Source organism: Gavia stellata, chromosome 3 (assembly GCF_030936135.1).
Source record: "Gavia stellata isolate bGavSte3 chromosome 3, bGavSte3.hap2, whole genome shotgun sequence".
Lineage (NCBI taxonomy): Eukaryota > Metazoa > Chordata > Aves > Gaviiformes > Gaviidae > Gavia > Gavia stellata.
In genome coordinates, this window is record NC_082596.1 from 47,490,202 (window position 1) to 47,749,339 (window position 259,138).

Here is a 259,138-nt window from a genome sequence, read left to right on the forward strand (position 1 = left end):
GCATCAGGGCACAGCGAGAGCCGGTGGCTCCACGACGGGGGACAACCACGATGGGGGAGATGAGGGCAACCACAGACAGGACACAGGCCCACAGGGTCTGGCCATGGTGGGCAGAGCTGGGTGCTGGTAACGGGGTCCAGCTAGGGAGGCCTGGGCACCTGGTTTGGCACTTGCCAATTTTTTTTACCCACAGAAGTTGTTGTGTTCATGCTGTTGTGTATGAGAGGAAGGAGGTTCACAGCTGTTGGACCAGTTGTTCCTCTGGCTCCAGAGAGGGCGATGGCTGTGCGTGCTCTTGGAGGAGAAACTATCAGAAAGTAAGGAAATTAGTGATGGAGAGGCTTTGGGATCAGCCTTAACGCGGGCCTTGTTCTGTTTTAGTGGTAGAAGTGCAAGGAGGGAGGTAAAGCAGCACACTGTTGACACCAGACTAGGAGGTGCTGCCAACAGAGCAAGGGCTGACATATCATGTGAAGGCACAGTGTAACGAGCATGAGGACCAGTGGGGTAGAAATGGAAATTTATCGAATAGCAAAGTAATAGTCTCCATGTTTTGGGATTAATCACGGAAATTTCTTTGAGTTCGTCAGCTGTGAATGACAGAGGAGGAGTAAGTCTTGGTTTTATTATCACAAGATGACAATGAGCCACTGAGATGTTTTGGCTGTGAAGAAAAAGAAGGTGACCACAAAATCTATTGGGCAAGGTACTTCCCGCAGAGAGCAAGACTTATCACAGAAAACCCTGGAGAGATCTCATCCCTGCTGCTTTATACCAGTCACTCTCAGTCAGGAAAGACGTGGCCAGCCTGGAGCAGAGGCAAAGGTGATAGCTGGGGGCAGTCACTCGCCTATGAGGGAATAAGCACAAGAGTAATGAGCTCAGCGAAAGACTGAGAGCTTGTATGATCACTCTTCATAAGTAATTCAGAAGAGTTAGTGGCAGGAAGGGAAAAGGGCTATTTAAGTTAAGCTAAAGAGCAGTTTTGGCACAAGAACGAGTGGTGTGAGAAGCTGCGGGGATCCCACAGTGCCAGCGAGGAGGGAGCTGAAGGAAGTGAGAAACACCATTAACCTTCCCGGCTGTCCTTGGCTGTGGACTGAGTAAACTGGCTCAGCTGCAGGGGACTTGGTGGGCTTTAAAAGGGAACTGGGAGGTTAATGACAAGGTATTGTCATTGTACCCTTCATTATTGTACCCTTCAGGAGTATAAGAAGTGCTTATCCAACACTCCATGCAGCTCCCTCCCAGCTGCCAAAAGCCCCTGTGGCAAAAGGAAGCCTGTTCCCTCTACCAACAGTACAGCCTCCACCGTGCAGTGCAAAGCTGGTTTTCAAAAGCTTGATGTTTGCTGCAGCGGAGGTGTTATTAAGGTGTAAGACACAAGCAGACAACTTTTCTCTCTCTTAATGGAGAGTTTCTTTTTGCCTTTGACTGATCTGAGAAAGTGCAGGTCCACTGACCGCATCTGCTGTTCCCCGTGACGGCTGCATTACGGTACCTGGGACTTCGTGTGGGAAGTAGAGATCCCAAGTAGTAAATGCTAGCTCTGGAAAAAACAAGCAAATCAGATACTTCCTGGTAACTCTCTCTCTTTTCTCCTCCTCCCTCTTCTTGTCACACATTCGTTTTGACAACAGAAAATCAAAAGTCAAAGAGCAAAGCCTGGTGTAAAACTTTGTTGCATTACATCAGGGGAAGGCAGTAACTATCTTGACAACTCTGGCTGCCTTCTGAAAGCAAATACTTGCTCTTGCTTAACACTACTAGCCTGAATATAAGATGTCATTATTGAAGATTAGCTTGGTATGTTGACACAGAAGATGTCCTAACATAGCAAGACCGGGTGGGAGAGGGACAGCAAGTGATCAAGGACAATCCGCCCTAGTGAATGAGCATTAAAGGCTGAGGGAAAAGCATGAACTTGATAGGGGCGAGGGAGGAAAGAGTTTGAAGAAACACTGATTGAGGTCAAGAAGATTTCTCTTTTAAGAGGAGAGAGACAGAGGAACATTAAACAGGTAATGACAAAGTAAATGGAGGAAAGCTACTGCACAGTACAGCCGCATCATCATCAGGAGAGGTTATACATGTATTCACTAGCTGTTTGCACTGATCAGCCCAGGGACTTGGACCATGATGGTGTCTGAGCATACAACAATAAAAGGAGATTTCCCAGGTGATTGTAGGCATGATCCAAAATGAACTACCTGCAGCTCTGTGGCCATGTTGTAATGCAATACTGCAGTATACCAAATAAAATACCCAGGAGTTCAAAGGCATACTCTGGACCCTGTCCACCTCCATTCCCTGGGAAGCTGAGGGAATGCATTTAAAGAGAATAATAATGTGAAAATCAGGGTCTGTACAGCTCTCCTTCTTAGGAACAAATAACTTCTATTGACATCAGTGGGGCCTAGTCATAAGGGGTCTGAATTGAAATCCTTTAAAATAAGTGGGAGTCCATAGTCCGTCTATTTGCTTCAGCTATGCTTTGTTCTGTATTTTTTCTGAGTTAGGAGAACAAGATCTCTGTTACTTCAGGTCTGGAGAGAAGTGATATTTGTATTTCTATTAGTGTTAAAAATTGCATCCTTGTTTTAGTGTAAAAAACCCCCAAAACTTGTAAGCTGTACTTCAAAAATACTACCTTTTGGACTAGGCAGGACTAAGACAGACTTGTTAACGCCATTGTTTGTAAAAAAGCCCTTCCAGTGCTTCAATGTGAAAGTAGGCTGCCCTAGAATATGCATCTGCATCCTCTCATCTGCACCATCATACTACAGCAGAGCCTGGCAAATTTAATTACCACACAGTGTTCTGTTTTCTCCCGAAGAGAAGAGAAATTTGTTTGCCTCTTGCCCTGGGCTTTCACATGTTGTTCAGAAAGCTCCCCTGCACCAGCACGGTCTGGGTGAGAGCTGTGCGAATGCAGGCCAGCTGCCAGGAAAGCTGCCTGCAGCTCTGCTGCTCTCATTCCCGAGCTGTCAGCCCGGCTCTTCCAGGGGAGCAGAGATGCTGGGGGCAGCCGGAGCTGCACCACTCTGCTGCCCTGCTGTAATCACAGCACATCCAGCATGCAGGCTGTTAGGAATACCTTTATTAACCCAGTGCCGCTGACATGGCTTTCCCTGCTGATGTGGAACACTGCTCTGTTTTAAATCTGAATGTTTCTGAAGCATCAGCAGTGGCTTGGCTGTATCAATCACTGTTCCTGTTAGCACTGCAGGTGGAAGGGTGGGAAAGAGCCTGAAGCTGATCCAGAAGAAGGCCTGCACTGATAGCGCTTTTCCTGCCTCTGTGATGTGGGAATTGTCAGGATGCCAACAACTCCGCTCCTTTTGAACATCTTCTAGCAGAAGAGACTTCTGGTTTCTGTTCCAGTTGAAATGTTTCCAGTGGTTTCTCTTGGTTCCACCTGAAAAATAGGCTTTCGATCAGAGCCTTTGGGCTACTGATTTTCTGGGCCATTACTGATCCCTGGGGCCATGGTTCACCAGCAGAAATGGAAACCCCAGGAAGATTCCAGTGGAATGCCATCTGTGAAAGGTGAACTTGACCTGAAAAGAGATTTCAGCTTCAAATATCAGAATTAACTGAAATGATTTAACTTCCTGAGCAGAGACTCTGTCTTTGTGATGGTCAAGAAAAAGCAGTGCCGGAGGCACCAGCCAGAGCTTTTTGTACCCTCAGAACCCACCTCAGTCCTCCACCTTCTGCCCTTTAGTAGACCTGTGTCCCACTGATGCCATCTGCCCATGGCCCTAAAACGACTACAGTTACACCAGCCATGGTTCAAACTGGGAATACCTGTATTTTCACAGCAGTGTCTCACAACAGGCAGTGGGTACAGGTTAGCATGAATCCGACAGTGGCCTCACACCTTCCAGGTTCTCCAGGGCTGAAGACTCCTCATATGATCAGTTAAACACACTTCACAGTTGCTTTGCATTGTCATAACACAGAGCACTATGACCAGACTGTACAGAGCCCCAACCCGCAATATTTCTATTCACAGTCCACTATGTGGGACTATGTCTCAATCACAAAATCAGGCTCAAAATATTTCTAGTTAGTACAATTACAATTCAAAGAATATTAAACTATTTTTTGCATTAGTTTAGAAAAAAAAATATTTCACCCAACTAGAAGAATAGTATGTCTTTACTTGAAGAAAGGAATCACTGATTAACTTTTAGTATACAAAAACCCATGCCGGTTTCTGCTAAGAGTCACCATGCTTCACACAGAAATCACTGCTGAAAATCAAAAGACCAAATTACTTTCCCATGTAGAGGTAATAAGTGCATTTCATGACAGGCAGAAAAGCCTGTTAGGACATTTCTGCTTCTGGGAATTTGCAGGCTAAGGAATTAGCAGAGACATAAAATTAAGGTGCTGGGATAGCATAAGAAACTCAAGTTACTTTTACCAATATGCAATGTGGTGGACTCAGCAGCCACTTTACTGGAGCCTTATTTTAACTGGGATTGAGTCTCTATGGGTTAAAGCTCCAGTTTTATCAATTGGCTTGCAGGGTGAGTATTTTTTTCAGAATGAGAAATTTGCATTTAGATGGTCCAGGATTAGTGCAGCTACTTCAATCTTGATGTCCAGTACAGCAGACTGGGGCTGTGCAGGATGGCAGGGACGTACCAAAGACTGCTCTGTGTCCTATGCTATCACCTTCTTAGGAAGCAGTGCTCTCCTTTAGTTTCTGGCCTTTACCAGGGAAACCATTGATCTAACTGGCAGCTCAAATTTATCAGATACTGATCAGATGCATGTTTGCTGACCACAAAGGTCTTTTTGATCAATTGCATTGGGAATTTTCCCTGGAATTCAATACACATACGGTCTCTGAAGGCAAAGATTTTCACTGAGGTTTATCCTGAAGTACAAATAGCCTTCGACTACAATTGTTTTACTAATTTGCAGTCATGTCTTTTCCGTACATGGACAAGATTTCTAAGTAAGGGTAGGTTATCAAGATCAGATTCTAGCAGTGATTATGCTGTTGGTTACTTTCCTGCTTACAGCATAGAGCCTTTTTTCTCTTCCCTTCTTAAAAGGATTTACTTCTAATAGAGACCCTTTTGTACTGAAACAGTAATTATTCTATCAATCATCTGTAGTTCCCTTATTAATGTTGTTAATTCTCTCCAGGCATATTTTTCTCTTTTTGTTTGGTGCCTTAACAGTTCATTCTGTAATTTGCTTGCTGTTTTCTCCAACCTTATTGCAAACTAGAATATTAATCTCTGAGTTGAAGAATATAAACCCAACTTCCTGAAAGGAAAAAATGTGAGATTTTATAGTTTATTTGATATTTAGAGCTAATAAACTCAGGAGACTGGAGAATGCTTTTCATTTCTTAAAATTAAGCTTCAAATTTTCTTAATTGATTTAGAAGTATTATAGAGATTTACTTGATTTTCTGGAGCTCTTCACACCATATTAAATTGCAGCCAAATGTAAGTTACATACCCAGGGCAAAGGAGTGGGGGTAATACCTACAGACTGGACGGTCACATCTTAGGAAACAACAGCGTGGAAGAAGTTATGGGAGTCCTAAGAAACAGGTAACATAGCAGGAGCTCCCAGGGCCCTGCCTTGGTGATGGGCACTATGTATGAACTGGCAGCTTGTGCGGAGAAAGGATTTTACCACTAAATGGGGCATTGGGGCCACCATTACTGGAATATTACACGTCATTCTGCTGCTGGTGCTTTATAAAAGAAAATGCAGGAAACAAACAGGAAAAGTCCAGAACTGAAAAGGACACAGACGGGGCCTGGATGAATGCTTTGAAGGCTGGAGGAAATGCCTTGCAGTGAGAGACTTCGAGAACTCAGTCTGCTTAGCTTAGCAAAGAGAAGACGGAGAAGTGACTTGGTATCACTGCAAAGTACCATCACAGAAGAGGAACACAAATCCAAAAGGCTTTAACCTAGCTGAGATGTCAGGAGAAGGAATGAGGCTGATGAAACAAAGGAAGCCACAGATAGGCAGATCCAAAACCAGGCATGTTTGTAACGTTGCAGAAAACTAACTGTTTGAACAAGGAGCTAAGGGGCATGGCTCATTATTCATCTCTTCATGTCTTCAGTCTTGTCTAGAAGGTAAGGTTCGGTTAAACAACAGTAGTTTTGTTCAATACAGCCTTATTGGGTAACAGTTCATGTCCTCTGACATACCAGGGGTTAGCCTACAAAACACGTCTGCTACTACAAATGAAGTGCCGCTTCAAGTGGAAGCGAGTCTCATAGAGTTTGAGGTCTCTTTTGTAATGTCCTGCTGGCTCAAGCAGCGATGATGGGCAAGGATTTTTTCTCCTTCTATGCTTTTTCTGCTTTTCCATTTCTGAAATAGTGAATAAGTCACAAGTTTCAAGTCATGTCTGGTAGACAGACTTGGTGTTTAAAAGTCCAGTGTGTTTTGAGATCCTTGGCTAAAAGGCTGAGGTATTAAAAGGGTAAAAGGGTACTTCTGCCTCGGATAAAAGGCCGAAGTATTAAACATTTCATATTTGCTCTGGTATAAATATATGTGCATTTCCAGCTGTGATGGAGCAGAAGACTGGAATATTTGCTTCCTGAGGTCATCTTCTGAATACCAGCAGGTTACCACTCATGGGGAGAAGAGGTACCCATACCTATCTGTACATCAGGCAATTATTTTCACCATAAGAATAATCATAGGAGTGGGGTAAGCCATCACTGAAACATTATTCCAAGGGAATACAGTTGTTTTAAAAGGTTCTTTTTAAAAAAGTTTATGCAGTTTTAATTATCTGCTGTAACTGCTGTGTGAGACCATTATTTCTCAGAGAACAGTGACTACGAGATCTCTCGTCTGAGAATTGCCACAGAGACTTGAGGTGCTCTGGAAGTATAACCCATGCCAGATTTGCTACTAAATTATTCTTGGCTGCTTACTCTGGTCTCAAGCACTGGTCTCATTTAAGTCCTAGCTAACAGAAGAGCTATGAAGTTATTTTCTATTTCACTTTGATGATTTGGTATTGAGAGGGAATATTCCCCAAGGAAAGGTGAAATCATGACTACAGTTCATGGGTGGACATTTATTGCTTTTGGTTTATTGCAGGTAGGAGTTCCCGCCTACGGTACAATCAAGCATGCAGAAGCTGCAGCATAGTAGGATACTGCTTGTAGAAAATGCTATTGCTTTCGAGTTCCTGCAAAAAAGGCCTCTCTGATAAGAGATATCCTAAAGAAGAGTATTCCGCATCTATTGCATGAAAAGAAGCTTGATCTGGAGCCATCCTTGACAGGTTACAGGTTGTGATATTTTCTATCTTTTTTTTAAAACCAGAATTATCTGCACACAGTCAATGACTTTGCTAGTGAGCCAGGTGATTTTCCTGGGCTTCACAAGCACAAGTTGGTCAGATGTCCTACAGAACATCTTTTTTTCCTTGCCTTTTTTCCAGTGCACATAGGTTTTAGACCAATTCAGGAAGTTCAAAAGCAGCATAAAATTTCTCATTGCCCTTACACATGTGGTTTAAAACTTTGTGGACATGTTAACAGTCAATTATGTTTACAAGTTTCTTTAATCATCACCTTGAAGCTTCAGGCTGGGGATATCAATAGTGAATTGCACTGATACTGGCTTTGTGAGGAGGAGTTTTCTCCAATATGATAATCTATGAACACCAGAAAAAAACTAGGTCTAGCAGATATGCATTGCACGGTACTTAAAAGTAGTTTGAAAACCTAGTGCAGAGAAAAATCTGAGGTTGGGCCCTTCTTGTTTGTTTAAGCAGTTTAATTTTGCTTCATTAAATTTAGTCCTTACAATTTCAGTGTAGGTAAGTATTGCATCAGATTAGGTGCTTCAGTGAAGTTTTTCTTAATGGCTCAGCTTTATCTCAGCAGATATATGGAGGTGTTTCCAACTTGCTGAGCAAACTGCTGGTGTTTGTGTGTGCATGCAACTCCGTTCAGCACAATCAGGGTTGTGCACTGAGCAGGAAGTGAAGGACAGATGGTGAGAAACATTTGGCTGAGGCCAGTTCAACACGCAAAAGGTTCCTGCTAAGGCCTTAAATACTTATTGGTAGTTAAGTGCGGAACTTGGATTTTATGATTAGGTCCCTATTTTTGTTTTATAGGGCTAGGGAAGACTGGAAAGGTGTTACTTATTTTCGTACCTATTTTATAACATTTCAAAATATTCAAAAGAATCACATTTCAAATCACCACCACTCAAGTTCTCAGTGTTTTGCTTCATCTTTATTTTTCTGGTCACATGGAAGCTTTGGTCCAAGGTTCCCAAGTGGACTGTAGACATGTAAACTTTTTTAAAACAGGTATGAAAATTGCAGCTAAAAAACAAGTTGAGAATTGAAATGCTCTGGATGCTAGCTGTAGCTCTGATGGATTAGTAGAAGGACTGGAGAAGGTTACCTCTATTATTGCTTTGGTACTTCCATAACCCTAATTCCCCTGCCTGTAAAATCAGCATTTACATACCTCTCAGGATGCTATACAAATCAAGCTCAGGCCTTTGAGAAGTTAACAGGGACATTTGCAAAGTGTGTTACAGTTCACAGGCAGCATCCTTTCCCCTGCTCCCCCTCCCCTCCATGTCACAAAAGAGGAACCACTTTAGTACCACTAATACACCAGTTACCCAGTAGGAATCCCGTGATTTCAACTCCAAAAAGGTTTGAATAATTCAGTGCCGTTTGCTATGTGAATGTAAACGGTGACTGGGGAAGGTCTGATCCATAAATAGCCTCGACTGTACCCCCTCTTCCTCTTCCAAAACTGCCACATCCGGTTAAATTTGCTGCATTTCATGATGAGGAGTGAAAGCAGCCACGCCGTGTGAGATGAGCCTTGATGGCCAGCAGTACTTTGTTAGCTTCTGTTCACCAAATATCATTTTCAGCAAGTTGCCCTCTTCTACTATATGGAGTTTTGTGGAGATACTGTACATATATGCAACATGCATCTAAGCGTATTAGCAGTTGAAACCGCATTACTAGTTTCTTTATTGATTTGATTTGAAGTTTGCCCATGACAAACGTATGTTTTCCTCCCTTCCAAGCAGACTGCTTGCAGTCTGTACAGCCAGAGATGCTGCTAACAAAAACTAAGCCACCACCCGCCAAAGAGCAATGACAAACACACCAGGACACCGTCTCAGTGAATTGCAGAACGCTGAATTTATTTCTCACTTGTTCACTGGAATTATGTAGGTTTTGTTGCACAATCAGTACTGGCAGAGATGTTACTGAGGTTTGAAGCTTTTTCTTGCACACAGAGGCTGTTCCTTTCTTTAGGAAGAAAATACCTAGCGTGGGAGCCAGCCCGAAGCTTGTTGCTGGCTATGCAAAGAGGGCTTGGGGATAAGCGGTCCCTCAAGCCACCTCACTGCTGGGCTCGGTGGTGGCTCCCACATGGCAGCACTTGCTTCTCAAGCTGATGTAGTGTGGCCCAGTCTGGATTTTCTATAGGGCATTTTTCTATCCTGTGCAAGCTGCTGGGACACTTTAAAATAGCAAATATGAGCTTCTGAAAGGAAGAAAACAAAGGAGAATGCTCTTTCCCCAGTTAACAAACATGAGACTCTCGTTGCACATTCCATCTCCCCCTCTCCTCCACATCCGTACACATGCAGAAAGAGAAAAAACTGGAAACACCCCACCACCACCATTAAGACCACCAAACCCATCTGCACTCAGACTTGCTACAAATGTGCATGCCAACCGTTTGTATACAATAACGCATTTGGAGGAAGGATGTTAGGAAATATGCAGTCCCTGGCAGTGAGTGCCTGAAAAGCATTTGTTATGCCTAGTTTTCATTTAGTGCATGTTTCTGGAGTTGTAAATGTATCTAGCCAAGACCACTACCCTCCTGCCATGCTGTCTTAATAGCCAGCACAGAAACAAGATACAGATCATGACTGAAGCTGCACTTTTTTTTTTTTTAATAAGATACAAATCCCTTTTCACATTGGAAGTTGATCTCCTTTAGGGGATAGTTGTGATATCCTGCTTTAACTCTTCTCTCTTTTTTAATTTTCAGGAAGCGTGGAAGGAAGGTCTGCAGGACAAGGCTGGCATTGTCTCCATGCCGTTGAGCATCCTCATCTATAAAGGTAGCTAGCTTTGCACTTTATGGCTTTGTCATTTAAAACAAATAACTCGTTTTGTTAACTGACCTTTGAATTTTACACTTTCTCAAAAATAATTTTGGAAGTGAATAAGGGAAGAGAGTAAGGGCAGGGGGAGGGAAGACAAAATCAAACCATACTGATTTCACATAGGTGTTTATTGACAGACCTGTGGCCAAAAAATAAAAGTTATAAAACACTACTTTTCGGTATGAAAAATATCCACGTAAATCGTAGAACTCACAGAAAGCTAAGTGTTAAGGACTTCACGTAAGAAATACTCTACAAAATTTTGGCTGTTATGAGCTGCTCTCATAAAATTATTCTTTAAGTAGCTAGAAGACCTTTAAAACTTATTTTTTCTATATGAACCTGTGACCCCTGCTGCTTACATGAAATGCACAGGAGTAAGAAGACCTCATTACTGAGCTAGGATTATTTATTAGCTGCAAAGTGAAACAATTAAAGTTAACTTTAGCCATAGTTGTAAATAAAACAAAATGTACCTTTGCACTGAAAATCAGCAATATTTTCATCATGAAAGTAAATTTCAGGAAAAGTGTTTTGAATTATTTGTGCCAATTCAGAGGAGAGCTCAAATTATTGAATTAGAAATTTTCAATATCCAACTTGTGTTATGATTGTATACAACAAAACCAATTTGAGGTGCTGGGAGAAATAAGCATTGCCTATTTGCAGCACCTCAGCATTTAGCGCTTTCCCTCCGATTGTGCCTCATTGCTGCATAGCAGCTTCCACGCACGCAGGAATGAGCATTTTGCTGGATAAGCAGGAGGTGGTCCTTTAACTAGTCACTTTTTCTGAAGCACAATAATATTAAGAAAAAATGCAAAATCTCTAAGTTTGTTTCCGCTGAGTTTCAATCAAAACAGCATTTGTTCTTCAGCACAGTTACTTTGGTGAGTTTGGATGGCAGTAACTATGCGAAAATAGAAGTTTCATAATAGCAAATATAAGCCATAAGAAACTCAGGCAAGCGAGTGTTATCTTTCTGTACAGGCGCTAAAGCTATGGGTAGGATTTTAAAAAGTACATTAATCACTTAGGCAAAAAAAAATTGCTATTGATTTCCAATGGGATTTACACCTGTAGGTCATTTAGAGAGATATTTTCAAGATGTATTTAAGTAGGTAAACATCTAACAGGATTGAGAGAAATGAGGAGATTATATTCTCAAGCACTCTTTGGCATTTGCAGTGGCCAGCATCCAGCTGCTCCGTCATCTAGTCCAACCCTTGTCCAGGCGCAGGGCTACCCCAATGTGATCGACATTGAGTCGGGGCACTTGTGTAAGGGAGCTCCAGAGACCGAAGAGCAAGTGGCAAGGTAAGCAGAGGAAAGCAAGCACCTATCTGAAACACCCATGAGGTGCCCACCCATCCTCCTTGTTATCCATAGTGCAATCATCTTTTTATATGGAAATCAAGGACAACAGCATGAAAGGCAAAATATTTTCTTTTTAAAATTACTTTTTTATGGAAACATGATTTCCTTAGAATAGTTTCCTTTCAAGTGTACATTCCTACCATCTTCAAATACAACTCAGTGATGTCTCAATTTACTATGTAAAATGGTACTTAACGTTAGTTGAAACAGACATTAAACCCACCTATAAAACTTATTGTACATAGAGTTAAAATTTATCTGTACCTGAGCTTTAAATTAAGGTTTAGTAGGCTTCTGTCATCTGTCCAACAATGTTTATAGAAGAAAAATACTCTTTCCAGTGCTGCATTTGAGGCTGGGCATAAATTCCCCAATGCTTAAAAACGTGACAGAACTAAGATTTGAAAACAGAAGATGAGCCCATTTCCTAACACAAGGCTCCTAAAGTGTCCACTCATATCTCTTACTAAATCTCTAGTTTGCAAAACCCTCAACACACATATGAATATGTTCATATCCAACTTATCCTCAGTTTAATCACATCAATGAGACTTAATGTTTCAAAAAAATCAACCTCTTATCCAGGGAAAAAGACTGAATCACAAGAAAGTCTCATTGTTTGCTGAAAACAAAAGGATGAAAACTTTTTCAGTCTTAACATGAGATACCTCCCTGTTTTGCCTCCTTTGCCACGTTATGACTGAGGAATATGAAGGTTTTTGTTGCATTTTAATGTCGGCAAAATCAAGTACCTCATGGAAATCTGATACTCTGGGCAAATAAAAAATTTGACACAACTTTCTAGATCAAATTATTCCTCTCTACAGTTGTTGGCTGCATAATGCAGTATATGATGAGCAGTCCCATTCCAGGATTATCCAACCTTTTTCAGCTTGTATGTCCCTAAATATTTTCAGTGGAGGAATATTACCAAACCAAAAAAAGTATACAGCACAGTAAACATAATGATAATTAATTTCCTAATTTATGTTTTTGGGATAGCCAAGTTGTTCTGGCTTCAGAAGTTCTGTTTTTCATTTTTCTTGAGGTTAGCCACAAAGTTCCCAACTTTCTTTTGACAGCCTCCTCAGCTGCACAAAGCAATATCTCCCCCACCCAGGGTTATCCCCCCTGGGGGTCTCCAATTCTCAAGTTTAGGCTCAAGCCTGGATGGAGAATTTCAGAAATCTTAACTTACTCCTTTGCTTATAAACCTGGTGTAGGGCCCGGTTTATAGCCATGCTAAAAGGTTTAGTCTACACCTACTGCTTACTGAGCCACTGGAAAAAACCCAACATGTAAATGATTGTATTTAAAGTATTATTATTCACTTATTAATTATTTCCAGAAGTTTTCTTCCTTTCAACTTATTTCATAGTCTGAGTTACGAGTGTAAAAAAAGAAGTATGCATAACATATCAGTGGGGAAGTCTTGAAAGTGTAGCCACACCCGTGATTTTTATTTCAGATGGGCAATTCAGCACAGCTTTAGGGAGAAAACAAAAGACAACACTGTTTGGACACCAATAAAATTCAAGGTTGGGGTCTTCGAAATAGAGCGTCAGCCTTGTCAGCTTACAAAATCCAGGATCTGGAGTTGCACAGCTGTATCTTTTAAATGAAATTGTCAGTATTAATTACTATTAAATATGATAATAGAAAAACAGGACAGAAAGGGACTACCTAGTCCCTCTCACTGTTTCAAGGCAGGATTAACTATACCTGCGAGCTTCTACTCACATCAACCCCCAATCTTCCTTGTACCAATTTAAAGCCATCACTCTTATCCACCATATTTGAAGAGTTAGCCCCTTCTTCTCTGAAACAGTCTCTATATACTTGAAAGTTTTGATCATTCCTTTTCTCCCACTCCAAGATTTTTCTTTCTTGATCTAGATAACCTACAAATATTTTTTTTTTTTTTTTTTTAAGTTATGTTCTTTCCTAAGGAGAACATGTTATTCTCCTCTGGATGTTCTCCAAGTGTGCCACATTGCTCTTAAAGTATAATATCCAAAACCAGTCACAGTGCTCCAGCTGAGGCTTGATCAATGATGGGTGGAAAAAGGATCTTTCCATGTGTCTTGCAATCTATATTTCTGTCTGTATCTCCTACTCTTATGAGATTCAGGGGGAGTGTTGGCAACAGCACAGTTGTCATTTATGTTTAATATACTCCCAAGACCCTTTTCTGAAAAAGTGCTACCTAACGATCTATTTTTCATCCTCTATTAGGGAGGAATAATCAACTAACAAACATATTGCATCTTATTTATCTCTATTGAATCTCACCTAGTATTTTTAATCCCTTTTTCCAGATCTTTTAAATTCTAAATAACCCTTGCGTGCACTTGCAGTCCCTCCCACTTTGAATCGTCTTAACTCCCACCTCCATTGCCTAAGTCAGAGACCAAACGGATCAGCATTAAAGCAGCCAAGATGTCTCTGATGCTTCACCCCAGCTAAAAGGCCTGTTTCAGTGTCGGAGGAAGCAAGGTGGCCTGACACCTCCATGAGGAACCGGCATAGGCTGTTACTTATTTCTTTGCCATTCCTCCCATTACTTACCAGTCTTTTCATGTGTACTCTTTCTAGGAACTGGCATCAGGATAGGAAATCTACAGCTACCACAATCGTCTGCTTTTCCCATTTTTTTTTTTTCTGCTGAGAGTGCTATCCCATTTGCCCTTTAGGAACTTTACCCATCTTCAGAAATATTTGTGGTGTTCCAACACGACTTTAGTCAGTTTCTAAGTGTTCTAGGCCCAGCTGGTTTCAAAACATCTAACTTAGGTTAAGAGCACTTAGCTATCCTCACTCGTGGAGGAGATCAGTACTTCAACTAATAACTGCTTTTACAACACATTTTGAAGTTATGCAAAAGCTATACACTAGTCATGAAAAGTGCATAAATACTGGTGGGACTCCATGCTTTCATATTTTAGACGTACTCAGGAGTTTGTTAGTGAGTGAAAGGCATAACATAAGATTGTTCAACAGCATTCCTAAATTTTGATCAGACCTTCCTTGCAAGAATTAAGCTTCAGAATTAGCTGAACACTATTCTGAAAGCAGAAACCCAGTTGTTTACTGCCAAATCTATAGGCTATTGATGAGAGCAAAGAGATTTGTTACTCAATAGCTTGTCTTCCCCCCATATTTATTGATCAGTATCTAATAGCTGTATTATCACTCAGATTTCTTCCTTTGTGAAATGACTGATGTCTGCAGCAATTCTGTCAATGCCTTTTATTCCAGTCATGAGAGAAAGGAAAGGGGGGATGCTAGCAAGAGTCAAAGATAACATCAGAACTCAGTCTTAATTTAAGCGTGTAATCTCCAAAAAGCTCTGCTTTACCCATTTATTAGGGTAAAGAGATGAACTTAGCACACGTTTCTGATGACCATTACCACTGCCTTGTTAGATGACTGCTCTGAATACCTCCCTGCAGGTGACCGCGTTGCCAGCAACCACAGACTGTTGGTTAAAATCTGATGAAGTTGCAGCTATAGGACGCTCCAGATCCAGGGAGCAGAGGTAGCAGGGACAAGAGGAAAACGTGAGTATTAAGCAGTGCCATCTAGTGTAGCGCAGGCACCCATTCACAGGGAAGGGAGACGGCCTCCAGGCGTTGTCGAGCCTTTAACTATAAGAGAACCACAGTACTAAACCTATACACACCACAGAAGGGTTTTGATGGCAAACAAAAGATGCCAGGGTGGCTTTGTGCCTTTTAAGTTCTGTCTGATTTTCACCCTGGATACCCAGATCCCTTTTTTATATTTTTGCCTGAACTATGAACAGGGAGAGTGTGTCTGCATAAGCCTCGCTATAGATTTGAGCATTCATACTGCCAGATTAAGAGACCCGTTTGAGCACTGCAATGACAGATGGTAAGAACTTGGTTGGAGGAGAGCTACCAAACCAATTTGTGTACAGCACCTGGTACAGCAAGGCTTTAAGGGAAGCTCTAGCAAGATTTGAAGCCCCTGATGGTACAGATGCTTTCACTAGTGAATTAGAAGAACTCCTACAGAAGAGGTTAACACACTCCCTAGTTTTAGGCACTGCCCATCCTATAAAGAGCTCTGCATTGCATAGTGGTAAACTCTCCACATTTTTTGTTAGAGTTTACAGTTGCAACATAGTTCAAGGACAAAAATATAGATAAAATACTCTACGAAATCACATCAATTGCTGTTAAAAGACAACAGACACATACCACAATCAAATCTCCCACATAGGTCAGTAAGGATTGCTGTAGTAAAATAACCCTTGCATCAGCTGAACATTTTCCACTCAGCAAGCATCTCCTCAGTCCCCTGTTTCCCTTGAGCAGGCTGGCAGACTAGCTAGCTGAACTGAATACAGGCAACACTTTCTGAGGCTCTTCCTAAAGGGACTAAATCAATCACAAGCATAACTCAAAACCAGGTAAAATAGGTAAGCTAAATCTTACCACCTGACTCCTTCCAGCTCTCTACCATCACCTAGATAGCAGGCAGATCACAAAGTTTTGTATAACAGAGCCTTATCCTTAACATGCCCCAGTCTCTTTAGCTCTAGCAGGCTCCCTCCCTTAAGTAAGATGCTTGTTAGCCTTACCTCATCAGCTGGGAGACAGCTGATTAGTTACATTAGCCCCATCTCACATGTGACCTGATGAATTATTTTTTTTTAAAAGTGTGGAAAATGCCTGTCTTCCTAAGCACATACTTTGAGAATTACAAGTTACTAAGAAACCAGATGAAATTATGTGACCTGTGTTATACAGAACAATGGATTACATGAGAAATTGGCTTCTTCCTTCTTAAAAACTATGACTGTATTTTGGTTTGAGCAGTACAAGAAATGCTTCAACTTGTGCCTGAGTTGTAAAACTACTTGCCCTACTACATGAGAGTATTATTGTCACAAAGAAACTGTCTCTATAAAGGAAGTAGTTTCTTTGAAAATGGTTATCTATAGAAACGGGCAAATTAAAGCTTTTGAAGTTTTCAGTTCTCAGTTTGGGCTTCCAAAGTAATTGCCCCTGCAGAAAAATATAACTGTATGTCTGTTGTTATTCATGAAACAAATATTTGGAAGTGTACTGAAAAGTACAAAAAAGTTGGAGCATGACACCCAAGGTAGGACAAGGGGATGGGAAGGGCGAAGCATACAATGGCCGGATGCTCCCCACCTGCTGCTTTGCCCCCAGCCCCACCTCTGCCCCCGCAAAGCGGGGAACTACAGGAGAGATTTCTTCTCGCCCCTCTGCTCTTCTGCTCCTCTATCCTGTGTCTTTGCAGATTTGCTTGGTCTCCAGAGGGCCTGATCTCCAGGTTGGAAAATGCTGCCTTAACACTTCACCAGCCTTGGGATGGGGAATGACAGCGTCACCAACTTTGGGAGAGGGAGCGGCTGGTGCCTGCGTGCTCTGCAGTGCGTTTTCCAGCAGGTCATGGGTGGCGGTGAGCAATCTGCCTCCCAGTCCCCTCAGAGAAAGGCACATGCATGCCTTTCCGCCTCCTCCAGCTGGGAAGCTAGAGAAGAGGAAGATGCCATGCGGCTCTCCCGCGCCAGGCTCATTACTCCCATCTCTGGCTGAGGCTGGCAGCAATTATACAAAACGCCAGAAGAAAGTGGCCTGACTTTATGTTGCCCACTCATTAAAACCTCCTTCCTTTACAGCAAGATCTTTGAAAAGCACATGCCAATATTTTGGCAATATGTCATTTATTGAGAAATCTGGAAAAGATGTCCCATATTATTCCGTCATAGATCCCCTGTCAAAAATCTCATGATGAGGAATCAGAGTCAATTATCCCACTGTGGGCTCTCAGAAGCTGCTGCTAGGAGCTGGCAGCTTCGGCCATCCTGATGCCATGCACCCCGTAGAAATGCCCTTAGATTTGGCCCTGTGTATAGGCCCAAGGTGCAAGCTAAATGTGGTGGTGATTTTAACATTTTATTGCTGTGTAATTTCAAAACGCATTTTCAGAGCCTGTGTAAAGCAGCCAGGCACAGCATTCCTCTGAGAAATTTCACTGAACACTAAGTGATTTTTACCCATATTTTCTAGCAGCAATCCAGTTCCCAAAGCAGGTATGATAGTGGGGGTGGAGGTCTCAGCGTGGGCAAATCCCTTATGGCCAGTATACCTCTCACACGGTATTGATAAACCTAAAGTATAGGTTTGTATAGCAACAGTGATTCACATTAGAAACTGGAGCAAGCTTCTGGGGCGGGGGGGGGGGGGGGGGTGGATTGCAAAATTCCCATATAAAAAAAATGTTTTTCAAAGTTAAGTGTGAAGCAGTTAAGTGTTAGCAGAGACGAGCCTAGCAGGGATCTGTCAGTATTGTCCCCTGTCACTGTGTTTTATCGACTAACTGAGGAGCGCTGAGTGAGTTTATCTCGAATGTCCAGACCACACTCACTGCATTGAGCACCTTCTCAAAGGGACGGTTGTTCCTTGCTATTAGTAACATCTCAGACTAATTATTTAGTGATCGCTATCAAAAAAAATCTGCTGGAGAAATAAAAATTCAGGTCATTGTGGATGTCCTGAGCAAAATTGTGCAGGATGTCACGTCAAAAGCAGGAACTGCCCCAATAGCACCCTGATCTGGGATCACTCTCTAATCACCTAATTGACCCAATATTGCAAACAGATGAGGTTCTGAATGCTTTTTTATTCTTCCAAAGTTGCTGTTACCTGTTAAATTGCACTGCAGATAGCAGCAATTTTCCCTCCTTCTCCCTCATCCTCCAAAAATCTCTAATGCTTTACAATGCATTGCCACTTATTGCTCATTTTGCCACCCGAACACTTGCATAGAGCTGACTGACTAATCTCTGCTGTTAATGCACATCAGCGGTAGTCAGATCACTCATATCTGAATTATTTGTACCCTGTGCAAGCTGAGTCTCATTCAGGTGCTTAACATGCTAGTCCAAGTGTAGCTCTACATTACAGTCATTTAGTAAATGAGTGATTGTTTTGGTCTTCAGAAAGGAAGGTGTGAGAGGGGAATATTTTTGTTTTCTGCCACCTAACTTAAAAAAAAAAAGCAATACCCAGTGTCTAACTTTTCTTCTTTTACTTTTTGGTTGATTAAAATTAAAGACTTTTTAAAATCATCTTCATCATATCTTGATATAAAGTTAAGAAATGCAGTTATGAGTTGATCTTTCTTCAGAAAGACATGGTGCACGATTACAGCAAATAGATTCAACTTGATCACAGATAAAATTCATAAAAGGATATATTCTGTGAAGTAAGTAACTGACATCAATAGTTCAACCTGCGGATTCTTTTGACTATTTTTTTACTGCTATTTCTACACGTTTGGACTTCCAGACCTAATGTGGAGGGAGAGGGCATTATTTTTGTAAGGAAATTTGTCATCTTATATTGTTTTAAAAAAAAATAAAAACTGGTGAGAAAAATCCAACAATTGGTTTTCTCACCTTTGCTTTAAAGTGCATGTTTTACTGTATATGATCATTGCTTTTGTTTTATTTCTCAGCTCAAGTACTTTGTGCTGAATATAAAATCAGTTCTATTAACAATACTATTTATGCAGGAAGAGCAGTAGCACTGTAGCCATGTCAGTTCAAAGACACAGAGTTTGCAGGAAAAAGTAACTAACCTCTTTGATTAGAACAACTGTTATATTCATTTTTTCCAGCTGTAATAAAAGATACTCCCTCCCCTATCTTGACTCTTTTATATAGCTATGCATGTTGTAACGGCTTCAGATGAACCATACAGAACTGCCCAGAGCTACACTTTGAAGTAATGTTTATTTACAGTTCCCTGTATAGTTGGTCTCCATGACTTACCATCAAAATATTGAAAGGGTTCTCCTTTTCCTTGTGAGTGGTAATTTTCTAGGTCAAGTAACATTTGCATTGAGCACTGCTCAGAGACAGACACTCTGCTGGATTTAGATGGTATGGTTCGATGCAGTGGCTGGGAAGACCTTGGCCAAGTTTTGAAACAAAAAATTCTCTGCCTGTTTTAAAGTAGATTTTTCCTTCTTATTTCATACACCTCAGTGAAAGGTGATCAGAGAGGTCCTGGTTAGAAAGAGGTCCAATGGTGTCTTACTTTATATTTAGTTCTGCATAACAAAATCCATGGAGAACTATTTATTGATATTTTTTGATATTTTCGGTGTGGCAAATGCAGTGTCATTTTGGCTCATCCAGTGGAATTCACTGAAATCCAAGTCAAGGTGTCCGCGGGCTTCAGCAGCTGCAGGACCTCGTTCTTTAAATTGGGTCTAGGGTGTAATTTACAAAAGAGCCTGGAAAAATCAGGACCTCGCATTCCACTGAGATGGACAAGGAGTGGGGCATCCCGCTTCCCCCTGCACCCCCATGGTGAACTATAACCCATGTGCCTTTTGGAAATGGCTGCTGTCAGTTAGATGTCAGCTCCTCAAGTAGTGGAGGAATAGTGGGGTGAAATGCGATGCTCTGTGCTGGATGATGATTAGGGGTTCTGCAGCCTTAAAATTTTTGAATCCATATGCTAGACAGAATGTCCCACCTGAACAGCAAGCATGTCGTTTATGTTATAGAACTTCACTGCAGATTTCCCAAGCAAATGTAAATAAAGGGAAAAATGTTTTTTCTCTGAGAAAATCAATCATTTTCAACTTCAAAATGTCTAGTGATGGAGAATCCATTACAATCCTTGGTAAATTTTTCTAATAATTAATTACCTTCCATGTTAAAATGTGTCTAGTTTCAAATTTCACTGGTTCTTGTCAGACTTTTTTCCACTTGACTGAAATGCCATGTATTACCAAGTGTCTACTCTTCTATTCTATTTCCACCGGGAGACAGGAAATTTATAAATTATAACCAACTCTCCCCTTAACCTTGTCTTTGTTAAGGTAAATAGATTGATCTACTTAAGCCTCTCATTGAAAGACATCCCTTCCCTTCTTGTAGCCCTTCTCTGAACCCCTCTCTGTTGGCCACCAGTCACCCCAGAAGCAAACACTGCTTCAGTCGCCACTGCACCTCTGCCGATACAGAGGCAACACAGCTTTACTGTGAGAAATCCTGCAGCAGATACAAGGCATTGACCCTTTGACTCACATCCCTGGAGTGAAAATTTCCATTTAGCAGATTATTCACCAACACCCTTCATTTATTTTTATTTTTTGGAAGCCTTTTTATGTATGGACGAGACCCCAATACTATAAATGTATATACCGAGTCCTGACATGAGTCTGGAGATCCTAAGCATAGTTATGCTCAGTCTGAAACAGGGCTGATCTGGCACGAGTTGTGTGCGACAGAGAAATGGATTTATTTGAAGAAGGGGGGCATGCCAACTGCTTCTCTAGACACACTAAACTGTGTCTCAGACATGGAGAACAAAATGCAGCAATCCTCTTAACAGGCTATTTTTCATGTGTACTCCAAGATCTGTGACCATTGCTTTGTTTCCCAGACAGAATTTACGATACTGGGATTTTTCTATAACACTCCACATAGTCTTTCTGGATTTGTCTCTTTTTCTGTTCGGGCATGGTACCCACCATGGCCAGAACACCCAGCAATACCAGAGAGAGTTACAGACAGCAATATCTAGAAAGGTCTTTTACCTTTAGTTATTCTTTAGAATATATTTCAAGCTCACCCTTTAAAATGGGCCGATGAGAGAACTTCTTGTGTTTTATGTGTGCTTGGGGAAGGTTTTGAGAACAGAAGTGATACAGTTTGCCTTCAACACACCACGATTATTTCCTGCAGTATGTTTGCAAACCTGCTGTCTGTTTTCTAGGGATACTGCATCTACAGATGGATTTATTGTATTTGAATTCATTCTCAGATGCCTGTAGCAAGTGATAGCTTAAGGGATCACCTCTTTCATGAATCCAGATGTGTAATTAAAAATGATAGAAAAAAGGATGGTGAACAACTGGGCCAGCCAGCATGAGCTAATGTATGATGGATAAGTTTTGGTCTAGCGTATGTTCTTTTTCTGTTTCCTCTGATTAATTAGCAAAATGAATGCACGAAATAGAAAGCCACTAATATGCCAACAGGTAGCTTTCTGCCTATGCTAGGCACAACAACAGAGTGGGTGGTTACAGAGCAGGGAGTCTTGCAAGTTTGGAGGCAAAGGCTGAAATGGCCTTTTCCTTCCCATCAGAGACTGGGAAGCACCATGGCAGTACTTGATCTTACAGAGAGAGTATATATCTTTAAAAAAACCAACCAAACAAAAGCACAGCAGAAACAGTAGAATAGCTTCCTAAGCTACCCTGCCTATGGCCATGCACACCTCTACCTCCCTGGTCCCTGGCAGGACCAAGAGTAGTGAAGACAAGGTGTTGCTTAAGAAGTTGCGTGCATTATGTGATGAGTAAAATTCCCCTACTGAGTCATCATTTCTCTAGCATGTAGTATCTGTATAACAAGTTGGCCAGAATTTCAGTGCTGCATATGGCTTTTTCACACATGAACACATTTTTTATCACATATTTGTTTGAATGGGGATATCAATTTCGGAAAGCAAAGTACACCTCTGATTCAGAAAATGGCTGTGGAAAGTACAAGGAGCTCCAGTTTTACTTTCTTTCATAAGAACCATTACGCAAAGTTCAGTTGGAAGTGTATGAAAATATATAGAGCTTAACACTGCAAAGTTCAGTATGTGTTAGAGTGAGGACTTTGCTAAGGCAGCATTGTTCTCTATAGGCTAGTGGTCATAAATACAAATATTCATGCAGTCCTTCCCATTTCAGGCATACTGCTGTCACTATCGAGGTTCTTCACTAAGCATTTTTTTCTGTTTCAGAGCCTTGAACCATTATCCAGTGGGCTGGTTTTTTTCAGATGGTCCTCTCCTTTTGGGAAGAGAGAAATCAGAATTATATAAGAGAACATGCTAGTTCTGGTGAGTCCCTCAGGCTTTAGCAGCAATGGACAAGCCTCAGAGTTACCTTGGAGACTTGTAAGCAGCCAAAAGATAAGGCACCAGGATAATTTTTGTTAAAGCCACTTTTGCATTGCTTTATACACTAGAGAGTGGTCATTAAATGACTGGAGACAGCAGGTGGAGAAATGCCACTGCTTAAAAGAAGTCCTCCCTGAAACAAAACAGGCATTTTTGCTGCCTCGTGCTCCATCGCTACCTCTCTTTCCATACTCCAGCTCAGAGTGAGGAGCTGTATCAAAGGGGTGCCTGAGCAGAGTGGTCATGGTGGTGTCTGGCTCCACCTACACTGTTGTAAGACTCTGATTGTGGATTTTGTTCTGAGTAACACAAATACAGGATTAAGGAAACACACAGGCACACTGAGGTCTAAATAAACCTACTTCTAACAGCAAATAACCTGCAGGGTCTTGGTATAGATAAAAGACGTGATTCTGGCAAATCTCCAGAGCACAGAGGGGCAGTCCTGGGCTCATACCTCGTTTAATTCCTGAGTGCTGTCATCTTTCACACTTAGTGCCTCCTTGCTGCACTGCTTGCGGTAGGGCACAGCTGGTTAGAAATCAGAGAGCCACAACTATTTCCCTGCTGTTGCAAACTACTGTGGATTTTTGTCTCTTTCTGCAGGTTTCCAGAAGACATAAAGGGCTGGGAGAGCCCTGGAGTGTGGGGGAAATATGGAAGAGGTGTTTTGCAGACCATCCTTGACTAAATGTTACAGGGTACTTGCAGTAGGTGGGATCTGTGAGGAGGTCCTCTCCAGGCCTGTATTCCTAAGCTGGGAGACGTGCAGGACACAATGACAACTATCTCCAGCTCCCTGTCCTGGGCATTTTCTCCATATAATGCCTCAAAATTCTCTACCCAACTGATTTTTGGCAGTGTCCCGCTGCCCTACAGATGGCAGGGACCATCCTTGGTCAGGGGTCCTCTCCTCCCTCCTCAGGGGTAAGGGATAGCCCAGTCAGGCAGAGCACACAGAAAGCAGCAGACCAACAAACAAGCAAACCCAAACAATCAGGAGAACCCTCCAAACCAAAGCTGCTTCTTGGGTCTGAACCGCTTTTAGTTGCCGTAAATTAATGGAGATCTGCACCCCACTTCTATTTATAAATCCCTGATTGTTCTGAGAATTCTTTATTTAATCAATTCGGTTGTTTGTGTTTACTTTTTTTAATTAATGATCTTTCTTCTGTTGTTATTGTTCAGAATGAGGTTATACTGAGTAAAATTTGTTCAGTATTTTAACAGGAACAGAGAGACCAGTGTAAGGAGTGTACAATAGATAAGCTGCATTTGGTGAGTGGGGAAAAGTCACTTGAAGGTAGATACTATTTATACTGTTCTGCTGCTTAAAGTTGATGCTAACGGCACTGACTCGGTGTTTTGATGGTAACTTTATTCAGGACATTGAAATGGCGCATAAATGTTACCAAGTCAAAAGCTACCAGTAATGACAGTTTCTGAAACGGCACTTTTTTAATGGCCATTCTGGGACCCTACACCTATAACCGCAAAATGTGCACAGTGTTTTCATTTAAAGAGCATGGCTATCTTATATTAAAACTACAGTGGCATGTATTTGGGAAGTATTTTGAGCAAATATCACCTGTGAAGCAAGATCAATTAGATTAAGGAGCTGAAACCCATAAAATAGGGAAGGAAGTAGTATTTGCAACAAGAGGTGCCACTCCTTTCTTCTGTTTTGGTCTTTAGCTAGCAACCCCTAATGTTGTGAAGTGGCGGGAGGACCCCATGCTGCTGATGCAAAAGTAAAATTCGGATTTTACTTTTACATCAGATGCAAAAGTAAAATTTGGATGATATTTTATACCAGGGAGGGATTAATGTTGTATTTTGCCAAATATTTCAGATCGAGTAATTCTCTTCTTCTTTCTTCTTCCTCCACAGTTTCCTCCTGTTGTAAGGAGGACAGTGCCAGCTGGTTAACCAGTCGGCTCCACGGTTGGCTTTGTCTAGTCATGCCTGACATGAAGGCTGTAGAGTCATATCTGGACCTTTCTGCCAAAATTTCCAATTATCACATCTTCCTCCATGGCAATAAAGTTGAGAATGCTAACAGACAGGCTGCTAGCATTTTCAGCACTGTCTTATTAGTCCTGGCTTGGTTTAGAGAACACACTGAGTGATATTCCAGTAGCTGGTTTATATTAGTGTTGCTCTAGCTGAGAAAGATACATTACCTGTAGAAAGAATAAAAAATCCTACACCAAAAAAAAAAAAAAAAATCCTTTGTGCACACCTTCTCCTTTAGGATAAAAGCAAGCAAAGTTGAATGTAAGGCATCATTATAACATTAAAAAACATTCGATGCCCATATACAAACCTTAACACATTTGAAACATTCTTTTTTTCCCACTGTATGTCACATACTTACTCCCTTTTCCTTTCTTTATTACTAAGGAAATGAGGACATTTGCATGAAAACGAAAGCTTAGATTCTTAAAAGTTTGTCTATTCCTGCTTATATTTTCCTGGTCTGAAGGGATCAGAGCCTTCTGCAGAGGGTACCATAATTGCTTCCAACCCAACGAGCTGTGATGAATAAGAAGCAGGAACTTTTAAACAAAGACGCTGTTTTCATGCAAATATTCTCAGTAATAAAGCACAGAGTAAAAGAAATATGTGAAGTTATGTTTTGCAGAACTGCTACTTAAAGCAGCTTTGTAGAATGAAGCAGAGTCTGAATTTTTCTAACTGCAGTAAGGGAAAGTGAGTTTGAGTATTTTCCATAAGAGATTCCAAAAGTCTCCAAACAAGATCATTAAAATGCAAAGATGGAATATATCCCAATATTATTCTCATCAGCATCATCAACATCACTCTTACGTGAAAAGATCCTAACCAGAATTATGGCACCATTCTCCCATTTCTTTATAAACCCAGGAACATACAGCCTCCTTCCCCCAAAGATTTAGCAACCTAGTATGTTCTTACAATACATCTCCAAGTCATTGCCTTGTCTACCCCCTCTTAATTTTCCAACCTCAGCAGTAACTGACCAAAACCTACTGAACAAAATAGAGAATAATATTGGAATTGGAAACAACAGAGAATTTGTAGGAAACATTTCTATTCAACAATAATGAATAGTTTAGGCTTTGCTTCACGATGGCTCACTCAGTAGATAAATAAAAAACCAGGAGGCGTTGATTTGCTTGCAGCTTTCATACATTAATACCACCAAGTATCCACCTCTCTAGTTTCTGACCTTCTAAGCAGCAAACACCTTGGAGTTATTACTAAGAACAACTTTCTAGAGCAGTCCTTTGCCAGTAATATTAGTAGGTGGAATGGTGACTATTTTCTCCTCGCGGAAGCCGTGTCACAGCAGAGGCCTACCTCCCCAAATGTAAGGAGGTGACTGATTATCCAAACGCTTGGGGGATTTTGTCACACACCTGAGACCAAAGGAAGACAGCACAGACAAGCCCATGCAGTCCGTGAACACTGACTTCTACCTCCACAAGCGTCAGGGCTGGCAGTGCTCGTTATTGCTGCCATCAGTGGGCTGTAAAGGACGCGACAATAGACTTCCACTGAAATTCTCCTCAGAAGAGAGGAAAAGTGCTAGCAGGTAGGCAGTTTAAATTAAATCATTTGGAGTTGCGGTTTCTTTATTCCTCAGTGCATCTTCTCTCAGTTCAGCAAGGATAATTTTCAGTCTGCATAGAAAGCGGACTTTCCATCATAACTCCTGGACATGGCAAGTTAGAAGTGTCAAAATCATTTTTCTAACTATGTCGGTGAACAAAAAAACAAGAGACAGAAAATTGTTACCTTCAAAGGCTACCCTTAACCATCCAGTAACTCCATATCAAGCACTGTGCTGAAATATGGTGCACGTTTTCTAAACACTCCTCTTTGGCAGAAGTCGGATGATAGATTTCAGCCAAAAGCCTTCTCTTTTTTTCAGGAGGTTTTAAAAACTTGAAAGCATCTTCTCGGCTTTTTCTATGGACTCAGTGCTACGTCACCACAACATTGTAATTTCATCTGGAAACATTCGTAACTTTAATGAGAGACATCAGGCCCCATTCTGCGTAAGTCTTCACTTTCTATTGCCAGTGGACTTGTTAGAGCTGATAATTCCAAAAATACAATATTTATAACTTATTCATGATTTATTTTAAACCTCTTTCACAGCCCGATGCACATGAGGCAATTTAAATCGCCAAAACTCTGTTTTGCAACTAACACTTCATTACACTGAATGGACAAGTTCACACATCTGTTGGTGTTGTATTGTTTCGGGCTGGCTGCAGAGCAAACAATCCAGCAAGGCACAGATTTGCCGTAGGAAGGCTCCAAACGAGAGGACAGAAGCTTTCATTTTCTGACAAAGGCAAGCAAGTTCTGCAGAACGCAGAAGAGCCTCAGCCCGTGGCACTGAAGGCCCGACACAGCCCCTCTCCCCAAGGGTGCTCGGTGAGTTTCTTCAAGTTCAGCTGAGTAATGGGGTGTCACCAGAAGTCTTGACAGAAGGAGGGTCTGTGCAAGCCCTTTCCATTGCAAGGAGATCCCGGTCTGTGTTAATTAAACCCTGTTAATTCTGATATTAAAAAAACAGAATGGTGAGCCTAACCTCATGTAATTTTCCTTATTTAAATACTATCTTATAGTACTAATTTCAGAGTCTCAGATGATTTAAAAATTGGAGATTAAAAATCTGCATTCTAGACTCACCATATAAATTCTGCTGAAAATACTATAGACATGTATGTATATGGATATATGTAATGAGTATAGGTTATGCAAATATATTCTACAATGTATATTTATATAAAAGTGAAGTCATGTACCATGCAGTTGACCTTACTTAGATCACCAATTCCTTATGGCAAGCATCATTTTTGTGTCCTGTACTGACCCATTGCCTGGCATGGTGGGGTTCCAGGCTGCTCCTAGGACTTCTGGCCAAGTGATTAATGGAAGCAGTAATAAAACATCCATACCTTTCACCAACGCGAATCAAAAATCCTAACTGTAAAAGAAAGAAACAAATCCACCTGAGTTAAATATGCTAGTTTCTACTCTCCATCCTCACTCCACACCACAGTTGGTTTTCATCTCATTTTGTTTGTTCTCTCTCCTGCCATTAAGGAGTTTGAAAAAATAACAAATATTTCTGTTTTTTTTTAAGGCATGATCCAAACTCGATTGAATTTAGGAATTTGTCTCTGCTGAGAAGGCATATGGCTCTTTACATGATGCAAAGCTCCTGGATATGGAATTATATTCTGATACACTAAAACACTCCGGCTTATTTCAAGCATTTCACTCATCCATGGTATAACTGTCTGGATCACCACTCCTGGCTACATCACGTCTTCCTTTCCCCCCCTTGCTTTGTGAGCTTACTTTGGATTCAGGCATAGCACGGTATCAGCGTGATATGGAAGTTACTGAGACCCTCAGCAGGAGGTTGGTTTGAGAACAATTACCTGACAGAATTGTTTAGCTGTGCAGCCCAACCTATGTTATGACCCTTTTTCTAAATGTAGATATAATGGCACATTAGAGTAGTGTTACATCTCATAAAGCCTGCTGGGTGAGGGTTCAGCGAGGTTCCCTTCCGCACAGCAGTTCCTTTGTTACCGCCTCTCTTCCAGATCCTGTGATGGACGGGAGTCCCGCGCTCCTCAAACACTAGAACGGGGCTGCCAAGATAATTTACGGGCCCTGTGGCCAACAAAAAGTCTCAGGCCTCCTTGGGTTATCTCTAAGCCCTACTTTTCTCCACCCATTGTGCCAGCTTGTCCTCTCAGATTTTAGAGATGCCAGGAAAGGTTCTGGCAACACAAACATTCTTCAGCACCGCTGCTTTGAACCAGTGGTCTTCTCCCAGCTTCGCTTGTGTCTGCAGCAGTGTTTCTAGACAGAAAGCAGAAAAGCAGAGAGTAAACACAGGACCGGGGTGAGGGAAAGAGCAGAGGAGCAGCGTGGCAGCGCATATGGGTCGGGGAGATGGAGGCTGGGTTGAGGTGCCCACATGCAGGGCCGGCCCGATGGACCCGTGTGGTCTGGCTGGGGCGCGCGAGGAAGGGCTTCTCCGGGCTCTCTTAGCACCTTCCCCTTCTGCACTAGAAATCCATGCTCGGCGTGAACGGTTTTGCTGGCACTGCAGCCCACGGCAGCCTTCTCCTGCGGGCCGCGAGGTGGGGAAAGCACCGGGTGCTCGCCACTGCCCAAGCCTGGGCAGGAAAAATCCACGGCTGCCGTTGCCCCGGGCCCTTCCAGGCCCCGGGTGACTGGAAAGCCGGGCACAGGCAAGACTCCTGCAGAGGACACCGAGTCAAAGCCTGGGAACCCCGCAACCCCCTTCGCTTCAGCGCAGCTGAAGAGAAACGGGCACGTGCCCGGGTTTCCTTCGATTTCGGCCTCCCCTTCCACCCAACAGCCTCACGACAAAGGCTGAACCGTGAGGCGGCCGCCCGCCGCGAGGAAGCACGGCGCGGTGCCCGGCGCAGCTCGGGGCGCGGTGCCGCCGCTTCGGCCGGCCGAGCCCCCGCCCGCCCGCGGGGCCCCGACGCGCGGCTGCGCCCGCCGGAGCCGGTGCGGAGCCGGGGTGCGCGCAGGGTCCCGGAGGCGCCCGGAGATGCGGGGAGCGCCGGAGGGGGGTGCCCCGGGGGAGTGCGGCCCCTCCGCGCCGCCGGGCGGGGACCGGGCCGCGGGGGAGGCGGCCGCCGCGGAGAGGCTTCGCTCTCCGTTTCCACGGGAAAGCCCGGCCCGGCGGCGGCCACGTGTCCCCGCCGGGAGCCCCGCCCGGAGCCCCGCCGGGCCCGCCGCAGCCCCGCCGGCAGGTGCGGCGCAAAGTGCGCGGTGCCGCCGCTCCTCCCCCGCTCCGCCGGCGGCGGGGGGCGCGTGCGCCGGGGCGCGGAGGCGGCGAGCCCCCCGCCTCGGCCCTGCGCGCCTTTCTTGCCCCAATAAGCAATAATTAGGTCCTAAGCTAATGATGTGTCAGCTGGTCGGCTCGCTCCGTCTGCGCGCGGGGAGGGGGGGCTGCGCCCGGAGACATCGCCATGGAAACGCTGCCCTCGCCTCCCCCCCCCGCCCCGCCTCGCCCCCCCGGCGGCCCGCGGCCGGGTCCGCGCCCCGCCGCGCCCGCGGAGGCGGGGGCTCCGCGCGCGCCATCCCGACATGGGACAGCGCTGCCCGTCACCGCGCCGCGCCGCCGTCGCCACAGAAACTTTTGTCCCGGCGGCCAATCAGGGCGCGGGGGGGGGCGCGGAGCGGCGCTGGGCCCGGCCCGGTGCGCCGCCGCCGCCGCCGCCAGCCCGCCGCGGAGCGCAGCGCGGCGCAGCGCGGGGAGCGGCGCAGCGGAGCGGAGCGGAGCGGCACGGCGGTGCGTGGCCCCCGGCGCGCAGCCCGCGGCCGGGCCCGGGTCGGACGCGTGCCCCAGCCGCGGAGGTGCCGGCTGCGGGCGGGGGCGCGGAGCCGGGCGCTGGATGGCGGAGGCGCGAGCGGGCGCGGCCGCGGAGAGGCGACGAGAGGAAGCGCCGCCGCGGCGCCTTCCCCCCGCGGAGGGGGTGTCCTGCTTGGCGCGGCGGGGGAGGCCGGGGAGAGCGCGGAAATCTCCGGCGTGAGCTGAAACTGTGGCAGAGGGAGAGGGAAAAAAATCAAGATTGCTTTTTTCCTTCTTCTCCCCCCTTCAAAAAAGGGGGGCGCGCAAACTTACTTGAATGCCTTGTAGCCAGTTTAGCCCAGAGGCCAAAGGATACCCCGCACCCGAGGAGTCCTACATGTGTGAGCACCATCATTACACTGGCAGAGCTACCGAGGGCCGCCTCCTTTCCTTTACCAACATCCTCCTGGGACTGATCTCTCTCTCCTCTGGTCCAATATCCGAGCCTGTCTCGTGTGTATCTGTGGCGTGGTTTTTTTTTTTTTTTTTCCCTTCCATCTGCTGGGATTGCTAAGTAAATAAATAGAGGAAAATTCCTAAAAGGGCATCTGAAAATTCAGTGGGACTGAATATGAGGAAGTGAAATGCCCACAGACCGTTAATTTTTTTTTTTTTTTAATTAAAAAATATGTACTTAAAACGCGGATCGGATGTATTAGGCTTAGAAAATAGCAGGTAAGAACTTTCTTTCTTTCCAGTACCTTCATGCCCGGAGCGGGGACATCTGAAGCAAAGCCGCCCAGCCCTGGAATAAAGGGGGAGCAAAGAGACCAGTTTGCCCTTCAGTGCTTCCTCCATCCTGCGCGGCGAGGCTGCTCTGGGGAGAGGCACAGCCCGCCAGGACAGAGACAGAAAGCCTTTCGAGAAGGCAGCCGAGCGCTGCCGGGGCGGAGGAGGGTGGGCTTTTTTCTTCTTCTTTTTTTTTTTTTTTCTTTTTCCTTCACCTGCGCTATCCAGGGTGAATCCGGGTGCAGCTGATGTATGGAAAAGAAGAAGGATCCGAGTCAATATTTTCTTTTCTCTTCGCTAAGCCGAGGGATAGGATTTTAATTATTTATCCACCCGAACCCTCTCCGGGTAAGACGCTGCTGGAGCCAGTGGGATAGTCCTGCCTTGCACAATTATTAAAGAGACTGATCACGTACAGTGGAAGGATAAGAGGAGCCTCCACCAGACCCGTTTTGCCTCCTGTGAAAAAAAAATCATGAAGGAGAACATTGCCACACTATTGAATTGATTGCTGCCCCCCCCTCACCCATCCCCCTCCCGGCCCCCCCACCCCCCCCTCACCACCACCACAACAACAACAAAAAAATCCGCTGGGATCTGCCTGCGCCGGGACCTCCCTCGCTCCGGCTCGGAGGTGGATGCATTTTTCATGAGCGCTGGGTGAACAGGTGCAAAGTGCGGCGGGGCGGCCCGGCCCCGCACCCCGGCCCGCTGCGGGGCGGCGTGTGCGTGTGCCCGTGTGTGTGCGTGTCTCTGCCTCTGTGTGTGTGTGTGTGTGTGTGCGCCCCGGCGTGTGCATGTGTGCGTGTGTGTACTAGGAGATTATGGAGAGCAGCGACCGGGACATGTACCGCCAGTTTCAGGACTGGTGTCTCAGGACTTACGGGGACTCAGGAAAAACCAAGACGGTGACCCGTAAAAAATACGACCGGATCGTCCAGCTCCTGAACGGCTCCGAGTCGAGCTCCACGGATAATGCCAAATTCAAATTCTGGGTCAAATCTAAAGGCTTCCAGCTCGGCAACTCGGACGAGGTCAGTGGTGGTGCTGGAGGAGGGAAGCAAGTGCTGTACGTGCCAGTCAAAACCACGGTTAGTAGAGAATTGTCTTCCTTGTTCTATGTCGGCCGCTGCAGCCCGCTCCGGGAGCGAGAGGCACAGGGGGAGCCGCAGCCACAGTTGGCTCCTTCCTCCCTCTTCCCCCAAGTCATCATCACCATGTTGCGTTTGCCTGTCACATTATACACCGCCGAGGTCTTTGTGGGTCCTTTTATTTAAAGCGATCGCGCGCAGAACACACCCTGCCGGGTCGGTGTCGTTCTCCTCCTCGTCCTCCCCGGCCTCCCCGTCCCCCCGTCCGCCCCGGGCCGCCGCGGCGGGTTTGGGTGGGCCATTGTCCCGCCGCCGCCGCCGCCGCCGCCGCCGCTCCGGCCATTGTGCCGGGCCCCGCCGCCCCGGGCAGCGGCCCCCCGCCGCCGGCGGGGGCTGATCGATAGCGCACGGGGCAGCCCGCCTGGCACAAAGCCAAGCGTGGCGCCGGCCGGTGATTTGGGGGGGTTTCCCCGGGATATCAGCTGGGGCTTCTTCCCTTTTTTTACACACCTTTTAATGTTTCTAGCGTCGGCCCGCAGCCCCCGAGCCGCCGAGCGGCACGGATGTGCCTGGCTGGCTGTGGAGCGCCGGCTGCGATGGTACCGGCGGCGGGGAGAGAGGATGCTCAACAAAGGGAGAGCGGGTTCCGCATGACCGAAGGAAGGAAGGGAGGGTGTATTTTGTTCCTCTTTCTGGGGTCGCAGGCGTCTCGCAGCCATAAGGCTTAAAACTCAATCTGGAGCGCGAGGGTAGCCCGGCATCCCCCGGCCGGCGCTGGAGCTGCGGGGCTCGGCGCAGGTCTGGCAGCGGGAGAGCCGTTATGCTCGGTGGTGGCAGAAGCGACAGATTTTCCTATTTGAGAAGATGGGGACTGTTGGCTGCAAGTAGGTTTTGCCTATTGAACTCTCTTCATGTGTCATTATTCTTACTTCTTGTGCTCTGGGTCACGCAAGCTAAGCTTCTTTTGTCTGTGCGTGGGGCGGGCGGGGAGGGGGAGCCGAGAAAGGAAACCCGGCAATTAAAAATATTCCTGCCTGGGCATTTGCCTTGGATGAGCAATATTCTCTCTCTCTCTCTTTTTTTTTTTTTTTTTTTTTGAGTGGCAGCTTATTCTGACCTAACGGGAAGGCTGTTGGGTGGCGCAGCAAAGGGGGCTTCTTGGAAAGTATTCTGGGTTGGGTTGTGACGTAGGCTGCCGGGGAAATCTGCCTCTCTCTGCCTCGCTGAAGTCATAAACCTGGGCATTCCCGGGGGCCGGCTTATATTTGCCCCCTTGTCATCACCGCCGTCATGTCTGCGAGGAGGCAGAGGTGGGAAATAATTTTAAGGAGTTTACAGATATGAAGATTGAAAGTGAAGGAGAAGTTCTGGATAGAGTTGGTTCCCTCGCTATGGTTTTTATTCACAAAAGCGTTCTAGGTCTGCCTAGAGATTCAGGTTATTTGGCAGATTTCTGTTCTACTGTTAGATGACTGATTGCTAATTCCTGGTGCCCGCAGGTACTGTAAATGCAATTTATAACAAAAACGGTGTCTAAAGTAGAAGTCTCCAATGAGGTCGGTATTTTTTATCTCTTCTGCTTACTGGAAAAATGATTTTGGAGAGCCAGTAGGCAGGATCTTTTATTCCTAAGGCTACCCTTTTCACTGCAAGTTCAAAACTGTAAGCAAATTCAGTATTTTAAAAAATTACATCAACTACGCTGCTAAATAAAAAGGCTAACCCTCATTTTACAAGAAGGAATTTAAAAATTAAGGGCTGTTCTGGGCCTCTGAAACACAAAGCTCAGTGATGATCAACGTGTCTATTTTCTCTCACCTTTGCTAGGCCATGAGAGCCTGGAGTCCTACCTTGCATCCCCTCCGCTATATTTTTTTCAGATCAAATAATCAAAATTTTTCTCTTTTTTTTTCCTTCAGAGATTTCTGTCAGAGGTTGAGCGCCTTGCTGGTCTTACCTTTGTTCATTTGGGGGAATCATACCCTCAGCTGTGAATGTCTCTGTATATCCCTGTATATATATTTATATTCATCTAGAAGTAACTCTATTTAGATAGCTTAAGCAACCAAGCAGACATCCTAACAAAACAAGAATGCCTGCTAATAAAATCAAGAAAGGACAGTTAGCATGACCTATCTGTAAGCAATTCCTGCATATCTGTACCTTACTTGAACAATGACATATAAACCCTTATGGAAACGGTCTTGCATGTAGGTAAAATTTCCTCCTGCTGGCCAACATAAATCTGTTGTCCAACACAAATGAGAAAAGTTGATACTCAGCACTCTTGTACAACAGCCAGCTCTGAGAAACAAATGCCACCTGCCTGCTAAACCCATGAATCTGGTGCCGCTATCCCATCACAAAAGGCAGAGGAGTATTCAAGTAGACCCATGGGGTGGCAATGGTTTGTGTGAGCTATTGCCAGGGCAGGGGCAGTGCCTGCCAGGTGCTGAAGGCTCTGAAACAACCTCTTTGACAGAACAGGGATGCAGCCCCTGTCCTGGAGAAAGCCAGTGGCAAACTCCTATTGACTTCAAGAGGCCTAAGATTTCACCCAGCCAGGAATAAGTTACAGGGGGAAAGACTGGATTTTCACCAGACAGTAATTGCGGGTAAGCCTTAAAAGCCCATTCTCTCATTTCCTTAACTCTTACTAATTATTTAAGAGTTTATTAATTTATGACCATTTAGAAACATCCCCACTGTTTTGGTTTTTTTTTTTTTTCCCTCTCTTGTTGTTATCCCATACATTTGAGCTTGTCCAGTCTGAAGAAAAAGCCACAAACAGTAAAGAGATGCCCAAACTGTGAATCTCTCCCTCATCCTCTCCCTCTTCTTGTCCATCACTTGATCTCACCATAGGTAAAAGTAATTTCAATTTAAAATTAATCACTGCTGGCAGCATGAGCACTCCCTTTGCAGTAACAGGATGGATGAAATTACAAATTGGACTCTACAGTCACAAGCCGGTCAAAAATAAGCAAATATTCAAATACTTTGTTAGGAATTATTCTCTCCTTGAAGCTTTAAGATTTGCTGCTCTGCTTTGCTGTCAGCCTGAGAGATTTGCTCCTGATGGTGCTGTAATCCACTGCTGCTGGTAATTAGACATCATTACTGCTGCGTTAAAGGGAAAGAGAGAAGGAGAGAGGACAGGCTGGGGCTAATTAACTACTTGATTCTAATGAAAGAAAGAGAGCCTGATAGCAACTGGGAGGTTGCACCGGAACAGGCTAGATGTACAACACAGACTTAATTGAAGCAGGGGTGTCTTGCAGTCTCGCAGTAGCTGAGGCTTGGTCTACTTTCATATTCTGTGGGCAGTAGCGCATGAGGTAGTATTCTGTTTTTCCCTTGCCTGGTTGGTAAGTAGCTCAAAATCACAGGCCTATCTTCAGTATCAAGTTCAAACATGCTAGCAAGGAGAATGCATAGATGATTATGTGCTGGCTTAACCTATTTTACGGGTTTGGTCTACTCAAGAGCAACAGGAACAAATCAATTTCTGAATGTTCACATCCCTCTGTGGTCTAGGAGATGCACTTTTGGTCACCAGGCAACAACATCCCCTGCAAAACAGCCATTTTAGGACCGGAGTGGGACACCCCACAGTAAGGTAGTCCTATATGCAACCCAGTGAGTATCTCACTTCTGCAACTTTTCAGATCGCTACTGTTACCACCGTAGGTTTTCTTTCATTAAGCCCAAGCTGCACCTTACGAAAGCAGTGAAATTACGACTCGCCTAGACAGACTGTATAAACATGTTAGGCCAACAAATACGCCAAACGGCTGACAGTATCAGCTTTTAGTGGTTGGTACTCACAGTCCATAAGGAGGCGTGGAACTAATATTCCTAGTATGATATCTTTTCTAACCGTATACATGATTTTTATGGTGGATTTTTTTGTGTGTATTTTCTACATAGTTCTTTAACTGGAACTACTTATCGATTGGCAACTTGAAAAGAAATTTCTTTTTGCCACTTTTCTTTCTCTTGCTTGGTGTTGTCCATAGACAACTAAAATCAGTCTTGATTTAAAAATAAGTTATAAAATAATGGCCAAAGCTGTATCAGCAGATTCTAAGCAGAAATTTCCTTTAAAAAAGAAGGGCCAAGATGACTGCAGGATACCTCTCAAGTACAGATTTTAGACAGTATAAGCAAACTGATAGAATATAACCTCAATGGCCAAGTTCAGATTGCTTTTATGTCGTTATTAATTTGGAATGAATCCACTGACTTTAATGAAATCACAAGCCTAATGTATTAATTGTCCTGTGTCTTCATTTATATTTTCCAGCTATAAGCACAGAATGAACTTTCATTCAGAAACCAAATTTTGTTCAGTTTAGTTAAATCTTTAGATCCTCCAGGAAGATCTGGTACCTCTTGGTTGCTTCTAGCAGGCCAGTGAGGCTTTCTGCAGGTGCAGGGCTTTACTGCTGAACCCGATTACAGGATTTAGGGCTTAAAATTACAGGCCAGGCAGTTCTATGGAACAGGCTGTATCTCAGCCCACCTCTTGTTCTGTTAGTGATGAAGAATAGTAGATGGACATATGAGTTTATGGTTCGTTTGATTTTATATAAAATGGCTTTGTTTATGAACAATAGAAGAAACAGATCACGGTATAAATAGCTTATATGTCAAAATACAGTGCTTTAAATTATCTTATGTTTTAAATTGTTCATTATTTTAGGGCATTTTATAGCAATCTGAAAATATGCAGCTTTGCTTCATTGCATTTCTCCCCATTTTTGTAGCCATCAATATAAAAAATGAATAAAAGAATTTGTCAAATATATATCGGTAGCTCTGTAGCCTACTGAACTAGCAACACATAATGGCAGTAAGTACCACAGAAAGGCGATGCTGAGGGTGAGATATAACTTCTCCCAAGGTACAATTCTGCAGTAGTTTACAGTCCTGTTAAATGCACCGTCCAGGCTCAGAAGCAGTATTCGAGCCCTGCCGTATCTGTCCTGTTTTAACTGCCCATCACATTTTCCTTAACCCCTGTTCAGGTCTGCAGAGCTTCGTCTCCTCCAGTTACCCACAGCCTCTGCCCTGCTGTTTGCAGACCTCCCGATGGACTCGGTGAGGAGGGATGCTGGTGAATCAGACAGACAGTGCTGGAAGATGGTCATAGCAGATGGAACAAAAACGGTTTAGTTGGCAACTCTTAATGCAGGCATTCAGCAAAGTGTTCATGAATAAAGAGAAAAACTCTGTCCTGAAATTTAAAAATCTTAAAGCGGCCATATGTAAGACGCCATCTCCACGTGTGTGTGTGCAAGAGAGAGGCAAAGGGAGACAAGGATCTGAGATTTCTCGGTAACAATGTTGAGCTAGAATTTTCCAAAGAGACATGAGCCAAAGAGAGCAAATTTTTAAAGAGGGAGCATTTTAAAGTGCTTCTTCTGTAAAACTAGAAACTGTTAATGTTACCTTAGCAAATACCGTAACAAAATCTACTACTGATATATCCATGCCATGCATATAATGAGACAGGATGTCAGATTCAGTGCTATCCCCTGGTAAAGGCCAGGCTTGTAGCTCGAAAGCCCAAATCTTTCCAAAATAAAGCGATCCAAAATAAAACCTCCCAGTTTAATTTTCATGCTGCTGTGAACCTTTGCCAAGGAGAATGAGGCGACAGTGAACTTTTAGTTCTTCAGTGTCTTACCCTCAGCCTCTTGTCAGTGAAGTTGCACTGAATTCAGTCATGATGCAGCGTGGTAGGGACTCCAGCTCAGACACTTCAGCCCTGATTTTCGTCAGAGGTACTGAGTGTTGTTTCTGTGGCTATGTGATCAGTGAGAAATACGCTATGTGATCAGTGAGAAATAAGGCTATGTGATCAGTGAGAAATAAGCAGGCATTTGCTAGCAGGTTACTCCTAGAATAGGTTGATATGCTTCAGTACATCAATATGGCACTTTTTCTGATCTTTTCACAGAGATAGTTTCCTTCCCTAACTTTTGAGGTGATCACCATTGCTCTTGTTCAAGCTCTAGACAGAAAGGAGACACAGCCTGGAGAGACTACATACATATATACACAGAAAGGCTCTGTGTAGAGAGGGCTTATCATGAACACAGGCCCCTGTGAGAAGGCAGCTAGTGCTAGTGCTGGACGAATGGGGGAGTTAATGATTCGAATTTCATTTTACACTACAGAAATAAATTAAAATTGGCTGACATTGAACCATGAGTTTTGGTCTGCTGTTGAAAGGAGGCAACCAGCAGCTGTTGGGTTTTGTCTGAAGGAAGGTATTTGGGTCCTGATCTTTCCCTGTACACAGGACACACCTGTTGAGAGTTTGCTGGTAAAAGAGGAAGAAAACAGGCAGGGCAAATGTTGAAGAGAGATATAAATGAGGTAGATGTGGAGAGAGATTATGAGACAGCGTGGCAGGAAATACTCTCCAGGAGGATCCTACCAGAATCTGCAGCGTCCCATGCACTGCAGAGCATCACAGCAATCTTTTGTTCCTTATTGAGTAGGTTGACCCTGATCAACACAGCCTCCAAAATGACCAGACCTTTCCAGGATGTAAAAGATGTTTTTATCTTGTGTATGTCATTTTCATCTGCCAGAAGCTTCTCTTTACAAAACTCAGGAGATATTAGCTGGTGCACGAGAGTTGTTTGCATTGTCCTGCAGCAGCACTGGAAGTGATTCTGTAGCTTTCTTAAATTACCTTTTGGTTTTGTTTAAATAGATGAGCTTCAAAACCTTACACTTCCACTAGCGAGATTTTTTTTAATGGTTTATAAACATAAAATATCCAGGTAGGCATTACCGATATCCAGGAAAGACTTGCTACAAGTTATGGCGTTGAGCATTCTTCTGGATGCAAATGGATTTTCTTAGAAATGATCAACTTTATCACAGATAGTTGTACAGGCTTCTAACAGCTTATTCAATAACTCTGCAAGCTGCAAAACCTGGCAGTTACCATGTGCATCTACAGGGATTAAAGCTAGTTGTTGAAATTGAATTGTAAGGTTTGAACCATTTAGTTGTACGTGTGGATACTCTTCAACTTAAGGGGCTATCTACAGTGAACATTTTACTTAATAAATCTGATCTATGTTAGAGTTAAGCTCAAGTAAAGACTTTTTTCAGAAATAAATATTCTGTATAGACTTGGAAGGACAGTTTTTATTAAATGACCTACTTGAGACTAGGATGAAACTCATTCAACCTTTTTCACTTGAGAGCCTGTAATTAATCTCCTCTGGGAAACGAGAGGTTATATACATTATATTGCCAGTAAGATCTGTGTGTCTGGAAGTTTTGTAAATTTTGTTACCCCAAAGTTTTTAATACAATGAGAGATGGACATGATAACATTTTGCCTTCATTTTAAGAAAATTTAGTGGGTGAGATCACTTGCACTTAAATGATTTATGAATTTAACTCACCGCACAATTTTTAAATGAGTATGTCTTGTGATTGCTCTCTTTGTTGCCTCTGGACTTGTACATACCACTACCAATACTGCCAGGTGGATTCTGTAGAAAACTTTTGTTCAAGGCAGATCCAGAGCTAAAGTAGCTGCCACTACATCATGACCTCTCTGTAGGGTAAAGCAGCATTGCGTTGGCATGTCGGAAATCAAACTTTTGAATGGACTAATGCTCACTACCCTGAGCTGATAGAAGACGAGTGACAAGCAAGTAATTATACAATTATTTAGATACATCAACAGAGAAGAACAGTTAAGGTATGGCCAGAGGTTTCAGCAGACAGGAAAGACAAGGAGTATAAAAAGGTTTCACAGAACTTTATTCTTCAGCATGTATCTTCTTTGTTGTGGGCGATGAGGAAATACCTGTCCTGGGTTTATGTTTTTCAGGTGATGAAACTGAAGAATGGTCAGAAATAGAGGAATAAAAAAAAAGGTGATCGCAAATCAAGATACTAAATTGCAGTGCATCACCGGGACTAATACAAATCCAAGAACACTAAAAAACTTAAGAATGAAATAACTAAAGTAAAATATATCATTTGCCACTATATACAGCAATGATACTGGAAGATAGCCAAAAATGTATTAGAAAGAGCAAAAAAAAAAAAAAGGTGGTAAAGATAGTTCATAGAAATGACAGACCCGCGAACCATATTTCAACACCAGGAAAAAAAATCAATAAGAAAATAACTAAAAATAGAGTTGTTGAGTGTCAATATGAACTATGCCTGGTTGGTGCAACTGGTTTGGATTTTGTAAGGGTTAATTATGTTCCTCTAACCTGTCATATTCAGAAGTCTTTTAAATAATTTTCAGGTGAATCTTTGGTTCTGGCTTCCTTCTGAAATGAAACCAATCTGATACTGGCTTTACTAAAGCAGGGTTGAAACTTTGGCTATGATGACAAATTAACGCTGGTGAAGAGTTGGGAAACCATAGGAAGTGTTTGAGACCTATAGAGATGCAGTCCAATGTGTATATATATACACAGATAAGTATATATGTATACTTATATACACATAAAACTCAGACAAATGAAGGGGTTTCAACACTGGATGGAAATGCAGATCAATTAGGTCAAGCAAGTCAAGGAAGAATTGGGAGGGAAAATAGAAATATCATAACAAAGGAAAAAAGGAGAAATCATGGCAGGCAAAATTCCCTACAGACCATTGCCAGATAATTTACATTTACATGCCATTGTGACATTAGCTTTTTGAAAGGAAAGGAAGAATTCAAGCTTTTCAATCACATTTAAAATACACAGAATTAGTATAACATCTCAAGGGAAATATTTAGGAATAATTTCAAACAAATCAGTAAGTGTATCTTCAATAAGCATGATAACAAAAATCGGCATTAGAAAAGTATAGAGAATAATATTCAAAAATTATTCTTCTTATTAATTAAATGGTATGTCCTTGCCTTTAATAACATGCTTAGTGTATTTACCTCATCTCTAAAAGGCCATGACTGCTGAAAGGTCCAGGGAAGGAAACTGAGATAATTAAAGAAAAGGAGTACTTATAAGACAAATAGATTTTAATGGTTATATCACCCAGAAAGATGAATGTTAAGAGAAAAAGCACAGTAGAAAACAGACATGTAAAGAGGTAGAAAGAAGCTGAGAGAAATGGCGTGGCATAAATTCCGACAAACAGCTGAGAGAGAAAATTCAGCAGCCACCCTTTTTAATCCTATTCCATCTTCTAAGACTCTTGACAACCATCTCAAAAGGTAAATTCAAAGCTAGGCCATTGTTTTATAACCCATAGTGTTGGGAATGGTAAGTCTGCATTGCAGCCCCTAGAGAAACTCTGATGGATTCAGCCAAAATTTCTTCCAAGGGCTTTACAAGAGAATGATAGCTCTGTGGCTCTCGTAAGGATGTAGTATGCTCTCTACGTCAGTTCAGCTTTGCTGGCTGGAGCAGAAGTGAGGACAAGGTCACATTCCTGCCCTTCCTGCTCTGTGCTGTTACCTGGTGTCTTGCTGCATCTCCCCAGGTGTTTTCCCACAGAGCAACTATCAGGGTCAGTCACGTTCCAGCTCATACAGTCAACGCAAGGAAAGACTTGTGGAGTGTGGTGAAATCCCAGCACCCTCCCTTCCCCTTTGTACTGAATTTTAGTGTTGCTGGTGGGCTCAGCCTTCATGCTCTTGTTTCATAAATAGATTATTAAGTTTTAGGTATGTGTTCTTAGGTTGGCTGAAGCTAGCAGAGGAAAATAATTCAGTCATTATTGCACAGTGCACCTGGATGCACCCTATTTTGGTTAGAGATTTATGTGTTTATTTACTAATTACTGAGCTCTGAAACATGTTTTGCAGACTCCCTTGGAGACTGGGACTAGATGGTTCGTTGGTCAGTTTGACTGTAGCAGTTTCTATGGCTCGTTGCTGTAGTGATATTACGAGTCTGGATGAAGGAAGGAGAGCATCAAGTTTCTGAGCTCCAGCACTATCTTATGTGGACCAGTGCATGAGATTACAGTTATTTACACGGAAAGTCTGCGATGAACAACCTCCGTTTTCCAATTTACTCCACTTGTGATGAGAAGTAATGTGCTGTTTTCACCTCCATATTTTTGCCTACTTGTGCTAGGATTTTTTTATTTTTTTTTTATGCTTGTTGCAACTATTACCAAACTCCTACTATGGTGGGAAGAAAAGAAAAAACGAGCAGAATTATTAGAGAATTAATTGCAAATATGAGAGGAAATTAGCTCATTCAAATGATGACAATTTCTGGAAGACTTTGTTTTTGACCAGTCTGAACAGCAAGTGTGGCATATAACTAATTAGATGACTCGTCCCATTGCATTTCTCAAGAAACAGCAGTGGAAAACAATAAAGAATGTAATTCATTCTTTTCTCCCTTAATCTAGACATAGTAATAATTTTGTTTATGACATCTTTTGATAACCTTTATCTTTTAATATTCTGAAAGTTCAGCAAAGCCCCATGGCCATGCTTGCCATACTACTACAGTATTTCATTCGTAGCGAGCAAACTGCTCAGCTTTCTGAGTGCTGTATTCCCATTCCAGGTATCTGGCTAAAACCTGTAGTTCAGACAGACCGCATCTATTTACCCCTTTTTATCTCAATTTGGGCTTATCCAACAAGGAGATGGGATAATAAGTTCTGTATGGATGCAGCAGCAAAACTCAGAACTTCTCAAAAAGACGTATATTGTAAACTCATTGGACCCTGATCCTGATTTTTTAGAAAACCCACACAAATCCTCAGCTTTGTTTTACCAGTGCACAAGGCCTGGTTATCATTGTTTTGGTGTAATTGAAAGCTGAATTGGGCATATGGTGAGCTTCCAAGGAGTAATATTTGCACTGAAGCAAATAATAAAGCAATATAAATAAAGCTAGGTCTAGAGCTGAATAAAGCTGGTTAAAATAAAACTACTTTCTTCCTTTTTAACTGCCCTTCTCCATAGCAAATTCTAATAGTATTCTCTTCAAATCAGCCCAATTTTGGCAAGATGCATTGGACTTCAAGGAAACTCTGGAACTGAAAAGATTGTTTTACCTGTATTCCTACTTGAACCCCTACATTTTCAACTTGAACCAAGAGGACTGTTTTCAAAAACAGTCGGAAAAAGCATTCTTAAATAGTGAAAGCAGGTCAAATTTTATTAATAATAAGTAGAACAATTTAAATAATAGAATTCTAATAACTATGTCTTTTCTGCTACTTATCATTGAACTTTAATGAATTTATAGGTAATTACCAAATACATTTTTTTTTTTAAAATTCAATTCTTAATAAATGTAAAGTCAGGAAAATTTTCACATATACAGACTTCAAAAAATTTAACGAATTTGCCTTATCATTCTTGCTGTAATTTGAAAGCAAGCAAATAAAGTGCAACATAGATAGTTCTGTGGAAGTATTTTAAAGTGAATTGTTAATTTGCCTAATAGATCCAAACAGTGAACTAACAGACCTACAAAAGTGCTGAAAAACCGTAACTGTAGGAAGTTGGAAGGAGTCAAGCTAGTGAAATCTGTGAGGCTTTGAAGGACCAGTTCTGTCATCCTAAATTGTGCTGGATGAAATCCCCTCCTGGGACAGGACAAGCAGAAGGTCTGTGAATGATTTTTGTGGCACAAAGATTATGCCCCTGTTTTGAAGACATAATGTAGTCCCTGGGTGATGCTTAGTCTTTATAACGGCCTGTGCCCAGGCAAGGACTCCACCTGCAAAGCATCCGCCACGTGCACTCAATACCCCCATCAGTTGGTATCAGTGGACTGGGTGGCAATGACTGAGTTCTCAATAGGATACATTCAGATGAAGTTCTTCTATTTGTAAAGAATAATTCACCTGTAACTGCTATCTGGTTTTGCCACAGTACATTCCAATGTGCTAGACCAGTGCTTAATAAGTGTCTAGACATGTTTATAAAATGTGTAAGAGTATCTAGAAAGGTTTAATTACAGCAAGGCCAAATTCAGCTGTAAAATAATAGTAGGAGCACCCTGCTCCCACCTCTTTGGTTATAATCTGCAATGCCAGAGTTGCGCTCATCGCAATGCACTGTACAGACAGCTCTTCATTGTAGAAATCCCCATATTCTGATTGTTTAGGGCGGGAAAAAACAAACTGGAGAACAAGCTGGATCTTAGTCCTTTAAACTCTCCATATATTTAAGTAGATGAAAAACGCTTCTCTCATCCTTTTCCCTTCCAAACTAAACATACACAATACATACAGCTATCCTCAATTGCACTGTTGAGGGTGTTTGTTTGCTTGTTTTTAAGTATTCTTCCTTTTCTGTGGATATTGCATTAGGACATCTGCTATGGGGAGAATTCAGATCTCTTTCCCTTTTCCCTGTCCCTTTGAACTGTGTTTGCATTAGAGAAATCCTGCTTCTAATAAGAGTGGAAGAAAAGTGAGATGAGAGAACAAATGGAGTAAAGTGTTAAAGCCAATGAAGTATAAACAAACTTTGGCCTAATAGCTCCCTATGAGCTCATCCTAAAGCAAAAAAGTCAGGTGGAGGCTGGGGAAAGTAAAAGAAGCCCAGAAAACACATATCACATATTTTGCAATAATAATAATAAAGCTAATGAAGTAAACCAGGTAAAAGAAGGCTGATGCTTCCTGTTAATTTGGTATAAAACTACAATTGATCTTCAAAACCAGTATTTAAGCAGCTAAGCATACCTGTTGGCCACCTGTAAGCACAGAACAACCTTAAGAGATTAATTACCTAACAATTAAAACTTCCTGGAAAATGTGAGGAAGATGAAACATGTTTTTTGGGGGGACATATTCCATGGAAATTTTATTTCAGTAAAATTTTGAACAAATTCTATGTCCATTTCCTAGCATTTATGTCAAACTGGAGTTTATTAGTCAACACTGAATTTAATCACAGCACGATATAGCAGAAAATAGCTAAGCAGAATGTTGCTAGACACTAAAAAGCTTGTCGTTATACAAATAGGCAAATAATTAATACAGATACACCTCGCAATTTGAATTTGAATGTGTTCGCCATTGTGTCATAGCCCCAATATCCATTTGATGTCCGCAGCGCTACACGTTTTCTTCGATCCTTGTCATTTGTCTTTGCTGCTGCTGCAGATTATTATTTACTAATAGGGAGAGAACCGTTTTTTTTTCCTTGTGTTGCCTTTATTTCCAGACCTCGAGGCCTGCTGTTTCTCATTTTGAATTCCAAACCAACGGCAGGTGCCAAGATTCAAATGTATATTATCTATGGGCAGTAGGATCAGCCCGTTTGTGCAACATCAGTTGAACTGAACCACTCACTGTGCTGGCTGCATTTTAATATTTTTAATCTTTCTTTGGAAGGCACGCTATTTTGGTGAGCAAGCAAATGCAGTCTAAGCTGCACACAAGAGGAGATCTACAAATGGGTTTCTAAATGTAGGCTTTTGAAAATTAAAAAACCCCCACAAACCACAAACTAAAAAAACTTAAAAACATGAAACTGGAGAATCTATTAGGTCCAATCCACCCACAACCATCTGGAGCAGTAAGTTATCCATCTTATTTATCTAAACAAAACTTTGGGCATGACATGAGCAGAAATGAGGTGCATAAGTTGAGCTGAAATAATTTGTACATTAATCTTTTAAAATGTCCAAGGCCAAGAAGGCTGATTTTAAGAATTGCTGAGTGACATTACCATAATAATGTGAAACAGAGCATTTTAAAGGCAAAAAACTGTTCCCACTGAATAGCAAAACCCCACTGACTACAATAGTAGTGGGATTGGTCTGCTAAGCAGCAAACCATGCTTTAAAAAAATCAATACTTCAATTTTACAGGGCAATATGGATAGCAGTATAGTTGCCTATTATCAAGCCCCATAGTCTGTGGATTTTATCTCTCTAATAATACCGAGGTTCAGCACCTATCTTATGAATCATTGAGAGGAAAGACATAAGCCATTTCAAAGCATGTCTCCTGCCCCTAGCTGAGACAGCTCTCGAGAGGCAGGATGCGCTGCACCGAGCGTGCCTCCATCCGTGCCGCGCAGCAAGGATTGCTCTGCCACGAATGACTGCCTCACTCGAAAAAAAATAGCATTCTTCGCTGTGGATCTGGCTGTAGCGTTTGACACCCCGAACTTCCATTCCAACTCTTAATACGTGTCAACAACAAACAGAAACGCCCGGAAATGGGTCAGGTTTTCATCTCAAACCACACCACAAAAAATACTGGTGACATTCATTTTTATTTTGCATTTTCCTCTTACGTTTCAAGCGTTGCGGTGTTGTGATTCAACACAGAGCTATGTCGCATACATTCCTCTTTACACAAAGGATATACACAGATGTTAACAGAAACAGGCTCTGGGGAAGGGGCTGAACTGTTCCTCACCGGCAACACAAGCGCGGCCAGAGCACTGTATTTTTATTCCCTGGAGCTCAAACCATCCCTTGCAATACTGCGGGTTTTCTGGGTCCCTCCGCTCCGGGGCACGCCGTACCCCGAAATCTGTGTGCGATGGGAGCTGAAGCGGTGAGAGGCCGTGTGTGTGTGTGCGTGTCCCCGCGCCCCCGGGGCTGCGGTGCGGCGAGGCGGCGGCTGGGTGGTGGCGGGCGGCGCGGTGACCCTGACTCCATCGGACATAATGAGCGCAGCGGTTCCGCAGCCGGCAGACATTTCCTTCACCCCTCCCCCTGCAGCCATATGGTGCCGTAAACAAGGGCCGCGCCGTGCGGGCTTGCGGTTTTGTTGTTGTTGTTGTTCCCCCTCCGCCCCTTCTCCCCGCGCCGCACAGGCTGCGGGCGTCTCCCGCCGGTGCCGGCCGCTGCTCCGGAGCGCCTCTCCCCGGGCGCACCTTGGCGGCGAGGGGCGGGGGGGGGCGCCGGCTGCGGAGGGGCCATCTGCCGGGGCCACCCCTCGGGGGCCCGCATGCCGGGGTCCGGGGCCGCCCCGCGGGCGGCAGCCCGGGCGGCGACGCCAGCTGGGTGCGGGGACTGCCCTGAGGGGCGAGGAGGGGGCCGGGGCGAGGGCCGCGCCGCCGCTTCCCCCCCTCGCCCCGCGCCGGCTCCGCCGCCGCTGCGGCTGCATTAATTGATTCAGGGCCTGGGCTGGCATTGAGGGCACGGGGGAGGGGGAGTGGGGAGAGGGGAGAGGGTGCGGCTGTGCCGCCATCGCCTCCCCCCCGTTCCTATGGTAACAGTGAAATACCTCCGGGACGCGCACACACACACACGCACACGCACACCCGCTCCCTACTCCCACTCGCGGAGGGGGGGCCCGGCCGGGCCCGGCCACCGCGCCCTCGGCACCGCCCCCCCCACCGGTTCCCATGGCGACGGGCTGCGGCAGCACCTGTGCGGCCCGGCCATCGGCCCCTCGCCTGCTGCCTCCCCCCCGCTCCCCTCCGCAGCCCGGCCTGGCTTCTGCGGGCGCCGACTGCAAGGCTGTGCCAGCCCTCCAGAGAAAGGACTGCGGTCGGTAGGGGCGGAGAGGGGTCCGACCCGGCCCGCGGCCGCCATCCCACAGGCCTTGGCCTGCGTCCCCGCGGCGGGCACGGCCGGCCCCGTGCAGCCGTTAGCCAGCCCCTGAGCGGTTAAATGCGCGTGCAGATAATAACGTGAGGTAAAATAGACGCTGCGGTGTATTTTTAGTGAAGAAAATGCCCGGTGCCTGCCCAGCGTGGTGGTTGCTGCTGGCACTGGCAGCACCCAGAATAATGCTAGCGCTGGAGCTGGGTGGGTGATGCCTTCTTCTGTCCAGAGCAGTTGTGTGGGGGGCCATGGGTGTATTTCTGTGCTGGCAGTAATTTCTATGCTAGCTAGGATTTCTGTTCCCGGCAGAGGATGGGTGCTGGTGGGTGTATGCGGCGATAGGGGTGGTACCGATTTCATCAGGGCGGTGCCGGACACCCGCAGGGTGCTTGCACTGTGGCCATGTAGCCCGTGGACATCACAGGCCTCCGGGAACTAGTGGTGTGACTCAGGGAAGCCCTTGTCTTTGGAAACAAGCCCCAAGTCTCTTAAGTAAATTCACCGTGACGTGATGCCACATGAGACCCTGCTGGCAAATGTAGGGCTGCCCAAAGGCACAGCAGCTACAAATACTTGCTGTAAATAGTGACATGTCATGGTTGGTATGACTTGAGGTGAAGGAAATGGAAATAAAACCTTGCACCACTGTGACTACTGGTGTTCCCCCTCGCTTTCTGCTTTTGCCAGAACCCAGCACTTGAGACGCCTCTTGCTTACCAGCCCTGGCGCTCTCTTACCGTTTGTACGTAGCTATATATGGTCTGTAGCATAGTACATAGTTATGGCTATCTATGAAAAGTAGCGTTGCTCAACTTTTGGCTCTCGAGGTGCTAAACTGGCTATTACAGGCAATAAAAACATTTTTGCATATAGTTACGATTTGAAAATGTGGTCTTGGGTCCCTGATGTGCAAATACTAATCTGATATGTTTTGAAGCCACCTCTGTCCCTCTGAAGAAGACTTATGAGTCCCTTCCTCCATGTAGCTGAATGGGGCAGCCCAGGAATTGGGAAGAGGGGGTGGATAGGAGGAGTGTCCTTAGCCCCAGGTACTAGGAGAGGTTTCTCTTTTAGCCATAATATAAGAAAACTATTTTTTATCCGCTTCACTAAATGCTGGATTGCGTGTCATTGAATACAGCTGAAGGACTCCCATTGTCTTTAACAGAACACAGCTGAGAAGTAAAAAGATAGTAAAATACCTGACCAACAATAACATCACCCATGAAAATAAAAATTTAATTCCTTTGTGAAAAACTAACCACAAAACCACATTTGTATCCTAAAGATGTTAATGTAAAAAAGAGCAGGAAGCTTTCTCTTTCTTTGTAGATTAAAATAGCTTAAAAACGAAGTGTTATCAACTGTTACAATTTCATTGTGAGTCCCATGGTGTTTGTCATTTTTTCTTGAAAAATCCCATCTCCAGTCAAATGCTCATGAAAATTCTTCTGTTGTGTTAAAAAAATCAGACAAAAATCATTTAGTAATCCCCATAGCTGTATAGCAGAGATTGTCAGTCTTAGCAACAACTCCCTGTCAATTCTCAAAATCTCTCAAGGACCATGGGTGTTTCATTACCAGCCTTTTGACTGATGAGTGTATGAAATGCTAGTGCTTAGTGTGGTTCTAGAGACTGATACTGTTGATTTATAAACTACGAATGGTCTTGCAGGCTGCTGTTTGAGAACTTTCACTTTAAACTCTGCAAATGTCCCAAGTGGACCCTGTAGACTTAGAAACCAGGAAACAAAACAAGTGTGTTTTTTCCTAAATCATAAGATTTTTCAGACCAATTTAATGATTTTCCATACCCTATTTCATTAATTCAAATATCAGTTAAATAATTATTCTTAAAACAAAGACTATAAATATGAAAGATGAGAAAATGAAGGCTGTAATTTTAGCAGAATCCTTTCAACATGATGGCTAGTAAGGTCTTTGAAAAAATTTCAGAAGGTGGTCAAAATAACAAAAAACAGACAAATCTAATTACAGAGATAGGAACACTGAATACATCTTAAATTATATAAAGCTCAGCCTTATAGTAGGGGAGTCTAGAAGCTTCAGTTTCTGAAGTTTATAAATCAGAGTGGAAAAGCTTAATACGAAAAAAATTGCACAATTATGCTGCACCATAAAGCAAACTCTGGAGAAGGAGAGCATTCTAGTAGATGGCTTGCTGAAGACCATATTTCCCAGGTGCCACGTCACCACAACCAGGAGGGATTCCTTCTGCTGCAACACAGGAGCACAAGAGGATCAAATGTGAAATCAACATCAATGCCATTATTTCTTGGCCCCATAATTCTAATACGTTGACTTCTGTGGGACCAAAAATGCAAAATAAATTGCTACAATATCTACAGCATCAATAACTCGCAAGAATTAATTTAGAGAATTTGTATGGCTTGAGTTATACATAGCATCGGTTGAGTTGATCATAACGGTTCCTTCTAAACCATTCTATGATCATCACCACCATAAAAAGAAGAATGGCCAGAAGGTCGAGGGAGGTGATTCTCCCTCTCTGCTCTGCTCTCATGACAACCCACCTGGAGTCCTGCAATCAGCTCTGGGGTCCCCAGTACAGGAAAGACATGGACCTGTTGGAGTGGGTCCAGAGGAGGGCCATGAAAATGGTCAGAGGGCTGGAACACCTGTCCTATGAAGAAAGGCTGAGAGAGTTGGGATTGTTCAGCCTGGAGAAGAGAAAGCCCTGGGGAGACCTTGTTGTGGCCTTTCAATATATAAAGTGGGCTTATAGGAAAGATGGACGGAGAGTTTTTACCAGTGCCTGTAGTGATAGGACAAGGGGCAATAGTTTTAAACTGAAAGAAGGTAGATTTAGATTGGACATAAGGAAGAAATTTTTTATGATGAGGGTGGTGAGACACTGGAACAGGTTGCCCCAAGAAGTTGTGGATACTTCCAACATCATTGGAAGTGTTCAAGGTCAGGCTGGACGGGCCTTTGAGCAGCCTGATCTAGTGAAAGCTGTCCCTCTCCATGGCAGGGGTTTTGGATTAGATGATCTTTAAAGGTCCCTTCCAACCCAAACCATTCTACAGTTCTATGATTCTATGATTCCGTGTCTGTAACTCACGATACCCAGTATAACTGAGGTCTGGGAAGGATGAATGCAAACAATAGGATGCTAGACAGGATGCTGTCATCTTATTTTTGTGAATAGGCAGAGCTGAAATAGATACACTGAATGGAGAAGGAATGTCTATAAGCTACAAGTGGAAACAAGGAGACAAAAAAAAAAGACCAAAAAAAAGGAGCAGCTGAGCAGAAAATCTAATAGGAGAAAATGAAATGGAGCAACACTTTTTGCTTCAACATCCAAAACCTGAGGGAGTTTCAGAAAGATTTTTTTGGGTATCATCAGAAATCATAAAATGTGTTTGTCAAAAAGCCTGAAGAAAAAGTATTCCTGACCTCTGGAGAAGGAGAGTGCAATGATGGCATTATGTTGTGAAGTACCCTCAGATGGCAGGTTACTGTGCAAAATGACTGAGCAAGATGGGAAATGGGCTGCAGTGGTGCATAGATAGATGGGATAAAACCCCAGATACAGAATGAAACCCCATCCTAAATGCATTGTACCAGCTGGTGACAGCTACCTCAGGGGTCTGTTAATTTTTCTTAGGCAACATTTAGCCAGCTTGCCATGCCAGTAAAGTAGTATTGAATCAAACTGAATGTAATTTCACACACACCCATATGTAAAAAACAAACACACATATTTACCACACGTGCAGCTGTGCCTGATGTCTCCCCAGAAAGCAAATTCCAGGATACATGCAGAATACTCCCAATAAAAAGCTATGCTACGAATTCTTTGATTTGATGGGAAATTACTGTGTCATTTCCTTTTAAAGACTGTAGCACTCAAAATATAGTACTGCAATAGGCTATTTGCACAGAACAGAAAAGGGCTTGTCTGCATGCTCTTTTTAACATCTTGGTGATCCATGCTGATTTGGCAGTTGTAGGATTTTGTATTTAGAGTTTTCCTAGTGAGGTAGAACTGGCCTTATATGTGGTTTGGGTTGCAGGTGTGATTCATCAATAAAGTGATAACATATTTCTCTTAGAGCAGACAAGGCTTAAATGATGTAGATAAAGTACATATGCAGTCCACATAGCTGACTCCCATCTGCTGGTGCAAGTGCTGCAAAGCCTTTTAGGTTATTTGGAGATAGTGATTGCTATAAAGTGTGAGCAAATGAGTGGGTGCAATGTATTTACAAAGAGAGAGATGTGATACAAGAATTCCTACTACACTGGCATCCTTGATTTTACTAAATGTTTCATGATACACATGATTTCCTTCTGCAGTGTGCCTTGGGAAATGTAGTCCAGGAAGAATCAAGCATGATGCAAGGAAAAGGTGAAGGTTTGAGAAAGCAAATTGCAGCTTCCCATAGGCACAACAGCATCTCAGAAGATGCAGTTTAATGTTGAATTGATGCAGAAAGAAACAAAATACTGCATTTTCAAATTCAGTCCTTGTTAATGTTTTGTTCAGCAGAATAAAAATGTTGTCGTTCATGTTGTCAGCAAGATGAAAATAGATGCTGGCTCTCCTTGTAACATAGATTTGAAGCTCTATACCCTTAGCCATGTATGTGAAACTGGGATCTCTGTATCTGTATCAGCTTTGCTGAGGAACTACAACTGATGATGGTGTGTCCCTAGTCCTCTGCAGGCAGAGTATCATTTTCGAGAGAATAGGACAATTTGGGAGCTTGAGCCATAGTTTATTAAAATCAATGTGAGACTTCAATGGGATTTTTAATTATGTTATTATTTGTGAAGAAAGAATTTGCTGCACCCCTTGCAAGGCAAGCTGGTTTTGGCAGGAGCAAAGCAGGAATTGAGAGCTACGCTGGAAACAAGGCGGTGATCTGGCAAAGCCTTGGGGAGGTGATCACCTATTTCTCACTGCCACTGGAGAGGCCCTTGCTAACTATTTCTCAGCAGATATGATCTAGTATGGCAGAGGGACTATGTTCCCCAAATGAGTCCTAGAGAGTGTTATATAATGTCTGTCTTCCAAGTGAACATAACTAAGGAACAGCAGCACAGCAGTCTGCAAACCTTCTGTAGCAGGCAGTTGGCATAGGCTCAGTCACAAATTCTGCATTTACCTCTACTAGTCTGTAAAATAGTCTCTCAGAGGCAGTGGTGAAAGCTACCTCAGAAGAGTCATTTAAGACAAGACAGAAGAAAGTACATCATGAGCAACAGAAGACAGTCCCTATTCTGTCAGGGGATGGGCTAAGTGACAATTTGATTTTTTTTTCATCTGTAATATCCCTGATTTTGTAGAGTACTATTCCTCTCAGGAGATCCCACAGCACCTTGCAAGCTAAACCGTGAATTACAACCGGCTCTGGGTTGGATGGCCGTATCCATCAGTCAAACTGTACACAGCATGTGTACATAATAAGAGGAAGAGAAACATTATTGTCATTATTATTACGGAAGACATCCGAGTGCTGTGTCCCATTATCTTAATACAGCCAGTACACACAGAGGAGTGAGAAAATGGGCAAGTCACTTAATATTGGTGAATTATGGTTTTGCTACAGTTTAAACACACTAGTTTAAGATATTAGAAGACAGAGCACCAAATTCTGGTGAACCTGATGTATAGTATAGTCGTTATACTCTATTTAATACACAATTGAATTCTAATGCTATGTTTCAGCTTTTCTTCCTGTTCTGGTAAACAACTGAGAAATCTAAAACTTTATTCTTTTTATATAAAGAGAGAAAGCGCAACTAAGGATACATACTCAAAAGAGAAAAAAATGTTAATATAGTGCTTGGTTCATGTTTTGAGCACAGAATTGTACTAATAATTACGAAGATTTATGTAGTTTGTGTATTAACTGTTGCAGATATGAAAGGATCATATCATCATGAACTTTAGTTTTACAGAGCAGACTATTTCATCTGCATCTTTGCTTTTCTTTCATCGACTGTGCTTTACATATACTAATATTAGCATGTGAAGCAATACTGTATGGTAGTAAATTTATGGGCATGCCTAGATTAAGGCAGAGACTTGCAAACGTCAGAATAATAGGGAGTCTAACTTGCAAATACTCTGATTTCCTATCTTCTATTATGCATTAGATGTTGGGTAAATCTGGTTATCTACTTATTCAAAACATCTGTTTTTGCAGTACTGTTGAAAACAATATGCTTTCCTTCATTATTTGACTGGGTTTTTAAAATTCTGTTAAAAAAAGAAAAGGGATGGTGGACAGCATCATTAGTGATCAGAACAGCATCATTAGTGATCTTCACTAAAAAATTAAGAAGCTGATATTTATAAAAATGAAGAAGCCAAATTTACCTGATAGAACAGCATTTGCAAAGTCAGTGTTGTAATTTGTAATTACCATTGTTTTGAACTGTTTGCTGTTCAGGGCATGCTCCAGATTTGATGCAGGGAATGTTCTGAGTAACATTTGTGTAACTGAAGATCTAACCCCTTTCTACTATGAGTTCACAGTTCAGACATCTACGTCCATTTCAGCTTCCGAGCATCATAATAAAGGAAAATACTTCCATTCACTCTCCTGTTTTATAATCAGTGATACACGTGCATGTTAGATAAGACTGCAAAACATTTAAAAGAAAATGAATATATCTTTTAAGTATATGTAAATCTTTTAACTATAAGCTTTCAAAGAAGGTGATTGCTATGGAGTAAAGGTTTGAAGGAAGGACACAACAAACATGAACCACTGAATTTCATTGCCAGTGGCAGAACAGACACAAGTTTTGATTCCCAGCCTTCAGATGAGTGGTGCCTGAGCACGCCTGAGAGAACACGCACACAGTCCCTGTGGAAATTGTTAATCATAAATCTGTTTAAGCCCTGAAAAAAGTGTTTGGACTGCATGAGGAGCTGCAGATAGACTGAGAGAGGAGCAAGGGGGAGAAGAAGTAAAAAGTAGTGGGGAAAATGCATTTTATCTTGCTGCTTCTGTAAGAAGAACTAATATCACTCCCACAAACATTTAAGTAGAGTATTCTCAGTGCTTTCAGAAGGGCATTAAGTAAGGCAAGAAAGACTTAAAGTTCTTACAGTGCTTATTGAAGGAAAGGTTGATAGAGTTTATTTAGAGAAAAACCGAGTCTACTGGGTCCTCAAAGACATTCAGGAGACTGTTTTAGATGGTTGTATTCTCTTAGTGCATAACCCTACAGGCCAAATGGCTTTCACGAAGGTTCATCATGTGTAACATTAGCAAGTGTTTTCTATCACACAAACAGCTTCAATATAATATTTGATACAAAAGTATTTTCCTTCTAAAGGAGATTACCAAAAGGTGAAGTATCCCTTTTTCAATCACGGCCACCATTTTTCTCTTAGATTCTTTTTAGATACATATTTCATTTACGTCACAGTAGCAAAAAGTAATTGGCAAAGTGAAACTGCAGACGAGTGTTGAAAATTTCTCCTAAGCAAAGTCTGGCTAATATTGACTTCAGTGTACAGTAGCAGCATGTTTGTGCTGAATGGTGATACGAACTCTCCATCTGCAGATGTCAGCCTCCTAACTATCACGCTGGTCAGGACTGAACATATGGTTGAGCAGTGTTTTTCAAAACTTGGTTCTGCTGGCAAGGATTGGCCTCTTCACGCTGTGGACTTTGTTTACGGTTGGGGAAGGGAAGAAGAAGAAAAGGAGAAAAAATTGCTGTAAATGATCTGACTATCTGCAATAGTGCTTCCTCACAGAAACACAGGTTTTTGCATCTGGCACTTTTTCTTGCCTAGGTTACGCAAGAGAGGAAAGTGCTGTTGTAGGAGTGAAAAAAAAATAGAATTAGGGAAACGTAGTTTAATTAAAGAAAAAAACTAGAAATAAGTTGTTAAAGAGCCCCACATAAGTGTGCTGAGGTAATTTCATTTTGTAAAACCTGATCTGTGCACACACACACAAATATTAACAAAACTAATTAAAAAAAGCAATATTCTTTATTTATCAGCTAATTTAGTTTGGTGATACTTTTGCGTGCACAAGCCCTCCCTCGGGTCTGACATAGGATCAAAAAACTTGGGTTTTTTTAATGTATTTTTGGAAGCATAAATTTTGCATCCCTCATAATGAATTTTCCTGAAGAACATGGTTAGATACTTGCTTCATGACATTTGCTGGCTACCCCAAAAACTTATTGCTGATATCTGACATGGCATTTGCTGCTTCTGTTTCAGATCTGGTGGAGAGATTGTGTATCCAATATTTTGCCTGATTTTTCTAGGTACTGTGTTGCTTCATCTGAGAACAGACCCTAATTCTCCCTACAGTTCCTACTTTGCTTTGGTTCGTAGATCATCAAGGCTGTAACACCACTAGTGCTAAAACTGCCTGAAGGCAGAAGTCAGTGTGCCAAGCACAGACCCAGGCATTCAGTCTTGTACAAATCTGACTGCTGAGTCCCCGGTGGCCTGTATCCCTGGTCAGGTAACATTACCTGTGCAATTACAGCGAGCCCCTTGATAATCCCTGCCCATTTGTCCTCGCAGAAGTCTAGAGGGACCTCCATTAGAGGCTGTTAGTTTATACTCCAGGATTATTTAGTCTTGGAAGTACCTTTTTGCTCCCTGCACCAAACAGCTTTCTTCCAGCGTGGGAAGTATACTGGTAATGTGGTCAGAGAAGCAGGCCACACATGGAGCACGGGGTGCCCTGGAGACTCCTGTCCCCTTTGGCACTGGAGCCGGGGACAGTTGTCATTCTGCGCTTTGCCTTCCAAGCGAGGTTGCTGAGCCAGCACCTGGGTTATATCAGCACCAAGGTTTTGTATGGGTGATGCAAAGGCACTAATATTTTCTCATCCGTCCCTACCACAAGCTGCCTGTACAGCACCAGTGCAGCTTAAATTCTGATCCCCAGTGTCTTTGCTGATGTTGCTAATGAGGTTACCAATTAATGGCACCTAATGGTCTGTTGTAGCAGTGGTTTTGGTGATGGAGACAGCTGTCCTCTGGGAACTGTGCTGAGACCATGAACTCATTTTGTATAAGCAAGTGAACAGCTGTTGCAGAAATATCGATGGGAGAGATTAGGTCACACACTTCATCTCTCTGCCACCCCAGGGCTATTCCTTGCAGTATGCAGCAGGTGGAAGATGGAAGCAACTTTAAGGGACAAAAGCCCTTGCTGGAGTTGGACACAGAGGTCTAGACACAAACCCACTATATCCCATTAGCAGTCTTCTGATCCATCCTGTTCCCCTAACTTTTTGCAGTATTTTACCAATTAACTAGGATTTTGAAACAACATTATTTTTTTAGAAGTTTTGTCACTGAGATGTGTTGATCTGTGGTGTGGTATCCTCTTGGCAGCTGACTGCAGTATGTAACTCTTGGCACTTGCATATCATGTTATTTATTAAAAAAGCTCCCTCTGCAAACACCCTTGCATCAGAGGCTTATGAGTATTTGGACTATAATTTAAAAATATACATTTAATTTCACAGGCAGCACTTTGGGGTAATGAGTTCTCATTATTTAAGCTTCACTTTAGTGTTAGGTTACTTTTGACGTACTGTAGTTGCATTTCATCAGTCTGAAAAAAGGTGGCATTATAGATCTACATTGCATTGCCCTAGTGCTTGAATACCTGTAAAGTATAGCACACTTTAAAATACGATTGTTTAATTGTTCATTTTTGGAACACGACAGGAATGTTAATAGTTAACATTTAGATAGTAGCTTGCCCATTTCTTTTTGCTGAACTGATGACAGTACTAAATATTTAGGAAAAAAACCCAAAACATACCAAACAGGTCCACTCTAGGATTCACACCCATTCATTTTAAAGTCCCCTACAGTCAAAAATAGTTGAAGAGAATTAGTTGTTTTATCCTGGTAACCTTATTTGGGAAAAGCAAATCTTTTCATGCTCACCGAAGTACTATATAGATACAAAGAACTGCCTATTTTGAGATGAAAGTAAAACTAAGTTTTGCATGTATTGTCATTGCTAGTAACTTTTAGAAACAAAGTTTCATGGAAATTAATGTACAGTGTGCTGAGCTGTCAGAATGGGGAGCTGAAGTCCCTTCCTGTCGAAATACCAGGAGTAGCTGACCCTTCCAGATTACCTGTGAGACTGAAAAGGCAGTTCCCCTGCTAAGCATTTAGCTTCGCATTGCAATCTTCTCTGGAAAAGTCTTGGAGTAACTATTTACAGCTTGGCAGATAGAATTATCAGATAAAATGTATGAAGAGTAGAAAGACATGAAAAAGTGTCTAAAGGGAATGTCATTTCAGTATTTGTACACTTAGTGGTCACTTGTGCTTCACTGAGTTGTTATCCTTCTATTTTTTGGCTTAGCCTGATGGTGTATTTAGAATTTTTTGAACAACCGAAGAAATCTGTAGACAGAAAGATTACCACCAACCTCAGAATCACTTATTTGAACTTTTTTTGGTGTCTTTTAGTTAGGAGAAATCTTATTTTATAGCTATCCTAATACTTACCTCTCTGTTCAGTTTTACTTTCAGTAAAAGAGTAACATGTAACTTTAATGGGATGAATTTTCACACACTTTCATCCTGTTTCATGGTAGAACTGAAGTCTTGGCAGTTCTTAGAGCGTAAAAACTGCAATTTCTTATAATTCACACAATTACAGAAAATTCTGGTAGAAGTTCCTCATACCTAGATGAATCCTCTGATGAGTCATCAAGAAGGAATAAATGCATTAAAACTTTGATCATGAATGTAAGCTCAAACAAAAACTTCAGTTAAATTTGGTTATGTTACACTCCTCCTCTGTTCAGTTATCCTTAATGTCCTAGATAGGTTTTTTGACCTCTCAGCTGCTTACCAGTGAGTTTGAAGTGGGCAAGTGAAGTGTGCTGGATATTTCCAGAACTGTAGTGAATATTTTCAAAAAAATAGATTTCAAAGTCAAAACTTAATTATTCCTAATAGAAAACTAACCCACTAGAAAAGAGACAGCATCCTTCAGGGAACAGGAAATAATAAAATCTGTTTATAAAAAAAAAAGAAACAATTATAGTGCGTTGCTTTTAAAATATAGATTTCTGAACAAACTATTCAGAAATGGCCTAAGATCAGAAATTATTTTCTAGATTATTTTTTAAAATGAAGAATTCATTGGTAAATGATAGTAAAGTTCAAATTAATCACAAAAAAATTGCAGTTTGCTGATTTTTTTTTTTTTTTTGGTGTTAGAAATTGACCAGAATTGTTGACTTTTGAAGTGCAAACTGCCATCCCCCTGCAGGTGTTACATGTGCTCTTCCTCTCTCTCTGTACAATTCTAGCTTTGCTTTAATTGGAATTGTCCCATACTTTTCACTGAATATGATGCTTTTAATGCCTGGGTTAAATTGTTCCTATATGAAATATACCGACTCAACATACTTTTGTAGACAGAATACAGCATTAATTTGCTTTCTCTGACAAAAAAAAACAAAACCAAAAAAAAGGCCAGCTGTAATAAGACTGTGCATCTAATGATGGAAGCATCACCTGCCATTTTAACAGGCTAAGTAGGCAGGAATTTGCTTGAGAGGAAGGCAGGTAGAAGGAGTAATGTGGCAAATACAGTTTCCATGTCAGAATAGGTGTTTGTTCAGCTTCTTTCTGTTCTCCCCAGTCACATCAGCGTGGTGTGTGTCCCTGAGCTGGATACTTAAGTATCTTTCTCATTGTTTTGGGTAATGTTCATCCCAATGCGCATGGGTGAAAAATCCCACCTCGTTGTATTACTAAGGAAGCTATGGCTGCATCTGCACTGGCATTTCAGTTTGGAAAAGCAATGTGCCCTTGAAACAAAGCTCCTGACCGTGCTTGCTGTGCTTTGTTACACATCACAGTGTTTTTTCAGTGCATGAACCAGATTCCTTTCAGTGAAAGAAAACTGGCATTTGTTCCAGGCATGCACCTACTGGGTTGCAACCAGAAGTGGGTGTCCAGTGCAGGGGACCAGGTTAGAGCTAGCCTGAAATACGTATGCTGTGGAATCAGCTCCTTGGTATCATCCCCTTTGCTCTACAGATCTGTTGCTCCTGTGGTGCCCTGCTTGCTCACGGGGATACAGCTCATGGTGTTTGGTTAGCCTGCAGCAACAGACTTCACAAATAGTAAAATGTGGCCTGCCTTGTGTCCTGTTTTTGTTCAGAACGGTTGTGTAAATGTTTAAACACCTAAGAAAAAAAAAAATCAGATGTTAGTGCGCTGAGGGAGAAGAGTACTCAGACCTCAGTTAAGAAGTAACTCTTAACTATGAAGAGTAAACTGCAACCAGGGCTCTGCCTGTCCTGTATGCCTCACTGGGGTCTTCTGTGCCATTCCTTCAAGGCTCTGAGTGCATTTGATCTTGAGGCGGCTTTTTGAAATTGCCTCTTGCTTCCCATGTCCATGCTTATTTTCAGTAGGAGACACAAGAGTCAGTAGAGACATTCCATGTTTCATTTCAAAGCTCTTTTCCTGTGCTAACACTGATGATAATAGATCTGCCTATCCATTCACGCTTCTGAAGAAAGATGAAAAAGAAAAGTTTCTGCCCTTCTCCAATATGGAAAGAGCTTTAAATATTTATCTCAGAGACCACTGGCCAGGTTATTATCCTGTTCACGCCAAAGGGACCTCTGAAGATACTTTGAAGGTACCTTGTCTATCATGAAAGAATCTCCAGGCCCATTTTACTATACTTCAAGGAAAGAAAGGTGACAGACCTTCCCCTTGCAGTTTGGTAAGTTGGATTTCACAACCCATTATCTCTAATTGCTAGAGCTTAATTTAATAGAGCGAGTGATTCACACCAGATGATGGCCTCACCTGAAAGGACTCAGTAGGATAGTCCTTTTGGGTGGGATCTTTTAGACTTATATGGCACTCAGCATTCACCCCTTATTGTTTATGGATAGAGATTTGGCTTTGGTGCTTTCCTATCATCTGGACTGGTCTAAGAGATAAAGGAGAAAGGGACGTCTGCTCCGTATTGATTTGGTCTCTCTTGCTGTTTATTGAGTCTCTTGGACTCCACTATCAAGACAGTTAGAGGAGTTTTTCTCACCTACAGCTTTCATAACATCCCAAAACTTTGCGTCTGTTGTTTAGTTTTAGTCTCTCATCTCACATGGCATATTAATTTGCCATTTTACTTCACTTTATTATTTTTATTTTCGTGATCTATTTCCACAATTAGTTTGACTCGTTGCTGCCATATCCTGGCTTATTGGTTTAGTCCTTGTAGGGTTTGTTGCTGTAAAGGCACCAGAGAGAGGACTTGTGAGCTGGAAATGGTTCTAGTGTGTATCATCTGCCTTACTATAACTCTGATTTTTCCTGTCTCCATCTGCTGGTAAAAGATGAGATTTGCTGTTCAAATAGATCATATAATGAGTAACAGAAACTTTAAATTTCAAATAATAAATAACCCTTTCTCTGTTATAGACACTTTCCATTAGGAACTGGATAGAAATGATCAATTTATTTATTTTTAGGCCACTTAATAATAGCTATCAAATACTAATAACTTTTGATCTGTTGTGGATTTATACCGCACTGACAGGAATGAGTTAGATATTCAAATGGATGTACTAATAACCTGGGAATTCAAATCAGTGTGCTGATGAAACTAGATTTGTTCATTTCTGTGGGAGTAAGAGACATTCTAAAATGGTCATCCCTCTTTTTAAATATTAATATTATTACAGTTACTGAGCAAGCAGATAAAGGAAGTAATGTATAACAGGATTTTCAGTCTGATCATTTATTTTGACTTATTTCTGCAGACAGGTATATAAGGCTCATGTTATACATAAACTACCATTGGTTCCTCCTAAGAGTTACAATACAAAATTTTCCAGTGTTGAATCCAAAGGGAGTAAAACACCTGCATACAATCGTGTCAGGAGCTCATTACGTATAAGCTAACAAGGTGGGGGTTTATGTGCAAAACTTTTTGTAAGGATATCATTAATTCAGAACACAGTGTTTCAGTCAGCAAAAGACTTTGCTTCCTATCCAGGGGAAATGCATCTTCAAGACTGCAAAAGGCGATACTAGTCAGCAGAGGTGTGGTGACACAAATGTGCTGTAACTCTGCTGTCGTCTGAGCTGGTCTATCAGAAAAATGGTACACATGGCTGCATTCAAAGCAGTCTTACATTTGTATGTGATTTATGTTATATAATGAAATATTTAGGCTGGTTGTTATTTCCATGTACTCCTAACGTTTTGTAGATGCTTCTGGCTTTGATGCTTTTACGAGAGAGATTTTTATAGACCAGAACATTTTCTATAAAATCACCAACCAAGCCTTTACTTTTATTTTCTATTTCAGTCTATCATGTGTTTATAGGAATATTTTTCAAACACTGTAAAGATTCTGATAGTTATATTCATTCACAAATCAAGAGGGTGTTTTATGAGACCTATTTCCCCCAAGAAATTTCAACATGAGATGGTGCAGGTATTCTCAAGCAAGGAACTGCAAGCACTTTTGTTTCAGTGGCTTTAATTTTAAAGGCTTGTATAAATTTTTTTCTCCTCTGCAAAGTAACTATAAAAATGACAGCCTTTCATTTAATAGATCTTTTTGCTGTCTTGACTACCTGTTTGCTTCACTGGCAAACTTTTTTTCCTTCTTTACTCCCACTAGCCTTGTAGGTTCCACCTCAATAAAAGAGATTGACTCTCTCCTCAAGCATCCTTGTTCAAAGGGATCCTTAGCACTTTCCAAGAGGTGCACAACTCTCTGTAAAAGTTACTTCTGTCCAGAAATTTATTCTTTGTGTAGATATCTAAAAGCAAACAAACAACTTTAACCTCAGAGTGCAAATGGAATTTGTAGGGCTGAAAATGAAAAGAAACATCAGTTTATTTGTATTCTGAGGACATAGGAAGATCACTGAATAAACATAAAACCAAGAATAAACAGGAAACCCTGCAATGCAAAGAAAGAGTAAAATTAAGTAGCTACTCATTGGTAAAGATTGAAACCATTCCAGGATTAATTGTATTCTGGCAGTGCCTGTCACACTGTTGGCCTGAGAGGAATCTGACACAACTGGTTTAGAGTACCTCTGTGATGGCTGAAACAAGTGGGATGAAACTCAGCCTAAAAGATTTCAGAGTCTAAGTCCAATTCTTGAAGAGAAACATTCAGTGAGGCTTCTATTCCTAAGTAATTTTAGAAAGTGGGGCTTGGACTCTTGCCATGACAAATGAAAGTCCTAAAAATACCTCAGTGATTTATAAATATCCTTGCTATTCCAGAGTTGTTAGTACTCAAGTCACTTTGGAAATGGCATTTAAGCTTCTCAGTCATAGAGTTATCAAGAAGGAACTCAATTAATAGCTAGTCTATCCAAGACTGGATTTACTTAAACTATCCCTGAGAGCTATTTGTCTAACCTGGTCTCAAAATCCTCCTATGACAAAGATGCCACAGCCTCCCCAGGCAAACTATTACTGTACTGGACTATCCACATCAATAATAAGTTTTCGTAATGTCTAATGTAAATCTCTCGTGCTGTGATTTAAGCCTATTACTTGTCCTGTCCCTTCTGGACATTGCACAGCCTTTCAGACACCTGAATAGCATATCATGTATTCCCTCATTTGTCTCTTTTTAGCCTTAGTTGAGGTTAAAAAAATGTCCCCTTAGGCACTGTGAAATTTTTTACCTCAAGCCAGGTTATAAAGTAGAGCTGCTTTGTTAATGCCTTTATTGAATAACAATTTCAGGATAGAAGTGTATTGTAATGGCATATGTCAGGAAAGCCTGATACAACTGCGTCCACTTCAGAGACTTTAGGGTCTAAATGGAGATTTGAGGTTGTATCACTTTCCCAACTTTGTACTTATTGGATGTCACTATTGAGATATCAGAAGTCTCAGTGAGTAGCTACCTTATTCAGGTTACTCATCTGGTGTATTGTTTCTGCAGTTAAGGCTCACATCTCTGCACAGCATTGCATGTTGCCAGATGGACGGAACAGCTTACTCACAGCAACTCAGGACCGTCTGCAGCACTGCAGGGTTTCTGAAACAAGGTCTACCTTACTGTCTTATACAACACCAAGCAGAATGAAGCCTGACCTAGTCATGTCCAGTCCCACAGACAAAGTTATGATGAAGTTACAAGTACAGAAGTTAAGGAATAATACTGTCTTCCCACTGAGTTTTCACTCAGTGTAAACCATTTTTTTCCTACCCTTTTTGACTGACAAGATTTGGAAAGTTTGTATTCATTTTCTGGCACTTCAGTGAGGAGGCATGACAGGGAGTTTGTGCAGATTTTACTTCTTTGTATTTTTAGAAGTAGTAGCAATGCTTACTGTTTTATTCAGTTGGATGGAGAAATGCAACTTGAGGAGCACACCCACATCATGCCTACCTACGTTTGGTTATCAGTGTCCGGGGAGGGGGGTAGAAGGACTACGAAAAGAGAGTACTGCACACTATGGCCACTGAAAGCAGCAGAATGAGTTTCCTTTTTGAGTTTCTTCTTTGATTATATTCCTAATGTTTGCATGTGTCAGCTCTGCTGAGGTGGCATCTCAGGTTTTAAATTAATATTGTTGTAATGCATTTCTCTTTAATTAAAAAAGAGAGCTCCCCCGTAGGAAATTTCCTAAAACAAAACTCATTAGTAATAAACAGATTAAATCTTTATCAGCTAATCAACACTATAAACTTCTGAGTGTTCAGAGAGCGGTGTGAGATAACACTGTCGTCATAATAAGAGTGTTTGAAATCATTAAGAATCCCACCGTGCCATTTGGGTGGTGAGAAAATAATGATTGAAGATGGGCCCCCCTACAGAGCTCACGTGTGAATTCCCCTAAAGAGTAAAGCTGCAAAGATCTGGGTTTTATGTTGGACGCATCTCTAAAGAATTTTTTTTTAAATAGTGGGCAATAGTGGTGGGCAATACCAAGCAAATTCTTAATGATGCTGATACCAGAACCTGTCACAACACCCCAACATTTTTGAGCTGGTTGTTAGTGAAATTTTAGGGACCGTTCATGGGATGGGAGCCTTGCCGCCTTCTCAGAGCAACTGTTCCCAGCTTGTCTCTCTGAGGCTTTAACCTGTGGTGGAGACTGCACTGCCAATTCCTCATCTTCTTCCACCACTTCCATCAGGACTATGGCAGTCATCTCATCACGCATGTGCGGGAGTTCTGCTCTGGTCCAGCTGTCTCCTGGGGATAAAGAGCACAATCTGCTTTGCAGATGGAAGGGACCACATAGCTTTGGGTAGGGACCCCTCTGAAGAAGGTTGGACATAGTGGAGCAGGACAGGACAAAACTTGTCTGGCTGGTCGCATATGAACACCTCCTAACCCGACAGCATTTGGAGTCGTGCACATTTAGAAAGTCATGCTATAGAGGCACTGACATTTTCTTCATCACTACTGGGAATGTGTCAGAGCTCCTCTGTGTCACCCTGGGGGGTTCTTTGGAGCCATTGGGTTTACTTGGGTTCTTTCCATGAACTCTATGAAAAATGAAAGTAAGTGGGCTGGAATAAAAATAGCAGCAGTGAATAAAATAAATAAATCATGTTTGTCCACATCCAGCAAACTTACTGGAATGGGTTAGCAAGAAGTTCTGAGCAGGGGAACGGCAACTGGGAGTCATACATAATTATTGCTTTTTCATTTCTCATCTTTCATCTTTATTTAGTCACTGCAGCAATAATTGCATGTGTTTTGTCACAAGAGGGTCAATGTAAATCAGTTTTGTTGTGGCATGAATTACAGCAGCAGTAATGGTATTATCAAATGTGTTAAGTTTGGAGTACCCTTATTACTTAAAATACACATTGAAGGTTAGGTGACACTGCTGCCTCCAGAGGTCTAAATTCAAATACTGTGTTGGAGTACAAGTGAATTGGCCATTCTTATTTTATTCTTCATATACTTATATTGTATTACAAAACACAGCCTGCTTGATAGATGCCTGCTCTGGAAAAACAAGAGTCCTAGTTCCTGCCCCTTTATTAGAAATAAATCCACAGATAGCTGTAAAACAAAAAAACCCTCCTATGAATGGTTCTGTTTAAAAGGCGGGAACTGAACTGCATTGATTAATTTCAGAGATATTGGGACTCTTTCTCTTTAGAATACTTCAGCTACCATGGCACTATCACTTTTGAAAATCAGATGGTAGGTGTCCTCGCTTTTCTCTCACTTGTTCCAACTGGACATCTGTGTGCAAAAATCACAGATTTTAAAAACATCCATTTCTTTTCCTCATATTGTGATATGTCTTCATGCAGTATATTTTCAAGCAGGTTTTGCAGGGGTAAATTGTTTGTAACAACTTCTTTGTATTCATAATTACAGTCAACTCTGTCACCTGTGAATTAAAACCTTTTATGAAATACCTTTATGAAATGCTAGGTACAGATTTGCTGGGCGGAGAATGAGAGGATAAAAGAGTTGTTGCGTTCTTATTAACAGCCGCATAATGCATTTCTGTGCCATGTGTTTGGGACTGCTTCTGCCTTTGAATCTTGTTTGTGCATTTGGAGACAGAAGCACAGATACTTTTTGTTTCATTTTTAAATACTGGAGTGAAAGATCACTTTCCATCAAGAGACCAAATGCCCTGGCTTGGCAAAATGGACTGCTTGCAAGGGTCCATGTGATCCTGCTGATCATACAGCTTTCCTACAATACTGTTTCTGTCATTCACAGGGTGGGTGACCTTCAGGTCTCAGTGGAAGGGTCTTTAACTCCCTGCTAAAAAAGGAGAACGTGTCCCATGATTATCATAATATATCTATTCATCCTGTCCTCCTTACTTTTTCTTTTCTCTTTTTTTTCTTTTCAGGATGGAGTAGGTGTAGATGAGAAGCTGTCTTTACGGCGGGTAGCCGTCGTAGAAGATTTCTTTGACATTATCTATTCCATGCATGTGGAAACTGGGCCTAATGGAGAACAAATCAGAAAACATGCTGGACAAAAGAGAACGTATAAAGCAGTAAGTAAAAAAACCCAACCAACCAACTAAAAGTGAGCATCAGTGTCTAAAAGCGTGAATTATTTGGGCTTAGTCACATGGCTTGCAATTTGTGTTTTTTTCCAGCTGGTTTACTACTCTAACCCTCATCCTCAAATTTATTTCAGAGATCTTTCAATAATGCGTGAAAACATACAGCTTAGAAATCAGGAGGGCCACATTTTCTGTGTAATAAGGGCCAGATCCATTGACTTCAGTAGAGATTTTCACATTGGTACATGCAGAGAATTTATTCTTTCTGTAATGGTTTGACAATTTCTCTGATAACTCTGTATTAATTAATTGTTATTAAATGGATGAAGTCTTAAAGTAGACTTGGAGGGGATTGCCACAGCTTTGCTAAATGAGGTGCTGTACTTCAGCATATAAATGAAGCTGCCTTATAGTTTATTGCTGCAGACTAAGTATACTTAATGGTTTAGCAGTACAAAAACTTGTAAATATCCTAAATTCAAAAGGCTGGAAAGCTGCTAGGTATAGTGAAAGAATTATTGAGAGGGCAGCTCTCACACCTGCATAAACTGGTTGAGTAGTGAGAAATGATTATTTTTAAGATTTTTAATTGCTTGTTGTTGCTTGACCTAACCAGTTCAGCCACTGCCTTAAAATAGCTATAAATAGCTGTTGTGGTTAGTGGCACAAATGTAACACTTTCTTTTCTTATGGAGATCTAATGAAACATTTACTGCACTTTCCCAAGGTGCTTAATATGTATCTGCTTGCCTGGATTTGGATGGCCAAACTTCCATGTGCAGGGCTGTGATAGTGCCAGGCACGCGCAGCGTTTGATCCAGACCCACCTGCCCAGCTGTTTCCAGCTGTTGAAGCACCGGGGGCTCCCCCAGAGTGGCAGGGCAGGGGCTCCCAGCCAGGGCCTGTCCCACCACCCCGGCCAGGGTGCAGGGCATCTGAGGCACCCTCTCCCCATGGCCACAGTGGTACAGGGCCGGTGGGGGGCTGCGCACAGGGCCCTGAGGTGACCTGTCACCCTGAACACAGTGTTCTTCACCTTAAAAACAACCTGTATTCATATCAGGCATTTTTCATGAGAGGTCACCAAAATATGTGGGAACTCCAGGTTTCTGATATCCACATCTTCAATTTTAGCCATAAGGAATAGCTATTTTTCCATTACTGTTTTTTTCAGGTATATAACAATCTTTACTATGTATCTATGAATCCCTTCACAGATATTTTATTTATAGGCTATTTCAGAGGTTTGTTGTGGGATAAGCTCTTGGCAAGTTTTCTTATAATTTGTTCCTGGCGGTATTGACCTTAACATAGATGTATGAAGAAAGACAGCAGTCATCTGGGTGTGCTTTGTAAGGCTTGGAGTGATATTTCAGGGTGAACAAATGCAAACTGTCTAAATTAATTTTAATTTGTCACCTTGGCCATTTTGATACTTGGTCTTCTCTTTTAGAAAGCATCAGAAAAGTAGTATTTTCATTGACCTTTCTCTTTCTATTTTGTTTTACTTCAGTAAGCTGTTCAAAGGTATAGATCACAAACTTTGTAAATAATATACAAGTATAAGGAATGCTGCCAACTATAAATACAATACTTCAAGTCATCATCCTACAAATACATGCCAAGTATAATATTTACTACCGTAAGAATCCCATGATTCCAGGTCAGATAAGAAATTTGTTTATTGTGAACAGCATGAAAGACAGCTAGTGTCTCTTCTGTGAGAGCTATTTGTGCAGATTCAATAGCCTACACAGTAGTTTTATTTGATGTTAACTTTTATTTTAATTGAGACCTGAGCTTATTATGTTGTTATTAGAGAATAAAGATGCCCAAATGTAAGTTTGTGTCATTACCAAAGTCTGCAATATTTGTGCATTCATGCCATTGCATATTAGTTTATTAAGGGCATTAAGTCATATTTCCCAAGGACAGGATTCACATACATAATTTTTAAAGATTTCCATAGATTAAAAAAAGGAAAAAAGACTCCAGAAAAACTAATTTCAACTCTTGCTCTCTATCCCAACATGAGAATTAGGTTAAATAAACAGGCCTCAAACTCTACCAGACTAACTGGGGAAATGCAAGCTCCTTTACTGGATCTGTCCATGAAAATGCCTTCACTAAAAATGATGAACTCTATTGTTGGTCTGTTCCAGCAAGCCACACAGTATCTATCATCTCCTCTGTGGCACTGCAGGACAAAAGAGGTAGTGTCTCGGGTAACTGTCTCACAAAATGTTATACCCTAAAAGCTTTATAAATCAAGCTGAAGTACTTTGGCAGGGCTTAATTTTATTAAGTGAATTGGGAACAAGATTAATTTAGTCTTGTTTCTTCATTCACATGTCAAAAGTGAATCATCCTTGAGATCTCTGAATGTATTTATCATACATAAGTATTCACCAAATAGTTTGAGTGAAGAATTTTTACAGGAAGGATGGTTCACAAACTGTGTGCTACAACTGCTATTTGTTACTCATAGTTGATGGCATATGATGATCACATTGCTTCTGCTCTCTGACTGGTTAACCAAAACATTTTAACAGAGAAATGATGGGGAGAAAACCACCACAATTTTGGTACAAAATTGTTAAACTTCTGCAGTTCATAAATATTGTAATGGATTTTCAGTACCTGACTATTTCTAAAAAATTAATGGCACAGCCCTAAGAATTGCAACATATTGATTCCCAGTAATTAATTTGCTTATATATGTGTTAGTTTCTATTTTCAATAGCGAACCTGCCCCACTCAAAATTTTGAGTAGCACTCAAGCATGATTAGAACGGTAATGAAATTGTCAAAGGTGACTTAATTAAATACTGTTTGCATTTATATGGAGTAACAAACTTGGAATAGGTAGGGTCTTTTTAATTTTTGATAGAGTAACCCCAGATGCTGGAGTGCTAAAATACATCCGTATGTCTCTCTGAAAGCGTGTTCAGAACAGCTTACAAACTCAATCAATGAATCTGTAATCTGCACTGATTTGTTTATGTTAACTATGTGGAAACAAATGACATTTTTACAACTGATTTCAGCGGGACTTCCTACAGTGGTGCTGCAGAGGAGGATAAATAGGATATGGTACTTGGTACTTCTAAAAAAAGCAGTGTATTGGAAGGGAGCCTTTGTATTTTAATTGGGGCAGCAATGTACAAAACTCAGACTTTATGATTTCTTGGCACAAACCCTATAGATTGATTAGGAAAGCATCTGTGCTTCAACACTTAAGTTTAGAATAAGGTCCCATTTTCTTCTTCTCTGAACACTAACAAATGAGAAAGGAATTGTACGAAGTCTATGCAGATGATGTGGGAGAGTAATCTTGAAAATACTCAAAAAAGAGTGAGCTTCCCATTTAACTGTCAGGTTTTGTGCTTGTTTCAAGTGCCCAACCTGTATACAATATAAGATTGATGGGCTGTGTTCCTTGCCAGCATAACTGTAGGTAGATCTATACCAGCAAAAAAAAGACCTGGCTTATATATATAAAATGAAACCAAGAACTTTCAGTCATATCTGGAGTGTTGCAGCACTGACATACAAGTACACCAGACTGAGGGAATACTTAAAACGATGTTTATAAGCTCAGCTAGTTTCCCAGTTCCCAGGGAAGTTTACAAACAGGGAAAAAGTCGAGGGCCTTAATCTGGGAGATAATTACCTCACAAAGGCAGGATATGTGACACAAAGCCTGGCCGAGTTGGTTGCTCAGCAGGGGCACAGGTGACTAGGAAGGTGTGGAAGGTGAAAGGAGCGTGTTCCTTGGTGCCAAGGAAAGCAGTGGTGCCCAAACACGTCTCTGCTCATCCTGCATTGCCCCCAGGTCCTCTGCCGGACTCCATAGAAGGTGGGGTGAAACGTGCTGATGCAAGGAGTTGGTTAAGCAGTTGGGAGAAAGTACCAAGAATTGTCATAGGGGTGACTCTGCTAGCACTCACTGCTACAGCTCAGTGTCCTAGAGGAACTGTGTTGCTTTGGGATAGTACTTTTCACTCTCTGTCCTATAGGACTTATTTTTGTGTAGGCATCCCACCCTGAAAGGAGAACTGCGGTGTCAAAGTGGAGATGGGGACGCACAGGAGAGAAGTGTTCAGGAGAAGAATCCATCTGGTGTTTTGGGAAAGTTGTTCAACAAGTGCATAGCTGGCTTTCTGTGCCTTTGCAGAGCTGCATTCCTTGATTTAAACTTTTCAGCTGTGTCTAAAATTCAAATTCAAGTGCTGAGGGATATATCAGAGGTGGGAGTAACTGGGAAAAGTTGTGGCTACAGTAGCAGCATAATGCAACAGGCTCAAGCTGTTGGGACAACTCTTTGTGATTCAGTGCAAACCAGGAAAAAAATAGCCTTACTATGTTTTTCAAGAAACTCAAGTAGTCTGTGACAAGACTGACGATAGAAAACATCTCTGCCTCCTCTCAGGCCCAGCTATAGGTACAGGTAGGCCAGAATTAGTGATCAAGCCATATATTTCAGAGTAGATTGTATTTTCCTTTAATATTCTTAAAAAATATGTTAAATTTTCATTCATTTAGACAATAGACTACGAAGAGTAAGTGCCTCACCTTTGTATGTTATATTTGGACAAAGTTGCCTGTGACTAAGTGAATTATCTATCTGAGAACTCTTTGTGTAAGTCTTATAGCCACCTTAAACACCTTAAATTCTATGTGCATATTCTACTTGAATATTTTTACCTGTAAAGGATGATCTAATATCTGCCTTTTGAGCCTGTGTAGCTGCTATGCGAAGCCTTGAAACGTTACAGCAGTGAACTTGAGTTGTGAGTGAGGGTTGTGTCTGAGCAGGAGAAATGGGTCAGTTAATAAAATTCCCAACCCATGAATGAAAAAAGAGCACTGGGCTGATGAGCTGGAAGAGAAACAGGCTTGTAAAACATAGGGGAGATATTGATGTGTCAAGGGAAAGTAGCTTGAGGCAAGACTCTGATCAGATAGGTAGTACATAAATATGTAATATCTGAGGCATAACAGGAGTGTGTTAGGTGTGCAGCAATATCTGGGGTCCTGTGCTTCATCTAGTTGTTGCAGTAATAAATGTTTCTTGGTTTGGGATCAGGCTGTTGAATCGCCTCCCTCTTTCCCGTCACCCTAAGAGAAACCTTCTTCTGGTTTGTGGATTGGAACATGGTTTGTGGAACATGGCATGACGTTTTTCCCTTCCCAAAAAAAGAATGTGCTAGCAAGTCCCCTCTGAGCATCACAGTGAACGTGTCTTCCTTGGGGAAGAATTTTTTGACAGGTCGCACTGTGCAATAACATTGTCTCCTTCCAGTACAGCTTTCCTGATCAAACAGGGTTAAAGCAGGTTTGGGGCCTGTCTGGTTTCCGTCCAGGGCAGACCTCAGGGAAGCAGAAGAATATGAGGTTTGTGCAGGGCCTTAATACACTTAAATCCTTGTATCCATGCTGTTCCTGTGTGCATGGTGAAATAGCCGAGTCCCGTGCACTTTTACTCTGCGGACTTGTTCTTGCTTCTTTGCAAAGGGCAAGTATTGAGTGTCTTGGCACTGGTCCCACTAGCAGGTGCTCCCCATTGCTTCCCTTGCAGAAACTGGCTTCTGCTACGTGGAAGGGAAGGGAAGGAAAGGGAGCTGTGAACCACAAGTTTAGCACAAGAGGGAACAGCATTTTCCCCAGTATAGCAGGGTAGCGAGCTCTTGATAAAACTCCCAGCAGTAATATATCTGCTTTCCTATGTCAGCCTTCTATTCTGACCTCTTGCTAAGGAAAGAAGAGGACTTTCCTTGGCTGGTTTGCCCTCCTGTCATCAAGAAACCAGTTTCTGCCACCTGCTTTGATGGCTGTGGGCCCAGGACAGATTACCATCTTCACTCTCTCTCCCTGTCTCTCTCTCTCCTCTTGGAAGTCTTCTTTAGATAATCTCCCCCGCCTTACCTTCCTTAATTAAAAAAATATACACACACAACAAAAAAAAAAATCTCTATTCTGACACATCATATCTTCCAGACTACACATACATCCTCCATGTTAATGCCTTAGGGGTTAATAGGTTCACTTGCAAAATTTCACTCCCTCTCCTCACACTTGTCTTTCCTGCTCTGCCATATGTGTCCTAAAATCTGCCTTTCAGTTTAGAGCTTGTTAATTTTCCAAACAAAAATGTAGCTCTGTGCTTAAATCATCTGAATGTTGGAGAGCATAAAGGAAACTTTGCCTGTTTTCTCTGCCTGCGTGATGCAACAGGAATGCAATACGCTTCTCATCATAGACAATTAGGGCATGCATCACTTAGCTCCAATGTAAATCAGATTACATGCTCAGGTACTGGATTACTTGTTTTGTAGTAGTTGTGCTCTTCATAGGATCCAGTAAACAGCATGTAGGTTAATTATAGATCTGGAAGGCTTTTGTTGTTGGGTGTTTTGGATGGGTTGATATATGTCAAATTCTATTATATTGCAGACTTTTTGTGAACGGTGAAATAAGGTCATAAAAGTTTTGACTCTGAAACTGCTGAAGTCAACTCTGTTTTTATTTTCCTCTGAGTTCCGAGTTTAAATGAAATACGTGTAGGTGCATGCGGACTGTATTGTTAGGAAATGTTCTGCTTCTCATCCTGTGACTTCCAGGGCTAAAACAAACCCTGTATGATTTTGGCACTCTTTGCTTAATGCTCCAGATATCTAGTTTCTTCTTCATATAATTTTTTCCCGTTTACAATGTAAAAAGCATTCAGCTGTAAGAGCTATACCTAGTACACAACATCTGAACACCAATCTGCTAGAATCTGGTTATTTTGTGATTTGTTGATGATACAGAATACATCCAGATACAAGGTAACACATTTCTACAAGCAACAGAAGATACGCTAATGTGCAAAAACCACTAGTAAGAATAAGGAATCACATCAGGATACTGCTAACGCATAATATTTGAAAAAAGTATGCTTATAATTTTTTTAAAGCAATACAAGTAATTTTATCAATATGGTAAATCAGCAGTGATTGTTCTTTGATTGGTATAAGCATGTGCATGAGCAGTTTCTTGTAAGTCATGCCAAAAATATGTCAGTCTGCATTGTCAGTGTGTGGATGTAAATAATGCAGTATCCCCCACTTCAATTCACTTTTCAGGCTTAATTTTTTCTTAAAATGTAGAAGTGTGTGGGTTTGGGTTTTTTGTCTGGAATTGCAATAAAACAATATTCTTTTATTGCAGTACATCACTGAATGAGATGGTCTAGCTATACTTTTTTTTTAGCTCACGGCCTTGAGAAGAGAGCTAGAAGCAGGGCCGCTGACGACAGTGAGAATATACAGCATCAGTGAGGACTGAGTCATTACTGCTTTCTTTCAGATAGAATAGAGGACAGAAACAAATTTTCCTGATGAAGTCAGACCACTGTCTAAAGTATCTCTCTATGGTTACTTAGAAAGTGTCATAGGCCTCCAGGTTGTGCTCTGAAATACTCACATGCAAGCCAGTTCCATGTCCTACATCAGTCCAACCCTGTGCACAAGCTGGTAAGCTCTGCTGAGGGGTGAAATATAGGATATTGTGTTCAGCCTTGGGCTAATTTGGTTAGAGAGCTTCCCAGCTACAGCTGGTGCTAAGCCAGTGGGTTCAGAGTATGGCCAAAGTGAGCAAGCGGCTATCTGCGTCTTACAAAGTAGATGTGCCCCTCTTTAATGAGAAAGGCAAACAGGAGTCTGCACTGTTGGGGGCGTGAGGTTTGGGGGATTTTGTAAGCTTTCTGGCACTCAAAATTGGAAAGAGCTTTTTTTTTCTCCTTATTCAAGGAGAAAGAACAAGGAAAGTGTTGAGTTAAGTCCTCTACATATCTCTTTTAACATGATACCTATTGTGTTATGCCAATTTATACAGGTTGAAGTCTTGGACTGTAAGTGATTGATTGAAATTACCAAGTAAACAGGGGTGGAAGTTGGTGGAAACTAGTGTTATTTAGGGAAGGGCATCCTTAAAACTGTGTTGCAGTGGGAGGTTGGAGACAGAAGCATCTGCCATGTGGACAAATTTAGTTATAAAACCCGGTTCCCTTATAGTCAGTAGAGCATACCTATCAAATCTGGGAACTAGCTCACTTGCTTTCCGTGGAGGATTTTCATCTTGTTTCAGCAGAACTGGAATTTTGACAGAGATGCTTGATTAGAATAAATGGAGCATTCCTATCAAATGCAGGCAACTAATGAATTCATGGGTAAGCTCCATTAATTTCAATACAGCGCTAAATGTGTTAAATGTTATGAGAGGTTGCTGTGTACATGCACTTACCAATTTTCTTAATGCTAAATTCTAGCTGATTTTAAGTTCTTTTTTTATATTCCATAAAGCATGAGTATAACCAATGATTTTATATTTAGAAAGGTAAATAAGCATCTGTTCTGTGGTATAAAAAACAGGAAAAATAATCTGAAAATATTTTTTGGTAGAATCTCCCATTCAAAAGTGACTCCATTTAGTGCCTTCATTTTCAGATAAATTGTTTCAGGCCCAGAGAAAATCTTTGCCAATTTTCATCACAGAACAAATTTTGCTTTTATACTAATCCCCTTCTCCTCCCCAAAATAAGATTTCTGTTATATAAGAAAAAGATGATAAACAGCCTAAACAGCAAAACCATAAACAGGATGATATAATTTGCGTTGTTATTTTACAATGCATCATTTCCTGTGTATTCCCATGACTCATGTCACATCAACAAACACTAACTTAAACTCCAAACTCCACCCATTTTCCAAAGACTGTCACTGATTAATTTGGTCCATGGAGTTTTAGGAAGCATAAGCTTCAACACAGGGTAGGTAGGTGACAAGCCAAGGAGAAGAGTGTAAGAGAATTATAGCAGGCCATTCCTCCTCCTGTTAGCATCCTTGTGAGAAGCATGAGTGATTTGCACAGTATTTAATCCCATTTACATCAAGTTAAAGAAAGATATCTTGTCCTTTCTGTATCCGCACTTTCATACACCCCACCTCCATCTTTCTGCTCTTCTTACAGAGACTTGCATCAACGCTTGATAGGAAATCATATCCTGCTGTTGATTTTACAATAAGGGAATACAAGCACATATCAGTTGACTCTTCTTTTAGTTTCTCTTGCTGGGACTTTGTCTTTCTTTGGGGATTACCTCCATTGCAAGGCAACCACCCTGGCTGGGAAAAGAAGGGCTAGAGATTCCTTACAACACTTGCACTGTTCAGTGTATATACATACGCTTATATAATAAAACACAGAAAAACCATGGCTTTGCCTGGTAACATCTTGACAATGTCCAAGTTTGGAGATTCTTCCACTCATCTGGTAAGCCTGTTCCAGTGCACTGGCCTCCTAGAGAAGTTTTTCCTGATGTCCAGTTTGAACATCCCAACCCTCAGTTGGTGGCTGTTGTCCCTGATTATAACCTCTGAAGAGTTTCTCTCCACAGTTTTTGTAAGTCCCCTTCAGGCAGTGGCGGGCTGCAATTAGATCTCTCCCTGCCTTGCAACCTACTCTTTATCACACAAAACAAATCCAGCTCCCTTAACTGCTCCTTCAAGTCACTTGCTTTAGGCTCCATCTGCCATGGTGGTCTGCCACAGAGCCCTCTCCTGCTTCTCAGCAGCCTTGTTGAACAACGGAGGGGAAAGCCAGGCACATTATTCCAGCTGCTGTCTTACCAGCACTGAGTAGAGAGGGATAATAACTTTTCTTGATCTGCTGGACATACACTTAATGTAGCCAGTATGAGATTTGCTTTATCTGTGATCAGACCGTATGCTGTTGGCTCATTTTCAGCTTGGCACCAATTATATCAATTTCAGCTGGCACCTCCAGGTCCTTTTCAGGCAGGCAAAAATGTCTATGAAGATAGGTGCATCCTTGGGGAGGGGAAGGGGAATGCAATCTTTAAAAACAGCAATAACTGCTTCTTCCTCTCCCCTTTCAAAAAATAAAAAAAACCCCTCTGACGCTTCCTTGCATGTATGTGGTTGGGAAGAATGATAATGTTGAAAGGAGGAAACAACCAAAGTCTGTTATTTGAAGGTATCTCCACGTAAAGCAGAGTGTCTAAAATCAAGTGACTTCTAAATTCTGTTAACTGTTAGTAAAAATAACTTATTTACCCTACAGTATTAAATCACAAGCTTTCCAAGAATTTTTTCGCAAACATTCAACTATGAAGTTAAAATAGCAAGGAGACTGTCATCGCTGCTAATGCACTGAGTTCTGTATCTGTCTACATATTGTTACAATAAAAATAAATAGAGCGCATAAGCCAAGCACTTTCTTTTTTTTGGTATTGGTTATAAGAAAAAGGTTGCTTTTTAACTTTTTCTAAAAACATCCCTCAGTGGAATGCCTGTTATGTATGGATCTTTTTCTGAAAGGAAATCAAAAAAACCTGTAAACAGAAGACGAAACCCCTTTTGATATAAGTGAAATTTTGTTCAGTATCGACTGTTATTAGCCATTAGATGATAAGTAGGCAGATTGGATAGATGTTTCTTGAAATCCTATGTAGTATGGAGAACATGCTTTCATTGTGCTTCCTGGCATTATAAGATAATATGCCTTATTTGGAAATACAATGATCAGTTCTGTTAAATCATGTTCAATCAGCTTATATAATAACACCAATATTTTTTATTCATTTCAGATTTCAGAGACCTATGCCTTCCTACCGAGAGAAGCGGTGACACGATTTCTAATGAGCTGCTCAGAGTGCCAGAAAAGAATGCATTTAAACCCAGATGGAGCGGATCATAAAGGTAGTTTTAGTGTCAAATAGTGGGATGTAAAGTCATTTTACTCCTAATACCCATTTATATTTTCCTAGCTTAAGTGAGGGTTCATAAAAATTTGCTAGACTGGAACAGTTCAATAAGTCAGATCATCTCGTTTACTTAAGCTGGAAGGTAGTGAATCTTCTGCTTTTGTTAAGGATGGAGTGTAATACCATATGCACCCTCAATAGAAAGATTATTTTATCTGGAGGAAATAATTTATTTTGTTATGGAAATGTTTATGCGGGGGCTTAAATGTAAGGAATAGGTAGGGTGTGTGTGCTGTAGTCATTTAGGATAGAAGAACTCATTGGTTTTCAGGGTTTTGAATTTGATTTTCTTTTTTCTTCGGGAGACTTCCATCTGTACAGCCTACAAGCAATTGAAAATGCCAAAGTTAGAACTAAATGATATAACTGACTTTGACTGCAGAGTAGGCTGAAGTAGCCTCCACAATTAACATATTATGCATAATATTTTTATTGCAGATAATGGAAAACCTCCAACCTTGGTGACCAGTATGATTGATTACAACATGCCGATTACTATGGCCTATATGAAACACATGAAGCTGCAGCTACTAAATTCACAGCAAGATGAGGTAAAACCTGAAATCTTTTAAGTTTGTTTTTCTGTTCTCCTGTGTTCTTAGGTGCTTGTATTTGTGGTAGCCAGGAAACTGAACTGAAGATGAATCTTGATCCCATCTTTATAATTTCATTGCTAAAATAGTGAGTCTGAAACCAAACCAAGGCTGTGTGCAAGTAATCAGATTGAGAGAAAATGTCATGACTTCCCTCCCTTCTGTGGTTGGGGGTAATATGCTGTACTGCTTCAAATTACCTGAAGGTGCCCTTTTACTGTCTGGACCAGTGGAAAGGTTAAGGGGGGCAGCATGTTCACCTGAGACTTAGTGCTGTGCTCAGCAGTGACTTTCATTTTCTACTTCTAGAAAGCAATACCATCAACAGCTGAAATGAATGCCACCATGTTCTCAAGGCTAGCAGCCAGGATGCAACACATTATAGTGAGATAGATGGAAGCCCTGGCAACATCGGTTGAAATCTTTAAGGCAAAAAGCTTGATAAATTAGAGAAGGGGTTGCTTTTGAAACTTTGAAAAAAAAGCCAAGAAAAAAAAGGAAGAGAAGTAGTCTGAGAATGAAGCTTCTTCAGAGAGAATTGGAGTTGAATTGCATTTATTTCTTCTTGAAATTTTCCAGATCTTAAGTGCTTCATCAATTGGATGGCATCTACCAAATTATTTGTAATAAACTCATTTTGCTAGAAATGTGTTCATTTACCATTTGAGCTGCCAAATATTTAGAAGCCCAGCTATGTGCCAGCCAAAAAGCAGTCCTGCATGCTGTGTCCTTCTGCCTGACTACAAGATTTTTTTTAATAAAGAAAACCCTCAAAAACAACCTTAGCAGCTGGATTATGTCAAAGATCCTGACTGACTCCTGACTTCTGTGGAGTCAGCCAGATTTGTTTTCATAATAAGTAGATATGGGCTATTGGTGGAGATCTATGATTTTATTCAACACCCCATAGAACGGGCATTTCATCACTCTTCTAGAAACATCAGGATTCTTGTTTTGCTTTTGCCTTTTTTTAAATTGTGGAGGGTGTGGGGAGAAATCCCCAACTCTTGAGTTTTTCACGCACAAATGCAGCCTGGTCATCTTTCCCTCCTATTGAGTGTCCCCTCTGTGTGCTGACCCTTTTCAAGAATCTGGCAGCAGAGTTTCAAGCAGCAGGAGAGAAGAGGCTTCATCCCTGCAGTAGCCTTAGGAGTTAAAGGACTCTTTGGTTTTCCCACTTCTGCCTTTTGGGAATTACTCCTCCCACAACAGGGTCAAGCACTCATGCTGGATCATGGCCACCTGCCACAGTGCTTCTACAGCCTGAATGTTTAGATGTAGTCTTTCTGGTCTGATGACTGAAATTTTTGTTAAACCAGTTTTTCATCTAGGTGAACCAGTGGCAACGATGCGGTGGCAGAAGGAAGCACCATTTGTTGGTATCTCCCTGCCCAGCTCGGTTTTGCAGCTCTAATGTTACTGTGTATGAAATGTTTGCAGCACTGGATTTATGAAGAGTAATTTTTGATATGTTTTAGTAATAATGTGTTTGCCAGGGCAGAGTGGGCACAAGGAAAGTTCTCCAAATACTCTTTACATCTTTTCTCAAAGCAGAGTTTTGCTAAGAATTTCTTTTTTCTCTGGGCTGTACATTTGTTGCACTGAGAACAAAATGGTAGTGCAAATGTTGTAGTACAAAGCAGGAAGATTTCTGGTGCATACATTCAAACTATTTCGTGCACTTAAAAAACATGCTTGGATTTGTAGGAAGGCTGTTTCCAAGGTTTCGTCAATCATATCTGTATTCTTGTGGAGGGGGTGGAATTGAGACAGGAGTAAACTTGGATCCCACAACGAGCTAGCACAGTGACTGAAAGCCTCCTAATTCTCTCATCCTCAATTCATCATTTTTAAGTTGAGGTCATTGATGAAAGGGAAGAACAGGAGAACTCATCACTGTGTGGGAATTTATGGCTGTGCTGCAACTGGTACAAAGATGCTAGTGGCTCCCAGCTCCTCTCCCCATGCCTGTGTGTCCACACGGATTCAGATAAATGGTTACGCAGTTCAGGGAGTGAGGTGGAGATATTCTGCAGAGTGCCACAGGCAAACACAGGCATGCCAGGTGTGTTGTTTTATACCTATGCAAGCGTTGGATAGGCAGGGCTCCCTTTCTGGAGCCTAACCTCAGAATTGGAAAATGTAAGCTGCTGCTTCCTGGTTCCTGCAGGGATCAATGAAAAATACCACTGTGCCTTAACAGAGCCACAGCCTTCCAGAAGGTCTGGGGGAGTCTGTGTTCTGATCTTGCTCTTTGAGAAAGCAGTGTGTGTTTTCCCAAAACCTCAGAACCAGGTCGGCGTGTGCCTCGGCCCTGTCAGTCTGGGGCAGGACTAGTGGGCACCACGTCCCACGGTTCTTATGCGAGGTCAGTGTTCGGGTATTTGCTCCTCCTGTAACTGGGGTGCTCCCACCTTATCTGGGCAAGGTAGACAGGTGCCTTTAGAGAAGCCCTCACTCCTCCATTTCATTTTTTACAAAACTTTGATAATAAGGTATGTTTCTTTCGTTATTCGTCATTGTTCTGGTGTGACAGTGCAGAACAGCATCGCCTTGTGTGTTGTCCCACTCTCATTCCTGAATGGCATTTGGCAGTACTTCTTCCCCATTCCACAAGAGTCATGACTGCATTGAACTTCCCTTCTGAAAATGAAAGAAGCACCCATGCGAGCTGGAAACATCACTGAGACCCAAGAAAGGAACTGATTTAAGGGCCAAGTGCTCAGAAAGAAGAAAGCAGATGTATTAGCATCTGTAGAAACCAGTTCACAACAAATACACAGTAAATCATATTCTAAAGACTGCTATTTTTCTAAGTCACTTCCAGTGAGCAACCCAGAAAAAATAGTCAGAATCCTGTTAGTTAAAGTTCTGTTTTTATTTTTAAAAAATAATATGTTAATTGGAAAATATTTTAAAATAATCTTTAGGGGATACTAAGTTATCTGCTGTATTTTTCTGTATGTTCTTTAAATGGCTTTTCTTCATAACAGGAGTAGTTATCTCAGAAAAGTTGTTTCTGAAAATATATCACTATAGGTCTGTGTGTTGCCTCAGCAGCTTACAGAGCAAGACTTGTGGATGCTTAATTTTTAATCCCTGAGTGCATGCATGATCTTCAGTGGGACTGAAAAAAGTAAAGTTAGACATATATGTGAACATTTGCTGGACTAGGTCCAAAACTGTTTTGCTTTCATAACTGGGGACAAAATATTTGATCAGGACTTTTTCTTTTTGCCCTCTGCTATCATCCCTAGTGGAGACTCTGTAATTATACTTGTTGGATAAATCATATTAAAGATGTATGAGGTAGAATAAATTTGAAGTGATTCACATATGATTATATTACTTTGGTTTGCCATTGACTGTCATTTGAGCATGCTCAAAACTTTTATAAGCTTTATCATTTTAATAGACACTTCTTTAAACACAGTAGCAGTGTAAGAGTGACATCACATCAAGGGAATTTGGTCGTGGAGTCTTATTAGGTCAAGTTACTATTCGGAAATCTTACTGTGAGCGGTCATCACGGGGTTACTGACCTCGCTTGGGAAAGGTAGAGAATTCAGGCAGGGGATGTGGAGAGCTCTCCTCAACCAAATTTGAATAACAAGGACTTGGTATGGGGGCTCTAGTTACTAGCCCTTTTTTCCAAAATACTATGGAAACAGTTAGGGGTGCAGTAATGGAGTATCCTCATAGTTGAACAAATTGTATTTGTCAGATTGTCATATCACATACACACTGTGTTTACCTTGCTCTTCTTTATGTGCTCTCCTTGTTTACTTATATACACAAGGATTTAGCATGATTACACTCCACGCCACGTGTAAGTGAAAGGAGCGGGAATGAGTGAACTGCCCATATAATGTGAACAGCTTACGATGTTTTCTGACACGTCTCTGAAACTTTCAATTTGCAGGATGAAAGCTCTATAGAAAGTGATGAGTTTGATATGAGTGACTCGACTAGGATGTCAGCTGTGAACTCCGATCTCAGCTCAAATCTGGAAGAGAGAATGCAAAGTCCTCAGAACCTCCAGGGCCAGCAGGATGGTAAGGCTCTAGTTTCATACAGAAAATGTGGTATTGCCTTGTCTTTTTCCCATTCTGTGCCTTCATTTAGTACCTGCTGTGTCCTTTTCTTCATAGTGTGTTTCATTAGGTAATTTGAAATGTATGTTCTCTATGTCTCAGCATGAAGGGGATGAAGTTGGGTTTTTTTGCAGGTTAATTTATTTGTTGCTTAGGCAACAGGTGAGTGCTTAGACCACTATATGATAAGTATTATTATTTTACTATTTTTATATATATAGTGTGACCATACACAGGCATAAAAGGAAATGAAACTCAAACCTTTCTGAGGCAACCCAGAAGGCTGAGAAAGTTGTTTTTACTGGTTGAAATGAGGGAGAGGCGTGTGACAGAAGCATGGTTATTTGAGAGCTAGGAATTGGGATGTGATATTCAGAAGAAAGGATGAAAGACAAACTCTGACAGGGAAGTAGAGGTAAAAGAAGAGAAAACGGAATGAGCAGCATTGTAAATTTGAATGTTAATTATTTCTAGGTCAGTTACAACACAAAGCTAATTTGTTGGTGAAAGAGATGGAATTTTTACTTTGCATAGAAGATGCATAGATGTGCACTCTTTGATTTCAGCCCTTGTTATAGAACAAGTTAGATGGGCCTGGTTTGGAATGAACTTTCTTCTTGGCTATGGAGCTCACAAAGAGTGTGTCCACTACAGACTGTGACAGTGGCTCATGAGTCGCATGTGAATGTACAACATTCAAAGTGCAGGTCTATTCTATCACTATTAGAAACAACACATTGGTATTCTGTACTTGTTACTGCGTAATTTCCTGATCATGTGTGCCAATTCAGAAGTGCTTCTTATATTTCTCCTGAACACTAAATATATGGGATTTGACAGTTAAGCTGGATTCTTTCTGCTTTGTGCATTGTGGTCAGTTGCTAGCTGGTAAGCTATTTAGGTGAGAATGGGTGTGCTGCATAGTGGCTGATAGTATCTGGTGGTGGGTAGGACCTTCTGCTGTGTTGCTCTCCGGACAAATAAAGGAGGAGGATGTCTATGATAATTTGGTAGTACAGATTCTAACCACTGCTGTCTTTTGTCTGAGCGTCCTCAAGCTATCACAAAATTTGTGCAACTTTTGGCTTGATTTCTATCTATGTATGTTCACTAAAGGAGCAGTTCTGATGCACAAGATGTAGGGAAAGCCAGTTCACTTTCCTGTTAAAGTTTGACTTTTCAGGGCTAATATATTATAATAATACTGCTAAGTTAGAGTTTTCAGGGGTACTTTGGAAGGTGCCATTTTTATGTATCTGGCTTTCAGTACAAAATCATGCTTTAGAGGTTCTTGCTTACCTATATACTCAATCTGTTTCGCATATATAGAGCGTTTCTTAATAGTAATTGTGTGCATGTATATGTCTGAAATAAAAATTATAGCTCAGTACAGTAACCTATGAAGAAATGCCTGTCATCATGTCTTAACGCCTGCTGCAAACAGATTCACGTGCCACATCTAATCATATTAGAACATAAGTACGAATGATAAAATGCTGCAAATCTGTCACTTGCTATTTAAAATGTATGTGAAATAAATGCACTGTGGTCTTTGAACTGCAGGTAGTGTGATCTTACAGAATTGCTCTAAATCTCTCAGCTTGCTTTCTCTTCCTCCCAGAGGGTACTTGCCCACCTTCCTAAGGCAATCCTATTTTATGCTGCATCTTCTGGCTAAAGCATCTGCTGAGAGAGAGATTTGAAATAGCAGCTCTTCCTGCTTCATAGTTTTCCTGTGCTAGCTGTTGTCAGGTAGCAAACCTGAGTGTGGCTAGTTATAGCAACACTGCTTTTTCAGATATGGGAGAAGAGGCTGAAGGAGGAACTGAAAGACATTAGAGAAGGCGAGGGGGAGAAGAATGATAGGAGAGGGCAGGAAAAAAGAAGATTGGAAGAAAATAATGAACACAGGGATAGAGGGATGGAAGCGGGAACAGGAAGGAGGGAAGACAAAAGGGAACTTAAATGAACTTTAGAAGTACAATCCCTTTTGTCATCACAGCCTTCACTGTAAACTTTTACAAATTTAATACTTAATTATAGTGCATGCACACCAAAATCATCACCAAAGCATGAATTTGTGTGTCTAAAGTGATTCCTGCCCCCTTCCCTCAAACGTTCTATATGTCCATGAGAGTTTATGTCAGCCACCACATTCAGTCTACAGATAAAGACACTTGGCATTTGGCTCATCTGAAATGTCTTTGCTGCATTCTGGCAGGTGAAAACTTACTGCTGTGCAAGGTTGCCTGTGCACACAGGGTTGGGAATGGTGTCTGTGGTGGAATGGGACAGCACAGGTCTTCTGCTGCCCCAAGCACGAATGATTTGCTAACGGGCATCATTAGCAAAACTGCTGCCTGGTGTGGATTAGTGACAGCTCCAGTGTACCTAAAGGTGATGTGTTCTATCACTTTGCTTACCTGGCTTTCCATGTGAGGTGGCATGAGACTATTTTGGGACATCTGTTGGGTTTTTTCCATGGATTTCAACTGATTTGGTACTAGGATATAAACAGAGTCCGTGTACCCTAGAGGAATGTAATAGTGAGCTGGGCCTCACCACTGAGGGATAGATGGAGGCTCCTCTTACAGTTCAGTTTATCAGAGCATAGTGGAATACTGACACTATCTATGTAAAAGAAATAAGATTCTTTCTTACTCCCTTCCCTTGGGGCTATATCTGCATTGTATTTAGACAGGCATTTACCTTTGGGACTCCATTGCAGAGCTCGTACTAGAAAATTTGACCTGAGGTTTCTCAATGTCTTCCAGTCTAGTACTCAGTGCTTTCAGTTTCTCATGGTTTGGTTGTTTGAACCTACATAGAATAAAGGCAAATATGAGAGCAACCCACAGTATCAGCTGAAAGCAATAGAATTCTTCACCCAGAAATGTCACGGGAGGTAGGAAAAATGCTGAGAGGGAGGGCACAGAGAGGGAAGGTGTGTGTTTGCTTGCAGTAGATGGGTGCTGGTACGGCACAGAAGTCCTGGGCTCTGCAAATGTACTGAGGCTTCATAAGATTCCTTGTATAAAGCATATTAGGTTGAAAGGCAACAGGGAATTGAGGAAGAAATGAAAAGTGGGGAGACTTGGTGAATTGTATCCATCGCACTGAGGTTGCTACAATACTACAAAGGACAGTTGCCACCTTAAATTAGCCTTTGTACACTTTTAAATAACAGGGCCTTGAGTCGCACCTGCTGGTGAATGGCTGAAAATAGCATCCTGAGCACCTGCAGGGCTGCTGCAACTATGGGGGAGGAGTTGGAAAAGAGCTGCTTCTCTTCCCTGGGGAGTTAGAAATGGAAAGCAGCTCTAATTTGCAATCGGTTCATTCCCCAGCTGGGAATGGGGTAGGGCTAGCTGGTTACCAGTGCCTCAGAGCTGCTTTTCCTAGCAGCCAGCTGGATAATAGGGCTGCAAATTACTGCTGTGTTCCTTTCTCTTTTGCACCCTATCCACTTGCTTGCCCCTAATTTCTTGCTTCCCTATACATGCTACAGCTCCCTTGTCCTAAGCTGGTTCTTTGGAGCAAGCCCTGTGTACCACTCATCTGCAGGCAAAGCTCCCACTCAAGAGTTGTCTTTAGTTCTCCTTTCTCCTAATGATGCTCTAGGGACTCTCATGTCGCTGGATAAAACCCTTTTGCCCTTGTCCCAGACCACAGACAGCAAGGCAAGGTTTGCAAACTGAGTTGGAAATAAAGGAGCTTGTCTTTTTTTTAATTAGTGCTTCAACCTGCACAGAAATTATTTTTGTAGTGAAAACTGACCACTAGATAGGTCTGTCAGAGGGGCAATAAGAGCTTCTACCCTGAGGGAAAATGGGACTCTTGTTGCCCTTGCCTGTTAGCTGGAGCCCTGCGCAGAACACCTGAGTGTGTCTGCTGCCTCGATGTGGGGGTTCATTAGTTACCAAGACATGAGAGAGGTGTAGGGTGATCCTCTGATTAGAGGAAATTAAGAACATGCACAACTCCAGAAGTAACAAGAGTTAGGTATAAATTTTTATGTTCAATTTTTTTTTGGTTTGCACTATGTGAGCTATCAAATAAAACTCAGGGATGAGACTATTTGACTGTAATTCAGTGCAAGATGTAGAATTCATTTATTTTCAGTATTTCTCACTGTACTGAGGTACACAAAAACATATCAATGCTTTGTCTGGATTTGGGTGGAGGGACTGTGTTCTCTTCAGTCTAGTTTTTAGAAAATGATAGTTACATGTTTATATTTATGTAGAACTCCCCCTCACAGGCACTGTATAGAGACTGTGGTCATAGCAGCTAGCTATGACAAAATATGTAATGATTCAACCTTTGACAGGGCTTGTGCTATTATCTTAGATGTGGAGGTTACTAATAAGTTTTTCCTGGCTGTATTTTTTTCAGTTTATAGAAAATTGAGCAATAGTACTGTAATGCAATGGAGGACTATGTCTTCAAGTAGTTTGTGGTCATTTGGATGGTGCCAGTTCTCTTTCCATGGCATGTTCAAGTTGCCAGGCTTTCCACAATATAGATGTAGGAGATGTGGTTGTTCACATTAACTATTCCCTTCAGTCATTTGGTGTTTGTGGTAGATGCAAGTATTGGAGTCAGTCATCTAAATACATGTTTTCTGCATCGAAGCTATAATCTTTACGCAACAGCTTCACCTGAAACAAGTAGCATCGGCTGATTAAGTTGTCAAAACCGTGTGTCTGTGCAAGGATGTGAAGTCTGCTGTACCCATTCTTGCCATTGGTTTGTTCACTCTGAACTGAGTCCAAGCCAAGTGTTTAATCCATCTTCCCATTCTCAACTGGTTGTACTGTCATACTTCTGCTTTTGTCTTTAGTCCACTAAAACCTGGACTGCCTGTCTTAAAACATTGACTTTTCTTTTTCCACAAAGTAATGTGAGATGTATGGGTTCAAACACCAACTGCAGGCCAAAGTGAAGACAGATTGGTGAAGGAGAGTATTGGAGTAAATAATCTCTGCTGTTGCCTATGTTTTGGCCCTGCTCTTGATGTTGAGTAAAGGGAGTGTAGCAAAGCCAACATGAGAGCAGACAATTCCCAGCACTAAACCCATGGCAACCTTTTTGCTGCTAATTAAGAATTTTTAGTGGAAACATTATTTTACATTAATTTACAAAATTAATTTACATTAATGGGTATCATGCCTTTAACTTCTGTTCAAGCACTGAAAGATTTTACAAATATGGTTGTTTTGTATGAGGTCTAGGTCCCCTTGACTTCAGTAAAGGCCCACTAACGATTAGCTGAAATGATTGCAGAGCTCGGGTGTCTTTTACTTAAAAGCTTGACTTCTTTAGGCTTCAAAACAAAGCACCTGACATTTCTGTGGTATATGGGATGGAGTGAAATTACCTCATGAAGTCATAAAGCTTTAATAACAATATTAAAGATAAAATAAAAAGCAGCCTACCAGTTTTCCTCCATGCAACCTCACATACTTTTAGAAAGCCTTTTAATTTTGGGGATTTTCTGTGGCTTGACTGCTTTTATTTGCAATTTGTAAATCCCTACTAACACAGCTATAATGCTATAGAGGTTCCTTATTATGCTTATACATTATACAAGACATTGGACATGCAAAGTTAATAAGCATTTTGCTCTAAAGCAAAAGGTAATTTTTGCTTAATAGCAAGGGTTTGGGCTGATTAAGAATGAAGGAGGTAGCACTGTTAGCTTATAAAGGGTATATAAAAACAATTGCTACTTTCCTTTTTTTTGGTGAAATGGCAGACCATTTAAAATTACATTCGAGCTGGGGCCAGGAGAGCTGAGTTTTGTGATGTATTCAGACCTCCCAGTCTTGCTCGAGCCAGTGCAACTTGCAACATTTTGGGCAATAATCTCACTTCTTATGACTAAGGATGAAACAATAAATACTAGTCTTCTGAAAGAGATCTAAGATACCTGTCTCTCTCATGGCAGTGGAAAAGAAGAGAGGAGTACAGTAACATCCAGGCAACACTAGCAGTACAGCACCTTGTGCATAGTCTTGTGATCTTGCTATAATTTCCCTGAAGGGGAAAGCCCACCTGTATGAACAGGTTTTACCTTTCCCCTATTCTGGGAGGTAGAGCAGAGGCAGCAGAGGCTGAATGAGAGCAACAACCGCATCCCAGAGACAAGGGCTGAGACAAGCTGGCAAGAGAGAATGAGGACGGTCTCTGCTTCGGCTGCCCAGCAATCTGTTCTGAGCATAAGCAAAGGTCTCCTGTCTCTGCAGCTGTTGATCTGCCACCTTTTGCAATCACCAGCTTCATTACTGAATAAAGCAAAAGACAGCACAGTCACACATGCATGTTTCTGAGTAAGTCTATGGGCTGCACTAAAGTGTTATCTTACACGTGCCAAAATCACAATGGTTTCTTTAGACAGGGGGTTAGTTATAATATATTGCTCTATCTGAGAAAATTAGCATCATCGTCACCTAAGCAGAGTTAAGGTGGACCTGTGAACCTGGCATGTAGTAATGGTATTATTTTGCTTCAGTGGAGCTACACCTGGGGTGATTTGGCCCATCAGATTTGCTTCGATATACTATTATTTGCATAAACCAATACATTTAAGAAAGAGGAAGAAAATGGTGAAACAAGAACAGAAAGCCAGAGAGTTGTGGAAATCTAGTTTCAGTGGCGTTTTAATGGCTTCTTTAGAGATGATACCCTATCAGTGCAAAAGGTACTACAAGTGACACCGTAATGACACTTGAGCAGTGTTTCGATGTCAGTGATAATGTATTGTACAAAGTAAGCCTCGGCAAGAGCTTGAAATGTTGGTGCAGCTGTGTTAGAAACTTTCAGGCCTTAACATCATTAAGGAGAGCTGGGTAGAATTTTCAGCAAATCAAGTATTTTAATGTACGGGCTGCTGACGAGGCAGCTGATATGTGCATTGTCGTCAGAATACTGAGCTGATATATGAGGCACTTCTATTGTACAATAGATGAAAAACTTCCTTTGACTCTATAAAACTCAAATTTTAGAAGAATTAAGCATCAGTGTCTCTCCATGGAGAGCACTCCTTCCTTCCTCCACATTAATGGAAGGAACTTCCAGAACTTCACTAACTCAGTCTCAAACCAGGATTTGGACATGAACACCCCTCTCACTGAAGTGTAGCAAGTGGATTACTTTTACAACTGACTCTTAATATGTAGAGTTACTGTGTCTTAATTTGCTAGTTGCAAGCATCTTGTGAATTGGCTGTGCTGAATATCTCCATTTTACTTCTGTCTTCTCTCATCTTTTAGTAACTTGTGTTCTTTTTTTTGACATGTCTTTGTTTGTTTTTTATCTTACACCGTAATTTGCTTTAGAGACTAAAATATTATTAAACATGAATTATGCATTGAGCAGACTCTCTGCTAGAGTCTGACTGGTCTGTTGCAACCAGAGAACAATCCCGTTTCCCGCACCACCCTCCCAGCTGCACAACTGTCACTTTCTATTATGCTTGCCTTGAACAATTGAGTGTGGCTTGTAATGACAATAATTGCCTCAAAATTGTTTGTCATGTTTGCCTTGTTAGCAACAAACTACTAACTGTTGGTTACAATCAAGTTCTCAGCTATTACTCCGTAATTACATCAGGGAATACTTGCAGCCAATAATAGCTGAGAAACTAGAATTGTCTTTTCACAAGTAATGCTAAAACGCTTGCAGACCATTCACTCTATTCATAGCCATTCTCTTTTACATCAGCAATCTAGTGGTAAGTGAAGCCTACCCCTGTGTAAAAGGCTAGCTGAAGATGTGTATCCTTTTGCACCTTCAAAACAGGTCTGCGGGTTGCATTGGTGTGGTACAGGTCCTCTGTCAACAGATACTTCACTTTGGCAATAACACTAACCAACCAAGCTATCTCTTCCTTATGCAGGTACTGAAGGGAGCCAATCTGCTTTTGATTTCAGTATGCAAGCCCTTGTAACTAAGCTTAGCGGGATTTCTGAAACTGTTGGTTTGGTTTTGTTTGATTTTCTTTGTTCTTTTCCCTTATTTTAGCATCCTTCAGGCCTTTCCCTCCCATTTCTCTGTAACATCAAAATTAAGGAGGGGCATTCTGGTGTAGGGATTTAGTTTTGCTTTCCAGTACAGACACTTTACCTAGTTTATCCTTTCATATGTACCAGTTGACTTTAGCAGGGGCTATGTGCACAGATTGCTTGATTTAATTTGATCTACTTCTGTACAGTATAGGTAGAGTCTTTTTCATAACTACTGTTAAAATGTATGCTAGGCATAGCTTTTTTTTGCTATTATATTTAATATAGAATAAAATAATAGAGCACTTTTATTTCAGTAAAAGGAATGTAAAACAGTTTGCTTTAAAGAAAATTAAATTTAGCCCTTAATTCTTCACTATGTTATGTTTTAATTAAGGAAGCTATTAATTTTTTTTTTTTTCTGAACAGGAAATTCCCTGGAGACACGGGGCTGTCTTGTGAAAGATTTTTTTTTAATGGAAATTTCTTTAAAGTGTTTCTTCTTTGATAAAATATTTGTAATACTGAATGTTTAAAATTAGAATAATTTTTTTACCAAATGCAAATACTTTTACTACAAAAAGAGAGTAGTACTTCTTTAGCACTATAGAGTTTTGTAATATTTAACACATAGGGAGTGGTTATACATATTTTCCTGAGATCTGTGAAGTGGTGTTTCCAAATAGTTGATTTCATGTTGCCAAATAGTAACCATATTTGTTATTCTGAGGCAGCGGGACATGCTATCTCTGTCACTTCTTAATAAGAAGATGGAAGAAATGATATAGTCATTCTGAAAGCTTCAGGATAGGTTGAACTCCAGTGGTGTCCTCCAAGTATTTGTGAATGCTGGTAGCCTGGTTGTTGTGAGAAAGATGGAAGTTGTGGTTTGCAGGTTGACTGGAGACAGAAGTATACAACAATTACATTTAGCATCAACACAGATTAAAATACAGCCAGGTTGTTTTACAAGTTTAGCACTTGGTGACTGGTTAACAGCTTGCTGGGAGATGAGTGAGGCTCAAGCAGTCTCCACTGCTATATGCCAGCTGGGCATTGGCCAGTGCTGGTTGCTGAAGGAGCACCCTTCCAGACAGATGGACTTTAGTAGCTACTGAAACCTGCTCTGGGAAAAGATGTGAAGGAGCACACCCTATTTAGTTGCCTTTGTAGGCTGTACTGTGTGTAATGCTGAGAAACCAATCCAGAACCTTAACTGTAAGGGTTAGCATTACCATTAGAATAAATTCAGATACAAGCTAACGTAACAGAAGAATCCAAATTTATATAATATACAATTTTGAGACTTAGGTGCACAGAAATGAAGAGAAATTGATGCCTTAGGTCAGCTCCAAGCTTTTTTCCATTTCCATCAGATAACAACTCATTAGTGTGCTAGTCTTGCAGCTGGAATGTGGTTTTCCAGCAGAAATATTGCCCTGAGATTAGTCTCTACTGCAGAAGTTTCCGGTTATGGGGATAGTAGCATCTTTGTCTCTTAAGTCCTTCCTTCAGTTTCATTTCAGAGTTTTTACAAGCCTGCTTTCTTGTGAAATGAATTAAGGAGTCAGTTTCATGCATGTCTGAGAGCACCAGTGACTGCTTTTACCAAATTTCTAGCAGTCTTCATGCCCTGTATGCTTTACTGGGTAGAGTTGTTCCCTAAGCAAAAGGTAGAGTGATCCTTTTTAATAACCATCCTGGTTACCTGCTATAAACAAACTGTTAAACTTGTGTAAAAGGAATAATTACTTCTGGCTGGAAGGTGGAGTTCAAACCTCTGTGTTTAGCTTTTCATACTCTGAAACTTGGATTTCACGTAAGCATAGACATTGGCATGGAGATTTAAATGAGATCATAAACCAGAATAAAGCATGTGGTTCACCAGCAGCTTTTAAATAAGGCAACAGTAATAGGTACTTTGGTACAATAATTGATTAGAAAATTTTATTTTTGTGCTTTGAGAAACACTGTGATAAAACCATGATATCAACAGACTAGTCCTAAATTCTTAGGAGCAATAATTGCTGTTACTGCTTTGATAGGAAAAGAAATTAGGAGATACAGACAGGGAATAGGGTGGTTTGTTTTCTTTTCTCTGCAAAGAAAACAAAATAGAGAGATGATATTTCAGTTACACGAAGTTACTGTTCCAAGAAGAACCAAAATATGAAGCGTACTAAAATTTTAATGATTTAATTGGCAAAGACATGCAGTGGGTTTATTATGTCACACTGTTTAAGTGCCTCTTGGATGGTTATTCTGAAGGGAGCTCATGCTGCAGCCTGTCAAAGAGAGGCTGAAGAGACAGAACTGCAAGACTTGAGAACTTTCAATGTGAATTATGTGCAATGGGAGAAATAGGTCCCCTTCAAGAGGAGGTGGTACAAATAGTGAGAGCAGCCAGGTGGTTTAGAGAGGCAGAAAGTAAATGGAAGCAACCAGTGCTGTTAAATCTCTTTTAAGACGTCTCCTTGTATGTGGATGAAAAATCGATACATAATCTTTGAATAGTTCACAGGCCTGTATACATCTTCTTTACCAAAGAAAGCCAGGATTTCTGTCTGTCTAAAAATAATTTGTAACTTATATATCCCTCTTAGTTAACTGTCCAAGGACCATATTTTTATGAGAAGTTTCAAAGAACTTTGAGATTTAGTGACCTGGCTTTTGGAAATTGTATGCAGCATGATCATGCCCAAAATATATGGGTGCAATTAAAACCTTACTAAAATCAATGATACGAATTTTTACAAACTCCAGTGGAGACAAGGTTTCATCCTTCATGTTTTTGTAATAGTTTCTGGGCAGATGAACTGATCCTAAAGTAGTTAACGTGGGTGCTGAAATTGCTACTGGTTCTTTAATTAAACCATCAGTGTGGTTTATGCAGAGATTATAAGCTTTAATTCAGTGAGCTAGCCAAGCTCTGTCTGTGTTTCTGTATCTTCCTTTCTTCTTTCTGCTACATTTCTGTGATTCTGTACTAGTTATGTGTGCCCTCTAGGAACTGTGCATCTTAGATTCCTGGATCAGACTGTAAATCCTCGTTATTCTTGTACATCTGTAGTTACAGACTTGCAGATGCACATATTGTTATATCTCCTGCAAATACGCCCTATTTTAATTAAAAGCATGGGTGTTGCAAAGCCTGTTAGGAAGGACAAATATTTTTCTGTTCTCTGAATCAGCTACTCAGCAGCATGTTTCCATTCAGTCCCTAGAAAAAAAGGGCCTAAAATGATTGCTTACTCAAAAAGGTAGGGAAAGGGTGGTGACAGCATTAAAAGACGTGTACTATGGGTGGATTTTGAAGAGTAGGATGACAGCCCGGCCAAGTACTCCACCACGATTTAGGAAAGAGTGTTCCATGGCGATTCTTGAACTTAATTCTCTCTGTTGGCATTGTAAAGTGCTGATTTCAATAGAAGCTTGCTTAAATACAGCTTTGCAAAGGAGAGGATGGACATGTAAAAATGATGATTTTTTTCTCAGAAACAATTCTTCACCATGTAGGAAACTGTGTACAGTCGTAGCCTTCTAGCCTTTTACAGGCAGCTCCAACATCATCATGGCCATGCAAAAGAACAGGTCCTTTCAGAAGAGCTTCTGCTGCAGAGATAATTCACTTGGATGGGTAGTGGTAGCCTATTAGTCTTTTCTGTTTCTTGGACCCTCTTCCAGTGTACTGCGTGGTTTTGAGTAGTTCAGTTGGTAGTCTGTGAGGCAGTCCTGTTCTATGGCTTTTTTTTTTTTAGGATGGCTTTGATGCCTTCTAGGGCATCTGCTGTTTTTGTAGATGCTTGGTATGAGCCTCTGTGAGTAGAAAAGGGTGCTGCGATGTGACTTTGGGGGGGAGGACAATGGGGGTATCCCGAATCAGGCGTGTGGCCCACCAAACTAGCATAGCATAATAGAACAAAAGTCCATTGCTTCTTAGCTGAAGTTACACAAGGACCTTGTGTAACAGGTGAGCTGGCTAACACCTAGGTGTGAACAGACTGGCTAATAAGACCCCAAACCTAACCGACCCTCAAGTACACACATATGATGTAGAGAGCAGATGTTAGCAGTACCAGTAACTAGTTTTTTTTCTTTGTATACAGACAGAAGGGAAATAACTATTTGGTTTTTAAACTGTTCCTGCCCTGCAGAGTAAATTTCTCTGAATAATAATGAGTTTCTTTAAAGATATTCCTGTCTTGTGGGTCAGGAAGAAACCTAGTCTATGCTGTCTGACTACCTCTTGGGAATACTGCAATTAGCTACACTTTGAACCTGAATAAAAAAATGAGGAGAAAACCACTCTCCTGACTCCTCCATTATTTCTGCTGAGAGTGAAAACTGTGCCCCTTCAGCATCCTTCAAGGCAGGAAGATTTTACTTACTCTGCTTTCCTATGTGAGTATGTGGTGGATGCTTTACCATTTGTTTCTACCTGGCTGTACACACAGATGTGGACAGAAATCAGTTGTGAGGAAAAATCCAGAGAGTAGAGGGTTAGGAAGGCTGTTTAGGGAGTAGCAGAAATTGAGCTTGCCAGCTTGACAAGGTTGTTTTTCCAGCAGCATTTATTAAAAATAAAGTTAGCATTGAGTTATATATTGGCCGTGTTGTATATTTCATTACACAATATGGAACAAGCACAAAGCTAATTCAAGTGTACACAGAAGTATCTATTACTAAGAATAGATTTCCTATTTGTATGTTTCATAACCATATTTGTAAGTCTATATTTCTCTTATCACATATATATCTCTTTCTATAGTTATCTATTTCTAAGTAAACTGTAATGATCACTGAAGAGAGGGAGAGCTTTATGGCATGGGGATCTGTTATTAAGCAGATGATACATTTTCCTGTGCTCTAATTAGAGACCATCTCAGAGAGTTCAGAAATACCATGGGCCTGAATTCCTATAAGAGGCAATTCTGTGAAGGCTAAATCCAACCAGAGCAGTATAGAATTATAGAATGGTTTGGGTTGGAAGGGACCTTTAAAGGTCATCTAGTCCAACCCCCCCTGCAATGAGCAGGGACATCTTCAACTAGATCAGGTTGCTTAAAGCCCCATCCAGGCTGACCTCGAATGTTTCCAGGGATAGGGCATTTACCACCTCTCTGGGCAACCCGTTCCAGTATTTCACTACGCTCATAGTAAAAAATTTCTTCCTTAGATCTGGTCTGAATCTAGCTTCTTTCAGTTTAAAACCATTACCCCTTGTCCTTTTGCTACAGGCACTGGTAAAAAGTCTCCGTCCATCTTTCCTATAAGCCCACTTTATATATTAAAAGGCCACAACAAGGTCTCCCCAGGGCTTTCTCTTCTCCAGGCTGAACAATCCCGACTCTCTCAGCCTTTCTTCATAGGACAGGTGTTCCAGCCCTCTGACCATTTTCATGGCCCTCCTCTGGACCCACTCCAACAGGTCCATGACTTTCCTGTGCTGAGGACCCCAGAGCTGGACACAGTACTCTAGGTGGGGTCTCATGAGAGTGGAGTAGAGAGGGAGAATCACCTCCCTCGACCTGCTGGCCACACGTCTTTTGATGCAGCCCAGGATAGGGTTGGCTTTCTGGGTTGTAAGCGCACATTGCCGGCTCACGTCCAGCTTTTCATGCACCAGTACCCCCAAGTCCTTCTCTGCAGGGCTGCTCTAAATCCCTTCATCCCCCAGCCTGTATTGATACCAGGGGTTGCCCTCACCCAGGTGCAGGACCTTGCACTTGGCCTTGTTGAACCTCATGAGGTTCACATGGGCCCACTTCTTGAGCTTGTCAAGGTCCCTCTGGATGGCATCCTGTCCCTCAATGCGTGTCAACCGCACCACTCAGCTTGGTGTCGTCTGCAAATTTGCTGAGGGTGCACTCAATCCCACTGTCTATGTCACTGATGAAGATACTAAGCAGTACTGGTCCCACTATGGACCTCTGAGGGACACCACTCGTCACTGATCTCCATCTGGACATTGAGACATTGACCACTACTCTCTGGATGTGACCATCCAGCCAATTCCTTATCCACCCAATAGTCCATCCATCAAATCCAGATCTCTCCAATTTAGAGAGAAGGATATTGTGGGGGACTGTGTCAAAGGCCTTACAAAAGTCCCAATAGATGACATCCATAGCTCTTCCCTTGTCCACTGATGTGGTCAGTCCATCATAGAAGGCCACTAGGTTGGTCAGGCAACACTTGCCCTTGGTGAAGCCATGCTGGCTGTCTTGAATTTCCTCCCTGTGCTCCATGTGCCTTAACATAGCTTCTTGGAGGATCTGTTCCATGATCTTCCCAGGCACAGAGGTGAGGCTGACAGGTTGGTAGTTCCCAGGCTCCTCCTTTCTATCCTTTTTAAAAATGAGTGCAATGTTTCCCTTTTTCCAGTGTCTGGGAACTTCACCTGACTGCCATGACTTTTCAAATATCATGGAGAGTGGCTTGGCAACTACATCAGCCAATACCCCGAGGACTCTGGTATCAGGTTCCATAGACTTATGTACGTTCAGGTTCCTCAGGTGGTCTTGAACCTGATCTTCTCTTACAGTGGGAGAGACTTTGCTCCACCAGTCCCTGCCTTGCAGTCCATCCACTCGAGAGGTGTGGGAAGAGAGGTTGTCAGTGAAGACTGAGGCAAAAAAGTTGTTGAGTACCTCCTCGTCCTTTGTTACCACTTTTCCAGTTGTGTTGATCGGGGGGATACACTTTCTTTGACCTTCCTTTTCTGGCTGACATACCTATAGAAGCCCTTCTTATTATTCTTTGTGTCCCTTGCCAAGTTGAGCTCCAGCTGCACCTTGGCTTTCCTGACCCCATCCCTACACAACCAGACAGCATCCCTATACTCTTCCCAGGATACCTGTCCCTGCTTCCACAGCCTGTGCATTTCCTTCTTGCCCAGCAGGTCTTGACTCATCCATGCCAGTCTCTTGCCTTCCCTTCCTGATTTCTTACACCTGGGGATAGAGAGCTCTCGTGCTCTATGGAAAGCACCCTTAAAGATCTTCCAGCTCTGTTCTGCTCCCCTGTCCCTGAGGGCAGTTTCCCAGGGGGTGCTATTTACTAACTCCTTGAACAGCTGGAATTTTGCTTTCCTAAAATTCAGGGTCCTGACTTTACTCTTTGCCTGTCCTATATCCCTCAGGCCTGTGAACTTCACCAGTGCATGATCACTGCAGCCCAGGCTGCATTCCATCTTGATGTCTCTGATTAGTTCACTTGCTTTGGTGACCAACAGGTCCAGTAACGCATCCCCTCTGGTAGGGCGCTCTACTACCTGGCTTAAGAAGTGATCTTCAATGCATTCCAGGAATCTCCTGGATTGCCTACAGCTTGCTGTGCTACTTTTCCAGCAGATGTTGAGGTAGTTGAAGTCCCCCAGCAGGATGAGAGCCTGTGAGCATGATGCCTCCTGTAGCTGGAGTAAGAAGGCTTCGTTAATAGGCTCCGCTTGATTGGGCGGCCTGTAGTAGACACCAGCCACAAAGTTCCCTTTATTGCCTCGGTCTCTAATTGTTAACCGTAAGCTTTCAACCTGCTTGTGCCTATTCTTCAGAGACATCTCTTCACAATCTATCCATTTCTTGACATAGAGGGCAACCTCTCCACCCTTCCTTCCTCGCCTGTCCCTTCTGAGCAGCCTGTAGCCATCGATAGCTGCACTCCAGTCATGGGATTTGTCCCACCAAGATTCAGTAATGGCAACTAGGTCGTAGCTTTCTAGCACTACGGTGACTTCCAACTCCTCCTGTTTGTTGCCTATGCTGCATGCATTGGTGTAGAGGCACCTCAGCTGGGCTGTCAGCTGAGTCACCTTCTTAGAGGAAAACACCTTAATTCCTTGGAGGTATTTCACTGGTGTTTCCCTGTTGGCTTCTATTAATTCAGAAGCCCTTGGCTCATCTCTGTAAGACTTCAAGAGTGCTCCAGTGTACCCAGCAAGTCTCAGAGCAACAGGCTGAGGGCCCTTGTTAGCACCCTATCTCTCTAACCTTGGTGTGTCGTCCCGCGGCTTGTCACAGGTGAGCCTGATATTATCCCTGTCGTGGTTTAAGCCCAGCTGTCAACCAAGCACCACACAGCCACTTGCTCACTCCCCCCAGGTGGGATGGGGGAGAGAATCAGAAGAGTAAAAGTGAGAAAACTCGTGGGTTGAGATAAAGACAGTTTAATAGGTAAAGCAAAAGCCGTGCATGCAAGCAAAGCAAAATAAGGAATTCATTCACTACTTCCCATTGGCAGGCAGGTCTTTAGCCATCACCAGGAAAGCAGGGCTCTACCACATGTAATGGTTACTTGGGAAGACAAACACCATCACTCCAAACATCCCCCCCCTTCCTTCTTCTTCCCCCAGCTTTATACGCTGAGCATGACGTCATATGGTATGGAATATCCCTTTGGTCAGTTGGGGTCAGCTGTCCCGGCTGTGTCCCCTCCCAACTCCTTGTGCACCCCCAGCCTACTCGCTGGTGGGGCGGTGTGAGAAGCAGAAAAGGCCTTGGCGCTGTGTAAGCACTGCTCAGCAGTAACTAAAACATCCCTGCTTTATCAACATTGTTTCCAGCGCAAATCCAAAACACAGCCCCATACTAGCTACTATGGAGAAAATTAACTCTACCCCAGCCAAAACCGGCACAATCCCCCTCCCCCTTCAAGTCTAGTTTAAAGCTCTGTCAATCAGCCCTGCGAGCTCATGAGCAAAGACCCTCTTCCCCCTTTGAGAAAGATGAATCCCATCTGACACCACCAGGTCTGGTGCCGTGTAGGCCATCCCATTATCAAAAAACCCAAAATTGTGGCAGTTTGACACCAGCCACGGAGCCATGTATTAATTGACTGGATGCATCTCTTCCTTCCAATATCACTGCCTGCAACTGGAAGGGTAGAGGAAAAATTGCCTGTGCTCTGGATTCCCCTACCAACCATCCCAAGGCCCTGAAGTCTCTTTTGATCGCCCTTGGACTACACATTGCGGCTTCATCCCCACCCACGTCGAAGAGCAGTAATGGGTAATAGTCCAAGGGCCATACCAGGCTAGGAAGTTTCCTAGTGATGTCCTTAACTCGGGCCCCAAGGAGGCAGCAGACTTCCATAAGAGGAGGGTCTGTCTGGCATATTGGACCCTCCGCTCCCCCCAGAAGGGAGTCACCCACAACTTTTCTTCCTCGTGGAGGTGGTCGTGATACGGAGGATAGGCTTTTCTGACCTTGGCAACACCTCTCATGTAGATGGACCATCACTGACATCATCTGTTGACTGACCTTCCTCATCCAGAGCCTCATACTTGTTGTATAGAGGCACCTGGGAAGGCAAGGTAGGCAAGGAGGGGGTTCATCTGCCACCTCGAGCATAGGCTTGCCTCCATTCACTCCTTTCCTTTAAACTACTGCTTTCTGCCTGATAGGAGGAGAATACAGGATACCCTTGATCTTATGTTTTTTCTGGTGGATGTTTCTGTCTCAGGGAGGGCAGAGCATGGTTCTACCAGTCTATCTCTTTCTCAGAGGTATATATTCCAATACCTCCTGAAGCTCCAAGGCAAAAGAAGAGTTTGCATCTCTTGCTTTCTTGTTGTTTTGGTATGGGTGGAAAAGGTTTAGTTTGAATGTGTTTCAAACAAATCATAAGGTGTGTGCCATCTGAGCCAGTTTGTGTTTTCCTGTTCAATAGGAGCAACAGCAAGAAACAGCGGATGTCAGTGTCTGTAGCTGCTATCAGAATATTACAGGTTATATCTGAGGGGCAGCAGTAGCTCCAACTGCTTAGCAGCACATTCTTCTTCCAGGGAAGCAACATAAAAAAAAAAAAAATTGGATGGCTGTCTCTTGTAGAAACAGGTTCCATATATATATGTGTGTGTGTGTATATTTATTTTTATATATATATATACACATGAAACCTATAGTGAAGCTCTTTCCATCCTTCAAAGTGTTTTCCTGATAGAGGACAGTACTCATCTTAGGGGCTTCCTCTTGGAGACATTTCCCGTGGTGCCTTGCAGGGCAGGTCAGAGACTGAGTGGAGAACGTAAGACTGGTGTGAACTTGACAATTGGTACTGGTGAGTAAATGGTCTCCTGAGGGCTCTTCTTTAGGTGGTTTCATTCTTAATAAGTACAATGAGTTACAGTCAATGGCTCAATGTCCAAACGGAAACCAGTAACAAGTGGTGTCCCTCAATGGTCCATACTGGGACCAATACTATTTAATATCTTCATCAACAACATAGTGGGATTGAGTGCACCCTAAGCAAGTTTGCAGATGATATCAAGCTGAGTGGTGCAGTTAATTTGCCAAAGGGAAGGGATGCCATCCACAGCGACCTTGACAGGCTTGAGAAGTGGACACGTACAAGCCTCATGAAGTTCAACAAGGTCAACTGCAAAGTCCTGCACCTGGGTTGGGACAATTCCTGACATCGATACAGACTGGGGAATGAATGATTTGAGAGTGGAGAAGGACTTGGGGATACTGGTGCATGAAAAGCTGGACATGAGCTGGCATTGTGTCATGGCAGCCCAGAAAGCCTATCGCATCCGGGGCTGCATAAAAAGAAGCATGGCCAGCAGATTGAGGGAGGTGATTCTCCCTCTCTACTCTGCTCTCATGACAACCCACCTGGAGTCCTGCATTCAGCTCTGGGGTCCCCAGTGCAAGAAAGTCATGGATCTGTTGGAGTGGGTCCAGAGGAGGGCCATGAAAATGGTCAGAGGGCTGGAACACCTGTCCTATGAAGAAAGGCTGAGAGAGTTGGGATTGTTCAGCCTGGAGAAGAGAAAGCCCTGGGGAGACCTTGTTGTGGCCTTTCAATATATAAAGTGGGCTTATAGGAAAGATGGACGGAGAGTTTTTACCAGTGCCTGTAGTGACAGGACAAGGGGCAGTGGTTTTAAACTGAAAGAGGGGAGGTTTTAGATTGGACATAAGGAAGAAATTTTTTATGATGAGGGTGGTGAGACACTGGAACAGGTCGCCCCAAGAAGTTGTGGATACTTCCAACATCATTGGAAGTGTTCAAGGTCAGGCTGGACGGGCCTTTGAGCAACCTGATCTAGTTGAAGATGTCCCTGCCCACAGCAGGGTGGTTGGAATTAGATGATCTTTAAAGGTCTCTTCCAGGCCAAACCACCCTATGATTCTGTGGTTGCAGTAATCAAGGTGAGAACTCATACACGCCAGCTTTTAAGGCCTGTGTCAAAAAAAGAGATTTCTGGGTCATTACAGGTGGAAGATGGCTGTTTGGGCAGCTAATAATATAGAATCTTGAAAGGTCCCAAAACTGAAGAGTGGGTTGAATAATTTAAAGCTGGATGTTCTTGTCAGTGGTAGATGATCAGAAGGCACTTCCTTCCTCCTACCACCTTTCATTTGTCTGCCTTCATTGTTAAGGGGCTTTTTTTTTTCTGCTATCATCCAAACATCAAGACAGCTGGAGAAAGACATAGATTGTGGAGTGAAAAGCTTTGTGCATTGGTGTCAAAGTGATAACCAGTTTTTTCCACAGGTTCATATAGTTATTGGAGAACACTGAGGCTTTTTTTGTCTCTAAGGTGTGGGTTTTGGCAGGAGAAAACCAGTTTTCATAATAATCCTTAGTTCTCAGTCGAAGGAAATCTGAAATAATTCTCCTCAGAACTTCATATTTGGTTATTTGCCAGCTGAATTTATGTCATATCAGAGGAGAATGGTAGTAAAGGAATTGGTGCTGGTGGTTGAAAGGCATGTACTTCCATGAGAACGGACTGGAGTAGAGCGAATAAAAAGGTAAGCTATCTTCATGCTGATTTCTGGCTTGGATTCTGAGTATCAGAAGAGAAAGTCAGTTTTAGCAGCAAGGAAAAACAGTTTTCCAAAGAGTTGTCTGGCAGACAGGAAAAGAGGCAGTACTGAGGGGCTTGGCAGAGGCATGAATGGTAGTTAGACCTCTAACTCCTGCAGAGAGGTAGCAGGAGAGAGAGCACTCTTCTGCCATCTGTGCCTTTGAAAGTGCTGCTCTTGGTGAAGGTTTCCAAGTTCTCTTCTAGTCACTCTGCAAAGAAGCTTTTTAAAAGAGTATTACTTGCCAGTGTGTGAAAGGAAAATGTCAGTGCAGGTGAATTCAGATGTCTTGCATCATATTCTCAGTGGGCCTACACTGGTTTATAGCAAATGAGGTTCTGACTTTGTTTAAAAACAGCTATTATTTTCTGTCTGCAATATTGATTTCTGTGATAGTTGATAGTTGTCAGTGCATCCCTGTAAGTATGAAAAATACAATCTTAACTTCATTAATTATTAGGCACAATTTATAAGTTCGAAGTGCAGTGGTAGTAAAGAAAACCTGCTGATGTCCACCCGCTATCCATTCTCATCTTCAAATGGAGAATTAACCACATAGATGTTTGTGGTAAACACCTGCCTGATTTCAGTACAACAAAGTCTGTTCTGGAATACCAGCAAGTCAGTAGCATAAGTGGTGTGCTGTATTATGTTGTCTGCATTCCAGAAGAGACGCTGTCACCTCTTCCACCCACCCTCTGTATGTGGAGTATCTTTTCCAATCTGAGGGTGTTTGCCTGTGCATTTAAATTGAAGGCCTGATTCAGTAGTTTTATTGTTCTAAGTAGTAATACTAAAGGAAGCTTTTTCAATTGGGAGCATTTGGAACATTACCATCTTTGTTAAATGTACCCATCCATACAAGAAGAGTGACAGCCATTTCCAATGACTCAGAGCATCATTAATCCAGAATGTTTAGAGCTATTAGCAGGGACAGCAAAGCTCAGAAAGGTTACTCTCCCATCTCCCTAGTTAAATCAGAAGGCCAGTGGAGCTGGGGAAATGAGGCAAGGATGGGTCTTTGACAGAAGAAGAATGTCCATTGCCTTGAGTCACAGCAGTATATATTATTTAGAAGCTGGAGGTATCAGAAATTGCCAGCAGTATGACTGAAGGCCAGATCATAGCTTGCAGACTGTGAAATAAAGAAAACAAAATAGTCCAAAAGATACAGTTTAATAAATTGAGTTACCAGTTTGGTGATGCTGGAATTTATTGATGGCTGTAAGTGATGTGTCCAGGAACGCTGGTGAATAGGTAAAGAAGAGGCAGGACATTACTGTCATATTCCTCCCAGGAGAGTCAACAGGGGTGACGGAGGTTTTTTGGCAACTACAAGCCCTAATGGGAGGGAGTTGTAGAGTTAGTGAAAAAAATTCCACCTTAAGTTAAATCTGCACTACTCTTTAATGAAATGTGACCAGCTTTTGGAAGGAAAGGATGTTTTTTGGCCCTGAACACTGAAAATTATTTGTATTTGTTTTTTTCCTGGATGTTCACACTGATTCAGCACTGACTATATATAGATTTTTTTTCCTTTCAACAAATCCACTCCTTTGATATTAAAGAGGAGCAGCTTTTACACTAAGCCAGAGCTCTGGAGGGTATTTTAAGATCCACCTACATCTTGTGAGATAGTCTTTACTACTCTAAATTAGATTCCCTAAACATGCCAGATATGAGAATGGATAGAACATACGGATTGGCCAAAGGTATCCGAAGTAGGAGCCTTTTCTTTCTGCGTGCTACAGCTCAGCTCAGCCTGAAGTGTGACAGGCACTTTTAGTGACACCTTCACGCAGGAAAGGAGAGGATAGCTGTGAAGATAGGCCAGAAGCTTTCGCTCTGGTAAGAGCTCTGCTGGCTGCATGACTTGATTACATAAAAAGCCATAGGGAAGCTGTGAGATGCTAATGTTTTCAAGGTAGGGCTGAGGCCTTGCTTTTGGATTTTGAATTCGGACATATTTCTCCTTATACCTATATAGATCCTGTGCAGGCAAGCATTGGCAAAAAAACAAAACACCAGTCATTTCCTTTGTTCTTTGCTTTAAACACGGTCATCAATGACCCTTTAAAGTCCTCATTTAAAAAAACAAATGTCTGCGATGTTTAAGTTTGAGCCCAGATTCCAGGTCTTTATTAGCTAGTGTTGGAGTCTCATGGATCACACATCCACATTTTTAGCCCAAACAAGTTTTATCGAATTGAAAAGTACCAGTGAACCCTGCAACACACAGGGGATTTTGGTAGCAAAATCAATAGTGGATAGTTTCACTGGTTACTCTGATTCCAGATCTTCGGTCTGCCTTGGGCTGGAGTCCTCTCAGGGTCAGCTGAGCCTGGAAAATGCCTGGAACTCGCAGCTCTTCATTATTAGCTGCTGACAGTCTGAACCTTCTTGTTCCATTTCAGGACAAATTCAAGCACATACAGAAGGGGTTTCAAACTTACTCCATTTCCATCAACTTTGCCACTCCATATTGACCTCACACTAAGGTAGAGGCACTTGTGTGCTTAGCTGCAATGAGAGAAGCTCAGTTAAATGAAGTTGTTCCCCATTGTGTGGCTTCCCACTGCTCTGTTTCCAAAGAAACCATAACCAGGACCATACAGGAAGAGCCGAAGGTTGTCCAGAAGGGCTGGCTCTTCCTAGCTTCTGGCTCTGAGGAAGCTTCGGAGGAGCAGGGTAAGGAACAGGAATTTTAACTGTTTGGATAAATGTTTGTCTTGTCAGGATGTGTCAAGAATCATCTGACCTGCAAGCTCATCTCATTTACACACAGTATACTTCCTGGGTTTGGAGGATCTGACTGAGAAAGCAAAATACTATTTTAATAGAGATTAAAGAATAATAAACAGTGCACTTCCATGGTACTTTCAGATTCTGAGAAGTGTTAAATACTGGGAACTAACACACTTTTTAGTTTCCAATTTGTAGCTGTTTGCTCAGCAATGCAGAGAATCCTCGTAAATGTATTAACCAAATCACCTGGGGCTTTTTAGTTAAAAAAATACATATCATGGTTTTTTGTATTGCTCAACCAACTTTGCAAAGGTAGATTATTTCTGCTGGCACACAGCACATAGTTTCTGCCGAGTAGAATTGCTTCCAGTGTTATCCAGATAGCTCAGCCAAGCTTATCATTAACAAGTTTGGCAACACCCTTAGGCAGAGAGATGATTTGATAATGAACAGCCATCATCCTATCTGAATAGACAGCTATTGGACATAGACTGCCAAGAGATCATCTGCTGAACTATTTGAAAGTATGAATGCCCAGCTGCAAATGTTTTAAACTCTCTCTTTTTGAACGGCTCAGCCTACAATAATCAGTCAAGAATAGCTTCAATGAATATGTACTGGAAGGTCTTCCTCAAGGGAGAGGTTTTTGCTCTGGCACACACATTTTACATCACTGCGCTTCCCTGTGTGTGCTCAGATTTCTTTGGACTCATTTCCACCATGTTTCATTCAAATGATATGTCTTTGATTATGTAGGCCTTCAATTATTTTTTAAAATCCCTTGGCACGGTAAAGATCCAGCCTTTTGAGAGTGTTGTGTTTTCTGTCTTTGTGTACACAAATAAGTGAAAGGTTATGTATAGAAGACATTTTCTAGATACCATTTATTTAGGTTCTAAGCCTAAACGGGTAGTGCAGAATTACATTTCTGTGACCATTTGAGTCACCTTGGCACAAAGGTCCATCAGAAGGTAGTAGATTTCATGCACAGGTGCACATGATTGTCCTTTAAATAAGACTCCACTTTTCTGATTGTACATATGATTAATCATTTTTTTGCCAGCGTATGAAGGAGGTCACACCAAAAATCTCTTGAACAATTTTGACCTAGCAGAGTTCTTTTGATTTAGTAGTTTTGTGAAGTTGCAACACTATGTGAGGAAGAGAAAATGATAGCTACTCTGAACCTAAAATATATCTGAAAGATGTAGAATGTGCAAACCAACTAAAATGGAGCCTCTTAAATGGGCAAATGGGAGGCCCTCAGGCAATGAAAATTCAATTTTCTTACTGCTTTCTAACTAATACCGTAAGATTCCAAGTGTATCTGCTTAGGAGGCAAAACCCCTCGATTCCCCTTGGACTCCTTAAGAGAAAAAGGTAGTTAATACCATCAAAAAAAGCCCGGAAGTGTTTGTTAGGCCTAAATATCACCAAAGACTTTTAACTAGTGACATGGCAAGAGTAAGATGGCCAACATTCAGATATGTTCATATAGACTATCCTCTTACTCTCTTTGCCTTTCGGCCTGTTGAAAGTCTGACCCTTTCATTTTGAGAAGTGTGAGAAAGGTAAAAATTTTAAATGTGCACCTAGATCCCTCCTGAACTGCCTGTTCAGATAATGTAGGGAGATGTCGTGTCATGACAAAAACTCTAAAATAGCAAACTAAATGAGCAAAGGCTTAAACTTTTAGGCTTGAGTGTCCCACATGCAGGCATCAGGTCCACGGCTTTGATACTGCATTAAGCTAATGCAGCCTGATTTTTCAAAGGTCATCAAGGCCTGTCCTGTACTGGTTCCTTTACTAAATAATTGCAGGGAATTCTATCTGTTTTACACCTGCTGTAAGGCACCGAAGTGTGACAGTTTAGCCAAAGTGAATGAAGAATCATTAAAATGGATATTTTACCAAATACCGACAGTGGCTGACTCTAGCTATGGCTAACTTAGAGTCATGGCTAGCCACACCACGTGACAATGTTCTCCCATCCCACAGCTCCCAGTCCAGACTGGGGACTGTCCCGAGCCCTCTGGAGACTGCTGCTGACTTTCAGCTCTGAGATCCTTCCTGGCAGTGAGCAGAGTGAGGAGGGATGGTGCGTGGGCTTGGTGAGGGTACGTGCCCTGGCTGGGGAGCAAGGAAATGCTTTCCTGTCCCTTTTAAGACTCAACCTGTAAATATCTCCCTCAGAGTGTTTGGAAAATATTTTTGAATTAATCTCAGGAAATTTTAAAACACCCAGTGCTGACTCAGATTTGGGTTTTGATTACTAGATTTGTAAAGGTGTTTAGCTGTGTAATTTTGTTAAAACCAATGAGAACCGGGCCGCTAAATACTTGTTGGATAACAGTTGTGAAATAAGACTTTTATTACAGGTTTTATACTCTAATAGTACTTTGCTGCAGTTTTGCTCCTATGTTTTTTTCCTGTTTTGTTTTCTGAAGAGAATATTAAAAAAAAAAAAGTAATGTACTCATCAATTATAGTAATAGCCACTAGAGGTCTACTGATATCAAAATTCTGCCAACAATTCAATTATTTCTGCAAGTATTAAAAATGTTTCATCCAAAAGAAAGTGCTTCTTATTAAACATTAATTGTTTGCTTTGAGAGGTGTACCATTTTAATTCTCTGAATTTTTAACCTCTTAGTGTTGTTTTTACTTAAGTAGTATTTAACTGAAGTAGGCAAGAGATGCAATGTAAAACTCACAACTGAAAAGAAAAGTGTCTTAAAAGATTTCCAACTATATTCACCAAGTAAGTATATTATAATGTAATTCACTGGATAGAATATATTTCTTAGTGGTTAACCTTGCAGCAAACTTTTAATTTTAATGAAATTGTTCTACAATTAATGGCTTCTTATAGCATTATTGAATTCCATCTGCCTTTGAGGCAAAAAATAAAACAATCTTCAAACCCTCTTTTAAATGACCTTAGTATGATGCTTTTTGAATTTCTAACAAGTGGGAACTAGATCACTGTATTTCTGGTAGGCCTAGTTATTCATCTTAAGAATAGTAATGTATTTGTTGGGACAAAAGGGGGGACATGCTACATTAATGACTTTTTTCCAGAGACTTCTCTGCACTCAGGTGACAAATGCTGATTCTCGGTCAAAACATACGCAAACCAAACCAACCAAGCAAAATGGGTAAGTCACGGTTGCCCTGTGATTCATGAGCTCCTTACCTAGAGTTTGCAGGGAATCAGGCTGGGGCATGAGAAGATCCATTTGAGACCTGGCTGATGGGTAGAGTTACAGATGGCTTTATCTGTTCCTGCTCAGCAAAATGTTTTTGCATCCTCTTTGTTATGGCCTAACAAGTTATGAAACAGTGGCCTGTGGGTCTCATAAGAAGTGTCATACTCCTCAGATTTCATCAGACGGTTCTTCCTATTTGGTGTCTGACAAGTGGGGATACTTTTTTTTTGCTTTTTTAGAAAGAAGGTAGTGTCACAGGTAGTGCCGCTGAAATCAGCTGCTGGGCTAAGGATACAAACGAGGCCCGGTTCAGCACACTTGCAAAACTTTCCTGATGCGTACTTAGCTGACTTGGGTGCTTTGCTGAACTGGGATGAATCTCAGTGGAAATATTGATTGTGTGTTGTGTACTGTATTGGGTTTTGTAGTGAAGTATTGTCTGTGTACTGACTGTATTGTGACTGCTGTACTCCCCCTGTTCTTAGCCTAGCACTAGCTGTTACCTTGCACATAGTTTTCTCCACTCGCTGAAGGATGGGGGCTGTGATAGTGTGGTGACTTCAGTTAGTTGTGTGTGTGAAGTCAGTAGCTGATGGCTGGCAGCTAAAGAAAAGGAAAATCTATAAAGTCTGTCTTTTTTCAGACTGTTTATTATAATGGAAAAACTTCTGATGGCCACATTTGTCAACCTTAATATTTATGAAGGTATCCAGGCATGCTTCTTCCTGGTCAGAGTGCTTGGTATGAGTATACCTCTTAATTAAGAGGGGAAATCATTAGTGTGATAGCAGAACAACTCAGGGTAAATCATTATACTAGGGGATTTGGTAAACTGGTGTACATCAGTCATGCCCAAGATAGTTCTCACTTACTGCCCTTTATGGAAATATTTAATTTTTCTCCTTCTTCCCTTTAAAGAGGAAACACTGCATGAAGAGGGCAATGCTTTCCTTAAGAAAGACACGTGAAATCAGTTCTTTAAGAATATCCTTGCTTGAACAGTCGGAGAATCATTCAGGTCTTTTGTGCAAAAGGCAAAAGAGCAGACTCATTCAAGGTGGTGCTGGGAAGGGTAAATCATGTCTCCCTGCACCAGTCTGGGGGATTCAGCATCCGGACAGGGATTCCTTTCCAGGGAGAGCAGGTGGTGGAGCTGCTCTGCCCTCCATGGGGTTTTGGGGGAAGGGTAACTTTACGTTGCTGTCAGGGCTCCAAAGTAGTGTTGCCAGTTAATCTGGATAAAGCAACAGATATGTAGCCAGAATAGCTGGGAAATGTGAGGACAAAGGGTGCATTCTCCAGCCATTTGTCTATCCTATTCATTATCATCCATTCACCACCTCATATCTCAGCTCGTGAATGAAGAATGATTTGATCTATCTTCATCTATTGTTGAGAGACATGGTTGAAAAAAGCTATAGATTATTATTATTATTATTATTATTATTATTATTATTTATTATTATTGGTTTTCTTGTTATTATCATCACCATCATCATCTCTCTCTTCATAGTCCCCAGAAATTTTTCTGGTGCTAGGTCCCCCCAGACTTTGTGATGACTGTAGCTTCTGTACAACACTGAGTTATTCTTAGAGTGCTGGGCAACAGGCAAAATACTGTCTGGCTTTCCTCCTGAACATCCCATACTTGAGAGGAATGAATGCTGAAAATGATTAGTGCAAGGGACAGAAAAGATACAAGATACATCATGAGCATGGGCAATTATGTTTTTCATGTTTAAGTAAAAGCAGATGTAAGCTATGTGAGGCTAATGGGGCATTACTTACAGACTCTCAATGTAGCAAAACTAATGGAAACATTTTTCTTTTTAGTTCTGAAATATGGTGTTTAAATGGAATTACATGGCAGAAGGGGTGGAGCCAGCATGGCATTTTTTCCAGATGTTTGAATTCCTAGTTATCCTTGCCCCAGAACTGGCGATTCACCTCTTCAAACCTTTATTCCCTGTATCTATGTCAGCAGTATGTGAACACCTTCACAGCTTCTTTTTTGTTTCTGCAAGTAGTAGGTTTGAGGGAAAAAGAAATATCTGGACTAGGAAAAGGCACCTTATTTCTCCTTCCCTTGGGCAGAATATGGCAAATTTCCATCCTCAGCCTTCCTTTCCCTGCGAGGAGGGGATGAGAAGTCAAATGACAGTTTATTAGCACTAGCTATGCTTACCACTGTCTCAGGCTGGGACCTCAGCCAGAAACATGATTCAGGCATTAGGAGTAAATGAGAGGAATATTGTTCACTGCAAGATTCCCAACCCTTTCTCAAGCTCACAGATATAGCCAGCAGGTTTGACTGAATTCACAATGAAAGCATCCTTAGGACGATAAAAGCTTTTTTTGTTTCAACACTCCAGAAAATGTGGTTGATTTTAGGAGAGCTGTAAGCAGAAATACTTACTCAAGCAAAACCCAAAGAAACACCTAAATGAAATGCAAAAATCTGTTTTGCTAAACAAAATACAGATTTTAGGCTATATCTATACCTGTGAATATATGTATGATTTCTCTAATGATTTTGAGAATTTTAGGCTTGTAATTTGGGGCATTTGATATCATGAAAGTGAAACTTCTGGATAAATAACTCAAGTTTCTGGCATTCTTTTCACTTTATGTGTGAGATCAGAAACCTCGTCAACTTAAAGTATTTAGATACTGTGTTCATATTAAATGCATTTGTTAAATACCAGAGATTTGGTGAACTGGATATGGATAATATGCTGGAGAAAGCTATCTATGGTGCTGATTTTATTAACTGAATCGACATACTGTGTATTTTACTTAAGGCTAGGGTGTCTATGAGTAGAATGGCCTCAGGCCTGTGGCTTACAGACAGGACCTGGGTTTGTGTGCTGCAAGTTGGGTGAAAGCAAGCCTTGGAAAGGGTTTCCCTCTAGTATTGAGTAATGTACATACAAATATGTGCAGGGAAAAGATCGCTTTTGTATGTACCATAGATTCTGTGGCTGGAATACTAATAACCCTATATCTGAAGCCTTTACTTCCCATGACAGCCTAATGAGACACTGGTAGTGGCTGTCTGCTTGTCCTGAGTGAATATGTCCTGCATTATGTTGTTTGTGTTGTACTGAAGGGTGCTGAAGTGAGGTTGTCTGACTGCTGTCCCCTTGGGAAGCTCAGGAAGAGATGTACTGAATCTCCCATGAGGCTATCCTCAGAAACAGTTTTCTACCTAAATAAATACCATCTCCTGGTGATCTTCTAGAATAGTAACCACTGTATGACTGCCAGTATCTTTTCATACTGTGAAAATCTAAAAATCTGAACTATAGCATCTACAATATGGAAGCACAGTTAAGATGCAGCCCCTTTTTGATGCTCTGTCATTTACTAACTGAACAGCATTGGCTTCCTACCTGTTTCTATGTGTAACTTTAGTTGTATACACTTCATACTGTTTGGGACTAAGCTTCCTTAGGGACTTTTGTTCTCTTTATTTACTGTACAAAAGCTGAGGTCATCTGTGATGTGTTCTCTGGTATTTCTTAGAGGTATGTGCTAAACAGGGGAGGGAATAGTTTAAGACATACTGCTGTATTCCTGTGTGGGATTTCTTAGCTGGAAAAATATATGTGTATCCTAGAAGTCTGTAGTGTGAGTCTAGCCCATCAGACCCACTGATGTGGATTTACAAAGAGCTTGTATATTCTGCAGAAGAATCTTCATAGAAGCCTTTTGTGTTTGCTAGCTTTGTATGGAAGAGTAGCAGATTCAAACTTCCCAGTCTAAATCTTTTCTATACATAAATTGATCTCATCTTTGTACACTTAGGAAGAAATGTTAGCTAAAAATCTTTGCTGCTTCTTCAAACTCTGTTTAAACACTACAAAATATTCATACAGAATAAGAATTCTTTATTATATTATGTTCTTTGTGTTTCCTTGAACTTTATTGCATTATCGTACCTTGAAAAGTGATGTTCTAAAATAAATACTAGCACAAGATGATCTATGTTTAGAGAACACACAATGAAGAAAGACTTAGATTAAAAGGTAGTATGGAATGAAGCAATATTAAATAAACTCTTGGACTTTTCAGTTTGGAAAAAAAAAGATGTCTGAGGGAGAGGTATGACAGGTATCTATACAGTGGTAAGTGGTGTATAGCAGTAAATACGGTATTATTCTACACTGTTTCTCATACTGTAGGAAGTTGGGACACAATAAAATGATCAGTCAGTGAGATCATAAGAATCAAAAAGACATTTCTGCACACAGGACATCATTAAGTTGTGGTATTATTGTCACGGAATGTTGCAGAAGCTGAAAAAATGAACAGTTCAGATGTGGAGCGAACATAGTCCTGAAGCATAGATCAACTGATGGTTGTTCAATACAGTTTTTTAAAATCTTTACTCAGAGAAGATCATAAAGTATTGATTGCTGGAAGCTGCAAGGATGTACTAGGAGAAGTATCATCATATTTTACTGTTTATATGGTCTTTTGCTCAGCATCTGCTTAGAATTGGGATACTTGGCAAGATGAATCTTTGCTTGACCCAGTGTGTTTATTTGTTCTTGTGTTTAGATTTCCAGGCATCACCTGTCTGTGTCAAATACTTGATAGTATACACTTCATGATAACAAGCAAGCAAGTAAGCAGTCCCACAGATAAAGGCAGTGAGGGGATTCCCTTCCCCTAACGGAGCATCAGAGAGACAATCTGTAGCAAAACAGGAAGAAAAGGCAGTGTTCAGCTGCATGCTGCATTGCAAGCCTGCTGTTTGATTTTGGGTCTACATGGTGCTAATTATCATAATGAACCAACATAAAGGCTGAGTGTTACCTGAATCTCTGTTTTACCTCCCCTTAGTTGTCTAATATACTTTTTGCCATCAGGTGAAGTAGAATTCTTCACTGAAAAGTATCGGATCGTTTTGTAGAAACACGCTCAGTTCAACCATCCTGAGGCCTTTTTGAGTTTGTTACTGCTGACAATTTGCTCCTTCTCTTTTTTAAGGAGAATATGTTATTAGATGCACCAGTGGTTACACAAAGAAACAAATAGGTCAGACAAAAATGAAGTACCTCTGAAAAAATTAATCTTTTTGGGGTGGTAGAAGAAAATGGCTAGGCAGCAAAAATATATGGAAGTGACCAGTGTGCAAGCCCTGCTCTGGTCATGAGAGGAGCAGATGCAGAACTGGAATTCAGTAGGTTTGCATTTCTTTCCTAGTTACCTCTGCCCTGGTGACGTTGCTTGATTTCTCTTTGTCTTGTTTCCTGCTTGGAGAGTGGAGGTGATAATACTGCTTTAAATCCATTTATTTTCTGTCTTGCTTGATTAAGCAGTAAGCTTTCAGGCTAGGGAGTTTATTACTATGTATGGGTACAATGCCTGGCATCATGGTGACCTGATACAAGTCAGGGCATGTAAGTGCTAATGCACTTACATGTGTACATACATTAAGCAGAAATACTTAAAAAACCAAACTAGCCAACCAACCGAAAGAAAAACTACTTGAGGACAGAGAATAGGCAAGTCCTTGGCTCTTTGCTTCTGCCCTTTTTTTCTCTCTACTTCCCCTCTTGTACTCTGCTGACACTCTCTCTCTTTTCCTTCACCTTTCTCAGATGGCAGGAAGAATCTCTCTAAACCAAAATCTGACTCTGACTGATGGTGTTCTTCAAAACAAAAAAGTAAACTGTGAGGGAATCACTGTCTGAACTGCATGTGCCTGCCCCCTCGAAACATGCACTTGGATGCAATGCTTAGGCGTGCTCCTTAACGGTTGCTCTGTGCTGCAGCTGGACCCACCAGCTTGGCTGTTTGTGCCACCCTCATCTCCCTCTTCTGTGCAAAGAGTGACACACTTGTACACACCTTGGAGGCAGAGCTCAGTGGAGATACAGGTGTTACAGGCAGCCCTGCAAGACATGCCTACTGGCAACGTCAAACCAGTATACCAACATTGCAAAACCAAACCAGATGCACACATCCATCCTTCTCACTGGGGAATGAGTACCTCAGGATGCTGGCTTTTGAAAGTGGTTCCCTGCATCCATGACCTTTAGTGATTTAGTGTCAGGAAATGTGAACAAGAACTAAAAAATAAAATAAAAGGTACTTCATTCTTTCAGTGAAAATCTTTAAGCCTGAGATGTAGGGGAAAAATGTTGCCATTCTCTTTTTGATGTAATCAAAGCCTTTATGTAATCTGAGCGTTGGTGGTGAACAGTCTTCCTGAATCGTGTTTACCAGTGGAAGTTTCAGAACTGATGCGTAGGTGGGAACTAACAATAATAAACCTACTCATCTCGCTGCTGCGCTGCATGGTTGGGGCTAAGACTAGCCGTCAATGTTAGCCTCACCAATTTTGACTCACATAGGAGGACATTAGACTTGTTAGCATTTCTCTTTTAGAGGCACCAGCCATGGGATGGAGGATTGGGAAGGAAGTGGCACTTGAATTCCTTAAGATTTGGCTACCCCCTGCCCCCATGCATTTAGTATAACTTTGCATATTTTTCATTTCTTAAATTAGAAGGTTGCAGTACCATTAAAGTCACCCACTGGAGACAGATAAATTATGCAGGATCCACATGAGCTGCTGTGCGTGACTGGGATTCCACCCCCTAGTCCTGGCCATGCACTTCTCACTGAAATCAGTTTTTGCACCATGGGACCCCCAAATGGTTTTGTCACTGCTTGTCACTATTCTTTATAGTGAATGTCAAATCATCCTCCCCCTCTGTATTTGAAGCACTTGGACTCTGATGCAAACGTTCATGACATCAGTGGACTAGATCTTCAGTAAGCAAGGTTAATCAAGGTATTCAGAGGTCACATACATGGAATTCATGTTGTTGTGACTAGAGAGTACAATTAAAAGCATGTCTTTGCCTTTTGCATGGTGAGCAAACTGTTACCAGTTAGAGCATCGATGTTGCAAGATGTACCATATTCCAAGATTGCTGAAATCACTGCAGTAATTCCCACAGATTTTAATGGACTTTGCCATAGGGCTTTTCCTTAGTATAAAAGTAGTGCTTTATCTGGTAGTGTGCTGCAGACCAATTGTGCACCATCATTGGTAAGAAGCAATAGGGAAAGTTTTCACTTCAGCTGAGTCTTAAAGACTATTTAATTTTTTCATTTGATATCTTAGGGTAGACAGTTCATAGAAGTTCATTCAGGTAGTGCTGTTCCTCCCTTTGTGCAATCTATTGGAGTTTGGTTTTCACAAATTCACTGATTAAATGTTTGTTTTTCTCAAAGCAGGAGAGGGAAGAGGATATCAATCACTGTCTTGACATGGTAGTTTTTTTCTTCTACCTTACTATCCACATGGAGAATGCTTTGCTTTGAGCATTAAAATACCCTGTGGATGTGATATCCCTTTCCCCCCGCTTTCCTCCTCTACAGTGAATGCTCTTAGCTCAGTTTTACGGTGCCATCTCCATTCTGTCCCTATTAGATGTTCCTCAACTTTAATGTCTATCTGTGAGAATTAGCTAGCAGATGAAGTAAGCAGCCAAGGTTATGACCCAGGTAATGCTCTCATGTCTCAGGTTTTGTTTATTTGTTTTTCTTATCTGCAATACGTAAATGATTTACTGCAGGGTAAGTGTCCTTGGAATATTTTCTTCATATAATTCTTTTGAGTCTAATGCCAGCTGAGATATTGAATCAGTCAACTGCTGTCTCTTCTGGTGAGAATTTAAATGACAGTTTCATAATTCCCCTCTGGAAACTGAGTTCAGCTGTTGCTCCTACCAGGGACAAAGAATTATTCTTTAATACCTGCTGATGAAACCTAACAGAGCTTTGGAACTAGGTGGAAACAGCGAGAAGAAGTAAAGTTTTCTTCATACTCTTCCTCATGTCCTCTTAACATGCTATTGCTTCAGCATCTCATACAAGTCTTCTGGAGATGCACCTCGTAGCAAAGCAAAGAACTGATGCAGGTATTCCAGCACAGGTCAGCTATGCTGAAAATGGCTTAGGTCTACCTGTCTAACTGGGTGTTTGAAAAACATCTGTTACTACAGCTTGCACATTCTTCAGCTCCACCTTATTCTCTTCCCCATTTTGCATTCTAGCAGCCATGGGATAATATGGGTAAATTTCTTACAAATATACTGACATATACTGAACCAGAATGAAAATTTGAGCATTCAACTCTTTTCCCATACTGTATGTTCCTGATTATGATGCTTTGTCAAGACAGAGCTGGCTAGCATATCTTTCTTGCCTCTTTTTATAGTTATGAAAGAAAAAGAACATAAACTGCTTCACTTTTGATTCTGGTACTCTTGGTCTTATACCAAATATTCATCTGTAGATTTTAAGCGATAAATAGCTGGGATGCTTTCTTGTCACTTTGCTGGGCTGTTAACATGGTGTCCCTTTTCTTGTTCCCTCATCTTGATTTCTCTGTGTGTCTGCCATAAATGGCAGCTCCTGGAGAAACATCATAAGCTAATATGGTTTCTGTAAACTTTGTTATTTTCTGTGATCCTTAAGAGAGAAATTACTTAAAATATTTTCTGATGCTCTGAATTCATAAAGCTACTCAGGGAGCGCTAAATAGAACTTCCTGCCTGGCATGATTGGAAAATAGACATTTTTTGTCTTTCAAAGCTGTTTTAATATCAAAGCTTTTTTTAATATCAGTATCTTTCTCCTTAACAGTATCTTAAACTGATATATAGAAAAAGAAGCTGTAAAATTCTAAAAAGGCCAAATATCATAGAAAATCAGACTTCATGTTACATTGAAAACAAACTTAAACACGTTCAAACACAGAAATGCAGAGTAGGTCATCCAAAATACTGTAGTGACATGATTTGGAGTAAGAGGAAGAAAATTTAATGCAGCTTCTAAAATTAATTTCATTTGAAACCATGAGCACTATAAAAAGCATTTATCATACTGATAATATCTATTGCAATTGCATTATGCTGTGGGGTTTTTGGGTTTTGGTTTTGGGGTTTTTTTTTTTTTTTTGAGGTAATGGAAAAGAATTTATGCATTTAGAAGACATGTTTCAGTAGAGCTATTTCTGCTCCTGGATAGGAAATAAACATGTGGGACACAAGCACAGAAGAATTAGACAGGAGAAGTAAAACCTAGCATATTTACTGGTAATCCTTAAAATTAATCAATATCCCATAATTTCATAAATATCAGCATCAAAGCAGAAATTACTTGTATAAAGCTAATTTAGATTAGGTTTTCTTTTCTTATTAAATGTAGTATTTGAATTTCTTCAATGCTTGAACAACAAACACTTGGATTTCCTGGATTTTTAAAATTAGCTGAAAAAGCCAGGCTGAATAGTGTGTACACTTTAACATAGAGATGTTGCTTTCTGACCAAAATTATGAACACTAAAAGAAGAAAGCAATAAATACACTGGTCATCTTTTTTTTTTTGTTTTTGTTTGGCAAGCCCAACCTGATGCTAGCCTGCCCCATTTGGGTAGATTATGCACAAAGGCACAAGTTTGTAGAGCAAAATTCACATGAATAAAGCTAAACAGAAATCAATAAGCTTCTTTAATAGAGTTAAATGTAAATATTAGAAGTAACAGATACAGAAGGGAAATAAATTAAGAGGGTATACTTTAACACTGTAGAACAGGAATAGCATTGACCTTGGAAAACATATATTTGGAAACGGGCTCTGTTATCTCAAAGTGTGTATAGGTTTTACATTACTGAATATTTTCATTTGTCCAAATTTACATGGTGCTAAATGCAATCTTTTTGTGACAGTACCCATATCATATTTAATTTAAATATTTTAAGTGCCCTGTGCCTTGAATTTTCTATTTGGGAATGCATAGTTTAGTGCTCACACTTATATTTAGGTAGATACAAATGATCTGACCTTCAAAGCATCTTGCATTGAAATGGAAGATAGCAAATGTGAATCTTTCAATGTTGCAGCTGGTATCCAGGGAACTGCAAATGAAAAAGTCTGAGGTCTTCACTGGTCACACTGGTAGAAACTTCCCTGAAGAATAGGGTTTCTATTCAGGAGCATAATAAGGCAGTGTAGAAATACGATGTACTGAGGAAGAATCAGGAGCTCAAACCTGTTAAGAGTCAAACCCATTAGTGTGTGAAAGAGTCACTGAGCTTGTGGCTGGTGTAGGGTACGTCTGTGTGCTGAACAGAAAAGGGTCAGGGTCTGCAAGCTTGAGCGCTGGAACGCCCAAACATTCGCTCAGTTTAATTGTTAGCTCTCTCCAAGGTCTGTGCTAGGCCATTTCAGCTTGCTTGCTCCAGTGCAAATCTGTTGTAAAGGAGGGTAGCCCTCAGCAATGGGGATGAGAATGTAATCCATCTGGGTTTCCTAAAGGCTTTTAGCAAGGTCCCTCCTAAAGGCTCTGTGGTATCCAAGTGGTTGAAAAATCAGAAACGGAGAATATGAATAAATATTTAGCTTTCTCAGTGGAGAGAGGTCAGCAGTGGAGTCTAAATGGATTTGCAGTAGGGCTCTTACTGTTCAAAATATACATAAATAGTTTGGAAAAAGGCTGGAGAGCAAGGTGACACGTGTTGTTGACAAGACTAAGTTTCTCAGGATCATAAAATAAATCATGATTTTAAAGAGTTACAGAAGAATCTCATACTACTGGGTGATAAAATGACATAAGAAATTCAGCTGTGGTGAATGTAAAGTAATGAAGAAATGCAGTCCTCAATTTATATAAGTGTACAGGGGCTGTGAATGGCTGTTACTACCTTGGAATAGAATCGTGGGGGGAGAGAAAATAGATCTAGGGAAACATCAGCTCAGTAAATAGTTGACAAGCAGATTGAGTGTTAAGAATTGTTTGAAGTAGGACTGAAGATATGAGTTAAACAGGATTTGTAGGCAGATGTTAGACCAGCTAGTGCAGTTGGAAAAAATAGTGTTATAAATTGGTAGAAGTCATGCTAAAGATATGGGTTAAATGGGATTTAGGTAGGGATGTAGGTAGATGTTAAATCAGCTAGTGCAGTTGGAAAAAGTAGACAAGCTTTTTGGCACACAAACCTTGATAAGGTTGCGGATAGAAGAAAGACACTTCAGAGCTTAATATAGATGAAAAACAATTGGATCCACTAAGAAAGAAATAGACAGCAAAATAGTGAACAGTAGCATCTCCTTTTTCACCACCATCAAAGACAGGATATTAGGCTAAATGGACTTTCTCTGACCCAGCATAGCAATTCTTATATTCCTGTCGCATCCCTGTGTAAATTTTTGTACCTACAGTGCCATTCTGCCCTCCCTTTTCCAAAAAGTATATAGAAGAAAAGGTATGGGGAAAGGTAATAATGAAGATCAACCATACAAAGTTGTCTCCATGAGAGAAGGAACTACATCGACTATGACTCTTTAACCTGGAGAAAGGATAATTTAAGAGGACATGACTGATATTTGTAAAGTCATGAACAGCGTGGAGAAGATTAAGAAGGACAAATTATTTGTTGTCTCTTTTGTATTAACAAAATGTGTGGGCCATCAGATGGAATTAACAGACGTCATGACCAGAATAAGTAAAACAAGAAACTTTTTTGTGCATCACAAAAGGATGTTGTGGATGCCAAAGGTTTATATAGGCTCAAAGAAAAAAATAGAAAAATTAATGGAGCTCCTTGAAGAGCTTTAAAAGGCAAGAATGAGTCTTTAAGCTATTCATTGGCTTTTTGCATTTTTCAGACACAGATCTGATCCCCAGATCATACATACCATATCCATGCAGTTCACATTCAGGCCTCTCTTAGGAACGTGACAGCCAAGTCCCTCCAAGGACTTGGACATCACAATGCAATGTCATTGTTGTGCTTTTACAACCACTGCTGTGGAGGACTGTGATATGTCTGTCTCATCATTTGGTTACTTTGGGGTTACCACGCAGATCATAGAATCATAGAATTATTTAGGTTGGAAAAGACCTTTAAGATCGGTATTGGGTTGATGATCTTAAAGGTCTTTTCCAATGTTAATGATTCTGTGATTCTGTGTGATCAAGTCCAACCACAAACCTAACACTGCCAAGTCCGCCACTAAACAATGTCCCTAAGTGCCACATCTACATGTCTTTTAAATACTGCCAGGGATGGTGGCTCAGCCACTTCCTGGGCAGCCTGTTCCAATGCTTCACAACCTTTTGGTGAAGAAATTTTTCCTAATATCCAATTTAAACCTCCCCTGGTGCAACTTGAGGTTGTTTCCTCTCATCCTATCACTTGCTACTTGGGAAAAGAGACCGACACCCACCTCGCTACAACTTCCTTTCAAGTAGTTGTAGAGAGCGATAAGGTCTCCCCTGAGCCTCCTTTTCTCCAGACTAAACAATCCCAGTTCCCTCAGCTGCTCCTCGTAAGGCTTGTGCTCTAGACCCTTCACCAGCTTTGTTGCTTTTCTTTGGACACGCTCCAGCACCTCAGTGTCTTTCTTGTAGTGAGGGGTAGGTGAGACGGGTTAAGTGTTATGCAGTGTGGACAAAGCTAGTCCTGCCCTGTGCAGCAGGGACACAAGTCAGTCTGCTCTAGTTGGTCCAAAGGTCAGAACCTACTTCCTAGTGTGGTCCACAAAGCTCACAATGTAGCCAAGATACACAGGTCAGCTTTAGGAAATGTCTGACCTAAAGGTAGCTGGGTGGTGGGAGGGTAAGCCAGGGAAACATGCTCACTCTGTTCTCAGTCATGCCTCTAGCTGTTGCCTGGTGTCAGGGTCAGGGGAGCATATCCGTTCTTAACCTCTTTCAGGAGAGTGGTAAGGGCTCATTGCTGGAAATAATGTATATTTCAAAGTCACTATTATTTTCTATATATTCTCTTTTTGAATAAGAATGCCTATCAGACATAAGTTTGGTGTAATCTTTTACTTTTGGTCTCACTCACCAGAGACTGTACTGACACAAAGTAGCCTGTGTAACTCACAGAATCACAGAATACTTGAATTTATTCAGTGGATAATGTTACAGGGGAAATGCTTAATTATATGATACATTTAAAAAAAAAAAAAAGGTTGTGTTTAAGAACACATTTGTTACACTCTTGTAGTGCAAAAGCAAAAATTTTCTTTCTCATTTACATATTTAGGTGTATGCTTATTATTAGGTCTGCACCGTTAGTTCTGTGTTTAGAATATGAAAACTGAGTGTTTGCTGTCAGAAGGTGGTGGTACAGCTTGCACTGGTGTAGGCTTCTCGTTCTTGATTTATCACTGCACCGGGACTGAAGGTCACTCAGTGTTTTGTATCAGGAATCATCTGACAAAAGCAGGATCTGAGTTACCAAGATACACCTAAAGAGAGAAAGGAAAGGATAGGGAATTAGGGGTTTTAAAACCTCAAATCACAGGTTGGGTCCTGTATAGTACGGGGCACTGTTGCTCTGTTTCAGCAAGACTTACATGTGCTTAAACCTTTTGTTCAGGGCTCAGCATTTAGCACTGTTTAATCTCAAATGAATAGTTCTTAAAAAGAAGATTGATATTTCCTTTTATCCACAGATTTCAAAGGACTCTGTGAACAGCTATATACAGAAACTGTGTAATAAAAATGAGAATTCAATGGTGATTTCACAGTTAAGCATAGTAAAGAAAAAGACAGGAAATGAAATCAGAAACCTTCACTTTCTCATGTCAACTTTTCAAGTTGGACCTATGTATAGTTTTATCTTCCTGTCTTTTTTCCTGTTTATTTTCAACACAAAATCCTCAGACTGCTCATTTGCGGCCAAAGCTGTGAATTCATGCAGAAACGTAAGACAGGATGTGTCTTCTGAGCTCCCACATCTTGTCTTAAAGCCATGGGTGTCCTGTTGAGAGCAAAAGTTGCTTTTGTGTTTTCACCTCTCACCCCCCTCCCAAACAAGAGGGTAGACAGAGGGCAAAGTTCAGACTCCAGCCTTCATAAAGGTAGACTCTGCCTTCGAAAAAGATAGAGCAGACCTATGAGAGGGATGGGAGCGGTTTGTGTCTGCTAAGAACCTAGAGCTGGTTACTCTGCTTGAGCCTTGGAATTGTGCTTCTTTGCTCCTAGAATGTTACAGATATGTGTTGCTGCTTAGTCAGAGTAGATTGCTTAAATACATGTCATCACCTTTCATTTCATCTTATTCCTTATTCTGGCAAGATCCACCTGGGTTCACTAGAACAGTTGACTTTCCGTGGGTATACCCAGGGGTATACATATGCAATAGGGATACTCATGAGCTCTTGGATGTTCCAGCAGGTCTCTGAACTTTGCAAATTTAAAGTGCTTCTGGTTCTCCATGTGTGTATGAGAGGGTGTGTTCCTGCTGAGGGAATGATTAGGGTATTCATCTGAAATAAAACCCAAGAAGTTTCAGCCAGAAATGGGAAGAAGATGGTCAGGGTTAATTTGGACCCATTTTAATAACTGGGTACCACTTGTTTGTGGTGCTGGCAGGGGAATCCATTCCCTGTCCAAGGACTAAAGGAATATAGTACTTATATTTTGTATTTGGTTGAAAGACTGAATTTCCAGAAATGCAAGATTTGGTATTATTAAATGGAAGTTCTGCACATGAGCATTAAGAAATGAATGTTTGCATTCTAAGGGCAATATTTACTGATTTCTAGAGTCATAGTTTGTGAAACAAAAAAGAAACAGAAATTCACTTTCATTAACGATAATAGTAGTTTAGCTATTTTCACAGTATTGATCTTGCTGTTAACTGTTCTTTTCACATTGTGAAGAGACAGCATATGACAGAAAAACTCTGTAGCATCATTCAGCATCTGATTATATGCCCTTTTTCCTCAAAACCAATTTGCATGCCTACAAATATCAGTGTTCCCTAGTGGAATTGAAGGTGTAAAATATTGTGTCTCAAGATGAAAATTATTTAGCCAAAGATTTTTCAGTATTTAGGAATTCCATCAGGATGATTTCAAAAGCAAAACCATATGTCGTTTACATGATTTGGCATTTTTCCAGTTGCATAGAGCATGAGTGGAAAAGTGGAAAAAAAAGTGAAACCTAACACTAATTAGATGATAATAAATACAGGTGCTATGTGTGCTGTGTGGTGTAATTCATCTTCATAGCAAGCTGTGGGACGAGTCAGAGCCAGCAGATTCTGAGGGATACTCTTTTGTGCATGTGTATTCCTGACACATGCTAAGATCCAAATTAAGGTAAAACTGAAAGGGTTGTGTAACACTGAGATACTTCTCTACGTTACAGAAGTGCAATATTGCCTAGCCATGGAAAACAAATTTTATGCTTTTTGTTTGGTTGGGTTTTGTCTGGGGGCTTCTCACTGTAAATGCAATTAGTGTAGTACCAGGAAAAAAACAGTGATTTGACGATAATTTGGAGATCCAACCTGGACTTCCCTGTGCCCCTCTCCCCCCCAGACTTTCCAACAATTTCCTTACCCATTCCAGGCAGCGAGGTGCCTCCCCGAGAGGGCACCTTCCCTCTCCAGCCAAAGCCTTATTCCCAGCCTCATGTGGTTTGCTGAGATTGTTAGTTGGGACTAACCTGCCAACTATCCTGTAAAACTTGGTGTACAGGGAAAGCTGTTATACATCTGCCTGCTGTTTTGCCTGTCTCCCCCTCCCCTACCCATAGGAGTTCTGGCTAAACGCAGCCTCTGGGCTCTTTCTCTTTCATGTGTCAGAGACTGTCATGGAGCTCTTTTCTTTTAAAATTTCGAGAGAGAGAAGTGGATTCAGATGGTGTAGATTTGACTCATCTACTGCTCTTTTAGTACTCAGATAGGGCAAGCCATTACAGGTACCGAGGGGACTGGTGTTTCTTACCTGCTGATGGGCTGTCGTGTGTGTAGCCACATGCGTTACATGCTCAAGAGCGAAAGCACAAAGGAGGAAGGAAACTGTTCTGTGCAAACGGACAGTTAAAAACATGATTAGAGACTGCCCTTACATTCTCAGTTGCTGCTTCTTTAATGTGAAAGCTCACTGAGACACGCTTGTATCTGAAATAACAGAAGACACAGTCATTCTCCAGCCTCCAGGAATTTACCACAATGATATGTTGTGTGGTTTGGGGAGAGAAATTAAAACACAAAAAAACCCCCTATGCATTAAAATTTGATTGAACAATTAAAAATGTATAAATAATTGAAATGCAGAGGCTATAAAAGCTTTCTATTATTCTCATTGAGAAAAATTTTTAAAGCATAGGATCCAGACATTATTCTGGGGCAGTAAATAGCTGATATTTACAGTATGGATTACTCAATTTTCCTTTGCCTGATGAACAGGGCTCCCAAAGCTTATTGTGGCTGTTTTGTCGTTTATGTAAGACACGTGGCCGCTGTGATTTGCTTTTCTTGGTATCCCATCCCCCATCAGCAGAAACCTTTGAGCTTCAAACACAGATGTTACACTGTGCTCTTTGTGTGCATGTATGTGTATGAGTGTAAAACCATTAAAGAAAGACTGCGTCGCTGATATTCTGGAAAACCAAAGCTGAAGTGCAGGACTTGGCTTGTGACTTCTTTTTCTTTATTACAGTGAGATGTTAGTGTGGACTAAGTGTAGGACTAATGTGTATGAACAAGTAGTGGTTTAAAAGCAGCCACACTGCTTATTAAATCAGCAATTTAACATAAGCAGGAATGGCAGTTTCATTAAATAATGCTATGATCTCTCAACCATATTCTTAACTAGTAATCTCCCTGTAGCAAAATTCATAGCTAATCAACCTCCTAGCCTGTCAGTAAACTTGCAGAGGAATTAAATCCTGGAGGAAGAAGCCCGTAGCCCCGGAGGAAGGCTGAGTGCATGTTTCACTGTCGTCTTTTCGGCTCATCTCAGTGGTCCCACTGCTAGAATGTGCTCTGTTGTCATGGCAACCCCATCTCCTGCTTCCTACAGGAAAGATTAGCTCGTACTGTGCACTGGAGAGAATTTAGGGGAAGTCAAGCTAATCCCTGGGTGCACTGCGAGAGAAAGGTTGGACCTCGCCTGAGGGATGCTGTATCTGCAATGATAGAATTGGCCTGCCACAGACACTGGTATTTAAGTTGAAGAGCAGAATTCACAGTAAGTGTCAGATCCTCCAGAGAGGAATATTGAATGAGGTTTTCTAAGTCTTGGTGAAGACTGTCCCATGCCAACAGTGGAATGACAGCAGGAGGCTGTGTGTGGAATACCAATATGTTTCACCCGTTCAGGTGGTATTTCAAATATAGATTCAAAGCCTCAGTTCCCTGGAAACTAGGTGATAAAATTTTAAAACATCATCGTGAGATGTGCACCTAGAAACCTGAAGCATGTCTCATTTGGTGCATAAAGCTGAACAAGTGATGATGAGCATGCCTTACAAATTGTGTATGCGCTGTGCGGCGTGCTTAAAAATTCCTGTGTGCTGAAAAATAAGCGGGAAAGTGTGAGGAAACTGATCTGTGTGTGTTGCAAACTCAACTGCAAAAGTGCTGAACTATCAAATTATTAAGCATGAAAATTTACAACTCCTGATTAAATCTTGTTTTTTCTTCATATTAAAACCCAAACAGAGAAAACATGAGCTATTTAAAGGTGTGGTCATAATACAAGCTTTTCTTTGAGGAAAACTCATTTTAATGTAGCTAAATTAAGGTGGTGTGTGACATAATGCAACGTGTGAAATGTGTGTTTATTTTCTTGCTGGTAGAGTTAAACAGAGGGTATTCTAGCTATTCCATTTCTGGTGATTTTAATGTTCTGGCTTTCTTTGATATGGTCCTGTATTTCATTTTAATAGATGCTCAAGACTCACAGCTTTAAACTAGACTGTTTGCAGTAAGATTTTAACTGTCTGCTTTTTATTACTGTCAGCTTTTCCTAAACTTATTTTTTTCAGCAGAGTTTGTGTGTTCAGCCTATGTATTTTTACATTTTTAGTATGCATGCTTCTTCTGTTGAGCTTTTGATAAAAAAAAAACTTTATCATTATTTAATGGTCATTTAATATATAGCAGTATTCTCTAACTTAGATCTATTTATGCATATACGTGTTTTACATGTATAAAATATATGCGTGCATGTGTGTTTCTGCAATACATACATGCATACACATATGTAAACAAATGTGGTCTTTGTTTTAACGAGGCCCGTTAGTGATTCATGATAATATAACACTGAGGAAATAAAAGACCTGTTTTCACCTTGAAGGATAGGTATTTTTCTCGTATTTAAACTGTTTATTGTTGCAAAAACCTAATAAACACACTCAGTCTGCTTAAAGAAACAGCATATGTTGTATTTCCGCGTGTGTCTATAGAGTAAAAAGAGAAAGCATCTTGACTTATATGATGAAAGAGCCCTGTGTTGCCTTTCCAGAGACCTGGATCCATGGAACAGGTAGTGAAGGGACATTTGTTTTTCCTCCTCCCTTCCAGGGCAGCTCAGAAGAGTGACACATAAGCTCCAGATTTGTTAGTATAAGAGCAGTCTTCCCTAAAAACTTCCTTTTTTGGGCTGGTTTACCAAATAGCAAGAGCAATGATAATCAAAGACAATGTCTGTCTTCTTTGTAGTTAAAAAACTCAGTAGCCAATGTACATCTATTATGTAGGGGCCTGTAGAAATAAACACAAAAGTTAGGGAAGCATTAAGCCATTATTCAGGCTGGCCCTTGAATCTGTGGTAGACATATGGGTGACAGGGAATCCACACCAGTAACAAGCAAAGCGGGGATCGGGGTAAGAGAAAATTAATCAAATAAATGTTTTTCATTAGAAAGAGCACTAAGAAATTATTGTTTGTTATCCATCAAATTAAATTACTGATTAAAAAGTCCCTTCTGTGGTAAAATAATGCAAGGAAACATTTATCAGAGAGTTCATTGGGTATTTTCACCACCTCCATGAGGCTGTGTTTTAGAGTGACACCTTTTAACATAGCTGTTTACACCTTTTAAATATTTTAGATGGTTAACTGCACGAAATTTCTACCTTGTGTGTCCTTCTGTTAAATTAAATTAACCAAGATGTTGGATTTTTTTATCTCAAGGTCATGATTTGTTTCCCTTTTTTTTCTCCAGCATTTAACTTGTGTATGGAATAATATTGACCGGTCAAACATCATCTCAGCTTTTTCTGTCTTCTGCAAAATGTGTGATTTTAGCAAGTTGGTCCAAGTTTTATTAGGACTGAGTTTTCACAAAAGGACTGGAATTCCTTATCTGTATTTCTAGACAACTTCAAGCACCAACTGTAAACAGCATGTGAGGAAGTGCAGTGAGGTTCAAAGCATGCACCCAAACCCATAAGCTGTGTTGCATTCTCTTCTGAGAAAAGGATGTGAACACTCCTTGTAGTAGTGGGACTGTATTACACCAGGGCAGGTACAATTGGTAGAGACTGCTCACGCTCAGGAGTTCAGGCCTCCAAACTGCAAGGAATTCCCATACAAACTCTGTGTTTTGATTAAAGAAAATTCATTTCCTTCAGTTACCAGAAACTAAAAAGCAGAGGTAACTCTACTCTATAAAAAACCCCCAGAGTTCCTAAACACCTAAAAATAATAGACGTAGCCTCTTCTGCCAGCGCTCCTCTACAGCACTCTCCATTTGTGAGAACTGTTGGTTTCCCCACAGCAGTGGGTTACTCCTCTGCCCAGCCTTCTCTCTTCATTCAGTTTTTGCCCAGAGTTCCTGCTCCCTACAGGTATTGCCCTCTTCCTGAACTGCCTTCTTCCTCTGGCACTGTGTCCTAGTGTTCAGGCTGTCTGCTGGCTAGATGTTGAACTGCTAACATAATGCTCTCCGATGTGTCTTTTCCATGCACCAAAGTAAGTAGGATGATTTAATGTATACACTGGTTCCTCCATTTGGAATTCATGGGTAACAATTTGTCTCTTTTATTCAGGGAAAGATACTCATTCAGGGAAAAATAGGTAAGATGTTCAGCACTTCGCAGGTGATACGCTGCACCTCACAGAACCTGGCCATCTGTTAACATCTACAAATATGATAAAATCACAAACTCTATTCTGTCCCAGCAGGGATCTTGCTGCTGGTATTCTCATTAAATCAATAACAGAAATCACAAATTTATGCTATATACAAACTTTACACACAATGTATGTGTCTCTCCATAGCAGAGATTTATCCTTCACATTTTAGTAAGAAAACAGTAATAGTGATATTTTTTCTTGGTTGCAAGGCATTTTGTTTCCTGATGCATCTCTGCCTCTTTAATTCCTTTTAAATGTACATATATATGTCATGTTTCCAAAGAGACTATCAATGTCCAATTTGAAAGTAGCAGAAGTGGCCTTCAATGAAAGAAATGTATCTTCAGTTGAAATAGGAAGTTTAAATCTATTGAGATTTTGTTTGTCTTTAAACATAAGCTCAAATATTTTGATTAATATTTGTATTTTTCTTTGTTTAAACAGATTTGCAAGGATTTAAAAAATACCTTTTTGAGTTGACAGTTTGCCCTAATTTGAAACAGCAATAGCCAGCCACATGGGAATATTTCGATTATTTTAAACCTCCTTTATCTTCCTTTTCTCCTCAAAAGTAAAACTCTGAAGCCACTAATTGTATGTAAATTGCATGAATTTAACGGACTGAATTATTTCCCAGGCTGCACACACTGGCCTCTGTTGACTCTAGTGAGATTAAGATCGTACACATCCAAAGGTAGATTTCAGCCCTGTGTATAGTGTTCTTCTGGCCAGCTTTGTAGCAGTTAATTAAAAAGTGCTTTCTCAGTGCTGTGCTGCTGGCTTTGTGGCTTTCTGTGTAATAAGTTCTTTATATTAGCTGACGAGCTAAGCAGAACAGTAATGTTAATTTTCAGCAGGGCCAAATACAAAGGGAAAGAAACCAAGATTTCCTGGGCAAGTTCTCCATTTCTAGTGGTAGTTGAGATCACAGGATCACAGGATCACAGAATCACTAAGGTTGGAAAAGACCTGTAAGATCAAGTCCAACCATCAACTAACACCACCATGCCCATTAAACCATGTCCCACAATGCCTCGTCCACACGTTCCTTGAACACCTCCAGGGAGGGTGACTCCACCACTTCCCTGGGCAGCTTATTCCAGTGTCTCACCACTCTCTCAGTAAAGAAATTTTTCCTTATATCCAGCCTGAACCTCCCCTGGCGCAACTTGAGGCCATTTCCTCTTGTCCTGTCACTAGTCACTTGGGAGAAGAGACCAACACCCACCTCTCTGCAACCCCCTTTCAGGTAATTGTAGAGAGCCACAAGGTCTCCCCTCAGCCTCCTCTTCTCCAGACTGAACAACCCCAGTTCCCTCAGCCGCTCTTCATAAGACTTGTGCTCCAGACCCCTCACCAGCTTCGTCGCCCTTCTCTGGACATGCTCCAGCACCTCAATGTCCTTCTTGTAGTGAGGGGCCCAAAACTGAACACAGTATTTGAGGTGCGGCCTCACCAGCACCGAGTACAGGGGCATGTACAGATGCTACATGCTGTCTGGCTGACAGCCCTAATACTGGAAGGAGTGGAATTGTTCTTGTTGCAGCTCCATTATTCTAGTTTTGTGTGCTTCTAGCCATAGCAAACTGAATTTTTTAGTCTTCTCCAGAGGTCATTTGTGAGGCCATGACAGCAGGTGGCTATAAGGAGCATGAGGGGCATACATGCACCCTCTAGGGCAATGCTGAGGTTTATTTTCGATTCCAAATACCAAAATGTCAAACGTTAACATCAATAATATTAAAATTGCAATTGTAGTTGAAAGTTATACAATAGGAATCCAGGGTTTCTGTCATTCTGTTGGCAGAAGAGTCCAGCTGGAGTTTTACGGGGGATAGGAGAATGAATGTGAGCTCAAGATTTGAGTGATCAATCTTTTCCCATGTAGTGATTTTTAATTTCTCATTGCAAATTTATTCTTTACAATAGATTAGTTATTGTATCCTGATGTGGACCCTTTTAATGGCCTGTCTTTAGGTGGATAACCAGTCATTTTGAATTTGTAATTTCTCTAGCCATTATGGTTGAAATTGTTTTCTGAAACATGCTGAGGAGAAGACGACTACTGTATGTGTGGGTTGATGGCAACAACAGCAGCAATCCTGATTGCATCTGTGATCTGTGAATGCTTTCAGCCAGCAGGAAACCAAATGGGATCTGATCAAAACTTTGTTTTGGATATTCAAGTCCAAGTGCGAGAGTGCCATGATATTCACTGATGTCCTTCCATTCTGCTCTTTGTTATTCCTGAAGATTGGTTTTAATGGCTCATATTGTGGTTACGACATGATGTAGAAATTGCATTGACAGTACCAGTCCTTTTACTGTCTGCAAATGTGCTGTCAGCATAAGTCCACTTCTGATACAAAAGCTCAGCCTCTACTCCCTGTATTTATCTTAATTTCCTGAAGCAGCAGCTATGGTGTGAGTTTGGCGGGTACTCATAGTGTAAGAAACTCCAGAAACTGCAGATTGCAGTGCTGAATTTAAAAGGAAATGCATTTTGGGAAAACAGACTACTTGAGAATTGGATGATAATGTCTACAGAAAACGGACTCCACACCAGTGATTTTCACCACACTTGTTGAGTGGGTTTTGCCATTCGTCAGAGATATTTCAAATTAGAGCTGTCTCAGGTGTTCCTCAACAGATAGAAGACAACGTTGAAATTAAAGCAGTTCTGACAAAATTTTAATCTTCAAAGGCTTCTCAAGTTCAGCCTGAATGATTTTGGACCAGAAGTCCAAAAGCTTCATAGAGCATTTTTCCTAGGGTTGAGAAATGCAGGTTCAAACCTCTCATCTGTATCAAGTAGTGCAGTGACTTGAATTTAGGTATTTTCTGCATCATTGATAACTGCTCCATCTCCATCTTTTTTGCTTTTGCAATGTCTATACAACAGGTTATTCACTGTACAGGAGAGAGGCACTGACTCTGTATCCCATTGTTCTGGGACTTCAGCTAACACTGGGGAGACAGGATCAGGAACTTGAAAACATGTATTTATCTGTTTGCTTAAAGGGGAATGCCAAGAATGCCTTTGAAGTATTACAAACTTTTTTAAAAAGGAAGATGATATCCTTAGACTGCCTTATAAATGCTTCTCTATTGGAGCTGCTATAGTTGACACAGGGTAATAGAGAGGATTTTTCTTTTAGAAAGGCTGTCCTTTGAGTTCTCCAAAACGTTTTTGTTCATGTGTTGCAGAATCAAAGATGGTAACCATTTCTTTGCTTAGACAGCTGAAACTTCTTTAAGTAGCTGAACTGACATATATAGTATGATCTGTCATTTTGTGTCAATATCTTTCTGTATGTTGGATCCTGTCACACTCACTTAATAAGGGGTAATAAAATTATGCTTTCCCCAGATTGTTTTGTAATTTTTGGATCAATTCAATATCTAGCTCTGAAGCTCTCTGTTGATTCCTATATGCAGAATAAGGAACAGTCTCAGAAGCTGTCATACCTGGAGCACCTCTAGGTGCCATCAGCAACAAGTTTTCCCACCCAATTTGTGTTGAAGTGCAATTAATAGATTTGCTCAGAGTGCATTTAACATTGCCAGCTTTCTTTTTTTTTTTTTTTTTGGTTGCATTTGTTGTATTATTTCTTCTGATGGCAGTTATTTGCAATTGCAGAAGAGGAAAAATCTGCTGCTTTTCTGTGAAAGAGGACACACTAGGCATTTCATGCTGTTGAGTATCAGTATTATTGTTTGCTTTTGCACTGGATATAAAAGATAACAGCCCACCAAGACTGTAGTAGCTATTGTAAATAACATTTTATTCATGATCAAGATTGATACCACGTGCTTCACTTTGCAGCATGCATAACTTTTCCTCTTGATCCAGTGGTAGCAACTTACCACCCAGATGTAATAAGCTTGTTCTATTCTCAAACCCAGCTTCAGATCCATGTTCTGCTTCTAAAAATTTTAAACTAAACTTCTGGAAAACACACTTCCTTCAGAATTGGTACATAATTGTTATTTAGGAAGGAGGGTGGTCAGTTTAATAAGGTGATGATAAGAATTACAAAGCAATGACCTGAGATTTGAAAGAACTTCCCAGGATTCTGTTGTTTTGATGGACATTTACAGTTTATTTAAGCAGGAGAAAGACTATCAGCAAGTGTTGCTTATTGTTTGCATTGCTTTTTGCAAACGCTCTATATTTTCTAACTTCTCTGGAAGCTTGAGAAAAGGTTTGCCATACAGCTGTTTGTCATACAGCTGTTTCTGTTTGCAATGTGCATTTCAATTAGATTAAAGTAGCTATACAATGATGATCCCTTCAAAATACAAAGTGTGTCGTGGGCCAGATAATCTTGTTTACAGATTTTAAGGGGAAACAAATTTTATAGCAGATTTTGCAATATCATTGTCCTTTACTTTGTTATTAAAAATAACACCAAGCATTTCTGTGAGTGCTCTTTCTCTAGGCTTCCCCTTCCTCCCCTAGCTAGGTTTGCAACAGAGGACATCATCTTTGGGCAGCATTCTTTGTTTATATTGTGGTTCAACCCCAGTTGCAACTAAGCAGCACACAGCTGCTCACTCCCCCTGCTCCCTGGTGGGTTGGGGGAGAGAGTCGGAAGAGTAAAAGTGAGAAAACTCGTGGGCTGAGATACTTTATCTCAACAGTTTAATAGGTAAAGCAAAAGCCACACACACAAGCAAAGCAAAACAAGGAATTCATTCACTACTTCCCATCGGCAGACAGGTGTTCAGCCATCTCCAGGAAAACAGGGCTCTACCACATGTAATGGTTACTTGGGAAGACAAACGCCATCACTCCAAACGTCCCCCCCCTTCCTTCTTCTTCCCCCAGCTTTATACGCTGAGCATGACGTCATATGGTATGGAATATCCCTTTGGTCAGTTGGGGTCAGCTGTCCCGGCTGTGTCCTCTCCCAACTTTCTGTGCACCCCCAACCTACTTGCTGGTGGGGTGGTGTGAGAAGCCTTGACTCTGCGTAAGCGCTGCTCGGCAATAATGAAAACATCTCTGTATTATCAACACTATTTTCAGCACAAATCCAAAACACAGCCCCATACTAGCTACTATGGAGAAAATTAACTCTATCCCAGCCAAAACCAGCACAGTTTACCAGGAGCAGCCTGCCGGTTTCCACACATGGATCCATTGGGCCAACTCAGCAAATGGTCATTTCTCACAGTTTTATGTTGCCCTTCTTTCTTAGCCAATCCCATATTATAAGGAGGCCAAGTATTACAGTTGGACTCTTCGGTATGGTTTTATTCTTTCCCTTTCTAGTGCTCTGACCTTTAACAACAATCTGCACATAAATAGTTGTTGGAATTTTAGTGAGAATAGGACTGGTTCTCTGTGATTAAAACATTCTTAAATTTCATTGGTAATGGTACCTCATCGATATTCATTGATACTGTAAAGTACAGGAAAAGCACATGCTGCAAATACTCTGTGTGTGGACTGTCCCATTGCTGAATCCTGCTGGGCTACCAGAAGCCTTTAAGTGAATTAGAAACGTGGACCAGCTATTTTATTTCTTAAGAAATCTCTCCAGTCTGCAAAGAATTGCAAAACAGTTCATGAATTCTCATTGAAGGGTGGTATTCTGTTTGCTCTACTTTCTGGCCTTGTTGAGGAATCTGGTTTTGAGACTAGCTCTCAGAGATTTTTCATCAAGGGCAAACTGACTGACTTTAATGAGAAGAAAATTTTTGAAAGTTACTGAAACAGTATTATGTCCAAGAACTTGTACTGTTTCTGTTAGCATTAGCTTCTCAGAAGGAACTGTAAAATGATAGTCTTCATGCAGAAGTTTTCAAGCGCAAATACTTTTCAAGTTTTCCCATCTTTCATTTACACTTTTGTTCAATGCACGCTCTCATACTTGCTCTGTTCCCCACCCAAGCACAGTCCACTGCATTGCAGTGGGAGTGTGAGTTTGAAATGAGATGCATTGCTTAGTCAGGTGGCTTGACAGTGAAAATTTCAAGTCTGCAGCTCCGGTGAGGAATAGCAGTGGATACTCCAGAACTATCAATCACACACTTTGGGCTTTGTGAAGTTTCTGGGAATTGAATCATAGTTACTCGGTTTGCCAGAGATATTGTGCTCACAGACTATCTAGCAGTATCATTCTTTTTTGTCTTCAGATACCTCTTATTCAAGTCCATTTTTAGGTGGTGTGTGACCAAATGCTCAGCTATATTTTGGGAATTGTAAAAAATTTATTGACTTCAATGTCTGTGCCGAAAATAATTTCTGATAATGAAAGAGCATGTTTTATTTTTGCCAAAAATATTTTCTGAAGATGAAAGAGCATGTTTTAATTTTGCAAGTCAGATTGGAAGTCAACATGTCTATCTGTAGTATTATGAGGCAGTTGCGATTTAAAAGTAGTGAGTTTAATGAAAGCAGAAGGGACCTTGCTCTAGTATTAATAGCTCATGGGAAGTCTACTGTCTTCTGGCTGATACCACCCAATTGGTGGCGAAGACCTCAAACCACGGATGTTTGTGGACAGAGTTTTCAAATCTGCCATTTTTCAACCAGAGTTATATTACATGATTCAGGATTCTGCTTTCTTGGGCCATGTAATTTTTTCAGTAGGAAAAAATACTCTTATAAACTTCCAAACTGATTCTAATGCCTTGAGTATGATAATGCCTGTACATCTTTCATGGCAGTTTTGACGTTCACTATGTGAGAGAGATTTTTCAGACTGATCAAAGGGATGCCAATCATCAGCACTGTTTATTTTTCTTCTTTTTGTTTGATGCTTATAATTGTAATCAACGTGCTAGGGAGACTCCCGATATGCTTATGTCCTTTACCTCAGTTGCAATATTTTTGTGTTCAGGTAAAGCTTAGCATTGATGACTGTTGTCACCTTTGCATTCTTTTGCTGGTGTTTGGACTGGTGCTTAGACTTTGTAGAAGCTGAATATTTTTAACTTTCATATGATACAGTGAAAAATAAAATTAGGAAAGCATAATGGATGTAACATTCAAAAATGATTGCTTGCCAGATGGAGAAAGGCCATCAAGTTTATTATCAAGTGTTGCCCTGTGTGACCAGAGTACTGTTTTCACTCAAGCAGTGAGGAGACCACTTACTGTAGTTAAACAAGGCATGTTCAAATCAGGAAACAGTAATGCACAGGCTGCCATGGACATCCTTAAATATTTTAAAATGACAGAATAAAAAGTGAGCTGAATTGAAAAGGGACATATAATTTATATCCCTCAAACATGCTTATTTACTCAAGTTTGTAATAGCAGCTTTCCAAGCTCTGGACTGCTTCATCAAACTTCTAAACTTATAGTCTATCTGTAACAGAACCCTACACTTGACTCAATGAGACTCTGTCTCGGCAAAAACATTAATTACATCACTGCCATTAAATAAGGAAACAGCAACCCTAATGGAGTCCTCAACTTGGATATTTAGTGTTCTGACTTCTCAGATCCACTAACATGCACTTTCTGAATGTATCAAGGAATCTTTAGTTCACTGTTGATAACGCTAGAACTGCAATGAAGTACAAAGGCTGTAAGTTCCTACTTCATATTCCACTTACTTTTCTTCTAGTTCTTCCCAGTTACATGGTTATTACCTATTTTTAAACTGAATTTCAGTATGTGAATATTAGAGGCACTTATTTTATGCTCTGTTGAGTTAGGAGATTTTGTGAAAGCCTATATGTTAATATGAGTGGAGAGAACTGATTGGAAAGGATGTGACAGAATTGTTCTAGAGTGAAAATCAAATCTGTTGCAAAAAACAGCTGATTTTACCAACATTATAAAATGAAAACTATAAAAAAATTATGAAAATGGTAATAAAAGTTTTCACTTCTATTTATGAAGCATTTTTCATGTCCTAGCTTTTAGTATACAGTTGTGAATAACAATAAAATGGCTTTGATTTACTTAATACAAGTCTTTAAATTATACTTTTCTGGGTAAAATATTAAAAAAAATTAGATTGTAATTTTGAAATCCTGAACTACAGAGCTACAAACCTGATGACAAAGGGTCTAATGAGTCTGTACTATTTGTAGAAATATTGTTACTGAGAGTTATGCTGTCAACTCAGTTAAACTATATTTTCATTATTATAGAGGTACCCAATATAAAGGCATTTTGAACTTAGAGTTGCTCTTTGTTTTATGCACCTAAATAGCTACTTTATAGCCACTGAGACTGTGTATACATTACAAATATAAAGCAAAGAAGGTTTGCAAGTCTTCTTCAGAATGGTTCTAAAACAAAATACAATAACAGCATCTGTTGAACTTCAGCAGAACTCTTGGTTTTCCTACATTTGGACATGTATAAATATCTTTTCCCAATTATCTTTTTTTTTTTTTTTGGTTGGGTGTGTAAGATTTTTTTCTTATTTCTACTTCGTTGTAGTCTTCTAGTGATAGGCAAAGTATTAACAGATGCATGATTTTTTCATATTTCAAGAGGAAACTTCTGCTCAGTTTTCTTCTAGGAATATAGCAGACAGGCAAATCCAACAATTTGTGCTGGGGTGCCCAAGTAGGAGTTTGGGTTAAATGTTGCTAAGGATGTATGAAGCTCAAAGCAGCCATTTCTGTTTGCTCTTAAGGCTTCTCCCCTCTTTTGCTCTCAGTTTTACTGGTGGAGGGGGTATACTGAGCTTGAGGTTGTCCTCCTCTATCGCCTTGTTGCCTTTATAGAAGATCACGCAGCAGTTTGCTGAGGGGGTGCAGAGCTGTTAAGTGATCATTTGTCTTGGTTGTGCTCAGGGCTTCACCCTTCTAGAAGGAAGTACAGACCAATATCACTGTGTGAACCCACTTGACACACCAAAACTGGTAGGCTAGATCTTAAACTTTAAAGGGTTTTACTAAAAATTCCAGTATTTGGGGCATCCAGTCCACAGAGAATTTCCTCTACTGACTCCAACTTGATCTTTCCTCTTTGCTTTTGTCTTCTGGCAGATCCTGATGAAGTAAAATATGACGTCACACACATGCATTAGGTCCGAGTGGCAGATAAATTTAACGTAATTCCTTTCAGCCCCATTTGGGTTGACATTTAGGCACCAAACATGAACCTTGTGTTACTCTTTTGTCTATTGCTGGCACAGCATCAGATTCTTCTTGCTGCCAGGAATGGCAGCAGTTGCTGCTGCCCCCATCAGCCTTTAGCTAGAGCAACATAAGCTCTTCCAGGCTAGGCAAGAAAGAGGAGAGGGTAACATCTCTTAGGTTTCGTTTCTTAATGTGTTGCCGTCTAAAACATCTTTGTTGCTGATCTGTTGTGTACGTGGTTGGAATTTCAGTGATTCTCAAAAGTCAGAGTTAGTCTGTCCTAAGCCATGCCTGCCTGTCTCCGAGCCTTCCTTAGTTCCTAGCTTCATATCAATAAACTGCTCTGAAGTCTGGATTCCTGTTTGGGTTGAGTGTAGGGAAATACCTCTGGCATCACTCGTATGTTATCAGGCTGAGAACTTGTTCCTGCAATGCTTGGCCAGAGATGGAGCTCTAAGCCACAATTCTCAGTACCAGATGACATTGAGACATTCAAATATGATCCCATACACAGCATAAAAACTTTTGTAAGAATTGCAGGTTTTCTTGGTAGAGCCTTTGCCACAATAAATGCTGTAGAGGTTTCTCCAGACTAAAGAGAAAACCAGAGATTTTTCTCCCCAGAGGCAGTGAGGGCTATGTCTTTTGAAGTAGAAATGCCAAAGCACAAGTACAAACTAGATGCATAGTGGTAATAAGACTACTGTGCACCCAGTGAGCTATTCAATTGGTTATTTACATGTGCAGTACCCTCCTGATAGCCATTCTGCTTCATCTCCTTGTTGTAGATATGCAGGGACAGTAGCTCTGCAGGCAAAGTAAGCATGCAATCACTCATGAAGCTTTATAAATGAGCCCTTCTATAACAGTGTGACTGACAGGGAAGTACTATTTTTCTGATAGTTGCTGATGTCATGGAATGGCAGTTGTTCACTGTTCTGTTATTTAATGTTATAATTGAATAAAACATCTGCCTGTTTTGTGCCTCCAACAAGAAGAGACATTTATCCGTGGAAAAATTGTGAATTACTGGGGGTTTGTTTAATAATGAAATAAGATTTACAGTCTGGCTAATGCTGATTCCACTGTGTATGTGCATGTGTATATCAAACGTATAAAATTTACTATACTCTTGTTGACAATGCTAAGGATTATTTTTGTAGTTTGCTTTGTTACTTTTTCTTTTCATAAACACATGCAGTGAGTGATCATATGAAGTAGCTCCTGACCTATTCCTCCACCATTGAAGACAACAGTGAGGGTTTCATTGATTGGCATCGCACTGAAACTGATGGACATTCCGGGTTCAAATTTCAATGCAGCAAGTTCCATAGCTGAATTCACAGAAGCCAGCCACAACAGGAAAGCTGCATGTATCAAAAGGAGAAGAGAAATTGTTAACATTAGTGAGGTTAGCTGAAGAGGACAATTAATACATATTCTTGTAATGGAGCAAATGCAGTCTCACTGCCAATGAAGGGACTGAGCTCTGTGCACATCTCCCTGCCCCTGTCCTCTGGAAAGTCTCTTGCCCACCTCTTAATTCCTGTTCCTTGTTTCTTTGATACAGTACTGAAATTTTAGTGGAAACAGAAATAGTGTCAGTAACTTTTTGGAGGAGCAGAGAGGGTGCTTGAGGTTTACGCAGGTTCAAAGAGAGACTGGATATTTGCATGTAAAAGAAATCTGTTGAGCATCAGTATGTTGCTAGAAACCACATCCGGCTCAGAAAGACCTTGAGTCTAAAATTATTAAGGGCTCAGCAAGCCATAGGAGGAAGAATTGTATATGCTCACCTTATTCTTTTCCATAAACATCTCCTAATAGCCACTGCTGGAGATAGGATATTGGACTAAATAGATTTTTGATCTGACCAACTGTGGCCATTCTTAGGCTTTATGAAACGGGCAATAATAGAGGGTCTGAAATCACCTTTGTACCTCCATTATTCAACCACTGTTCTTTATCGTAATATGAAAGGGAATAGAGAAGATGAATAGATATAGTTGATTTCGACTGGCTTTTAAATTATATATTGAACTTGTGCTTGAAACATGACTTGTGACGTAAATGAAGCATAACCGAATACATAACTGTGACAAATTGGTATTAAATGGTCATTGTGAGAAGTGGTGGGAGTAAAATGTGACCTCGCCTTTTTATCAGTTCTTTTAGAAAAGTCTCTATGATTATTTCATACTACAGAAGTTTCCGTGACTCAGCACTCTACACTACCTTTTGTCTGATTCATGGTGTTCCGCTCCCAAAACTGCCTGCTGTCAGTTGCCACCAGTAGAGCATTTGTTTCAGTAGCTCCTGTTAGGAAGGTTTGCTAGCATGCCTTGGGCTTGTGGAATTACAGAAGGAATGTAACTATTTTAGTTTTAAATGTTTGCTTAGGTAGTGTATTGTTTTCTTTAAAGTTGTATTTTAACATACAAAAAATAAAGCACGTGCAATATTGAAGCCGAAAGTTAAAGAGAATGGCAAAGTAACTCATAACTGGTCTGGAGACTGTCACTCTTTGGTCTGCAATACTGTCTCTTGCAAGTGATCCTGTTCAAATGAATCAGATCACTAAGGGTATAAGGTGGTGTTTAGCAAGACCTGAGCTGCTGGTATCCAGCCCAAAGAGATTAAAGCAACCTTCATCATACAGGACTTCGGTAGGCAGTCTTTAAGAGTGGGTTTTATGACAGCCTGCACTTGCACAGCCAGCAGCATCAGTCTCACTCATCCCACTCAACTCATTCACATCCAACCTCCTCCTTTTAGAAAGAACAGTAACCCATCTTACAGTAACTGCGTCTCTCAGAGATGCTCTGTCGACAGGCAACCCACTCAAAGTGTTCGTTTAACCTGTGTTCATGCTACCTTGGAGTCTGCAGGAATCAGTGTCTGTTTGGGCTGCATATGTGCCCCTCTCCCATCTCAACTTCTTGGAGCAGGATGAACAAAGTGGCCCCAACAATTGCCTTGTTCATCTGGTGTGATGAATTGGACTCATTATCACCAGGAATGGTTTTGGCTTGTGGGATGCCCTCATGTAGTCAGAATGTCTCAAAAGAGCCAAAGGTGCTGTAAGGTTAATTGCCTTTCCCTTGGTTTTTGTCTATTTCCTAAGTAGGTTATCTGCCTTGCTTCATGGCAAAAAAGGGAGTTGTGCTAGAGCTGCTTTGGTATCATGGGGCTCTTGCTTCATTCTTAGTGTTAATGAGAGGGTTCCTTAGCTCCCTGACTCATCACCACGTCTGTCCTTTCAGCAGATCTGAGCTTCCATGTGGCTGTAGGACTGTGCCACACTACTGCTGTTAGAGCTGAAGGCCAACAGTACGGATTACTGACTAGTAAAATATGCAGTAAGTTTCAGGTAGCTGAAATCTCAGCTGTATAAACTATTTAAGCATACTCTAAATATTAATTGAATTCTAGCCTGAGAATTAATTTGAGAGAGGGAGAGGATTTATTCAGAGGTCTGTCTTTATGTAGAATGGCTTGTTGACTCCTTCCTGACTTACCTGCAAGGAATATGAAAAGTCTGGTTGATTTATTGTATGAAATTGATTGCTAAGAGTAATGCAAGAGATCCTTTAAAACACCTGGAGATTTTTCTCTCAAGGAGACAAATGAGAGTTGTCTATATGTAACTTGGTTTGAGATTCACAGTACTTCAATGACACTTGTATCAGAGTTCAGATCTTAAATTTGTGCTCTCAGAAAACTGGTGTTTGAGGGACTTGTTATTCCAGCCACATTTGGTGCACACTTCAACTTGCTTTCCTTTAAGAAAGCACTCTTACTGAGAATGGTGTTGAGCATTTGACATATCTGGTCTGAAGACAGTTCCCTCTGAGTGGAAGAATTGTATTTTAACCTGTAACAGAAGAATCTCTAATTCTAGCAATATATATTGTTTGCCCATTCATAAATCTAGACATTGTTTGGTAGGAGAACATAATCCTATAAATTAAGATCTAGTTTCCTGCTCTAAATCAGAGTGCCCTTAAACTATCAACTGTCACGGAAATCACCTTGCAGAATCCAAGGTGTTAAATACAGAGAAACTGGGTTTTGGCAGAAATTTGCATGATAATGTGAATGTCTGTGGCAGATAATTGAAGTGAAGGATGCAGCAGTTCATGAGAATCAAAACTCATGTTCAGAGCATCTGTTTGCTTGGGCTTTCTTTGGCATTGTCTTTTCTTCTACCATTTCTAAGTTTTCTTCTACCATTTCTAAGTTTTCTTCAAAAGTGGGGGGAGAAGCTACCACAGTGGTGACTGCAATGAGCCTAGAAAGTTCTCAGGCAGGAGCCAGGACTTCTCAAGTATGCAAAAACAAAGCTGGTCTCACTTTGTGTCTAGCTGGGCTCAAGGTGATCTCGAAGGATGAGGTGGAAGCTCTAATGCCATGTTATGAATAATAAGAAACTAACTTGAAGTAGGAAAATTACTGCCGTTCTTGTTTTGAGAATTACCCCTAAGACGGAGAGTACTTGGACCGAAGGTGCCCAAAGTTTGTTGGTCAGAGCAGAGGATCAGCGTGGAGCTCTGTGCAAGGTGGGAGAAGAAGGTCTTGGCATCAGGAGGTTTAAGAAATATTGGTCCGTGAGTGAGAAGTCCATGCCTAAGCCTGGACAGTGCTCCTTGCTTCAGCAAGAAGGCTGCTGTCCGATCCAAAGGTACCTTCCCTCTGCTCTTGGAGCCTTTCTCTGAGGGGTGATGCTCTTTAATCCCTGAAGGAGGATCTCTGCGTAGGTGAGGCACCAGCTGGCTGGTGAAGTGAAACACATACATGTTTTGCAGTCAGACTCTCCCTTTTCAGGCTTAAGTAACAAAAGCAGTTGTAGATGTGCTTCCAGTCTTCCAGCGTGCTGGGGTAAGGGTTTGAAAACTCCCCAGTTCCTGCACATGTGGCCTGCCCCGAGCAAGCAGCAGTGTTTCACGAGACCATCATTTGCTGTCATGGCTCATGCCTGTGGATAGCGGCGGCCCTGGGAGGTGATGAAGACATGAGCTCATCCCACAGCCTCTTTCGTCACTGCCCCAACACCTGACATGGGGCAGGGAAGCGCTCTGCTCCCTCCCTTCTCAGCTCCCAGCACCTGTGGCGTGCTTCCCTGGAGGTCTTCCCATAAAACCCGCCCTGCGGCGGCAGTTCAGACAAGAGGCATGCTTTGAAAACATGCTGTCCTTGCATCAGTGGTGCGATCGGTACCAGTACCTAGATGTAGGCTGATCGCAGTGGAGTTTTATTTTCCTCCTCATCAGCCAGCTGTGGGAAGGGAGCCTGGAGTGCCCGCCAGCCGGCGGCGGTGCCCAAGTGAACCCGGGGAGGGCAGCTGCGATTTGCTCAGCCTCCTGCGGGAGGGCAGCCCTGCAGCAGCTTCCCGGCTGCTGCCCCATGTGCGCTGAGCTGGGGTGGGCCTGGCCTCCACTGGGTCCCCGGAGAGGTGCAGGGGCAGGGGCCGGGCCGGGCCCAGGCAGCCCCCAGCTGCCACCATGATGTCAGCGGGTCTCAGGGGTGCCACCATGTTCCCCAACTGCACTCCCACAGCCTTCTCTGCTGCCCCAGCGATGGGCCCCTGGCCTCTCTCCCTCGGTGCCTGCCATTAGCGGTGCCCTTGTCCTGAAAGAGGAGCCAAGCTGCCCCAGAGAAACACTCACCGGTGGCCATAGTTGGGCAAAGCCTCGGGTCCCCCGGGCCTCCGCACAGCTCTCCTCAAGCTGCCACACCTCTGCCTCTGTGGGATGGAGGGAAAAAATCTTTGGTAAGAGAGCAGGCTTTCAGCATTAGCAGTTTATTTTTGCTGATAAATAAAGGTGAGAAAACTGTGCGAGCAAACTGCCAGTCCCTACCCAGGCCCCGGCTTAGATGCAGCCTCCGCTGGCCAGCCATGCCAGGCAGAGTGAGGAGGTGAGATCTCACCTCCTGCCCCCCGGAGAGGCAGCCGCCATTGGAGAGGGTGGTCCGAGGGACAGGTCTCCCTGAAAGCAGCCTTGCCCCTTGGCGTCTGTGTGGCGGCCGTGCGTGCTTGCAGTCCCTGGAGCAGGGTGGCTCGGCCCAGCGGCCGTCAGCGGGGCCAGGAGGTGTTGGGGCCGTGGCTGCCCATATCCAAGGGTGAACGTGCCTTTCCTCTCCTGGGCCAGACCCTCTTGCCTTTTTCCCCCAAACCAGTTTTTCCTCATGTGGTCTGTGTTTCTGATACCCCAGAAACTCATGCTTTAGAGTAGCCTTATTCTTGGCAAAAATAGACCAGCTGCCCGGGCATGAGAAATGTACTAAACCTGTAATTTAGTTACCTTGGTAACATCTGTAAAGAACTACCGGCGCAAAACCACTGTTTTTTTCTCGATCTCTTTTATGGCAGTACATATTTACGTTTATTTGGCAGAAGTGTGATTTATAGCCATTGTAGCCGTTGTCCTGAACATTATCCTGACAGACAGTTCCTGTTTCTAACAAGCAAGGTTAAATGACTGTAAAAGCAGGTATTTGACTTTATAGTACAAACTGAGATTTACCACCAAGTAACTAAGCATTTGCTAAGCAAAGCCAAAATCGTGTAAATACTGTATTATTGTTTCAAAGTATTATAATGCTGGATCACGTTTACTCAGCATAGGAATTTTTTCAATGGTTGTGTTTTAGAACAAGTATAAAAGATCTATTTTTTTTCTTTTGCATTGTAAAATCTCACACATGTGCAAGTTTTAATTGTCAACCATTCATCGTACAGGGAAAAAAAAAAGAAATAAAAGCATTAATGCTTATGATTACAAGCCAAAACTAACAGCCTTTCTCTGGACTTGACTGTTCCTGGATCTGGTTCTAGGCACAGCTCTCTTCCTACTCCATCATTCCCATTTAGCCATCTATGCCCTGGTAGTGGCTCGTCTGCACTGTGCAACCCCGGACACTCGGGTGCTGGCACACAGAAGTTTTCTAGGGATCAGACTTGTGTGCTGCAGAGTAGGCAGTTCCCCCAGCTTTTTGGTGGCTTGTTGCATCCTCTGGTTACTCACTTGTTTCTCTCTTTGCTCCCAACAGCAGGGAATTTTCTGAGCCCTTCAAAGTGAGGAGCATCCCTCACTTGGTGACTGATTCAGTAATTGATTTAATTAATTTGAAACTAACTGTCACTTGTTAAACTGATCATCAAGAAGCCAATTATCTGTTAACAGTCCTAAATACGAATCAGTGGTAACCAAAGTGTTTCTCTCTTAAATAAAGAAATCTGGATTTCTTTCTGATATTTCAGAGCTTTTAAAATTAGTTGTAAATATGGCTATTTTCTTTAAAAAACTAAAGACCCTATCTTAGAATGCCATTTTCTACTTCAGAATAATAAAATTGCGTATTTATTTCTGAAACTGCGTTTAGAATTTTAACGATTTTAATGTGTTATGCCCTGTAAGACATAAGTCTCAGGGCATGATAGAAAGTTTATAAAGGATAAATCCTGCTCACCTTATTAATTTATGTAGCCGAAATCCTCAAGTAGCCCCAGGTTTTTAAATTAGAACATTTCCATTGCTCTGTTGCAAGTTGGGTTGGTGTACACATTTAAAAGTCTTATTCTAGGAATGTTATGTCTTTTGTTCTATATAAATTTGTATTTTAAGAGGTAATGTAAAAGTGGTACATACCAAAATATAGCTTTATTTTTTTATTGCAGCCATTAATTACAAAGCATTTTGTAAAACAAAAAAATGTTCCTTTAACAAAGGCATTTAAATTATTATTTTTGTTATGTGTTTTCATGAAATTAGATTTTTTTACAGGTTTACAAACCAAAACAATTTAAAAAAATATGTTCAGAATGTATGCCCAGGCCTGTATACTTTATGACATTAAAGTGTTGGATAAGTACAGCAAACAAGCCACTGATGTATGATGGCTTGTCTATGGCTTTCTAAGTACTTAATTGAATTAGATCATTACACATTTATACAATATTTTCTTCACTTTTTAGATTCTGATCTGAGGGCAGTGAATAGTTGTTTTTTACTGTATTGATGATGGAGAGTCAACAATTTGATTAATCATGTAGTTTCAAGCATGAGTATTTCTGAGCACATCCTTTAAAGAATGTGTCCTGATGTTTTTTTAAATTCCACATGTGTATAAATCTGTTTGTTTCTTTTCCATGGAAGTTGTTTAGAAGGGCCTGAAAGCAGATGGTATATTAAGGTACTGGTATATTAAGGTCCATCTCATCCCATATCTCCAGTTTCAATCTGTACACATTTCTGGCTGCTAACCCTCCAGTTTTGTTTCCAGCTTCACTGTCTCCGATAAGCATAGGATTGTAGAGCCCTGGGCAGGTGTTTGCACCATTAGCAAAACCACGTAAAAGTCGCCAAAAAAGAGGTGCTTCAGAGAACAAGAAGTAAGCAAATTGAGGGCCGAATTCTGCTGCCATTTAATCTGTTGAAGGATGGATTGTTTTACTAGATAGCCTGTTGGCCAAAAGTTTGTTTAGAAGTAAAGAAGGGCTGAGTAGTAGCATAGGTGGCAAATTCCAATGCTGACAAACACAGGATACACAAACCCATAAGCATGTGAAGACACCTGTTCATTATACATTTCAGCTGTAAAATCTTAGGGTTGACAACAACACATCCAGAGTTTTCAGATGTAACTTTCAGGTTGATAATTTAATCCTTTATTGAGCAGTATTTTTAAATATATTATGACACGTATTATGAATCAGCGAAGTGAACGAGCACCTGAACAAAAGGAAGAGAGGATCTTTGTTTCTGGAGTCAACTTTTCCAGTATAATCTCTACTGCCAGTAGTGAATACATCAGATATATTTACATCATATCTGTGCAAGAGGATGTTTATGGGTATGACATATGCTGCTCTGCACCCTTAAAACCTGAGAACTAGATTCTCTCTCAGTGCCATGTGCATCTCTATTGATTTCAGAAATATGCAGTACTGTAGTAATGAGCAGTAATCTAAATAGATTCGTAGACATATGGACAGACAGATGGATTAAGGCAGATTTTGTCACTTTGTCCCTAAAAATCCTTTGTCATACTTATCTTTTGTGTACACAGTGACACTAAGGTGTCAGCCCAGATCATTTCCCTTAACTTAGTAATATTTTATGGATTTACATGAAGTTTTTACTTGAAAACATGGAGGAGTGTGTGTGTACATTTTGCAGAAACGTACTGGTGCTAGTAATATAAACCGTTTTCATTCTATTTTGAAAAACATTGTGAAGGTATAAATTATGTTTGAACTGGACAGAGATGATGATGTGGCATATGACTGAAAATATATATTTTTTAATAGATGATTCAGCCGCAGAGAGTTTTAATGGCAATGAGACCGTGGGACACAGTTCCAATGCTTCAGGGGGAACACACTGCAGGGAGATGGCAGAAACCAACAGTAATGGCAAAACAAATCTGGAGCAGGATGAGCAGCCTCTGAACCTGAGTGACAGTCCCCTCTCTGCTCAGCTGACTTCAGAATACAGACTAGATGATCACAGCAGTAATGGAAAGAACAAATACAAGACTCTTCTAATTTCTGATCTCAAGATGGAACGGGAGGCAAGAGAAAATGGAAGCAAGGTAAGATGCTTCCACATGCTCCAGATATAAAGTGTGTAGCTTAGAAAAGGAAAAGATTTGTGAGGCCAAACCAAAGGTTATTCCCAGCTAAGCACTTAATGCAATGTGTCTAACGTTTGTCACATCATTACTCAAATGCTATACATAGATTTGTATGCTCTGTTACACATATATGATGCATATGTACATTAAGTGTATGTGAATGTACATGAGTGAATACATATATATAGGCATATATATTGTGCTGACACACTGACAAAACCCAGTGCAGTTCTCCATGAGGCATGAATTTTATCAGTCCATTTATTAAGAACTGCCTACATTGCCCATTTGAAATATATATATTAAAATATGTATATAATGCGATACATATATATATGTATATATACTGAGATACATATATCTATGTATATTTATAGATGACCATCTCATTACGTGTTTTATGTATCTGTAGAATGAATCCGTATGAATGTTAAGTGTATATGCCCAGGCAAATTACTACATGTGAATTATCAGCATCTGAAAGGAACTGATTTGCTTTCTTTCTGATTGCTTGTGTTATGCAGGCACCTAACCTGAATTAAAACTGACAAGTTTGCTTTAAGAAGCTGTAATCCCCTGAGGGCTTTTCTCTGTAGTTTCCATTATGTGGGTAAGGAGAAGCAAGGGTGCTTATATTGTAGATAAAGACAGATCCTAGAGATTAGATAGATATCTTTCTAGGAATGTGTTTGTCATGAGGGCATACTGTAGGGAGGGTGAAGAAATGGCCTGTATCATAGAATTTATCCATTGATCTTATTGGTGACAGCTTCCTGGGTTTTATCTGATAACTCCCAACTGGACTACCGCTTTTACAGCAGCAATAATAGGATGTTAGTACTGGATCCAAATACTATTAATGCTAGTCACTACCTTTCAGTAGTCCACTACAAAATAACCTGACAACATAGATACACTTTGAGTGGCCACATTTTTTACAGGGCTTTGAAATAGGAGTGGTGTGGAAAATCACTTTTTCTAGGTATATCCAGGAAGGGATTGTATATGACTGTTGTCTAGAGAACAACATTTATTTATGCTAAAGTTTTAACTACTGTCTTCATCGCCTACAGAGTAAAAATAAAAACTTGAAATGTTTTTTTAACTCAGGTGTCTGCTTTTGGTGGATAGAAGAAAGAGAGACCAAATGGGAGATTGTTAGTCTTTCTTGGCCATTCCAGTTTAGCAAATCATGTATCCCAAAACCTTTTCCATAAAATCTTTATGAAAACCTGTTTATCTGTATGGAATATTTTTGTTTCGACTAATTTTCATTTTATTGAAAATGTCCTGAATAGCTTTAGTCTCAGAGTGTGTATACACTCCAGTGCTGGATTTACATAGTACTTTGACTGTTGCACCATGAGTCCCAAATTGTCTAGTATGAACAGTATCTTCATTTGCTTCAGGGCACATTGTTCCAATGAACCTTTTATAAGCCAGTCACCCAAATATTGATAGACACACAGGCTCTTTTGCCCGAGGTACATTGCAGCTTCTGCCATTACTCTTGCAAATACACAAATAAGCTCAGTGAAGAAAGGGAGGAGTCTTAATGTGCAACTCCTTTATAGCTAAGACAAGAACATAGCTTAATGCTACATTTCCAATTTTAATCAGTTCCAACTCAGATGAAAAAAAAAAATCTATCAAAAAGTATTAAAAATCTCTAATGAATTGAGATGACAATCAAAGCCATCTCATTCTTTGTTATTCTACAAATTTTAAGAGGCCTGAATCATCCCCCACATCGATATATTCTTTAATCACTCACTGTCATCCTACACACTCTATACTGCTAACAATATGCAGATTTGCCTCCCCTTTCTGTCCTAGTGAAACTCATGTTGATGTTTACAGTTCATTTAAGTATATGATTTATTAGGTATGCAGTAAAGATTATTAGATATGAAGACTTCAGGAAGAACACACTCCTGGGATAAACAAAAATTTGTCAGAGATTTGTAAGCTGAGTGTAGAGCAAAAGAATGGTTTTGTGGCTAATTTTGTATTTTACAGATGAATTCTACTTTTACTTTTTAAATTAAAAAAAGTTATAGAATATTTTTAGAAGAAACAATAACCATCAATGTATTAGAACAGAATGGGTCTGTACAGCATCTCAGTGTTTCATATGCATACATACACACTCATATAAATCATTACTACTGTTTTACCTTAAAAGGTATCTTACATGCTAAGGAGTCAGAGAATGTTTTACAAGCCCTAGACCTGATGAAGGAGGTCCTTTTGCCTTCCCCTGGTGATTCAGGTTACTGGGCCCCTCCAGAAGAGTGTTCTGGCCAACACTGAGCTGATGAATTTTGAACAATGCAGAAGATCAAACTCCTAGTTGTGGGCAGTACCCACTAGATGCACTTGGGGAAGGGTATCACAAAGAACTAGCCAGAACTCTTAGTACTCTGCCAAAAAGGAAACAAAATAAAGAACAAGTAAGGTTAACAGAGTACTGTAGTTTACTAGGAGCCACCTGTCTTATATCCTTTTTACCCAGAATACACCAAGTATGTGGGTTGGTTTTAGAAGTCGTCTAGGAATTCTCCCAGCGCTCTTGCAGCATCTAACCTCTAGCCATTCACAGTTACACAGTTACCAGACATGATTAGACCTGGCATCATTGGTAGTGTTATGTGTCATCATTGGTAGTGATGGGTAAGCAAATGTGTTTAGCGTAACCTCTAATCATGTTTTCATGAGAAAAATCATCTGCAGTGTTCACCCAATATCAAATTGATATGCGACTTTCTATAATGTAGTATTCTTATGGTATCTTTAAGTGGCAAAGAATTGAGAAAAGTTACGTGAGAAGTTAGTGAAGAAAATATCTGGTTTCTAAACAAAGGGAAATATATTTTAATTATTGGGCTAGCATTGCAGGAAGTAATACATTATGCTTCCTCCAGCTTCTACAATGGCCCATTCAGCCTGCAGAAGATGTTACTTGCATGAAATGGCCAGGACTCTGTGAAACCCACAGGCAAAGGGCTGGAGCTGGGAAGATCTGTTGGCTGACATGTTCCCTACCTGCTCTGTCTGCGTCTCCTTTTTGGATACTGTATCATATATGTTTTATTAAATTTGAAGCCACAGTTTCTCTGGTCAACTTACATCCATTCTGACCTGTCGCTAGGTTTAAAGATAACACATCAGAGCTGAATCTAGCCACAGAAAGCCACAAAATTACTTTTTTTGGTTAAGAACTATCAACACATTATACCTCCTCCAGCAAATCACAGATTTTTTAAGGGAGTTTATTTTTTCTGGGAACAAGCAGTTTTGTTAAACTATATTATAGGTATTTGCACATACAACACTGTTTACAAGAACAATACTTTCTTCACATGTGTAGTGGTGGGCTCCATCATTTGACAATATAGTTCTGATAATTTCCTACATGCTGCAGATATATGATGAGAAGAAGCAGTTGAGATAAAAATGGTAGGTTTTCCATCATATTTTCTTTGTAGATCTGACAGCTAATAGGCAAATGTTTTTTGAAAATGGTTACTTCTTTGTGGAAGTTCAATTTTTAGAATATTCATCTTGTCAATACCTATTTGAAGCAATTATACACTTATGCTATATGGAAAGTTTGCTAGATAGTGGCCTCGTTCTGTGAAAGACTCTTGGATGTCAAAACAGGGATACTTAACATTTTCCTAAAATCAGGCCTCTCTAACATATGCAGAGGAAGTCATTAGTGATTTGTAAGAAACATAGGTTTTTTTTAATAATAAAGCAAGTTTTCTTGTCTGAAAAGACTCTGTTGAATAACTGGAGATTAGATAACCCTGTGAGCAAATTTTAATTCAACTTTTCAAACTATTAGGCTATATTATTTAAAGAATGGTCTGTTCAGTCACTTTGGAATATGACTTTTCAAACTGATGTTGATAACACCCTATAAACAAGAATCACATTTCAGTGGGCAGTGTAACTTTACTCTTTGAATCCTCAGCTTCAGGCAGTGAGTATGTGTGGTAACCTTTTCTTTGTGTAAAAAGACCACGTGCTGAGCGCAGTGGAGGGAGTTGCCAAATTGTAACATAACCTTAAAATCTGGTCCAAAAAGTTTTACCATTCACTGAAAAAATGTTATGCAAGGAAGAAATGGGTTTTCATAATCTTAAATACATACATGTAAGTATGTTTGTATATGTGTATATATACACTTTATGTATGTGTCTTTATTAAGCTGATATTAGGGAACTGATCCTCCAGTAACACTCAGATGTTCATAGCAGTAGAACTTTCTACAAGCATTTCGGGCTAAACTGAAGTCAGTGAAATTTTGTATTGCTGCAAAAATATGTACATAAATTTACCTTAAAAGGGCTGGGTCTTTGTACTGCAAAAGACTTATAAAGTACTCATCTGTAAATGCTCTGCAAATGCATTTCTATTAATTCAAATAGTTAAGTGCACGTATAAATTATTTTAGATCATTGTATACTTATGTGTGAGACTGCTGGATTTTGGTATGACCATGGTGAAGTCTCTGTAGCACTGAGATTTTTGATTTCTTATTCTTGTGTTATTGCTTTTTCCTAGACCATATATTTTATTTTGAAAACTCATTATATGCTTTTGTCTTCTCCATGTAATTTATTTCATGAAATATAGCAAGCCCTCTCCTTTTAAATGATTTTGTCTCTTCTGCATTTGGATAACAAGGTTATTGTGATACAGGATGGGAAAACAGGTTTTTGAGCTAACCAGCTATACTTATATTGTGCCATGTATTTTACCTGGATTAATAAATAGTTCATTATGTCTATATTGCAAAGGACATTCCTAATATGCAAAACTTCTCTTTGGGATTTCCCAGATAGAAACGCGTGCTACTGATCATGAATGCCTAGGTGATCCATTAAAGTGAGGTAACAAGGAGGACACACACCGTGTGTCGATTTTGTCCAGATACCTACTAGTTGCGGACAGTTGGTTAATGTCTTCTTTCTTTCTACCAGACAAAATTTCTGATAGAAAAATTGGACACGTCCAGGCCTTCTGGATGTATGGTAGGCTAAGTTAATATGCATTATGTTTAGCTCGAGTATGTAACTGGCTGCATGGAGAGGTGCACAAGATAAGCAATTTTTCTCTAAGTCTGAAAAAAAAAGCACAGTTTTAAAGGAGACAACAGTAAATAATGATTGCTGCGTACAGTGACCTTTAATTATAGTACTGCATTCTAACGTGCATGTCATTATAGTTACAGTGGTTCACAACAAGGCAGAGCTTTCATGTAGTTTCTAAAAGGAAGATCTTACTTTCTGTCACTCCTTCAATGCTGTGCTCTTGAAGTGTTTCTCAAGCTTTTTTTTTCAGCCTGATGTAAAGAACAGTGTTACTGTCATGGGCCACTGCCGGGGGCTGTTTGCTCCCAACTATTGCAATTTCAAACTGGTGTTTGGATGGATGCATTTACACTACGGCAGGTTAGCCTGGCAGGCTGTCCACTTTTAAGACAGGTCCCGCTCTAAGAAGGTATTTAACACTGCAGTCTTGCGTGGGATCTGAAAGCCAGAGCGTATGTGAGATCCTGGGTGAAGAGATATTTGAAGTTCCTGCATGCTTCTCTGGTTGAAACTTTAGTCATCTTCGGTGGTTAGTCCAGCTGTAGAATCTTGTAACATCTACTTTGCTGGAGCTCATCATTACTGAAGGAAACTGGGCAAGCCATCCAAGCAGCCTGACCTGAATAAACAAATATACAGATAAGCCTGTTGTAATCTGATGGTGCATCATGAATCCAGCTGGTTTCCAAAAGTGCACATGAATTTAGCCACAGATAGACACTATCTCTGAGGAGTAAGGTAGAGTTTCAATGTGTTTCTTTCTCACTCTCTCTCCTTTTTAAAGATATGATTGTATCTTAGTAAAATATGAAAGGTCATTCCTAATATCCGGTGAACATCATGACATCTGACATTGTGTCTCTGAGGCATGTGAAGTCACTGTCTGTCTAGTTCCCTTCTGCCTGTATTTTTGTCTGCAGGTTTATTTGGGGAAATGCTCAGAATATAAGGGATCATATAGCTTTTTCCAAAGCAAGTGGAGTCCTCAGTAGTTACATTGGGCTTTTACATAGACCGACAGTAGCTTATTGAGTCACTTACTTAGGAAGTAATTTAGTAAGTATTTTCTTAATGAAATGTGAAACAGGTGTGCATTTACTTGAAGCAAGAGGTAAAATACAGACTGTGGGAATTTGGCATGTTGAAAAACAGTGTTGGAGACATTATTTATTTTTTTGGGTTTTTTCTTTCTTCTTTTTTACTTCATAACTAAAATATTTCTCATTTCATTTTTTCTTTCATCATTGTTCATTATTTACATTCAAGTGGCATAGATAGGTTTCAGCTGAATTGGAGCGTTGTCATATGGTGCTTGTATGATACGGTTACATCAGCTTTAAGCAGGAAGGAAAGCTGGAAGGGGTAAGATAGAAGTGTCTCCTCCTCTTTTGAGGATACCATTAAACTCTGCATGTTGGCTTTTTCGGTACAAAGAAAATACCCTTTTGACCTTCTAGTTTATGCTGCCAAGTGCCCAAGTTACAGGTAATTAATCTGGATTAGGAGTTAGTTAAGCTTTTCAGAAAGGAGTTTTTGACTCCAGCTCATCCACTCCACAGAACTTCTCACTCATGTCTCTTGCTTGAAGTTGGATCTCACTACCTGGGTATGCCATAAGAGTAAAATAGGTTTTTTTGTTTTGTTTTAATAGTTATATTGTATTTCATTTCCATAGTCAGATAGAAACTGTTAAAGCAATGCTGTATTTTACGGACTGCTATTTTGTTAATGCAAATATAAAAGTCTGCAGTCCAGGTGTTTGACAGCCTTATTTTATGGCTTAAGTGTTAAGACTAGGAAGAGGGTTAGCATGAAATTATGTTCGTTATGTAATGAATAACCTATGAGGAGGGAGGCAAAGTCTGGTGAAAGGTACAGGAAGGACGTATTACAACAGTTAGTGGCATACTAGATTTTGAGCAAACAACAACATAAGAGTGGGGCAGAATGCAAAGCCAGCATGATACGCACCCTGTGGACCAGCAAGACATCAGACAGACTGAGCCTGCAGCTCCACAAGGGTCCAGCCTGCTTCCACCATTCCAACTACAGCACCAAAGAGAGGACGGTGACTTCTTCCAGCTGTGCCTTAATTATTATCCTATGGATTCCATCATTGCTGCTTTTCACTAAATCCTTGGAAACAGTTTGCACTGAGAGTCAAAAGTAACAATGATAAAAGATGTGAACTGAAGGTGAAATCCACCCCTGCTGCCATCATGTGTAGGTGGTACAAGGCTGCAACATCTTTTGGCTTGCGTCTCACTTCTTTGGTGTGCGAAGGCAGGCTCAAATGTTCTGTTAAGTATGCATCTTTTTCTTTCTCTGTTATACTCAGGTTTGTGCAAAGGTAGCAGGCATGCTGGTGTTTTCCACAGCTCCTTGGAAGATAGATACACTACAATGGAAGGACATAGGCCCCTTCTCTTCTCCTATGCATGGAGAACATTAATGAAAGGAGAACAAAAAGTGTATGCAAGGAGTTTTGTGATCGCCTCCTTTTTCCCTACCCACTCACCTACACAAGAGTGAGACAAACTAGCCTGTTTTCTCTTTGCCTTTTAATTCCTACTTCATACGTAGAGTTTCTATAGGTTGGTCTCATTGTAAAGAATGAGTCCTTTGTATTTTGCTTTACCATTTTATCAAACACCTTGGCTTTACTTTCCCCTACTTTTAGAAAACGAGAAAGCTGAGAAAATTACAATTTTCTAGCTCCAAAAGTCAGTTTATTGGTTGTTTGTAGAAAGCAGTGTAATTCTATAAAGAAATAAAGGTCGTCTTTTTTGCTGCTTTTTGATAGGGGAGTAGTTATAAGCCAGTAAGAAGCCCTTTGGTACAAAAAAATTGATGTTAGTTTAATGGTTTAATGAGCTTTTTCCTTGAAAAAGACATTGAATTTATAAAGCACTGTTTTTTCCAAACTTGAATCTTCTGATTTTGGGAGTTACCCATAATAAATGGCTAAATAGAACGCTGTTATGAAGAGGGACAAGTACAGGTGCATGAAAAAATTAGTGCAGTGTTTGTCAGAAAATATGAATGTTCTAGCATTGTCTAACAGTCACAATCATCAAAGTCCTTTGTCTATGATAACATCAGTTCTGTGTCTAATTCCTCCCATTGGAAGTACATTTAGTAGCAGGTTTTCATGTTCAGTGAAAGCTCTTGAAAATGAAATTGGTTTCCTGCAGGGCCTTCATTACAATGATGTAATTCCAGAGCAACTAAACTGAAGTTGATGCTGCTGCTCCAGATTTACATATCTGTAATGGAGAATACAATGTGGCTCCATATACGTATGAAATCCCAGCTAATGTAAAACTGGCATGGAAGAGAATAACTTTTAATGTGATCTTTTATAAATTTTCTGAGAAGATTTTTTTAAAGGAACAAGTGCATATTGGTCAAGTTTCAGACAGTGGTGCTGTTGACTCCAGATTACATGTGTATTACTCACAGATGCAGCTGTTTATCCTCATTCACACTCACCTTCAGAGTCATTGGTCTCTCATACTGAAACAGAAGCAGTTGTACCTGGAGGGGATGCAGGACTTTGTCCAACTTGGTTTTAGCAGCTGGACATCTGTTCAAACAAGAGAGAAAGCTATTAAGTACATCTGCAGTCAATGAGGTAAGGTGTATGAAATTACTAATTCCCTCCCTTCCCTCCTCTCAACAGCCTAGGAACACAAGTCTGTATCTTTCAGGCAAATTCCTGTTGACTTCAACCGGGGTTTGTTCCTGACAGATACCTTCAAGACTGGGCCTTGTTACAATGAATATCTTCAATCTCTAACTCTTGCTTTTGTGTTTTGTTGTTTTTTTTTTCTTAGGAAGGAAATTGAATTTCTGTTGAAGTCTTACCAGGTCAAATGGTTCACTGTAGCTTTTTGTTCTCCTTCTGTTATCACATACACAGCTCCTCTACCAACTAGAAAAAGAATGAGTGCAAATCTTGCTCTTGGAAGATTAAATACTATTTAATGGTAAATTGAGCAAGATATAATGGGGCAGCAATAATTGCTACCTACTGCAGTTGTATTTAGTCTTAATATTATTTACAGCTAATGAACTGTCATATTTTTATGTTTCAGATGACAGAGGTCGAAGAGCTGATCCTCAAAACTAATCTGTGATGAATAGCTTGATAATTGGCCACTTTCTACACATTACAATCCTCCAAAACTATATTGTTGTTCATAATCCTGAAATGTTACCCCTAATTTTTTCTTCTGGTATTGAATTTTTTTCTATATACCAACTCAGCTACTGACGAAAGTGAGGAAAGAAGTCAAAGATTTTTTCTTTTTTTCTTTAATGACTTTTATAACAACATATTGATGAGGTTTTAAAATAAATACAGGTTTTTTTAATTGTCTTACAGACGTCTCCCTTTCTGATGTTGTTTTTTGTTGAATGAATGCCAGTAGTCAAATGTCTTGCTGAATATTTGATACACCTTCAAACTGTGCTTTTGTGTGCTCTCCATTTTCCCTCTATAGCAATTGCTGGGAATAATTAGGTACACTAGAACACTGAATGCTTTTTTCAGATACTTACTTATTCACATAACTGGGTTTGTAAGGTGATGTGAGAGAAGTGAATAGGTCAATTTTTTAATAGAGAAAGGAAGGAGAAGTAGAATTCGACTTATAGCCATTTAAGTATTTTTTTTCTCTTTCTTTTTGTTGCTAGTCTTTTAACCCTCCTTTTGCTGCTTTGGCTTTTTCTGTTAATTCTCCTCTGTTCTCTTCCATTTGCTTCCAAAGACTCCTAGGAAGACCTAGATGAAATTTTGGGTTTAGGAACAAAATAGTGGATGTGGATAATAATACTAATTACCAGAAAAGAGGACTGTAAGGAATCACCTGAATTACTTAGTCCAGTCCTCTGGAAATGACAACCTAGTTAATAGACATTTACTCCAAGAGGTCTGCAACAGTTCAGCTCACTAAACATCGCAATGTCCGTGAAGTTCTGATTAATAACCTTTGGCCTTATAGGAAACAGCAATGGTGCAGCTGTAATATGCCACAGAAAAAAAGTGAGGTATTGGAATCATCATTGATGTCCTAGATCCCTGCAACAACAAGGGATTTGCTAGGTGGATTTCCCAGATGGTCTCTAGCAGTATCTTATTCCCCACAGAAGAGAGAGTAAAAAAGAACAACCTCCAGTAATCGCTATCAGTCTGCTTGAGGTTTTGTCTGCCATATGTTTCATCAAAGCATCCTGCCTTATATTTTGCCTCTAACAGTGACTGATTTTGAATACTTCAAAGAAGCAACTAAGAAAGCAGCATCTACATTCATTATTGAGGCAGGGAGGGGTCGGTGACGTAGGTAAGCATTGAAAGCTGTGAAACGTGTGCTATGTTTATTAAACACAGTCAAAAGACAGCGATCAAATAATTTTGCAAAATGCGTGGTAATGAATAAACCACTGACTGTTATGAATATTACAGAACAGTATTCTTGCACAAGCCGCAGAAGATCCTGGAAACTGGTATTTAAGAACTGTGTAAACAGTCAACATTTACTTTTCACTGGGCACTGATGAAAGTGTATGAAAACATGAACAAGTATGAAAATATGCAGCCAAAGGCAGGGGTCTGCAACTGGTGTGAGTTTTCATTCCACCCATATAAGTGTAGCATATCATGAAACATTTTAATACTGGATGAATTCCATATGCATCTGTAGAGTTTTTACTAAGCTGCCATTTCTTGGAGCTCACAGTGTTTCAATGAAATACTACAGCTGCTGCTTGGATCTTGGCATGGTACAACTGAATATTTCCCAGATAGATGCTTCTTCTCATCAGCTGCTTTGGTCACAGACTGTCATTCTCAGTGTCCCTGCACATTCACAAACACACACATTCAGTCTGTGTTTTCTTAACTTTCTCATCATGAATATGCCATGAGCTACTCCCCGGATCTGATGGGTAATGACGTTCTCTTCATACACACACACACACTTTTCACACTTTTTTAATATATATATGTATATATAGTTATATATTCCTTTTTTCCCCTTGTCTGATGAAAACAGTCCTATCCAGTGGCCATGACCCAAAGTTGATGGCATCATACAGATGAATCAGGAACATACGAAGAGCTCATATCTCTTGTTGAGGCACCTGCAATGACACACACCTAACCTTTGTGTACAGGTGCTCCAGTAGACAAGAGTGTGTGATTGTCTTTCATGTGCATTTTAATTAACATCAGGATGATATCTTTTATGTTGCTTCTGACTCCATTTTGTATTTGGGTAGAGGTCGTGAAGTAATGTGTTTCCTCCTCTTGTGTTTCCCATGGCATTTGGGAATTGTCTGACGCCATCAGGAAGATCCCTTGCAGAACTATTCAGAATTTCTGCCCTGTAGCTTCTGCCATTGAGGTCCTGGGCTGAGCGGTCTCAGGATGGATAAGAGAATCTGCATGAAAAACAGGGAAAGGTGAGTTGATTTCTTTAGGAGTTACCATGAATGATCCCAATATGGTCTGTCCTCAGTCCTCAACATTATCCTATGAGGTCCATATCAGCTCTCAAAAGGACACATAGGCATTCTTTGGGCCTTTTGTACTAAATCAGTGATATATAAGTTTTTTTGGACCCCCTCTGAATGCATGTATCTTTGTCTCACTTTGTACAGTTAGTCATATGCTCTTAAAAAATGTTTTGCAGGTGGAACCCCGTGGGACTGGACCTGTATCAAAAACTGTATTAAAAGACTAAAATAAAGGTTTTAAAAACTCCTGTTTCCCCATGTGTGTTGCTTAGAGGGAACAGCTGTGTTTAGTGGGAAAGAAGTCAGATGAGTCTGGGGCATGTGTGCCACCTCGTACCCTCTTGGCTCCGCTGGGAGATGGAGGGATGGAGGAATGAAAGACAGGCACCTTTTGGAATATGCTTCTTGTGTCAGTTGCACCTCAAAGATGACTGTCTCACAAGGCTGATGCTTCTGTGTCATTCATTAGATGCTTTTTAAAATCCACCTCTATACATAATCATGCAATTAAGTGTCCACCCTCCCTTCAGGAAACACATAACATACAGGTTTATGTAATATTGAAAAAAGATATTGGAAGCCATAGCGGATTTGAATAAGCGACAAAACACCGAGGAGCTGAAAAACTTGCTACGCAAAGAGCAAATTACCTTGTTAGAGATAAAGCAGTGGTGACTTCATCACAGATCTCACTGGTTCTTACCAATTAATAGATTGTCTTTTATTTTAGAAGACAAAGTTATTAAAAGACTCAGCAGATGAAACTTTTTTTTTAAAGTTAGGTTGGAATTGAGATAAAACATTTTTACAATGATTATAACCAGCTATTCATATGAAAGTAGTTAATTATTACACAAAAATCTCTAGATAATGTAGTTATTCTTTTTATAAATATTTGTTCTAATATATCTGCAAGTTATTTTGCATGATTGTGTTATTTAGGAAAACGGTGACAACTATTCCCTCCTGTTCAAGAGTTACCAGGTGATGTTCTATAGTGCAGGTATTCTCTTCTGGGCTTAACATCTATGAATCTGTAGAAGTGTCTTGAATGCTTAAAGAGCCAAAAAGGCTTTTAGCTTCTCAGACTGCCAGTTCCCTGGCATAAGCTTTTGAAAAACCTGGCCTAGATGTCTGTATTTCATAGTCTTTAGTACTTAGCCCTGCATACATCTAGTTTGGGGTATAAAACCCAGGATAGGATATTTATTTTTACTGCACTCATGATGCCAATTCGAGATCACTCTTATTAGTATAAGAGGTAAGTAGTTTTTAAGACTATCTCAAAACTCTGTTGAGATCACTTTTTATCTTCCTTATCTTTCCTTTTTTTTTGTAGGAGTATGCTGCTTTGCTTTTACTCTGTTTCTCCATTTCTATGTTTAGATTTTTTTTTTTTTATATTTAATGCTCAATTTATAATGATATTTGCAGTACCAAGAACTTGTATCTAGGGCTATATATGCCAAATAGGAAATTAAAAAAATGAATTTAGGCTGTGTGAATCTACTGTTCAACTGTGAGACACTCAGTTGTCTCTACTTGAACTATACTGCCCATGTGAGGTAGGCAGTGTCAGTGGTGGCAGGATCTTCAAAACTTTTGCCCTACCTTTTATTATCTTTTCCTAGTCAAAAGTTATGTCCTTTAACTGTATATGATGCTGCAGTGTTACTTTTTACATTTGTCATTTAACATCTATAATTCATACAGTTGATTTAAGTTTTAGGCTATACTGTTTCTAATAAGATAACTTCATACAACACGAATGAGTTATCTATACCTTCACCAATTTGTTAATTGGCAGAGGTTATATCTTAATTCTTTGGATTTACATAGCACATTTGGGATTCTGAAAACATCAATAAAAATAAATCAGCTTAACATTAGATTGGTCCCGTGAGGCAAGCATATTCCATCACTGTCTATTGATTAGCAAATACAGGCATGACATAATTCATTGACTTTCCCAAAGCCAAACAATCTGTAGGAAAGCTGGAGAAGTAATTTTTTTCCTGTGTGCTATACCTGGACATTAATCACAGTACTAATCTTTATCTCCAGATATTATTGGTCAGTTAGGGTAAAGAGGCAGAGTCAATTTCAACTGAATAGCCATTGGAAAGTTTCCTCTGGCTTTATTAGCATAGCTAAAATTCAAAGCAGTTTTTAAAAAATGTTTGTTTTAATTTGTGCTTTGCTGGAACCATGAGGATGACAATTTCACTGTTTGTCTTGATAAATCTATCCAGCCCTCATCATGAAAACATATATATGTATACACAAGATATCCTATGGACTACATTGTTAAGACTTATGTGAATAAACCTTAGTTGCCTTAAAGTTAGATGCTTTCCTTAAATTTAGTCATATAGCTTCCCTGTATAGTGTATTTACATAATACAGAAGTTAGTGGCTGTGGCAGTTCATCCTGGTTTTAGATAGCAGAATGGGATTCAGTTGCATAGAGATGGGCATTTGGTACCCTTACAGGGACTCTAGGGTAATCTGTGCCCAGCATAAACCTCTCTGGAAGGGTGTGTCTCTCACACTGACCTTGTGTCATATTTGCCAGCACTGTACAGTGCTCCTATTCCATCCTAAAATAGCAATGGGGCTCAGTTGCCTTTCACCTAGTCATCCAGTTCCCTTTCAGACTGTCTTACATATCTGTATAGGCTCCTCTCTTGACAGTCGAGTAAGTTCAGAATACTTTGGTACAAACTGCAGTTAATTCCACTTACATTGATGCTGAAGTCTTTTTTATATTCCTGAGGATAGGAGATCAATATTTGGCTTCTGAACTTCTTTAAATGTGTCTTAGAACATGGCCCTGGCCTTGCAGAGTTGTAATGGATACAACCATTAATTTGCTGATTGGATCATTGATTGAACTAAGTAATGAGTATGTAGCCAAAACTGAGAGAACTGCAGGATGATGAGACTGTATAAGTGTCAGAATAATTGTCTGAAGCTATATAGCAGTGTGATTTCTTCTGCTTAATTATGCAAAAAGTAAAAATTAAAATAATAGTTCAAATCACTGAAGCATTGGGCTTTAAATCTAGGTTTTCAATTTATGTACAAAATATGAGCGTGCATGTGCATCTGTGTACCTGTATCAAGCAAGTTGTTGACTTCCTCCTTAAATATTGCTTCTTATCATACAATTGTTGTTTCACAATGCTGATATATATAGCTCGCTTGACTGAGTGCTCTCCCGATTACTAAATTTATGTCCTGCTTAATAGGCCTATGTGCTTTCCATGTGCTTCTGGCAAGTGCTTTTGACTGTGTGCCTTTATGCACACCTTTAAATTACACATTCTTTTTCCAGCAGGCCATTTTCTAAAACTTATACGGTTCATCCACCAAAGCCGTATAACTAATGTTGACACCAACAGATCCCGTAGTAGCTTACACATACTACTTATTGGTGTTACAGTAGCTGGGAACTATGTTTACAATTCACTGTTTTTTGGGCAAGTGTTAACTGAAATATGTAACATAGAAAACATAAAAAAATTTAAAAAGTAAGAGCTTTTTTACTTTAAATAGCAAGGAATATACAAAGCTGAGGACAAAAATGAACATCTGCTAGTGCTCCATCTCTTGCAGTGCTCTGCAAAGTCCTTCTGCTGCAGGTCAGAGGTTGGGTATCCAATAGCCTCCCTCTTCCTTCCTTATTCTTTGAAATGGCTTTGTCACCAGGACATGAAATTTCCACTGCCATGCAGCCATTTTAGGCCCTCACTTCATCTGCCTGTTTATCCTAATTGTCATAAATTACTTTTTATATTATTACCTCCTGTCTCCTGTGTTGTTGGGAACTCTTCCTCAATCAGCCTTACAAGGTAATCCAAGTCAACTCTGTTGTGATCTTCTACATAATTACTTATCGAGAGAATTCAGCTCAAAAAGTGGATCCACTCTGTATGGTGATCTTCTCTTCATACAGGATTATCCCAACAGATGATCTCATGACTTTCAGTATCTCTTCTTACACTTGTGCCAGAAGCAAAAGTTTCCGCTGTTGCCTCTGCTGCAATATATGAAAGCAAAAGCCAATAGAGGAGTCAGAAAAGCTGCCCATTCAAAACCCAGTTCACAGTCTGAGTTTTACATTACCACTGCCTTAGTTCAGTGACCTTTTCTTATCATTGTTCATCTCAGCAAAAAAGGCTCAGAAAGACAATTTATAGACTAGAACAAGTGGTGAGATTGGGAAGAACAGAAGACATTCCCTATCTAAGCTTGGGAGCATGCATTTCAGGTCATTGCTTTACCTTTGATTAAGTATCAAAAGGAAGAAAAATTCTGAAACTGTGGATAAACCAGTATAATGTTATGGAGACTTTAATTTAGCAAATAGCATGCAAAATGAAATTAATAGTATTTTCACAGAGCAGATTTGCTGTGGATTGTGTTGATTATGGGACTAGATTGGATGCAATAATACTTTTATATGGTACTTTTGAAGAAGCTATTCCAAGAGCTTTTCTAAGTAGAGAACAAGGAAGGAAACGATGCTGTGTGTAGCAGTTCAAAAGCAAGACTGGCAGCAGAGCAGTGAAGGGAAGTATTTTTGCAAATGGCTTGTCAGTACTTAGAGCAGATTTGATCATCATTTTTGGAAAGCAGCAAGAGCGAGGCTCCTCCATAAGGGAAGGCAATCAGGGAGCTGAGGTAGGGCATGACCCAAGGGCAGTGCCCTCTCTGATACAGACATAGCCCCACAGCACCCCACAGGCTGCAGGGCAGGGCTGCTGGCAGTATCAGGTCCTACTGACAGCCCAGTGACCAGCAGACAAAGCAGGAGGGCATGGGCAGGTCCCAGCTCAGTGCAGGAAGGGCAGGCAGCAAGCCAGGAGCAGCTTGGAACAGCACTGGCCCCCACTTGCCACGGCATAGCTCAGCTTCAGTGGGGCTCCTGGGAAGAGACACAGAGGTGGAGGTCCCAGGAGAAGTGGCCCGTAAAAATAAGGCCTGACGGTATACTCAAGGTCCTGATGAAGGTATGGATTCCTGACACAAAATGTAAGAGGGTTTTAAGTGGCAGTGGTAAAAAATTAAATGTTAGCTTCAGAGCCCGTTCCTATCTCACATGGGAGGACTTGTATTAACTCTGCAAGGGCAACTTTGCATGGGCTGTGCTCAGGCTACAGCCAGCTATCTTATACAATAGAGGTGTTTACTTCTGTCTTTGGTGGAAAAGCAGAATCCAAGATACGGGAAAGCAAAAGGATAGCATTTAATTTCAAAAATTAATGGGCCTCACTAGTCCTACCCTAAAGCCTTTCATCCTTCCAGAAAAAAACATGTTCTTACCTTGAATTAGTTAACTGAGGGCAGTGCAGTTTTTAGTAATCAGATCAAGTGAAGCACTAACCAAGGTAAACCATTTTTGGTGCTCAAAGTTAAGGCATAAAGAGTATTTCCATAGCTCTAGTTATTTAAAGCCTGTGAAACATGAGCTCTGCAAAGCATAAGGCAGCACAGCCTTAAGTTTGGTCCCATGATCCTCCTGTTAGCTGTAGATCTTCAGAGATGTGCCAAACCATGGATTTACCTGTGGTCATTAGGACTGACCAGCGCTGCTTTTTTTTAGGATCAAAAAATCATTAAAAAATACAGAAATACATTGTAGAAATATTACTCAAGAAGTGTCAGGTTGGAAGCTGATTTATTTGCACACAAAGAATAGAAAAAAGATAGTCTTCTGATTTATTTCAAGGCTTTTTATAAAACAGCTACTGAAATACTGACCTTGGAAATAGTGAGTGTAGTCCACAAAGCAAAACCAAGTGATGTAGTGTTTTCTCTTGAGAAGAGAGTTTTCCCACACTTCAACACTTTTCATGGTGTGTGTGCAATTACACTATATTTGCTTCTTTATTTTAACAAGATGATAAATAAGGATTATTTGCTTATTTAAGATATTAGCATGAACATATTAGAAAATGTTTTGGGAGTGGTGGTAGGGGAAATAATTCCTTGTGGTTAGTTTTCAATGAGAGGCCTTTGGCGAAGAGTAGTGAGGGATCAAAACAGAAGCTTCTCTTTGAAGTCTTGCAACTGGGTGATTTTGCTCCATCTTCTTTGCAAGGTAAGAGTAAACCTGCCGGGCTCCAGTGATATTTTTTGTAATCTCACTTTTGGCAAAGCATCATGAAGAGGAAGGTTGAAGAAAAAATAGCTTCCTTTATCCTCCCTCTGGAGTTTGTCTACGGGATGGCTTGCCGGGAATTCTTTTGCCAAGGCTGAGGTAGTAAAAAGGGAGTGGTCTGGCAAAAAAGGATGTAAGCTCTTCTGTAGTTTTCTCACACTGATAATGCTATTAAGGAGAGTAGTTTGTGTGTCTTTTTCCATGACTTTTGAAAGGCTGAATGGTAAATGGTAGAAATTTTTGCTTCCAGCTTATAAACTTGGGTTTTTGTGGTTTTAAAGAAAGCTAGGGTTGTCCTAAAACTCGTGTGGAACTTTGAATAAGCATATCGTGCAGAATTTATTAGCAATGAAAAACTACTGGATGGTCCATTTGTCTTAAGAGCAGGGCCTTGGAAGGCAGTGTGTCAAAAGGAACGTGGATGTGCGCAGACATACTGCTTCATACATCAGTTTACCTGTCATATGTTTATAAAATAAAAGTAGCTACTTGGAAACTTGGATCTTTTTAAGAACATCACCTTATCAAATAATTTTCATTAAAGTTATTTCATGCCTTCAACATATTTTTTATAACCATCACTTTATATTTCTTGCTTTCAGTCAAGCTGTGAGGTTAAATTATATTAAATAACTAAAAAAAGGATTATCTCCCAGCCTTATTCAATATTGTGAACTACATAATAATGCCACAGAACATATTCATCCTTGTACTTATATCCACAAAAATAATAGCATATGCTCAAAGTGCTATGGAAGTGACTAATAAACATAGGATTCTTCTCTGTATGGATACCTCCCACAGACCACTTTGAAATTCATTCTACCTAGAACAAGAATTTACAAGATACCTGTTAGATCTTTTCGAAGTATGACTCTCCATAAGAGTACGTTTAGATGCAAAGTGTTTTTTTGAGATTTTATGCCAGATTGTTGCTGTTTTACTCATGTCCCAGGTAAGAAATATTTTTTAAAATCTCCGTTATGAGGAAAGTTTTATCCAGAAAAAATACCGGTTTGCTATCCATATTATTCTATCAATGTGAAAAGGTGTTTGTTGTAGTGGTGATCATTGTCTTGATTTTGTTTCCTAAGGAAGTGTTTTGTGCTCTGTCATTTTGTCTGTCTCTGTCCAACCTTTGAAACCATTGACCAATTTCAATCTAATTTTCTAAGGTAGGAATCTTGACAATGTTGACTTGATACAAGTTCTGTGAAAATCTGCATTTGACTCAAGTAGAAAGACCCAGATTACTGCCTTCATGAGGGCCTTTCATTCTGAGAGGCAGAAGCTGCTTGGGCAATGAGTACTCCGCCAGCCCTCAACAAACCACAAACTCTTGCCCTGTAAGAAGTGGGAGAGACATGGAGTGAAATGGAAAAGGCATGCCGATGAGGACATGGATAGGATGTCAGGTTTCTACAAACTGTTTAAGTGTAATATACTGGATATTTCTGTCTAGGAATCACTGAGCAGATATTAAGGCTACTCCTTTACAGAACTCGTAGAGATGAGCTATGACTGCCAGAGTGAGTCACATCGCTCTATTTTGTTTGTTGCTTATGGCACTGTTGGAAGCACTTACTGTCTAGCAAAATTCGATAGCTTGAACCCCTATCATCGCATTCATTTAAAAACAGTAGTACTGGAGTTGCAAAATTTCTTGACAAGACTGAAGAGATAACATTTACCAGAGAAAACCAATTTCTATATACTTTCATTGCCTGTGTGCTGTTACTTTTTAATAATGCAAAACAAAGCTCTTAGTGTCCTGTGCCACACATGAACAGATCCTTGTGTTCAAATAGAGCCCTACTATAGGGGTTGTAGGCCCAGGGTCTACAAAAGGAAATCCTGTTGTATTTAATTTATTGACTAGAAGATTGACAGGCAGTTTAGCAAGTTGGAATGGAAAGCAAAATATACAAAGTAATGTTACAGGTGTTGCCTTACAGACAAGTAAACATTGCTCGTTTATAAATTCTGGCATTGCAAAGCTTGATGGTGTATATACCTTTAAAAATCGCACTTGTACAAATGTGTTTCAGGAAACCTTCTAGCTGGGGACGGTTTTCTGAGTCATAAAGTTTTCATTTGGATTTTAGAAAATCTGCCTGTAATCCCTTAGCTACAAAATAAATACATTGAAGCCTTTTCAAACTCCCTACACATTCCTTCTGGTGAGCTGAATCACAGTTTCATTGAGAAATCTTACATTTAGAGACTCATGGCTCCTAATGTGCAGTGCCTATCTAGATAACCAGCTGAGAGGCTTTCTAGATGCACATCAGGGTTCTCAAAAACTCTTGCGTGCAAAAATCGGTAAGACAAGAAGAGCAAATGAGTTTGTTTTCTGTTTTGTGCAGCTGTCTAAATCCATAGAATTTAGACTGTACCCTAATCCTTAGCACACACACTGTTGACTTAGTCGATCATAAGGAACCGGTAAAGATCAAGTCCCCAGGTTGGACTTGATGATCTTACAGGTCTTTTCCAACCGTAGTGATTCTGTGATTCTGTGAGATCTTGGGATAAAAACTCTTGATGTTTTCTTGGTACCTAGATCACAGTGCAAATCCTGGGAGCTAAACCAGCTTCAGCTACACGGGTGCTTTTCCGACCCCATGTGACCTTCTGCTCTATGTAATCAGCTCTGAGAGGTCCCTGATGCAGCTCACTAGGCAGAAAGCAAGTTTCATGCAGGAAAGTTCAGAGACCTGCAGGGATGCCAGCATCAGCTGATGATGCTGGATGCATGCAGCAGTTCTGGCACACTAAGGAAAAGACTGCACAGATAGTGCATGTGCAAAAGAGATCATTCTACTTAGGTTCGTTAAATCTGGTTACTCACTAGGGGAGGGAAACTTTACTAACGTTATTCTTGCCTTTCAGTTTTTAAAATTAATTCCTGCTTACTGGATTCCTGATCTGTGGCTTGGCCGCGCAACAGAGCAGAGTCAATGCCACTTCTAGTGACAGTGACGGGGGTGTTCACAGAAAACTCTTTTGTCTCTCACATTCTGTGCATCTTGTATTTGGGTTTAGTAAAATGCAACAGATGAGAGTTACGTTACCCATTCCAAAAGGCTCTCAGTTTGTGGATCACAGCACTGCATGTCTTGAACTCAGGTAGAGCTCTGTGAAGGAGAAGAATGGATGAGCACACAGTTTAAGCAGCTGCACCATGAGAGAGGGGCTACTTTCTCAAAATCGACATATGGATGACTTATTTTTAGATATATATTCCATTTTATTTTCCTCTTTGCTCTTTCACTTTCATCTATGGAAACTAAGGTTAAAGTAGTAGTCATATAACATAAAAAAGCAAATAGAAATGGACACAAACTTTTAAAGCTTTAGGCCAGTTCAGATCTGGACCTGAACTTTTCAGCTAGTTCTCTTTGAGCGATAAGCTGACTTATTTAATATAGGATCAAATCCCTTTTCCCTGAATTTGGGGGTGGGGAAGATTAAATAATTTGGGTTGGCGCAAGATATAAAGCAGTTTTTATAGCTGTTCACTGCTCCGTAGTCAGGCATTGAGTTGTGATATCAATATGAGAAAATGGACTGCCTGCTCTGATTTATTCAATTTTTCTGGTATACTTCTAGATGATTTTCTTCCCAGAACTCTTCCTCTACATCATTGTGGATTGGATGTGTTTTTTGGAGGAAGTGGAGTTTTGCCGAACAGGATTTTCTACTCTGCTAGGGGAATTCTCTATTGCTGGATGGTGATAAGAGCTAAGCCTTGTGCACTGATTTAGTAAGCTAAAGTAAACACATGTAACAAAGTGGTCCCTAGAATTTACAACTCAAAATATCTCTCCTAATACAAGCTAAAAATATTGTTTGTTGTAAATAAGTTTGAGCTTTTACAGACCAGGTCTATTAGATCATCTTGGAAACTTCTGTGCTGCTTGATGGCTGCATCGTTCCCTCTAACCTAGCCTTAAGTACCAATGTGACAAACATTTTGCCATAAACAAAGATTATGCAACTACAAGAAATCACAGAGAATACTGGAGCATGGAGCCAAGTTTGGAAGTGCAATTTTATTTCTGAACAGCAGCCGAAATGTTCTGGGAGCTTACACTATGCCATGCTATCCTGTAGAAAGCAGGACGATTTTCTTTTCACAAGCCTGAGAGTTTAACAGGCTGCATATAAAGTCCCAGGGCTTATTTATAACCAGGCCACCCAAAAGTTCTAGCTCACTTTTGTATCAAATATATACTAATGTTTGTACAAGTTAGAAAGTGCTGTACCATCTCAAGCACGTAAATTTATGGATTACAACGAGAGTTTCTGGTTTCTTCAGGATAGTACCATGAAAGCTACGATCCAATAGAGATGCTTAATGATATTGATAGAGATTTAGGAGGCTACTGTGATCTCTCTGACTCTTCTGGGGAAGAGCATTTGCTCTTCAACACAACTGTGTTGTTTGCTAGAATTGGTTCCCTGAATAGTTTGGTCAGGAATTGCCTTTTGTTTTGGGAGTCATGTTTAATGCTTTTTAGAACGTTGTCCTCCATCCCTCACCCCCAAAATGTCAGACCGTGTCTTTAGCAGGAGCACAGCCAGCTTGGCTTTAGGACTGAAAGGTTATTTTGTTGTTTCTGTTTCTTGGTGCTCTTTTTGTATCAATCCTAAGGATGCATTGATCTGGAGGACTAAATGGCTAGAGATTGCCTTTATGAGGAATTCTCCTTCAATATTCTTATGGTTGCTGTCATGTGCTAACCTCAAGCAATAGGTCTGGCCTGCTTATATAATAAATGCTTTATTTCTCCTTCCCTGAACAAGGAGGGTCAAACTACATGCATTTCTTACAGATCAGTCTAAAGATTTATTTGTGGTAGATTAGTAGGGAACTAATCAGTAATCTATTACATCAGCTTCAGCTACAGGCATCTCAGCCGCTCCCCTGTCACTCAGACTATTGCAAACTAGGAACAGCCCCATCCCCCCCAGTACAGAAGCCCTGTCTTCATCTGCCCCCTCTTGATTGGTCTCAAGTTCTAAATCTCCCCACCTGGCCCTTAAGCAATAATTAAGGCAATTAGCCTCCGTCTCCCAGGGCTAGTTGCTAACACAATCCAGCTGATTTACTGCAGAGACGTTTTATAAAGCTCAGCAGAGAAAAAAAGTTTGCAACTATAAGCAAATAGAGGCAAAAAGCAGATAGGAAAAGCAAAACCAAGAACAAACTAGTCCTTCATTCTCTAGTTGTGCCCTACACTTCTCTGTAAATGATACACTCCTCTCTTGCATATGCAACAAATTTGTGTCATGCCCCTGTTGCATTCCTAGCTTTCCCCCAAAGAAATCAATCTCCAATATGTCATCTTATTACCGGGATCAGTTGTAAATGGCTGTTCAGTAATGAACAGATTATTTTGGATTACATGCGTGTCATTAATCAATTTGCTTTGGTTTTTTGCATGAGTTTGTCTCTCAATATGTTACCATTACTGTGTTTTTTCCTCTAATCTGTACTTCTGAAGATGTAAATGATTGGTCAGACTGTCATGATCAGAAGAGAAGGAGTGACAGGACTGTCTCCTCTCACCTATTCTGGCATATGACTGTAGTGACTGAGCAACACAAACTGTCTCAAACGATGGAGACAGGTGAGTTGGAGTTCCCTCCTCCACTGCTTCCACCAATTGATTTTTAATGTCCTTCCCAAACATTTGCACTTCTGCCATGTTCCGACTGGAAAGGAGAAAGGTGGGAGAACCTCTGAAATGCCGTTGTGGAAGAATGAAGCAGGAAGAGGAGGTCAGCACAGGGAAGAACTTACGATAAATTCAGAAAGAGCACACCAAGAAAGGTCCATTGGTAAACCATTTTCCTCTCTCATCCTGATCATCATTTTTAGTTCCTCATTATTTCCAACTTTTGTTCTGTGCACTGTGTTCTTCTTACTCATGAGTTAGGATAAAAAATGCTGCTCCTCCTTCCTTATTGGCAAATACAGGTTCACAGCTCAGCATATAACTACGCGTTTAATAAGTCCAGCTGCTGTGTAGCCTTAGGCAGACTTTATAAGGAGTTGCTGAGTTCCTGGACCTCAAATAGCACTCTTTTGCCATAGTCCTGGCAAGAATGGGTCAGAGGCATCCTTCATCTTCATTGCTTTCTTTCTCTTTACCTAGTGAAAACAAATGCTCCTCTCCTTCGTTGCTGCTGCTCTTGCGACAGACAAACCATGCAGTGGTGATGGATTATTATCCCTACATCTGTCTCTGCTGTTACTCTCTGGAAGTTTCTTTTGAAACTTTGTACAATCTGGAAGCCTCTTGTTTAGCTTCCATCTCCAGCTTTCCTGGGATACACAGAGACAGGGGAGCAGGGTGAAAGTAAGTGTCAGAAAAAAAAATTCTTATCTCCTGACTTCCTGATATAACTTGAACACTTTCACCTGCAAATGTCTTTGCTCCTTGGGAACATTGCTCTGCAGGTAGAAAAAGCTTGCATATGTCTGAGCTGCTATGGAGGAGTAGAAACCTGTCATAGTAAAGAGTGAGAGGAAGAAAAAGGTGGTGGAGTAAAGAGGCAGGTACGAAGTCTTTAGATTGTCTGTGGTTGTAGTTCTCTTAGCAAAGGCTTCACCTGTAGCTGACAGTCGTAGATTCAAGGGATGCTGTTCAAAAATAAGCACTTAATTTCCCAGTGTAGATTCATGCTTTGGGACTTGAGAAAATAGCCTTATGTTTCATGTTTGTAATTGAAGAAGAAAGCAGGTTATTGAACGCTTTTGGTGTCACAGCTTAAATTTATGGCAAGAGGGAGCAGAGAAAAATTTAGGGGGAAAGATGTGACGGAAATAGTATGAGAGTCAAGAGAACAATGCAAGAGGAGAACGAAGCAATAAGAACTAAAAGCATAATGAGTTCAAAGAGAAAGAAAAGAATGAAAGATTTTAGGAGAAAGCAGCTTCTAAAAAATGGTTTAAACTGAACCAAGGGGCATGAACAGACGGAATAGCAAAGGAGGGAAAAAAAGAACAAAGATTGTGGCAGTTTTCTAGTTCATTGCATACGTTTGACAAGGGGCCCATGACTAAACCAGTGAATTGCATGTGGTTTGTATTCCCTGGTTTGTATTCCTTACTGCTAAAATGAGGAAGGGGATTCTTCTACTTAGGTTTTCCAGCAGCAATATGCTCAAGATTAAAATAGAGCATCCAATGATGCCATGCTGACAAGAAGCCCTGCTTTTCTGTATTTACAATAACATTATTTCCCCACATACATATACCCCTAAGAAGTTAAAATCCAAGAAATAAAACAGTAAGCTTAGGACATTTAAACTACTACTCAAGAAATTATTTCACTCCTACATCTCAATTCCTGCTTTTGCTGATAGTAACTTCATACCTAAGTCAGACTTCAGAGGCCATGACTGCAGTTGTAGTATTCAGCAGCTACTTCTGTTTTGAAAGTTAGCAGCAGTTTGGGATATTTTCTAACAATAGGGGTAGCACTATTGACCAGTAAGTGGGCTCTTTGAAGGATAGATTGAGTTTTGTCAGGGATTCAGCTGTTTTCTTGCAAGGGAGTTCCTATGAAACTCAACTGTTTGTTGTACCCCTGCTGACGTGCTCAGTTTCATCTTACTCTTCTGTCATTTAGATGAGGACAGGGTGCAAAGAGAGGAGTGAGAGTCTTGAGGCTTGCATTGTGATTGCCATTGTGATATTCAGGTTTATGTAGGTCTTCTCCATCTTAGTTACTTCTTAAATATGTTGCCTACATTAGAGCTTTCATTCTCAACTTAAATAGGATGAGAAGAAATTAATAGCCCTGTGTTTTTGCAAAATAATTTGTAGCTCTTACCAGCCAGTTGTCTAACAATTGACCAAAGAATTGGGGGTCAAAAATGCTCACTACCTGCCTGTAATGTGAACCTCAGTAGTCACTGAAGTATATTTCATAAGAAAAATGTTCCCAAATCCCTGTATAAACTGTTGCTATTTCATTTAAAAAAGAAAACAAAAAAGAAAAAACCCTGACGAATGGAAGGCTGTGGAATCTGGGTGGAAACTGTAAAGGTTCTTGACAAAGGTCAAAATTTCACCAAAAATTAGAAATGGTAGTTTTCCAATAGAAGTTTTTGATTGATGCATTTTGACAAAAGCACAAGAACTACAGGGGGCACTCCCAGGCTCTTGGCTTCACAGAGCTATGGTAGTACTTGCAAAGTATGCTAATGCTGTCCGTAGGAGACCACTCATGAAGTTTCCTTACCTTTAATAATAAGGTAGGTTTTCTTTTTTTTTTTATATGGTAGGCTCTTACAAGAGTATAGCATCTTCATTAAGATCTTCTGGTTTGATTTTGGGTGTACTATAGGAAATGTTTAAATCCTCTATTGACTCATGGTTTGCATAAATCCAGAAGTTTGTGATGGAGCTTTCCTATGTGGCAGCCTCTGTTTCTCAAATTCACAGAAACTCTTGTCAGATCTTTTTAAAGCTTCAAAATAGTGGTGTATGATGCCGAAAATAATTTAGGCTTTTGTTTGAGCCTGTCACCATTTAGCTTTGACTTTTCAACTCACACAAAGGACATTGTGTTTTTGCCAAAAACACAGCAGCCACATTTTGCAATATGACCAGTTATTGGGGGTTATATAACTAGGGCTTTTCAGTATTTGGTTGAAAATACCTGTCTTCCTATGTCAGTGACAGGAGTTCTAGAAGTCATTAATAAAACAACTTTGTAAAATAAAAGCTGTGAGAAGCAGGCAAGTCTCCTGCTCTGTTATATCAGCTCTGCCCTAGTACTCTCGACACTGGTGGGCTAGGGAGGTTTAGACACGCTTACTCTGATCCTCCAAGAATTGTCCCCCTCCAGAATGGCTGGGGAAGGAGCAAGAGCCTTCCTGAAGGTGCTGAATCAGGTAATAAGAGATTGGTTGTGGACAAATTAGACAGAAGCTCATTTAACTATTGCCTCTGAATATACTTCATTCTTCTACTTGACTGATAATTCCCAGTTGCCTCTCTGTTTTTACTCTCTACTTAATTTCTGAGGTTACTTCTCTTAGGGCAAAGTGATGTATTTCAATAATGTCGGTCAATACCAGTGGGGATAACCTAGGGTAGACTATATTTTAGCTAAAAAGAGAAAATATACCACAGGAAGATCTGTGTTTCAGGGGGTCTTTCAATTATTTATCTTTCAATTATCCAAATTTCTATCTATTCAGATAAATCCTGCTGGAATGAAAGTGGCTGGGTAATTTACAGTTTACTCTACTTATTGCTAATAAATGTGCTTCTGTTGAAAGGAATGTTATAAGCAAACAGATAATGTAATACAGAGTGGCTAACTACTGAGAAAGAACAAGTAGGTAGTCTTAGGAACAGTCACTGTTCACTCAGTGACTACTGTAAAAACAATGACTCTGGACAAAAGACCATGTAAAACATAATCCAGGAGAAATATCTTTTTATTTCTTAGTTCCTATTGTAAATAACTGAACAATTGTCTTTCTGGAGCTCACATTGTTAACAGAGCAAACAGAAAAGATCTTTTAATATTTCAGTGTAATGTAAGTTTTGTGTAAAAATGTCTTATACAATCTACTCCACAACACTTTACGTGTTAGATAACACTTGTATAGAGTCAAACCTATGAAACTCTAGATTTCAGCTCTCCATTCTTCCAGTAAAAATGCTGTGATCATCATGCTCCAAATAGCAGAATTATACACAACGACGCCTTCCCGTTATCAAGGGTGAAATTTTATGAAGGAGCTGGAAAGGCCAATTGTGGTCTAACAAGGGGAGCAAACTGGTCATAGTCAGATGCAAAGACATGGGTAGGATGAGCAAATATGTGACAAGTTTATAAAAATGAGGTTAATTGGATCTTGAAATAAATGGTGAGATGCTGAAATTGTATTTGAGACTTCACAGTCTTTTCTCTAATGAGAAAAAAATGATGGGCAGGGAAGTTCCACACACATGACAGTATGAAGGTTTAAAGGGGCCGTGTAAAAAGGATAATAACAGTAAAGTCTGGAAGAGAGAAAGGCATAGGATTTAAGAGGGATTGTGAAAAAAATGTCTTATTAATTAAAAATAATAGCGAGCTGGACTACTCTGTAAAAACCGAAAGAGGATTTCTTAGGATAATAGCTGAACCTTAGTTTTCCAGTTATGCCTCCTGCTTTACTGTTTGAATTGAGGAGAAAAAGATAGGAACTTTTGAATTCATAGTTTCATCTCTTTTAATACCAAAAGGACACGTATGTGCCAAATGTATTTTCTGTTTTCTAATGTGTTATTTATATTACATATGTTCAATGCAAAAAAAAACCCACTACCTCCTGTAGGCAAGTCCTGTGCAGTATGGAAAACTCACAGTTTGCACAGGAAAGAAAGTGGAACTCTAAGAATCCAATATTCACTTAAAATATAGTTTTAAGGGGAAGATATAGGACATAAATTTTCCCTTAACCTTACAGGCTTAACCTTTTATTTTTGTTTATATGTAAAATAAAATGCATACTTCTTACTCACAGTCAGTTCACTGAAAACCAGTGTGTTACACTTTTTTCAAAAACCTTGTCATATGTAGAATCAGTTAAAAATGTAAATGTGAAGTAAAAAATTAAAATCAAGTTCTAATTTAATTGACAATTCTGGAAAAAAAGTCTTCAAAGCAATTAAACTTGGTGTCATCAGAATATTCTAATCCCTTTCTGTATCATAGGAATGGTTTCTATAAAAATATTCCCCACAATAGCACATGGGAAAATATGCAGAAAAGCGCACCTAATTTGCAAGAGTAATTGCTGAAATTGTAGACTTTTGTGTTTTCAGTGGAACAGGGGGAAAGACTGAGATGTAGAAAGAGAAGGAAGAAAGGGTTGGAGGTACAACTGAGGGATGAGCAGAACTCTGTCAGCTGTAGATTATGGGTTTATTTACTCATTAAAAAATTTTATTTAGTAACTCTTACAGATATGGAGGAAGACTTCTAGAAGAGAATCATATATAGCCAGTAGAGTGTTTTCATCTCTGCCTACCTCACAGCTCCTCTCCTTTCCATGCAGTATGGAAACCTGTGCTACTGTCTTGCCAACTCTTCAAATCTCCAGCTGACAGGAGTGCTGTGGTTTATGAGTGTCTAATGTAACAACTGAAAGAATTACACACTATGCAATTAAATGTAAAACTATCCAGCTAAATGTAAATGTAAAATGTGATGTAAATGTGAAAAATGAAGCTCCATTTTAAAAAAATGCTAGGCTTCCTTCAGAGGCTTTTTTTCCGTGAAAAGGTGGGGTCTTCGGTTCCCTTTTGGCATTTTTAAAAAAATCACAAAGCCGTGATTTTTCCCATTTTTGGTCATTACAAATAACTAGCCTCAGTAATTAACTTTCTGGCACTGAATAACTTTTGGTCCAGTAATCAACAGCCTTCTTTGTATGCTCACCAAGATAGCCAAGAGTCTCTTGCTGTCAGTTGCTGGGAGAGGCCTTCTGCAATGAGTTCATATGGCATCATCCTCCAAACCATGTCTGATGGCCATACACCAGTGTCTAAGCCTACCAGACATTGGGGCACTATGGTAGACTTTATATTTATTAATGTTCTGGATTACTTCTACTTTATTTCTCACAAAATAACAGCATGACTTCTGTTGGCAACTGTGGGGTTTCTGCATTACTGTCTTTTGCATGTATGGGGTATTCTTTTATCTTGCAAATAAAATTATAAGCTTTTTCTGCTGTAAGCGTATTAGAAATCAGTGAAGCAATAAATGAATGTATTTCTTATAGGAAGGCCTCAAATGGAATACACTTTGGAGTTTTGGGAGTTGCTCTTTGAGAATATTTCAGACCAAATAAAGAACATCCAGAGCAGACCAGTAAGAATGATAATGAATCTGGAAAACACGAGTTTCATAGCATGAATGAATTTATTGGGAAGAGAAAATTGAGGGGAGGGGGCATGATAACAGTCTTCAAATGTCTGAAAGATTCCTGTAAAGAGGGAAGAGAATGCTCTCTTCTCAGGGACACTTGTCCTCCATAGTGATATGAGGTAGATGATAGATGAAAAAGAAATAGGCTTAGTACCATTTATGGAAGTCAGAGGTGGGTGTTAAGAATATTTTAATAATTCCGAAGACAGGGAAACACTGATGCAGATTGTCTGGGGGATGCATGGCATCTCTGTCACTGGAAGTCTTAAGATAACAACCAGGCAAACAGTGGTCAGGAACAACCTTCTGACCTTGTTATGTGGCAGCAAGATGAACTAGATGACACTGTGATGTCCTCCCAGGTCTTTTATTATATGATTTGATACTCACCTTACTTCAGGTGACTTTTGTTGCTGACTTGTAATGTATTGGAAAGATGTTGATATTTCATGTCACAAGCTCCTGAAAGCAGGTTGTTAGGCAAGAACATTTACTTTCATTTTTATAAAGCAGAAGTGTCTAATACTTATTATTGCAAGGAACAGATTAAAATAATGAACTCAGAACCTTCAGAAAAGGGCAAGGACAAAGTGGCTAGAATATATCTATCAACATCTCAGTATTTTTAAGACAACTATATAATTATCTAAATATTTAGGGGAGGCAATACTCTTGGCCTTAGCCTTGGCCTCATTTGTTCTCCTTGAGTAATGTCTCATTTTACATTGCTGTCACTTTCTTTTCCAATGCATGCTTGTTTAGCACAAAGGTTTCAATTGTGAAACATCTTGTGTCTACTAGTGCTTCCACTCCATGGTTGCTTTAATACTGCATTGCTGTCAAGAGAGACGTGTATGCTCCCTCTACCTCTCCCATGCTCACACTCCCCTGTCAGCCCAAAGGTTTGTGCTTTCAGGTGGTGAACTGCAGCCAAGAACTGATCCAGGTCTTAAACAGACTGACAAAAGAAAAAAAACCCAAACCCAGAACATTTCAACCAGGATCACTTATCCAGTCTAGTTCACTGCAGGACCATAAAAATGTATGTGTCAAGGGGTGTACAGGAATCTGAATGATCAGTTTCCTGTCTGGCAAAGGTGAGAGCAGCCTTTTGAAAGGACAGTGCAAGACCTAAAACTGGGGAACGTGTACTAGGGAAAAGTTGTCCTCTGCTATATGACTCTGTGTTTGTTTAGCACTGCAGCTGCTTAATAGAGTACAAAAAGAAAATGCTTATCAGCTTTTGTACAACTGCAGAGTCAACACAAGTGAGAGAAACAGTCTGTTCCTTCTCTGACTCAATATTCATCTGTGTAGAAATACAAAAAGGTAGAAATTTTATTCTTAACTGAGCTTTTGTAACCTCTTCCATCAGTTTGCCTATGCAACAACTAGGAAAAAACCCACCTTTTTTTCCTGGTACTATACACAGTCTTCAAATCCACAATGAATAAATATGGATTCCTGCCATGCAACTTTCTCAGAGTATGTTATTCTCCACGGTTCATTTAAGATGCTAAAGTTGTTCTTGAAATAAATATTTTGGAGAAGACATTGGACAAGGCTCTGTATGCAATGCTTTCTTTAAAAAAAAATTACTATTGCATTTTTGAGAGACATAGCTAATCCATTTTGGCCTGAATTTCTTTCCTTCACAAAAGCAAATCTCAATCCTGGTGCATAATTTATGATCTTGGCATCCAGCCCAAACATATGTACATACTGAAATCAGTTTTGCATCTGTTTAACTTTATGCACATGAGTAGTCTAATTGGATTTAGTCTGATGAAATGACTCATGCGAAATCAAGTGTTTGCAGAACAAGGGTTTCAGACAGTAGGGTTCTTCAGGGTAGTAGCTTCTACAGCTTTATATGGTGCCTAGCACATGAAATGGCTTTTTGACTAACTAGAAGCCCTCTGCATGCTGTATAGCTGTAGTACAAGGTGAAACAAAGAAGTACAAAAGAACAAGTCTTGCAGTCTAACTCAGATCTTCTACTGCATAGCACTTGGACACAATTACAATAATTGTAACAATTAATTAATTGTAACTTTCTTTTTTAAAAATTTTCTTCTGTGAATGTCTTCAGGATCAAGGAAGGTCACTCTTATTCCTTCATAACAGGCTACCAGGCTGCAGCTGTTTGCCTTCTAGTAGCCATTGGCCAGGTTAAATACTGTTGCTTATATATGCTAGACACTCTTGATAAGTTATAGCCATCATCTCCTATCAGGATGGAACCATATTCTTCTGGAGCCTGGTAATTCAATGGATTTGACACCTCCTGCAAGGAACAGTTATCTGAATGAGCAGCAATGTAAATAGCCATAATCTTCCCAGAACAAAATATCAGTGTGTCAAGAAAAGGAACAGGTTTTTTTGCTGCTCTCCCAAGTCTTATCTTCCCATGCCATCTCATGTCTGCCATCCTGAACCCTGGCTAATTTCTTGCCTCATAACTGTGCAGTCTTGGGCTTGTAGGAAAGCAAAGTGGTGATGCTGAGCTTGCTACTTCTTGAAGGTATTTGTATCCAGAGGCTGTCTCTTCTGTTTTCTTCTGATGTTTTCTCATTCTCCCTACGTCTGCTATAAGGGTCTATGGAATGGAGAGTGGTCTAGAGAGTGAAGAAACTCAAGGAAGGGGATGAGAGAGGCTGCAAGACCTGATGTTAGGAGCATTAGGGATTAAAAAGTGGAAATTCAGGCGATTTGTACTGTAAGAATATAGTCTGGGGAGGACAGATAAAAAAGGAAGGCTTGGAGTATGAGTGCTGTTAAGGCAAGGCAAGGAAATGTATGGGAGTGACTCCAAAACTGATGGTGTACAGAGGACCAACATAAGATGGAAATGAAAACAGGGAAAGAAAAAAAGAAGTTGGAGTAAGACTATAAAGCAAGAAGCACACCTTAAAGATGAATGGTTTTGTTGGCCTTTCCCTTCTACCTCACTGCCCAGCCAAATTCTGTGATTGTGTGAAAACACCCTGAAATAAAGACAATATTAGGAAGCTCAGATCAAGGCGTGTGATTTTAAGTAATTGAAATGCATTTTTGATTGAGGCATTATGCTCCTGATTTTTGGTGACATTGAGGCAGGAGGCACCTAAAAAAAGCGTGTATGTGTAGTTCATCGTGTAGCACCTGATTCAGGACTCTCTGAAGTTAATAGACTATAGTATCTTTGAAGCAAGAGGGGGAAATATTGAAATATTACAGGATTAAAATATTATAGAAAAAAAATTGTGCTCTGAGTTACCTAAACATGAATCTGATGGCTCTGGTGAAGATACTCTCTGATACTTTTGTGTGACTGGGGGAAAGCTTTGATCTTAAAGTGTTAAGTTATGGAAGGCTTTTTATTACTGATCTCTTTTTGTGGTCTGCAGTTTGAAGTGTATGCAGAGGAAACAGGTAACTGAAGTCTTGATATTGCAAGAAAAAATGCACAGTATTGACTTTTGGTAGTTGAAGACTTTCTTGTCCTACAAGTGGATACACTTTAATGAGATGGTCATCTGTTTTATCCAGCAAGCCGAATTTCTGCTTAGGGGAAAGTTCTGAATGCTGATACGCAAAGGGAAAATGTTTTTACTATATGATTCTCAGAAAAGCGTTCAAAATGTTAACAAACATACATATCTCTAATTCATTCTGGGGTTTGGCAAGTGAAACTGGAACATAATCATCTCCATGTTTTGAATAATTTATTGCAGCTTTTGATAATGTTTCATATTGACTGGATGAATATCAACGTTTCCTACTTATATCCTCTTTCCCTTAAAATGTGTAGTTTTTAATCCTTTAGAATTTTGTGCAAATCAACTGCCCCTTATTTACATCTTGGCTAATACAAAGAAGTTGGTATTTGTAAGAAACTTCTGTACGTGGTACTTAAACAAGGCTGTATGGCAAAGATCTCATGTTAACTGTAATGATCATAGGTAATTCATTTGTTAGTTGATTTACTGAATTTGCAGCTGGTCACGTTTTTTAAAGTACTGAAATGAATATTACTGTGAATTGGTTGCGCTTACAAGGATTATGAGCACTTTATGTTGAACAAAGAATAAAAATAAATCATGGAATTCTTTAAATATTTATAATGCATTTTTGATGAGTAGACCTTATTTCCACGGTGAATTTTTACAAACATATTCTTTTTGCCTATTTTCAGTCCCCTGCGCATAGCTATTCAAGCTATGACTCTGGCAAGAATGAGAGTGTAGGCAGAGGTGCTGAAGATCTGTCTCTGAATCGAGGAGATGAGGACGAGGATGACCATGACGAGCAGGAAGATCCTGAGAAGGTTAATGAATCAGATGGGGTAGAAGCTGAGCGGCTGAAAGCTTTTAACGTAAGTCCTCTTGCACTCATTGTCTTACTTCTACCATTCCTTTTACATTGTTATTTATGGGTAAGTCTGACAATATTAAAGGCACGTTAATTTAATTTGCAGGATTTATTTCTATTATTATTTTAATGCACATTAAACTCTTGCCAACAGATGACAGATTTATTGTGTTTTATTTAGAATTTTAAGGCAGAGTGCCATCTTTACCAGTGAGGAAAACACTGTTCTGTATGTGTGCGTGTGTGCCTGTGTGTGGATGTGGATGTGTGTATGTGCATGTTCACCCATTGAATGGAAAGGGCTGTAGTTAGCTTATCAGAAGACCATTCCAGTGGTCAGCTGTTCTCTGTTGCTTTCCCAATGTATGTAATTATGCATGAAAACACAAGCAATTGTTCAAACAAAGAAAAAGTGAGAGTCAGTTCAATAAAATGATTAGCAATCACAGCTTATTGTTAATAATGAAACTTAAGTAGTGCCTATTTTGACAATCTGTTCTGGTTTGTCTCACAAGTTCTGTATCCTATAGACTATTCTTTTCTTGTCTTTTTTTTAATCAGCCCCCCCAAAATAACCCTTTAAAGAACTGTTTGCTTAATATTTCTGGCTTCCCATTACAAAGCTCTTCAGTGGATAGAAAAAATGCCTTCCTAACAGTAATCAAGACAGGAAGCTAGAAAGAGAAGAGAGCCGCCCTCCAAACCCATCTCCTCTGTCTCCCTCTTGCCAACAGATGTTTGTCAGGCTGTTTGTAGATGAAAACTTGGACCGAATGGTCCCAATCTCTAAGCAGCCCAAAGAAAAGATCCAGGCTATCATTGACTCATGCAGGCGACAATTCCCTGAGTATCAAGAGCGTGCCAGAAAACGCATACGTACTTACCTCAAGTCCTGCAGGCGGATGAAAAGAAGTGGTTTTGAGATGGTGAGTTTTGATTTAAAACCCAGCCCTAGTTTCCATCAAAACCCCATATGTAAATCCATGGCACTATTTTGTTTTCATCTTAGTGTCTTTTTTTTTGTTTGTTTATTTTTTTGGTAATACCAGGTCAGAGGTTTCTTTTTTCCTCCTTCATTCTTCTTGAATTTTTTCCCTTTGTTCACTGGTTTAAAAATGCTTTGAGACACTAGAGTTCACAAGATAAACTAGTATGGATATATAGGAAAAGAAGAAGAAAGCAAAGCATAAGGAGGGAAACCGAATGATGGCGTATATATAGCGACTTATTTCCTACTTTGGGTTACAGTTAGGGATATTTGCCTGGAAAAGTCTTGCAGTAAGATGGATTTTTCTTTAAAATGCCTCTGCTAACTGGATTTCTGTGAGCTCTGAAAAATTAGATCCTGCAAGAAAATGCCTAGTGTAGTAACATCACACTGGCAATGGTTTTGGCTTTGGGTTTTTTTCTTGTACATTTTAGCTTATTACTTATCAGTAAAAGTTGCTCCTTTGAAATCTTTCAGTTGATATATAGGTGTGCAAAACACATTAAATGGTTCTAAAACACAGACATCAAGCTTACAGTTTGAGCATCCCAAGGGTTTAGTAATTGTAGTTGAACCAAACCCCATGAAAATGATGATGGTATACAACTGTCAGTGTTTTCAGATATTAATATTTTAATATTGCTCAGTAGCACAAGAATGGGTAAATAATAAGTTTTCTCGCCAGTTGGCAGCCTCATTATCTCTAAAAAACTTTTGTATTTCCAAAATCCAGGAAAGTTGGAAGAAACTAGGTAGCTACACACCTTATATTTGATGTGGTTTAGCTATCTCCCTGGCCTTTAGACAGCAATAAAATCACCTCATCATTATAAATAGATATCATTTAGTGATTAAACATATCATTATTTTTTTTTAACGAATCATCTGCAAACCCATTGATTACATTAAAAAATTACTGGAGATGATTGAATTTTACTGTTTCTCTCTTTCTCTCTGTCTTTTTCTTTCCTGCAGTCTTTGCAGAATACTTATGATTTCAATATGTTGTTTAACATGTTAGCTGACAGTTTTAAGAACAAAATATCAGGTTTATTTGTAAGGGAGACCACTATTGGATAACAGAAAAAGCAAAGACAGAAACTAAATTTTTATATGTGTTTGTGATTCTAATCAACTGTGTGGTTTTATTATTTGAAACATTGGGATACACTGTTTCTGAACAATGGAAACACAGATGAAGAGCGACAGGTAGAATAAAGGATATCTGTACAGATAGAAGTGCCATAGATTGACTGGTGGTGTACATATCGGATTGTATAGCCTTCCAAAATAAAAGAAGGAAAAACAGAAAGTAAATATTTTCTACGATACACTAAGTAGCATCAAATTGCATCTACTCACTCTGGATGAAAATAGTTCAGCAACATCAAATTCAGCTTTCACGATGCCAAATATTTTTATTTTGCTGTACTTTCAATTGAAAATACTTACAAAATTAGCTGATGCTAGCAAGTCTCTTCACTATTCCAATTTATGGCCTCATTACTGTCATTATTCACACTGATGAACAGTTATGAAAACTGGCTCAATTTTTGTCATCTGAAAGACTTGCGCAACTGTTTTGCAATGTGAGTGAGGGGCTTACAGTATGACCCATAAGAGCTAGGTTAGCTTGACTTCAGTGCACATATGCAAATGTTACTTTCATATGAATACAGGTTGCAGGATCAAATTTATTCCTGGGAGGGCAAAAAGGAGCAGAGATTACCAAGAACATGTTCCAAATATGCAATCTTTATAGTTCAGAAATATTCCCTATTTTTTATAATGTTCCACGGCAGTTTATTATGGGCTTTATTTCTTTTTAAACAAACAAATTACCCTCTAAAATATTGACTTGGCTGCCTATGAATGGAAGTGACAAGGCACTGGAGCTCATGCCAAAGATTTCAGCCCTCTTAAGCCTGAAGGGAAATCTGTCCTGCTTCCCCGTTCACAGGTAGGAACACGAGCCAAAGACTATCCAAAGTCTTTGGAGGAGCTCTCATTAACTTCCTAAGAGAATAAGTGGTTATGTTTATGTCTTGAATAATTCTGAAGTGTAATATGTATCCATTTGTTGGTTTTAATTATTTTCTGATTTCTAAATTACTGTATCAGCATCTCCTGATTATAAGCAGTTTTTAAAAATGCTACCATGGACAGAGGCACTTGACTGTATGATTATTTTAAATGTACTTACCATTTTGACAGTGGAAAAGAATCACTTTGTCTGGATAATAACATTTGTTCAAAACAATAATGAAAGGACATGTTGGTGTTGATTTCAATATGGTGCTACCCTCAAATATAGCAAAACAGGATAATGATCTCCTCAGGAGCAATAGTGCTACCATTGTTATATTAAATAGGATGTCAGATAATAATCTCCACAGGAGATGTCTTTTGCTATAGACATATTAAACACAAGTTTTTCATTTTGTTCAGGTTCAGAATGCTACATTTTGAGCATCTAGCTGCAAGAGAAAAAGAGAATAATCTCATATATGGCGTATGACAGTTCAGATTGTGTGTGGAACAGTGCAGCTATCTACAGTGTCTTATTGTAAAATGAAGAGAAAATGTAAGCACTAAGTTAATTTAGTGCATGGTAAAGATGAAAAAGCATGCCTGAAGCCTGCTTCTGTCAGTTATTTGCTCTCTGTAATCCAAACGACAGTTCTTGCTGCATAACAGGCCAGTTCTAGCTCTGAGGCAATGGGAAAGGCTCAGTCTCATGAGTGTTCATACTGTTAATTAATGTGTTTCTTCATATTAATATTTTTAAGAGATTGCTTATAGTTATTCTGCTTCTACTTATGACAGATAGCTGTCTGTGGACTCCAAGGCAGCTTGCATAGCTTCTTGTTACAAATATTCCTTTGAGGAGTTCCCTTTCGACATTGGAAATGCTTTCCCCATTTGACTGTTCAGCTTGTAATTGTGCCATTTTCATTCTGGCACAAGCATATCCCTCAGAAAGGCACTGTGAAAGTTTTTCTCATTAATTGTAAGATGGTTTTTCTCCTTCTCTTGTCTCTTGCTTATGGACTGTTGAGAATGTTCTCATACTAAATTCTATGATCTTGCTCAGAATCTTCCATTGGGAGGGAAGTTTGTCAAGTCCTGAAATCACTGGCTTTTGGATGGGATCTTTAGGTTGTGCTTCCACCTGTGCTATGCTGTAATACTTTGTGAACTTCTTAAAGTTCTTGATGTTCTTAAATAAATTCTTTCTTCTTCTCTTCATTAGCCCATAAGCAAAAGAAAAAAATATTACTGCCTCTTTCTCAAGGACTGATATTAATGAGAATTGCTTTATATACATTAAGTGTTTTGTGACCTATATATGCTATACAAGAGGAATTTTCTACCTGAAATGGTCAAATGACCTGTTTACCTAATGCTTTTAAAATCCATTCTTTAGACTTGTCCCAGCCTCTGTATCTATAGAAAACTCCAGTTAAAAACAGATAGTAGACAGCTGCTGAGGATATGTGGTATGTATTTATTTAGTTACAGTCCAGAAAAATTTTAGATGCTAGAAATAATCAAATAAGGTTGAATTGACTTAATAATAACATTTTCTTACTACTATCTGCTTCCTCTCATCTTCATGATCTCCTGTCATCAGTCTCACTGCATTCAGTTTGAAACTGCATCTTACAGTATCTTTTTCACAGTTATGCCATTTTTTCTATGTGCATCCCAATGCAAGAGCAAGGTCTTAAACTCTCATTCACAAAGAGATTCTTCCTTTTGTTTAAGGCAAAGGAAACCCTCCTTCCTAGGCACTACTGTAATACAAAGCAATAGCGTCAAAGAGCAAAGTATTCTTATGTATTGGAGAGAAAAGGCTAGTCATAAATGCTTTTCATTGTCCTAATGACATGGATGTGTCAGAGAAGAAGAGTCACACTATGCCTGAAGACAGTTCCTCAGTTCCATCCCAGCGTTGTTCATCCCAGCTCCTTCTGTCCTATCGCCAGCCTCAATAACAAAAAACTAAGCTCTATATCTTTCACTGCTGCTCTCATTTGGTTGTGCCAATTGGCTGTAAGAGGTGTTTTAACAATTTGCAACCGTGCATATGTTGATCGAGGTGTTTTAAATGTGTCTAGTGGCTTGGAGTGCTTCTATATTGTGATTGAGTAACTTCGGTGAGGACTGGTTTTCAGAAGGGTGTATGTTTTCTGAAATTTGCCTCATTAAGATTTCTTGGGATAGATATCTAGCCTCTGTTTTTAAGTTTTAGCTTTAGAGAGAGGAAACTTTCATTATTTACTGAATTTAGTGCTGAATAGTCCAGCTGCCCTTGCAGTCACATGGCTTTTCAGTCCTCCAGGCCTTTTATGGCTGGAAAGGTCATAAGCATTTTCAGGAAGATGAGGGTCTGTTGGTCCAGTGATGCATGTCTAATCTTGATTAATAAGCTGGGAAGCATTAAGAAAATTATCACAAGAACAGTTACATGAAGATCTACAAATAATAATAGAGTTGTTGCTTTGTACTATACCTCAAACTCTGTTGACTGGTCACTTTCCTTTCTAAGCATCTCACCCTTATTAGTGGTTAGTTTATTTAAGTCTGATGGGCAACCTGGTTGAAAAAGGGCAAAGCTACTTTCTGACAAACTTTGACTTTTTGCATTAGGTCTCACATATCCTTAAAAAAAAAATTCTAGAAACAGTTTCCCTAAGGCTTTTAAATATTTTTTTCCTCACAGAACAGTTAAGTGAATACTGATGTGATTTTTCAGAACTGCCTTTTAAATCTGTCTCAGATACCTTTTGCTTTTCAAAATCTTTTGCAAATATAAGCAATTTTGAAAAGTGAGTGGCAGAAGTTGTTACACTTTTTCTGGTAACCTTGGAAAATGTGAAGAAGTTAGCTTTGAAAAAAGCATGATATTTGGAAAAAGAATGAAAACTAAAAAATGAAAAATACCTAGCAACCTGATAGTAATTAGTCTTTTACACTCTGTGAGAGAGGAAAAGATAGGAATGCAATTTTGACATTTGTTTCACTTTTTTACTGAATTTAGAAGAAAAACAATACCCTCCAATATGGCAATACAGAAAATAGATATAAAGAGATACAGAAGAAAACCCCTTTTTTATGAAAAAAAAAAAAAAAATCTGGAGTAAAAGAATGTTCACCCTGATTACTTGTAAGCTTGAAATCAGAAAAAAGTAGTAAATATGTCAGTTTCTCTTATGCTGTGATTCTGACTTAGATTGAGACCTCTGCTGCAATGTTACTTGATTAGCTGGTTTGTGCCAGTAGCTTAAGGGTAGGGAGCCAGTTCAGTATACTTGTTTAGGGAAACAGGAAATAATGTTAAATCAGACTCAGTTTTTCCTAGTCCTCTGGAGTTTTGCTAGTAAACTGTTTGCTGTCGGAGTGTCCAATCCAATCCTCACCTAACTCAGAAGGAATTAGTTCAGCATGATGATTCCTGGGGTTCTCTGTCACCCTGAAATACCAGATAAATTTGGGATAGAGGTAATCTCACCTAAGTTTGCTGGAGAAATTAGGTGACTTGGGCTCCCTCAGCAATCAGTGAAGCGCTTAGTGAGCCAATCCATAGAGATTCATCCCCATTTGTCTCATGAGTCAACCTCTGGAGATACTTGTCTGAATGAAACAAAAAAGAAACCTAGATGACTAGTTTAGAAAAATACTTGAGTTTTAGGTGGATAAAGTCATATGGGTCTTCTTTCTGTTTTTCACATAAGTAATCTAAAATTTCCACTAACCCTACTGAAACTGCTCTCAGACTTAGCCCTGTATGTAAGAACAGCAGTGGCAGCAGCAGCAGCTGGTTGATTGGAATGTGTCATTTGCTTAACATTTAGACAGGAATATGGATATGTTAGGATATATATGGATGTACCTAGGCACTGTCATAATCAAGGAGCAACAAGCAATGTTTGAAGATGTTTCTGCTCCAAGATTATGGAGCAGATCATATTGAGTGCCATCACGCAGCATGTACGGGACAACTAGGCGATCAGGCCCAGTCAGCATGGGTTTGTGAAAGGCAGGTCCTGCTTGACTAACCTGATCTCCTTCTATGACCAGGTGACCTCCTTAGTGGATGAGGGAAAGGCTGTGGATTTAGTCTACCTAGACTTCAGTAAAGCCTTTGACATCATTTTCCACAGCATTTTCCTGGAGAAACTGGCTGCTCATGGCTTGGATGGGTGCACTCTTCACTGGGTAAAGAACTAGCTGGATGGCCGGGCCCAAAGGGTTGTGGTGAATGGAGTTAAAACCAGTTGGCAGCCAAAGTGGTGTTCCCCGGGGCTCGGTATTGGGGCCAGTTTTGTTTAATATCTTTATCAATGATCTGGATGAGGGGATTGAGTGCACCCTCTGTGCATTTGCAGATGACACCAAGTTGGGTGGGTGTGTTGATCTGCTTGAGGGTAGGAAGGCTCTGTAGAGGGATCTGGACAGGCTGGATTGATGGGCCGAGGCCAATTGTAAGAGGTTCAACAAGGCCAAGTGCCGAGTCCTGCACTTGGGTCATAACAACCCTACGCAACGCTACAGGCCTGGGGACGAGTGGCTGGAAAGCTGTCTGGTGGAAAAAGGCCTGGGGGTGTTGATCAACAGCCAGCTGAAGATGAGCCAGCAGTGTGCCCAGGTGGCCAAGAAGGCCAACGGCATCCTGGCTTGTATCAGAAACAGTGTGGCCAGCAGGAGTAGGGAAGTGATTGTCCCCCTGTACTTGGGGCTGGTGAGGCCGCACCTCAAATACTGTGTTCAGTTTTGGGCCCCTCACTACAAGAAGGACATTGAGGTGCTGGAGCACGTCCAGAGAAGGGCGACAAAGCTGGTGAGGGGTCCGGTGCACAGGCCTTATGAGGAGCAGTTGAGAGAGCTGGGGTGGTTTAGCCTGGAGAAGAGGAGGCTGAGGGGAGACCTTATCACTCTCTACAACTACCTGAAAGGAGAATGTCGAGAGGTGGATGCTGGTCTCTTCTCCCAAGTGACAAGTGATAGGACAAGAGGAAGTGGCCTCAAGTTGCATCATGGGAGGTTTAGATTGGATATTAGGAAAAACTTCTTCACTGACAGGGTTGTCAGACACTAGAACAGGGAAGTGGTTGAGTCACCGTCCCTGGAGGTTTTTAAAAGACGTGTGGATGAGGCGCTTAGGGACATGGTTTAGTGGTGGACTTAGCAGTGGTATGTTTAGGGTTGGACTTGGTGATCTTAGAGGTCTTTTCCAACTGAAATGATTCTATGATTCTATGAATTAAATGTACTTTAAAGCTGAAAACTTAAAAAAGAAATGTGAACATCACTGAACGTTTTTAAAAGTTTTAGAATTTAAGAAAATATTTCTAGTTATTTCTTTGAATTCCTCATAGGTGTTGCAATCGAGTATTTATCAGAAGACTGCAAGACTGAGCAAAATATATCAAAACCCAGTCTGAAACACAGTGCTACAAGCATTAAAATGCCAGTCTGGTTGCTCATATTTCACTGTTCTGTACGAACTAAGTATTATAAAAGTACATCCAATAGAGTGCAGTAATGTACTTCAGTCTGTGAATTTAAAAATACTCTGTGGAAAGGTTTCTGAATCCTTTGTAACTGTGCAGCATAGGACAGTTCTGTCTCATACATTTCACTGTGATGCATACATTTCGATGATGTCATGCATTACACTGAGTAAAAATTCTCATTTGAAGATAATGTGTACCCTGTCTTGTAATGTATTTTGGATGTTTTCGATGAAAAAATGCTATTTAGGTATTGCATACTGTTATAAATATGTTGGGGATTTTAACACACTGTGTTAGATCTTAGTAAGTTATTATGAAAGAGTTGTGGCATATTTACAATATTTCATCTTGGAAATGAACTGGTCTTGCAATACCTGAGGAAAAAGCTGACATGCAGGAGAGCGCTAGGGAGTATCATGTTGTTAGGAGCCCAACCTGCAAAGAAGTGCTTAGTGGTACCTCTGGAAAAACTTAGTTACCATCAGTGAGGCATCTTAGGCATTCATCTTCATCTTCAGATGCCCAATCACTTTGGAAAATTTTGAACTATATTTTTTCAAATTTGAGTAACAGTTAAAATATTTTCTCATTCACACATTTATATTAGAGTTCATACATTTATATTAGGGTGTCCATGAAGAAAATGAAGTAACTTGTACATTTCTGTGCTTGCAACTGTCTTATAATGGAAGATCTCCTTTTCAGTGTTAATTGGCCTAAACTAGAAGGTAGTATCTATGCACAAATGTCAGGTTATAAAGTTCGGCATTTTAGCAGGTGTGCCCATTATCTGACATAATAGATAGCTGTATCTTTTCAGAACAGAGACAGACTGGTGTAACGTGTAAAAGTATCTAGACCAAGCTTCTATATGACAACTTTGGCTTTTATTTGTAAGCAAATACTGGATCTCACAAAAAATGCCAAGGTGGTAACTTTAGAGACAACAGATCTCTAACCACAGGAGGACAGCACATACAGCAGATTGCCAACTTCTTTTTGGTGAATATACTGCTCCTAGTGATTTAGACTGAAATATAATCAATCTATTCTATCAATAATTGGTAGATTTATACCAAAAATGTACATTTGAAATTAGAACATAGCATTTCTTTAGATTCCATATAGAAATATAAGAATTGTGTGAATATGCCAAAAAGGGCATTTTATGTTTCCCATGAAGATACTGCAAAGGTACCTCACTTTAAACAGAAGACCTGATGATACTGTATACAGTTGGTGTACTGCAAATGGGTATTTTACAGCATATTGAAAGTGCTTGTCTCTTTTATGTTAAGGAATCAGAGATTATACTAATAGAGTTAATTTCTAGAGAGTCTGGGCCAAGGATTTCTGATTTCAACTACTAAAAAATCAGCAACCTTGCAGGACTACTCCATAACTCCAGAAAGGCTTGTTGTGAGATGCTTTATTGTTGACAGCCAGATCTAAAGACCACCAAAGCCATGGAAGGAATTTCATTATCTTTAATGTTCTTTAAAGCAGACCAACAGTTATCTGACTACAAAGAAGTATTGGCTAATTTGATTTTTCATTAAGAAATCTGCAAAAGTGTATCTGTCAATAATCTGTATGCTCTTCAGAAAGAGATAAGGGGATGAGTGTATAAAGTCTTCATATCAATTTGCACAAAATTTATTTCTTTTAAAACCATGCAAATGTTCCTGTCCGATATGATGGTTAAGTGTGCTTGTTGCTTTGTTGTCATCGTCATCTGCAGGCTCTGTGGTGGTCTCAAGAATCAGGTTTAAATTGCCTTGAAGTGCAGTTTCAAATATGAGAGGACTGGAGGTGGTTGGTGATCTCCCTTGGGCTACTGAGGGAATTTCAACCACTTCCTGAATGTCACTTGCTTCAAAAGGTGTTAAAAACAGAGGCATCCACATGTACATGAAATCTAGCAGGTTTCCCTTACATCTTTTTTCAAAATGCTCTTTGCCTACATTGTGTTAGAGGCTGAATGTTAGTTGTGTGTCAGCTGAAGAGATGTACAAAACCTGAGAACAATGTGTGTTCAAAACGTGGCTGCTCTTTTAGTGCAGTCGCGAGCAGTATTGTGTTTCCAAGTAAATATGAAGGAATTCTGTATACTGCTGCTGTGTGATGGACAAAGGCATATAGTTTTCTCAGAAGGTCTGTATTAAGTTGTTTACCAGATTCCCTCTAAGTTTGATTCATCCCTTCACCTGAAAGTTGCTATAAAATTTTCACATGCCTCTTTTCTACACCTGTCATTGTTTCAAAACAACAAAAATGTTATCCGGCCTTCTAATTTTGCTCTGTGAATCGCTTGTTTTGGTAGACTGACGTTTAGAGGCTTGCTTCTTTTCTGTTGTTTTACACATGGGTAGTTCCAGTATAGTTATTTCCTGCTTTATGTCATGGTGAAGTGAAAGAAATACCAGGCTGGGGCTATGAATGTTATGTATCAAACAACACTAGGTGCATTCTACCAGTTAAAGCTGGTCAGGAATTTTTTGATAATGCCTTTTTTTTTTCCTTTAAGAAATGTTAGTTTGTCAAAGGTTTTCTGTTTTGACCTACTCCAGTAAAACAAAACCTGGTTTCCTGCTAGTCCAGTGAGCAGGTTGTGGATCCAGGGATTGTGGGGGAAGCCTGGGAGCCCTTGGAAATAAGGAATCCTTGTCTCCCACATTTCCTGTTGCAGTCCCAAACATGCAGGAACCAGCACTCAGCTCTCAGCTCTGCAGAAGGGATCCTGAGAACCTAGAAAAAGTTGGTTTGGCTGCGATCTGCAGGCTCCCTCCTGCAGAGTTGAATGATGTTGCTTTTGCCATGTTTCACAAGGCCTTTGTGTCTCGTCCTCGGATAGGGAGTTGAGAAATGTTCAGAACCCCACAAGGACTGGGATGCTTGAGCTTCTTACAGATATGGTATTAGAGCTGGTAGTCATGACAGAGATCATGAATAATCAGTATAGAAGATGAAGAAGTTAAGCTAAGCCAGAAGGGGCCTTTGAGCTTAGAAGATGGGGCTATTAATTAAGTTTATTTAAAAACATCTTTTTAAAAGTGGTTATTTCAAAGCATTTTTTCCTCTTAGGCAAGGCTTTTCAAAATTGATCTTTTTGACATTTCACAGTTATGGCACTTCATGGAACAGAAAATCTTATTTTTAACAGCTCTTCTGATAGTGACAGAGGACTGTGTTCTTCTTCTCGGTCAATGCCAAACTATTGCTCTGCCTGAGTTAAGCTGATAGAACCTGAACCTTAATCAGATGATTTTTCTCCTGTGTTTTTTTTGTAGTATTTTACTTCCCAGGTGACTCAACCGTGCATTCATTACATTGTCCCTAAGGTTCACTCTAGATAGTTCTTGACATGAACATATCAACAGCCAGCTGCAGTGATGAGTGAGAGAAATTATGGGTTAACACATATTTCAAGAGGAAGATACTCCGTTACCTGGAGATTTCCTCATTTTTGCAGGTACTAATTTTGAGTTCAATATTTCAACAGTGAACATATAACCACTGCACTCCTTTTCAGAGAAAAGCACATGACTGCTTGATTTTTATGGTAATTCTTTATTTTATAAAACATTTCAAAAAACCTGTTCTCTCCCATAAACAAAGAAGCTGGAGGACCTTGGGTTCATTTTACTTTTTGTTCAGAACATTAATTTTTTGGCTCATATGTCACCTTCTAAAAATCCATTGATGTATAGGTATGGTTATAGCTCTAATTAAACACCTGAGCCGGAGGAATTATCCAGGTGTTTACTCGCCATTTTTCAAGAACATCATTGTGTGGCCACTGCTGGAGGACCACACTGAGACTTCCATTCAGCCAATGTAGTCAATGTGCTTTGAACATGCATAAAACAGTAGCATGTACAGTGATACTTGGCCACCAAATACAGGGAGGGATCTAGTGTGGCTAAAAGTGATGCAATAACATATTCAGTGTTACATCACGATTCTAGGGAGGCAGAGTAATAAATATAACATTTTGTAAGTGAGAACCTTCTGCAAAGACTTACTCCCTCCTCTGGAGCTCTGAGGAAGGTGTCTGCTTGTACTGTACTGTTAACTTCTGTAATGACACCAGGATTTAACATCAGTGTCTGTCATCTCTTAGACTGATTTATTTTCAAAAGTGCATGGGAATGCATTGTTGTGCAAACTGGAAAGAAGTTCAATAGTTTGTTCTGTCAAATCAATCCCAGTATATTTTTTTGTAGTATTGCAGCCTCTGTTTGTCTTTCTTACACAACTGTTACACTGATGCCAGAGAGCTTGCTCTTGGATGAGTGGGGAGAAATATGCCTATTGCACTAGTGAGGGAGACCCATAAATCCCTGTCTATTTCTAAAAGCTAGTTCAGCTTCTGGTCCCAGACAGACTGTGGTCCCATGTATTAGAGAAAGTACAGTGTCAGATAAAAAACTGGCATTCTGCAGAGCACATCCAAAGTCAATAAATGGACTTTAATTTTTAAAGGTAAAAATGTAATGGTTGGCTCCTTAGTTTCTGGAATGCTATGAAAACCATAAAATCAGTTGAGCCCATACAATGAATCTCTTCTAAGCTTGTCTAAGAACTGACAGGTAATACTTCAAAACTTGCTTCCAAAACTCAGTGACATTTCATAGCAGGTTCATATTTATGCTTTTAGGAGTAAGAAGGTATAATTCTTTAAAAAAAAACCTGAAAACAAACAAACAACAACAAAAACACACTCCAAAACCCCCACACATATGGTCAGTTCCTCAGTAGGTATAAATTTACATACTTTTGAGTTCAATGAAGCTTTGAAAATTTATGAAAGTTCAGAACCAGTTCAATAAATTGCAGTCTCTGGAATGGGCTTATATGTATATCAGTATCTATGTTATTACCCCATTTTCTTTATTTTCTTGGTAGTTCAGTTATATCTTTGTATATTAATGAAGAAGTTTTATTGTGAGCTTCATCTTTCAGAAAGATTGTTTGGTATGTAATTAGGAAAAAAAGGTGTGTAAATATTCTTCTTAATGAACTGGTAGGGAAGACCATATTGGAGTTCATAACCAGCAAAGGATTTTAGCATTCCCTTGGGTTTTTTGGATTCATGGCACCTTTAACCTAAAACATGTAAATGCTATGAAATTAGTAATGAGAGGTTTTGAACTGGAAAAAATGAACCATATCTAGTTGAACCACAAAATATCTACATTGTTGGAAGGCTGGCATTATCAAAAGAAAAACAGATTTTTTTTTAACTAATTTTAATTATATCAGTCATGTTGCAGCAAGGAATGCAAATATTCATATACTACAGATTGAGACTGCTCTGAAACGATCTGACAATCTGTTAATGTTTTGAGTGATGTTTCAACTCTATCACTTGGGGTTTTTTGTTTTGTTTTTTTATGACTATAAAAAACCACTACTCATCTCTGTCACATGCTGTACAGGATAAAAAGCCTTTCAGTTTTCTTAACAAGAATCAGACAGCCAGGGTGCTGCTGGAACACAGAGAATATGCCACTGTCTGTTCAAAGTACAGCTTAATGAGCCAGACTAAACACACTGGACAATAGAGCTGTGGGGGGAAAGGGCTTCTCATGGATCTATGGATCAGCTGCAGCTTTAACATCTAACTAGTTTCATTTTTCATCTTTACAAGTTCCATTTCCTTGTTTTGTTGGTATAAACTACATTTCAATGAGCGGACTTTCCTGCCTAGGTGACGGTATTGTGTGCTTTGAAAAAGGGTGTCGTGGATTATGCTAGAAATAATTTCTGTTTCTTTTTTCTCTCATAGTCACGACCTATTCCCTCACACCTTACTTCAGCAGTTGCAGAGAGTATCCTGGCTTCCGCCTGTGAGAGTGAAAGCAGAAATGCTGCAAAAAGGATGCGGTTGGATAGACAGCAGGTACTGTGTTGTTTGGGGGTCTACCACATCCATATTTATAAATGCACTGGACTCATTTACATAGGATGCCATGCAGAAGGGTGGTGGAATCCCTTATATGTTTCTTGCTAGCAAGAATAATTAAAATATAATAGCTGTAGTTCTTTAAATGAATACACAAGCATGTCTGTCTATATTTACATAAGCTGTTTGAGGGTACCTAGTATATTTATGATGTCCAGCTAGATAAAGCTATATATTTGCTTTTTAACGGTTGTAGATTTTGAGGGCAGATTGTGTAATCTGCATACTAGAGTTTAAAGGAACAGAACATACAGTATATATAATTTACATCAATAACAGAAATGATGCATGTATCCATGAGTCAGTGTGTTTATCTGCACATACTGTCTTTCAAAATGTGTATGCATTTGTAAATGTAAGGTGAAATAGTGTGTTTCTGAAAATACCTATTTGCCTGAAACAGAAAAGTTATTGTGATATATACCAAAATGCTGTCAATTGCCTTATCAGTGAGTTTTTAAAGCTCCTATCAATATTTATTTTATATTTTCTTATGTGATTATTCACCTATTCTACTGTGTGTTAGGATTTCATTATTTTTAATTTGCTGAGAATTGCATGTTTTCTTTCATTTTTTTTAAAATCAAACTGGTGGCTTGTTCCAGGCTTTGATTATTTAGATGCTTCACAGATACGGTGAATGTCTAGCATTCTTATTGCAAAGATGATTATGCTTTATTTCTCTTCATGATTTTCATAAAGTCAAATATCTCACTTGTTCCAACATATGCCTCAGTCATGGTAGATGAACTTTTTTTGTGGAGAAGAACAATTTTTAAAAGAACATTTTTTTTTTTTTGTACATAGTCCATTGAATTCTTTCAGGTCCTGACCTAACTAAATAAAGATTCCTACTACTATCCTTAGAACACTGATAGCTTAAGAGCTGAGAGTGGATATTGCTATATCTTTCTGCTGTTATAATTTTTATAGTGTTTTCATAATTGTGGTACATTTGCTTTAAGATTACAAATCACATGGGATGTCAAGGTACTGTAATGTTAAGTATGGCTTGTTTAGAAGTGGCGCTCATACAGATTGTGCAGGTTTTATATTCTCTCATTTGTTCTCTGATTTTTCAGTAACAATTAAAAAACAAAAACAAACAAAAAAAAAAAAGCTACAAAGTTGATGTGCTTACACCAAGGAGAACTAGAAGAGACTTGTACAAACATCAGTTACTTTCATTGCACCAGCTGGAGACTACTAACCTGTCCCCAGTAATCACAAAAATAGTAGCTCAGTTCCTTGGTCCAGGCAGGGTGAGGCAGAGTTTTTGAGTGATTTAGATGAGTATCCCGTAATACTCTCCAGGGAGCAAGAGAGCTGCTGAAAGAAAAACAATTTTAAAACTGTAGGCAGAAGTAAAAAAGCTTATTAATAGTTTTTTCTTTCTTTTATTTGTCATGTAACTGTCACGGAAGGATTTGTTAGCAGTTACTGTTGAGGGGAGAGGTATGTCTTTACTTTTCCTTACAGAATTCAAAATCTGTAGGCAGGATGGCTCCAAAGTGACCATCTTAATTACAATTGTGATGTTAAAGTAGCAAAGTTGCCTGTGAAGAACAGGTGCTGTGTTCTGCTTCCTTTAGTTCCCTTCTCTTTTTGGCAGCGAGTTCTGGGAGAACTGTGCAGACAGTTGCAAATAGCACCAGCCATTTGATTTGGCAAGCAGTAAATTAGCCAGGTTAATGTACCTTTGGTGCTTGCAAAACTATTTGTGAATTCAGGATGGATTTGCTGAATAGTTTTGGCTGGAAAAAAATATGGGATTGTGTGTTAGGTAGCTTCATAAAACTTACAGGGAGAAATTTACCCTGCAGGGCAGAATAGTTAAGTCATTAGAGACATAGAAAACCTTGGTTCTAGCCCCAGTTCACTGAAATTTAATTAATTATTCCAAGTATGTGACGTTAGCAAAGTAGATTTGAGAGCAAAGCATTCCAGAATATTTCTCAGTGGGGTATTTAACACACACTACTCTGCTCGGTTCTTATGCTGAGATGCGAAGTGGACCTCTATCCTCACATCCAGGGAGAGTGCCTTATAGATAAAAGAGCTCTATCATTCTCGTCCTCCCATTTTTTCCTTTTACTTACTTTTAAATGTTCTTCACTTTTCTTACATATATCCAAAATGAAATATTTTCATTGGATATTTTTCTTAAATAGAGAAAGGTTGAAAATGTTCAGTTCAGCATGTTGTTTTTACTGTTCCATAGCTCTAAAAAAAAAAAAAAAAAAAAAAAAAAGCCTTGTTTTCTTGCTAACTTGGCTCTACTTTTCCTTTTTAAATGTAAATTTCCAAAATTGGGCATTATACCAATGGGTAGACTCGGGCTTTGAGGACTCTTCAGTGGAAATTTGGGAGGAGAAAAGGGGAAATAAGATTTGGATAATGAAAATTACCACTTCATAAATTATATCAAGAGATATTCTAATGAAGGACAAGCGTTAGAGAGTCCTGGAAAGTAGATTGTTAAGAAGATCTGGTAAGAGCACTCATTCAGCACTTCCCCTCAGAGCTGAATGGAAGTACTGCATTAAAGCTGCTTTATTCCTGCATGCAGCACAGTGAGGGTCTGCCTTTTATTCTCCAGAGGGGTGATCTGCCTCAAAGTGAGGTGTAATTTGCATCCCCACCACTACCTTTTTCAGAATATTACCCATAAAATGTGAAAGTATTAAGAACACAATGAGTATTATGCCCAGTCCTGAAGCTAAGACAAAACTTCAGCAGCTTCCTGAATTCATTTTCTTGTCTTTTTTATGCTCTTTCCTCCTCTTCTCCATTTCTTCTCCTCTCCTTGGCACAACACAGTCCCTGAACAGGAAGTTTTGAGCATGCTGCATGTACGTCCCAAATGGAAGTCTGTACTTCGGTAAAATAATATGAATTTCCAAACTAAATATATTTTTGCTTACAGTGTTCATTTTAACAGTGGTTTGATGAAAAACCATCTCAATTATTGCTCAGCAAAAAGAACCAGCTTAAAAGTCAAAACTGTGGAAACTTCGAAGAGCTCAATTTTTCTTTTGAACAGATAGAGTATTGACCACGCTCCTGACTAATAGCTGTTTCATTCACAAGTATCAAATGTGAAGGATTGGCTTTATATACTCATAATTCTGTGCACAGATTTATTATCTCTTCAGAAGAAACCTCTCCAGTTATGCGTGTCTGTGCGCACACAAATACTGCATCTTATGAATGACTTTGTAGAAGTATTTCTGATAGCTGCAGTGTTTAATATAGCCCTGATCTAGTGATATTAAGTCTGATAAAGTTAGGTCTGAAGCAGGAAGAAGCCATCCTTCTACTTATATGCCTTAAATTCCACTCACGTGATCTTTGTATTTCCTAACTCAAGCCTGAAAATTTCTGCCTTCAAAAATCCAAGTTTAAAAGTAAGTTAATGAAAACTGGTCTCGCTGGCATCAATTACTTATTTTCAAAATTAGGTTTTTTCATGGCAATAATTTATTTCATAATGGGAAACTCAGTGTGATCTTGTCTGTCAGGAAACTAGTAACTTCCCATAGTTTTTGAAACTGCAAAAATAAAAGCACTGTCAGTTTCTGAGACTTCTCTGTAAGGAATATAAATGTGTTTACTAGGTCATGGTAGCTTGGACTATAATGGTTTGGCTGTCTGACTGTGTTAGATGTTACTCAAGTGCTCTCTTTAGCTTCAGTGCATTTTCATTATCTTGAGATCAAGCTCTGTTGGTTGGCCAGTAGCTTAAGTGCCGTGAAGTTACATATTTGGTACCTATTACCTGACTGAAGAGTTCTGTCGCTTCCACTTTTTTATTCTGCCTGATATTAAAAATAATTTATTTCCTTGCATAAATTTTATAGATTTGTATATTGAAATTGTATAGGTTTACTGATACTACTGCCAAACGGTGAAATGCTCATGACACTGGACTGGATTTGGTTGATCTTTCCACAGTCCAGATCAGGCAGTGGGTACAGAGACAATGCACAGCTTTTGTGTTGCTCTCCAAGTCATGTCTGCTGAGTCTGGATACTGAAAAAGGGTAACTCCAGTCTTGAATTTTGAGGCCATTTTTCATCACAGTTTATAAAAAATGTAGAAACAGTAATTGGATTGAACTTTCATGACTTGCTTCAGTCAGAGATAGAAGAGGCATTGTCTGAATCCTTAAGATTTCCTGCACTTCTGAGTGATATTTTGGGATGCTTTCCTGGGATAATCATTCAAGATCTCTATTACAGCTCTAGCAATATTCAGTGTGAAGCAGTTGCACTGAAGTGGAGGCTCTGGACTACTATCAACAAGGCAGTCATGAAACAAATTAAGCAGAGCTAAAATACAGTCCTTTTTACATGCATACATTACATATGGTGAACAGGATTGCTTCTTTTGTTGTGTCCTTCACTTTACAAATCAAATTGTGTCTTGGTTGGGCAAAAGAAGACTGGTTAAATAAGTAGAAAAATCTGGAAAAAGTCATCTGGTCATTACTGTCCTGGGCAGTAAACAGAGATTGGGATGCCTGTTTAGTGGGCTGCGGCTGCAGAGGCCTCAGCTCTATGGCTCTGCTTGTTGTCAGTCACAGAAATGGAAAATTCGTTTTAAGAGCTTAGCTGTTGTCAGTCTCTGCTTCTTCCGAACAGGTATGTGCATGGTGTAGTTTTTATAAAACCTTATCATAAAAAGCCTGGAGCTGTGTTCCCACTCTGTGGGAAGTGGAGGTAGATTAGTCTTATTACTGTCCTGTCTGAAATCAAAGAGACCAATGAAAATTCTTCAAGGGGAGATCTAAGATGAAATAGTAGTTTATACACATTAGTATGTGAGAGGACCTGCCCCTTTATTTTTACTAAAGAAGATGAAAAGGTGAAATCTTCCTTTAGAAAAGCAAGTAAGAATGATACTAGGAAAAAATTACCTTCACCCTTATTTGGACACGTGTTTTTTACAACAGCTGCCTTTTGTTTCACTGTTTTGTTGTTTAGAATTGATTCTTTTTGCATGCAGTCATGTTGCAAAATTTACAAATGAGCATTTTTCTTCTAATTGGAATAAGAAGTCTTTGGCGATCAAGACAAAATCTGAACACCTGGGAGTGAGGAAGTAGGATGAATATAGGAAAGCAGGAGAAGTAGTGAATCATAGAATACTATGTCTATTGAAGTGTATGAACCTTTTTATGTCATGTATAGTTAGCCAGATCATTTAGAAAATTGATGTAGCTTCATTGACACCGTGTTGTTTTGTACTAGTTAGGAATTTGGACATTTGAGAATTCATTATTATATTTGTAGATAGGAGAGTAACGGTCACATACGACTGCAAAGCCAGTGGACTGGATATGATGTAAGTTTAGGATAAATAAGATTAGGATAAATGTGCAGGTTGTATTTCTGAGTCTTGTGGAAGCTGCCAGTTTATTTAATTATAAAAGCTAAACTCAGTAAAAAAAATCTTTGATTTTTTGAGCTCTTCAAGTTGATAAGAGCAAGTCTATGTACTTTGCACAAACTCTCATGCACTATGATTCTATAAAGCAGTTCTTTACGATAAACACTGAATGCATTTTTTAAGAAACCTGTCATCAGGATGACAGCTGTAATTTTTTTCCATGCTGTGATTTGTAACCAGGCAAATTAAATATCAATAATCGTCATGGTGGAATGAAAGATAGTATCTAACCCCCAAGGAAGAGAAAGTTCAACGATCCCAGGTTAACACTGAAACATAAATGAACATAAATTTGCAAATAGGCACTTTAACCACATTCTTCACCCCCATTCTAGTTTGGGGGATAAAAGGAAGGCAGATCTAAAGTTTTCAGTGCTTTAGTAGCATATGAATGGGGTGTTAAGAATATTGCAACCTTTAGTAATTTTAACAATATTGCTTTTAGCTGTTAGAGAAGTAGGAGTAGGTGGCTATTAGGCTTCTGACAAAGCAATTGTGGCCTAGACATGTATGCTGGGAGCTGACCTGACATTTGCCTCTGGATAGTTGTCATAGCAGCAACCTGAATAGAGCAGCTTGATACGAGTGCCGGTTGCAGACTGGATACAGGTTCTGTGCTAATACAACACATCTGAATATTAATAAAAGTGCACAGGTACTGCCACTTGGAAATCACTGCTACTGTGTTTCCTTCCATTTATATCTAATTCCTAAATGTTCATTTTTAAAGAAATTGAGATTTGTAAGGAGATGTTAATGATCTGCCTCCACACAATTTCTGGTGCCGTTTCTCTGCATGTAACAAGGGGGTTGACCTAAAGAAAGACTCTTCAAGCATAGTTTTATTAAAAAAAAAAAGGCTGGCTGTTGCAGACCAGGAGCAGTTTGTGTCTCTGTTAAGAAGGAAGGAAATTACTGGTGGACAAATTACAGGTAATTGTAAATTGTACTGTTTTGGAAGAAACTAATTAAAAATCTGAATTGCATTGAGGGCATGGACCTCCATTTCAGGATCACTGTATCTGTCTTTCAGCAGTGAGGGGGAATAGACCTTTAAACCTTCATATTTGAGGACACAGAATTTGTGTTTCAGCTGTGCCACTAATGCACAGCTTCTAAATCTTGACACACTGAGCAGTTATTTCCTGAATTACCCATCATACAGCAGGACAGAAGGAAGAAGGATATATATTTGTGCCCCTGTGTTGTTCTCTTTCCTGGTCAATGCATACTGCAGCTCCCAGGAGGAAGGAAGAACAAATTGTAGAGTTCTTAAATGCTCTCTTTATTCTGTTGTTTATATTATGTAGTTTTGTATCAAGGGCAGATTTGGACAATACTGGTTACAGAAAAAGCAGTTATGCAAAAGTATCTCCCAGGGGATGCTGGAGAATGCCCTGCTGAGGCAGTGCTTCTGTGGCAGAAAGCTGCAAATTCAGAGGGAGCATGAAGAAGCGGTTTTGTTTCAGGGAGATGGAGTCCTTGCCACAGCTATTCAGTATGCAGGAAGAGCACATCAACTATACATCCTTGTTAGAGGTGGAGGAGAAAGCATAAGGAGTTCACTCTTTCTTGGGTTTCACAGAGCCTAATTTGCTCTAGAGGATGGGAAAGAAAAGGTGCTTCGTCCGTGCTGACCACAAGTGGCAGCAGTGCGGAGGGATGGGGCCATGTCCTCTCTCTGCTGTATATTTACGTAAGACCCAAAAAATTCCAGCTCAAAGTGATTTACGCTTCAGAATGGGAGGCTTGCAGAGTCTTAGATAACAGAAAAGAGCAAAGGGAATCAGATAGTTCACTTAACATAAAGCAAACAAATAGAAATTGGAATCCCAGAAACCACAAGAGGCAAAAGTCACTTCAACTTGCAAAGAGCTCAATGCCTCTTACACTACAGAAGCTTTATTAGTAATAGCTTTTTATATTCAGACAGCTCTTTGTGATTTGGTATTTAATAGGGATCAGAGTGACTTCTGTACTTCAGTACTTTATCCTCTTTTATCTGTGTTCAAAATGATCACTAAGATGACTGTAACATCCTCGGATATCCACATGCTAGTTTGCATTTCAGGCCTTGTTCACTTCCCCCATTTCCCCACCTAATGATTATTTTACTTCTGAGTTGGTCTTTGGTTTGCTTTTGTGGTTCCAGATGATATGCTTTAACCACTGAGGCACAAAATGTTATGCAGGCACCATTTAACTGCATGTGGATTATTGTCAAGAGATCAAATTATGTACCACTGTTGGGAAACTTAGCCTCCTACCCAGAATGCACTGGCCATATTGTCAAGGGGAAGAAAATAAGCAGTATGCTCTGTAATTTTAAATCCTGCTGCCTTTCAAGTCAGTGGCAAAATTCCTGATTTCAGCAGTGCTGGATAGGGTTCTGTTATTAGCAGATGCAGCTGGAAGGGACTGCTGAGTATCACAGGGCAACCCCCCTCCCTCCACGCTCCAGCCCAACCTACATTAAATTTGTTACATGTATTGGAAAGGAATAATGGGCAAGGCATGCAATTGCGAATAATTTCATCCTTTGGATTTACAGTGAGACCCTAAGGTGAGCAGCTAATTTTTCACCTCAAAACAGAGATCATTAAAGTAGAAAATGCTTTATTTTTCCAGGCTCTTCGTGCTGAGCATATATATTTGAATTTCAAGCTGCTGATTTCAGAGAACACTTTAAACACCCCAAGCTGCAATAAAATCTTTAATGTGAAGTAAAATTGATACCAATGTAAGTTTTCTGTTCTGGAGGTTGATAAAGCTGAAAGCTCAGAAAAGGAGTTTCAGATTGTTTCTTGGACAGGAACTTTTAAATAACCTTATCCCCCTTCCTAACATGGGTGGAATGAAAATGAACAGGGACCTGACCAGCCTTCTTCCTTGTGTCTTTAATATCCATCTCCTGTTGAGGAGGCAGAAGAGAAAAGTCCGCTGGAAATGTAGATATAAAAGTTCTCTCCTCAGGCCCAAAGATGGAGGTTTTAGAGTCAGGGCTTTTGTTCTTCCTGCTCCCATGTTGAAAGGTGGGAATAGAGAGCTTTTTACTTATCCCTCCCTTTCATATGTCAAGAAGATATTAAATGTGAAGCGTTTTTTTGCCTGTCAGATGTTTCTAGCGTAGAGACAAGTTTGTTAAAACATGATTTTGTCTTTCCTTTCCTGTGTTTAGCTAATGACTTCATTGCACACACACTCTTGCCTACAGCACACGGAGGGAACAATGTTTCTGGTGAGTAAATGCCAGTTATGCAGAATTTGGGCCAGTTTAATGAAATCAATGCAAGCCCAGTGTGCATATGCAAACTCTTATTTTTCAAGAGTGGCGTATTTTGGTTTTGGTTAATGTATTAGTAGATTTAGAAGACTTTAAATAATCATAAATTACTCCTAAATTCAAAGCATCAATTGCACAATGGATTGAGATATATTCTTCAGAACAGTGCAATTCTCCATGCAGAAAATATATCTGTAGAAATGTATGCACACACTGCTTATGTTTGGTAGCAGGAACATGTTTGTGATTCAACACCTGGCTTGATGTCCCTAAACTAAATTTAGAAACATGTTTTTCTAAGAAAAAAAAAAAAATAATAAGCTGGGGGAGCAGGAGCTGAGTGCATTGCCTGGGAGCAGCACCAGCTGCTAAAGAGGCTAGGCACAGGGCAAGGCAGCCAAGCAGGCTGTGGCCAGCAGCCCAGGCATTGTGCCAGAAGAATCCTCCCCTGAAATGAGAATATTTGGGGAACAGATTTGTACTGCAGTGCACAAATTTCATGCTTATTGCTCATGGTATTTCATATTAAGCTTCAGTTTTACTGTCTCCATTAATGAAGCAAATCAGAAAGAGCATCCTCCAAAGGCCAGTCAAAGTTCATTTCTTTGTTTCTTCCAATGGCTTATGCTACTCTGGTTTGATGATTGTGGAATCAAAAGGCCATAACCCAAAGCATCACTTCTTATCTACTGAATCTTTTAAAATACAGAACCTTCAGAGTACTGAAGTTAAAGGAGGTGCACCAAGTTCTGTCAAAAATTTAGAGCACGTCTTCTTCAGTAGCAAAACATTTTCTTTCTACTAAATAGTTTGAGACAGGGTGGGGAGGTCAGGGGTTTTTTTGAATACCTTTTATTTTTTAAATATTTTTTCTTTATTTTTAAACTGTAAAAGTCAAGTTGTACCTGAGGCAGTCTTCAAAAATAGACATCCTGCACTGAATTAATAGAAAGAATTTTGGTTTTCACAAACATGCAGTTCAAGTTTTAACGCAGATTTGAAATAAAATAATTAGCCATCAAATGTATCAAACACAGAGTAAAATATCTTCAAAATATCTGAACCTACTGATGAAAACAAGAACCACTCATTAACTGCAAAAAAGTAATTGCTCACTCTCTAACAGACAAGAAAACTGTTATTTTTTAAAAGACAGTTATCTATAACTCCCACTAGAATTTACCTGTGAAAGAGACACCATGCTGTAAATACAGCAATATGCTGGAATCTCCAGCACGCTTATTTTTTTCCTCTTCAAAGCAGAACACACAGACATTTTTAATTAGTTGAAACGGAGGAAGTTAATTCAACATTGACCTCAAATGCTTCATGTCTAGGCTATCATCTTCTGTTTCTAAATGAAGAAGAATTTCATTTAGAATCTAATATAAAGTCCTTTTTGGTCCATTCCCCCTGCCATAGAGTTCAATATATGCAATATTAAAAGAAAATGTTGGGCAGAAGAGAAATGGGAAAAAACACTCAGAAGTCCAAATTACACCCCATAATTTTCCAATAAAGTCTTTTTGAGTAGTTGCATCTCCATACCCCAGAGCTAGCAGGTGTGTGGAAAGCTGTTTTGTGTCAAGAAAATATTCTGTCGGTGGTGAGAGTGGTATCAGTTGTAATGCAGTAGACGAAGAGACCTATAGTGGGAGGTTTAATTATGTTGACCGTGATGATATTGTAGTAATAAATCTGCAAAGCTGGCACAAGCATTGCTCCAGTACTCCCACACACTTTCCCCTGCATGCTCCCTAAACATTTGATTCATGAGTTCAAGAATTTTCTCTGTTGGTGCTCTGGTGCCACAGTCCTTCTGCACTGAATGGAGTAATGCTGATCTAGCCCATCATAGTCACTAAAAAATAGCATGTTGGAAAGGGGGAACAGAAACGTTTTTCCCTATAGGAGTCCCTCACTGAGATAATTTCTTGAGGACAGTACACATAAGTATGAAAAATACAGAGGAAATTGCTTGATTTCGGTCATAAAAGTGGAGCTGCCTGAGGCAGAGCAAGGCTTGTTTTGAATGAGAGGAATACACCGCAAAGGAGGAATTTCTCTTGCTTTGCATCCTTCTGGTTCAGCAGTAAGTATTGCTACGCCTTTGTCATCGTGCATCAGTTTCAGCATCGTGCATCATTGGTTCATTCAGCACCATTACCTGCAGGCAAAACTGCTCTTGGGATGAGAAACAATGACATTGTTGTCTTGCTGTTTATGTTGTTTCTGTTTGGAAGAAAGGTCAGATATTCAGACTCCTCCATTTGTACTGCCTGTCAATGAGGAAGCAGCAAAAATGATCAGTAGCCATGTTCTTCTGCAAGGTGCTGGCCACTGCAAAGAAATTGGCTTTGAAAGGACTAGAGGGGATATGCAGCAACATAAGAATAAACATAACATAACTTGTACTTAATTTCCACTGAAGTTTTACCTTTATTTTCTTCAGATTTTCAGCTAATCTAATATTAGCAGGGGCATCCTAGGCCCTGGAGTTTGTTATGCAGTGCTTCACTTTCGGGATCGGGCAGGTACCAAATGAGCTGTCTTAGGAGAAGGCTTAGCAAGCCTGCTCCCATGGTTCTGTGCCTTGAGCTATCTTAGGCTGAGAGATCTATGGAGGTGGCACAGGGAAGGGAAGGATCCTTTCATATTCTCTGTAGTCCCATCCTCTGTGGCAGGCTGAAGGAGTCGGTGATGTGGTCTCCCAATGGAAACTTGCTTTCCTTTGAAGGAAAACATTGGCTGAGAGTGGGTGGGGAGGTGCAAATAGAGGAGGTGGGGATTCTCATGGTTGACTATGGAAACAAGGCCTAAATCACTAACTTATAAGGCCTAAGGCAAGGGCCATGCTGTGCTGTTCTTTAGGTCAGAGTTAAAATCTGCCTTTGTTTTCTGCCTCTCCTGAGAGGAAAAAATTCTGTATGAGGCCTGGGCCCTAACAAATCTCCTCTCTGATGGTGCAACAGGGAGGAGCAAAAGTTTCACCTGCCCCCTCTCCTCTGGTGTTCCTCTGCAAAGCAGAAAATGGTGGCCCTGAAGATCCTTCTGCTCTTTGCATGGCACCTTTGTCCCTTTGTCTGAATTTGGACCACTTTCTCCGTGGGAAATGTCACATGTATTTTGTGAAATATGCCGTGAGCACATAGGAGTTTTGCCAAAACTCAAAGGCATTGGCACAGTTCATGTATTCAAACCAGGTCCAGTTCTGCCTCTTACATGCCTGTAGCTGTTTGTAATCTGGTGCTGGCCATCACTGGACACATTATTTAAAATTGCACTGAGGAAGTCATTGCTGTGCATACACTGCAATGCACTATGCAGTCTTGCGCTAGGCACCTGTCTTGTATGTTGAGACAACTTTCAATTAATAGTGGTGAAACCATTAGCTGACTAATTTTTTCCATACGTTAAAATTCTCTAGAAAAATATAGAGCATGGCCACGTCCAATATAACTTCTGAAATAGCTTATGAAGGGTGATAATTGCAACCTAAGACAAGAACAGCTATACAAAGAGCTATACAGAAAGTTAACTTGCAGGACACTTTCCGTCATTAGTCCTCCTCGAATGTGATTGCTCCATTGAGTTACACTTTTTAACATACCTTTGTCCCTGATGGAAAAAACCACATCAGGGAAAGTACATTCAAAAATCAGCTATGGAATCATAGAATCATAGAATCGTTTAGGTTGGAAAAGACCTTTAAGGTCATCATGTCCAACTGTAAACCCTGCTAAGTCCACCACTAAACCATGTCCCTGAGTGCCTCATCCACACATCTTTTAAATGCCTCCAGGGATGGTGACTCCACCACTTCACTGGACAGCCTGTTCCAGTGTCTGACAACCCTGTCAGTGAAGAAGTTTTTCCTAATATCCAATCTAAACCTCCCATGATGCAACTTGAGGCCATTTCCTCTTGTCCTATCACTTGTCACTTGGGAGAAGAGACCAGCATCCACCTCTCGACATTCTCCTTTCAGGTAGTTGTAGAGAGTGATAAGGTCTCCCCTCAGCCTCCTCTTCTCCAGGCTAAACCACCCCAGCTCTCTCAACTGCTCCTCATAAGGCCTGTGCGCCGGACCCCTCACCAGCTTTGTCGTCCTTCTCTGGACGTGCTCCAGCACCTCAATGTCCTTCTTGTAGTGAGGGGCCCAAAACTGAACACAGGATTCGAGGTGCGGCCTCACCAGCCCAAGTACAGGGGGACAATCACTTCCCTTGCTCCTGCTGGCCACACTGTTTCTGATACAGGCCAGGATGCCGTTGGCCTTCTTGGCCACCTGGGCACACTGCTGGCTCATCTTCAGCCGGCTGTTGATCAACACCCCCAGGCCCTTTTCCACCAGACAGCTTTCCAGCCACTCGTCCCCAAGCCTGTAGCGTTGCGTAGGGTTGTTATGACCCAAGTGCAGGACTCGGCACTTGGCCTTGTTGAACCTCTTACAATTGGCCTAGGCCCATCGATCCAGCCTGTCCAGATCCCTCTGCAGAGCCTTCCTACCCAACACACCCACCCAACTTGGTGTCATCTGCAAATGCACAGAGGGTGCACTCAATCCCCTCGTCCAGATCATTGATAAAGATATTAAACAAAACTGGCCCCAATACCAAGCCCTGGGGAACACCACTTTGGCTGCCAACTGGTTTTAACTCCATTCACCACAACACTTTGGGCCCGGCCATCCGGCTAGTTCTTTACCCAGCGAAGAGTGCACCCATCCAAGCCATGAGCAGTCAGTTTCTCCAGGAAAATGCTGTGGGAAATGGTGTCAAAGGCTTTACTGAAGTCTAGGTAGACTAAATCCACAGCCTTTCCCTCATCCACTAAGGAGATCACCTGGTCATAGAAGGAGATCAGGTTAGTCAGGCATGACCTGCCTTTCATAAACCCAGAACTTCACTAAAGAACAGTAAGTTTATCTCAAGCACCACAGAAAAAGATAAATGCTATCCTATTCCATTTGGACAGAGAGAGACATGGTCCTTTAGAAGAACCCAGTTTCTCTTTCCCCAGTGACTTTGCATCACAGTTGTCTAACTGTACGAATAGCTCATCCATGCTCAACCAGCAGCACTGGTGACCTCTGAAAGCTCATGTTGCTCTTCTGGTATCACAGTGGATAATGAAGTGGCTAAAGCTGACAGGCTATGAAAAATGATCCCTCTGCTTTGCTCTTGCTCCAGCAAAAGTGATTCTCTGACAACTCCTTGCAACAGCCATCTGAGTACCTCTTCCAAAAAAGTTTTCTGTTCTGCAGGTGAAGAGGCAGTAGTGAGAAAACAAGACTCAAACACTGCAGTGTGAAAACACTAACCTTTTGTTTAAGGTTAACATACCCATTCCAGTCGATAAATAATGTGTCATTCTATCAGAAATGCAGAAGACTGAGGTTCATTTTTCTCTCTTCTGCACAATAGCACCTTTTTATTTTGATCTTCTTTTTCCGTGTCAGTCTCATGATTTCATTTCTTGTTGAACACTGGTTCATGTCATTTTTGATGCCTGGTGACAGCACTGATGCTGGCAGTTCATTTCAGTGTTAATAACCTGAAAGCAAAAGGAACCTACTGCCTTTCTAATCTGAAACTGAAGCATGGTGCTTTATTTTCTTGTCTCTATACCCTGTGTCAGAAGGACAGTTTGGAGGTCCTCGAACTTTTGGCAGCTAACTCAACATTTTGATAGACACTCTTCAAGTTCCCGCATCACCATTGGCATTACAGGGAGTTTAGATGCCTAACTGGACTCTGTATTACACCTGATTTAGCTCAATTAGACTATATCAATATTTCCTCACCATGTAAAATTCTATTTATATTTTTTTATCTAAAATATTAATTAATTAATACCTAGACTTCTGGCAGTAACATGTTCAATACAGTTGCATCTGCGTGCTAGGAGCACTTTTTCATATAATGTTACGTCTATGTCAGAAAAATCTACACTGAGACTGATGTGCTCTCCATGTAATGATGAGATGATAGACAGAAGGAAGGAGGGTGGGATACAGGGTATGCACTACTGGGTCACAGGCAAGGGAAAGGCAGCAATCTCTGGGTGTTTAAGAAGGGGACACCTTCCAGACCCTGCAATGGGAACCAAGAATCCCATGGCTCATCTTTCTTTAAACGCCCTGCTCTGTGCAGATGATGATGGCTGCTTACCCTGGCAGTTGCTTCTCTGCACAGGAGCCAGAAAACTCTAAGCTCAGACTGATGTCTCTCCATGTAATGATGAGATGATAGGCTCACAGCTGAAGCATGAATGTTCAGCTTAGCTGGAACACCCAGCTCCCGCTGAGCTACAAATTGAGTAGTATGCCACACAAGAACAGGCTTTCTAATTTTTTTACATACTTGATTTAAGTAAGTATAAGTGAAGAAAATAATGCAGAGAGTGGTAGAGAAAAACATGATCAAGATCTGATTACAGAGGGTGGGAAACAGAAAGCTGTGCAGTCCCCCAGCTGTTCCTTACAAGAGGAGAAATAGTGTGCATGCCTGAGGACAGCAATTATGGCCCTCTTGATTTCACTGCTAAGTCCGCCCCTGAATTATCAAAACGCTTCCCAATATAAAGAATATCTGCCATGAGTTCTGTGATATTATTTGAACTTTACTTCGTGTTTTATTTTAGGCAGTTTGCTCAAATTTATTCTTAGTACTTCTGGGGAAAACCTCAGGGGTCTTTCTACTGGTTGTGCGTAGACCTCATCCATAATTCTAGTGCCTTATCCTCTGACAAGGACCTGGAATGCTGTTTATGTAGGACAACTGAACTTAAAGGGGAAGGAATCTGTCCAGAGGTGCAATTTTTTTTAAAATCTATCTGTCCTAATGATTTTAGACAACAGGTTATGAGACTGTCAATGGATGCATCGTTTTAAAGAATACTGTGACTAGCCTGAGAGGTGGAGAAATACCCAATTATAGATATAGAGAGATATATATATATAAAAATAAAAATATAGATATCTGTCTTGGAAAGTTATCAGAGAATAACTTTGCCCCTCAGATATAATACATCTGTGGTATGTTGAAAATATTTTCCTAAATGGACTATAAAGATGCTAGCAATTCAGTTGTCAGGTTTCAGCTATGGGTCTGGTGTGATGAGTTGAAATCTCAGGTAGATGTTAATTTTGGATTAATAATCCCTCAATATAGGGACTGGAAATTTTGTAGAACTTTATTCAAAATAGTTTTGAGGTATGAAAGCGTGATCTAGCATGGCAAAAAGGTCACATGAATTAACTTTTCTGTGCACAAATTCATCAGGGAACCTGTAGCAAATGCTTGGCTTTTCTCATTGTGAGTACTAAAACTCTGCTGACTTCAGCTGAAAGTCTGGCTTTTGCTCATTGTGTTGTAAGAGAAATAAGGCTTTCTAGGGAACGTAGTATCTTTTATTAGATCAGCTTTTAGGCACAGAAGTTCTTCTCCTGGTCTAGGAAAAGGTATTACCTTTTTCTACAAACCATGCCTTGCCTCCATGCTTAGATCACAGCTGTAAGAGCATCTCCTACAATATTAAAAGACGTTGTCCTTTTAAAGGACTAAAAATATTCAGTACTTTAAATATGAAAGTCAGCAAATGCAAAGGACTACTGTGAAGCTTCATTTGGATTTCAATCTCAGTGAATTATGTAGATCTATTTAATTTTGTTTAGGCCTCCCTACTCTCCAACAGGTTTTATTTCGTGAGTAGTAATCCCAACACAAACCTTAGCAACTGCAGAGGGGAGAAAGAATGTGCAATGGAAACCAAAAGTAAGTGAAAACTCACATCCATCACTTGCAGAAATACCATTTCCATCATTGCTAAGCACACTGAGTCAACAGCCTTACTGCAGTGTTAAAGGAAAATTTAGCCTACTGTGATGTGCCAAAATAATGTTTAGCTGTCTAGGCTTCCAGGACACTGGTCATAAAATTAAAAGCTGGGTCAAACACTAGAAAATTAATTTAATGTAATTAAAGCTAATAAAAGATCCAGTGTTCTGTCAGAACAATGTGTGTCATCCAAGTAGTCGGTAGTATCATCACTTATTAAGATTACCTGACACTTCCCATTATAATACTAGGTATGCAGTTTGGTGATAACTTCATGACCTTCAGCCCCCAGGGATTACATTTACTGTTCTGTATGTCTTCCATCTGTTGAACTCTTTCAGAGAAAACTTCAGCTATTTTCAAGAATGAGGAAAATTTTGTCTTTTAAGGGTAATTTGATCTTTAAATGAATTTACCATTCCTTAAAAAAAAATAAAAAAAATAAAAGGCTAGGCTCTGTGTTTGTTCTTGGCAATATAGTGGTGTCATTTATGCCAAGGATGTGATGATGGATGCACGTGCTTACAGAGTCAAAACATTTTAGTTGCTAAATGCCCAGATTATTCAAATTTCAGTGGGTATGACTAGGAATCTCATCTCAGTGCAGAAAGGAGGGGAAGAGTGTTGGGGCTGTGAACCATGGCAGGAGCAGAGATAACAAGGGATGACAGGAAAGTGAGATTATAAAATGGGGTTGGATGAGGAAGTGAGTAGCTGAGGCTGGTGATGTGAAGAAAACTGGTCAGATGAACTAGTGGTGAAAGAGGATCAGATATTACTAGCGAAAAACAATGTGAGTTGAAAACAGGAGCTGCACTGGCAAATTGTGGAACCTGGCTTTGCTCCCTGTGGGACAGGATTTTGGGGATTAGGAGACTGACAGGAGTCTGAGGAAGGAAAGAAAATCTCAGATGGGACCATCACTGGATGTGACACTGCTTAAATACAAATTAGGAAATGAAAGGGCTTGAGTTGCTGAAGCTGCTCAGGTATCAGGCATCAAGAGAATTGTTTGGAAAGGAGAGATCAGGATTTGCTAGGCAAAAAGACTGAAACTACGGCAGAGGCTAGAAGATGAAACCAGAGAAGCAAGGAGGATGGGATGAGGAGTCAGGGATTTTGAAAAGACAGTATGAAAGAAGTTTGAAGAGACAGAGCACAAGGTATACATGATCAGGTCATGGACAGGCAAACGGCAGTGATCTCCAGGTGTCTAAGAAGGGGCCGCCCTCTGGGCCCTGCAATGGGCTCCAGGAATCCTGTGGCTCATTCTCCTTTACACACCTTGCTCCATGCAGATGATGATGGCCACTTACCCCAGCAGCTGCTTCTCTGCACAAGAGCTGAGATGGGCAGAGAGCTCCCAGACCCACAGCTCCTTGCAGATTCAGAAGGGTGCCCCATGATGGAACTTCTGAGTTTCTTGCCATTATTTTAAAAACTAAGGTACACAAAGAGGAGCCCGTTATGTTGTTATGGTTGCAGAACTCAAGCGCTTTACATATTAGGTAATGCTAGCTTAAAGTTGCCTTTGTTGCCAGAATCTCACCATCTGAAAAGCAGTGATAAAAGTCCTATCTAACAAGAGTATTGTAAGGATTAATTGGGTATGCTTTGAAAAGTGCTACATGGTTTTATCATGTGTTTCTATTTATTTTACTTTTGATTCAAAAATCATAGAAATAAATTGGTGGGTTCCAAATGGGAGAAAGATATGAAACATTATCTCCGTTCTTCTAAAGACATACCACAAGCTACTGAGGCTAAAAAAAAAATTTAAAGCACATGAAAGCATGTTTTGTTTTTTCATGTGAATTAATTTTTTTTCCTTTGCTGAAAAAATGGAAGACCATGTGCAAATATTGGGTCCCTTGCTTGCCTATCTGTTTGAAGACTAATCTGCATTTGGGTTTTCCTAACCTCAAAGTGGTATTCTAAAAGAAGTGTTTATTGACAAGAACAACAAGCAATCCACATTTTCAGTTTAACATATTAAAAAATAAAGGATCAAGAAACATGAGGCAGAAATGTGTTTGCCTTTTTGTCTGTTTTCTAATTGAGTAGGAAAAAATCACCTTGACGTAGGGGCAGTTAAAAGCTGGCATTCTCAGATTTGTTAATTTGTCAGTCTGGTAGCCACTGCATTTTGTGAAAGCAGTAGTTAAATGCATGTCGCCATCTTTGCCTTTTTTGGAACGTTATAATTTATATTCTTGTTGCAGAAGTTCTATTAGCTTTATGGTCAGCTAGCATTGTCTAAGTGAGTTGATCTGCATACACACTCCCTTTTGGACTTACATTTACATGTTAGCAATGCCTACTGCTAACAGTGGAGCCAAGGCAATAGCACTGCTGTCTCTTAATGGGAATATACAGAATTTCTGACACTTGTGTATATGTGGGATCAAAACTCAGTGTAGCACAGATTTGCCAGGGCTTTTCATTTTAAGAAGCTATTACTTTTTTGTATTATTTTGGTGGTGGTGAAGGAGATGGGGAACAGAAAGGAACAATGGCATCTGCCCACGAAGGGCAGACTTTTTGAAATGAAATGTGTGTGCTGTGCCTCCGCTGTCATGGGGAACAGGAGGCTGGGACACTGCCGGTGAGCCTCGCTCTTTGTACCACAGTCAGGACATTCTGCACTAGCATCTATGTTGCTGTGGATAGTATTTCCTTTTAAACTATTCATTAGCTGCTTAGAATATCAGTCAGAGCAGAGCAGGGTTTCTTCAAAATACCGTTTATGCAATAGTTCATGAAATCTTTTCTTAGTATGTATTCTTAGTATGTACTGACCTTAGAGGGTTACTTAATTGCTTCCGTGATTAAGTGAAATAAAATAAATTGCATCTGTCTGCTCTTTTAAGGAAAAAATTGTGTACTCCTAGTATACACCTGGGCATAAAACTGAGACATAGATATCTCTGATATATACCAAAATGAGGATCACAGTATGTACTTCATGCTTCCATTTTTTCAAGTGAACAGATAACTTTGTATTTTAGCATGCTTTTGTACCTAAAAGATATTTTTGCGTTTCTGTGATTTCCATCATTTTCCAGATGATATGCTCAAGAAAGACATAAATTACTTCTCCTCCAAAATAAATTCAGAAGAGAAATATTGTTAGACAGATGACTTATTTCCATTGGCATATACAAAATGAAGATGGTATAAGTCAAATTCTAGACGGCCAAATGTTTTATCCGCATCTTGTTCATACTTCTTATTAAAGGTAAATTATAAATAGTTTAAAAATGGTTAGTTAATACTTCACAGGTTTTGTAAATTAGTTATGAATTACAACAGTGTGTGTTCCAGGTAGTTAGGTCAAACATATTAATAAATGGTTAGTTAATTGTTACTGATTATTATGAAATTTTTTTTTCAAATCACATTTTCAGTAAATTATTAAGCCTTTCCAGTGTAAATATAATATAAGGGGAAACAAGAAATGCTGAATGACTAACACAGAATATTAAAGAAATCTCAGTTCTGGAACAACACTATGCTTGTTTAATTTCTACATTAGTTTAAAAGCAAAGGTAATTAAGATGAAAAGAAAGAAGAGAATGAATCTGTGCAAAATAAATCTCAGGTATACAAAAGTGAATATGATATTCATGTTCTCTCTCCCAAGAAAAAGAGAGCCTGGCTTCTTTATCCTCAGTGTGACTGCAAGTTAAAAAGACACAGTTTTGCCATTTGAAGTACAAACCAGTAGGGCTGACACCTAAGCCTGCTCAGAAAACGCTCATCCAAAATCCTGCCCTGCTTCTGCATTTAGTCATCCTGAAGCACTGAGCTAGGCCCAGATTTCAGGTCTGAAATGTATGGCAATTTATTCATCATTTAGGTACAGGTGATTGGTCTGCTCTATAAAAATATATACAATATTTAGAGGAAGCCACCTTTTGTATAGTGGCTGAGAGATTAGAGCTCATATGCAGAACCAGGAGTCCAGGCTCAGCATCCTCCTCAACCTCTTTCACCCCTCCAAGGAGTACCTTCCCCACCAGGATGCCAGGCTACACCCCAAGCCCCAGCCCATAGCATGCCATGGTGTCGCACAGGGTTGTGATTATTTTGATACAGAGATCCCCATCTGGCAGCGCAGCCCCAGCCTCAGATTCCCAACCTCACAGCAGCTTCTGAATTTTGTGTTAGGGTGTAGCTGGAAGAGAGCAGGGCTGGACACCTCCCAGGGCAGCCCTTTTCTGAAAGGGAACTGAGTCAGCTCCTTTTCTGTTTGCTATCTCTGTAGCCCTATGAATTGCGCATTTCTTTCCACACAGTGGCACAGCTTCAGCTATGACTCCCACCGCAGTTTTGCTTTCAGCCTGGTTGCTAGGAGATGGCAGCTTTGAGTTCAGGTCCTCTCCTCACCACAGCTAGCGAAGACCTTGCGTCCCAACTTGTCCGCCTCTTCTTCATATATTGCAACAATAAGCCAGTACTCAGTCTCCCACTTCTTGGCCACGTGCTCTAGCAGGTGGGCTGGTATGCACCGAGGTGCACCAAGTGCCCTTGCCGTACCCTCTGGCCAGGCTCTGCTTGCTGTGCTCTGCTAGAAGCTCAGTGCACCAGCTCTGCAAGAAACTCACTGTTAGTTTTTCAGTGCACTGACAACAGTGGCTCTGGGGGACATGTAAATTCAAGGAGAGCAAATCTGTGGTTCCCAGACAGTCAGGATAAGGAAACAGGCCCTGAGATACTCTGCTTAGCTATAGGAGTTAGTCCCCTTTGCACTGCAACCCTTGAACACAGTCCAGTCCTTGATAAATTTGTAGAAGATCCCTTACTGATCTTCATGAGAATAAAATGAGGCTCTGAGTGAGTCTATGGCAGGAAGTATCATCTCGTTTTAGATGCAAGGATACAGAACATCTCAGACTTGAGAGTGTTAAAGGTTTGGATGATGAGTTAAGCTTTGTTGCCAAGATAGAACTTTACTGTATAACTTATGAATATTTTCTCAGAGAAAAGAATACATTTTCTCTTATAAGAGACAGCAATGATCTTTGGAGATAAAAGGTAAACGATATTAAAGTTGAATTCCTGGCAAAAATACATTGTGATTTTGGCCCTTTGTTTAAGTCTATTATCACTTAAGAAAATGCATAGAAGACCAGTTTGGCCAACTCTCTTAAAAATGCAAAGCTTTGCCTCAGCTCATATTAGTGCCCAAGAGGGCCCATTCTTATTGTTAATGGAATTAATTATCTGATGGTTCAATGTTCTGTATGAAATATTAAAATTTCTGTTAATAATATATATACCTTCTCCTGAGTCATCTCAGTTGTGCCCAAGTCTCTTTCACCAATAAATATCTACAAGACAGGGATATAGTCATCTCACAAAAGTTGGTAATGTCTTATTTGAGAGGTGGAACCAACAATTGTTCCTAATGTAGACAGGAAAGCTGCTTCAGAACCCTTTGTTCTTCAACACAGAGACTGAACACTGTTTGAACTATTTCATCGCTCTGTGCTAGTATATATATTTTTATTTTTACGTAAACACTGTAAAAAAGGTTTGATGTATTTTATAGCATTCTTAATAACTTTGGTATATTTAGCAACCGTAAAAGGGTTGTGCAGAAGAAAGAGGCATAAAATGGACAAAATCTTACACAAAAGGGAGATAATTCTAACAGATCATTTTTCAGTTAACTACTCCGAAAAGGTCTGCAAACATTCTCACCTCTATTTTTTAAATACTGATCTTCCAAAGATCCATTTTATTTGAAATGACTGAAATATATTTTCATCAGATAAGAGTGTAAAATCAGGCCCATAAAAAAAGTCGACAAGTTAAAAGAAACAAAGAAAAAGTTCAAACACATTTACAGACTAAATCAGAAATTCTGGCACTCAGGTCCCTGTGGTGGGCTGAGCAATCACACACTGATAGTTTTCTTTGTTTTCAGCTACTAAAATGCATTAAATCTTCTCTTAACACTTTTCTTTTTTTCACCTGTGTCATTGCTACAGTTGCCACAGGGGCATTTAGTGATCATGAGGTGCTCTAAGCAGTAGCTACGGTAAATGCAGATGGGGAAAAATACACTTTCACCTGAAACATGATCTCCTTTAGGGGGAAGTTGGAGGGTCGTTGTACTAAATCTTGTTCAATATTATGCGAGCATCTAAGAAGCAAACAGGGAGTGTTGAGGGGAACTCATGGTGTACAGTCAGTCACTGCTCATACACAGATTACAAATGCTTTCAAGTCACGTTTGTAGAGGCATCCTTACCACTTGGCCCTTGTGTGGACGGACACTCACTCAGCCCTCTGCAAACACAGGAAATGTAGTTTTATTCCGTTCCTCTATTCCTTCTGTCATTTCTGAGGCTGAGACATCAAAAGAAGTAGTTGGTGCCTTGGTTTGTCTTATCAACAAATATATGATTGTCTTGCTTGGAAGAGTCACTCCTGTACTCCAAAAGTAATGGTTTTTTTCTATCCTTTCCCACACTCTTTCTGGACAGAGTTGGGTTTTGCAGCCGACTGTGAGCTCTTCAGGGTGAGAGGATGCATCTTCTCCTTTGAGAAACAGTATGGTTGGCTTGTGGAGCACAAATAAACGAATATTCTATATATATATTATAGGAAACCTGTATTCTTGCTTATTTCCATTGTTTATTTTCAGCTGATATTTGGTCAATCAGAAACACATTTGTGCTTGTTTAACATGTATTATACTTTTCTAAAAGCAATAGATGTGGAGTCTTAACAACGGAAGAGACCCTCTCGTGCAAGGTAAAATGTAATGATAATTCAAAACCTTTCCTTGTTTTTGCAGGATGAGGCTGCTCCAGCTGACAAACAGTACAAACAGGAGCCAGCCCAGGTCACTTACTCAACATCAGCTGTTTCCAGCACACAGGAGGTGTTGTACATCAATGGAAATGGGACCTACAGTTACCATAGTTACAGAGGGCTCGGAGGTGGGCTGCTAAATCTCAATGATGCTTCTAGCAGTGGTGAGTTTCCTTACAAAAAGTGCCTGTGTGTATATGCGCTCATGTGTACGTTTCCCCCTGCTGTACAGAAAGCTCGTCCAAGGGGTTCAATATCCATAGGCTATTATCAGATAATGAGCAGGAACACAATCCCACAAACAGCTACTGCTGAGCGAAATACTTGCTTACTGCATGCTAGTCTCCTTTCAGTTTCAAGGGACTAATTCACAATAGGGCGAGACTGAAGCTGAAGTCTCTAACAAAGCTGAGTAAAAAAATGCTGGGTTAGATCTTCAGTTGATTTGCATGACTTTATGAGGACCTACCCTGTCATTGTTGTCCTCTCCTTTACTGATCACAAAATGAGGCCATTAGTATCTTTATGGCTGGAGTTTGAAAACACTGAACTCCATATTTTGTAACAGAAATGGATTGACCTAGATTTCTCAAATGGTCTCTCTAGCTACTTTAATTTACTGCAGATAAAGATCTGGCATAACAAGTGTTAAATGAGAAATCAGCACATCTATCTATACTCTAAACTAAAAATGATGCAGGTAATTATGTGTCACCGTAAGGTTGTACGCCCCTCTGAAAAAAACAGTGGTGTCATTTGTTTAGATATTCCTTTCTTCTTACGTTAGAAGCATCTGTAACAAAAAAATCTAAGTTAATTGTATTATTTGTTTTGAATAGTCCCCCATATTGACTTACTACAAATTCAGAGCAAAGCAAACGGTTTGCCCATGCTTGTAACAAGGGTATTGTCTGTCTGTCAGAGAAAAGAGATTACTCTGGAAGACTGAGGGTCTCTTGCCACCAAGAATGGTATTTAAAAAATGTTTCAGAGGATGGAGAAATCCCTGGATTTTTGTGCTGGCTGATCCCTCTCCGGCTGAGGAGAGTGCTGCTTCAGGTACATGGGCTGACTTAGGCAAGACAGTAATTGTTCAGCTACAGCCTTGATTTTCAACATGCTAAGCAATTTCAAAATGCTATCAGGGCTGCAGCCTGCAAGGATTTATTGGTATGTGCTGTCCTGGCAACCTTCAGTCATGTCTGCTTCCTCACCCCCCCAGCAAAATCCCCAAAGATCTGTGAATGGTTTGCAATAAGTTTTCAAAAGACTTTAAAAAGATAATATTTTAGTTGTCAAAAGTCTTTGACTTTAAGAGAGTCAATGATGATTACAATTGTTTCCACATGCAGGAAAAACACATCTGAGGTACTAAATATGATCTCTGATCAAATCTTTTCATAAGAGTGAGACAGGCCATGGAAATCTGGTTTCTTGGGAAAATGCACAAGAGCTTTAAAATTGTCTTTTACATTGTGGCCAGAGAAGATCCAAGCCATTTCCCACTGTAAACAGTTGGCATTTGGTCTTTCACCCAAGTAAGAGTAGGCTTAAACTCCCCATGCGTTATTTGTTAGCAGAAGCCATCAGAATTGTCCTGTTTTACATAATCCTAGAGGAATCACAACTGTTTTGTGTACTTGTTCTTCCCTTCAAACCCCTTGTAGAATCATAGAATCATTTAGATTAGAAAAGGCCTTTAAGATCATCAAGTCCAACCATAAAGCTAACCCTGCTAAGTCCACCACTAAACCATGTCCCTAAGTGCCTCATTCACATGTCTTTTAAAAACCTCCAGGGATGGTGACCCAACCACCTCCCTGGGCAGCCTGTTCCAATGTCTGACAACCCTTTCAGTGAAAAGATTTTTCCTCATATCCAATCTAAACCTCCCTGATGCAACTTGAGGCCATTTCCTCTTGTCTTATCAAGGATTTTGTGTATTTTTTGTGTATTTTCCTACATTATCTGCTCCCCAACAGTGATAACATTTTGGGGTGCTACACAATGACATACAACATTGACTATTGCAGTTAGCTTTGCTGCATAATTGTAAGAGAAAACAACCAAACAAACAAAAAAACTACACCTGAATTCAGAGTTCCTTGGGTGGAGAAGCAGCGTGGAATTCAGGATTCTTGATACATTTTCATAACTCCCATTTTTCAGTGAATCGTGGGATTTAGGCAAAAGTATTCTCTGTCACTTCAGCATGCAATTTTAAAAAATGGGGTACAAATTCAAGATCATAAATCAGTGTTGCTTTCTGATTAGAAGCAATGTTTTCTTTGAACCTTTAACATAGAGAACTCCACTGTTATTTCACAATTAAAGCTCAAGATGGGTTCTGTAGGACACACAGTGGTTATTCATGAACTGCTAGAAGCTGCACAGCCTACACAGACAGGAAAATGTGCAGTGCACTGCATTTCTCTGTGTAGCGTCGCTGGGGTGAAGGAACCAGTGGATGCTTACGGTTTGCATACTAACATATGCTCAAACATTTCTTCTTCCTTGCCATTCCCTACTTGCACTGGAAGAATTTTGTCTGTGTGTCCCCTTACTTTAGAAGACTTGTAAACCATTGCACTTCTTCCAGATGGTTGTGCATAGCAGGAGCGTTGTGCAAAGGTGTCCATCTTCTCCACAGGGATCCCACAGGATCTGAAGAACATGACCTTCACAAACCAAAAGTCTGTGTGCCAGCAGTTGGAAATCAGTTGTTGATGCTAACAATCCAGCTGGCCGATGATTTGTGACCTATCTGCCATTTCAGGAAGATCGTTAGGAAAGTTGTGGAAAGGCAACTCTATGAATTTCTTAGTTTCATTGACACAACAGCAATCAGTAGCCAACCTAATTATCTCCTGTCTGTTAAGGATAAATTGCTCTGACTCCATTTCTGGTTACCCTACAGTAGAAATGGGAGGACTCAGGGGCCAGTTCTTTGGGACCTGTCAGTCCTCTCTGATATGTCCATAGATACCTGCTTTTCCATTTGTAGGCTAAGAGGAGTGGATGGAGTTGCAGTTGAGAGGGGTAACCATTGGCTCCTGACAGGCAACAAGGACAGTTGTTTGCAATCGTTATTCTGTTTCAAGGATGCTTGTTCCAAACATATGCAAAGCTTTTATGATGGTTAATGAGTTCCCTCTCTGGAGAATAGGATACTTGCTTGTAAATTGTTTTCAGGACTTAAGAATTAATTTAAGAATGCATTTCCTTTTGAATTTAGTAACCCATCAAATGTTCTTGTCACGTTTACAATGTTCTCCTGGTGTAAAAATAAATATACACCTCGGTCAGTATATGTGTATAAACAGAGTCTGGTTTTGTGTATCTGCTAAAACAGAAAAGGAGAAGTTGCAAAAGCTAGCTAAAACTCACTGCTTGAATACCTATTTCTAGACCTTCCTCCACAGTAATATAATGACTATATCCAATTAACTCTCCTATGTAGTAGCCCAACTGATGCATGTATTTTGTATGCTGTGACTCATTTAATTTGGTAATTTCCTCCCCTATAAAGTTCATTCCTACTCCGATCCCATCATACATACAGGCTTAGCTATCTGCTCACCCAAGTGTTTGGTGGCCCTGGCTCAGGGACCTCTCTGTGCCTGCTGTTGCAGTGCTGCTCTCCTCAGCCTGTCCTTCCACATGGATAATTACAGAACCATAATTAGCTCCTCACACAACTGTATGGGGCAAGCCCTCATGCAGCTTCTCAATATGAGCAAACAGAAAGCAACAGCTTGTATGGTGACCCCTCCTTTATTTTGGGCAGGAAAAAAAACATAGCAGGAAAAGGCTTGGGCTTACAGCACCAAGGTCTTTTTTCCCTTGCTTTTAAACCCTCTAGGCCAAGCCAGCTCCGCTGGAAAGCTTCAGCCCATCACCAAGAAATTCGTGGGTTGAGCCTCTGTCAGCCTGTACATGGGCTGGGGAGAAGCCCTTGGTCACGTTGCTCTTGATTCTTGTAGATGGTAAATGAGAACTGCTCTGTGAGAAGGGTGGATTTCCACGGCGCTCTTTTTTTAAGGCTAATGCAGTTACTACAAAACTGAATGGAGACGCTCCAAGGTGGGGTCGCTCAGTGGGTGTGAACAAAATTTGCTTGCCAACAGCCAGCAGGCCACGAAGGCTTCAGCTGTCCCTGCTGCATCGCACCCGGACCAAACTTGGAAGGGCACCCAGCTTGAGGGCAGGAGGATGAGGACAGGAGACAGGCTGCTGTGTTGGGAGCAAAATCTCTTGCTGCAGCCCGAAGATGTCAAAGTCCCTGCATGCTGCCTGAGCCTCTCCTGACAGAGTGGATTTGCCCCGTCTCCCCACATGTTTCTGTCCAGTGGGTCACTGTCCACCTTCTCCTGGTGACTGTCAGCTGCCAGTACTCTCTGAAGCCGGCGTGGCCTTGTCAGAGCCTTGCTCTCCACAGCCACTTTGTTTTCTGAGTCTGTCTTCCCTAAGAGGTGTGGAGAGTATTTCTGCTGCCATTGCTGGGTTTCCTGGGGGGGGATTTGGTGCTGTTTCTTCCGCGCCATCGCTTGGTTTTCTAGGCAGAAACTGCCTTTGAGCGTGTAAAAGGAGAGGGTGTTTCAGACTCGATGGCAGACTGGCCATGCAGAACATGCCCTTGTGTCATGGTAAGACAGAGCAGCTGTTGTGTCTCTGTTTCTCTACACAGATCTGCAGCCTACCTCCACCACAGCCACGACTCAGCACTGCATCCCAGGCACCACGAACGTCCAGTCCCCTTCCAGCTCAGGTGAGTCCTCCTGCCAAATCTGAATATGTTCACACCGCAAGCAAACCCTGAGCCCTGGCAGGCTTCTCTTTCAGCCTCCTCTCCCACAGGTTTGCCTGCAGACCAGGACTGACAGCCCCATGGTCCAGCCGGTAGCTGCCAGACTCCCGCCACACCACTCACCTCTCCCCACTGTCCCCTTCCAGAGGCCCAGGAGGGCTGTGCTCTCCTGGCCATTCCCCGCTTTAGCCAGGCCTCTTACCCACATGCAATTCAGCCTTCCTGGTCCTTCTGCCTCCTGGTCCTTCAGGCACTGCAGCCCTGCTGAAGATAAAGGAGTAGCTGGGGGGAGCTCCCAGAGCTAATGCTGCTGAGCCCCAGCGATCAGCGTGGCCGTGCTGCTCTGGGGCAGGGAGGGAAGGGCCGAGCACTCTTGCCCACTTTTGCATGTGGCAGTAGGGAGCGTGCCTCATTTCTGCAACCTCAAATTTGGTGAAGTTGTAACCTGTAAAATCTTGGCATTTGCATCATCAGTAGAGGCTTCTTGGCAATAAGCTAGGAAAAAAACAAAGTCCAACTGAAAATATCTGGTATGCAGCTAATTCTTAAAGTGCTGACTGGGTTACCCACGGCACGGCTGGCCATGATGTAGGGGTTGAATGGGGTTTTCCCTGTGGTTGCGCTCTCCAGTTGTTCTTTATACCTCTACTGTTGCACAGTCTTCTGTGTTCTCAGTGCTACCCTGATGAAATCAAAGTGGAGAGAGAAAGGAAAGACAAAACAGCTTGTCTCTAACACAGCTGCAGCCTGAGGCATGAAGAGACACAGAACAAGAGCGATAGAGTTAGGAACCTGGGAAAGTGTGTTTAGAACCATTTTAAAAAGGCAAAATGTGGCGTTGGGAGAAGTTAAATAGTTTGACCTGTGTCGTGGCAAAGGTGGGAATTTCTCACTGGGAAATGCTGGCTGAATTCTATATTAAGATCATCCCCACATTCCTCTTCCCCCTTCCTCCTCCTCTTCGAATTATTGGACACATAGCATATGCAAGTATTAGTCTGCTCCCACCATAGGAACATGGAATGTCTGTGGACATATTGGACAGTATCCTACTTTTCTACCTTTGCACAAAGCTCAGGAGACAGCCTGTAAGGCAAGACAGGTGTATGCCACAGAGTTAATCTCCTATGGTGTATAGGAAACATTACTGGAGGACCTCACATAACCCTTTCATCACAAGCCAGTGTGTTTGCTGATTGTTGAAGGTGCGTGATGTTCAGTGGCTATAGGCATTTCTGCGTTTTCACATCTCTTTCCTCAGGCAACACAGCAGTTTTTTCTGCTATCTAAACTAGCTGAAGGTATGTTTCCCAGAGGGAAAGTTGTAGAAGGGAGAAAGACGCTTAAAAGGTCCAATTCATTAGTCACTGTTTTCTCGATCTGAGGTCTCCTGGCACTTGAAACAACAGTTTTAGGCACATCTGCTCTCTAAAGGCAGGAGGAAAAGAAACATTGAGAGATGAATATCACAATAAAACTTTCTTGCAATAATAAATACATCTGATTTGGAAAAAGTAGCATACTTTTATAGTTGTTTCTATTTAGTTTTATTGGAGTATATGAAAATCTAGTACACACTCACTTCTAAAGCCACTCATGGGGCAAAAAAAGAGGAGAGGAGAATAGGTGTAATAGAAAAGATACACAAGAGAGATACCAAAGCACAGGCAAGTGTATTTTTCTATAAGTAAGTGCCACTGCTTTTTATATGTTTGCTGATGAAAAAGGTTGCTTAACTGTTAATGAAAATGTACAATCAGAGATGCTTAAACACATATAGTTTTTTAAAACTATTTTTTTTAATTCTAAATTATTGTCTGCAGTAGTGATAACCATTTTGAGAGTCATTGACACATTTATTATTCTTTCAGTAGTTGTTAATTATAAGACTGGTGGCTAGCCAGTGACAGCATATAATTCTTAAGGGATTTTTGCTGAGACAGTTGGTAGTGTCTAAGCAATCAGTAACAGCACATCTACATCTGACCCATATTTTGAAATTTGATATAAATCATGTTGCTAATGAGTAGTGCATGAGGCAATAACTAGTTCCATTTAAGTTTTGCAATTTACAGAAAAGCCATTTGTCCCACAGTGTATTTAATGGCAGATATTCCCAGCAGCTAATTTGATAAATGATTGTCTAGCACATGAAGAGTGGGTTTTCAGAGTTCTCGTATTCAGCTTGATGTGGTTCCAACAAGAACAATTTCACCTCACAGGGGAAATTAGGTCTATGTAACCGGACTGAGGTGGTAAATTGAAAATATTCCCATGTTAAAGTGTCAATCAGGTGGCCTCAGCAAGAGGCAGAGGAACAATACTTCAGTCTTCTGAGAGAGTATAAAAGAAAGGATCTGCCTCAGCAATTTGTTTAACCCACTGCTTAAAAGAATGTTGTGCTGTTATAAAAACATGGGAGGTGACAAATTTGAGTTATAATAGTATGCACTAAGAGAAATAAATAAATAAAAATAAGTATCCTGTCTTCATCTCTGCGATATATCCTTAATCTCTGCTTGCACACTGTCACAGACATTGTAGAGCCTGATAATATTTTCAGTCAAGATTTTTAATTGTCCTGAAGTACTCTAGGGTAGGAAGCAGTATGCTAAAATGTGCAGTATCACCTTGGAGGAACCTGACACTGCAAAATTCTTTGCAAAAATATTCAGATTTCCCTCTGTATAAGAATACACTTCCCTGTTCCTGTGAAGACTGGCAGCTTAATAAATAATGTTAAGTACAATAAGTAAATAGTTCTATTTAAGGTATGGACAGTTATTAAAAGAAATGGTGGTGCAACTGTTCAGCTTTCTCCAGATTTAGTCATCTGTAGTGATGGCTTCTGGAGGTAGAAGTACATGAAGTGTCTACCTTAACCAGCTGTTTTAAGCCTTCAGAATAGTTGTGATTTATTTGTCTGGTTAAAGAAATGTGGTGGATAGGAAGATTTATGTTCTCATGTTTCAATAGCTGGTTTACATAAAATTACACAGGAAATATCTACACTATAGGAATAGTATGTATTTATTCCTTCTTTTCTGAATGACCAGGTATGACTATGAAGCTACAGATAAGTAATAGCATTTTTAGCATATAGCAGCCTGGACAACCTTTAAGAACCAGTAATACTACCAGTGTCTATCATAGCTTTAAAAGCTGAGACCAGTATAATACATCCGGGGGATAGTCTCTGAGTGAGGTATTCTCCCAGATATAAAGCTTGGGCTGTCATAAGCAAGCTTTGGAGGTGAGGTGTGGTGTAGGGGTCACATAATTAAAAGAAGAACTAAAATCCTTATCTCCACATCAAGCATGGCTTGCTCTCTTTCCGTTCAGTTCTCTGCCAGCACATACAGCTTCTCTTCCTGAAAAGGCATGGGTATACTCAGTGTCCTGAACCCATATCCATGAACACTTTTCGGTGTGTCTGGATTTCTCTGCTTTTTTGCTCAGGGGGCTTTTCTTTGAGGGGAAGGTGGACAGTGCTGTTACTTTTTAAGTACAAGGCAGGAGTTGGAGAGTGAAGGAAAATCCTGTTTTCCTACTATATGGAAATGAAAAAAAATCAAATAGTTTGAAGTAGCTGGGGTAAGTTAAAATCTAAGATTTCTTATTTCCTTTGTATAGAAGAATTCCGTATACAACAGAAGTCTCCCAGACCAAGAGGAGTTCTGGGTCCTGATGTTTGCCTGTGTGTGCAGACTGAAGATTTGCACTTGCACAAAACTTTATTTCCAGTACCTTCAGAGATTCAAAGATATATATTCTGAAAAGTTAAAAAATTTTCCTCATGGTATCTAATCAGGACAGCTAAGAGTACAGGGCCAGACCTTCAGTTTGCATAAATCACTGTGACTGCATAGCCTTGTGAGGAGTTACACTGATTTATGCATGCTGGACATCTGGTTGTCTCCTAGTTTTTCTTTCAGACCAGTGCTTTTACTTTGTGTCATCAATTTTTGTAAGAAAAACCTCAGAGATGTAAGCAAGCACATTTCTATGTATTTTCTACTTATAAGTGAAATAAACTTAATATCCTATTCAATCACTTAAAAATCTGGATTACCAATGAGAAAAGCCCTTCAGTTTTGTTTCAGTAAAAGACGTGCTCTGCCACAGAAGCTCTGTTCTGCCATATATTGTGTGTGTGTTTTTGGCTGTGACATGAATGAGAGTCAAGGAAAGAACATAAAAGTTAAAGTAGGTTCATATGGAACACAATGCCCTCAATATGTCAGTGGTAGCTTTTTCACTACCACCTCAATAAATATAGAAGTCTTTAACGGCTTCTTACAACCATTCAGTCCAGCTGGCCTTATGATTTGTATACCCTTCCTCTCTGTGCTGGGTTAAGATTTTACTTAGAAATACCCTCTGAGCTTCTTCACACTGTGATCGTTTCCCTGCAGCATGCGGTCACACTGAAACAAAGTCACTGAGCTAATTGTCCTTTTATTTATCCTTTGTATACTGGAAGTAATTTAAAAGTCAGTTAATTTATGCTGGTGTAAAACTGGATAATACAGTTGTAAGGCTAAGTGCTGTTCATGCTAGTTGTGTAGTAGGAAATAATCACAGAATCACTAAGGTTGGAAAAGACCTTTAAGATCATCAAGTCCAACCATCAACCCAACACCACCATGCCCACTAAACCATGTCCTGAAGTGCCACTAAGATCCAATAGGACTCCTTCTGTTTGAGTAGTGTCTTTTCATAGTCCCAGCTCTGCTTTCACTCACTCAAGGGGAGATTTTCATTACCTTCAGTGAGTGTGGGGACATGGCAATCTCCACATTCTTTGTGGTCTCAGCTGTATCTCTGCATAAACACAAAAGAAAGAAAAATACATAAGGTTTATGACCAGATCTTCAGCTTCTGGAAATCAGTACATCTCTTTCCAGTAGTGCTTAAGACAGACCATATGTCTTAGCTGACTAATAACTATGGCCAAACAACCAGGGAAACTCCACACAAATCCAAACTTCCTGATGGCAGACGATTTTGTTGATTGTGGTAACCTGCAGACTGCCCTCAGGAGCGCTGTCTTCTGCATGCAGCATACATGGTCTTGAGGATATTCTTTGATTAAAAGCACTAAGCATATTGGTATAAGCTGCCAATGCAACATGTTGATTGCTGCAGATTCTCTTCTCGGTGTTCAGGCCTTGCAAGATCCTTGCAATATATTGCCAGCTGTATGCAGCCCCCACGGATGATAGTATACTCACTGTAGCAGCCAGATTGTCACTAGCCTCATCTCATTCATGACCAGCTATTTATATAAGTGATCACATGGTGTCAGGGCTAGTCAAGTGAATGACCATTTATCTATGTCTGTAAGGGATTCACAATCTGGCCACATGCTGATTGAAGCAGAAAACATGAAAACAGATACCTAGAGAACATAAGTTTGATATTCTGTGATAAAAACTGCAAGTGTGCAGATTGCCATGAGGGCTACGATGGCAGCTGGAGCTGGGGGAGCCGCAGGAGATGAACCTTCTGCCTGCTCACCAGCATCAGATCCCAGGGCACCGTTGGGTTGCAAGGGGCTTACACTGTTGGGATACCCCCCAGTGGCTAATTTTCTTCTGGCAGTGGACTTGCCGCTCGTGTTACCTAAGTAGAACTTAAAGGTTGTCTGTCATATATAAATATAAATTGCTGTGGTTCCTGTCAGGGCACCTGGTAACTGAACAGTTATTGCTTGTTTCTGCTGCTTCTGACTGGCACTCAGCTGAGAGGGGATTTTGCTACTCTGCATTTGTAGCTACAAACCCGTGAAATGTCTCTGGCAGCGGATCTGAAGCTCCTTTTCTTTTCTTTTGTTATCTGCAGGTCCAACAGATCTCAGTATGAAGAGGCAGTTAGCAACCAGCTCTGGATCCTCCAGTAGTTCAAGCTCTAGACCCCAGCTGAGTCCAACTGAAATAAATGCAGTGAGGCAGCTTGTGGCAGGGTATCGAGAATCAGCTGCATTTTTATTGCGCTCTGCAGATGAACTGGAAAACCTTATTTTGCAGCAGAACTGAGTCACGTGACCTTCACACTGGCCTGGTCTTATCTCAGAGTTTCCACTAATGACATTTTGATTTCCCAGAGCACACACTTCAGTTACCGCACAGTCTTTTAGGAGAGTTAATTACCATAATGCCACATGTTCTTGATCCATAAAGTGATGTGTTAAGGTGCTTCAAGTGAACTTTGACCTCTGGTATTTCTGAGGTACTTTACTGTGTCCAGCCTATTGCTTTTGTTTTAGTGTGTCAGCATAAATATCGAAAAAGTGGCTAGAAATTAACTCGTTCTAACAAGTGGAGGAAACAGAAGATGCTGTGATGGTTTAAAAAAAAATGGTTCAAGATCCAAGTGCAATATTAGTGGAATGTGATACTGACTCATTGGACTTAAAGCTGCAGTATATGGCAAAACGTTGCCAAATGTCCTGTTGCTACAGGGCACAATTGCAATTAAAAGGATCTTGTATTTTAAAAAAATGTAATTTTTATAAAAAACAAAACAAAAGATTTTTGTTTTCATTCAAGATTTTTCATTTTTACTTTGGTAAACTTTTTCACTGGTCCTGAAAATGTTTTGAGGAGCTATTGTAAGTCCCCCCTTCCTCTCTTGAACCCCTGACTGTGCCCTTGTCCCCAACTTAATATTCTTTCTACAAGTAACTCTTGATGCTGGATAATTCTTCCCCCGTGTACTGTAAATTGTCATCTATGGAATACCTTCCAAAGGAAGCATGCATTTCCTGCATTCATACCATTCTCAACTCCATTCTGTAATATATTGCAGCTTTATTAGCAGTTAATAAAGAGTTGAGGGTTTTTTAAAGAAGACATATCATTGAGAAAAAAGGAGAAACGGATTTCTTACAGTGAGTTCATCTAACTCCATGATCACTGCTGCTGTCCTATACAAGTCCCTCTAGTTGTGATTGGATGCAGATGATGAATGTTAAGAGGTTGCAAGTGACAATCTGAAAATTTGCACTCTTGTGTGTATTTATTTTGTGTTCCTTAATTTAAACAAAATTCTTACGGAGGAAGGTCATTGACACTTCTCGTATGATTTGTATAATTCCCAGGCCTGACTAAAACCTGTACAAAACTGTAAATGGATGCAGCTGCAACTATAATAAAACTCTTCTTTCCCCTCCCCCACTCTTCCCAACCCCTCTATTTCTTATTTTATAATATTGATTACACATTAATGGTGTTTTCTTTGTGCACTACGGCAGGCTTATTTTTAAGTATATAGAAAAAAGTATTTTAGTTTATGCTTACTGTACTATCTGTTCTGTTGTTTAGCTTTTGTTGAATAACAAGTTTCTTGTGCATTCCTAAATTTGCCTTATTTCATGTACAAAATTTTATGTAATTCCGTTTTTGACAATGAGTTTAAGGCATCAGTGATATTTTATATCTACTTGTTACATATAGTTTTCCAAGTAATGACTGTGATTGTGACCAAGTAATGTGCACTTTTTCTTGTAACTGTGGACATTGCTATGCTTTTTTTTCTCTAGTGTTTCTAGAATTACTGTTGCTTACAGTTATGTAAAAGAAAAAGAACTTTTGTGATACTGTTGGTGAATATTAATGTGAAAAAGCCTATGAAATATGAGTATTTTGGAGGTACATAGACACACAAACATCTCTAAGTTGTGGACTGATGTTCACATATTTAAATGAGAATTCAAAACCTGAGGGCTGGAATCATTTCCTCTGTTTTGTTTGGGTAAATAAACAGATTTCTGTGTTTAAATACATGATTGTGAAACATTATAACATTTAAATTGACAAAGCATTTAAAGCTATAAATATTATTCTCTTTAAACAGGAAAAAGGGACTTCCAGTCCAATTCCTGCAGACACCAAAACCTCATTTCTCAAAATTATTGAGTAAATCCAGTAGGCGGATCTAGCTGGAGCTTTGTTTTAATGAGTAATTTCATCAATAAGAGTAGAAGCAGGTGGTCCATAAATCATGAAATATTAATTGCTAGCATTTTATAATTTTAAGTTGGCTGGAGGCAACACCATTTTGCCACTCTACATTTATTCTTAAAAATCTATTGGATATCTTTTTAAAGGCACTTATTCTTGGATATGAGAATGTTGTTGCAAATTCTTACTAGTTGCTACCCATCACTTGAGAGATGCATTTGCTCCTACATCTTCTCATCATGCCTGTGAAAGCCTATAGCTTGTCTGTACCATAGATGTGTGGTTCCCTCAGCTTTTATCTCACCAGACATTCAAAAGTCTATTTAGGAACTAAGTTCCTTTTTCTTCTCTTCCACTTTCAAATGTCTACAGCTTCTTCTTTCTCTTGCATGCCCGGAGGGAATAAAACAGGTACCTTGTGCCAGGTACCTTGTCCTCATCCAAAGAAAAGCTCTGGCATACATTTTCCACAGAGAAGAAGAGTGACAACTATGCCTAGCTTTCAAAGTTTCCTTAGTCCTGTTTTTCAGGGCAGTGTGCCTCAAACTGCCAAGTAGGCAGCAACCAGCAGTTTGTCTAAGGGTCTCTTTGCCAGCCAGGAATGCTTCTCAGCTGGGCAGCCTCACTGCTTTTCAAGCTGTCTTGCTAAATCCAGATAAGGACAAGAGGTTAGAGGATGAGGACGTAAGAGATTTACTTCAGTGTTCTACCCTCTGGCTCATCTTTCCCCTTCCCCAATTACTCCTTTTCTTGAGGGAGAAGTAGGAAAGTTGGGGGTCACCATATGACCTTCAAGGCCTAGGGCTAGTCTCCCCTTTTTCCTGCTCCACCCCCAGCCTACTTTGGTAGTTCTGCAAGTATGTCTTCTACAACACAGCCATCCTCTTCTTCTGGCTGCGTTCTCTGAAATATTTAGGGCCGCCTTCAATTATAGGAGCAATTGATGTCCTTCTCTAAAGGCTCATACAGATACTTAGCTTTCGGTCCTCAAGTGGTTTATCTGTGCCAAATTCCAGCAGACTGATGGGTTTTTTTACTCTATAGCTGTTTCCACCTCTGAGTACTGGGTTTATTCATCTCTTCTTTGGAACAATCATAGATTCAACTGTAGTTTTAACTTCCTTTTCTTCTAAAAGGATACTGACATTCAGACCCATCCTGTGAAGGAGAGACCATAAATCTCAGTCCTCTTTTGTGTGTGCAAATCTAGATCCAAGCATCACAATTAAATTCACCTTCTTGGATCCATTGTATATCTCAGAGCCACCTACTCTCTGCCTGCTTTGAAACTCCTAAGGAAGTAAAGGTGCAGGTGGAGAAGGTCTTACTCCAACCATAGACTGAGTCAGGTATCCAGAAATAACTTCTCTTATCCACATCTCCTGCAACCAATGCCTGATCACCTCAGCCTAAATTTTGCTGCTAGGATAAGGCCAGTCCTTTCCAGCATGGGCATGTCCCCTGAGTATGTCTGCTTAAGGCTGCCTTCAGAAAAGTGTTATCCTTAAATCCAGTATCTTTATTATATCAGTGCTTCAAGCTGATGGATGTCTCACTACAGAACCTCATCAGTGCAGACTGGCATTTCCTGGCCTTCCTTGAGACAGCCTCACATCTTCCCAACTATCCTGGAGTTTCCTTGAGGGTGGCCTTGTAAGACTTTCAGTTGTCAGGTGGTTGCTGGAAAGGGAGGGATGGTGGGAGAATGTCCTATAATGTCCCTAAATTCCCATCCACAGTTAAGTACCAAACTTGGCCATGGTCTCAGCGGGTTAAGCCTCTTTAGGCTTACATCTGAGGGGAGACCTTATTGCTCTCTACAATTACCTGAAAGGGGGTTGCAGAGAGGTGGGTGTTGGTCTCTCCTCCAAAGTGACGAGTGACAGGACAAGAGGAAATGGCCTCAAGTTGCGCCAGGGGAGGTTCAGGCTGGATATTAGGAATAATTTCTTTACTGAGAGAGTGGTGAAACACTGGAATAAGCTGTCCAGGGAAGTGGTAGAGTCACCATCACTGGAGGTGTTCAAGAAACGTGTGGACGTGACATTGTGGGACATGGTTTAGTGGGCATGGTGGTGTTGGTTGATGGTTGGACTTGATGATCTTACAGGTCTTTTCCAATCGTAGTGATTCTGTGATTCTGTGATCTGCACTGGGAAGGCAAGTCATTTATGAATTCTTCTCTCTTCTCTCCCTGATTTCCAGGGTGGTTTTCGTTGATAGGGCAAGCAACTCTGGGTAGCAGCTTTAAATACAACCTTAGGTTGTGGGAGTGGACAATCCAACCAGCTCAAAAACTAACCAGATTTTTTTACTGCTTTTGAGGTCAGCTGGGAAACCAGAGTCAGAATACATGAAAAGAGATCTGGGGTCAAATGTTTTCTTCCAGATTGGCACCTTGCTGCCTGCCATCGAAGGAGAACACCATCATATCAGCCATGATGAGTACCAAAAGCTACAGAAAACCACTGCATAGGTAAGCAAGTATTTGACAGTTCAAAAGCTGCCCATCCTGTATGGAGAATGAATTTTCTGAATGAGGAAAAGCAGATGAATGTGTACAAGACCATAGCTATAAAACTAAATGGAAAACAGAGTTATACTGAAGGATAGGATATTCTTGCTGTAATGACCTGAGTCCCTGCTGACTATAGTTTAAGTGGAAGTAAGTTTTGTTGGTAAAACTCCATTGAAACAAGGAGCATTTTCATTTCTCTCAAGTTCCTAGCACTGTACTTGAAACTTACTGTAAATTTGTTAAAACTCCTCTGAATTTGGCTTTGAGCAGCTTGCAAGGCATTCATAAAGAAGACATATGTTTTTCTATATAAAGAAAAGTGGCTCTCAGTAGATCCTGGAGTCAGGATCTAGCCCTGACTCCAACCACTATTGAAAAACAGTTACCAGCACGTGAAAATGAATTGTGAAATAATGGCAGAAATCAAGCAATGCCACACAGATGGTTGCTGGAGTGAGTATGTAAGAATATAAAAAGGCTGTACTGGGCAAGACCAGTTGTCCACATAGCCTGTATCCTGGCTCTGATAATAAACAAAACAGATAAACATGTAGCTGCTATAGCAGACCAGAAGAATAGAGCAAGCATATAGCAATGCTTTCTAAATGCACGTCCATGACCTACAACAGTTTGGGGCTGCGGTGGGTTGTCCCTGACTGACAGGGAAGCCCCACCCTGTCACTCCATCACTCCCCACAGCAGCACAGGGAGAGAATCAGAAGGGCTAACGTGAGGGGGAAAAAAAAGTGTGTCAAGCTTAGTAAGTGAAGCATAAAAAAAGAAAAAGTGATGCAAAGACAATGACTCACCACCTCCCACCAGCAGACTGATGCCCAGCCGGTCCCCGAGCAATAATTACTTTGGACACACACCCCACTCCAGCCCACCCCACGTTTTATTGCTGAGAATGACATCATATGGTATGGTATATCATAAAAAAAAAATCGGGCACAAAAGGCAAATGAGTTGCTTGAGACCATGCCATCTGTGAATGCCTGAGACAGGTCTGCTGACTCCTTTCCAATGTCCTGTCCCAGTAAAACGCACTCCAGATGTGCCAAGTGCAGTATGTAAAGTCCAAAAATCGGATTCTTTTTTTCTGCTAAGCTGTCGTCAGGACTGGATCAAACATTGGGGAAGAGGGAGCAGAAATAGTTTTTTACTCTAACCGAAATAACCTGCTTAAATCTCTTTTTCACCACTGAAAAAAGGAGCACAAAGGAGCTGGAAAGGCTGTAAAATTAATTACTGCTTTATGAATAGAAACTTTATGTTGTGCCACCTAATTCAGTTAATTTCTCTGAGTGTGGGGAAAGATATTTTATGCAAAGTTTTTTGTTCCCTTTTCTAATAATGTCTGGAAACACAATGGAAAAGAGTTCTAATTATTGTGCCTATACATATATAATTTGTTTTGTAAGTACACCTTTGCTGTGGTAAGCCAACTATAAAATTATGGTGTAAGGAGAGTTGAGAGAAGGATCCAGTCTACCAACTGCGCATAGATAGGATTGTCCTCGTTTTCCCTGAGAGTCTAGGCAACCGTTGACTTAGCGGGGGGGGTGGATCACAGTAGCTAATTAAAAAGAAAGTGTTACTGAATTTTCAAGGTTTTTAGAAAATAATTTTAACTGAAGTTTTTCCTAATGCTCCCCTGGAAACTTAAACCAGATTTTTCCCTTTTTCCTGCAAGGCTACTGTTTTGTTATTGTAGAATTGCTAATCAGTTCTTGGTGTTGGTTTCTTTTTTACACTCAGTCACAACATGGTGAAGTATTCATAGCAGGAAAAGCACCAGGAAAAACTGGAAAAATAGAAAGGATAAGTATTATTAGTTTTTCAAACATATCTCTATTTAACTGTTTTAAATTAATTCTATTTGTGGTTGCAAACTCGGAGTGCTTTAGCACCACAAGCTTGACCTATTTATTTCCTCTCATATTCTGTAGGAGGGGGGAAGGATTTACTATGTGGAGGAATAGCTTCTAGCTGAGAAAAGCTCTTACTGCCCTAGCCAGCAGGCAGCCTTATCAGCATTCATTTGCTGCCCCTGATATTTGAAAATTATGAGCTACAAGGCACGCTTAACTTGCAGATCTGTTCTCTAATAATTAGAGGCACAGGCTGATTTTTTTTAATGTCTTTGTCCAATCTCATTTTTTTCTTTTCAATGCAAACATTAAACTATAAAGAAAGTCAGAAAAGAAAATTACAGATTTAATATAAATCTTTAATATCCAGCATACTGTTGAGGTCCACATTCAGAAAACTTTAATAGTCTCAGTGTTAAAGTACAAAATCATATGATTGCTCCTTTTTAAAAAATTATTATTAATAGCATTTGTTTACAGTATATGGAGTCCAGACTTCTTCTGCTATGTGGGGAAATCCCTACAGTGGAAGTACACCCTCTTCTTTGGACTAGGGTGTCAAAGACAGTGGCACACCCCTGTCTATTCTCCCTGCCAAGTTCTTTGTCAGTCTCTTACCTTACAGACATTGCTGATGAAGGGCTTGAAATCACACTCAATTAAAAAACTACCCCATGGTTATTGACTAAAGTTTAGTGGTTTAAATACCAAATCATTTAGATCCTGGTAGAATCATAGAATGGTTTGGGTTGGAAGGGACCTTTAAAGATCATCTAGTCCAACCCCCCTGACAGGGGCAGGGACAGCTTTCACTAGATCAGGTTGCTCAAAGCCATGCTCAACCTAACCTTGAACACTTCCAGTGATGGGCTATCCACAACTTCTTGGGGCAACCTGTTCCAGTGTCTCACCAACTGCATCATAAAAAATTTCTTCCTTATATCTAAATCTACCTTCTTTCAGTTTAAAACCATTGCCCCTTGTCCTATCACTACAGGCCTTGGTAAAAAGTCTCTTTCTGTCTTTCTCATATATTGCAAATCCGCACTAGGGTCTCCCCAGAGCCTCCTTTTCTCCAGGCTGAACAATCCCAACTCTCTCAGCCTTTCTTCATAGGACAGGTGTTCCAGCCCTCTGACCATTTTTGTGACTCTCCTCTGGACCCGCTCTAACAGGTCCATGTCTGTCCCGTACTGGGGACTCCAGAGTTGGATGCAGTACTTCAAGTGGATTTTCATGAGAGCAGAGGGGCAGGATCACCTCCCTTGACCTGCTGGCTACGCTTCTTTTTAGGCAGACGAGGATAGGGTTGGCTTTCTGGGCTGTGAGTGCACATTGTTGGCTCACTTCCAATTTTTCATCCACCAGTACTCCCAAGTTCTTTCTTCTCTGCTCTCTATCTATTCATCCCCCAGTCTGTACTGATATTGGGGATTGCCCTGACCCAGGTGCAGGACCTTACATTTGGCCTTGTTGAACTTCATGAGATTCACGTTGGCCCACTTCTCCAGCCTGTCAAGGTCCCTCTGGATGGCATCCAAGAGTTATCAAAGTCTTGACCCATTACTGCAGTATGCGTAGGAATATGCTGTTATGATTACTGTATGATGCTATAGAAAAGCTCTCATTCCCAATGGCCTTTTGCCTGGTCATTGCGTTCCCAATGAAGAGTTTGTGGAAATTCTCCATGAAATGCTATAGCTCAGGTATTGTGGGCAGTTTGGTCATGTTTCAGAAGCATTTCAGAAAACCTTTCAGTGGCACAGTTTCCTATATCACTGTCACTGGAACTTCATACTGATGTTTTAGAACTTGAAAGAGAATTCCATTGTCAAGAAATTGAGAGAGAAATGTGGTTATTAGCTGTCACTCTGTCCATCATGTTAGATGGTACATTTTCGTGATGTAAAGACGTGAAAATGAATCTTCTTTGCTTAAAAAGGGCCATCTGCCCATCCTAGACACTATAAAAGGTGACTTTCTTCTTTTCTTCTGTAAGGCAGAATGAGAATACTAACAGGGATACTGATTTTTTATTAGCCTTTTATTGCTCCCCACCAATAAGAGGATGTCATTGTTATGGTAATACAGTGTGAATGACACAATAGAATGAAAGAAAGTAGTAGGCATTAGGTGCCCTGATGAGCACCAAGCCCTGTAAGAACTCTGCAGATCCAGATCTCTTTGTCTTAAGTTACTTGAGTCAAGACTTGACACATTTTGAGTGGGTACAGTTTACTTGTCAACAATTTGTTCACCAAATTTATGTTAGTGAACTATCAGAAAGACTTGCCTACAGTTCAAACGTTGCAGATCCTCTCCTAGGCTGTGAATAACAGCTATTGGGGCCTCTCTTGAATGGGAAAAGAGATGGCACTTCTTGTTAAACAGAGAGCAGCTCGCAGGCTAAGAGCTTAGAAAAGCGTTCACCTAAGCCATAGCTTTAAGCAGTTCAGGCTTTGGCAAACCTCACAAACAGGATGCCCTTACAACAATGTGGAATTTCAGTTATAACTGTAACTAAAACAGTAAGAAAGATATTCATTTAAAACAATCACATTATTTACTTGGATGAAGTGCAGAGTCCATTACACGTCTCTCATTATAATAGTTCTTCCAGTGATCACAGCTGAGCTGGGAGGCCCATACCAAATACTCCGACTATATGTTGCTTTCTAGAAAGCTGACAGCTCTAAGATGAAGGTAAAAAGCTCTTTCATCACTGACTGATTCTCCTCCAATTCAAAAAAGGGTAAGAATTTGGTTTGGGTGCCAGAGACCCATGTTCATCCACTGAAACCTGCTAGCTAATTTACTAACGTTCACTTGCAAAATTTAGCTCCCAAGTAATAGACTCCGCATGAACACTGATAAATGGTAAACCACACCAGAGTGGTTGTTATTCGTGACAAGCAGGTACACTGTGGTAGCTTCTCCTTGTGAATAATTCGCTTTTGGTTTATGTGAGAATATTGCTTTGAAACTGAGGTCAAAGTAGAGATAAGTGAAAAACTGTCCCAGTCTGTCACCAAACAACCAGACTTGTGTTTTTGCAAGCTGCTGAGCAGCAGCAGTTTTGAAAATCAGTCCCCAGAAAGGTCCCTAGAAGAGGGTAGCTCCTTTTCTCTATGTTTGAGAAACACTTGGGTAACTAGGAACAGGATTTAAGGTAAGTATTCCCAATACTGGCTCCTGTGTCACTGCCTTCTCTTTTCCCAAAGTGTATTTAAAGGAAGTGTATTTATGGTAGGAATTCAACAGAGACTGGACTTCCCCCCAGAGTAACATTTTGAGTAGCATTTTGAGATACCAAAATAATGTCGTGATCTTGTCTCATTTCCACCAAGAATGACAATATGATATGGTGCAGGTGTGCTGGGTAAAACGCACACTTGTCAAACTAAAGAAGTTTTATTAACAATTAAGCAGTTTTTATTCTGTTCTGCAGACAACAGTGCTTATTGCAGTGTTACTCACCCAAGAAAGACTTGGGTGATCAGACCCCTCCAAGTCAGAGGCACAGAAGGGTTTCTGTGTGGGTCGTTGGTGAGTTTGATCTAGAAGAGCTCAGTCAAGTCTTGCCTGACTAGAGGTCACTCATGGGCTCCTCATGGTTAACGCTGTACACTGTCATGGTGCCTTCTTAACCTCATCCTGTATTTGTTCTCGCTCTTGTTTGGCTCTTTTACTGAATTTGTAGGATTGGGGTTTTTCACTGAAAGGAAATGCATATTCTTAAATATTTTTGCTTCCATCTGTCCTGAGGAATCCATTTAATAAGACTCCATCTAGTTTCTCATATTAACTCTTTAAGAATCTAGAAATTCAGTTGTAAACACAAATGCCTTAAAAACACAGTAGTGCCTTCAAAATATGGGTTGCAAAATAATTAAAAATACCAGGAATGGATTTACATGATCCCTGGAGCTTAGAGCAAGAACTTTGCTGAGAACATGAAGCAAGGGTAGACAAAGGAGAGTTTATACCTTCCTAATACGATGTTATGCTCCAGTTTTTCTTCCCTCACTGAACAGTAACAGGCCCTTTCATGTAATGTGGTGGGGTTTTTTTTTGCAACCGCAATCTTTAAGGGCCAAGATAAATACAAAAAAAAAAAGAAAAAAAACCCCAAACTCAAAACATTTTAACAGGTGCTTTCAATAGGAGCCGGAGACATATTCAGGAGAAGTCCTCAGGCCAACAATCGGATCAAACTTAAAAACACTGCTACTTTATTCTTCTTAAATTGCAACGTGTCTGTACAGGCAAAGGCTTGAAAACTAAACGCCCTACCTGGCATTTGTACCCTCAGCTTGCACGGACATCTGTGAGAGCTGAGAGTGCCTGCTGCTCTGCAGGCTTGGAATGGTGAAGGTGAAAGAAAGTATGTGTCACACTGTAATTTGCAGCAGCTCACGTCCGTGAATACGAGTGTGCCCATGGTAAAACATTTTCCCCGCTCTCTGGTCAGTTACCCCACTCTGGAGTGTGGATATTAATAGCACATTCTTTCATCCTTATTTAAAGTATTTTTATGTTTCATCATCCAGCTAGCAGGAGGGAAGAGCAGGAAAAAAGCGTGACATGCAGTTATAGACATACTTTGCTGTAATGTTTTTACAATTACAACTACAACTTCATTGGGTCACGACAACATTACTGAACAGGGGTGATCCCAGTCAGCCCAGCCACCTGACATATAACCATTACTTTTAATTAATTTCCCACACCAGACAGCTTGCTTTTTTTTTTTTGCCAGAAGGATGAAATCAGGATAATCACAAAAATGGACATGGTTGTGATTATGCTTTGATGTGTGACAAAACCAGATAAGCGGACTGCTCTTAGATGTAGCAAATGTGTGTGGCATTCGTTTTTAATCTCTTTCTTCAAAGGGGAGGTTATCATTAATTTCTTCAGAGGATGTCGCTGCCCAGTTACTTACCCAGCCCTTTATTAGTGTGTCCCACTGAAGGGCAGGTACTGTTCCTGGAACAAGGGAAACAGGTATATTACACAGGTGTAAAAAAAATCAACTGGGACGTGATAGAGGTTTTTATTTGCAGCACACCCAAAACAAGGAGTCTAATGTCTGGGCAGTAGCATCTAGCAAAATTAACCACTCTTTTAACCACTGACATAAAATAATTTAAATAAAATTTCATAATTATTAGTGTTTATTTAACCACTTTATCTCCTACTACACCAAGAATTTTCACAGGTTGCTGTATCATGACACCTACTGGTAGAGATAACCAAAATAAATAGATGCAGCTCTTTCTGCACGATGAGATAGATGTTTCTGTCTAAACTGGGATTTTTGTTTCACATTGAAGTGATTACTGGTGTATGTACATTCACACGGGCAGCACAATCACTGCGGCTTGGAAAGGGGTGAGGAGAGAAGAGAGCTGGTGTGTTTAAACACAACAGTGTCTGGAAGGGGCGGGTGCACCCCACATCAGTGTGGCCCAGGTAAGCACTGCATACTCAGCTCCTGTGTCCTGGAGTCCAGACAAGCCATTTCATTGTGGGTTTTAGCTTCAGCTGGAGCTATAATTCATTTCTGGTTTGTCCTAGTTAAGAGAGCAGAGCGATGATGTAAAAGACACTGTCTCTACCTGAAAAGTATAGCTGCTGGTATAGCCTAGGTTTTTGGAAAGCAATAGCTCATCACTGAGAAGCAGCTGTAACAGACATATTCTCCACGGACTGCTGTAGGTAAGCTTGAAATTCTTTTAATTGAGGTAATGTAACAGTTGATGGACTATTCTGAAGACACTAGGGATGGACTGAAGGTGCTGTGAAGAGAGGCAGAAGAACTGAGCTTTAAACCCTTTTGTATGGTTGTCATTGTCAGGGGTTTTTTTGACTGACCGACCTTCTCACCTTAGATCATCTGTCCTTTGCTGGGGCAAGAATACCCGTATGAACAAACACAGAAAACAGATTTGTGTGAACTATAATCAGGCACTGGCGGGCTGAAATTAAAATACTGTATTTATTTTACCACACCACTCCATCAACGGGTGCAGAATTTTCTAAAATGTTTCCAAAACCAGCAAGTTTTTGGCATGTTCACAAAAATGAAGCATCTTTCCATTCCTCAGTGCTAACTCCATTGGTCTCTGACCCTTTCAACCATTTTATTCCAACTCAGACCCACACTCATACTTCTGTTACCACCTTGAAAGCCACCTGCTTCCCTAACGTGTCTTGTTTCATTATTGAATGGAATTTCCCTATTTGACAGCACACTGGCAGCACTTTCATTCCTCAGGATATGGTTTACCAGGAAGCTATTATCTATGTCTACTCAAGCTTTTGAGATCTAGTCTAGGTTTTCTCCTCTTACTAAATTACCGTAACAATGTCAGTTATCAAATTGTCATCCCTGTTAAGTTCTTCCACTGTGCACAAATCCATTTTCACACCGCACAAGGCAGAATCAAGTAGCTTTTCCAGCAGTTTACAAGCGGTATGTCTGGCCAATACTTCAGCTGCATAAATCATCTTAACGTCACACAAATATGAACAGGAGCTTAGGTATATGCAGAAAGAGAGGAGCAAAAGACAGTAAGGATGTCAGCATTTCTCACTTGTTGTTTGGTCTTTCCTTCTAGGAATAAGGAGCACAACAAAAGGAACTTTTTCCTATTGCAGCGTCCAAAGCAGTAAAACTGATGGCACAGTTTTCTGGTAGGAAAAGTATCTTTTGCTTTAACCATTTTTGAAAACTCCAGTTTGAGATGTCAAAATATTTCTTCCCACATGACCATCCCTTTAAAAGCTGTGATTGTATTTTGGCTGCATTCAGTTGGATTTCACCTGGAACAATTTTTCAGTGTGTGTTTTCATATAAGCTAGAGAGGCTCCTAAGCAGATACCCCACAGTTTTGTCAGGGTGGAAAGTGCAGATCAGAAGTCTGTGGTTAGATCCCTTTTTACTGCAGCCACATTGCCTCACTGGTTTGTGCACAAGAAAAAAACCTTTCTTCACTTGTATTTTCTTTTTGCAAATGAGGACTTGCTCTTGGATGTTCCTTTCAACAGCAAATTGCCTCTCACCTGAGATAAGACAGTGGCAGGAGCCTTCGTATTAGATCAACCTCTCCTGAGACCTTTAAAGTATTTACTGTGCACTGCAGCCAACAGAGGCTGAGCCAGGAAATTTGTCTCCTAAATCTTTGCAGAAAGAGAGTGGTTTTTTCCATTAATTTACACCAGATAAGGTGATATCTAAGACATGTTTTTCCTTGAAAAAAGCTTAATTGGGTAATTATAGCTGCAACGCCACTTCCACTGTCATCTTTCCTCCTGGATAAAATTTTGTGCCAGTTCACACAGACAAGTTACTTAAAAGGGAGTACCTCTCTCCAAGAACCAGCTTGTCAGCTTTTTTGCAGTTATGAGGAATCCTTTACCAATGCCATCCCCTATAGTAGTGCTATCTACAAGCTCAAAGGGTGGCTTGCAAGTTCAGAGAACTGAACATTCAACACCATCCACATCCCCATGGACTGGCATTGCATCCCTAAGCCTTAGCAAGAAAGACAGCTACCGCTTTGGATGTCCTGAGGGTCCTCTGAGCATGGAGCAAAGCACCTGCCTGGACTTGGTGGTGGAAACAGATCTAGGTATTAACAACCACTACGCACAAGAAAAAGAAAACAAATTCCATTTACGCATCTACATTTAACTGTGTGTAAAGACTGCAGGCTGCATTTAGATTTGATTCACTAATCGTCCCACTTCTTGGTAGGGTTTTCCTTTTATAAGGTTAGTGACTTAGTGGCCCAAATTCAACCAAATACATACTATTACTCTGCTCCGCTTCCCCATACTTCCCCCCATGTCTGGAACAAGAGGGAAAGGGACCTTAGCAGTGAGGCTCAGCTCTGGGATCCCAAACTCAGAGCAGCCCCACCTGCTTTTGCTAGGCATGTGGAAACCGTGCCCCTGGGGATCCCAGGCTCCTGATACAGCAACCAATTTTTCACCTCTGTTCAGGCAATCAAAATCTGAAGCTTATCCTGAACACGCAAAATCTGGCGGTTCTTTTCTTCGTGTGCCATTGTGTGTGTAAGGGGAAAGAGTGTGGATCAACAGCTGCCTTTAGTCAGCACAGTCAATCGGCTTAAGAATGTAATCATCCAGAAAAAGGAAGGGAGGCTAAACTGCTGTCACTTGCTGCTAATAAAAGTTACAGCATTAAGCAACAGCGGGAGACAGGCTTTTGTTCACTCTAAGTGAGCATTTGGCTCTCTGTGTGCCTTATACTGTGGCAACACTGTACGCTGAGAAGGGCTCTTACAATGGAGCAAACTTGGAGGAGACATTTATTCAATGTTCTACTTAGTCTGCCATTCATTTCCAGTGTCCCTGCTAGTTCGGTGAACATTAGTGCTTGAATAAAGCTTCCCTGTCCTCCACCATCTAATTCTGCATTGTTAGGCACAATCCAGTGGTTTTGTTTCTTGGATTTTGGGGGGGGGGGTGTCTTTTTTAAACAGCAGCTGGTTGGGTTTGGCACAGTAATTACTGTTGTGTCATAAATTCAGCATAATGGCTGCTCTGCAGGACCGAGCAGACAGGCTGTGAGGCAGCAAGCCCTTGCTTAAACAAAAGAGAGCTTTGATAAATAGTAATATTTGCCAGGAAAATTATTAAAAAATATTTGCAACAAAGTATGGGCTCAGTTACCTGACAGATACTGTACTTTAACATGCTCTTCCCTTTACATATATTATTTCTCTTAGCTTATTTGGGATTGTGGGTTTTGGGGGATTTTAGCTGAGCTTACTTCTCATGTAGCAAGCACTAGGAAGGATGCTAGAGTCCTGCTCACCCACAGGAGAGAAGAACATTAATTCAGACTTCTGCATTGCCTGACTCAACTAAGGACTGATATAGGAAATCAGCTGCCTTGGGGCTAGTACTTACCCAATGATTCAGGTCTTTGTGTCCTTTCTGAGATGGTCAAGGAGGTTACCACTGTTGCCAGTAACTGTGATGTCCACTATAAACTGCAAGAAGGGAGTAAAATCACTTTAGATACACACTGAAAACTGAATAACCTGAAAGTTATTCCCTTTTGCAGTATTCTAATGTGCTGGGATGAAGCAAGAAAACCAAGGCTAAGACAACTGATCAAGCCATGACAAAAATTGAAGTTCAATATACAAGTACAAGACATGAAAAACCAAAGCCAACATGCAAAAATGAAAAATATTCCTACCTAAAACAACAGCTCTGGTTGAGCTACGGGCTACGGTTGTTCAGATATGTTGTTTCTAGGCGGAATCCCAAATCTAATGAGTTTTCTACATACTTTACAAATTCAGTGAATATGAAAACAGTGCTATAGATGTCCACTTTGTAGAAATGATGATTGCATCAAAACACACGATCTGGGAGCAAAAAAACTGTCCTTCCTATACAGAAGGTAAAAAAAGGAGGAATATTTTAGCCTCTCAGTGGACAAAGTAAGACTCCTAGACTTTAGTTTATCATTTACATTCCTTCTTTCTCTTATACTATGGTTTGTAACATCATCAATAATTGGGGAGCTTGGGGTGACAATCTATTAACATTCAGTTAAGCAAGTGTTTCTCTGCTCCTCTGAACCAACTCCTGCACTCCACTCTGAATACACTGTACTTGGGATTATTAAAGGCATTTAACAACAAGTGTTTAACGCAAGCCAGCATTAAGTGTACCCAAGATGCTGGGATCAGCCCTTGAAAGAAAGCTAAGTGTGGTATTTCAGATAATGTCAGATGTTAATAGTGGGTAAATGCTGACTTTAGCTGTAACTCACCTCAGTTTGCCACCCTGTGTGGTGAGAAACTCTTGCCTGCGCAGGTCAGAAGCCACAGCATGCCTCGAATGCCCGAAGGGTGACTGCAAAAGCAGCAATCAAAAATTTCTCGTTTGAGCTATTGCTGACCACTCAGTATTGTCCAAGTTAACACTGCAGAGGCCTTTCTGCCAGCGGGGGAGGACAGGCAATGCACCTGCCAATAACACCACGCTGGAGTTCATCCCATGAGGGACACAGCAAAGCTGATGGCCCACGGAGGCTCGGGGAAGGGGCAATGGCATCACAGTTTCCTTTGTGAGGTCTTGAGCTTTCTCACCTGAGCACTAAGTTGCTAATGTCTCGCTGGGTAAGGTACGCAAGTTAAGGGGTTCAGCGGCAGTCAGAGGTAAGGCGTTGTTCAGCCCAGAATTTTGGCACTTAGCCTGAGATCCTGAACTGGAGGTGACAGCCTGAGTCCGCAGAGCCGTTCAAGGAAGGAAAGAAGAGCAGTCTTTAAGCCTGACAGTCATATGCCTCCCTGGTACAGTAATACCAGAAACATGTCATGGGAAGATTTAAATAAAAAGTGTTCCATTTAATGGGATTTTGGTCACAGCACCGTGGATCTCTTTAGCAGCATAAAATGTACATTTGAAGCACTGCCCCTTTGCCTTAAACTTCTGGCTCATTTTTCTTTGCTAGTGCCTTAATGGTGGGCACTTTTTTTCAAGGGGAGAAATGATCTGCAGCACACAGACAATTTGATGGCTTAACATATTGCACTGCCGGCTGCTGAAGGCAAAATATCAACCCCTGCCTCTTCGCTTTATCTGTGTTATATGCTAATTGATGTAACTGCAAGAAAAAGGAATTAATTATGGGAATGTACAGTTAATTTCATTGAACAAGAACACTACACAGACAACCAATATAGCACTCTTTCTTCAGTAGCGTATTCTTTTCTCTGGCTTGTATTTTGCTTCTTCAAACCCCTTGTTACTCCAATCCCTTCTCATGATATTGAAGAAGATCAGGCTTCGTCTGTGAAACCTGAGGTTGGGACAACAGATGGGGTAAAACTGGCGATAGAGTAACTGGCAAAGAGGACAGGGGAGGGGAAGGTTGATGAGAGAGGAAGAAATCGATAGTAAGAGAGAAGGTATATCTCTACATTTCTCATCAGAGCATCCTTTGCTATCCTGTGCCCCAGTTCCAAGTGGGAAATGGAGTGATTCATGGAGGAGCTTCCCAGACCCACCTGAGATAAACATGGCTCTTCTCTTCAACAACCTGCTCTCTTTTCTGAGGCAGAAAGCAACCCTGAGAGTGGATACTGCTTTCAGCAGTGCTGCAAGATTAAAACAAAGAACAATTTTAATAAATTCAGGATATACAGTTCTTCCACAACCATGAATACACAATTCTTAACCAAGTCCCACCTACTATCTAGAGCTCCTTGGAGGCCCTTCCACCCCTCAAGCCAGAAGTATACTCCCTCCACACACAGAAATCTGTGACAGTGTCTTCATTTCCCCTCTTTGGGCTGGTCATCACCATCATAAGCAGAAATAAGTCTTCTTTACCCTACTCCACTCCCTGGTTCCCCTTCAAGACTAAAGTTCCTTCTCCCTGTGGGAAGAAATTCCTTAAACCTGCTTCTCTCTCTGCCCCCTTACTGCCCCCAGCCAGCAGCTTCTGAAGCAGTGGGCCTAATAATATCATAGCAATTCTCCTCTTCCTCAATAGCAACCACTATCCACTGCCAACACACTGTTTTTGAAGACCCTGAAACCAATAACTGGTTTTCACTCTGAAAACTTCTCCTGATGCCTTCTGCTATTTCTGCACATCTTTCAAGCCCTTGCTAATATGCCTGCCGTGGACAAATAGCATGTGATCCCATGATTAAATGGTGTTTTTAGCAAAGCTAGTAGTTACTAAATGTTCAATATTTGCTTACAGCTATAAGGTATCTGAAATTTTTAAATGCAGGAGGAGAAACTATGTGGGATTGGTATGCAAATAAGTAATATAATGCAAATGGGATAGGCAAATTACACCATCTTTACAAAAATGATGGAATTGCCCCATAAATGATACTTTACACAAACACGGACTTTTGGGGTTAAGAGCAAGGAAAGTAATTCCCAGTTCCAAGCGGCCCATGCAGTCTGAGAAGAGGAACTGCAGCCATAGCTCCGACCTTACCTTTGGTTCTTCCCTAACGTTCAACATCTTGCTTTTTCTACTTCTTTTGCCATATCTGTTTCACTTTCCCTCCTTTCTCCTAACCTCTCAGCCACAAAGGCTGGGCCCCTGTAAATAGTTTCCAGCTCAATTGTGTACACATGGAGCACAAAGTACATCTCCAACCCATCTCTCATCAGCAGCAGTGAGAGACGTCAGGTTCCATGTGCCTGTCCACATGCAGGTGAAAGCATTTAAACTGTAGTTCAGCATGGACCTGCAAGGTCCCAGTTGAACCCCACTTTTGTCTGTTGCTTACAGATAATCTTATCCTCTTAGTCATTTTTGTTGTGTTCTCCTCTCTTCTCCAGGTCAGCATCCTGGAACTTTTCCATCTACCCAACATGTTTTAATGCTCCTGCTGAACAGGTAAAGGGCTAGGTCTCAACTTTCTTGGGAGTCTTGAGCCACTGCTTCCTTCCACCCTTGCAGCCATCCACCCTCCAGCAGAGGGGATGGGCCATTCTGCAAAGCCAGAGTTACGCTTTTATAGGCATAGTGGGCAGAAAAAAAATAATAATCCTGTATACAAGGGTGCTTCTCTGCATAAGAAGCTCCTTCTTCCTTGGTTTCTTGGTTCAACTGCAATTCATGCCACCACATTCCTGAAAACTGTGTTCTCACAATGTGTTCCCACATCCCAGCCCTGATCCTTTGCTCTGGCCCCCACATGGCATAGAACTGTCTTACTAAATAACTGAAATAAATATTACTTTAGGCTGAAATAAATTTAGGTTCTCTGTATTCTGCTCACTAGACAAGTGATCGTGCTTTCAACCTCAGTGCAGGCATATTAGCACCACCTTCCACTTTGATGTGCTGATAAGCCTCCTATCTTCCCATTCTTTTTGATGTCTCTCTCTGCAAGACACCCAGACACTCTCATACACCAAAGCATTTCGCATGCTTGCGATGAGCTGCCCTATGTACCTCCTCATCTCCTCACAGGAGACCCAGCACCCTGTGGCTGGCTCCAGGTTCTCTGGCAACGGCAGGCCTGAAAAAAGGGGTTCCCATGAGCCATGCACGGCTGAGCTGTGTGTGCTTTGTGTTGGCAACAGTTTTCCAGCTCTTCTTTGTGATCAGCAAAACCCTAGCAGGTGACACTTGCCATTTCCAGTGGTGATGCTGCTGCGGCAGTTTGTAGGCTCAGTTCTGCATCTGTTGAAATCTTTGTATTCACTTCAGTGGGCGCAGTTTTGACCATCATAAGAGGCATGACTACACATGTATTTAATGATTCAAAGACTTCCTTCTCTGCAATATATGGTTTACCCTCCAACAACTTTCACTTGAGACCTCCTCTGATTACTTTTCCTATTCTACTTTAATCTACTTCTTTAACAACCTGTGTTGTTCTTCGCTTTGATACATCATCTACTTCCAAAGTTTCTCTGTCCTGTTACCCATTTTATTTTTGCCTTTTATCTCATTCCAACAACTGCATTTTCTTGACCTTTACACGGAAGTTCACCTGATGGCTTTATTTCAGAATGCTACTTTGAACTTTGTTTAAGAAATAAAAATTAAAAAAAAAAGTCACGGTTCACAGCATTTGCTAACAGTTACTACTGTGTGGTAACTAGTGTAGCACAGTTACTTCTCCACTTAAGAAGAGCTACCAGCAATGGACCTTACTATCCCACTGAGTTATTGACTTTTTGTAGGTTAGCTTATCTGATCCATCTTTATTTTTGTTGCCTCATCTTTCAGTTGAAATCTTGTCCCTTTGCCCATCTTCCTGCCACAGCAAATGACGAGACTATATGTTAGAGGGTAATTGTTAGCATGGCTTTTCTTGATTAAAAATAAAAAAGTAATTCAAAAAGTCTCTTTTATTATCTTAAGGTTTTTTTAGAAAAACTCTAGAAAGCTGAATTTCATGGATGAATGACAGGGCGGTATTTCTGAAGTGCAGTAATCTGCACATTATCCTGTGATGGTCCTGTAAGTGTTACCTTAATCATAAATGGTGCATATTAATGAAGGTCCTCACCAGATGAAAGAGGATGTTAAAGAGTAGATGAAGCTTGATGGAATTAATACAACTGAGTCTGAGTTGTGCTCAGATTGAGTCAAACAGCTTCTAGTTACATTTCTGCAAGAGGGGGAGGGGGAAACCCCAAGATGACAGATGCCGTGCAGAGCAAAGCCCCTTCTAAAGAAAGAAATAAATCATTTATGTACAGTATTCACTAAAAACTGCAGGGGGCAAGAGACTGCAGGTTTTCCTTTCAGTGAGGAAGAAAAATGCACATATAATAATTGCTGTTGCAAACTTACACAGTATACAGAAAGTGAGTCCAGATAAGGGTCATTCCCTTCCCCATGAAGGAACATGGCTAAGTTACTCCTGGGGTACTCATTTGCTAATAGTATTGGGCAAAACTAAAGGAATCTCTAACTCTATCTTTTAAATTTGTGAATTTCTATCGTTCAGCTGAACAATCCAAAATGCACAATTACCTGTACTAACAGGCATGCGCACACGTGCGTGGAGACAAGAAAGCCCACCCAAAACCCAGGTTCCCAGGGGAAAAACAACCCCATGCTGAAACAGTAGGCTGTGCTTGGCAGGCCTGTTACCCCTCGGCATGTCCCTGTTAGAGCTCCGCCACGTGCATCGTACCTCTCTCCTGTCATCAGCAGCGCAGGACCAGTCCACCTCACTTACAGACTGGGCCCTGTGTGTTTGAGAGGGTAAAGTCTGAAGCGGTTGTTGGTGTTTCTCAAACATCCCGGCCTCGCATCTGTTGGAGGTAAGGAAACACGGGCATATCTTATCTCTTCGAGCCCTTGCTGCGATAGCTGGCGTGCACATGTTGCTGTCAGCTAAGCCCACAAATGGCTTAATGGCAGGTACATAATAGCCCATTAGTACAGGTTTGCCTGCGATGCTGGCAGGTGTTTACATGAAATTTTGCCCTGCTTGTCATAGCATATAGGACAGGCAGCACCTGGCAACCTCCCACTGCACAACACATTCTTTAATTGCTCCGAAAAGGTAGCAGCAGCTGCCGCCAACCCTGTTAAATAAACAAGAGGTTCTGCACCTGCCTGAGCAAAATCCTGACCCGGCTCCCAGCCAGCCAGCGGGCATGCAGGTAACCCTGCCTTCCCCCCAGACAACAGCCGCGGGGATTAGTGGGAGTCTATCAGTATTGACTTGTCCTTCGGCTGCAGAGGTTTGCCCTGCCCTTCTCTTGGGAGTGTTTTACTGAGCTGGGAGACGTGAAAATCTCCCTGATTAGTTTTCTGTTTTATGGATGATTCTTCACACACACACACACACCCCCCCACACCCACCCCCAGACATACAGGCACAGTGGTAATGAGAAAAAATGACTGTGGCACAATAGCCAAGTGCCTGTCCCTTGTAGAGCACTTTGATATAGCACAGAACAATTCTGAGTTGTTTCTGAGGATCCAAAGGCTTTGTACAGGACAGGGCCTTTTATTCTTCAAGGAGTGAAGCTGTGCAAAAAGGCAGATTTTTTTGTTAGGTATAGCCAGCAAAGACAAGAGAACTACGTATCCTGACTTGTAATAGGTGAGCTTGTACTCTCAAAGCCATAAATGATTATTTTATCATTCCCCTTTCCATCAGGTTTAATTAAGTCCTGCCATCTTATTAGATTCTACAGTAAATACACTTGCCTGGATCCACAAACTTAACAAATCAGGACGAATAGCAGGGAGGAGGAGTTACTTACCTGCTGCCAGGATACTTCCCCTCTGTTTTTTTATTTTCCCTCCCCTTCATGCTGTTGAACAAGATGTGCTCTGAGGGACATCGTGGCATCTCTTCCAGCCTCCAGCCGACGGCAGGTGCCTGAAGAGGCTGTACATGAAGCACAAGTGAGTAAAAAGGAATAAATGCAAAGGTCCTTGTTATTCATGCATAAGACAAAAGCCACTGTAAGAGACAAAGTGATTACATCAAAGAGAGTGGAATTCCAGGTGCATGCTAGGGAAAAAAGCGAAAAAAATAACTCCCCCAAAAAACAGGTGACAAAAGATCAAGACGGTCCATTTAAAAGCTGTATGGGACCTAGTTTGGGGCAGCACTCTGAGAGCAGAGTGCTATGCTAGTCGGGCTCTGTTCTTTTGATCTGTAGAGGAGGATATCCTCCATTTGCATGTTTTCTTGAAAATTAAAAGGCAGAAAATACTTAGCGGCAGCTTTTACATTACAGTTTTAACACACAGACACAGAAAGGACCATCTGTTGGGTCTCTCAGCTACAAGAGAGATGAAAGTGAAAAGGTGAAACAGGAGCGCTGCATCTGTTTTGTAGTTGTATATCCACCCAGACATAGGGATATATTAACTATGCTTTGGCAGCTTTAAATTCCTGACAGGGACAAGTTACTTCTAACAGTCCACAAAAGCAAGCTGGCACAGCAAATCCCCTTCACACAGTCATACAGAGCTAAGAAACCGTTAATGATTATCAAGAGACTATTATTTGCATTTAACTATTTTCCAATAAATTGCCATCAGCCTGCTTTGCAAACATAGCTGATTGATAATTACAGTAAATGCTGTTAAAGCGCAAGACTGAAATACCTGTGTGCCAGCAGTGACCACCGTCTCTTCTTATGCTCTGCCTTTCAAACGCCATGGTTTTGCAATCACTGCCCAAGTAAAATGTTGTGGTTTTAATAGATCCCCTACTAATCACACATACAAGTGACAAAAGTGATTTTATTGAGCAGAAGTGTAGGTTTCAGCTTAAGTAGCTCCAAGGGGATATTACCTTTGGCTGTTTGTGGGATCACGTTGCCTTCTAGTGGCTGGCCCCAGCTCCCCTGTACCAGAAAGGTTTCAGGATACTCTTCCACAAACATATCCAGAATGCAGGATATTTTCTTAACTCCTTCCTTCTAGGGGAGAAACAGCTGTCCAAGAAGACTCATGCTCCGTATTGCTTAGGAGGCAAGAAAGAACTGTCACAAGAAAAGCCCCTTTTTTTTTACACACATTACTGCTTATTTCAAGTGTCTTGTAGGAGAAATTTTAAATATGTTTTAAGCTCTCCACAACTTGTAGCAAGCCAAAAAAGCAATGGAAGTTTATCAACTCATGGTGCTGAATAGACCTGTCTCTCCTGCAGGAGCACAGAGAAAGAAAGAAAAGTTAAAAAATCAAGAAAAGTGAAGTAATTTCTTTCAAAATACTGATTGCACAATACCCACGAGAACTGGAGCTAAAGGAGAGCTCTGGGAAGAGGTTTGCTTACCAGACTCTGAGAACAAGGGCATCTCCATCTTAGCAAGTGGGGAAAAACCAGATACTGCCGAAAAGCAGAAATAGGCTGGGGAAATACTGAAGTCAGTAGATTCAGGAATACAGAAAGCAGGAGAAAAAAAGAGATGACAAAGCCAGATGGGGCAGTCTGCCCTCCCAGATTTGCTAGAGGAAGAATTCATTAGTGAGGCAGTTAACTGAAGCTCTTTTTATCTGCATGTAAAAACAATTTCATCTGAAGTGGCTGCACTTGAAAGGCATTGGCTGCTTCAGCAAAATACTTCCTAGGGGCTTGATGTTGATTGTCCATATTACCTTCAGGATCATCTGCAGGGCTGGATCCTAAAATGCTTACCTACGAATGCAAGAAAAGACATTACAAGAAGAGGACTTAGAAATGATGGCAAGAAAACAGTGACTAAGCTACATCACTGAAAGAGGGAGCCACATGAAAATAGCTAAAGCTGTGCTTTTGAAGAAACACAGATATGGAAGACAATTTTTTCCTCCTTTGATGTACAAAACTAAGGCTGGGGGGAAAAATAGAGGTTGGACACAAAGAACAGAGGGAGAGGAAAGAGAATTACAGCTGAAAATTAGAAGCAGAAGCCAAATCGTTGGAGGAATGAAGACTGGAACGTCAGCTCAGAGGGTGAAAAAAATGTGACCGTAAGTAAAATATAAGAGGCCTGTTACAAGAGAGCTGAAGAAAATGAAAACAAAAGGGCAAGAAATTTGAAGGAAAGACTTTCAACTGCACAGACTATAAAGAGCAAGTGGTCAATGACAGATGCATGGGCCTGGAGAGGAAGCCAGTCACTGATGGGGTGGGCATTTTTTTAAAATTCAACACCCCACCAGCACCCTCCTGCTTCAACAGATAAGCTGTTTATTATTGCAGAAGAAACAAGGCCCTCAGTATTGAAGACTACTGTTTAATATAGCTAAAGAAAAAAATGCTTAAATCAAAATGGGATGTTTCCCCTCAAACTATTATACAGCATTATATAACAAGTCAGATCAGACTGTTGCAGTCCTCCCTCTTGGCTCCACAATCTATGAATATACTTGCAACACATGGCTGTGTCATTCCCACCTGTTCTCCAAAACTCTGCTCATACACACATTGCATACATAATGGGGGAAAAAGCAATGCATACATGAGTAGCAACTGCCTTCAACCCAATCTGCTCAAGGTAAACATGTCAGAGATGAGTTAAACACATGAATACACCATGTAAAATCCAAATTCTTCTATTCAGAGCTCCAAGTACTGACTCTTGGGGAACTGCCAGTTTGAAGAACATAGCTCATCTTCCTTGAATAGCCAAGCAGTAGGATTGGTGGAAATACAGCTTTCCTCTCGTGTAATCTATTCGTTGTATAACTGCAACTCTGAACCTCCGCAAAGTATAGGAGCATTAGTTGATATACATTCGTATACCTCTTAATTTTAAGCCCAGTAATAAAAAATAAGAGGCTCCTCTTGTGAATTTATATGTAGTAAGACTGCATGATTTATTATAATCCCTTTCCCAAAGAGATTACCATCCAAGCAAGTTAAACACTTTGTAGAATATTCCTGTCAGTCCAGTGAAGGAACAGATGCATACAAGACTGAATTTAACCTACTAATTGCCATTTTTTTTACAACAAAGGCCATCAGCCACCTTTTTTCTGTCTAATGTTAGATTCTTGGGTGACATTATACTGCACGATAAATGCAGAATGACTAGAAACACACAAATATAGTCTTCCAAATTGTCACCTGCAAACTCAGGTCACAAAAAGAAAGAGAAGGAGAAGGAGAAGTAAAAGAAGAAAGAGAAAGACAAAGAGCAAGAGCAAGAGAAAGAGCGAAGTGTTAGAAAAATATTACTAGCAACTTCCTTATTGTTTTGGTGCTTTGAGAAAGTTGTGGCTCAACACTTAACACCATTTTCTAATGAAATGTCACCTAAAGTATTCAGAGGGCTACCTCTTCGAAAGAGAGAATACCCCAGACTACTGTAATCACTGTGGGCTATCTAATGAGGTGATCCGGACGGCAATATGGACCATCAACATCAAGTCCATAGGAAGTAATTTGTTGAAACAGCCAATGCCTTTCAAGTTCAGCCACTTCAGATGAAATTGTTTTTACATGCAGATAAAAAGAGCTTCAGTTAACTGTGGTAAATAAAGGAATGTATTTGGTATAGGATAACTAACCACTGTAACAGTCTGCCACTAACTGGAATACCACCTCATTCTAAAAACAATAAACTTACCCTAAACTTGAGAAAACTATCCAACTTTAAAAACAGTAATTCCTTTTTCTTCAAAAATGATTAAAAACTCACCCTTCAATATGTTGATAAGCCTGATAAGGCAAAGGTATTTATATTTAATAATCCTACAATATGGTCTTTCCAGAAAGTCATAGTGTAGGTCAAATGAACAGTATTCATGAGACAGATTGAAAGTAGAAAAGAAAGTGGAGTTCAGATTTTAAATATAAAATCATTGGGATTCAGTTAGATGAAGTAGTGCCAAGGGAGAATTCAAAATTTCTTCAATACTCTTCAGGTTCATCATAGCACATTGAATAGAAATCAAAATGTCTGTTCCTTAATCTTCTAGAAAGGATTAATAACCAAGGTAGGCAACATCGAACAATATGAGTGTTCGTGTCTATGAATATAGATATTCACACCACCACTCCGCATTTCTAACTTCATTTATTTAATGAGAGACAAAAATAAATGCTGGTAGCCCTTATGTCAGCATCCCCAGCTATGCTTCACAGGGGCAAGGTTCCGTCCCCTTGTGGATGGAGGCAAAAGCTTTTTGTTCCCAAGCAGGTAGCTCTTATTTTCCAGTGTAAACTGAGCTACAGCCACTATGTAGCTTAGCGTGTATATAGGACTTCATTATTATTCTTTCCATATTGCCAACAAGACAAAAAAATCAGTCTCCTGGTACCCTGTGCCTGGAACGGTATTAGTCTCTCTATTTGCAGCAATGGGAAATTCTTCTTAGGACTATAAAATGCCATCTTAGATATAGAAAAAAATGACAGCATGTGGATGACTGATTTCATATGAGGAACCCTAAAATATAAACCAAGCAGCTTTTCTAGGAGGAATCCCTTTCTAAACAGGGAGAGTTGATTCATCAGCTTGCTTCCTTTTAACTTAATCACTCACTCTCAAATTGAAGTGTTAAAAGAACATCATGTTTTCAAAAACCATGAGGAAATCAGTTATGCCTACATGGCATTTTCTGTACTGTCATTATCTTATTCTGCCCACACTTGGCGTTTACTTAAAGCAAGTGAGCTCTGAATGAAAGCCAGACAGCCATGCTTGCATAAAGCTGGGCCCAAGCTAATAAGCCTTGCTGAGAAACAAATTTTTTGTTGCTTTACATTGGCAACACATTGACATGGCTATGTAGCTTCCAGTAAGGCTATAGCATCGGTGAAATAAGCGTATGTCTGCTCAGGGCTTGTGTAGACATATTCGCAGACTGGGGGAATAAGAGAAGCAAACCAGAGGGGTTTATTCGTTACAAACAATAGATTCAGTGCCTGTGCTGCAGTCATCCCCAGCGCACCAGTCAATCTGCTGTTAGTAAGGAAGAACCGACTAATCCTTCTATGTCATGTCTCAGAGAGCATGGAACCATATGACAGCTTCCAGAGTCACAGCTCCATCCCTGGTCTGCTCCCGAGACAGCCCAGCTGTACCCCACAACTGCTGCAGGGGCTATGTTATAAAGGTAACAATTGGCCTATGATTAATCTTAATTTTCCCCTGCCAGCCATAGATTTGGTCTCTTCTTTTATAAATATTGTAATTAAGTGATGTGAATGCTTAGTAATCCTGATTTACAATAATGACATAGCATCCATTCCTAATTGCTACTCAATCCTGATTGCCTCCTTGGAATTAGGATTAGAACAAGTTTTAAAGGCAAGAACCAGAGCAACCACTTGGGATCTCAGACCACTGAGGACAGGGCAGGAGAAGGTCTGCCAAAGTCGGAGGAGGTAGCAGTGCAAGACAGTAGAGTACAGCTAGAAGGGAGACTCCACCGTGCCTTTGCTTCTGCCTGGAAACTCCATAGCTGTAACACCAGCTCCGCATCCAATGTTAAAAAAAAAAAAAAAAGTCGCTCTGGCGTGTGAGACACCACATGTCAGAAGTGTACCGTGAAACATATGTTCATGTTTTCCCTTTAAGACAGAGTATTTCACATTTCTTTTTTTTATACATACTTTAGATTACAGAGCAATCTATTGTACCAAAATATTGGCAGCTGCTTTCCAACACGGGAGACCGCCTTACATGTTCAGCGAACTCTCCATGCTTTTGACTATAAAACATTTCAGCAGCCTCTTGTATATTGATATTCATTACTTGTATGGTTTGCATAACAGTCACGCAAACAGCCCAATCAATAATATCAGTTCATATTGACTAGCTATTTCTACCCTGAAATAGGAATGTCAAGCTTCAATTGATTCACATTCATGCACTGTGTAAACATAATTTAAAATTAACATGTACAAGATAGAGCACATACTATTATTACCATGTGGAGTAACCCGGGGGATGTACCATAGCACAAAGCTGATGTACTAGACAGAACTAGTCAATAAAATGCAAGGTATAATTTGCCACCTAAATATCCCATAAACTCCAACTGCTGCTGGCTGCTACCAAGCTATGTATAGTCCATTCTTGTGCTAGCACCAGTAGCCACCTGCAAGCCACAGGAGGGGCAGTGAGAGAGGGTACAAAACATGGCTAGCCAAGCTGGGGCTGCCCAGGAGGAGGAGCTGTAGCTGCAGCTAGAAGTCCAAGAAAGGACAGTGCCTGTGACAAAGGGATGCTCTGGGTACCAAAATACCTCTCTCTTTCCTCTACAGCACACTGAAGAAACAGACTCCCACCTAATTTGCACAACTGATTATAAAAAAAAAACTTAGCTTACATGACATGGTCTAAATACTTCATAGAATCACAGAATATCTCAAGTTGGAAGGGACCCATAAAGATCATCGACTCCAACTCCCTGCTCCTCACAGGACTACCTAAAACTAAACCATATGACTAAGAGCATTGTCCAGATGCTCCTTGAACTCTGACAGACTTGGTGCCGTGACCACTTCCCTGGGGAGCCTTTTCCAGTGACTGACCACCCTCTCAGTGAAGAACCTTTTCCTAATGTCCAATCTGAACTTCCCCTGATGCAGCTTCATTCCATTTCCTCGTGTCCTATCTGTTGTGGTTTAACCACAGCTGGCAACTAAGTACGACACGGCTGCTCGCTCTCTCCCCCCCAGTGGGATGGAAGAGAGAATTGGAAGGGTGAAAGTGAGAAAACTTGTGGGTTGACATAAAGTCAGTTTAATAGGTAAAGCAAAAGCCATGCACACACGCAAAGCAAAACAAGGAATTCATTCACTACTTCCCATCGGCAGACAGGTCTTCAGCCATCTCCAGGAAAGCAGGGCTCCATCATGTGTATTGGTTCCGTGGGAAGACACGCCATCACTCCAAACATTCCCCCCTTCTTTCTTCTTCCCCCAGCTTTATATGCTGAGCATGACATCGTATGGTATGGAATATCCCTTTGGTCAGTTGGGGTCAGCTGTCCCGGCTGTGTCCTCTCCCAACTTCTTGTGCACCCCCAGCCTACTCGCTGGTGGGGTGGGGTGAGAAGCAGAAAAGGCCTTGACTCTGTGTAAGCACTGCTCAGCCATAATGAAAACATCCCCGTATTACCGACACTGTTTTGAGCACAAATGCAAAACACAGCCCCATACAGCTACTATGAAGAAAATTAACTCTACCCCAGCCAAAACCAGCACACTGTTGCTGGTCACCAGACGGAGATCAGCACCTCCCTCTCCGCTGTCCCTCTGAGGAAGTTGTAGACTGCAGTGAGGTCACCCCTCAGCCTTCTCTTCTCCACTCTGAAAAAGCCAAGTGACCTCAGCCACTCCTCGTAAATCTTGCCCTCGAGACCCTTCACCATCTCGGTCACCCTCTGGACACGTTTTAATAGTTTGATGTCCTTCTTATATTGAGGCACTGAAAACTGCACACAGTACTTGAGGTGGGGCTGCACCAGTGCAGTGCAGAGCTGGACAATCACCTCCCTCACCCACTGGCTGTACTGTGCTTGATGCACTCCAGGACACAGTTGGCCCTTTTGACTGCCGGGGCACACTGTTGACTCATATTCAACTTGCCATGAACCCAAACCCCCAGATCTCTCTCCACGGGGTGGCTCTCCAGCCTCTTGTCCCCCAGTTTGTATGTATAACCAGGATTACCCCCATCCCAGGTGGAGAGTCCAGCACTTGCTCTTGTTAAATTTCATATGGTTGGTGATTGCCCAGCTCTCTAGTCTATCCAGATCTCTCTGTAAAGCCTCTCTACCCTCAAGGGAGTCCACAGCTCCTCCTAGTTCAGTATCATCAGCAAACTTACTTAATGGACATTGGATTCCTGCGTCCAGATAATTTGTAAAAGTAT

The 259,138-nt window shown here is 40.6% G+C and overlaps 1 protein-coding gene across 6 annotated transcripts; it reads left to right on the forward strand.

The window, feature by feature from the left end:
* Window positions 1–31,484: 31,484 nt before the first annotated feature.
* NOL4 (nucleolar protein 4) lies at window positions 31,485–228,994 on the forward strand. 6 transcript variants are annotated; one of them, XM_059815317.1, is made up of 12 exons: window positions 31,485–31,751; window positions 66,119–66,268; window positions 76,743–76,756; window positions 76,895–77,043; window positions 77,547–77,659; window positions 81,624–81,756; window positions 145,857–146,140; window positions 180,098–180,277; window positions 181,008–181,199; window positions 194,573–194,686; window positions 218,133–218,313; window positions 228,801–228,994. In XM_059815317.1, the coding sequence occupies exons 1-12, from the start codon at window positions 31,485–31,487 to the stop codon at window positions 228,992–228,994; spliced, it is 1,971 nt and encodes a 656-aa protein (XP_059671300.1). The 6 variants fall into 6 exon arrangements, with proteins under 6 accessions (XP_059671300.1, XP_059671298.1, XP_059671302.1 ...); XM_059815315.1 differs by lacking the exon at window positions 76,743–76,756 and adding an exon at window positions 222,837–222,917 and having other exon boundaries at window positions 76,932–77,043; XM_059815319.1 differs by lacking the exon at window positions 181,008–181,199.
* The last annotated feature ends 30,144 nt before the right edge of the window (window positions 228,995–259,138 follow it).

Coding starts and splice junctions, on each gene's coding strand:
- NOL4 (XM_059815315.1), top strand. CDS start 31,485: ATGGAGAGCAGCGACCGGGACATGTACCGCCAGTTTCAGGACTGGTGT. Junction 31,752..66,118: donor ACGTGCCAGTCAAAACCACG/GTTAGTAGAGAA, acceptor TTTTCTTTTCAG/GATGGAGTAGGTGTAGATGA. Junction 66,269..76,931: donor AAAAGAGAACGTATAAAGCA/GTAAGTAAAAAA, acceptor TATTCATTTCAG/ATTTCAGAGACCTATGCCTT.